The 275,753-nt window shown below is 33.2% G+C and overlaps 45 protein-coding genes, 1 long non-coding RNA gene and 2 other non-coding genes across 75 annotated transcripts in view; 21 read left to right on the forward strand and 27 right to left on the reverse strand.

Annotated features, from left to right (window-relative positions):
• The first annotated feature begins 2,681 nt into the window (after positions 1-2,681).
• On the forward strand, positions 2,682-6,958 carry LOC123193350 (protein MAEA homolog). Its single transcript, XM_044606270.1, has 7 exons — positions 2,682-3,125; positions 3,724-3,918; positions 4,300-4,422; positions 4,916-5,101; positions 5,500-5,633; positions 6,334-6,520; positions 6,592-6,958. The coding sequence occupies exons 1-7, from the start codon at positions 2,805-2,807 to the stop codon at positions 6,691-6,693; spliced, it is 1,248 nt and encodes a 415-aa protein (XP_044462205.1). The 5' UTR covers positions 2,682-2,804; the 3' UTR covers positions 6,694-6,958.
• A 397-nt stretch (positions 6,959-7,355) lies between these two features.
• Positions 7,356-10,181, reverse strand: LOC123193351 (serine/arginine-rich splicing factor RS2Z33-like). 5 transcript variants are annotated; one of them, XM_044606272.1, is made up of 7 exons: positions 10,036-10,181; positions 9,610-9,725; positions 8,953-8,992; positions 8,708-8,803; positions 8,341-8,537; positions 8,152-8,235; positions 7,356-7,942 (listed from the first exon to the last, which is right to left on the reverse strand). In XM_044606272.1, exons 2-7 carry the CDS (start codon positions 9,714-9,716, stop codon positions 7,525-7,527), a joined length of 942 nt encoding a protein of 313 aa, XP_044462207.1. In that variant the 5' UTR covers positions 9,717-9,725; positions 10,036-10,181; the 3' UTR covers positions 7,356-7,524. The 5 variants fall into 5 exon arrangements, with proteins under 5 accessions (XP_044462207.1, XP_044462208.1, XP_044462206.1 ...); XM_044606273.1 differs by having other exon boundaries at positions 8,152-8,226; positions 9,610-9,740; positions 10,036-10,133; XM_044606271.1 differs by having other exon boundaries at positions 9,610-9,740; positions 10,036-10,133.
• Positions 10,182-10,812: 631 nt separating this feature from the next.
• LOC123193349 (N-lysine methyltransferase setd6) lies at positions 10,813-20,440 on the reverse strand. Of its 6 annotated transcripts, XM_044606262.1 has the most exons (16): positions 19,883-20,408; positions 19,353-19,465; positions 18,478-18,541; positions 18,247-18,357; positions 18,002-18,061; positions 17,583-17,690; positions 17,397-17,463; positions 15,151-15,306; positions 13,790-13,830; positions 13,596-13,676; positions 13,260-13,295; positions 12,997-13,080; positions 12,618-12,751; positions 11,972-12,060; positions 11,715-11,863; positions 10,813-11,409 (listed from the first exon to the last, which is right to left on the reverse strand). In XM_044606262.1, the coding sequence occupies exons 1-16, from the start codon at positions 19,991-19,993 to the stop codon at positions 11,233-11,235; spliced, it is 1,581 nt and encodes a 526-aa protein (XP_044462197.1). In that variant the 5' UTR covers positions 19,994-20,408; the 3' UTR covers positions 10,813-11,232. The 6 variants fall into 6 exon arrangements, with proteins under 6 accessions (XP_044462197.1, XP_044462198.1, XP_044462201.1 ...); XM_044606263.1 differs by lacking the exon at positions 15,151-15,306 and having other exon boundaries at positions 19,883-20,402; XM_044606268.1 differs by lacking the exon at positions 10,813-11,409 and having other exon boundaries at positions 11,722-11,863; positions 12,614-12,751; positions 19,883-20,433.
• Positions 20,441-26,167: 5,727 nt separating this feature from the next.
• LOC123193492 lies at positions 26,168-32,109 on the forward strand. Of its 2 annotated transcripts, none has more exons than XM_044606513.1 (4): positions 26,168-26,324; positions 26,818-27,031; positions 27,135-29,923; positions 30,035-32,109. In XM_044606513.1, exons 3-4 carry the CDS (start codon positions 27,159-27,161, stop codon positions 31,395-31,397), a joined length of 4,128 nt encoding a protein of 1,375 aa, XP_044462448.1. In that variant the 5' UTR covers positions 26,168-26,324; positions 26,818-27,031; positions 27,135-27,158; the 3' UTR covers positions 31,398-32,109. The 2 variants fall into 2 exon arrangements, with proteins under 2 accessions (XP_044462448.1, XP_044462449.1); XM_044606514.1 differs by having other exon boundaries at positions 26,194-26,421.
• A 3,137-nt stretch (positions 32,110-35,246) lies between these two features.
• On the forward strand, positions 35,247-44,260 carry LOC123192909 (SAC3 family protein A). Of its 2 annotated transcripts, none has more exons than XM_044605611.1 (13): positions 35,247-35,705; positions 36,890-37,750; positions 38,235-38,669; positions 39,036-39,137; positions 40,507-40,604; positions 40,765-40,945; positions 41,079-41,573; positions 41,678-41,818; positions 42,042-42,101; positions 42,663-42,793; positions 43,151-43,284; positions 43,427-43,653; positions 43,814-44,260. In XM_044605611.1, exons 1-13 carry the CDS (start codon positions 35,646-35,648, stop codon positions 43,922-43,924), a joined length of 3,036 nt encoding a protein of 1,011 aa, XP_044461546.1. In that variant the 5' UTR covers positions 35,247-35,645; the 3' UTR covers positions 43,925-44,260. The 2 variants fall into 2 exon arrangements, with proteins under 2 accessions (XP_044461546.1, XP_044461547.1); XM_044605612.1 differs by having other exon boundaries at positions 35,248-35,705; positions 40,768-40,945.
• Positions 44,261-44,480: 220 nt separating this feature from the next.
• Positions 44,481-45,382, reverse strand: LOC123192910. The gene has a single exon (XM_044605613.1). The coding sequence runs from the start codon at positions 45,084-45,086 to the stop codon at positions 44,517-44,519; it is 570 nt and encodes a 189-aa protein (XP_044461548.1). The 5' UTR covers positions 45,087-45,382; the 3' UTR covers positions 44,481-44,516.
• A 1,944-nt stretch (positions 45,383-47,326) lies between these two features.
• On the reverse strand, positions 47,327-49,839 carry LOC123192517 (ABC transporter G family member 6-like). The gene has a single exon (XM_044605100.1). It carries the CDS (start codon positions 49,685-49,687, stop codon positions 47,417-47,419), a length of 2,271 nt encoding a protein of 756 aa, XP_044461035.1. The 5' UTR covers positions 49,688-49,839; the 3' UTR covers positions 47,327-47,416.
• A 2,280-nt stretch (positions 49,840-52,119) lies between these two features.
• Positions 52,120-56,295, reverse strand: LOC123193185 (protein RDM16-like). Of its 2 annotated transcripts, none has more exons than XM_044605986.1 (6): positions 55,687-56,295; positions 54,973-55,260; positions 54,385-54,846; positions 54,092-54,286; positions 53,854-54,014; positions 52,120-53,287 (listed from the first exon to the last, which is right to left on the reverse strand). In XM_044605986.1, the coding sequence occupies exons 1-6, from the start codon at positions 56,230-56,232 to the stop codon at positions 52,408-52,410; spliced, it is 2,532 nt and encodes an 843-aa protein (XP_044461921.1). In that variant the 5' UTR covers positions 56,233-56,295; the 3' UTR covers positions 52,120-52,407. The 2 variants fall into 2 exon arrangements, with proteins under 2 accessions (XP_044461921.1, XP_044461922.1); XM_044605987.1 differs by lacking the exon at positions 55,687-56,295 and having other exon boundaries at positions 54,973-55,091; positions 55,174-55,260.
• Positions 56,296-56,701: 406 nt separating this feature from the next.
• LOC123230270 (receptor-like protein kinase HERK 1) lies at positions 56,702-59,774 on the reverse strand. The gene has a single exon (XM_044656414.1). The coding sequence runs from the start codon at positions 59,340-59,342 to the stop codon at positions 56,889-56,891; it is 2,454 nt and encodes an 817-aa protein (XP_044512349.1). The 5' UTR covers positions 59,343-59,774; the 3' UTR covers positions 56,702-56,888.
• A 6,815-nt stretch (positions 59,775-66,589) lies between these two features.
• On the reverse strand, positions 66,590-67,822 carry LOC123192628 (chalcone--flavanone isomerase). Its single transcript, XM_044605254.1, has 4 exons — positions 67,649-67,822; positions 67,397-67,555; positions 67,095-67,318; positions 66,590-66,939 (listed from the first exon to the last, which is right to left on the reverse strand). The coding sequence occupies exons 1-4, from the start codon at positions 67,752-67,754 to the stop codon at positions 66,691-66,693; spliced, it is 738 nt and encodes a 245-aa protein (XP_044461189.1). The 5' UTR covers positions 67,755-67,822; the 3' UTR covers positions 66,590-66,690.
• Positions 67,823-73,702: 5,880 nt separating this feature from the next.
• LOC123193256 (thyroid receptor-interacting protein 11) lies at positions 73,703-81,802 on the forward strand. Of its 3 annotated transcripts, XM_044606114.1 has the most exons (19): positions 73,932-74,070; positions 74,378-74,427; positions 74,586-74,804; positions 75,387-75,482; positions 75,652-75,704; positions 76,050-76,146; positions 76,332-76,405; positions 76,760-76,877; positions 77,224-77,334; positions 77,533-77,609; positions 78,422-78,488; positions 79,124-79,189; positions 79,728-79,835; positions 79,957-80,087; positions 80,242-80,308; positions 80,427-80,494; positions 80,571-80,664; positions 80,973-81,043; positions 81,141-81,802. In XM_044606114.1, exons 3-19 carry the CDS (start codon positions 74,670-74,672, stop codon positions 81,541-81,543), a joined length of 1,836 nt encoding a protein of 611 aa, XP_044462049.1. In that variant the 5' UTR covers positions 73,932-74,070; positions 74,378-74,427; positions 74,586-74,669; the 3' UTR covers positions 81,544-81,802. The 3 variants fall into 3 exon arrangements, with proteins under 3 accessions (XP_044462050.1, XP_044462048.1, XP_044462049.1); XM_044606113.1 differs by lacking the exon at positions 74,378-74,427 and having other exon boundaries at positions 73,709-74,070; XM_044606115.1 differs by lacking the exons at positions 74,378-74,427; positions 80,973-81,043 and having other exon boundaries at positions 73,703-74,070; positions 81,116-81,802.
• Positions 81,803-84,574: 2,772 nt separating this feature from the next.
• Positions 84,575-85,983, forward strand: LOC123192743 (probable membrane-associated kinase regulator 4). The gene has a single exon (XM_044605390.1). The coding sequence runs from the start codon at positions 84,666-84,668 to the stop codon at positions 85,773-85,775; it is 1,110 nt and encodes a 369-aa protein (XP_044461325.1). The 5' UTR covers positions 84,575-84,665; the 3' UTR covers positions 85,776-85,983.
• A 5,027-nt stretch (positions 85,984-91,010) lies between these two features.
• On the reverse strand, positions 91,011-94,595 carry LOC123193259 (ankyrin repeat-containing protein ITN1-like). Its single transcript, XM_044606120.1, has 4 exons — positions 94,380-94,595; positions 93,284-93,805; positions 92,307-92,716; positions 91,011-91,973 (listed from the first exon to the last, which is right to left on the reverse strand). Exons 1-4 carry the CDS (start codon positions 94,399-94,401, stop codon positions 91,146-91,148), a joined length of 1,782 nt encoding a protein of 593 aa, XP_044462055.1. The 5' UTR covers positions 94,402-94,595; the 3' UTR covers positions 91,011-91,145.
• Positions 94,596-104,104: 9,509 nt separating this feature from the next.
• LOC123193647 (3-ketoacyl-CoA synthase 19-like) lies at positions 104,105-105,689 on the reverse strand. The gene is given in 1 exon segment (XM_044606707.1): positions 104,105-105,689. A coding segment is annotated over 1 exon segment (1,326 nt). The 5' UTR covers positions 105,647-105,689; the 3' UTR covers positions 104,105-104,320.
• Positions 105,690-109,915: 4,226 nt separating this feature from the next.
• Positions 109,916-111,961, reverse strand: LOC123192396 (exocyst complex component EXO70H1-like). The gene has a single exon (XM_044604932.1). The coding sequence runs from the start codon at positions 111,900-111,902 to the stop codon at positions 110,052-110,054; it is 1,851 nt and encodes a 616-aa protein (XP_044460867.1). The 5' UTR covers positions 111,903-111,961; the 3' UTR covers positions 109,916-110,051.
• A 2,645-nt stretch (positions 111,962-114,606) lies between these two features.
• LOC123193342 (60S ribosomal protein L35) lies at positions 114,607-117,952 on the reverse strand. The gene is made up of 4 exons (XM_044606244.1): positions 117,816-117,952; positions 117,576-117,711; positions 116,459-116,615; positions 114,607-114,868 (listed from the first exon to the last, which is right to left on the reverse strand). Exons 1-4 carry the CDS (start codon positions 117,817-117,819, stop codon positions 114,794-114,796), a joined length of 372 nt encoding a protein of 123 aa, XP_044462179.1. The 5' UTR covers positions 117,820-117,952; the 3' UTR covers positions 114,607-114,793.
• Positions 117,953-122,044: 4,092 nt separating this feature from the next.
• Positions 122,045-125,065, forward strand: LOC123193341 (caffeoylshikimate esterase-like). Its single transcript, XM_044606243.1, has 8 exons — positions 122,045-122,202; positions 122,287-122,325; positions 122,401-122,527; positions 122,611-122,757; positions 122,855-122,985; positions 124,108-124,245; positions 124,358-124,456; positions 124,547-125,065. Exons 1-8 carry the CDS (start codon positions 122,200-122,202, stop codon positions 124,820-124,822), a joined length of 960 nt encoding a protein of 319 aa, XP_044462178.1. The 5' UTR covers positions 122,045-122,199; the 3' UTR covers positions 124,823-125,065.
• Positions 125,066-125,385: 320 nt separating this feature from the next.
• Positions 125,386-127,012, forward strand: LOC123193343 (caffeoylshikimate esterase-like). The gene is made up of 6 exons (XM_044606245.1): positions 125,386-125,608; positions 125,707-125,853; positions 125,934-126,064; positions 126,192-126,329; positions 126,460-126,558; positions 126,642-127,012. The coding sequence occupies exons 1-6, from the start codon at positions 125,584-125,586 to the stop codon at positions 126,870-126,872; spliced, it is 771 nt and encodes a 256-aa protein (XP_044462180.1). The 5' UTR covers positions 125,386-125,583; the 3' UTR covers positions 126,873-127,012.
• Positions 127,013-127,130: 118 nt separating this feature from the next.
• Positions 127,131-132,092, reverse strand: LOC123193340 (spliceosome-associated protein 130 A-like). Its single transcript, XM_044606242.1, is given in 4 exon segments — positions 127,131-127,419; positions 128,189-128,680; positions 128,969-129,426; positions 129,429-132,092. Coding segments are annotated over 4 exon segments (3,639 nt in total). The 5' UTR covers positions 131,980-132,092; the 3' UTR covers positions 127,131-127,281.
• Positions 132,093-133,816: 1,724 nt separating this feature from the next.
• LOC123193017 (dirigent protein 9-like) lies at positions 133,817-135,123 on the forward strand. The gene has a single exon (XM_044605770.1). The coding sequence runs from the start codon at positions 133,968-133,970 to the stop codon at positions 134,979-134,981; it is 1,014 nt and encodes a 337-aa protein (XP_044461705.1). The 5' UTR covers positions 133,817-133,967; the 3' UTR covers positions 134,982-135,123.
• Positions 135,124-135,297: 174 nt separating this feature from the next.
• Positions 135,298-140,641, reverse strand: LOC123193016. 5 transcript variants are annotated; one of them, XM_044605766.1, is made up of 5 exons: positions 140,242-140,641; positions 139,203-139,284; positions 137,381-139,095; positions 136,360-136,546; positions 135,298-136,249 (listed from the first exon to the last, which is right to left on the reverse strand). In XM_044605766.1, exons 3-5 carry the CDS (start codon positions 139,028-139,030, stop codon positions 135,609-135,611), a joined length of 2,478 nt encoding a protein of 825 aa, XP_044461701.1. In that variant the 5' UTR covers positions 139,031-139,095; positions 139,203-139,284; positions 140,242-140,641; the 3' UTR covers positions 135,298-135,608. The 5 variants fall into 5 exon arrangements, with proteins under 5 accessions (XP_044461701.1, XP_044461703.1, XP_044461699.1 ...); XM_044605768.1 differs by having other exon boundaries at positions 139,172-139,284; XM_044605764.1 differs by having other exon boundaries at positions 139,203-139,287.
• A 4,503-nt stretch (positions 140,642-145,144) lies between these two features.
• On the forward strand, positions 145,145-147,690 carry LOC123230317 (glutathione S-transferase DHAR1, mitochondrial-like). Its single transcript, XM_044656489.1, has 6 exons — positions 145,145-145,317; positions 145,412-145,502; positions 145,622-145,765; positions 146,079-146,196; positions 146,297-146,440; positions 147,421-147,690. The coding sequence occupies exons 1-6, from the start codon at positions 145,260-145,262 to the stop codon at positions 147,505-147,507; spliced, it is 642 nt and encodes a 213-aa protein (XP_044512424.1). The 5' UTR covers positions 145,145-145,259; the 3' UTR covers positions 147,508-147,690.
• Positions 147,691-149,780: 2,090 nt separating this feature from the next.
• LOC123192699 lies at positions 149,781-151,065 on the reverse strand. The gene is made up of 3 exons (XM_044605344.1): positions 150,909-151,065; positions 150,620-150,725; positions 149,781-150,280 (listed from the first exon to the last, which is right to left on the reverse strand). The coding sequence occupies exons 1-3, from the start codon at positions 150,939-150,941 to the stop codon at positions 150,123-150,125; spliced, it is 297 nt and encodes a 98-aa protein (XP_044461279.1). The 5' UTR covers positions 150,942-151,065; the 3' UTR covers positions 149,781-150,122.
• A 1,635-nt stretch (positions 151,066-152,700) lies between these two features.
• On the reverse strand, positions 152,701-162,955 carry LOC123193209 (sulfate transporter 4.1, chloroplastic-like). 6 transcript variants are annotated; one of them, XM_044606040.1, is made up of 18 exons: positions 162,591-162,728; positions 161,438-161,690; positions 160,832-160,880; positions 160,086-160,287; positions 159,270-159,438; positions 158,622-158,687; positions 158,425-158,532; positions 157,971-158,078; positions 157,492-157,557; positions 156,791-156,851; positions 156,527-156,654; positions 155,822-155,863; positions 155,159-155,275; positions 154,815-154,866; positions 153,977-154,115; positions 153,798-153,886; positions 153,385-153,461; positions 152,701-153,278 (listed from the first exon to the last, which is right to left on the reverse strand). In XM_044606040.1, exons 2-18 carry the CDS (start codon positions 161,447-161,449, stop codon positions 152,964-152,966), a joined length of 1,800 nt encoding a protein of 599 aa, XP_044461975.1. In that variant the 5' UTR covers positions 161,450-161,690; positions 162,591-162,728; the 3' UTR covers positions 152,701-152,963. The 6 variants fall into 6 exon arrangements, with proteins under 6 accessions (XP_044461975.1, XP_044461976.1, XP_044461973.1 ...); XM_044606041.1 differs by having other exon boundaries at positions 161,438-161,678; positions 162,591-162,724; XM_044606038.1 differs by lacking the exon at positions 161,438-161,690 and having other exon boundaries at positions 156,527-156,636; positions 162,591-162,955.
• Positions 162,956-167,430: 4,475 nt separating this feature from the next.
• Positions 167,431-171,127, reverse strand: LOC123193505 (metal tolerance protein 11). Of its 2 annotated transcripts, none has more exons than XM_044606532.1 (6): positions 170,791-171,127; positions 169,722-169,831; positions 169,387-169,632; positions 168,604-168,684; positions 168,225-168,458; positions 167,431-168,055 (listed from the first exon to the last, which is right to left on the reverse strand). In XM_044606532.1, the coding sequence occupies exons 1-6, from the start codon at positions 170,954-170,956 to the stop codon at positions 167,708-167,710; spliced, it is 1,185 nt and encodes a 394-aa protein (XP_044462467.1). In that variant the 5' UTR covers positions 170,957-171,127; the 3' UTR covers positions 167,431-167,707. The 2 variants fall into 2 exon arrangements, with proteins under 2 accessions (XP_044462467.1, XP_044462468.1); XM_044606533.1 differs by lacking the exon at positions 170,791-171,127 and adding an exon at positions 170,433-170,627.
• Positions 171,128-176,659: 5,532 nt separating this feature from the next.
• On the forward strand, positions 176,660-177,842 carry LOC123192033. Its single transcript, XM_044604509.1, has 2 exons — positions 176,660-176,755; positions 177,349-177,842. Exons 1-2 carry the CDS (start codon positions 176,660-176,662, stop codon positions 177,592-177,594), a joined length of 342 nt encoding a protein of 113 aa, XP_044460444.1. The 3' UTR covers positions 177,595-177,842.
• Positions 177,843-178,107: 265 nt separating this feature from the next.
• LOC123192664 (very-long-chain enoyl-CoA reductase) lies at positions 178,108-180,557 on the forward strand. Its single transcript, XM_044605298.1, has 4 exons — positions 178,108-178,357; positions 178,452-178,491; positions 179,126-179,880; positions 180,245-180,557. Exons 1-4 carry the CDS (start codon positions 178,289-178,291, stop codon positions 180,311-180,313), a joined length of 933 nt encoding a protein of 310 aa, XP_044461233.1. The 5' UTR covers positions 178,108-178,288; the 3' UTR covers positions 180,314-180,557.
• A 489-nt stretch (positions 180,558-181,046) lies between these two features.
• On the forward strand, positions 181,047-184,142 carry LOC123192663 (actin-like). Its single transcript, XM_044605297.1, has 6 exons — positions 181,047-181,179; positions 181,416-181,650; positions 182,276-182,348; positions 182,428-182,821; positions 183,151-183,764; positions 183,872-184,142. The coding sequence occupies exons 3-6, from the start codon at positions 182,289-182,291 to the stop codon at positions 183,935-183,937; spliced, it is 1,134 nt and encodes a 377-aa protein (XP_044461232.1). The 5' UTR covers positions 181,047-181,179; positions 181,416-181,650; positions 182,276-182,288; the 3' UTR covers positions 183,938-184,142.
• A 2,389-nt stretch (positions 184,143-186,531) lies between these two features.
• On the reverse strand, positions 186,532-187,882 carry LOC123192034 (epsin-3-like). Its single transcript, XM_044604510.1, has 4 exons — positions 187,776-187,882; positions 187,554-187,676; positions 187,079-187,240; positions 186,532-186,964 (listed from the first exon to the last, which is right to left on the reverse strand). Exons 1-4 carry the CDS (start codon positions 187,880-187,882, stop codon positions 186,532-186,534), a joined length of 825 nt encoding a protein of 274 aa, XP_044460445.1.
• A 6,542-nt stretch (positions 187,883-194,424) lies between these two features.
• Positions 194,425-196,789, reverse strand: LOC123192035 (dolichyl-phosphate beta-glucosyltransferase-like). Its single transcript, XM_044604511.1, has 9 exons — positions 196,743-196,789; positions 196,298-196,343; positions 195,687-195,821; positions 195,611-195,629; positions 195,501-195,571; positions 195,232-195,363; positions 195,056-195,139; positions 194,867-194,931; positions 194,425-194,611 (listed from the first exon to the last, which is right to left on the reverse strand). The coding sequence occupies exons 1-9, from the start codon at positions 196,787-196,789 to the stop codon at positions 194,425-194,427; spliced, it is 786 nt and encodes a 261-aa protein (XP_044460446.1).
• A 1,655-nt stretch (positions 196,790-198,444) lies between these two features.
• LOC123192036 (epsin-3-like) lies at positions 198,445-199,603 on the reverse strand. The gene is made up of 4 exons (XM_044604512.1): positions 199,464-199,603; positions 199,237-199,359; positions 198,990-199,151; positions 198,445-198,874 (listed from the first exon to the last, which is right to left on the reverse strand). Exons 1-4 carry the CDS (start codon positions 199,601-199,603, stop codon positions 198,445-198,447), a joined length of 855 nt encoding a protein of 284 aa, XP_044460447.1.
• A 1,217-nt stretch (positions 199,604-200,820) lies between these two features.
• Positions 200,821-203,847, reverse strand: LOC123192208 (dolichyl-phosphate beta-glucosyltransferase-like). Of its 2 annotated transcripts, none has more exons than XM_044604679.1 (10): positions 203,671-203,847; positions 203,528-203,576; positions 203,342-203,448; positions 203,100-203,145; positions 202,460-202,627; positions 202,274-202,363; positions 201,999-202,130; positions 201,823-201,906; positions 201,617-201,681; positions 200,821-201,397 (listed from the first exon to the last, which is right to left on the reverse strand). In XM_044604679.1, the coding sequence occupies exons 1-10, from the start codon at positions 203,781-203,783 to the stop codon at positions 201,211-201,213; spliced, it is 1,041 nt and encodes a 346-aa protein (XP_044460614.1). In that variant the 5' UTR covers positions 203,784-203,847; the 3' UTR covers positions 200,821-201,210. The 2 variants fall into 2 exon arrangements, with proteins under 2 accessions (XP_044460614.1, XP_044460615.1); XM_044604680.1 differs by having other exon boundaries at positions 202,493-202,627; positions 203,671-203,846.
• An 80-nt stretch (positions 203,848-203,927) lies between these two features.
• On the forward strand, positions 203,928-204,000 carry TRNAK-CUU. The gene has a single exon. It is a non-coding gene; the product is annotated as a tRNA-Lys (tRNA).
• Positions 204,001-205,673: 1,673 nt separating this feature from the next.
• On the reverse strand, positions 205,674-207,544 carry LOC123192679. Its single transcript, XM_044605317.1, has one exon. It carries the CDS (start codon positions 207,336-207,338, stop codon positions 206,667-206,669), a length of 672 nt encoding a protein of 223 aa, XP_044461252.1. The 5' UTR covers positions 207,339-207,544; the 3' UTR covers positions 205,674-206,666.
• Positions 207,545-213,219: 5,675 nt separating this feature from the next.
• Positions 213,220-213,823, reverse strand: LOC123192632 (major pollen allergen Ole e 10-like). Its single transcript, XM_044605257.1, has 2 exons — positions 213,442-213,823; positions 213,220-213,361 (listed from the first exon to the last, which is right to left on the reverse strand). Exons 1-2 carry the CDS (start codon positions 213,761-213,763, stop codon positions 213,336-213,338), a joined length of 348 nt encoding a protein of 115 aa, XP_044461192.1. The 5' UTR covers positions 213,764-213,823; the 3' UTR covers positions 213,220-213,335.
• A 1,312-nt stretch (positions 213,824-215,135) lies between these two features.
• LOC123192631 (glucan endo-1,3-beta-glucosidase) lies at positions 215,136-216,980 on the reverse strand. Its single transcript, XM_044605256.1, has 4 exons — positions 216,483-216,980; positions 215,808-216,380; positions 215,446-215,704; positions 215,136-215,341 (listed from the first exon to the last, which is right to left on the reverse strand). Exons 1-4 carry the CDS (start codon positions 216,936-216,938, stop codon positions 215,319-215,321), a joined length of 1,311 nt encoding a protein of 436 aa, XP_044461191.1. The 5' UTR covers positions 216,939-216,980; the 3' UTR covers positions 215,136-215,318.
• Positions 216,981-221,033: 4,053 nt separating this feature from the next.
• Positions 221,034-222,561, forward strand: LOC123193325. The gene is made up of 2 exons (XM_044606225.1): positions 221,034-221,454; positions 222,259-222,561. Exons 1-2 carry the CDS (start codon positions 221,071-221,073, stop codon positions 222,373-222,375), a joined length of 501 nt encoding a protein of 166 aa, XP_044462160.1. The 5' UTR covers positions 221,034-221,070; the 3' UTR covers positions 222,376-222,561.
• A 4,546-nt stretch (positions 222,562-227,107) lies between these two features.
• LOC123193326 lies at positions 227,108-228,028 on the forward strand. Its single transcript, XR_006497057.1, has 3 exons — positions 227,108-227,490; positions 227,629-227,732; positions 227,858-228,028. It is a non-coding gene; the product is annotated as an uncharacterized LOC123193326 (long non-coding RNA).
• A 3,243-nt stretch (positions 228,029-231,271) lies between these two features.
• LOC123193327 lies at positions 231,272-233,220 on the reverse strand. Its single transcript, XM_044606226.1, has 3 exons — positions 232,661-233,220; positions 232,271-232,487; positions 231,272-232,150 (listed from the first exon to the last, which is right to left on the reverse strand). The coding sequence occupies exons 1-3, from the start codon at positions 232,940-232,942 to the stop codon at positions 231,660-231,662; spliced, it is 990 nt and encodes a 329-aa protein (XP_044462161.1). The 5' UTR covers positions 232,943-233,220; the 3' UTR covers positions 231,272-231,659.
• Positions 233,221-237,804: 4,584 nt separating this feature from the next.
• On the reverse strand, positions 237,805-241,138 carry LOC123193328 (DNA replication complex GINS protein PSF2). 2 transcript variants are annotated; one of them, XM_044606228.1, is made up of 9 exons: positions 240,339-241,138; positions 240,203-240,251; positions 240,048-240,122; positions 239,833-239,947; positions 239,553-239,652; positions 239,429-239,459; positions 239,259-239,348; positions 238,385-238,552; positions 237,805-238,239 (listed from the first exon to the last, which is right to left on the reverse strand). In XM_044606228.1, exons 2-9 carry the CDS (start codon positions 240,248-240,250, stop codon positions 238,219-238,221), a joined length of 648 nt encoding a protein of 215 aa, XP_044462163.1. In that variant the 5' UTR covers position 240,251; positions 240,339-241,138; the 3' UTR covers positions 237,805-238,218. The 2 variants fall into 2 exon arrangements, with proteins under 2 accessions (XP_044462163.1, XP_044462164.1); XM_044606229.1 differs by lacking the exon at positions 240,203-240,251 and having other exon boundaries at positions 240,339-241,137.
• A 678-nt stretch (positions 241,139-241,816) lies between these two features.
• LOC123193329 (triosephosphate isomerase, cytosolic) lies at positions 241,817-245,362 on the forward strand. The gene is made up of 9 exons (XM_044606230.1): positions 241,817-242,057; positions 242,207-242,282; positions 242,553-242,676; positions 242,791-242,875; positions 243,005-243,137; positions 243,437-243,531; positions 244,115-244,193; positions 244,817-244,899; positions 244,993-245,362. Exons 1-9 carry the CDS (start codon positions 242,019-242,021, stop codon positions 245,041-245,043), a joined length of 765 nt encoding a protein of 254 aa, XP_044462165.1. The 5' UTR covers positions 241,817-242,018; the 3' UTR covers positions 245,044-245,362.
• Positions 245,363-247,327: 1,965 nt separating this feature from the next.
• On the forward strand, positions 247,328-250,165 carry LOC123193330 (receptor-like cytoplasmic kinase 176). The gene is made up of 6 exons (XM_044606231.1): positions 247,328-247,763; positions 247,989-248,305; positions 248,449-248,584; positions 248,697-248,839; positions 248,947-249,070; positions 249,524-250,165. Exons 1-6 carry the CDS (start codon positions 247,712-247,714, stop codon positions 249,865-249,867), a joined length of 1,116 nt encoding a protein of 371 aa, XP_044462166.1. The 5' UTR covers positions 247,328-247,711; the 3' UTR covers positions 249,868-250,165.
• A 1,327-nt stretch (positions 250,166-251,492) lies between these two features.
• On the reverse strand, positions 251,493-254,902 carry LOC123193331 (probable dual-specificity RNA methyltransferase RlmN). Its single transcript, XM_044606232.1, is given in 11 exon segments — positions 251,493-252,062; positions 252,172-252,308; positions 252,432-252,571; positions 252,823-252,926; positions 253,437-253,553; positions 253,767-253,853; positions 253,981-254,082; positions 254,296-254,393; positions 254,481-254,556; positions 254,646-254,680; positions 254,683-254,902. Coding segments are annotated over 11 exon segments (1,242 nt in total). The 5' UTR covers positions 254,849-254,902; the 3' UTR covers positions 251,493-251,882.
• A 223-nt stretch (positions 254,903-255,125) lies between these two features.
• On the forward strand, positions 255,126-259,495 carry LOC123193603 (serine/arginine-rich SC35-like splicing factor SCL30). Of its 2 annotated transcripts, none has more exons than XM_044606653.1 (8): positions 255,126-255,282; positions 255,818-255,997; positions 256,085-256,162; positions 257,761-257,925; positions 258,016-258,056; positions 258,421-258,499; positions 258,592-258,771; positions 259,099-259,495. In XM_044606653.1, exons 2-8 carry the CDS (start codon positions 255,822-255,824, stop codon positions 259,217-259,219), a joined length of 840 nt encoding a protein of 279 aa, XP_044462588.1. In that variant the 5' UTR covers positions 255,126-255,282; positions 255,818-255,821; the 3' UTR covers positions 259,220-259,495. The 2 variants fall into 2 exon arrangements, with proteins under 2 accessions (XP_044462588.1, XP_044462589.1); XM_044606654.1 differs by lacking the exon at positions 259,099-259,495 and adding an exon at positions 258,918-258,989 and having other exon boundaries at positions 258,592-258,818.
• A 1,078-nt stretch (positions 259,496-260,573) lies between these two features.
• On the forward strand, positions 260,574-262,942 carry LOC123192434 (16 kDa phloem protein 1). The gene is made up of 5 exons (XM_044604984.1): positions 260,574-260,731; positions 260,915-260,980; positions 261,339-261,477; positions 262,174-262,309; positions 262,689-262,942. The coding sequence occupies exons 1-5, from the start codon at positions 260,605-260,607 to the stop codon at positions 262,743-262,745; spliced, it is 525 nt and encodes a 174-aa protein (XP_044460919.1). The 5' UTR covers positions 260,574-260,604; the 3' UTR covers positions 262,746-262,942.
• Positions 262,943-264,289: 1,347 nt separating this feature from the next.
• On the forward strand, positions 264,290-264,361 carry TRNAK-UUU. Its single transcript has one exon. It is a non-coding gene; the product is annotated as a tRNA-Lys (tRNA).
• Positions 264,362-265,419: 1,058 nt separating this feature from the next.
• LOC123192984 lies at positions 265,420-267,939 on the forward strand. Its single transcript, XM_044605727.1, has 8 exons — positions 265,420-265,723; positions 265,789-266,125; positions 266,240-266,612; positions 266,706-266,805; positions 266,893-266,952; positions 267,040-267,123; positions 267,267-267,374; positions 267,456-267,939. The coding sequence occupies exons 1-8, from the start codon at positions 265,535-265,537 to the stop codon at positions 267,762-267,764; spliced, it is 1,560 nt and encodes a 519-aa protein (XP_044461662.1). The 5' UTR covers positions 265,420-265,534; the 3' UTR covers positions 267,765-267,939.
• A 62-nt stretch (positions 267,940-268,001) lies between these two features.
• The window catches only part of LOC123192983 (AP3-complex subunit beta-A), a 9,078-nt gene continuing 1,326 nt past the window's right edge, over positions 268,002-275,753 (reverse strand). The window contains exons 3-11 of the mRNA XM_044605726.1: positions 275,286-275,535; positions 273,973-274,596; positions 273,179-273,352; positions 272,620-272,746; positions 272,427-272,536; positions 271,761-271,961; positions 270,030-271,036; positions 269,216-269,467; positions 268,002-268,600 (exon numbers count right to left, since the gene is read on the reverse strand). Of these exons, the coding sequence (XP_044461661.1) occupies positions 268,234-268,600; positions 269,216-269,467; positions 270,030-271,036; positions 271,761-271,961; positions 272,427-272,536; positions 272,620-272,746; positions 273,179-273,352; positions 273,973-274,596; positions 275,286-275,535 (3,112 nt within the window). The 3' untranslated portion in view covers positions 268,002-268,233. The remainder of the gene's footprint in view (positions 268,601-269,215; positions 269,468-270,029; positions 271,037-271,760; positions 271,962-272,426; positions 272,537-272,619; positions 272,747-273,178; positions 273,353-273,972; positions 274,597-275,285; positions 275,536-275,753) is intronic.

Consider the following 275,753-nt stretch of genomic DNA (forward strand, 5'->3'; position numbering starts at 1 on the left):
TAAGTGGAAAAATAATTTTTAAAACATAAATTTTATATTTTTTAATATTATTAATTAAATAAAAAATTTATATTTAAAATTAATAAATTTGATCAATTAAAATAACTTATAAATAAATATTTTGATTTTTAAAATGGTACAGATCAAAATTTTAAAATAAGCTAAACGAAGGTGGAAATAAGAATTTTGCAAAAATAATAATAATAATAAAAGATTATAAGAACAGAATAAGATGAAGAACAATTATTTAAACTTTCGTTTCACTATCAATCGAGAACACATAATTAAACTAGTCATATCTTTCTTGAAAAAGACGTTAATTAATAATTAATTTTAAAAATTAAAATTTATGATCATCATGTCATCTTCATGATTTATCATGATTATGCATGGGATGAGTCCGTTAATCAGATGTCTTCTTTACCATTAGTTTTACGCAATTAATTGTGAGACCCCCATAATGATGATTATTAGCTAACTTTACCCATAATCAAGGTTATATTGATCTCAATTTAACAAAGCCAAAATAGAAAAAGTTTTCAACTGGCAATTGTACTTGTTGGTGACAGCTTCTCAGTGCAGTTTGTCCACACAAAAAGCACTAAAGTAATGGAGTTAAAATAAAGGGGCCTACATGTAAAAGCTTGTCACGATACCATAGCTTTCCATCCTGCCTAGAAATGAGGTGATTGAATATCCAACCAATTTTCTTATCCATAAAAGTACATGTAACATGATTTGGTGGGTTTAAATTAATAACAAAATAATATCTAAATATATATATATATATATATATTTATATAAGATTATAGGATATTAATTCAAATAATTTTTTTTCTTTATATATATATATAGTTATTGTTTTTTTATTATATATATATAATCTAAAACATAAAATATCTAAAATACTCTTAGTTTTTTATTCACCCAATCAAAACTTAAGATAACATATTTGATCGTTTGGTCAACTTACTTGACCAAACTATCCAGTTAGTCAACTAACCTATTTAGCAAACCTATCTAACTATAGATGTTCGGTTAACCTATTTAGTCAATCTTAAATCTCAAAATTTTCTCCTTTCAAAGATAATCAAATTAAAAAATAATTATATTTGGATAATAAAAGAAAAGTGAATATATATATATATAAAGCAAAATGGGTGAGTATTTTAATTAATGTCCTTAGTATTTCTCTTTTCCTATTGAATTAGCTCACCATTTTGAAACACCATTTTTTTTTTTTAAAGTTTTTTTTTTACCCACTTATTATCATCTACTTCACCGCTAATAAAAGCCATTATAGAAAAGTAAAGAAATGTCATTTCACCCAATCTCCTTTTAACTTCTGCTTTGTTAATGAAAACATTTTTAAAAAAATAAATGCATGCAAGTGGCAGGTGTTATGAATAATTGTCGTTTGATGTGTTATGAAAACATTTTAATTGTCGTTTGATGCTTCATTATTTTTTCAATTGGCCATAAAGTATAAAAAATCTAAATACTTATTTGTCATCCAATTTTTGTAAAAAATATCAATTAAATATTAAAATAAAACTATTATTTTAATAATATTATTAAAAATATATATAATTTTATCTCATTTTCTTTTTAATGTGAAAATATATGCAATAATAATATATCATAACATTCTCAATAATGTTGCGGCAGACACAATTATGTACTCTAAAGTTTAATTTTACAAACTCCATTAAATTGATATTTACTGATGTAAATTGAATACATGTATTGTAAGGGACTAATAATAACAATAATAATAATAATAATAATTACGAAAAAGTAGCTTTTAATCCTATATCTGTCTTAAATAATTAAAATTATTTATTTTTATATTATACAAATTGAATTTGATAATTTGTATTTTTCAAATTTCATATAAAATTTTTTAAATTATACTTCTACTTATAATATCTAATAAAACTTTAGAATTTATCCTTCTATTAGGGTTGGATTTGGGCCAACCGAAGTCAATTTAGTTATTTAATTCAAATTCAAGTTAAAAATTTGACTCATTTTTTAAATTAAATTAAACTCAAGATAAAAGATGTTCGGTTTGTTTTGATTTGAATTAGTAATTTAATTTGTGATTTAATTCAATTTAAATTTATAATTCAAAATTGATAGTTTGGTTCGGCTCAAATATGTCAATTTTTTTATAATGAGGAATCTCATCAAAATCGAATCGTTATTTTTGTGATCGAACTAACTAAAATTAGCGGGATAAATCTTGAGTCTAGTGATTAACCTTATAACCATTAAACTAAATAAATCAAAATTTTAATTTTAACGTATCATCAAAAAAAATTTAAACCTATATTTTTTTATATAGAAAGTCTTATTTTTTGCCTATCCTTTGAAGGTTTTAATATATGCCTCTTTCTTGTGTGATGAAGCTATTTTTCTTAAGAAAATAAATAAAAATAGATTAATTTCTACAACACATGCTTTATTCCAAAAAATGGAACTGTACGTTAAAAACTCTAGAACAAAAAAAAATGAATTCCCCCCTTAAATTGGAAGATCTTGGAAAACACCCATCACAACGGGTGGTGGAAAATTATCAAAAGCCCTCGACACGTGACCACCACATGCCAGCTGCCTCAAAAACCCCTAACGTACTGAAAATCACACATAGAGCCCCACCATGCCATGTCGCGTACCCGCATGGTTTGAAAAACAGCAGAATGGCCCCCAATAATAAAAAACGACGACGTGGGCGTTCACTGAAACGAATCTCAATAGGCTGAAAGCGTCTCTTCCACAGCATCAATTAAAATCCCTTCCCAATGGAAATGGATATTCTCTCAAACGGCAACTCCGCTGCCGCATCGCCGCCACAAACCACCGTCCCAACTAACGCCACGCTGACCCCCTTCTCCAAGCTGACGCAGCTTACTGAAGCTTTAAAATTGGAGCATCAATTTCTAAGAGTCCCTTTTGAGCACTACAAGAAGACAATTCGAGCCAATCACCGCACCGTCGAGAAGGAGGTCAGCTCCGTTATCGCTGGTGTTGCTGACGTGGCGGATTCAGATAACCTTTCCAAAGACGACGCTGTTAATCAACTCACATCTCTCGTTTCGAGACTCCAAGGGCTCAAAAGGAAGGTCAGTTATGTGAAGTCGGTTTATATTTAATGTATTGATTATAGAGTGATTGTGTTGTTATTTTAAAAGATACTAAATTGTTAATAACATCTGTTCGGGTTAATTGAAGATCATTTGATTCATGAATTAGTTGATTAGGGGATGATTTAGTCAATAGAGTGTTTAATATATTTGAGTTTGTTTTTCATATTTTAGGCATTATAATTGTTAGTTCCATTTTGTGATGGCAAATATTGGATTTTTGGTTGATGTGGTGAGCGTGTAAACTTTTTGAGGCTGCAACATGCAAGTTCTGTGATTTGGGTTGTATTTAAACATAGAGAATCATATATCTATTGTGGTTCTTGGTAAAGTAGAAATAGAGCTTTCAAGATCTAGTTTTCTGACTAAATTTTGTCCTTCTAAAGACAGCGGTTAGAGTATGTTTTTGTTTTGATTTAATTAAGATTTTATGGTAAGAGTTGGATTTGATTTTAAATGGTATGTAGTTTTATGAAAAACTTAGACTCATTTAACGTACACTAAATTGTTTTGTCTTTGTACTTGACTGTATCTTTTCAAGATTGGTTGTAACGTCCGGTTATTTATGATTATGCAGTTGGAAGAGGGAAGTCGAACAGAGCACTTGCAGGTACAAAAATATCGTGCTCGACTCAATCACTTAGAATCAGCAGATGCTGAGAGTTTGCCAGAATGGAACAGCATGCGACTGAAGCGTATCCTTGTAGACTACATGTTACGGATGTCTTATTATGACACTGCACAGAAGTTGGCAGAAAGCAGTAACATGCAAGTAAATTGACATGCATGCACCTTTTTATATGTAAATTGTGATAACCTGTTATTGGGATTACATTTTGAGATATATTAAAGCTATTTCTTATTTCCGACATTGAGATAATTTTTTAAAGCTTATTGTTAATGTTTTACTATTAATCAAAACATTTTCTGATACTATAGTTAACACCCATAATAACTTTTAGGGTTGATTTGTTCCTCAATGCCATTGATAGGGATGACATTTTTTTTTTTTAATTTGTCACATATGTCAGTTTTGAAATCTAATCAGAAGGCGGGCATAGACTTAATGGATTTTGTCGTTATCTGGTATCATTGGTTATGTCTTGTGTCTGCTGTATTTTTGTACATAACTCAATTGATCTAAATGTGCCAGGATCTTGTTGATATTGATGTATTTCAAGAAGCCAAAAAGGTTATTGATGCTTTGCAAAAAAAGGAGGTAGCCCCTGCTTTAGCCTGGTGTGCAGATAATAAGTCCAAATTGAAGAAGTCAAAGGTACTTGCTGCCATTCCATGGGCTTGTTACTGTTGTGGACTACAAGAGCTTTGCAAGTAGTTGTAGCCTATTGTTTCCCAATTTTTTTTTCTTGCCTATTCCAGAAATTAATTGGATTAACAATTGCAATCATAGAATGCTGCTATTTGACTGTTTTGACATGATTGATTAACATCTCATTACATAAATCCAAGTTTAAGTGAAGAATGGATTGGAATTTTTTTTTTTTAATTGGGTAAGTATTGGAAAAAATTATTCTTCTCCACTTTTGTTACCATATCTTATGTATGCTTGTTATTTTGTTGTATATCCTAGGAATTTCAGGGTAGATGTTATTGCTAGTTGCAATGATCTAAAAGTGTAATAATACATGTTTAGACGATGAAGAACTTTGTATTACCTTATTCATAAGGTTTTTTCTTAGTTTATGAGAGTATGATTTTTGTTAAAATTTTGGTAATTTGTATTGATTATGACTGCTTTGTTGGGGCAGAGCAAATTTGAATTTCAGCTGAGACTTCAAGAGTTCATTGAGTTGGTACGGTCTGAAAACAACTCATGTGCCATTACCTATGCTCGAAAATACCTTGCACCATGGGGAGCTACCGATATGAAAGAGTTGCAGCGAGTGATGGCAACTTTGGCTTTTAAGAATAATACTGAATGTCCCACATACAAGGTGCGTACTATATTCCTGTGGGCAAGAATAATCTTTGCAGGATTACTGCATTTAATCTTAATTCATCATGACAGTAGGTCAAAGGACTAGTTCTCAGGACAGAGTTTTGCTATGTGTTGCCCTCACTCATCTATTTTCTCACCTACTGTTATTAAGGGTGGGAATCCTTTGAGACATTGACCAGTTGGAAGATTGGATTGTTTTGGACATTATATATATGCATTAAAAAATCTTGTGCTTTGACATCACAGAAGTTTAGTAAGTTTATAAGTGGAACACTGGCTTTTAATTAGATTCTCAGCCTTCATTGTTTATTGAATCGTTTTTTATTCTTTATTTTCGTCATTGTGGGAGTGGATATGTTCAGGCAATACTAATACAGTGGCTTTGCTTTCCAGGTTTTGTTTGAACCAAAGCAATGGGACTACTTGGTAGGCCAATTTAAGCAGGAATTCTGTAGATTATATGGCATGACAGTAGAGCCATTGTTGAATATCTATCTGCAAGCAGGCTTGTCAGCTCTGAACACTCCGTATCCTTATTCAGTAACTTGATATGTTATTATCTATTTTCTGCATATATGTGTATGAGAATAACAAGGATTCAGTAGTGTCTGTAATTTATGACTTATAACCACCGTATAAATCTTGAATCTCTCTCTGTGTGTAGGGTCTGGGTTGGAGGAGGTTGGTGGGAAGGACCTAAATTTTGTTGAATGAGGACTGTGCATGCAAGTCCTTCCCACCACAGAGCATAGCTTTCCTTGGTCTTTTAATGGTAATTTGGATAATCAAATTTTTCTAGATTCTTAGATAGTACTCAATATTTATGACATTATGTCTAGTAGTTTAATGGATGGTTCAAAATTATTTAGTTGCAAAATTTCTTTTATTGGCATTCAGCCACATCTTTTAATCATTGTTCAGCAATGGCTTGTTGGTGTAGATCTGATTATAAAGGTAACTTAAGCATGTCTCAGGCTTTTTAAACAACAGACTAATGATTCTTTAATTTGTAGCCTCTTGAATTACCCATTTTTTTGGAAAAAAGTATAACCAAGTTTTGATCATTGTACTGTTATTATTTTGCATTGAAGCACCAGAAATTATTTGATGCATTGTGACTGAAGCTGAAGCTGTACACCTGGCATTCGAGTTCTTCTCTTTCACCTTTATGTGGCTGTTTGCACTTTATTTCTTGCTTTTCATACATGTATGCCTTGACCATGTTAGATACTGTTATGAAGATGATTGTACCAAGGAGGACCCATTGTCACAGGAAAGTTTCCGGAAGCTAGCATCGCCATTACCATACTCTAAGCAGCATCACTCCAAACTTGTTTGCTATATAACAAAAGAGCTAATGGACACCGAGAATCCACCACAAGTGTTGCCGAACGGCTATGTCTATAGTACCAAGGTTTGCATTTTTCTGGTAGTAAATTAGTAAGCTTATGGTTGAAGAAGCTGACAATTTTCTAGCTATGGCAGGCTCTTGAAGAAATGGCCAAGAAAAATAATGGTAAAATAACTTGTCCTCGGACGGGATTGGTATGCAACTATTCAGATTTGGTTAAGGCCTACATATCATAAAATCTGCATTCTCTGGGAACCTGAAGAAGCCGAGACATCCGCTGTTCTGGTTTCATTCAGCACCATTTGTGGATACTTTTCCCTTGATATGTTTCTGATATTTATTTTTCAAGAACTTGCCTCGATAAATCCCAACACCTTGGCGCAGTGTTGGTGCTGGAAACTAGCCACCTGTAGATATGTGAACAGCAGCTGAACGATTACTTGTCAGTATGGATATGGTATCTGTGAATACAAATAATAAATTATCAGCTTTAATTTCAAATCCTATAAGGTAATTTAATACAAGTTATATCTTTGTGGCTAGATACTGAGACATTTTTCTTTGTGTTTGTGAAGCAATCATCTTTTTCTATCAATCCAACAGTGTTGAGAGGGAAGACAAGATTAATGATTCACAATGTCAAAATCGATAGATTATGGCAAGTTTTAAAATATTTTAACTTACCTTAAAAATTATTAACACAATTTTTAGATATTGTTTTCACGTGGCCCACTCAGTTAAGCCTACTGAAATTGTTTCCCTTTCACTGAAGGTATACACGTGCATCTAAAATCTACATTTTTCTTGTGCATTTTGTCTGACCATTCAAATATCATTTCAGGGCTTTCCATCTCTTCAACGTTAAACTACATCTTCGTCTATATGCCTTGCAAAATAATTAAAACATAATGGGTAGACATTAGATGTTCAAAATATAGATAAGTATCATAAACAAAAAGTTTAACTAAAAATTTCAAGCTAGTTAATAAAAATCTACCAATACAAACCAGGTTGGATTAAATTCTCACAACTTTGAACAGAAATAAAGCATGTAGCCTAAGCTGCTTTTAATTGGATTCGCTGCCTCTTGGGGACCCATGGTTATCATCATCATCAATTGGGCTCCTCTCATCCCTAGGGATTGGAGTGAGGCTGCGGCTGCGACTACGACTGCGACCATTCTCTTCTGCAGGGCTTTGGTAACTCCTATCCTCAGGGCCATCAGCATCATCAACAGGGCTTCTGCTCTTTACCCTTGGACTCCCACTATACTCTGAGCCATTGGCCTGCCGGTGATCCCTTGGGGATGGGCTGCCTCCTCTCTCTGGTGGACTTCTTTCATCTGGAGTCAGACTGTGCTTCCTCCCTTTAGATGGTGGTGGTGAATTCCTGCGCCGCTTAGGGCTCCTGCTGTCACGTGGGCTCCTTGTTCTTCTCTCAACACGTTCAATACTTCTTTCTCTCTTCACAGGTGACCGAGATCGACTGAAGAAAGAGGAAATTAGTAACACAGTAATAAAAGGTACAAAAAAATATGAACCCATGAGTAGAAGAGATGATCACAAATTAAATCTTCCCGCAATTCTTTCAATCGACTGAACAGCATTTCCAGGATAAAAAAAATATACTCATGCTGAACATATAATGTAGCTGCGCTGGTATGTATATCACGGGTAAGGGATGATGCAACATACCTGTCACTGCGGCCTCTGCTGTAACTGTGGCTCCTGCTTCTACCACGGCGAAGAGAGGGTGAACGCGAATAACTCCTGCCACGTCTAAACCAAATCATCAACCATTAAAGATCTAAATACCATTCCCACACTAGTGTGATGAAAATGACAAAATAAAATCAGTAGTCATTGGATAAATGACACACAAACCTTAGCTTCTTCGGACTATTTTGACAATTTCTTTCAATGTGGCCTCGTTCACCACAGCGATAACACTTATTCTTCCAGTCTCCAGCTTTGCAGTCCCTGGCCCAGTGGCCATCAATCCCACAGTTGAAACAGCGCCCTGATCCAGGAGGAGGACCTCTACCGAGATACTCACGAGATCCACCAGGACCACGTGGTGCCTAAATGCAAGTTAAATCACCTTAGCATTCTAATTATTCATTTAACAAGGACAGTACTACCGACATATTCCAACCCTTTTTTCTTTCTAGCACCTTCAGAATCATAGACAATGTCTGTGAAAGCCAGCACCCTTAGAAACTTTTTAAGAATAATTCTGCATAAAACTTACCCCCTTGGCAAATTCCACAATGATACGGCTTCCATCAACATCACGACCATTCAAGCTATATCTCGCATCATCAGCATCTCGAGGGTCACTAAATTCCTGTTATTCAAACGTTCAAAAGAAGGCATAGGAGATCACAATTGCAAGAGACACATGATAAATAATATATATATATATGCAAAGCAAGCCTGTGCATGTTCATGTGCAAGGGAGTTGGAAGAGATTGAAAAAAGTAAAGATATACGTACAACAAAGGCGAAGTCACGCTTCATATCCACATCGCGAATTCTGCGTAAACAGGTGCCAGAAACAGTAAGGCCATCATGACACAAGTATCGATGGGTTGATACTTCGCCCCTCACAGATGTACTAAACACCACTTTGAGATTCTTGCCATTTCCATAAAAACACGCAATAACACTATAGAAACACTCGCCAAATCCACCAAGGTCAACCTCTCACCATAGACCTCCAGGTTAGGCAAAAGCCCAGAAACCTTCAACAAGATCATTCAAGTTAAACCACACGAGAGGTGGAGGGGTGCGACTTTCTCACATATATATTGAAATGTATATTCAACGTCAAGCACTTATAAAGGGCTTGCCAAAAGGCATATCTGCCTTCTATACACAACTAAAGTTGCTAAACCTCAGAGCCCAATCCAAAGACCATTAATCCACAAACCCAGAAACAAGTAGGTAGACACCTAATGGCTAAAAACTGATAAATACAAAGAGAGCTAATCCTCATATTCACTAGATAAGAATTACTGGATGGAGAAGGATTCATAAAAAAGTGACACACAACCAAGACTAGCAAAGCTATCTAATTTTGTTCAAGCCGAAATCAAGCAACACAAAAAGAAACACCAAATACAAAACCAGATTAGAAGTTCTTATAATTACCTCCCATATCGGCCGAATATGTCCTCAAGATCGCGTGATCTTGTTCGTGAAGCCAGGCGACCAACATAGAGCCGAGTCCCACCATAACGGTCATCATATCGAGGCATATCTTTTTCCTGCAATAAAGATATCTAAACCAATAAAATATTAAGATTCAGAATCAAACAAACATTGAAATAAACAAATCAAACACCAAAATGTCGTCGTTCCGTTCTATACTAAATCAACAATCAATCTTCATGATTATCATACACCAAATTTATCATCCTCAACAGAAGAGGCATAATTAAAAAATAATAACGTAAAACACAGAACGCATACCGAATCAAAAGGTTTTATCATACAGAAGGAAGTTTGTAATTGATGAAAGCAACCATACAAATAGCATAGAAGAAAGTATAGATCGAGAAAGGAAGAGCGGCGTACCTCACAAATAAGGAAAAGGAGATTGCGTTTAGAGTGAAAAGAAGAAACCCTAGATTTCGTTTCGAATGAGAGACAAGTATGTTGCTCTCCCTTTATTTATATCCAAGTGTCGGAGCGGATTGGAGCGGTCGCGTCAGTAATTACCTAAATGCCCTCTGATTTATCTAAATTACAATTGTAACCTCAGAAATCTTTCTTCTTTCTTCTTGTGTGCGGTGTCTGGGTCGGGTACAGCCGGACCAAAACGGATACCAATTGAAAACGGATTGCTTTAAGTGGATAAAGATGTTTTATCCATATCGCCCCGTGGGTATGGGTGGAATCGCGAATTATTTATGAATATTATTTTTTAATTAAATTGGTTACATTTTTTCCCTCTTTTTTTCTTTGAACCTGCTTGCAGTTTATTATGTTTCAAAAATTTTCTACCAAAAAAGCAGAATTTCGGGTTAAAATTTTCAGGTTTCGAAAATTTCCTCAGCCTGCAAATGATTTTGTTCACTCATCTAATAATATAAGTGTGAATTTAATATGATAAGTACATCAAATTACACTTCCAAGGGGTTGATTTCTCTATTAAATTTAACAAAAATCAAAATACAAACAACAAAACAAGACAACTTATTCAGTATTCACAACAACGGGAGATTGTCTTCTTCCCACAAAACCCAACCAAACTTTAATTAAAAAGAGAACATCCCTACGCAACCACAAGTGATAGAAATTCAAGACCCATTCACATCAGAAGAATTCCTCACATTCAAGAAGACAGCGAAAAAAGGAATTAGCCTCCAATATATTTTCAAAGATGAAATAATTACCATTCAATTGTAAAACAGGTAACCCCACTGAAGATTGATGGAGCCAAGAAGAAGGAAAAGGGCAAAAAAGGAAAAAGACTTCTAATAAAAAGAAGACACCAAATCCTGGAAGAATTTTAGTTTATCGTGAAGGGAAGAGATTGCCTTAGGATAAATTTCAGATTTTCGGATGAATGAGGTTAATGGGCATTTGCATCTAGAGACGAGAAGGAAATATGGTTCACATTCTTAATGTCAGTAACCCTAAACATTATTCTAAGGAAAGAATATAAGAAGAATCAATAAAATGGTGCACTTTTTAATAATGAACATCATTGACATTGTCGATATTACCGAATTTCTCCCACTGGGCTCAATCACTTGTCTATGGATGGATTTAATCAGATAAGTTATCACTAAAGATTAATGTAGACGTCAAGGTTGAGCAATAATTCTTCAGCCAAGCAGATGCAGATTCAAGGACACGAAGCTCACCAACAAGAAGATCTCGAGCCATTTTCTTCCGGAGAGCAAATCTTTTGCATGTTGGAGGAGAAACAACACACTCCAAGGACTGCAAAAACATGCAGAGATCAAAAAAATTGAAACTGTATTGTTTGGACAGCAGTGAAACTTCATGCCAAGATATTATTTAATATATGCTGCAAGAGATAACCCAATGAAGTTAGTTGGTAATATACTCTTGCTCCATCATCATACTACTTCTAGACAGATGGGTCTGTATCTTTTCCATGGGAAAAGTAAGATTATTATAATTGTGCATTTTTGAAAAATATGCCATTGTTTAATACTAATTTACAGAACTTCAAAAAAGTAACCTTATCCCATAAACAAGCAAAAAGAAAAAAGCAGTATAACCTCAATAGAAGCATTGTATTCCTCAATTAATTGAGTTATTTCTGACAGAAGGATCTGATGCGCCTGGATCTCTTGCCTGCTGTTTCTAAAGGGGCGGCGAGCCAGCCGACCATCATTTTGTGCAGCTTCTGTGACCAGATCACAGAGTTCTGAATATTTAAGCCAAGAAACGTTAAGTGCAGGTTTGTATGGCCCAAGTAGAATGCCAATTCTGAATCAAATTAAATCACATACAGAGAAAAAAATGCTTTAGAGACCTTGAAGGGTTGAGCAACATAAGACACGAGCAAATGCCCGAAGTGACTGTGGAAGACCCTTCCCTTTTCCTGTAGCAGACTTGATCTCCCTATACATTGATGTCATCAAATTGTCTGAGTTAAGCATTTTCACAGGTTGTTTTAAAATATAAGTGGTTTACTTGGCAACATAGTAGTGCAAACACAAATTGCCCAATATTTCAAATATGTGCCATTTTTTCCTGTTTTAAAGATGATGCCATCATGTATACTCAGCTAACACAGCCAGAATAAAAGGGTTTTCTTTACTATTATCCAATTCAGACAGACAAAAATTATATTTAAAGATCTGTTGCAGAAACAATCACACTGACTGTAGCCCCTTATTTCTAGGTACTCAATTAGAAGTTTCAGTAAAGACTACAAAAGCAGACGTCAGACTGTTGACTATCATACTGAAAGGACACATGCTATCATATAAGTATCACATAGCAGCACAATTATATATCTGACAATGGGTAATCCTAGGAGCATTTTTATTTTTAGACCTCAAGCTTTACTGTGATCATGTTGCGTACTGTTGATTCCATTAGGTATCACATGATGAAATCTTACTGCTAAATAGAAATCTGTGTTAAGATAAAAAAAATCAAGCACCAGTACCAACTTGATTGTGAAAGAATCCCTAGAAGAGTTGAACCCATTGACATCTTCAATGCATGGTAGACGATATCTTTGCAAAAGTTCCAACTTCATTTCACGTAGAGTATCATGATCAGATATATTAATATGGATCTTAACCTGAAAGCCACCAAAATCATTTCATAAAACTTATGGTACTCATCAATTAACATATAAGAAACAAGGATTAACTCAATGACTGTAACCAGATATAAACATACTCTGGTAAAAATTTACTCATCTAAACAAAATAAATGTACATCAGTCTATATTGATAGTCGAACATGGCACAAGCACAACCATTTGAACAGTACCAAATTCATCACATCACAGAAAACAACTACAGCAAACCTCATAAAGCCAACCTCATCATGCCTATTGTACAGAAGTGTGAAACCAAAATCCGACAGCAATGTAGCATTTGAGAATTTTCCATATCTTATCAGTACCTGGACAAGTGTATCAAGTGAACTCCAGAACATAAACATCAGATTGTACATTCATGAATCATTACAACAAGAACCACAAGACACTCATTTTTTAGAAAATGGAAGGGAAAAAATTCTAGAGGATAAGCATGATAAATTGTATTGAAGAAAAGAAAATATTTGATTAGGAAGCATCTAACCTCTTCACCAGGTACATAATCACGATCAGCAAAGACCTGCACTGATAAATGTGAGGAATTAAATTTAGAGATGGATGTTTCTCATAATCCCATCACAACATGCAAAGCTAGCTCAAATGTGGATTTTCTGCCTCCATAGCAATAGGAACAAGATCAATTTTTCATGGGAAACAGTCTGTGTCTAGACCTATTCTGTTGTAACCTTAAAAACAAGTTAAAACTGGTGTAAAAAATACTAAATATATAACATAGAAAGACAGACAGAGGAGTCTACTATTATACAATTTCCCTTAATAGATGGCGGTAAAATGAAGAAGAACAAAAAGTGATATATACCTCTGACAATTGTTTTTCATCATCATTTAATACAACTGCTTCTGAAACCGCATCATGATTTAAAAAATCTGCAAATGGGATCTACAGAATAATTTAATCACTTAAAGTAAGTATTAAAATACTTTTAAAAAAAAATCTGCAAATGATGAAAAAGTGAAATTTGTCCACATATGGCCTCTTTTAAAAAATGATACCAAAGACACGCCCTTTGTGCTTCCCCATGCTCGAGATTCAACTGGAAAATCATACCAAACCAGCCAAGAACTTGTTAGATTTTAGATATATGCAAAGTGGGGGAGAGAATATATGGGGAAAAAAGAGGCCATTGGGACAGCGTTACAAAACTCAAAAAATGGGCAAATGATGACTGCTTTATAAAACACAGTACTTAGATATTCAAAAACAATAAGCGATAAAGAGCCAAAACAGAGATATCCACCATTGGGATCAAACATTAAAATGAGGTTAATGAGATAAGCCACATAATAGCAAAATGTCTGCAGTTCATCACTTTAAACTAGGAAAAAGAAGAGGTACAAAGAAAATGAAATATAGATTTCAACTAGCAGCAACATTATGCATAAGTTTCAACTGGACATGCGCAAGAGAAGATAATTCAATAGGAATCTGAAATATGATCGTTTTGCAAGATGCCAGACCAAATCAATCTAATATGGGGCTTACTGAAGCATATTTTTGCCAAAGAAGAACCCAAGTTCAGATTTTTACTGATTAAATTGAAATTTCAACTTCTTTAGTTAGCAGTTGCCCACAAAATCTAGAGAGTTTCATATACAAATTGGGGGCCACAATTTTGTTCACAGCTTCAAATCTCATAAAACTTGTTTGTAAGCTGTTAAGCCGCCAATAATGCAGGTATACATAAGGAAAACGAGGGAGTTAACAGCAGAGGGCAGGAAACTTTAATCACACACAAATCATCAACGAATAATTATCTAGGCAAGTAACGGCAGCTGAAGGCAAAAAAATTAGGCCAAACTCAACGAAACCAAAGCAAGAAAAGACTATAAAAAAAAGAAGAGCGAAGGAGGGAAAGATCAAGGAAAAATTCAGTAAAACTTTAAAGGTAATCACATTAACATAAAAACTGTCATCATGGAAAAACTTTAGTTTGAAAACTATTTAATATAATAATAATATCTCTGGTTTTAAAAGCCTATTTCATTTTACTTATATGTCCAATTGTGGTATGGAAAGGGAACATGAGTAATAAAAATTCATTATTACATAAAAAAATGCAAACAATTAAAAAAAGCACAACAAATAAATACCCCACCCCACATAATTCAAATAAGAAAAAGTTCACTGAACACATAAGACCAAAAAAGAAAAATTGCATTTATATAATGATCAAAATACAAGTTAAACAAAAGTTTATTGGTAGCATAACTCAATACATATATTTAAGATATAAAAAGAATAAATTATTTATGTCTTCCCCCTTCATCTATCTTCCCCATAGTAACTTCAAAAAAAAAAAATTAATTGATAAAATTGTGTTATGAACGTATTTTTGAGATAGAGTGAGACTAACCTTGCATTGTACCGGCGGTAGTTAGAAGCAAATTTTGTTGTATCAATATGATCCACAAGACCATTTTGCATGAAGTCAGCTTGACCCCAAATCCCAACTTTCTCCTCATATATTTCCTATTTAGTAGCTTGTAAATTCTCAGGTACCCTTTCAACACTTGAGATTGGGTACACAGATAATATGTTGTTATATAATTAAATGATTTTGAATTAAAGATAAAATAACACTCAGTCACAATGTGACACATCATCTGTGTACCCAAATTGTATATCAAAAATGTGTTCACATGGTAGTGTTTTTTTTTTTCACTGTTTTGCCGCTTGCCAACTATTCCCTCTTTTCTAATTTTTTTCTTTTGACCAGCTGTTTTACACAACCTTTTTCCCACAATTGTCTGTCTTGTCTTTTTTTTAATTTTTTTCTCTCCTCCTTTATTCTCTTCGCCTTCCCCACAACTGTCCCCTTGTTTTTTCTAATTTTTTTTCCTCTCTCCTCCTTTCTTCCCTATGCCTTTTCTCTTTTTCTTCTGTAATCTTTTTCTTCATTCATGTTTTTGTTAGACTTTCTGCCCCAATTGATCAGACATTTACCACAAATCCATCGTTCTCAATCTGACTTTCCCATTTGAAACCTGAGTACCTTTTTTATAATAAAAACTAACCTATATATTGAGAAAATGTGTCTCAATCCTAAAAATTGAAACCAAAGGGGGATTGACATCTCTATTGCCAGAATATTTTTTTATTGATTTCATTTTGTTAAGTGATTGTTTTGGAGCATGGAGAGTGAGCATATTAAATAGAATTCCCTATTTTGTGTTGAATATTAGAGTAAGATTGATTAATTGATATACTTCTCTATTAAAGTGGTATCAGAGCTCCTTTGGGAATTGGGTGATGGTGAACTCGAATGGATTCCAAACTAGTTCAAATTGAGGGAGATTTATCAAGCAAGGTGGATGGTTTGGAAACTAAAATTTGATCTTTGAGAGAAGGATTTAGCGAGATGAAAGACCTATTAACACTAGTCTATCAGAATAACCAACAATAGAATAGAGAGAAGGCTTTGATGGAGCAATCAGTAGCCCAAGGAGGAGTCGGGGAGTTAAGTGAAGGGAGAATAAGAGCAGAAGATGTCGATTTAGGTCAAAGATTACCAGAAAAGGGAGAATTAAGGCTTATGACCAACGAAAATGTAATGCTACAAAATGTGGGTGTGACGGAATAGCAGATCAAGTGATTGGAATTGCCCTTTTTAGTAAGGATGTCACTGGATGAATGTTCAGGGCAAAATGTTACTTCTTGTTAATCAAATTGGAGAAAAGGAAACGGTGTCAACTATCGCAGTCTATATGGATAGTCTAGCGTTGTCATGCTATAATGGATAAAGTCCCAAGATCCAATAACCTAATGAGAGATCTTAAAAAAGGCTTTAATGGATCGATTTAACCCTCTCTAATAAGGTATTGCTTATGAAGAACTTCTTTTGCTATGACAGGTGAGAGCCATGGTGGAGTATCAAAGCTGGTTCGAGAAACTCTCAACGATTTATCTGACGAATTACTTAAAGAAAAATTTGTAAATGGGTTGAAGGAAGATATTCATGCCGAATTACAAGTCTTGGAATTCAACTCACTGGCCCAAGTCCTGGATCTAGTCCAATAATTGAAGGACAAGAATGTTACCTGGGTTGACCCAAGGGATGGATTCGAGTCGAGCTAGCTCAAGCTCATATGTCAACTCAACTCAAAGTGAGCTCCTCTTAGGCAAGGTTGATCTTGAGTGTGGAGAGTATGCATATTAAATAAAATTCCAAGTTTTGTGTTAAATATCGCAATAAGATTATTCTATTGATATGGTTCTTTATCTCAAGCTTACAATGTCATAATAATCTATGCAAAGAGACTAAAATATGCACTCAAACTCAGAGAGAAATTAGAGTAATTGCAAATTGAATGTGTACACACTAAAAATAACTATCCCTAGAGATAGAGCCAATTCCATGTACCCTATTAGAGACGATCTAGTTTCGTTTTGTGTGCAAACATAATCAACTCAATTGAAGAAACGAGTACCCCAATATATCATCAAAAAGATTTTATTACATGCAAGAAGAATAATTATGGTGCCTCCAAAGGAATTCAAAAAAGAATCAGAGTTCGATTGTACACTTTTTAGTTCAAAATGTGAATTAAAAACATTCTAAAATATAAAAATAAACGATGTGGAGTCAAATGAAATGCTCACCTAAAGCATATGCATGCATGAAATCCTTAAGTGTGATATGATCAACTTCAAGGATAGGTTCAAGAGCCTGAAATGGTAAAAGATAGCTCATCATGGTTGCAACTTCAAGGCAAGAGAACAATGATAACAATTGTAACTACTATAAAGCAAGGGGCATACTCAACAAAAAAGACAAAGTGTACTTACTCGTTTAATTGCCAAAAAATCTTGTTCAATTTGAATATTTTTATTGATTGTTTCTTGATATAATGAGCTTTCATGAACCATATCTAACTCATCTTCACTCCAGAATATCTACAATGATTTCATAAATAAGCTGGTTGATTATCTTGTAAACTACTTTAGTCTATGCTTACAACTATATATAAGATGCATGAAAGGTTGATTTTGTGAAAACAATGTTGTGCAGTGAATAAAACTCTGACGTTCTAATAGAAATGAAGAAAGAGAGTTAGAACAAGACAATCTTCAATGAAACAGGATAAAAAAGGTATCACTAATTATAAAATGTATAAAAAAGAAATAGAACACCTTTAACAATGTTTATGTTTTTCAATAATAAAGAAAAAGACATTCATAATTCATATGAAAATAGAAATATTTACTGTGTTATGCATTTGCCCAAGCTGAGGAAGTCTGTTGATGTAAGGAGCCCACTCTGAATCCTGCCACATAAGATAAACAAAAGAGTATTCTTACATTTACATCTCTTTAAATTTCATCATGCAAGCTAATAGTAACTATGCAAAAACAAACACATACAAAAGTTCTACTCAAATATACAATAAAATGGTCCTTTAATAGTAATTTAAGTTTTCATACAAAGTTCACACAAAGTAAATCCTATTACCTTGTTTATTTTCTGCTCAAATAAAAGGACAGTAGCAACCTTTGCAACATTGCCAATTTCATCACCTAACAAAGATCTTATTTCTGGAAGGAGATTATCTGGTGCTATTTGCTGAAAAATCAAGAAAAATATGCCTTCCAGTTTAGTATACTCGACACTCTGAGATACATCTTATGAGAGTTTACTATAGCATATCACTAGTTATTGACAACCATGGAAAAAAAAGTGTACCACATTGTAAGGAACTTTCAATACACAGTCTCCACTCCGTATCTTATCGGAAGCAACTAGTGATCTGCATTCAGGTCAAATTAGAGAAAACAATAAAGAAAAAAAGAGAACCTCTGTAATGAAGCCCAACACAAGAGTATAGAAACATCAACCAACATTTTTGATAGCCAAAATTAAATATTCTCAGTGAGAAGAAGCAATTCGTACTGTTACAAATCGATAATCCCTTCTCAGTCCTAAATGAGAAGAAAGAATAGATGCTTGCTCACTATCAAAATAAGGAACAGAAGCAGCCAATTACTTCTTTCAATTATTACAGTTCAATGGCAACCAAGCAACTTGAGAAAAAAAAATGAGCACAACAAACAGAACCAATGAGACATAGCTCATTGTACAAGAAACATATGTATCAATATAATATAACATCAGTCTTATGTCCAATGAAAATCCAAAACAAGTTGGTGCTTTGGTTTAGCACATGATAATTACAGCTTGTAAAGGCACATTTAGTGATGGATAAGAACCAATCCAGTCTGCATTGTTTGTGCACATGATACGTTAAGAATTAAGATAAAGATAAATCCCATTGTCAAGTAACAGTATAAACCTTTCACACTAACCAAAGACTAATCATTGCACATTTGAAGTGCTTACATTGAGTTATGCTGTCTAACCACAAAGGATGATCAAGAATTTTTTAACTTTTAAGTATACTCTAAAACTACTTCCAACTAAAGTTAAATAAGAAAACAATACTTATTATCCCGCAAATCATACTGCCCATGCTTCAGTAAAACTTTAAGAAGAAATAAGCATTCCAACCAAATTATAACTGACACAAATGAGAAATTTGCAAGAACGGCATTTGTACAAACCTGCCATGTACAGATTTTGCAATAGACAGTACTGACGAAATCTCAACCCCAGATTTCCTCTCCAACCACGGCAAAAAATCATCATCACAGTCCTCATTAATAGAATAAAATACCTGACAAAAAAATCACAAATAACTTAGCTAAACTCGGAATTTCATCAAGAATACCACACAATACACAGTATTAACTTGAATGAACGATTCTATCTTTATGCCATTTCATTTTTCTAAGAACAAGGAAACTTTATAAAATGGTTGAGTGACACTTAATCTGCGTTTCTTTATCATTTCCAACATTTCTCGGTGATCAAACATACGTTATGGAGAGACATTTAAGCTTGTAGGACAACGCGATTTTTAATTCTAAATCACATTCAACATATTGATGTAAAGAAGTTAATTTCTGAATTATCTCAGTGATAACTTTGAGCTAAATAAATCTTTAACCGAAATTATAATATCTTTTTCTTTTCTTTTCATACATTTTCTCGGAAACCAAACAGGGCATATAGGATGAATGATTAAGCGAACCTGGGATTTAGATAAGGATGAGAAAGCAAGTTTGACACAGAAGCGATGGGAATTGGCGAAGAGTGATCGTTGAGAGCACCATAGCTTTGTGATTCTAACGCTTAACACCATCTGCAGATAGAAGGTAAGTAAAGTGCCGTATCAACTTCCTCAGGAGTATATGTAAGTTTCACGGTTGATAACCGGATTGCGGATTTGCGGCTGGCGCACAGCTAAAGGTCGAGATGGAGTCGGCCAGTCGGAGGTCTTAATGTCTAGGGACTATTTGGTTACTCGGTTTAGTTCATTTAGTCATAGGCTAGGCCTGGGATTATCCAGTAGAGCAGAGTTTACGTTTGGTCCAGCAACTTCGGTCCGGTGAAACTTGAAAATGACACAGGAGTTAGGGTTAGATGATTGACTTCTGTAGATTTGGGTCAGTTATGGTTGAATTCATACTGAATTTGTTTACGTTCAATTGTTAGTTTAACTCAAGTTGACCCTAAAATGAGCTATCAAGATTCAAGCTCAAATCTGAATAATGATTTTGAAAATTTTCAAGTACGAGCCATAAGAGCCGAGTTTGAAATTGTCTGTTGAGGTGGAGCCAAATTTTTTAATTATATAAGATTATTCTTAAAATTTTTAAATTTATTTCTTTTAATAAAAAAACATATATAAAAATTTATTTATAGATAAAGTGCAGGAGATTATTTATATATCACCTCACTTACGTGGAACAAAAAACTTTGTTGGTGTTATGATTATAATAAGAATAAAAAAGAATTGAAAGGAGAAAGAATTTATGAGAATTGAGAGAAAGAGATATGAGTATATGTATTCGGATGAAGAGAGCGTCTCACATTCTCTAAATAAAGAGAGGAATGGGGGCTGGGGGTGGCGTTTATAGATATATTTATAGATATTTGGCTGTATCATTAGTCAAAGAAAATGGCTAAATACAAGTTAAATTTCCACCAAGGCAATGATGCAGCTCATCATCAATTTAATGCATTCACACTCAAACGTTTCTTTTCCTGTGTCAGTCTTTCCAATTTCTACCTCTATGTGTTTGCCTTAATAAATGTTTTTCCACCCTTTTTTTTTAACTTTATTTAGTGGAAAGTCACTTGGATCTATAACACTCATCTTTGATTCTTATCACTTACAAATAATTATATTAATCTTGTTAAGGAAAAATCCAGAGAGGTGGGGTGGTTGTTGGAATGTGGCGAGGGAACTTGAGGTATAGGGGTTTAAATTTGTTTGATAGAGGATTGTTTGCAGTACATGAAGTTTGATGGTTTCATCATGGGCTGCTTAGATGCGTAGTGCAGTGTTTAATACTTAATGAAACTTTGGTGACTGTAATTTTTGTCATTAGTTATGTCGTTTTTTTAGACATTTAATAGATGTCCATTCTCCCAAAACTTTGCATCTAATATTATTTGAAATACTTGACATAAATTATTTATGGGAAATTGTTGGTTTGATTTAATTTGTTTTTACTATAACACAAATATACTTTAGAAAGTGATAAATAATTATAAAAGATGAAACCTTCTTTTTAATTTAAGCAATACGTGGTTGATTTATGATTTTAAATTATGATTATAATAATAATTAATTAAGTAATAATTTTTTTTTTTACATATTTGGTATAATTTATAATTATTACATTATCAATAATTGTGATTGTTTAATAAATATTATAAAAAAATTAATTATTTTTGTTGAAATATCTAATATACATAATATTTTAATTTTGGATTAGAAGTATAAAAAATCATTATATCAAATAATCTAATAATTCAAATTAATTAACCTAATCTTATTTATTTTTAGATTGTAACTTTAAATGTGATTATAATTCATAATTAAATTATTCACATGAATTATTCATGATTAATTGTTTAATAAATAATTTAAGTAACAATATAAATTATTATTTTTATTTTTATAATAAAAAAATTTATTTAAACCAAACCATTTTTTCAAGAGTAGAAAGGATCACACTATATTAGACCAACTTTAGGCGTAATGACTGACCCACAAATTATATCATTTCCATATTTTGATACTCTTTCTCCACTTGCTTTTTAATATTTTCCTTTCACTTTCGCAGCTTGTTCAATAATGAACCAACTGGTGGGGGCCATATGACATGAAAATTCCAGGATGGGATCGTCAAATTTACACGTATTGAGATCAAGTTGATTCTGCGGTCGGAAAATATGCCATTAATATACACCGAAATAAGTACAAACCAAAATCAACAAAATTACGTAAATTTATTTTGAATATATAAATAAATATATATTATTATATAATTAAATAATTTTAATTTAAAAATAAAATAATATTAATTACATAATATATATATATATATATATTTATATGTTTAAAATAAATTGTATAATAAGTACAAACCAAAATCAACAAAATTACGTAAATTTATTTTGAATATATAAATAAATATATATTATTATATAATTAAATAATTTTAATTTAAAAATAAAATAATATTAATTACATAATAATATATATATATATTTATATGTTTAAAATAAATTGTATAATATTATTTAACCAAAACAGTGTCTAAATTTTCTTTTTTATCGATTAGAAATTTTTTCTTATATTGTTAAATAATAAAATTAATTAATTAAATTATTTCATTAATTTATTATATTATCAAATAATAAAATTAATTCAATTTTATTTTGGTTGTTCATTAATTTAATTAAAAATAAAAATTATTTTATAATCAAATTTTGATTAGTAAAAATAAAATTGTAATAAGATTAAAATTATTGTAATAATATTTTAATAACTAAATTAAATATAATAATAAGAGATCATTATATTATATAATATAGCATAATTTACTAAAATATTTTATTATTTAATAAATTAAATAAAATAATATTAATAATAAAAATTAAATTACCAAAATATACTATTCCCTTCAACCAAACATTCTTTAGACTACCATGATTTTGCCTTTTTATAGAAATTCTGTTTGGTTGTTTTGTATTACAAACAACCCACAAGTTGTCCAAAAATCTAAGGGATTTATGGGTAGAAGTGATGCATGTGCGAGTGGTGGTGACAAAAAAAAAGAGGATATTTTTGTAATTTTATAAAAGGATGAGAATTAATTTGTAATTAATAGTAAATGACTTTTATTTTTTCATTTTAACTTTTGCCATAAAATGCAAGGAATTTTATTAATATAATCTAATAGAAGGTATAAATTTGTTGTTTTTAATTTTGAAGATAATAATTTATCGTAATTCAACTAAAAAATCATTAACACCCCCAAATAAAATTATAATATAAAAAATATTAAAATGGATAACAATTATTTCTTATTCAAGATTTTCTCTATATACTTTCGTACCCTTTTATTCTAATTATGGTTTTTTCTACCCTTTAAATCTGAACACTAACTGTAACTATTAAAAGACTTATAGGTAGTTTATATAATTTTAGCTAGAAAGAGTGATTATTTTCCACTAAGGTTTATCTTAATAACAGTAAGTCAAGGAAAAAGATGTTTGGCTTTAGGTTGTGTTTTGTAAATTTTTATTATTAAAATTAAAATATCACCACCAAAATAAATCACTTACAAAACTATTTGTTATATAAATTAATATTGTATTTAGTAATATTGATTTTTTATAAATAATTATTATATTTGGTTAATAATAAAAATAAAATATTAATATGTTATTTTACTTAAATATTTTTAAAAGAGATTATTAATTATAAGTTAATATTATATTTAATTAAATTAATATGTTTCAAATGGAAATATTTTTGTTTATATCGTAAAGTATTATCAATATTGATAATATGATAGGACTTTTTCATATTATCCAAAAATAAAATTAATTCATTAATTTTTTGTTTTTTAAATAATAAAAATTAACTAAATTTGGTATTTGAGTTATTTATTATTTTAATTGAAAATAAGAATAGTCTTGGAAAAAAAAATATGGGTAGTCCTAAGAACATGATAAGTGGGGATAAATATTTTATTGTGAAAAGATATATCTTAAAAAAATTTGTAATAATATTAAGATTACATTTGTAATTTTAATACTTAAAATTAATGTAATAATCAAATTATTCTTATATTATTTGACATGGTAAAAATTTTAGAAATATTTTATTATTTTACAGATAAAATAAAATAATATTAATAATAAAAAATAAATTATTAAGATAGACATATTATTCTGTTTTTTTTTTTTCTCTAATGTTTTTATGAAAGATGAAAATGTTGAAAAGAGAGAGAAAGGTGAAATGATCGTTAAGAGAGAGAGAAAATTAAAGAAAAATTGTTGAAAAACAAAGAACTTAATAAGAAAAATATGTGATTTTTTAAAATTTAATTTTTGAAAAAAATTATTAATTTTTCAAATTTATAAGAAAAGTTGAAATATTTTATTAATTTTAATATATTATTAATTAAATAATAATTTTATTTATAAAATTAAGGGAAATTTTAAAAAATGGCCAAAATACCCTCTCATTAAGCAAAAATGCTCAAAATCATTATTTTCAAGCAAAAATGCCCAAAATCACTATTTCTAAGCAAAAAATACCAAAATTACCCTTCCCCTCATTTATTTAACTTCTCACTCACTATAAGGGTTAAATGCAATTTTAGATAAATATGGGGGGTTTTTAGATATTTTATATTGTAAACAGGTCTGCTGTTACATGACAAATTTCAGAAAAACCTGTTGTGTTCTAAGAAATCTTCGTTGGCTCCCCAATATTTAAAAAAATCTATTTTACCTCCCTAACCCACGGTCAATGTCTATTGACCGTGGGAGAAATCGTTTGACCGTGGGAAACACTGTTCCCACGGTCGAACTGTCGATCCTTTGCAGCCATTTTCGGCCAAAATTTGGTTGTTTCAGCCTTCGATTTTCACATACATCAAATCTACACGTTGTATAACACAAAATCTCTCAATCAATTCAACGAAAACAACCAAAAATTAAAACATTTTAAGCATTGTTCAAATAAAAACCCTAAAATTTCAAACCGCAAAATCTCAATCAAATCTCAATAATATGAATAATAACTTGATTTAAATAAGATTACGGGAGATATACTACCCTTATTTGTCATTTGTCGTTATCGGAAAGCAAGAAAATCGATAGAAATCTGATTGGGAAGTTTCGAACCGTGGGATGAGCGTGGGAGAATGGGAAAACCCACGGTCACGCAGTAAATTTCAGAAAAACCTGTCGTGGGCTAAGGACTCTCCCCGACACCCAAATATTTTAAAAAAACTATTTTACCCCCCTAACCCACGGTCAATGTCTACTGACCGTGGGAGAATTCGTTTGACCGTGGGAAACACTGTTCCCACGGTCGGACTGCCGATCTTTCGACAGCCATTTTCAGTCAAAATTTGGTTGTTTCGACCTTTGATTTCCACATAAATCAAATCTACACGTTGTATAATACAAAACCCCTCAATCAATTCAACGAAAAAAACCAAGAATCAAAACATTTTAAGTATTGTTCAAATCGAAACCCTAAAATTTCAAACCTCAAAATCTCAATCAAATCTCAATAATATGAGCAATAACTTGATTCAAACAAGATTACGGGAGATATACTAACCTTCTTTGCCATTTACGGTTGTCGGAAAACAAGAAAATCGACGGAAATTTGGTCGACCGTGGGAAAGTGGGAAATTTTGAATTTTCTTTGAATTTGCACAGTGAAATGACCGTGGGAAGTAAAGAAATTTGCTGTGTATATATATGGGGGCAGTTTCGTTATTTCACAAAACTGGGTATTTTTGCTTAAACCTGAATATTTTGGGCAATTTTGTTAGACACCCTAAATTTTGGCTATTTTTTATAATTTCCCTAAAATTAAATTTGTAATTTATAAAAATTTAAATTTTTAATAATTAATTAGTGAAAAAAATAAAAATTAGTCATTTGGCGTTGTTCTTAAGATGGAACCGATATTCCGTATAAAACAAACCTTGTTCAGTGGTGGACCCACAAATTATATCATTTCCAAATTTTTACTATTCTTTCTTTGCTTGCTTTTCAGTCTTTTCCTCTCACTTTCGCAACTTGTTCAACAATGAATCAAATGGTGGGGCCATATCACATGAAAATTCCAGGATGGGATTCTCAATTTACACGCGTTGAGATCAGATTGATTGTGTGGTCGGCAAAGTATGACGAGGGCCGCCCCATTCACATTCACCGAAAAAACACGAACCAAAAAGTCAAGCCAACCCAATTCAGTGGCCCTAATAATTTATAATAACACCAAAAATGACTACTTAATACCTTCCCCAAGAAACCCTAACCCCAAGCAAATTGCAAAACACGCTAATCAAGGTTCTTTTCTCTTCTTCAAGTTATTTCCTTGAAGTTGCGCAGAATAGCGTCTGAATTTTACTTCTATCGATTAGGTGATTTCTCGATCAATTTCCATTTTTTATATCTTTGTTTTAACCGACTAGTTTTTGATGATTGTTCATCCATGTTTTGATTTTTGATTGGTCAACGGTACGTGATGATTTTGATTTCTTTCAGTTTTTTCCTTGAAATTGTTGTTGTATTGATTTCTTTAAGATTTTTTTATTTGATTGATTAAAATTAGTTTGAGTTTGTAGATCTGGTTTGTTTGCAAAGTGATATATGTCTTGATGGCTGCAGATGTTTGGTTTGACGAATGATTTTTTATTTGAACTGTGCTTACATCTGAGTTCGGGTTTCAATCTTGTGATGTAATTAGTCTATATCTGATTGTGTCAACTGTGTAGTCGGTTATTTCTTCATATATTTGGATAACTTTATATCATCTCTTGGTCTATTTAACTATGCGGAATCATCAGATGGCTATTTTGAGTTATTCAAATTTATGGGTTTATGACTGGACGGCCTTAATCCTTTTGTCTGCAGATACTTACTTTATGATCAGTACTGTTACTACGAGACCGTTCAATACTTCCTGCAACTAAGTACCTAAAATTGTCTTTGGTTATCGGTCAGAGTGGATTCGAAAGTAACATTTGATACGCTTGCTAGAAGTTGATTTTGGACTTTTTGATAAGATAGCAAGAAGGTTACAACAGTAGCAAATTTTGAAGGATTTCCAGTATCAGGAAGCGAAGAGGTGTTTATTTTGAACTTTTAGAAATTGCTAGTTACTAGTTTAGAGAAGCGTATGCAAACTGTTTTGTTATCAGACTATTGACTAACTGATTTTCTATTGGCAGAGTGGATTGAGACCTGTTGTCCAAATGACTAGTAATTACAGTGCAGGTGTTCCTATCAAGAAAAGGAGGTTCCCGTTAATTCGGCCTCCTTCACCTCCTGCTGAAGAACAATCTGTAATAAATTATTCACTACAAAGCGAAAATTCTAGCCCCTCTGAACGGTCAACTCTATCAAATGCTGGCTTATCTGATGCAATCAAGGAATCGCTTCTTGCAGAAAGAAAGGGAAATCCTGATGTAACAAATGTTAAAACGATTAACAGCAGCTCTAAAAACTATAGTGTCAAGGTTGAACAACCAAGTCATACAATTCACTCTGTTTCCAGGACTGATGTGGACAGCAAAGAGAAGCTTGTGGGGGCTGAAAAATCTGCAGATGCAATAAAATCAGTGAAAGTTGAGTTGAACTTAGCACCAATTGAAGCTCCTGCGCTTACCATAGGAACAGATCTATCCAACAAACAAAAAAAGGTGGAAAATAGTACACAAGAACTTGTTAAAACTCCCTGTATGACTGAACTGTCATTGGCTGTAAAGGAACCTGTTGTTTCAGCTATAGAAGGTCATAATGGAGAAAGGAGTCATCAGAATTGCAAGAGTGGAGGACCAGTTTCGTTGAATTTGTCATTAATCAGTGGAAATAGTAATCAATGCAAAGGTGACAATGTTGACTTGAATACTAATTCTGATATGCATGCTAACAGATCAAACTGGGATTTAAATACTACCATGGATGCGTGGAATGGTTCTGTGGTTGATGAAGCTTCAGGTCAAGGAACTGTTGATGGATGTAACACAATTGGTGGAACACATGATGTAAAGCCTTCGATTTGTTCTGTTGGAATATTTGGTGATAGGGTTACTTCAAAAGGACAAAATTTTGAAAAGAGCAAGTGCAGATCTGCTGGTGCTTTATCATCTCATCTGTTGGGCCAGCCTTGTAATTCTGAGGATAATCTTCATTTAGGGCTCAGTCCATCGTTTTCTTTGTCAAACCTTAGTCAGAAGCCTTCCAGTTCATCAGCTATTTTGAATTCTAGCTGGGGTGTTGCTAACTCAGGCTTGGGCAAGGCTTTTGAATTAACTGGCACTGTGAACCAGATTAATATTGGGAATGTAAAATCAGAACCACTTGATGAGAGCATCAAACATGGTTTCACAGGAGCTACTGCCATTCCTAAGGGGTTACCTGATATTAGAGCTGTGAAACGTGAATTAGTTGAAAGATTTAATGCAGAAGCCTTGAAATCATTTAATTTTAGCCCCCCAAAATTAGTTGATTGTAGGTCCATTAAATCTGAACCAGTTCGTGAGGATATTCAAGAAACAGTAAAGAAAATGGAGGGGACATTGAACCAATCAGATAAACAGATGGTAGAAGCTATGGATAATCGAGGAAAAACTACTAGTTCAGCAGCCTTGTCTACAAGTGGTGAAGTGCCAAACTCTTTTGAACATTCTTCGAACACTAAAGAATATCGTCTTAGCAGGGAGGTGCCTCAGGAAAAACCTGAAAGTTCTGGACAGGTTCTTTCGGAAACAATGTCTACACCTGTGGGTCTCGATGGTAATGCTTCAAATCTAATTATGGAGGTGCCTCATGAAACCAGTCTTAGCATAGAGGTGCCTCACGAAACCAATCTTAGCAGGGAGGTGCCTCACGAAACCAATCTTAGCAGGGAGGTGCCTCACGATAACAATCTTAGTAGGGAGGTGCCTCAGGAAAAATCTGAAAGTGCTGGACAGGTTCTTATAGAAACAGTGTCTGTGGGTCATGATGGCAATTTGTTGAATGTTTCTAGCTTGGTAGATACTGCAATAACCGACAATAAAAACATTGATGATACTGAGAGGTGCAGATTGAAATTCATGGAAGAGGTTCCCCCTAATTCACGAGAAAATGGTGAGGGTTCTGCAAGTGATGACGAGGAGAAGATCAATTTATCAGGTGATATGCTAGAAGAAGATTCTTATGATTTTGATTCTGAGTCTGATGCCAGTCATAATCTAGAAACAGCTATGGATGCTGAGCACAACAATGGAAAAGAGGAAGACTTTGAGGATGGTGAAGTTCGGGAATCACTGGTACATACTGAACTGGAGGGACACATATGTGAAAAAAGAGAACTACAGCACTTCAATAGTGGTGATTCTTCTGATAACAAACAACTGGATTTTGTGGGACTTCCCAGTGAGCATCCTTCCACATCATCTTCAACAGAAGATGAACCCACTAAAACAGCAGAGCCCAGTGAAACAAACAATGATAGTATAAACAAATTTGGTGAAACAGCTCATGATGAAAATAACAATAAGGGTGCCGGTAATAAAGACTGTATTTTGCAAAAACCATTGGCAGGAGGGATGCCAGCCATTGATGGTGACCAGAAGAGATGTAGTACTACCTCTCCTATAAGATCTGTTGTTATGTCAAAAAGAAAAGATGGCCTAAATGCCCAGGAGACTGAACAGTCATATTATCAAGCCATTAGTGCAAGCCAAGGAAATTCAGCTCCCATTGCTCAAGGATTGGATGAGAATGTTAAAAACACTAATGTGTTGGAAGAGAGTGTTTCTCCATTACCGAAGGCAGAAGCATCTTTAACTATTGATTATGCAGCTAAGGATGCTGACAATGGAGGAAATAAAAGCCGGATAATAAACTTGCCTCGAGCTTCTAACATGCCATCTCCTGGTCAAACAAGAACAATTTCAGGCAGTTCATTGCCTTCCCAAGCTGGGAGGGAAAAGTTAACTGATGTTGAACTCGAAGAAATATATCGAGGGAGGTGATTGCTATTACCATTATATTGTCTTCCCCCTTGTTTTGGTAAGTTAGTTTGGATGATATAAGTGATGTATGCTTGTTTAATATTCTTTTTTCTGATTGCTTTTCGCAGGGATGAAATCTATACTGATGCTTCTCACAAATTCTCAAGGGAAAGGCATCAAGACCATCAATCTAGGAACTCTCGATTTAATTTTGTGCGTGGACGAGGGAGAATCTCTAGTAGAATAGACTCAGTACACGGTGATTGGAATTCTGAACGGGAGTTTGCTCGAGAATTTTATGGTCCGACAGAGTTCCATGTTCCTAGACATAAATATGCATCACAGCCTGATTCAGATTTTAATGGCTATAATGTTGGGCTAAATGGTGATTTTGTTAGTATTGGTAGGGGAGGGAGGAAAATTTTTAATGATGAGGCATCTGTTTTTCCTCATCTACCCAGGAGGAGGTCTCCGGGGGGGAGAGTGGGGCCTCGTGGCCGTGGCCTTGATATGGTTCGCCGAGTTCCAAGACATATTAGCCTGAGTGGATGCATTGGTGAAGATGGTACAGAATTGGTTGGACCGAGGCGCGGGGAGAAGTTCATAAGGGGTCTACCTAATGACAACACAGACCCAATATATACACATCCCCAAGGTCCTTATGATGGATTAGATGGTCATTTTGTCCGAAGCAACAGGAATTTCTTGCCCATGCAAAGAAGGGGTATTCCTCATGTTCGTTCGAAATCTCCAATTGATTCTAGGACTCGCTCGCCTGGTACATGGTCACCTGCCAGGAGAAGATCCCCGGATAGATTTGGTGGACATCCTGAATTGCCTAATCGAAGATCTCCTCCAATTTTTAGGATGGAGAGGATGCGATCTCCTGATCATTCTTGTTTCCCTGGAGAAATGGTAGGTAGAAGGCATGGTTCTCCATATATGTCTAGACCACCTAATGAGTTGAGGGATATGGATTCTAGTCATGATCTTGGGCATCCAAGATCTGCCATGCCTAATAGGAGTCCATCTGGTAGGGTTTTACTCAGAAACACTCGGAGATTTGACATTGTTGATCCTCATGAAAGGACAGACAGTGATGGTTATTTTGGCAGGCCTATGCATTCTGGCAGGTTTCAGGAACTTGATGCTGATGGAACTGTTGAAGACAGGAGAAGGTTTGGTGAGAGACGGGGACCTATTCGTCCTTTTAGACCTCCTTATAATGGTGCTGAGGGTGAGAATTTCCATATAAATGCAGGAGATGGGCCTAGGCCTTTTAGATTTTGTCCTGAAGATGGTCCAGAGTTTCATGAGAGAGGCAATTTGAGGGAAAGGGAATTTGATAGAAGGATTAAGAACCGACCTGGAAATGGTCCAAGGAGAAGTAGAAACATCGAAGAGCAGGAAGGAAATTATAGGCATGGTGGGCAGGTGTGGCATGATAATGGGTTTGATGATATGTCACGAATAAAGAGGAAAAAGTTTTGATTTTACATATGGTATGAACCTGGATACTGGATGTGTACTAGGAAGCTGATCTAGATCTGGTAATTTACTGCTTTATCATGGACATGGTCTTGGTCCTAATATGAGAGCAACGTTAGATGCTAATGTGGTCTGACACTATATGTCTGCAACAAGTGCTTCATTGTTATGTCATGTATATAGCCTTGGTTCATGTTCCATGATGGTTAATTCTTCTTGAATCTTATTACTGGTTCCTTATTCTAACTCTGGATGTCAGCTGCAGTTCTTGAGTTTCATTTTAACAAGTTTTTAACTGTCATAAATTATGGTGGCACATTACATATGTTAAGGATCATTTCAATGAATTCAGTTATCCCTAGATTCTTCAATGGTCATCCTTCTTTCGTATGGTATGATCAGCTTTATGTGTTGAATATAGTCTTTGGTGGGGCAGAGCAGGAGTGTGAGCAACGAACAATTGGAACTTTCATCAAATTTGTAAGCCATCAATAAAGCGAAAATGTGTACTATTTGATATGCTACTTCACATTCCTCTTGTTGAGTTACGCATTAATCCTTCAATCCAGCATTGAGGTAATGCTTGTACACACTTCCAAATATGAGAAGTCAGTTTACGCATTTTCAGTTATGGTGCTGGAGCCTGAAGCTGTTATAAAGTACTTTCAATGTGATCTACATCATAACCAAATAAAGATTAACAAGTTTATGTGCAGATTGTATATAATTGTAAGCAATTTGTTCCTATTAGGTTTACATGATTTCTGGTTGGCTGAGGTATCCTGAGTTCAGGTTTTCTTTTACTTCCACATTCTTCCACCCGAAGTGCAATATAGATGCGTAGGTATTTTGACCAACTTTTAGTTGTGTATTGAACTGTTTGATGTTTGGTGGAGTGGTTTGTCTGGTGATTTTGTTAATAAAAGGGATAAGAGCTCCAAAGGATGCAACATATTCGTAGTTGTTCTTAGAGTAGACTTCTTCTGATGTCTTTCCTGGATCCTTGAAACATAGCAGCCATTGTCTTACTTAAATTGAAGATCCCATTGAGTATGATGGAAGTTCTATGCTTTATGGAAGTGTGCATTCACTCGCCATCGAATTGTTAAGCTTTGTCCTGGTCTCGTCTGTGAACTTTTGAGAGGTTAGTTGACATTTTTTGTTCAATACGCAGTGGGCAAAACTGACTTTGAACTCTGGGAAAAACTATGTTATCAGCTGTAGTTATTGGCTGTTTGCGCATCATTTTTGACTGGTATATCCATGTTATTTATCACCGCGAACTTATTACCTGCTTTAGAGGTAAGTAGCTGTTTGTTATATTTCTGGTTGCACTTTGTGATTTGTTTGATGATGCAAGTTCATTTAGCAATGAGCTGCTTACTCCAGGGAAAACTGCTTTCTTTTGATCTCTGCATTTTTTGTAACCTTCCTACCATATACTTCAGTCAAAACAAAGATGTAAGCAGCACTTAAAGCATGTGCTGATATGGGGATTGATCAAGGCTTAGCAAGCAGGTTGAAGTGTTGTTTTTCATTATAGGAGTGGTGAAGAACCGAAGATCCTATGCATTGTCATTGATAAACTCACCTCTGGTTACTGCAGATTGCCGCTCATGAATTTTCCTTTTTATCCTGTTTGCATCATTCATCATTGTTAGCATCTTCATCTTTGACAGTAGTTTAAGTAATTAAACCGCTAGAGTAATGGCATGACCTGGAACAAAAAATTTCCGGAAGTTGTAGTTGGTAGAAGGTAGAATAAAAAGATTAGCCGGTGCTGAGATTTGGAGATGTTTTGGTTTATGACAACACACTATGTAAACACACTGACTCTGGATTTTCTTGAGCTGAGCGTGATGATGGCTCATGATTAATATTGACTTGCAAACCATGACCTGAGAGGCAATTTGGCTTGTCTTCTGTTTTGTGGCCCCCATGTTTTCAACTCTTGTTTTGATCTAATTGCCTATAGAATGCTACAAGCAGGTAGAACTGACACTTTCAGTATATGACTGTCTTATGAGCACATGGATAATCACTCATGAAACTTCTCTGCTTGCTTGGAGATGACAGGTCAATTTGCTGAGTTGATCGTTTTGATGTTAAAAAAGTTAAAACATAGCTATACCGGAAGAAGGGTATAGAATTTGGTTTTGACTGCAGCCTCTTTTGATCATGTCAATGAGTTTGACAGCCTATAAGTTTTCCAAAATCAAACAGCCCACTATATTAACAAACAACTTTTATTAACTTGTTCTTACAATTTGACCCGGTTTAATAACACTGACGATTTGTACAGATTGTTTCCTCTGGATTTGTACAGATTGTTTTTCAGATCTATGTAGACCGGAGACGACGTGATGTGAGTCGCGTATTTATTTGGAGAAAATGTTTCATTACTGAAACTGCTTCTTGTAGTCTCTGGCAGGCTTATAATAGGCCAATGGAATGGAACCGGTGAAACAGAAAGCCGAATATGAACATAGAGGAGCATATTGTTTAAAGGCTATAAGCTTACAAAGATCATATAAACCTGTCCACTAAACACAGTTGTAACTAATGAATAAGAACTTGAAAATATTTAATTTTTAATCTTATATTTGAGTTGAATTTGTTTTGGATTTATTCAAACTGAGCTTGTTTTCAAACTTAAGCACATCTGTCATTTCAGAACAACGAGAGCAATGTCTTTTGGGTTCTAAATTTCCATCATACAGAGCTGTATGAGTTGTAATCTTTCCAATGATTGTGAAAGATGTTTGGGAAGGCCTCTATTTTAAGCCAGGTATAAAGATAGGATAGTCTGAGAAAATTCATGTAAGACCTTGATAGTCACCTATTTTGTTGAATCATATGGTTGGAATGTTGGACAACGCTTTAATGTTCTTATTTTTGCCACTAAAAATAAACAGTTTTATTATGAAATTTTGATGCAAGACTTGACCCATAAAAGTGAACTTTCAAAACCTTATTATAAAAACTTTCCTAAAATTAAGGTAATTAATTGAAATAGTCTAACTTGTGGAGGATTTATATGATATTAATCTTTATGAATTATACGAATATAATTAAGAAAATAAGATTTGTCAAAATTACTTGAATACATAAAGAAAAATTGACCATTGACTTCATTCCAAATTTGTCTATTTTGTATACTTATACTCGAATTTCATTTGTCCATTTTTTAGTCAAAATTCATTCAAATTGTTCTCAGATTTTTTTGTTACAATAGGTTTTAAGGTTAATATTAGCTTATTTAATTGTTTATTTTGATATTTATAGTAATATTTTGTATTTTCGTTTATATTTTTAATTTTTTGTAATGAATATTATTTTTTTCAATTTTTTAATAGTTATTATCTAACTCAAAATTTGATGAAAAACTAAAATTAAAATTTGAGTTATTCATATTAAGAGCAACATCATGTCTATCGAAGCTCAAAAGTTAGAAATATTACAATTTTTAAGATAAAATTTTAAGTTCGAATCATTATCACATTTATAAAATATTAATTTATCGGATATAATATTTATGATCTGATCGCTCTATCTCAGACTTTACATGTCCAATTAGTTTGGACAAAGTTGATATTCAAATTTCGTACTCTAACTTATATCAATTATCGAAAAATCATGTCTTTATTTTTTTATATAATTTTTGAAGTATTAATTAGTACTATATAAATACCGGAACAAATTATTTTAATTAATTACCCTAACAATTATTTTGACCTTTTATGATTAATTATGTAAGAAGGCTAAACATTATTATTATTATTATTATTATTATTATTAATTGTTTATCTAAATTACAAATAATTATCTTTCTCTATCGCCAGCGTTAACCAAACACGCCCCAACGTAGAAACCCACTTCAATCTCTCTCGCTCTCTCTTGTCCGATACGGAAAAAAAATAAAAGGAAAAATTATTTCCTTTCTCTTTATCTGGGTCTCCGTCTGGTTTGACTGCGTCCTACTTTCTTCTTCATTCACTATTTTTTTTTTTTCCGAATAAAAAAAATTCTAAATAAATCACACTATTACACATAAAGTCGTAATTTTTTCTCTGTTTTCTTCGTTGATTTCATTATATTTGAGCCCAAGATCTTTCAAACTGAAGTTACTGGGTTTTTTAATTTTATTTTTGTTTTGTTTTGGAAGGTCAAGAGTGGTTCAGTTTCATATTTAGGGTTTTGGTTTTTTTATATTCTTTTTGTACAGTGGATTAAAATTAGGATGTTAATGAGATGATGAATCAAGGAGGGAATACTCAGACCGTGGCTTCACTTGACCCTAATTTGGTTGAGGTAGTTATTCTTTATTTTAAATTTGTTGTATGGTTTTAATTTGAGTTGAGGTAGTTATTCTTTTTTTTTAAATTTGTTGTATGGTTTTAATTTGAGTTGATGAATTGTGCTATATTAACCAATAGAAGTTTTGTTTATGTTACTGATAAATTGATAGCTGGAATATGTTTTGTAGAATATATAGCTTTTATTAGGGTTATATGTTTAAAAATAAAAAGGTGTTCATCTATTGGATTTATCAACAAGATTAGATTACTTTTAATGCTTTTCTAAGAATTTAGAATGTAGGTTTTGAATGGGGCACAGGTTTGGAACTGAAGTTTATTGAATAGCTAGAAGTAAATAGTAGTGATGTGGATGTATTGAATTAGGTTTTAGTTTGTAACGTTCTTTAGTAAATTTGGAGCAGTGAGGAAGAAAAAATTGTTCATAGAGTTGCTTTGATTGATTTATAATTGAATTGCAACTCACTATCTGGTTCAAGACTTTAGATGAGTATAGTTTTTTTTGGATATAAGTTGGATATATGCAAAAGGTCACCTATTTTATGTATCTTCCGGTTTCATTTTTCTTAGACTACTTATGTCAAATCAAAAAGCTCTTGATTCTCACTGTCTCACATATAAGCTAACTCTGCTTATGGATGTAATGCAGTATGAAAATGAATATAGCTGTTTGTTTTCATCTTAAAGGGATTTGAGCATAATGGAATAAGATGTCTTGTACACTAAATCAATCCTTGAAAACTATCTGAATGAAATAATTACATCCACTTTTTCATCTCAGTAGATTACTCTTATAGATGTTACTGCCTGTCTACCTGATAGATTAGCTATAATAAGTAAAGTTATTGATTCTGATAGAAATTTTGACAGTCTTACCAATTTACATGATGGCCAGACTATAACTGTTTGGTTTTAAAAAATATTGAATAATTTTTGTGTTATAGTAACACACAGCAAACTTGGTGTATTTACCTCTAAGAAGAGCCTGTCCATTGAGTGGTGTAGGTTGCTTGTTAACAATTTTTACATATCGCATCTTTTTATTTTGGTCTCTTAATCTTTATGGTCCCAGTACATATAAAATCCTTATATATCTCCAGTTGAGTGACATCAATCAGTTTATGCTATTTTTGGATATTATGCTTTCACTGGCGTAACATTTTTTTCTATTTTTTCTAGAATCGATACGTTGTTGATGCTAGTCAATCACAAACATCATATCTTCCCACAACAACTGGATCTGGAGCTGTGTCATGGAATACACATGTTGTAGATAATCACTCCATAGAGAATGGAAGTCTTCCAAATTCCACTTATCACCATGAGCAACAGACAGAACCGCTTGTAAGGAATGTTCAAGAGGGAGTAAATGCGACATCTGTAGCAAGTTCATCAAATTCAGGAACAACTGCTGTATCACAAGATTACAGTGGCTATACTCCTTACCTAAATTCTAGTGATCCATATAGTTATGGAAACACTGGATACCCAGGTTACTATAGCAGCTATCAGCAGCAACCTAACCACTCGTACTCCCAGCCTGTAGGAGCATATCAAAATACAGGTGCTCCTTATCAGCCTATATCTTCGTTTCCGAATTCAGGGTCTTATCCTGGGTCTGCAAGTTATTCAGGCACTTACTACCATCCTGGTGATTATCAGAAAGCTGGAAGTTACCCAAGTAGCAGTTACAATAATCAGTTGAACTCATGGAATGAAGGCAATTATGCAAATTATAATCCTCATCAATATACAAACTACCCTGCAGATGCAAGTGGCACTTACAATTCTGGTACTGCAGCTGCGCCTGCGCCGTCACTGCAATATCAACAACAGTACAATCAATGGACAGATTATTATGGTTCAACAGAAGTTAGCTGTGCTCCAGGGACAGAGAATATGCCCGTTGCTACTGCTTCTAACCAAGTTACTGCTCCTGGTGGTACAGTTGGTTACCAAACTACAAACAGCCAGCCTCCCACTACTTATCCTTTGCCCTGGCAGCAGGATTCAAGTTCATTGCAAATGCCTGTATTACAGGTTTGGATTTTCTTTCATGTGAGCTGTGCTTGAAATTATATGGCCTCATAAGGTGTTTACATTGACATTTTATGCATATCTTAATTTTATTAACAACTCCTGTATGGGTTTTAAGATTGTAATTATTTCAATTTTATTGTGATTTATCAAGATTTTAGGTTTTCAGGAAAGTTTTGGTGTAATGTGTTGTAATAAGAGTCATACAATTGTTTACTGAATTATGTTTACTTGGTGATTCAATTAGTTCTTTGCTTAGGGAGTGTAGACATTGAACATAATTGTTCATAAGATAGACCTGCAGTTTCTGCTGCTCTATTATTTAAACAAACTTGTGATAATTTTCAAATATATTTTTAATATCTTCAGGCAGCATTATCCAGTCTAATAGAATGTTAGTTGAATTGTTGTCTCGTTTAATTATGTCATATGATGATGTTACTTCATTAGATAATCAATTATTATCTTATTCTTTCTTCCTTTTCAGCCAACTGCACCAATCAATGGTTCTCATGATAGTTACTGGAAACATGGTGCTCCAAGTTTCCAAAATCATCATCTCAGTCATTTGCAGTCTCAGTTGCAAAAGCCTATGGAGTCAAAAACTCTTTATGATAATTTTCAGGAGCAACAAAAAGTTGCATGTCCTCAAGGACCCAATTCGCCTTATCCCACTGCTCAGCAGGCACCTCAAAATTTTCAATCACCACCTGTACAGACTTCTTTATTGGATAATCGAAGGGCAAGCAACTTGCAGATTCCTACAAATCCTAGAATTGCTTCAAATTTGGCCATAGGTTTACAGAAAACCAACAAGGATAGCTCAGCCACTACTGCTGCAAAACCTGCTTATGTCTGCATTTCGATGCCAAAACCAAATGAGAAAGTGTTGTCTAATGATGCTGCTGATTCAATACTCAAGGTGAGACTCCTGTTAACTGTAAGACCCTGTTGTGGTTTCTTTCTTGCCTTTTTATTGTGACATTGACAGGGTACTTGTGATTCAATTTGATGTATGACTATAGTCTTTTAGGATTTCAATTTTTTTCCTTCAGTAGTTCTTCATTTGTAGAAAATGAGTGGTTTTTTCATTTGATTGAAGAGACTGTTATATCATCTACTTCCTAAAATTCTGAATGGTTCTTTCACTATCAGAATTTTCCAGTGATTTTCATTCTTTAATTATTCATATTGTCATATAAGTTATGCTGGGATGATTTCCTGTACTATTTTTATGATGAAAGTGGTGATTTTACTGCAGCAGCTATTGACTTTTTGTTGCTTGCAGCCTGGTATGTTCCCTAAATCACTACGTGGTTATGTTGAAAGAGCCTTGGGTCGATGTAAAGATGATACAGAGATGGCAACTTGTCAAGCTGTCATGAAGGAGGTGAGTTTACATTCTACTGTATTTTATTGGGTATTTTGGAGAAACTGTTTGAGAAAGAAATTTGCTGCTATGCAAGTTTAAAAATTTATTTTAGGTATTAGTTGTTCACTGCTAAGTTTGACTGTTGGAGACCCAAAGTGAACTGAATCAATCACAAAACAATCCTAATTTTATCAAGGGAAATGAGGGCAAAATGTATATGAGTTAACCCCAAAGGTTAGCAAAACTGATGGAACATTAGAACTTCCAAGGTGAAGACCTGGGTTCGAGCCTCTGTCACGCTTGTAAAACCTTGACTTATTTGGTGTAGTAGTTGTGGGTCCAATCACTGTGTCTTGGGTTTACTAGTCCAACAAATATTGGTGGGGTCCTTGGTTATCAAAAAAAAAAAATGTATATGAGTTGAGTGAAAATTGTATTGAATACTAGAGGAATTAAGAAAGCTAATCAACACAATGGAAAACACAAGTAATAGAAATCCAAAGAACACTTCAATTTTGGCAGACTTAAGAGTGCCAGTCTCTCCCAACAATGAGCCAACTATTCAGATTTCTTCCTTCCCCTGTCTCTCCATCATGTCCTCTTTTTTAATTTTTCTTTAACTGTGATGCCTCAATTCACCAATTATGAACAGCTGCATATACATCACTAGAATCTTCTTGGATCACACCTTTCACACCCTCTGGTTGCATGATGTCCATGTTTTTGTGTGGTGATGAGAGTTCTATCATTGACATTGTCCATTTCCCTATTAATTCTCTTGGCATGGTTTTGAGTTTTTTATTGATTATGGTGGCTTGTATCAGAATGTTCAAAATTTAGTTATATTTTACTTTGATCAGAATGATTGTGAAGATTAAAGCAAATTAAGAAAATGTACACGTCAGAGTTTTTGATTAAAAAAGAGTTCAGTGGTAACAAATTGTCAAATTCTATTATCTGCAATGAAAAAAAAAATGTAACGTAATTAGAAAGTGCAGTGTGCATCACACATGATTTATTGTATTGCTATGTAAGATTGATGTCTTTGATGACTAAGCTTAGGAGAATTTGATGCACATCAGAAATTTTAACATATAGCTCAACACTTTTGTCATCTATTCTTTAATTATGTTTTGTACCTGTGGAGATAGGACTTCTGCTGTAAAATCTATCTCATGCATGGCTTTTCTCGTTTGGTCTTTAGATTTTCAACTTCCTAATTTTTTTTTTTTAAGCAACGATAAACTACTAGGCTTTTTAATTGTTCCGAGCTTCATTGTCGGGATAATTTGATGTGGTTTATATACCGAGTGATGCTTGTTTCTGCAGTACCCTGTTCTGGTTTAGTAAAATATCTAACAAGTTTTTTCTCCTTTTTGTTTACCAGATAATTACTAAGGCAACAGCTGATGGGACACTCTACACACGAGACTGGGATACCGAGCCTCTTTTTCCTTTACCTAATGGGGAAATGGTCAACAAAGAGTATGCTCTCTCTCTCTCTTCTCCTCCCCAAACCCCCACCCCCAAAACATAAAATTAGTTTGAGTTACGTTTTTCTCCTTGACCTCTTTGTAGATGTTGTAAGAATGAAAGTGTGCTCTTTTTCTTTTCCTATCTCTTCTAAAATTTATATGCCTTCTAGCAGTTTGCAGAATTCAACTCCTGTTTCTGCACTATCAAAGTATAAGAGGAGTCCAAGTAGACGAACCAAAAGTAGATGGGAGCCTTTACCGGAGGAAAAATCAATTAACAAGTCAGCTTCTGCCAGTAATGACGCGGTAAAATTTAGTGGCTGGACTCATTCCAATGAGAAGGATAAAAAGGTATTCCTTCATTCACCTCTTCTGTGAGAGCTCCATTTTTGCTGTTCTGGACCCAAATCTTGACTTACCAATTCTTGAGCTGCATACATTTGGTTAGATACTAAAATTGTCAAGTTGATTGAATTTATTGCAGCCTTTTTGTGGGAATATGAGCAAGGAGAATGGCTTGAGTAATATTAAAATTCTTCTGTCTGAGCAGAAATCTGCAAATAAAAGTACCCAGAGGCCAGTTAAGAGGCAGCGTGTTGCAGCTGATGGTTTTAATGCACTAGACAATGGTGATGCATCAAGTGATAGTGATAAGGAACAAAGTTTAACATCATATTATTCTGGTGCTATAGCACTGGTTAATTCACCAGAGGAAAGAATGAGACGTGAAAATCGTTCAAAGCGTTTTGAAAAAGGCCAAGGAAATCGAGTAGAAACTAATCACTTCAGGCCTAGAATTGCTGGTGCTGGAAACTTGTATGACCGGAGGGCAAGTGCCTTGGTGATTAGCAAAAACTATGAAGATGGTGGCAGCAGGGCTGTGGAAGACATTGATTGGGATGCATTGACTGTTAAGGGGACCTGCCAGGAAATTGAGAAACGTTATCTCCGTCTCACTTCCGCACCTGATCCTTCCACTGTAACTATCACTGTCTTGTTTCTTTAATGAAGTTTCTAGGCCTTTTGAGTTGAAACAAATTTATAAGCGGATAATTACTGATATTGTTGGCATAATGGCTTCAGGTGAGACCAGAAGAAGTGTTGGAAAAAGCTCTGCTTATGGTTCAGAATTCACAAAAGAACTACCTTTACAAATGTGATCAGCTGAAGTCTATTCGTCAAGATCTAACTGTGCAACGGATACGCAATCATCTAACAGTTAGAGTATGTATGACGCCACATCAACAAACCCCCAAACCGTACACCACACCCACCCCACAAAACACACCACCACACACCCCCCCCCCCCCCCCCCCCCCCCCCCCCCCCCAACCAACCACAAATCCAATTACTCCTGCTTTCCATCAAGGAAATAATGTTCTTTGTATTTTGATGATTCTTAAATTTTTATTCTAGTATTCTGTACTTAACGTTGATTTGCTTTCAGGTTTATGAAACTCATGCTCGATTGGCGATAGAATATGGAGATTTGCCCGAATATAATCAGGTTTTGGCCTTACATTTCACAAAAGGCATTTTGTTATTTTCTTCTTTGGATGGATTTTTTCATTTTTTGGCCTTTGCTAAATTGTTATTCTGATTTTGTGCTTTCCTTATATTTCTGAGGCTAAAGTTGGTTATCTAATGACCCTTTTTTAATTATCAGTATGCTGTACGGTAAATTTTGAAGGTGTTTCTATTGTGGTAGTGCAATTAATTGCAGTTTGCTCATCATCCTTAAGAATAGTCTTGTGGAAAATATCAGTTTATGTAATATTATTTGGTCCTTCTGTGTCAATCTAAACTTGTAAGGTTGTATGGTTCCTGAACATGATGTTAGAGCTTGATTAACAGAAGCTGTCTAGTGTTTGAATCCCTTTATTATATTCTATTACTTTACAGCAGGGAGTCGGTCTTGTGCTCGGTGTCTTTCTGAACATGATGGACCTTTTAATTAAATAGCACCATTTTCTTTCTTTTTTCTAGTGTAATGTTGAATGTTTAATGAAAGGTTCCATTTTTCCATTGAACCAGAGTTGTTCTCTGACTTTGGTTTATTTGTATTCAGTGCCAATCTCAGCTGAAAATCCTTTATGCGGAAGGAATTGAGGGATGCCAGTTGGAATTCTCTGCTTACAACTTACTTTGTGTTATCTTACACTCAAACAATAAGAGGGAGCTCTTACTAGGGATGTCAAGGTTAGTACTTAAGAAAGAATGTTGCTTCTGTTGATGTTCTATGTTTGCCTTCATACATTCTTTTGTGTATTTTGTTATGTTACTGTCTGAAATTGAAATGTGGTGTTGATGTATTTTGACGGATATTAAGAATGCTATGTTTATTATTATTATTTTTATAGTTATCTGATTCTCTGATCTGTGATCCACCATTTGTTGTTGCGTGATTGGATTTTAAACCAAAGGTTCATTCTATGATACCCTTTCAATCATTTTAATTTAGGATGAATAACTTCAGCCTTGTCTATTGAATGAAATGTAATTTTTAGCTTTTATCTTGTCAACTAATGCAAAATCTCTGTTGTGTTGAGTTGCCAGATTATCAAATGTTGCAAAGGAGGATGAGGCTGTTAAGCATGCCCTTGCAGTACGTGCAGCGGTTACTTCAGGGAATTATGTTATGTTCTTCAGACTATACAAGACTGCGCCTAACTTGAACACTTATTTTATGGGTGGGTATAAATCATTGGAACAATCTCTAGTTTGAGAATCTCATATTGTCATTATAGTAAATAAAAGGAGGTTGAAGTCTTTTCCTTTTTCTAATATGTTTTTTCTTTTCTTTTCTTTTTTTCTGTTTTGGGCTTTTGGCAGATCTGTATGTAGAAAAGATGCGTTTTAAGGCTGTAAGCTGCATGTCTCGGTCATATCGTCCTATGGTACCTGTTTCATACATTGCTCAGGTCTTGGGCTTCGCAAGTGTCAATGAAGGATGTGATGAAAAGGACACGGATGGAGTAGAGGAGTGTGTGGAGTGGCTGAAGGCACATGGTGCATCTCTTGTTGCAGACAATAATGGAGACTTGCAAGTTGATGCAAAGGTATGTTCAACCTAAGCCTAGCCAAATACAATCTACCAGTAAAAAATTTCCAAGCCAAACCATCCACTTATTAATAGTAGTTGTGATTTCTCAAGTTATTCCTTTCTATCACCATTTTTGGTGTCGCCGCTATAACTGATGGAGGTGCTTTTATGTGCAGGCTTCGTCATCTTCACTGTTCATGCCAGAACCAGAAGACGCTGTGTCCCATGGAGACAGTAATCTTGCAGTAAACGATTTTCTAACACGGGCATCCTCATCAACAAGCTGATTGTTTACTTAATCGATTCAATTGACAGCTTAACCAAATAGGTGCGGCACCAACTACAAGAAGGAGAAGGAGCCTGAACTTTCTGATGGATTGTCTGTAACTTGTAGAGAAGGTATAGATCACAGCCGTATTAAGTGTTGTTGGTACAGAATCAGAATTCAAATTCCCCTGGCAGAGGGAGGGGCATTGTAGCTTTTTATTGGATTTCAATTTTTTTTTTATATGAAATTCGTCATTCTTTCTGGTGAAGAATTGACATATCAGATTTATTTTGTTCCACTTGGATTCGGAATAACAAATCAAATGCATGGTAAAGAAGAAATAAGCAAGGTTAATAACATAAGCTTCTTCGTTTTAATATATTTATTTTGTTCTACGACGTCGTTTTACCTGCCATGCACAATATAATTAGAATAATTGAAAGATAATATACTTTTTATTATTAACTTTTCATATTTGAATTAATTAATTAATTAACAAAAACAAAAAGATAATATATTTTTATTATTAACTTTTCATATTTGAATTAATTAATTAATTAACAAAAACAAAAAGATAATCTCAATTATCATATAATTGCTTTTTGCTAATTTCATTTCTTGGCCTCTGCCTTAGGCCACATGCTCACTCTCTCTTTCTCGTACTTCAAAAACAACGCGCTTACTGCCGCCATAAAATAAACCTGAATTAGCACAGTCGCTGGCGTGTGATAATTTATCACCCCCTTCCCTGTCGCTAACTCCACCGCCAACAGCGCCGTTAGCCCCAGAATGGCTATCCGCCCGTTGATTATCTCGCTGTACGGGCTGAACCCGAACTCAACTTTCACCCCGCCGGAGACCGGCTGCTTTAGTGGGACCGGAGGCAAGTACATTGACGACCCGGCCTTTGTGGTGGTTCCCCCCTTTTTCGCCTTCCGGGCTTCCGCCTTTTTCCCGGTTCCGCTCTTGTACCGGATCCTGACCTGCGCAAGCCGCGACTCGAACGGGTCTCCCGAATCGGGCTTGGGGGTTTCGGACTCAGACTCGGTTGGCGTTTCGGAATCGGCAGCGCGAGTAGTGAATGTGAAGGTTTGCGCGTGGGATTTGATGAGGGAAGGAGCGCTTGAGGGGAATGAGTTTGTGGAGAGTTGAAGAGAAGAAGAAGGTGATACGGAAACCATTGTTTTCTTGGCTTTCTTCGTGGTGAGCTGTGTGTTACATTATTTTCTATGGATAAGGTAAGGTCACTTCTTAATAGATTATTTATTTTTAATTTTCTCTGGTTCTTGTTTGTTTATCATGGGGTTTTGGATCTATCTACGTGGCAATAATCAGTGGCGGGTAGGTTTTGGGCTGGATTTGATTATCTATATTGGACCTCCCAGAAAACACAAAGCCCTATTACGGTGATTATCCACAAATAAGCAGGTTAATTATAAATGTGGCTTTCCCTTGAATTGAAGGCAGTAATTTCAGCTTCTAGAATACATTGAATTGAAGTATACATTTATGGATTGCTGTTTTTGTTGAACTAATTAATGGGTATTGAAGGAGATCAATACGATACGCATACAATTTACCCAAAGGCATTGTCTATGACAGTCGTGTTAGACGAAAACAATTATTAAATTAGGCCACCAAACTTAATTTATACTTTGCCTTTATAAATCGGTACATGGACAAAATTATATACCTTGAAAGTATTAATAATTAATTAAAGGCCAAAGGGTTATTTTCCGCCCAATTTTAACCTAATTTTAAAATTATATCTACAGTAATTTAAAATACTAAACACCTATCTATAGTTTAACTTCTGTTAGAGGTAAGAGTAAAATCGTTATTTTCAATATAATAGAAGGTTTAACATCCTATTATTCTTTGAAACCCTCTTCTTGATATATTCTTTTTATCTTTTGAGACTATCACATAAAGAGAATCTGTTTGTATCATTTTTTCAACTAAGTTAATAAAAATATTGAATATTAAGATTATCTTAAATCTTGTATGAAAATCTATTTGACGGAGTTTTCAACTTTCATAGTCACGTTAATGTATTCCACCAATCTTTACTATGTCATATTTTACTTCATCATTCTTTATTTTTCACCTACATTATCACGTTGTCACCGTTGCCCTTTGCAGTCCTTCCTACCAAAATTACAACTTCACACATTTTAGTCAATTTGGCAATGGCAAATATTTGTTTATAAATTTTTTAGGCATCACTAAGGTTGATTAAATGAAAAATGCCAACGAATAATAAATAATATAATATCATAAAACCCAAAAAGTCTACGGAGACATAACCCACCATGTTATGGGTTATACCCCGAGTAGAGATCGATATAAACCTAGTTAAGTCTAAATATTTTTAGTTCGAATAAAAAATAATTTGATTCGAATTTGTTAAACTAAAATTAAAAGTAATTCGAGTTTAACTCATATAAAAAATAGTTTGATTAGGTTCCATTTGAGTTTGGTTTGAGTTTATGACTCAAATCAATGACTCAAGTTTATGATTTATTAATAAAACGATGTTATTTTCTCTAATAATAGGTAAAATAATATCGTTTTGTTAATGAATTATAAACTTTAGCTATGAATCAAATTATATACTTAAACTATGAATTTGAGTGAAACTCAAATTAAACTAAGTCAAACTCTCTCTCAGTCAAGTTCGATTTGATTTTAAAAACGAGTCCATTCTTTCAGCTCAAACTCAAATTAATTTCGAATTAAACGAATTTGAGCTAAACCAAATCGAATGAGTTAATTTTCGAAACCGAACCAACTAGCCCTGAGTCTTTAAAAAATTACTGGCTGACATAGCCCATCAGGGCTCATATTTTGATTGGGCTTGGCAAAACATAATCTATAGCACGAGGGGTCACACCAATTTTAGCATGACTCGACTCAGACATAATTCTTATTATTACCCTCAACTTCAAAGAGTCAGCTAAAATTGTATACACCTAAAAAATAATTAAATGTCACACTACTGGTCATCTATGTTCAAACTGTGTAATTGATGGACTCTTTCTTGTATTCTATATATTATTTACTCTGTTAGTTGTATGACGGTGGTAAGGTAAATGTAGCTAACAGATATATATTTGACTAAATCCCATATATTTTGGCAAGTCAACTTTTTCATATCCGAATTTAGGTGACCAACTCAGTCTCAGCCCCCTGTTTGTACTAGTATACTATGTCAAAACAAATTATTCGGATAATCCAATTTCACTTATACGTTTTTGGACTTAAAATAAATAATTTATAAATACGTTTCGATGGTTGAAAGGTGACATTAAATTAATTAGATACTTTGTTTCATTAATTATTGGCATCGTCGGCATGCATGCCATGCAAAAATCCAGCTTGAAGCAACAGTTAGTACATACAAATACAGACAGACAGACCATTGGCAAATTCATCAAATAATTAATTAAGATATATTAATAATTTTCACATAAAATTGAAACTTTAATTAATAAGCTTTCCTCACGAATTCTTACTGCCGCTTGTTCTTGCTTCCCACTAACAAAGAAAAGTAAAACAAAATCCTGAACAGAAAACCCCAAGCCACAGTGATCCACAAGCAACTCCATTTACTCAAATCGGTGATCCCTTGTTGCTCTAATATATCCGACCCTGTCGTCAAGCACGTTGAGCTTGTAATCCTCATCCCCAAAGTCGAGCTCAGAGTCTCCAACAATTTCGCTTTCACGGATGTCGGCACTGCCCCCAGCGGCGTGTTGTCGAAAATCTGAACCCCTCTGACAAAACACTTTACCGGATCCTCAAACTCGTTTAGCAAAACGGCTTCATACGGGTATTTGATGAGTGACAAGTAATGGAACCAAATCCAGTAGGCAGGGATTCGGTCGCGGCTGATGAAGAAGCCACTGAAGAGTAAAAAGTAAGCTAAAATGGCAACAACAATGGTGTACCCTAACATAACATGAGGCACAACACCTGAGAGAAACGTGACGAAAGAACTTCCCGCCCAAAAGGAGGCGAAGATTATCCCTAAATAGAATAAGAACCCAGAGACTCCGCCGTCGAGGCCCACCGCCCAAAATGTGGTGGCGGAGAAGGCTAATGAGAGGAAAATCAACGACGGTAACGCCACCAGAGCGTGAGATAACACGTAAGATGATCTCCGATAAGCGTTGTGAGAAGTCTCTCTCATGAAAATGTATCGTTCTTGAAGAAACACAGGGAGGGCGTCGGCGCACGTGTAGAAAGTTGTGGACATGGCGAAAGCGAAGAAGCCTAATCGTTCTTGAACGCCTTTGGGCGAATTATCAAGGTGCCAAAACATGGTGGCTAAAATAAATCCGGTTACCAAAACTGCCCCCAATCGAATCCCGAACAGTTCCGGCATTCTACGTGAATTTGTGATTGATCTTTTGGACAAAACCGCTATTTCAATCCAGAACGGATTGGCAAAAGCGGGCACCATTGATGTTGAACTTGCATCGTTTTTGGTTGCACCTGAAACTAATTTTCCTCTTGAAATACTTGCGCTAATGGCTTCTTTGAGTGAGAGGCCTTGTTGATTGCTCTCAACTACATGAACTGAAGTACTTCTCGTGTGCTTCATTTGTTGCCATGATTTGTTAAATTCAACTAAACTTTTCGTCCCGCCGGGGGAGCCTTCGAGTTCTCGGATAAGGTCAAGAGCGAACTCGGTCCGATTCTCGTGTTCCGGAATCGGATGGCCGAACTCGGCAAAAAACAGAGGCAAACTCATCGGTGAACCGCTGTAAACAGTTTGTCCACGTGACAAGAATATCATTCTATCCAGCAACCCGAGAATCCGGTAACTTGGCTGGTGAATCGACATCATGACGATGCTTCCACTTTGAGCGATTCTTTGTAAAACCTTCACCACCATATAGGCACTGGTGGAGTCGAGCCCTGAAGTCGGTTCGTCAAGAAATAATATAATTGGATCATGAATTATATCAATTCCTATTGAAACACGACGTCGCTCTCCGCCGGATACTCCTCTGTGACCTTCATCTCCTATAACTGTTTTTGCGGCGTTTCGTAACCCTAGTTGATCTATCAAAGCTTGAACCCGCATTTTCTTTTTTGACTTTGACAATGCTCTCGGCAGTCGGAACTCTGCCGCGAACATTAACGTCTCCTCCACCGTTAACATCGGGAACAACAAATCGTCTTGCATGACATAAGCGGAGATTACTTTCAACATCCTTGACTCCAATACTTCGCCATTCAGTGTAATTGTTCCTTTCAAGCTCCCTTTCGCGATACGATTTGCCAACGCGTCGATTAGCGTCGACTTTCCGGAACCACTGGCGCCAAGCACAGCCATAATCTCACCGTCGCGCGCCTCGCCGGAGATGTCATTGAGAAGAGTCTTGGTTTTCGAGAAAAGGCTCTCTCCGGGCACAAGATCCGTCGCAGTAGCAGCGCCAAGACGGTGTTGCCGATGTCGACGGAAGATCCCCGGGAGCCCCATTCTGCGGCGGACCTTGACGCTGTAAGTCAAATTGTTGAAAGACAAAACGAACGGTAGAGAACGAGGCTCCACACTGCCGGTTTCGCTGACGTCAAGAATCTGATGCACCGGAGTCTCATCTCCCGTCTCTTCTTTCCGTACGTCGCCTACTCGCTTCAACAACTGGCCGAGAGTGGGTGACGCCCCGGGGGTCTCGTAAGACAAGTCATTTAACTCCATGGAGTGAGTAAAGAAGGGAAAATTATTATCAGAAACTGGGGATACACTATTTTCCGCTACAGCACGAGACATGCTTGAAATTGAAATTAATATTAGGTTTAGCAATGTTGAGTGCGTGGGAGCAGACGTAACGCCTTGAAATCGTGGTGGCGAATGCGGAGGAGGGGAGTGTGGTTTTGGTGGGTCTATTTAGAAGTGGAATTTGAGAGGTTTAGGTTTTGGTTGAGGGCATGTTTGCGTTGGGATTTGTTTATTATATATAGTAAATGTGAAAAGGTAAGTTTTTTTTTTTTAATTTTTTTAATAGATAAATTTATTTATTTATTTATTGACAAGTAAATACTAAATAGTTTTCTCATAAATTTGAATCATATGGGTGGAGAAAGGTGACCTAAAATCTCCAAATTTGTTTGACATGAATACGTCTTCTTTTACTTAGAGGGAGGATGGGTATGGGAGGACACGTGGGTAGTTGGGATTACGTGATTGATGACACGTGGTGTAATGGGTAATTAGTGCTGGATATTTTGGTGTAAATGAAATTAGGTTGGATGTTGATCTACTGAGGCGTAAGCTAAGCCTATCAAAGTTGTTGATTAAAATTGAAAATGCAGAGTTTCTCCTTTTTGGATTAAAGAATTTTTCACAATAATTATTATTGAATAGGCTTTATAATTGAAGAGAAGTTGACTCCAATTAATAATTAATCAATTTAGTGGATATTTTTTTGATTTAAAATAGGAATAAATACTGGTAAGAGTGTGTATAATTTAATTCAAATTATAAAATTAGATCAAATTATTTAAAAATTACAATTTAATTTGATTTATAATATGATTTAGATTAAGTTAATAAATTTTTTAAAAATTGAGAGTATCGTTTAAACGATATTCAAATTAAACTAAATTATAAATTGTATTCTTTAAAATATATATAATTTATATTTGATAAAAAATTTTAATAAATAATTAAGTATACAGTTTATTTTTTATATTTATTTTATTGTTCTCTTTACATATATATTATATATTTTCATATTATATTTTTAAAAAATTATAATTTAATTAATTATATTAAATTATATATATTTAAATGTAGATTATTTTAATAGGTTTAAATTATAATTTAAAATGATTAGATTATATTTTTTTAGTTTAGTTTGATTTTAAAAATTTTTAAATTATTTTTTAATTTAATTTTAAAAAAATCTCAACTTTATCAAATGGAAACATAAAAACTCCTAAATAACGAGAAATTTATATATTAAAAAAATATCAAAACAATTAATGTTGGATTTTTTTAATTCAAAGCAGGAGCCATTAACTACGAGATGGATGAGGAGGAAGGACCAGTAGCAGCCGCCCAATTAAAGCCCCTTAATTACTTCGCCTACTTTACAATCCAGTTACTTCATCTAAAAGCCAAGTATGGGAATGGCCATCTAGTTGAAGTTGTCACTTCACTTGGAATATTCTCAAGTCAAATATTTTAATTTTATTTATAATAATCACAAAACCTCAGTGATTCGACAACTTAAATGCTAAGATATAATCTGAATCATAATAATATTGACAAAGGTATGAAAAGGAGTATATGGTCACACACACACTCTAGACATGGCAATTGCCAAACCTACCCATGTACTTTCCCCTTCAGAAGCTGAACCAAAGAGGAAATAATTTACATCTTCTTAAAAAAGACTACTAGAAGGGAAGATTAAGAAACGAAGAAATTAAGCCTTTGGGTGCAAAAACAGGCCTCTGGGTCTTGAATGTTAGTTCATGTTAGATAGCCAAATTTAAAGCCAATTCATACCTATAATTGAGGGCTGGCTCTCTCCCAAGTCAAATTAGAGGATTTTGCTGCAATGCAAACATGTGCATTCTGCATGGGCTAATCGGCGTGGACGTCACTTACAAATATGCATCAATCAAACTCCCTTGTAAGTCAATTTTCCTGACTTTTCTTCTTTGCTTTAAGTTGGGGAGTTTCAGTTTTCACATTGTTTGTTTTGACAAATTTTAGCACAAACTTCTCATACACTTTCTCTTATGTTCATACCGGATTGGGAAATTTTCTGACTAGAGGTAGCCGTGTTAGGAATGATTTATCCAATTATACGTGTGAAAGGGAAGAATGGTGATGAAAATCGGTTAAAAGTAAAATCAAGCTTATTATAATATAAAATATTAAAACTCACATTGATATATAAAAAAGTTGATTTTTGGTGAAGGGAATAAATGCCAAGTACAGTACAATCAAATAAAATAAATCTTCGAGGAGAAAGTGGATGCATTTATTTATTAATTAATATAATTAAGATATCTTCAAACAGCATTCAAACAGGCCAGTGTCTTGTAATAAACTCTTGTTAGCTTCATGGAATAAAGGTCGAACGATCCATTGGGTTTTCTGGCTATTGGTAAATAAGGCATCATATAATATAAATTGGCAAGGATATCAAGTTATCAACCATATGATCAGTATAGCATTGGACAATAATATCATTCCTAATAAATCCATCTGATTGATGCACATTCTGCGTACACCCATTAATAAAAATGGTTCAGATTCATGGGGGTTAAAATTAACAAGACAACATACCAATAACATTTGGACTAATGAAGATCAGCATTGGCTACATTCTCCTTTGGTTGAAATACTGCATCCGAAGGTCATCATTCTCAACGTTTGTCCTACTGCGCTGGAAAAATATCAACCTACCGAAATGTAGGCGCAAAGCAGCTCAAGTTGAACAAACTCATGCAACACTCACAAAGTAGCATCTTTGATTACATTTGGTCTTCCGTGAAGTTCACCGCCAGATCCCAGTAATGTGCTACCCCAGCATCGGCAAAAACTTTCTTGGCGGCTGCTTCAGTCATGCACTCATGAACAGAAAATCTATTGAAGCTTGGTTTGGCAGCACTGCCCTGCCAAACTAGCATGCACTTATTGACAGGTTTCTCAGAAATCTCATCTTCATCTTCATCTTCTTCATTCACTGCTTTTGCCCAGTCTATGCGTCTAAGCATAAGTTTCCCGTATCTCTTGATGGATTTGCTTCCACCTTCAACAACCACAACACTAATTCCCTCAGTGATTACAACACAACCTGTTAAACGGTTTTCATGAGCATTAACATCAACTTTGAAACGCGTTTTTGGGTGTGAAAGATCATTGATCTTGTAAACGGAAACAGTAGTATCAAGTGAAGTAGAGTCATCAAATAGTTTTCTCTCTTTCTTCTCTCGCCGCTCAGCAGGTGTAAGCTTGCGGGCAATATTCCTATCAATATGAGCTTGTTCACGCTCAGCAGCAGCACTACGGATTTCTTTTTCTAGCCTAGTTGGATCTTGGGTTGCTTCAGAACCAAGAACTTTCATCAAATTGCTCATTTTAACTTTAGGTTTAGGAGGTTCAATCAAGCCTTGTCTAATCATCTCCTGTCTATCTTTCTCCCTAGCCAGCCGCCTCTGAGTACGGAGTTTCTTTTGTTCCTTCTTGGTTAGTTTCAGTGGCTGAGGAGGGGGAGGGGCTGGCTCAGCAGGAGGCTCAATAGGACGAGGATGTTCAACATAGATGGTGATTTTTTCCTTCTTTAGTTTATCTTCTATTATGCCACCATCAGATATGTCACCGTAAGAACCATTAAGCAATAGAGGCATATCCCTGAAATTCAGAGCATATATAATCAGACTGTTATCAAAATGTCAAATAAAATAGTGGAGAAAGATAAAGACTGCATTTAATCTCTCATAATTTTATTTATATATATATAAAATTTTTTGTGTGTATATATACCTATATAATTCAACATATCTTATAAGATTGTTAGGATTAGTAATCTCTAGGGGTGCTTCGTATTTTAACTTCTAAAAGATAAAAAGCAATAGGCTCTTAACAACCACTCCGAGGATTTTGACATACTTTTTTTTGCCAAATTTACTGTAATGGGCCAAAACCTCAACTGTATTTAATACCTAACAACACCAGCATATCAAAGTAATTTCTTATATGCTATCAAACATAAAATCTGCACCTCCACCATAAAAGGTCATTGGAAAATACAAATTCTTTGTTCTTGGGGCAATGAGTATAGCAAATTTTTAATGTCAAACATAGCTTTTATATATAGATATCTCTCTTTGGTCAAACCAAGTAAATTAAATAAAGAATATTCCTCACTGATAAATAAATTGGCATGCTATAACAAAGGTAAAAATATAACAACTTACCACCACTCTATTTCAGGTATTGGGTCCTTAGGTTTTTCCTTGGTCAAAACTCTTTCTGCTACCTCTATCAAATTAGGATTAATGTCAGCCCCTCCCTTCACTTTTGCCAATTGGGCTTGCTTTGCCTGTCGCTCCTTTGCTCCAGCTTCTCCGAATTGACTCTACAATAACCAGATATAATTATGCATGAAATATATAATGATGATCAAATGGGAACAACCAAGGAAGAAAGAAGTACCTTGACTCTAAGCATCTCAGCTTCTTTAGACCATTTTCCTTCCTCTACAAACTGGAAAGTCATCCGTTTAGGTCTCAAAACTTTATTTTTATTTATACCCATTCTCTGGTCAAAATGAGGATTAAATTCCGGATCCACCTCCAACTCAGGTTTAAGAATTTGGAATGCATCCTTTTTCTGTTTGTTGATGTTGACCTGAAATATTTACAAGGATCACGATAAAGCACTAACAAATTTAAGGAATCAAAATATAAATAAAACAGGACAAACATATCCATGGGTCAGAAATAAACCTTTAGTGTGCTAAGATTGCTTGGTTTAGTCACGTTCACTACATTTCCGTGTTCATCTATTTCCCTACCAAGTGCATCCACTCGAAGAACAGGAGCCTTGGTAGGCTTCTGGGGAACAACAACATCTGTTGGTATCTGCCCAGGAAATAGGTTTATAAGAGGTGCAAATTCAGGGTCCTGACGAAAACCCATTTTAGCAGCAAGCTCTTGAGCACGTTTAACAGCTTCAATGTTGGGTATATTAGTAAGGGTGGGAATGGTAGGCAGTCCACTTGCAGGTGGCTTCACAGAAGTCGCTGCCGCAGCTGGTAAGATTGATGAACTAGGCATTACACCAGCTGACAAAGCATTTGCAGTTGTTGAAACTGTTCCCTGAATTATTCCAGTACCAGAGGATGCCGCTTTCACTCCCTCCTTCGATCCAGAGAGTGAGCTACCATCTGAACTTGTGCCCTTGTTCAACTACAAAAACAAAATGCAGCACTCAGTCTCTTCCAAGGAATTCAAATTACTTTAACCAACATATAAGTTTTGACCACATGAGAGAATGAAAGTAACAAAACTCTCAAAAGTAAAGATTCTTCTAACCATTGGTATCTTCTTCAGCTTTTCTGACAATTCCTTCTGCATTTGTAAAGCTTTCTTAGCTTTTGCTAAAGCATCTAGGGATAGACTTCCACTTTTCCCAGCAATTGAAGATGTCCCATCTGTACTAGATTTTCCAGGAACCTCATGAGATCTGGTAATACTAACTCCCTTATTTTCATTTGTGGTATGAATTGAAGATACCTTTGTGGGAAGGGGATGATCACCAGTGGCCACAGAAGTCTCAGGCACAGTCCTTGATACCACATTATACGAATCAACAGTGGCACCCTACAAGCATAAGTTAAATTCAGAAGTCAACAAACAGAACCACAACAATATGAAATTGAAAATAATAAGAAAAATATTTAACCAATTCCTAATCTTTAGTGCGGATTAGTAAAATGGCTAAAAATATGAAAACAAATCATATTAGTAACGCACACAGACACCCACCATATATATCATATATATATAACTTAAACTGTAAAACATGTACAATTAAAACTTAGCAGCTACACTGAAATTTAAACTGAAATAATCATGAAAACAAAAACTAATCAGCAAACATATCCCTCAATGAACAATAAATATATCAATGGAAGCAATGTGAGTTCGCTAGTTTCACCACTTGATCCAATTCATAATACATTATATGAGCGCTTCGAAGGGCATATAACTACGTGTACAAAACACTAAAAAAGTTCGGAAACTTACATTAGGCTTGGCGGAGCCACCACGAACCGTCGCATCATCATCACTCACTTCTTTCGTCACATTAACTTCGTTAAACTTCACATTTCCAGAAATACCCTCGCTGTCCTCTTGTTTTACGAAACAATCCTCAAACCTTCTCTTCCCTCTCTGATCATCCGAAACCTTAGCCTTCTTCTCTCCTCTCTCCTCGCTCTCCTCTCTCTCTTTCCTCTTCTTTCTCACATCAATTTCCACGTCATCACCGTCCAATTCCTCGCGATTCACTTCACGTTCACGATGCTTCGTTCCCTCCCTCTCATGAGATCTCTCTGTGTCGCGCCTCGACTCCCGATGATTGTCATGCGACTTCTCACGCTTGAAATCGCGGTCGCGTGAACTCTCCCAGTCCTCGCGCTTCGAGGATTTTTGGTCTGACGATGATCGGTGGTGATGGTGCTCTCTCTCACGGTGTCTTTCGTCTCGGTCTCTGTGACGGTGCTTGTGTTCACGTTCACGGTCTTCAAGTGAACGTTTGGACACTTTGTCTTTCTCGGAGGGCCGATCCATGGCTAGGGTTTCCCTCTAGATGGTTCTTGAGAGTGAAAAACAAATGTTGAGTTAAAGTGAGATGGATATAAGCGGCTGAATCCTAGCTTGTGCTCCGTTCGTTTAACGGAACCGGGCGGTCTAGTTATGAAAGAGTTGTGACGTCATAATTTACGTCACTAATACAATATTAAATTTTACGACCGGCATTTTTAAGAGAGTTAAATAAGCATAAATAATATAATTTTAATAATTCTTTAAGCATTCAAGAGAATTTTACAATAATAAATAATTTATATATACATATTTTTAAATATAATTTGAATATATAAATAATATATTATTATATGATTAGGTTTTACTTTATTTTTAATTAAAAATCATCCAATCACATAATTATATATTATTTATATACACAAATTATGTATTAAAAATATGTATATATAATTTTATTAAACAATAATATAGGACCCTTTTAATAACACACGGGTAAATAATAATGCACCAGACTTTATTTAACTTGTGGATACTCTAAAGAGAAATCACAACTTTAAGAAACTACATTTCACAAACTTTCTTGCATACCAACAAAGTACATTCTACATGTTTGCCATAAAACTACACTTATCTCCTTCTGTGAAAGAACAAAGAAACTCTTGCTTGAGTACATGGCTTCACTAGCGCTCCCTTTCCTCTCCCACCATTTGCGCAAAAACCTTACTCATTGAAACATCAGAGAGGTCATCTACACTTCCCATACTGAATTCGATGGATGTGGTGTGGTGTGACTGATTAACAAGAGTAGTCCGTGATGATATATCACCATTAGGACTCGATTTTTCTTCGTTCCCTTGGAGTTGAAGCGCATACTCCAAGTTCCATAACACGTCTCCCATGGAGGGCCGGTCAATACCACACTCGGCCAGGCATTTCTGAGCTATGTCTCCAAACTTCTTCAAGGATTCTGGCTTTATTTGCTTGATGATCTTAGGATCTACAATATCCTCCAAATGCCCTCTTTGTTGACACTTGATTGCCCATTCAACCAAATTCACCTGTTCTCTTGGAAGTGATGGATCAATCACTGGTCTCCCACAAAGAACTTCAAGCATAACCACACCAAAGGAATAAACATCCGATTTTTCGGTTAGTTGTTGCCTTTTCAAATACTCAGGATCAAGATACCCAGAGCTGCCTTTCACTGCAGTACTAACATGAGTTTGATCTAAGTCGGGGCCAGTTTTTGAAAGACCAAAATCAGCAACCTTGGCCATGAAATTTTCATCTAGTAGTATGTTTGCAGACTTCACATCGCGATGAATAATTGCCTTTGTGAAGCCAGTATGAAGATAGTGAAGTCCTCTGGCCGATCCAATGCATACCTTAAGCCGCTGTCTCCAACTTAAGCTGGGAAAGTTTGAGCCATAAAGATGGTTCTTGAGAGTACCATTTTCCATGTACTCATAGATTATGATCATCTCATCCTGTTCGTCACAGTACCCAATCAAAGATACCAAATGGCGATGACGGATCTGGGATAGCATTTCAATCTCGGTCTTGAATTCTGTAAGACCCTGATGTGATTGAGAACCTCCCCTCTTCACTGACACCTTTGTGTCATCCCTCAAGACTCCTTTGTAAACCTTCCCAAAACCTCCAACCCCAATAACCAAACTTTCATTAAAATTATCAGTAGCCTCTCGAATCGCAACAATAGGGAAGCGGTAGCCAATCTTTGAGCTGGGAAAGATGGCAGTAGCACCTCCTCCATTCATGCCAAACTTGTCCTCTGCCTGCAAATGGCCAATTTGTGACAGTTTTTTCCTTCTGCGCAACAGGAAGAAAACTAAAACCAAAACAACCGCAACAAATAACCCAGCAGCTAATCCCACTATAAGACTGACTGTCATCCTGGAATCACTTGAGAAATTAGAGCTAGACTCCAAGACATCAAAGCTCCCTCTAGAATTGTTTAACTTCATGATCTCCAACCCATTAAGAAATGCATTTGGGTAAAGCTCCACTGTAGTAGAAGGACCGACACTTACACTTAGCTTATGGTTATCACTCACTCTTATGATGAAATCCATGTAGCATGGGGCACCAATGGTTTTGGAAGTAAAGTTTTGAAGATTAAAATCATGAGAAGCATACCATGAATTAATATAAACATTAAATAAGATTGGTTGAGAAGTATTCAATATATCACAGAAGTGAAACCGAACTAGATATTCAAAACCCGGATCCACATAAAAAATCCATGTTACATTTGCATTGGTACTAGGATTTTGCTCTGAGTTCAACATTGTGGCAGTGCCATAGACATCAGCTGGAGCAATTAGTTTAGTTGTTTTTTCTCCGGTGAAATTAACAGCTTTGACATTTGACACAAACTTGGCTAGACTATTATGCACTAGAAATGAATCATCAGCAACCCAAAGCCGCCATAACGGGTCAGTTTGACGAGACACAATTTCATTACCCATATTTACCCTCACAACTGTCTCCAAAGCCTGCTTCTGCAGATTTCGGTAACTAGTTTGAGAGCCAATACTTGTGGCAGCTTCAGGGATGAGCTCAGGAGGAAGTGAAAAAACTTCTAAAGCGTTTAAAAACGCAAATGAATTTGCAAGAGGAGTAAAAGTGAGAACAAGCTTATCAGAAGTTATGTTCAAAGAAAATTCCTGAACTAAAGAACCATTCCCTGATTGGTATTCTTTAATAAGTGTAAAACTTTGAGTGGAAACAGAGAATTTTGCTAATGTCATGTTGTATTTTCCATAAACAAAAGGGAAAAAATGAAGGCGAATCCAATGTCTCCCTTTTCGTTTGATTGGAAATGTGTAGTTGGAGGGTCCTGTGAATATTCTAGCGGTGTGATACAAAGCTGAATCATTAATGTTGGATGAAGTAGAACTCAAGCTAGTATCAGCAGAAATGTTTTGTTGAGTTAAAAGATAGATAGAACTTGAGTAATCAGAAACAAATATACGTTTATCAACAGATGTATTTGTGAAGGAACCACAGTTTATCAGATAATTGTCCTCAGGAGTAAACCCAAAAGAAAGATATATTGAACCAAGAAAAATTGAAACCCAAATCTGCAATTCAAAAGTCCTAACATTCGCCATGATAATAAGAAAATAAATCAGATGAAAAAAATAAAAAAGAAAACCGATCAACAGGGTTAGTGAAAGAAACGTTCAAGGTAGCAAAAACTGAATAGATAACATGAAGAAAACAAGAGAATAAAGAAATGGGCGAGGTTCAAAATCACCTGAAAATCAACGAAGAAGAAGAAGAGAGTGAGAAAAGTTTTAGATTATGTAAGACTGGAGAATGATGATTGAGGTGATGGAAATTGGTGCTTGGGAAGTAAAACAAGTCATTATGGTAACACCTAATGCACAGCACGTTGCAAGAGAAGCATTAACTATAAGGAAAACGACCCAAAAGAAGAGAAGAAAGAGTAGTAGTAGACAATAACACAAGATTGCACAAAGAGGAAGACAGCTATCTGGATAAGTAGCCTTTTAAGTTCAAGGTTAGGATGATTGTTTGATTCTCACTTTCCTCTTAAGTTAGATTTGCTTACGCTTGTTTCGCTTTGCTTAACCGAATTATTCTTAAACCAGAGAAAATTACAGTAGGGGTAGTTGAAGTTAATGACTCAATTAAGGGGGTGTATAGGAAATTGATCAATTCCTTAGGGGTTCTATTGGAAATGGGATATGGCCGACACATCAGGTTGGATAATATTATCTCATTTAAGCGATTCAGCATTTGAAAATTTGCACACAGTAAACATGCGAGCTCAAATTGAAAATAGGAAAAAGATTGGTAAATTGTTTATCTTTTATCTTTTAGGATGTTTTTGGCTTTTAGTAATATTTTATTATCAAAATTAAAAATTATTTTAAAAATAAATAATCTAAAAAATTAATATATTTAATAAAAATTATCTGATATAAATAATTATTATGTTTAATTAAAGATAATAAAAAATATTATAATATTATTTAACTTAAATATCATTATATATAATAATTCTAAATTTTTTTTATATTATTTATTATATTAATTAAAAAGTTATTTTTATCCTAAAAATTAATAAATTAAAATATAATTATTATAAAATTAAAATTATTTGATAATAAAATTACATCTTATATTATTTATCACATCATTATTAATAATAAAAGATTATCGAAAGTCTTATTATTTATAAATTAAATAAAATACTATAAACAATAAAAGATAGATTACAAAAATAATATTTATCTATCTATCGAAACTCCCCCTTATTGTTTAAAATGTTAAGATTTACTTGTTTATGTAAAAAAAATATGAGATTTCATGGATATTGAGTCAATTGGCTTTCAATTCTTGAGTTTTTGTGAAAAAGAATTTGAATCGAATGTGATTATCTTAATTTTTATCGATGTTTTAGTGATTGAATAGTGTTAAAACAGATTTCGGATGAAAAATGGCATAAATATGATATTTCAATGAGTTTTTCTAGTATACGTAATTTGTAGTCAGTATGCGAATCATACATAACGGGGGAAGCTGAATAGGGGAGGGGATTGTTATATTTGTCTTACGCATGCATATAGTATGGTGGTGTGAATGATATTTGTTATATGAAAGGAGGGTAAATGATATTTGACTTATACCTAGTTTGACATGCAAATCACACATGTGGTGGGGGGCAATATGATTTCCCATAAGTAAGGGGTTTAAGAATATTTTAGTGGCATGTATATCAATGATAAAGGTAAACTAATTATTAATTTTGCTTTTAAAAGGATTTTGAGGTAATTTTAATTTTATTATAATTATATTTATATTTATTAAATTTACCAAACAAAAATATTACCATCTTTAATTAAAATAGCAACAAACCCTATATTTCTATTGTAATTATTTTACCTTGACACATACATTTTTAAAACAAAAATATTTTATTTTCAATTAATATTATAAGCCACCTAACCCAAGGCTAATTTTGATACTGATTGTTTGGTTGTCGTTGTGTGACTAGTCCCTTCACCCTATTATGTCAAAATAATATATTATAATTTTCGTTGTCATTTATCATCTTATGTTTATATTGTGTCGTGTCACCTCTAAATCGTGTTTTTATCTTGTCACTTTCACGATATAACTTTTGTAATGTTAATCGAGGGTATGAGAGCAAACCCTAATCGTTGTTTTAACTTCTTAGGGGCTAAATTGCCTTCAAACACCAATTATTAAACTATTTAGTTCAACTCGCATTTTTTGATTTATTATAATTTTTATTGTCATTTCTCATTTAGTCCACCACCTTTTACCTACTTATGTTTCCTTTGTCTCCACACATTTAATTTACTTTAACAAATTTAAAGATATTTCATTAAAATAGTATCTCATTAATCTTTTAAAATGATCTATAAAATACAACAATTATTTATATATATTAATCTAACTAAATAATTTATTTTCATAATAGTATTTTATTTTTAATAATAAAATATTATGGTATTCTTTTTCAATACTAAAAATATTATACCTAATCCATAATAAAATTTAGAGAACGTTTAGTTTGAGTAATGTTTTATTATCAAAATTAAAAAATTATCTTAAAAATATATTATTTAGAAAATTACTGGGAACAAATAATCACTATCTTTGACAAATTTAGGTAAAAATAAGTATATATAAATAATTATTATGTTTGGTTAGAAGTAATAAAAGAATACTAGTAAATTAATTTACTTAAATATCTTTAAGTATAATTATTCTAAAATATTTTTATATTACTTGTTATATTAATTGAAAATAAGGTTATTTTTATCCTAAAAAATTAATAAATAAGAACATAATTATTATAAAATCAAGATTATCTTGATAATTTTTTGACACTTAAAATATAGTAATCAGATTATTATCTATATTACTTATCATATCATCATTAGTAATAAAAAATTACTGAAATATTTTATTATTGATAAATCAAATAAGATAATATAAGTAATAAAAAATATATTTTCAAATTTTTATTAATGTTATTGATTAGGCATATTCATAGGAACATGACACTTAATATTTTATAACATATTATATTAGATTTTTTATTCCAATATAATTAAATTTTCTCAAATTAAATTAAATATTATGAAAACAGCAAAATAAGAAATATAATTTTGATTATTTGATAACATGTGCTTTCTCTGTGGTTGGACTAGTGAGAAATTTCGTGGGGTGGTTCGATGGGAATATTTGGTGGCAGACAAATTTAAATCTAATCATCAAAGTTATGCTTTATCCTTTGGTTTGGCCTGGTGGCAGACAAATTCAATACGCGGCTTCGCCACCCACCGTCACTTCAGATTGATAGGGGGCGTGGAAAGTTCCTCACCAATGGTTGTTGACGGGCCCTAGTTGTTAAGCAACTTTTTGGGTTTCGGGCCCATATTTTGAAAAAGTTTTTTGACAGGTTTTGATTTTGACCTCAAATTTGTGTTTATTCATTTTTAGTCCAAATTAACATGATCAACTTGGTTGGATTTTGCCTTTATCAAAGTTAGCGTTAGGTGCAAATAACAAGTGACCTACTCCTTTGACCGTAAAGATAGGCTTTCAAGATGAGAGTTGGATATTTCTTTGGATCCTCCAGATTGGGTTTAGCTTTCTTCTTTTAATACACACATCTATTCGCCCAAAAAAAAATAATAATAAATTAGAGAAAAAACTTTATTAAGTCAAAACAAATAAAGACTTAGAGAATTCTGATATATTTAAGGTTAATTATGTTTTAAAACAAGATATTCATATCAGATATAAAATAATATAAAATATTTATACGGATTAAAGTTTTCTATTTAACAAATGACATTATAATGTTTTTCTAGTTGCTTTGTTAATTAATTTAATAACATATGATTTGGTGGAATTTTTATTATATGCTTTATATGGGCTTGAGCCAATATAAAATCACAAAAGACCACAAAATATTTATTCAGTTTTGGGTGTTAGTTTTATGCTAATTTCATTTAGGGCTTGGATGAAAATTATTTCAATTTTCAAATAAACAAAACTAGAGAAGAAATTACGTTGAAAAGCATTAGATAAAGACCTGACCAGTGACATTTAGATATATTTCAGAAGCTGTGTAACTGTAAACTTCCATGCCATGGAGAATTAGAGGCAAATGAGATCAACTTAAACAGGGAACACTGATACAGTCCGACTAACTCAAACATTATGTTCAGGGCCGAACCGAGCGGAGCCACTTGACCCCCCGTTGGATTTAAAAAATGTGGATTTTTTAAATAAAAAATAAGTATTTAATACACATTTAGGTTTAAAAAATTACTAGTTTAGAACATTTAAAATCTCAAAATAATTCCTAAAATTTTACATTGATTCTTCTTAGATTTTAAAATTACTAAAAAGATTATCGAAGTGGATAATATAGAATGAGGTGTTTATTATTTTGAGCCAAGCAAGGAAGAAAGTGTCAATTAAGTCAAGAATAAAAGTAATGAAAATATTCCATTTGGGAACACTAGACAATTTCAGATCAATCTAAATATAGTTTAGATCAAATTAAGATTACGATATTTTGATATAAATCTAATTTAAATTTGGCTAAAATTTAGGGTATTTAACCCATAATTTGAACTACCATAATATGACGATATAAATATAATTTGACGGTACAAACTGTCAAATCTATATAGAATGTTTATGAGCGCATTGCCAACAAGAAACACTTAGAATCAAAACTAAGTAGAGTGAAATGGAATAGTTCTATAAGATCACTGGTGAATATAGATACGACAGTAAATCGTGTCGCATTGAATCCAGTGCGGTCCACCAAACCTAGGAGTCGCATTGTAGACAGACCCACCAATTGTTATAACTAGTGTGCAAGCCCCGTAATATGTTTTTTCCAAAATGGATGAGTATTAGTTGTTAAAGAAACAAATGAAGAAGAGACGAGAAAGCCTGGCTTTGAAGATGAACTATGTGGCAACGCAGGCTTTATCACATAGGACTGCAATGCAATCTAAGTTGATTAAACATATAACCTGCATAGAAGTTGCGGAAGACTTTAATTCTTTGTTTTATAAAAAATCTTACGTATTAAGGTTACATTCGAATCGAGTTAAACTCGATTCGATTTATATATAGGTGGTTGGAGTTTGATTCGAATTCAATTCAGTTCGTTTTTCGTTATCAAAACGATATCGTTTCTAATATATATTGATCAAAACGACGTCGTTCTGAATAAAAATCTATCGAGCCATCGAGTTCAATCGAACCGAGTCAAGCTTGACTCATTTTGGGCTCGAGCGAGCCGAGCTCAAACTGACTCTACTCGAGTCCAGCCCTATACGTTACAATACCTTCTAGAATATATGAACAAATATCATGTTTAGATGTGCATATGTTGTCGGTGAAGCATATTGCACCAATGAAAAGTACCTTCTAGAATATATAATTCAATAAAATAATATGAAAGAGACACGTGAAGATTCGGTGAAGATCCATTTTTAATGTCGGTTGGTATATCTCTGTAGGCTAAAGTTACATATTCAACTCTTTAGGCAAAGCGTGAACGTTAATGTGGTTATATCATTTTAAATTTTATGGGTAAGGTTTGGCAAAATGTGTATAAAATTTACAAAAAAAATTTCTTCAGAAGGATTCAGATCCAGACAAAAGTCTTATAAGGAATTACGAGATCTGAGGAGGGTTTTTTAATCTAACTTAAGTTTAAATAAACTTAATTTAAAATATTGATATAACTATTAAGGTGGTATTTAGTTAGAAGTATTAAATATTATTTTGATAATTTATTTATTTATATTATTTTGTTTGATTTATAAGTAATAAAAAATTTTAATAATATTTTATTATCATTAGTAATATGATATGTAATATAAAAAATAGTTTGATTATCACTTTCACTTTAGGTATTAAAAAATTATTAAGATAATATTTATTTTATTATAATTATATTCTTATTTATTAATTTTTAGAATAAAAATATTTTTATTTTTAATTAATATAATAAATAACATAAAAATATTTTAAAATAATTATATTCAAGAGTATTTAAATAAAATAATATATTAATATTTTTTTATTATCTTAAATCAAACATAATAATTATTTATATTTATAAAATTTATAAAATATAATAATAATTTATATAAATTTTATGAACCAAACGTGTGAAACCGTTGAATTTAGATGGCATGGTTAATATATAAATTAATGCTGAGTAATTTATATATAATATATATAATATGGTATAATTATTATTTGATTGGATGGCACATGGCCTAGGGACACGTACAACCCTTTTTTGCAGAAGAATAATATTTAAACTCGATAGAAAAGAAACTAAATATTATATTAGACGCCTTTAATAATAATATAATAGTGGGTCAATTTTAATTTATATTATTTTAAAGACTTTAAAAGAATAAACGTCATTTTAAAATTAGTTTAAAGTTAGTAGATCATGCAGCCTTTAGTCATTTTAAAACTAGTTTGAGTAATATATATTATGTTTTCTTTTAAATTTAAAATTATTTAATAATCTGTTATTAAATATGTATTATTTTGTACAACATGAAGAGAGAGACAAGAAAGAGAGCTCATAAAGACGTAATGGAGTCTGTCTCTCTTTCAATGCAAATCTCTCCGTCCAATGCAGCATAGAGAGTTCACACAAATTTTCATTCGTGATTTCATGGTCCAACAACAACATGGCTTTTGTTCTTGATGCACATCGGGGAACTTTGTTGGACTGTCGACCCCTTCTAATGCCATCGTGACGCGCCTAAAAACTAGCATCAAGAGAGAGACTGACATCTCTGCATGTCTAACCTCTCTTCCTTATTCCTCTCTCGATGTTGCTGACAAACGAATGATGATGGGAGCTCGGACGATAAGAGGCAATTAGAGACAAAGGGAGGGGGATAGTAGACGAAAACTATATAGGGGAGAAAAAATTTCAAAAAGTTAGGGGTTGTCTAAAAAAAAAAAGCTTAAAAAAGGTATAAAACTTAGAGAGAGAAGACTATTATCAATTTCTAAAACTAAAGTAGGGTAAAATTTTATTTTTTTTAATTTTTTATTAAATAATAATTTTATTCTTTTTTATTAGAGTAAATTTTAATAAAAATTAGATGATGAATGAGTATTTTAATTTTTAAAATCTAACATATTGAAAATTTAATGTTAGGGTAACCCTTAATTGACAGTAAGTCTTTTGGCCATATTTTATTTCTTTATTTGATCGGCGTTCGGAGATACAATCGAACACGTTTTCCTTTTGAAGTAGTTATTATATAATATCACAAGAGCAAAATTCTAGTATCTGAAAAAAGGACTCCATTCTCAGGCAAGCCCATCACAAGAGTTGAGAATTAAACATTAACATTATTATGAACCAGAGATAAAACGACGCCGGTCTCTTCACACTTTTCCGGTTTCAACTTGGATGAAATTAGTATCCACTCCTTTGAATTCTTTAGCACAGTGGTCTGCTTCAGATTTCACTTCTCCATTCAACAATATTGAAAACCTTTCAGCCAAATTCTTCTTTGCTGCCGGAGAAACACCATTTTTCCCAATAATTGACTCCAAAACTGACTCTGCAAGTAGTTTATTGTCTATCACCACCTCTCCAGATTCCCTTATACATTCATCCTTCGAGAACCCAATCTGCAGGAGAAATAAAAAACAGACATATAATTCTGACCCTTTAATACTTTTTTATGCAAAAGTCAATTTGCAATTTCCATGCAAGAATATACGCGAGGGTCAGGCCTGTCTTCTGTTTTCCATTTATATTTATATTTGATGTAAATTTTACTTACTGTCAATGATCCGAGGGGTGATATTGTGAATAGAATTGAAGCGCCAGGTGGGAAGTTTTCGTCCTTGAAGACCTTAATAAATTGCTCAATGGCTTTTGATTCGGCGTCAGTGTAACGTCCAAGTGATTTCCAAATGGCGACGCAATTTTCTGCAACTTTCTCCGAGTATTGTTGACCGGTTAATGGCAAGATCATTGTCACTCTAACAAATTTCTCGAAGGGGCCTGCAAAAAGATAGCAAAAACGTATTTAGTCCCTTTTCTCCCATTAATTTATATATAATTATGGTAAAAATCTGATACCAGTAATGATATCTCTAAAGAACGCAACAGATTCAGATAACTCTTCGGCACTCTTGCCCTTCCACTTGCCGGCAAGTGACGTCACGGCGCTATACTCAACATACACTCCGATTGCCGTGAATTTCACGAACTTGCCTTGAATTTCCAAACCTCTCACCCCTGCACAAAGTAGTCCCAATAGTTAAGAGTTATTAAATCGTATCAAATACATTTAACGGAGAGAGCGCCGATGGAGCGTAATTCGGTAATTACCAGCGCCACCGAGGAAATGAGTTTTAGAGGAGGCAGGTGGCTGAATGGTGGAGGAGAAGGTGAAGTGTTCGACCTGGCCATCGGAGACGGAGGCTGAGGGATTCATTTTGAAGGAACAATGTTAAATAGATAGAGAGTGAATAAAATTAGAGTATCGAGTTTGTCGTATGGTTGGTTGGCTTTTATAGAAAAAGAGAGGCAGAGAGCAGCTGGTGGAATTTGTGAACGAAGTCGCGAGTAAAGAGTTGGCTGCATTTGGAATGTTCCATGGCCACGTCACGTGGAGCTCTTCACCGGTAACCGGGCGGCTTTAGGTGAAACAGTGACTGCTTACCGCAATGTGCGACTGGGTGAGGGATTAAATTGATAAATTTTTATTTTTTAAGATTTTAAATAATTTTCTGGCGTTGGTGGCTGTGTCGTGGATAGAATAGCTTATACGTATTTGATTTTATAAGACTATTTGTTTGACTATGCGAACATTATTTTCTTCACAAGGGGCATAATCCACCGGTGGAAACTGGATGCACGTGGGGTGACTCCTTCATCACGTGGAGCAAGTCAACGATGGCTTCAGACCGCAAAATAGGACATCACGTGAAACAGCAATTGGAACCTGAACCGAATACAGGTTAATTACTTGAAATAACAATCAGCACGCCAACGCATTTAGAATTATTAAATTTTGTTTTAAACAAATTTTAATTTGAGCTTATAATAGAAGGCAAATTTTGAATTTGTGATGTGATTGGTTAACTTTGACTTGTCTTGTAACAAGATTCAAAATAAGTAAGCATTGTGTCATAGTAAAAATCCACCCACAAAAGATAAATAGTTTAGCTATTGTTGTGTTATTAAGTTTCCTAGAGAAAATTCGAAAGACTAAGAGTATGAGATATAACGATGCCCTTTCTTTGCCTCCATGTAACCGTGTATTTATCGAATTAAAAAAAACAAAGATTATATAACAATTACATATGTGGAAGTAAATGTATCAAAATTCTAATATATTAAATTTGATATATAAAAACATTCATAATGGTAAAAGATAGAAATTAAATATAGTTGAACAATTTGAGAAATAGATCAGATTTAATCTTATTTTTATTTTTTAATAAAATGATTTATATTTACATTCTAAGTCATTTTGTATATAGGTGATATGTTTAATCGTTATACGTTACTTATATAACTCTCTATATGTAAGTTATGTTCAAACTGATATGAAGAGAATTCTCTAAATACGAGTTTAACTTTTTTTAAATTAAATAAAGCTTGAGTTTAATTTGATTTAATTGCCATCTTAATTTACAAGTTAACAGTATTAGTGACCATAAAAATTATATTTTGCGTAAATAATATGGTTAGTGGGTCAATTTAATAAAAAAAAGGATGTTGTCACATTTATAGGCACGTGAAGGAAGGAAGTGTGCGGTCAATCTCTGATTATTAGTTGAACTTGTTTGAGAGTTAGACGGTAGACGGCTGGACGCCATTGAAAGATGCGGTCTTGTTGGAGAAAAAGCAATATTAGCATTGCTCAAAAACCCCTGCCGTTTCGGATAATTACATGTCCACCCTGAAAGGGACAAATGGAATCCAACTTTTCTGACATTGACATGTAGGCGTGAAAAAGAATATAATAATTATTTTGTGAGCTCAACTTACAGTCACTTGAGGTGACAATGATAAAAATATATAGGCCGAGTCACCCAGTGTATAGTGAAACTTTAAAGGGATACTCTCCTATTTTTTTTTAATCTAAATAATTATTTATGAGTAAAATTTTATTAAAAAATTTAGTTAAAATTAAGGATTAAATTATTATTTAATAAAAAATTTATTATATTTTTTTTAATTTTAAAAATTAATAATTTTAACTTTGTTTAAAGTTTTTACACTTTAAAAAATAACATTTTTCTCTCTCAAAACTTAAGTTTTTTTTCTTTCAACTTCAACTATCATCTCTAGCCACCGGTGATGGCACTTTTAGTTCTAATCTTTAGAGAAAAGTCTAATTATCTTTCTCTAAGTCATGTCGTCTAAAAATCTAGATGAAAATCATCTGAATGACAATGTTTGGATGACGACTAGACATCGTCATCCAAACGATTCATTTAGACATTGTCACCGGGCAAAAATAGTTTAAAAATTTAACTTTCGATGATTAGATAGTGAGAAGACTTTGATGATAGGTGATTTCGACAATTGTCAGAGATAGAGATAGTGGTCGGAGAGGGTTTGGGAGGGAGTGTTATATATCAAAATTGAAAAACTTTATGCAATGTTAATTTTGAAAAACCCTTGGACAAAAATAAAATTAATTATATATTTTTTAATAATATTATTAAAAAGATAGTTTTATCTTTAATTTTAATTGAATTTTTTAATAAAATTTTACTTATGAATAAATATTTGAGTTTTAAAAAATTGAAAAAAATCGCTTTAAAATTTTAAACAAGTCTTTTGGCCAAATATATTTTCACTTGAGCAAAAGAAAATTAACAGTGTAACAAACATTGAACCATTTTTGTAAGTTAATAAGTTAAATAATTTATATTTTCAATTTTTGTTAGAATATATTTTAACGCCTTCTAGAATATCGTAATTATTAATTAACAAAGCCAAAGAAGGCACCACTCACGCATTAACATATAATGTATTGGTCAACAGTCATCAAAATTATTTGATTGGTTGGCCGGCGAGCTTTACCATCGGATTAAAATTATTGTGGGGTTTTATTTTAGATGCAGAGCCGTCATGTATCGGGATTGGAATTGTCCATTTTCATGCGGGACAAATCTATGTCAAGTCAGCCTCCTTACTGTCATCGACCGTGAAAGCTTTAACATGAAGAATAAAGTTATGGGCTTCGGATAAGTGACCATTCATTATTCATTAATAATGAATAATTGTTCACGATGAAACAATGCTTAATATATACTCATATATATGTATATATTTTTTTTTTGGCCAAATGACTATTTTTCACCCCAGGTCTGTTACAAATTTAAATTTTTATTTATTAATTATCAAAAATTTAAATATTTATCTATCTATTAAAATTTATTGTTATTATCAGAGATAAAATCATCGATAATTTCCCCTCATCAGAGAGATAACAGAGTAGAGATTCACCGACTCCAGTCATTAGAGAATTGATAAGAGAAAAATATAAACTATAAAAGAGAAATACTCATTTTTCAAACTTTGAGTGGGAGAAAAATGAGAAGAAATTATTAGTTTTTAAACCTAAAAAAAATGATAAATTTATAATTTTTAAAAATATTTCTATTGAATAATGATTTTACGTTTAACAATAACAATAAAATTTAATAGAATAGTTGATATTTAAATTTTTTATAATTAATGGGTGAAAAGTGAGTTTACACTGGACCTTGGGTGGGAAATAGTGATTTGGCTTTTTTTTTTGGGTAGGTTAAATTTTTTAATATTGAACATAATGTTTAAAGAAATTTCAAAATCTTAACAAATTTTGTACAAAATGAACAATTAAGAAATAACTCACGTTCATAAAAAAAGATTACTCAAATTTTAAGTTTTTATAGTTCTTTCAAATAAGAACAATCTTTCTTCTTTCTGCTAAAATTGAAGTAAATTTAATTTTACAGGTTCATAAAGAAACACTTGTTCCTAATAAAACTAAATGTCCATTCTATTGGCTTATATCTTACCTAGTCTTGAGTCATCAATATAGATAACACTTTCTTGTCAAAAATCAAATAATGTCTGATTAATAGTGTAAAGGTAAATTTATAATTTATAATTTTTTAATTTTACAAAATTAAAAAAATCATAACTATTTATTAGACTTGTTCTAAATATATCAATTTAACATTTAAAATGGTTTAAAAATTCATAAATCAATTTCTGATATATTTTCAAAAACCTTTATATATTTAGAAACTCTTATATGATACTAATAGTTGTTATATGATATTTACACTTATAATTTGTTTGTATTTTGTTTAATTTTTTAGGATGTAATTGTCATTTTTTAAAATTAGTGGGATAAACAATATTTCAAAAATCTCTAAAAAACCCCTAAACTTTTTCCAAATCTATAATAACCACCTAAAATTTAAAAAAATACGTTCAATTTTTAAAAATTAGAACTTATCCCCTAATATACGATCAAATGACAATGCCACCTTTATTTATATAAAAAAAGGAAAAAAAATAAGAATGAAAAGAAAGAGAAATAAGAGGTTTTCTATATAATTTGAATACATAAAAATTTATTTTTAATTTTTCATAATTTAAGGTTGTATAATAATTTTGAAAAATGAAATTGTCTAAATAAAAGTGTAATTTCACTTGTTAATATTGTTGGTTCATCAACATAATTTATTTTTGTATGGGAAAATATTATTTATGCTTTATTTTGAGAAAATAGTGTTTTTTATGTCAATTAAGGGTGGAAAAGTGTCTTAAATAAAACCTTAGGTGGAAAATGTAATTGACTCAAAAATTATCTAAATTGAAGCCGAAACACATTAAACTGATTACCCGCCAAGCCCAATACCATGTATAATATACAAGTCCAGTTACAAAAGAAATCCAATTAAAACATTTGAAAGCCCAAGCTCAATGGTTTGTTTATTGGATAAGTCCAGAAACAAAACAAATCAAATTAAACCAATGTACCCATGCATTTTTTTTTAACTTTTGTTTACGGGATTCTAACCATAACCACAATTACGTATTATATAACTCAAAGTTTGACGACAAAAATAGTAAAAGTTTCACCAGTTTTGTTAATCCATAGGGTTATACTCATTAATTTTCTTTATACTAAATAGTATCAAAACAAAACACGTTCATACTATTGTGTTTTAGAGTGTATGTCATAATATAATTGAATAAATTTAAATAAAAGATAAAATAATATTAAATTATATAATAAATATTATTATTTATATATAAAATATATATATATTTATATATATATATATATATATAAATATATATATATATATATATATATATATAATTATAAATAGATATATATAATTATATTATAGATATGTTATGCCGATTAGAGATCAAAGACTTTTAACTCTTTATCATTAATTGCTCTTTCAATATTTTTTATTTTCATTTATTTACTTAAAAGGAAAATCAACTTCCAAGATTGAGATTGACGGTGTGGGAGTTAAAATAACAAGAGTTAATAAAATATTAAAATTTTTAAATATATAAATAGAATTAAAAGTTTTGTTGTATTTGTAAAATCTTAAAAAATTACTTGAAAAAAAGATTTGATGGGAGTTAAAAAATAATTACATTTCTTTTATTCGTTTTGTGTGATATTATTTGTAGACATTTAAATTTTTAGTAATATTATGTAATCTATTTTAAATACATAAATAAATTTATATTAATTTATATCATTATATAATTAAATATTATTTTTATTTTAAAATTATTTAATTATATGATAATATATATCAATAATGTATATTGTTAAAATTTTATAAATACAAATAATTTTTACTTTATTAAATTTCTTACATAGATAATACATATTTTTATTCTTAGCCCGTGGTTTAACACAAAGTCTCAGTTTGATTATTATTTTTGAATTTATCCCACATATATTTTTAATATCAATAAAACTATGTGTACTTATTTTATATATATAAATATACATTTATACATCATCATATAACTGATTAATTTTAAATTAAAGATAAAATTATATCAAATCATATAACAACACATATAAATATTTATACAATTATATATCTAAAATAAATCCACTCTTTTAACATCAAATAACCAATAAGTTATAGCTCACCCATTGTGTTTGCCTGATTAGTGGACTACACATACAAGGTTTTGGATGATTATTGGTGAAAGAGAAATAAAATAATTTTTATAGATTTTTCTAAATTATTGAAAAAAAAAATAAATAAAGAAAACATTTATGACGTGAAAGTGAAAAATATCTAGTCTCGGTTTAAACATTTTTAAACCTAAAACAGACCGCTTGGTTGCTCCACCTTAACTTCATCAAAACGACACTTCATTCTGAGAAAAACGACGTGGCCAATCCCCATTGCCACCAATTCCACCACGCTGACTTTGTTTCATTTCTCATCTTGTTCAACCCTCTAAACCTCCAAACAAACTATTAAAAAATATCTGTTTTTTGCTTTCGATTTTTCCACTCAAACATTAAATCATAAAATCAAACTACACAATTATTTTTCATTTTACTCAAAATCCTAAAAGAAAAAGTTCAAACGATGTCGTGGTGGCGGAACGCCGTGAACAAAGCCGTGGAGGTTGGGAACAAGAACAACCTGACACGCACTGTAAGGAACTATGCCGACTCCGTTGTTCAACAGGCCGGCCAAGCTGTCGCTGAAGGAGCCAAAATCTTGCAAGATCGAATTGTAATGTCATTTTGTCATTTCATTATCTCATTTTCAATTTAGGTTTTTTCCTTTCCCAATTTTTTGCAATAATAAATTAAATCTGATGTTGTATGGGAAATATTGAATGCAGCTAGCCGGAAGTTCTTAAATTCTGCTTTTAGGGTTTTCGTTAGGTTATTTAATTACAATATTTATTTGGAGTTATTTGATGATTATTTTATTGTTTATTTATAGTTTGAAAAATTATATATATAATGTTCTGTCTGATAAAGTTAGATACTGCATGTTATGGAAACTTAAAAGCTGTTGTCATCTATGTTTCAAGGGAATTATGTCACTGGAGCTGATGCTACTGGAACGACGCCAAAATTTCACGTAATAGTAGTAAAATTTGACGTTTGATGTTACCAAAACTGTTACCGTAGCCTGAGTAGTCCCACAAAAGGACCTTTGTTTGAATTCAGTTTTTGTTTATTCAATTTTTGAAATTCAAGTCTAAGTGTGTAACTTGTTTAAGTTGTATTCTAATGAAGGGTGCACAGAATTTTAGAAGCGTTAAGCAAACTATCAAAAGATTGGAGGAAGTTGCAATCTCATGTAGGGGCCCAGAAAGAGTAATGTTGCTGAGAAGATGGTTGATTGTGCTTAAAGAGGCTGAGAGATCATCACGCTCTGTATCTGAGGATAAAGAAAACGTGCGTGAGCCTCAGGGGACTGATGAAGGAAAGGACAGTGCAAGAAAATCAGCTGTGGTGAGCTTAATTAGTTATAAATACCATGTATTTAAAAGTTTTCAATTTGACTAATACTAAAATATTATGGGTAATTTTGTCTTTTTCTTAAAATTAGTTCCTATCCTCTCTTCTCTTATTGCTTTAGCTTACAATACTCCTACTTGGTTCAAGAGTACTATGTCAAATTCCTATTGCTAGTTATGTTCCTGCCACTATCTCATATCTGGGGTGAAAAAGTGTGTACTGGTTCTGAGCGGTTGCTAATTTAAATTGCATGTGCTAGACCTTTTTATTAAGTGAAAGACCCATACACTGACTATTTAAATGTGATAAATACTGCAGTTATACTTGTCCTTTCCAATCATAAAGGTGCTTTTTGTTTTGTGAGTTTTGGTTTCTTTTGCTGAGATGTAATATTAATTGAATTTATTGACTGTAGATTTGCTAATTATATCCCAATGTTCTGGAAATTTGAATTTATTAAATTTAATTTCTGCATACCGATACTGTTAGTCCATACCATTTGTCCTTGGCCATTTTTTTTTTTTAATTATTTAAGTTGCTTTACTAAATGAACTTTTTGCTGTTATGTATGTACAGCTTCTGTATTATGACTCTGATGTTGGGGGTGAACCTTTGAACTTCCGTGATGTTTTTCTCCAAAGTCAGGCTCTGGAGGGCATAACATTATCCATGGTATGATAAAAGTAATCTGATCATTTGTGCAGACTTGAATTGGCATCTACTTGCCACTTTTAATTAATTAATGGAATCTTGGAAATTGGTATGGCTCTAAATGGACTTCAACAGTTTCTGTTTGTTGGTATTGAAAGGTAACCATGTTTTAACGCTTTTGATGACTCAGATTCTTGAAGCACCAAGTGATGAAGAAATTTCTTTGCTCCTGGAGATGTTTGGGTGAGTATAATTGTTATTGTCATAATAATTATTATCTGACTGTGACCTGTAATGCACTATTTGCTTACTGGATTGAAATTGAAAATTTCTTTGGTAATCCATGATGCTAAAAGTTTCTAAACATTTGGCCTAGGCTTAATTATTAGTTAGCATGAGCAGGATGTGGCAGCAATTATTTTAGTATTTATGTTTTGTTTTTTAGTTTATTTGTGTCTTGCCGGACAATTTGTTGGGTCCATCAAGGTATATATAAGGGGAGTTGTGAGCCAATGTTTGAAGTCAGCCCCAGTTAGATCTTTTGTTTTTTCTTTGAAAGAACATCATGAGTTAGATACTTGTTTGCAGGCTCTGCCTCACTGGAGGAAAAGAAGTGCATAATGCAATAACAAGCAGTATACAGGATCTAGCTACCGTGCTCTCAAGCTATGAAGAAGAAGTATTGGTAAACCCATAAAAAACATTAAATCTCACTTTTATTCTTTTACTCATTTACAGGGCTTTGGAACATTGAACTCGGTTGTGATTATAGCTGCCTTGCCTAATTTGTAAATTACTAATTGCTTCAATAAAGATTGCTGGTTTGACCTACTCATCATTTTCTTCTTCTTTGTGGTGGTAAATGTATAGGTAAAACGGGAGGAATTACTGCAGTTTGTACAAGGTGCCATTTCAGGGTTGAAAATTAATGCTGATATCATCAGGTTGTTAAGAAATAAGGAGCTTCTCTGTTCAGTTTATTTTTTATTTAATATTTTTTTTAATCTCCTTTTCTCTAGTCTTTTGCATTTTGGTTTGAGGTCAATGCCTGAACTCATATTTTGGTGGTGTATGTCAATTTCTCTGTTATGTTTGGAGTCTCCAGTATATTCTATATTCTGTGTGATTTCTCTGGAGGATTTTGGAATTTTCTTTTGGATGCATTCTTAAGTGTTCTTAATTTGAATACAATGCTATGTTGAAATAGAGATTGACAGATAAATAAGTATTCATGTTGACATGGAAAAGACTGCATTAACTGGTTCTTTCTTTCCTCATTTTGGTCTGCTTTCTGGTAGAATCAATGCTGAAGCCTTTAACCTAAGGAAAAAACTTGATGGATTGAATGCTTCACTAAAGCCTTCAAATGAAGGTCTTGAGCAAGCATATGAAGAAACTACTATGGCAACAATAGAGGTGAGCTTGGTTACTGATTACTACTTATATCTTCATCTTCTTTTTTCCAAGATGCTATGAGCTATCACAATACTTTCTGAATAAAAATTTCAAGTCAGAATCAGACTGAGTGGTCACATTTTAAGGCAGGCTCAGGAGTAAAACATTCATATTTGCGTTGGTTATTTGACCTCCATAGAACTCCGGTGTATTATATTTGATTCTTTAGGTCAAGATCAAATAAAAACTATTTGAGGTTCTTCCCATTGATGTGGGTGGCTGTTTTCATGGGCATGGGATAATCTCAACCCTTGAACTGAGTAAGAACTATAAACCATGAAATTGACCACTCTTTCTTTATAAATAGTCTTTGAAAGAAGCACTTGCACAAGTTCGGGCTTGTTCCAGATTGGAGGGTCTTTTGCTAAAAAAGAAAATGTTGAACAGTGGAGACTCTCCTGAGATACACGCTCAAAAGGTATGCATATGCTTGCTCTTTGGTTGTTCCTTGCTTATGTTTGGATGAGCATTTTCACTATTGGTTTTTTTTTTCTGTTTTGATTTTACTTCTATGTGTTAATGTGAAGTGTTTTTTTCTGTGTCATGTCTCCTTTGTCCCTTTTAATCTATGAATTTGTGGACACAGACATGAGTGGGGTAATATTAATGTGAGCAGGTTGAGAAACTGAAGGTGTTGTCAGAATCTCTGGCAAACTCTACCATAAAAGCTGAAAAGCGAATTTCAGATCACAGGTATCTTTTTAGTGCTGTGTTTTGTCTAAAGTATCATAAATCTAACCAATTATCTGAATTATGAAACAATTTAACTGAATTAGTGGAAAGTGCAATGGGAGGTGAAGGTGAAATAGCATGCATTACCTTGCCCACCTGTTGTAGTGTGATTAATGATAGCTTGTAATAATTTGACTATAATTGTCGATAGGATGATGATCCTTATTTTTCCCTTGTGTTCATGATGCCTTGATAAATTAATCTTGGTTTAGTTCAGTCGTCAATATTTTTATTATAGCCTTTTTCTTTTCATTTGGGCCTTAAATTTTTTGTGGTGTAGAATTATGGGTCATAAGCTCTTGAAACATCAGTTCTAGGTCTGATTCTAGAGTACATAGTGATTGCTCAGAGGGAATTTTGCCTAGGAAGGTTAGTTTTTGTAGAAGCAGAGGTGGGGCTGTGTTGAGAGATATGTTCTTCTAAATGAGGAGATGATTGTGGCAAAGAAGATGGTGAATGTTATTGTAAGATATAACTTCTGGCGTGTGTCCTGTCTGGGTGCTGGCTATGTGCTTGTGAGAGTGGGTTGACCCTTTGAATCTTCTTGATGTTTTTTGTACTGTATAAGCAGATGAGTGCCTTGATCATGTTTGGATATCTACGTTCAGCTTCTTTATCATTCACATGAAAAAGTTCAATTGGATATAAAAATAGTCAATAAAATGGTGTCTTACATGAACTGGGAAGATGTTTGGGTCTACGTCCAAATTACACATGAACGTAGTAAGATCGTTTCTCTAATAAGGGTTATTTATTTACCATATGACTGGCAGACTACAAAAAGAGGAAGCACTAAAAGTGCGTGTGGTCAAGTCAAATGAAGCTAATGAAAAAGAAAAGGTAATGTCCTTGCATGTTGATGCTTTTTTGGTCTTTTCTTCTCATTGACTGCTGACCTACCGAGGCATTGTGCTAATTTATTTTCATATGATGCACACTTCATGGTAGGGGTTTCAAATGTGCTTGTTGGAAGCTCAACTTAATAGTTGATTAGATAGTTCAATAAGAAAGGAAATTTGTTCTATGAGCTAAGGAACAGAAAGAGAAGAAAAAGTAATGATTTTTTTTATTTCTTGTGGAATCACCCTCTCATTTCTGCAATCATTTAATTTTTAGGATGCCTCTTCCAATTTGAACAGTCAGTTACACATTGATTTACTGGTTTTGGTCAAGTGGCAGAGAACTGTTATGCCTGAAATCTTTTTTGTTCAGGAAACTGCTCTGAAAATTTTCTTTTTCTATACTTTCAGTTCAGTTACGGTATCAAAATTTTTACTTTCATGTGTTTCTTGCTTAATGGTACTGTACAATCATTTGAAAATAACTGAGTCTTATATAAAGTGATTATGTTCATTTACTGATACTATATGTTGTTTTCATTAAGTTTTGAGTTATATATAACCTTTGTATGCTATTTACTATGTTAATATGGTGTTTGTTGGGGAAGTTGAGTTTTATTTTAATGTTTGTTTCAGGAATTAGCAGCTGAGATTGCGGAACTTGAAAAAGAAAGAGATCATCTCGAAGCTGAGCTAAAGAAGGTCTCTATTTCTCTTTTCTTTGTCACTGTTACTTGTGGTTATGCGGAGTATATGTTAAGGTTGCATGTTGCTTTTTAGAAAATATGAATGTGGTGCCTTCCCTCACTCTTCTTTTTTTTTTTTTTTTTGTGTGCTGTATTGTAAGTGTTGCAATATGGTACCTGTGAGACAAACAGTTTTCATCTCATCTGACCAGATTATGTTTTCTTTATCATCTGCTGCACGAAATGCATTGAATAGGTGCTTTAAAATGATATTGTTTTACTAATTGTTTTGGAACCATTGGAATGATGTAAATCTTAGAGTGTAAGGGCTATGAGACTTTCTTTTAGTTGATGATCACCGTCTACATTGAATATAACTTATATGAACTGAATGGATGTTGTAACCTTTGCCATTTTGGTTCCAAAGATGTAGGAAACTTTTTTGTGGAGGGACTGGTCAAGTATTCTTGTAGCTTATGAGCCTTTAGTTTAGGTGCATCTGTCTACTTAGTTCATTGGTTGTAAACAGTTTAAGATTGGTCTATATGTTGTAGGTTAATATTACTTTGGCTGCTGCTCATGCACGCCTTCGCAATGCCAAGGAAGAGAGGGAACAATTTGATGAAGCTAACCATCAGATTGTTGAGCACTTGAAAACAAAGGTTGGATGCTTCTCTTGGGATTTCTTTTGGATTAATGTTTGGAGATTACTCCACAGTATTTTCTGGCCCCTATAATCAATTAATATCCAAATCATCATTTTCTAATGTTTGTGCTTTGTAGGAAGATGAGCTCTTTAAATCCATTGCTGCATGTAGGGTAGAAGCAGATGTGCTCAATACATGGATTAATTTTTTGGAAGACACTTGGGTTCTCCAATGCAATTATGCAGAAATTAAGGATAAGCAGGTCAAGTATGTTCTTCGACCTTATTTTCTTAAAATATATGTAACTTAAAGAGGATGAGCATTATGAGTAAAGCTCTTATCTCTTTTTTGTCTGCTTTACATCACTGGTTAAAAGGGCATACTTTTTTATTAATACTTACTGCTGTTTTTCACTTTCAAGTGATGAGTTGGATAAGCATGAGGACTATTTTGTGAAGTTGGCCATTTCCCTCCTCTCTGATTACAAGGTATTTGATTGTAACTTTTTAAAGAATTTTTATTCAGAAATTGCGGCTACTTTTTTTTTTAAAACTCTATCCCTCTCAAGTTTTCTTTTTTTGGTTGCAATCATTTGTTTTTGTACAGAAAGAGTTGGGGCCTTCTGTTGTTCGTATTGGAAAATTTGTGGAGAACCTAAAGAATTTGAGAGAAGGGTAATGACATTATGTTTGCACCAGAATGGTTATCACATATTCATGAAATTTAATTTCTTTTCACCTGCTGAAGCAGTTCCGAGAAGGAATCAAGGGCAGATAATGAGGATCCAAAGGAGCTGAACCCTAGGAAAAATCTTGAGGAGGAATATCTGAACTATGAAGCAAAGGTAGAAATATGTATTTTCAGTCCGAGTTCAAATGTGTCTATGAGAGTTTGTATTTTGTCATGTTATGATTTGTTATTATGCTTAAAATACCTCCTCTTCATTTCACCATATTTTAGGGTCTTTTATTTTTTCATCATCTCAGATTCATCATTGGGTATTTCCATCAAGATTTCATGTCAAAAGTTTCTTTATAGCTTATTTTTAAGTTGTTCCATGGTTTTTAACCTTTTTTAATCATTTTTATTATAGTTTCTTCATGTCTGCTGACTTTTATGTTTTCTGTGTGTGGATTTTTTGCTTTCATTCAGATCATAACCACCTTTAGTGTGGTAGATAACATGAAAGAGCAATTTTATGCTCCACAGGGAACAAATTCCAGGTCTGATATTCTGGTTGTTTTCATTCCTTCGTTTCTTATACATGGTTGTTTCCTGTGTTCCATTTGACTCAGATACAACCCTCCCTTTATGATCCAGGAAAGATGATGTTACGGTTAAGGAGCTATTTGATGATATTGAGAAGTTGCGACAGGAATTTGAATCTATTGAGAGACCAAATTTGGAATTGGAGACTCCTGCCTCAAAGGCTAATGCCCCAGCTGATGCTCCAGCTGATACTCCATCCAATGAGAAACCACTGGGAAATCCCTTCAATACCCCTGCACAGGAAACCGCTACTGTAAAACCTAAGATAAATGAGCGTACTGAGAAATCTGCCAACAAGGCAGAGCAGGTGCTGGACCCCGAAGCTGAGTTGGCAAAGTTTGAGTCTGAGTTTGGGAAGGTTGGTCAAGATTACACAGGAGAAGAAATTGGTGATTGGGAGTTTGATGAGCTTGAAAAGGAGTTAAAATCTGAAGGTTCAGCAGCAAACAAATAACTCAAATTTCTTAGTCAAATTAGTGATCCTTAGTGTCGAAATCTAATAACCAAAGCATGCATAAACATGCTATAAATTTGTATCAAACCTCTCCAAAAGCTGCATTTTAGATCATAGGTTTTTTTTTTTTAAATTTTTTGTAACTTTTGTGTAACACTGTATGGAATGCTTGATTTATTGATTCTTCTGTAAATTCTCAAAACTTGTATGTCGTAATGTGGAATTGATGAAACAGACGAATGAAAGTGCCTTTTATGGATGTGGATGCTGAATCTTTACAGTTTTATCGACATTTCTTTTGCTTGAATCACAGGCATACATTGTTGGTGAGTGAATTATTAGGCAAATATTTCACCTATTATTAGTCGAATGGGTAGGTGAACGTTGAGTGAGAAAATAACCATTTCTTTGCTTGGAAGTGGAGGATGACAGCTGATATTGAAAGGGGCCCTAATGCTGCTTTGCGAAGGAATGAAGGAACCAAGAACAGAATCTATGGTTCAGATTTTGGTACAGGAGAAATTGTTAAAGTGGTTTCCTCATATAGAAGTGGAAATTTGTTTTATTTCTGAAGAAGCATCATCATTGTGCAGTGGCTTTTATGCTTTCCACAGAAGGGTACATAAACTAGTGGGCTGGGATGGGAGGCCTCCAATTTGTAAACTCTTCTACAGGCAGCTTTCTGCAAATTGACTTACCAAAAGGTTCTGCATCAAACTGTTGATAAGTTGTTGCAATTTCTACTTTTGTCAAACGATGGTGGGCTTCCCGGCAAAGTTGCCCCATAAAAATTCTTACTTGTTGATTCTTCAACCAATGGAAGAACCTACACCTGATTTTCTGGGTGTTGGGTCTTTGGATTGAAACCTTTCAGCTATCCTTTGCCTGTACAGAAATAAATTATGGCCCAGAAAAATCTTAATCCAAAATCTCATTTGAGTTGAGTGAAAATCCGATGACCAGAGATTGTAATGTGAAAGCTACAACAGGTGTGGTCATTGCATGTTACAAATATGACGAAACTTGTTAATCGATAATAACAGCTCTGTTGCTTTTGAAAGATATTTGTGAGCAGAACCAAAGTGGTAAAGGCACGGAGTTGTTTAGCTTGGGGAATCTAGCAAGATAGCAATGACTCTGTCTATTATTGTACTACACAGCTATACCAATATAGTTATTGTAAAAAACCTGTACTATCAGCAACTTAGAGTTTCTAAACTTTCTTCACTCAATTGGAGACAACAATATGTATCATTTATGCCTTAAAAGGGGCAATTTATGTGGCAAACAAGGAGATTTTAATATAAGAGAGAAAGGTTTAAATCTTTTGATGACTTTTTAATATTAAACTCTTAATTTATTTAATACAATTATTATGAGGTCAGCCACTAAATTTAAGGTTTTATATGTTTGGTGTGATTGGGTTTTCTCCGAAAGGACGGTTTGACTCAAGTAAGATTTCCTTATTATCAAAAATCAAATGTACAATTCATTCATAAACTACATTTCCAACAATCCACATGCTGTGTACTTCCATTACATACTGAAATTAGGATCAAAGTTTAATTACTGCTTTTATGTAGTCAGAGCCTAGTGATAACAATACACATGAACACGCCTAAAGATACTTGCTGAGAATGCTTCAAGAAACAGAGCACAAAGCTACATCAAACTATTTTTCATTTTGTGTGTGAATTAATTTATTGAAAAGGAAGAAGAAAATCAAGAACTTGAGATTCTATAAAGATAGGGAATGTGTTAAAAGAGAAGACAAAAAATTTAATTCAGGAGCTAGCTTTGTGAACATTCCATCCACAATTTCTTTAAACCCACCAAGAAATGTCGGATCATCATGTATTGCTTTCAAATGAAATCAACAAGTCATTCATCTCCCATCACTTCTTTAATCAAATGTCATTTTAAGTGTAAGCCAAGGAAATAAAGTATGCAAGTTAAAGACTAAACAAGAATCAGAAAAAAGAAAGCACAAAAGGTGTATGATCCATATTCATCACTTCAAATGAGACAATCAAGAGGGATTTCTCAATAAAGAAATCAACAAAAGATAGTAACAAAAACAAACCCAGGAATCCAGTAAAAGTAGTAAAACCAGGTAAAGTATGTAAAGTGAATAGTTTAGCTATTATTCTACTAGTAATAGATAAAACTTTTCCCAAGTTTGTTTAATTTATTAATTTGGGGAATAGAGATGGAACAAAAGTAATAATGATATAATACAAATGGGATTGCAGAAAACCAGGTTTTGAGATGTGGGCTGCATTCAAAATTTGAGTTTGGTATCAGAAATATCAAATTGCTTTCATATGTGCATGCTCTTGTTGTAAGCCATTAACTGATGAAATAGAAAATATTATCAGAATGTGGGGCTTCTGTTTCTTGACTTTAGTGAGCTCTTTGCTTTTCTTTTACTATAAACTAATCCCCTTCAGCAATTTTGAACTAGCATTGAAATGAGCACAAAAAATGGGGACCAGTTTTGGGATATTATTTTATTTGTGATACTACTTAATTAGCTTAAGACACTCTCATCCCACTATGGCTTTATAGCTGAGTTTTTCTTATTCAAACTGCTTCCAAAATCATATCCTGTGTTTAATTGTTTAAGAGGTGATAATCAAACCATATTAATGATGATGCTAATGAAGTTTTAGTCATCATCGTCACGATTCTTCATTGATAGAATCAAATTTAATCAAGGGATTTGTACTGATTTCAAACAAAAAATCAAGTATTAAATATGTGAAAGTGAAGAACTTTCCAAAACTGTTTATCATGATTAGCTCACCTCACTTTGAAAAGAAAGAAAAAGAAGACATGGGTTGGTACAATCTAATATTTGTTACATGAAAAGCAATGAAAAATGAACCACAAAAATTAGAAGTAAAGAAAAAAATGAATTGCAGAAATGGGACAGTGTTGGGCCATTAGAAAAAAAAATCCCATAATGTTATGTATTTTATATTTGGAAGCATTCTACATTCTGACGGTAACATATTCCCACATTTTAAAGGGTGCTTTTCCTTTCATTTCATTCATCAGAAACCTCCGTAAACCATAGAGGAGAAACATCTTATCTTCTCAATTACATTTGAGTTTTTGAAATGGCTGTGAACCTTTTATCTTATGACAATGCAGATGATGATTACATTGACATGGAAGTGAGCTCATACTCCAATTTCTTTAGCAAAACCATGGCTACAAACTCTCCTCCACACCCGAGGGAGTTTGAGTTCCAGATGTCTTCAACTTGCCTTGAAAGGGAACCTTCAACTTCACCTGCTGATGAGCTTTTTTACAAAGGAAAACTCCTTCCTCTTCACCTTCCACCGCGTCTGCAAATGGTTGAAAAACTCCTTGAGAACACAAATTGTGTTTATGGTAACAGCAAGGGTGCATTTGATCAAGATTTCTATAGCACCCCTTTGGCAACTACCCTCACCACACCAACTGCAGCTAGTACCCCATTTGAGTCCTGCAATATTTCACCCTCCGAATCTTGTCAAGTTAGTCGAGAGCTGAATCCAAATGAGTACTTTTTTGAGTACACCACAGATGAAGTTAGTGGTTTAATTGGGGAAAATCAGAAGAAGTCCTGGACTAAAAAGCTTAAGCTGATCAAACAAGCTGCTATTGGTTCAAAGTTGAGGGCTTCCAGGGCTTATTTCAAGTCTTTGTTTGGTAAATCCGGTTGCTCCGATGAGTCTTGTACAGCTGCAACCAAAGTTTCAAGTGAAGGACAGGTTTCAAAGGCTAAGGAGTGTTTAAATAACCATGTGAATGCAGCAAAGAAAAATCCATTCGGACAAATTCGTAAGTGTAAATACCAAATTTCTGGTGGTTTAGTGAGAAGTTTTGATAAAGGAGAGATTACTGAAGAAAGTGCAAATTGCCATAGGAGATCATTCTCAATGGTTATCAAGCGGCACTCGACAAAGAAGTCCTCATCCTCCTCCTCATCATCCGGCTCTTCTTCGTCCTCAAGCTCAAATGACTCTAACGGGTTCCATGAGCTCCAATTCCTCAAAAGAAGTAGCAGCAGTGCTTATTCAGAGTTTGAGAATTCCATTCAGGGAGCAATTGCGCATTGCAAACAGTCTCAGCAGCTATTCCATTCCAGAAAGGCTCTAAGTGAAGTTGGGTTTCATTCTTTTTCGACTTCCAGGATTACAGTTTGTGATGATCAAGACAGACCAGACCTTTGCAGGGGCTAAAAGAGAGAGGAAAACTAAGAACAATGTTAAATATTTTTTATTCGTGTGCTCCAATTTTCTTCTTTCATAATTTTGACATGGATATGCTTTGATTTAGAGGGGAGAAAAAAGAAGAAGAAAATTATCCATGTTGTCCTGGATTGTTGACAGTGTTCATCCTGTAGAAGTTTCTGAAGTGCCCTATAAAATGTCTTTACTTTTGCTGGCATAATGAGTGCTCATGAATGAAAAATACTTCCTAAAAGTAACTTAAAACTTTCAAATCAGGAATCCACCAATAATTCATAAGTTATTATCTTAACTGTTGAGTCCAACTATTATAAATCATTTGGAAGTTTCTTCATACTTGTCCGTTTCTGCCAAAAAAAGGAACTAGTTTTTGGCTAATTAGAAATTTTTCAGGAACATGATACAGAATTTGGTACCAATAATAGAAGTATATATCACTGTTTATCCTGGAACTTGTCCAAAATAGTGATGTAAAAGCAAGAAAATGAATTTTACATTTTCTAAGACTGATCTTTGACAGTTTACAGATTCTTAAAATCTTTGTTTCGAATTAAGAGATAGAATAAAAGAAAGAACTTCCAGGACAGTAATCCCAGATACCAGAGAGCCAACCTGATGAAATTGTTCAAGCGAGTAAATACAGCTGCCTTTTCTTTTTAAGACCTTTGTTAATACTTATTACCAGCACATATTTACAAAAATTTTACATTACTTACCTGTAAAGTGCAGAAAAATGAATCCCCATTGTCATCAAGTCAATGAGCCAACATGGCTCCCCTGATTTTCATTTATGTTTATAATTACAAAGTAACATAAATTAGGCAAAAACAATAATGATTGTGTTCGAGCCAATCATCGGATAGCAGAATTTTAATGGCGAAAACCCACCTGTCTGCCTCTTAAGAGGAACAAAAGGACATTTGAATGTGTCAAAAATGGTTAAGATTAGGAAAACTCTTTTGGACCAAACAAATAAAACGTTTTCTTTTAACTAAGCAGTAAGAAAGATGAACGAGGGCCCTCCAGTACATTAACATTTGCACTACTGAATCAAGAAAAATGAGCAAAATGAAATCTTCAAATGCAGACAAACAGGAAACAGCCTTTCAGGTGGCTGCTTTTTGTTTCTTTAGATTAGATTTTCTTAGTGGGTGGAACTCAACCTTAAACCAAGTAACAATGTCCGTCAGAATTTTGACAGGATTAGAAACCAAATGAAAAGGAAGAAAAAAAAAAAGTAGTAATTTGATTGTATTTGAGCACTGAGGGACAACTCATAAACACCTAACAAAAAGAAGAAAACCCTTTCCTTTTCCTACCCAACTTCCATGGATGACTCACCCAAATACCAGCTGGAATACTCATTTACATTCTTCTTTTTTTCCTCTAAAAATGTTGATATTCTAACACTCAGTCATTGTACATAATGAATAATTGAGGATCTGACTTTTTCTGATACCAGGACCTGATTTTACAATTATGCAGTGAAGAAATCATGTGTACTACTCAATGAAACAGAGATCTTGAGATTCTTTTCAAGAAAATGATAACACTGTTGTACTTGTAAGAGCTTTCTTTGATGTTGAAGGCAAAATAAGAAGGTTTAACAACCTATCTTCGCTTAAGAAAACTAAATAATATTTTAAGGATCATATTAAATGGATTTTTAATCTTATTTGTCAACAATAGCTTCCCTCAAATCACGCTAAATTTTACAGGATTCATTGCATCTTATCAACAATGGTGAAATAAGATTATAAATCAGAAATTTTGACAAATGTTTTCTAGGATTAGGGGGTTGTGAGTCAAAAACCCATTTAAGATATTTATTTTTGAGTAATGTTATTTACACAAATTATAACGTGTTATTATGTAATTAAATAATTAAAAATTAAAGATAAAATAATATTTAATCACATAATGACACATAATTATTTATACACACAAATTATACACATAATTTTATCGTTTATTTTTTAGTTTCTTTTAAAAGTATGTACTTTAAGAAATATTTCTAGTGTTGAGGGAAATTAATTAAAATAAACAAAATTTTAAGCGTTTATATGTTTTTAGGCCACCCTAGAAAAGTTTTACCAAAATAAGCTAACCGTATTTTTTTTACCATTTTTACCCTTATGTTGAAAAACCAAGTAAAAATATTTTTTCTGAGAATATGCGTCGGTTTATGGTGGTTACGATGGTGGCTAGAGATTTTACAATGAAACCCTAAATATGTCGAATTATGTATATGAATGTTTTTGAATGTTTCGAACTCTTAAAATGATGTAGTTTCGATGTTAATGGATGTCTGAAAGTGTAGCCGTTGAGAGACAAAAGCGCGTAAATTTACAGTGTCACGCAAACTGCGCAAATTTACAGTGTCGCGCAAACTACGCAAATCGCGCAAACACTGTTTACATCGCACAAAAGTAGATATCATAGTTTGTGAACAGTATTTTTGCGCGATTTTGCAAGCGTTTGCGCAATTGAACAGTGTTTGCGTAATGTGAACAGTGTTTTTGCGCGGTGTGAACAGTGTTTGCGCGGCACTGTAAATTTACGCAGTTTGCGCCACACTGTTCACTTTTTGCGCTTTTGTCTCTCAACGGCTACACTTCCAGACATCCATTAACATTGAAATTATATCATTTTAAGCGTTCGAAACATTCAAAAATATCCATATACATAATTCGATATATTTAGGGTTTCACTGTGAAATCCCTAGCTACCATCGTAACCACCATAAACCGACGCACATTCTCAGAAAAAATATTTTTACTTAGTTTTCAACATAAGGGTAAAAAGGGTAAAAAAAATATGGTTTGTTTATTTTGGTAAAACTTTTCTAGGATGGCCTAAAAACGTATAAACGCTTAAAATTTTGCTTATTTTAATTAATTACCCATTTTTTTATGCTTAAAAGGGCTTTTTTTATGAATTTCTTGTAAGGACTTTTGAACAAGACTTAAACCTTCTTGTCAATTGATACAAGGATACATGAGTGTCAAAAAGGGTTATAATATATCAAAACTATTATTTTGTAATTTCCAGTTGAAATAGACAAATTATTTTTATAATTGATGCAAGAAATATGAGATACATGTACTTTTTATTAAAAGCCTGAAATATATTTTCAAATTGGACGATATTATTTGGACTTATTTATGGGATATAATTTTTATATATAGATAATATATTATTAAATGATTAATTGTTATTTTATTTTTAATTTAAAATTATCAAATTATATGATAACATATTAATTATATACATAAATTATATATAAAAAAATAGATACATATAATTTTATTCTTTTAAATTAATTCTAAAAATAAAAATAATTGATAAAGTAAAGAAAACTAGATACAATTGAGCAGAGCCAAATTAAATATTGTTTGACTTGTGCTTAGTTTAATTGTATTTAGACAAAATTTAAATATGAGTTTAAGATAAAAACGATTGACTCAAACTTGAGATAAGAATTTTTAATTCAAACTCGAGATAAAATAATTAACTCAAACTTAATTTAAGTTTGACTTAATAGATTATAATCAAATTTTATAATTTATATATTTATCAATTATCTCAAATATTCAAAATTAAGAATTAAAATTTTAAAAATGTAAAATATAATATCTAAAACTTTTAATAGTTGTCGAACTCGTATTTGAGTTGAGCAATACTCATTAAATCAAATAATAGTAAACTCAAACTCAATTTAAACTTGATTCAATAATAATTGAGTCAGAGTTGAGTCACAACAACTCACGAATGGCTCCACTTGTTTGCAGTCTCACGAAAAATTTTCGGAGCATAACGTGACTTGGGCTAATGTTCAAGTTCTGTTTAGACGGAACCCAGCACAAGCAAGAGCCCATTAAACAAGGCACATCTCATTTTAAATTCCCCTAATTATTTTATAAATTTCTAGTTTTGGTCTTTATTTGTGTGACAGTATTTTGTCTCTTTCTTTGTTCTTTCCCCAAAATGAGTTGCCTTCATCAAAGCCAATCACATCACCATTCGTTAAAATTTACATGTGAGATTAAATGTCACTATCCAATTTTTTCATTTTGGAAACAATAAATTTCATCTGTGTTAAATTGTTATTTTTATGAAACTAAATTAATCACGTTAAATATAATAAATTTTAAATTTAGTGATTAATCTTATAATTATTAAAATAGATAAATTAAATATTTAATATTGATATATTATTAAAATATTATTGTCTAATTTGATTATTTATCGTTAGCATCATTTTGTGGGTTTTAATTTTTTATTTCTTTCCAAAGATTAAATACATCATATTCTAATTGATAACCTTACCAAGTTGCAATTATTCCTTTTGAAATGCTTCCTATGCTTACCCATAACCCTAAATCATGCGTTATCATTTAATTTATAGAATTTTCTTTGTCTGCCTGCCATGGACTGTAGTTAGAATGATTCTTAAAATTATATGGGATTCGAATCAACAATGATAATTTCCAAGTGAAGGAGGAAGAGCATATACTTTGCTCTTCAATTATTGTTTCATTTCTTGTCGGTGGAGCCATTTCGCATGTGAATTGTACCATCCTCCATGTTCATTCATCTGGCCACGTTAAAAGTACTGGAGCCAAAGTTGGTCAATTTTGCAGTCAATGGAGACCTGTCTACGTATTTTTTGAAAAATCCATCTCCAAGAAAATGCCCATTTCCTGGCCACCCATTCATCAAATTTGCTAATCTTCCATTAGAAAACATGAATATTACATTTACAATGCATTTAGTTTCAGAAACATATAATCAGATTACGAATATTCATCCCAGAGCAATTCCGGGCACAATTCCATCTTCCAGGCTAAGCTTTCTCTGATGTACTACTTGATCCTCGTAGCTGAAAACGGAAACTGATGGCATATCACAAGATTATTATCGACAATGCATCAGAATCCAGGAACAAGAACACAACCTCTACCAACTTCCTTTTTGTTAGGACTAATATTTTTTTGGGTTTTGTTTCGACAGTCTTTGGTTGAATGGGAGAGTGAATCTAGTCTATTGAAAGTTGGACAAATTAGGGAGATTTTTGGCCTTTCGAATAATCATTTGAGAATATATATACTTAGGCAACGTCCCACTATTTCCTTTATCAACAAAAGTAGACACAGCACCTGCAGTTTTGAGTTTGATTTTTGCAGGAATGTAGGGAATAGAGAAAGCATTCAGAATAATTGGTCATATCAGAAATATTATGCTTAATATGAAGTTCTATGTTATTGAGCAAGCGATGCCTAAACACCATTTTCACAGTTGTTTGATCAAATCGCTCTATTCTCTACATCCATAATATTCTCAGATGTTACAAGTCCACACTTACAGAGCATAAATGCGATCAATTTCAGAATTGGAGAAGTCAGACTGCAGCCATGAGTTGGATCCGCTTCTTGCCGACTTCACTCTCTTCCTTATTGACCGAGTCCTCTTAGATTTCACTACATAATAAGTCATGGTGCCAAGAACCCCAGCCATTATCAATCCCCCCACAACTGTCACCAAGATTGCTGCCCACTCATGTCTCCGACCAACTACTATGTATGAAGAGGCTATAAATGCCACCGAGGTGCAAACAGAAGCCAGCCACATCAACTTGTTAATCACCTCCACCACCCGTTTCTCTGCTTTTGTCTCACCTCTGACTAGTGTAATTTGGACAACGACAACAGCCAAAGATGTAAAGAGTGCAATTGCATTAAAAATAAAAAAGATCTTGAAAGAGGCACTGTGCACCACTACAGCTGATCCATCATCATTATCCCCACCGGGCACAGTAAATATAGCTGCAAAAGCAACTGTGGCAAATAGTACAGCAACCACAGTTACTGAATTGGTCGCATTGTTGATCCCTTCCCGATGGAGCTTCCTGAGCTCTTTAGAAATATTACTAACATTTTTGTTGGTTCTTCTGGTTTGTTCTAACTGAGTGTGAACATCTTTCTTGATTTGAGTCACGGTTTTCCTCAATTCGTCCCTGGGCTGGTTCAGTTCGTTAGCTCTGACAGCACCATAGCGGTAAAGGTAATCCTTTATTTCTGAGGCTTCTTCAGATGAGGGAAGCCCTTCAGCTATGTCAAGAGCTGTTTTGTGGTCTCTGGTTAGTGCATTAACATTGATGTCAGGAAGGGATAACAGCACACTCACAATCTGCGAGGAAAAAATGAAGTTCAATACAAAGGTTGTTTTGATATAAATTGCTAGAGATGCTTCCATGTATTAAAGCAAAAGAAGCAATTTGATCCAATAAAGCGAAAGAAGCAAATTTAATCCTCTTAGTCAATTAATTTGATTATACGTGTGCATAACTCTGATTTCAGTTTACATCATACTAACAGATAAAAGAATCATTAAACATTCAGAAGGGATGCAGAAAATGGACCTCAAAAGAAGAAAATCTCAAGATAAGCATGCAGCATCAACTAGAGACTACTCCTCTTTTAGTTTTAAAGAAAGAAAATATATATACATATATATATATACCTCAGCTCGCTTTTTTCTGGTGGCTACATGTAATGCAGTGTTACCAAACTTGTCAGGAAGCATTACAATAGCAGCATCAGCCTCAAGAAGTAGTTTCACCACCTCACAGCTCTGCCCTTTTACAGCCATGTGAAGTGCAGTCTGCCCTTTCTTATCAGTCCTTCGGGCCAATTGTGCATCTATGCTGAGTAATGCTCTCACTATTTCTACATGGCCAGGTCTGGCAGCTAGATGCAGTGCATTTTTCCCATTGGATCTAGCTATCTCTAATAAGCTACTATCCTTTGAAAGCAATTCATTGACTACAGCTGCATGTCCTCTTGTAGCTGCAGATATAAGTGGTGTTGCATTTAATGGGCCAAATGTTCTGCTCAAGCTGGGATCATGATCTAGTAACACTTGGACAATTGCTGTGACAAAAAGAATAATTATTAGTATGAAGCCCCAGTCTCAGGAAGATAAAGTGTTGCAACCAGTAACGTTTCTCACAAATGTAAAGAAAACCATCACCCTTGGTCCTTGAAAAGGAACCAAGGACTAAAGGAACAAAATCAAAATCTAAACTCCACTTGTAAAGGACCACATATCAGTAGAAAACCACCTTCACACATTTTCCTCAATTATAATTGGTTCTTCATAACAAGTAACTATAATAATGCATAAATTTAATCGTAACTTAGCAATTAGATTACTTTCCTTAAAAAATCGCATTGAAATAGATACCTGTCATGAATTTTCATAACAGAACATCAATCTCCAATTCATTAACCAATAAGGTACTTATCATAACTGATAAGCAAATAACTATTTAAAGTTTACAAAGTGAAATAACCAGCTACTACCTTATTGTTTAGGATACTAAACATTTTATGGAAAAGTTAAAGCTCTAGACACAATTAACCCTTTCAACCTTATTCTATTTTAGAATACTCAAACTTTCCATTGATAAGGTAACAGCCGGAAATCAATATAATTACCATGATGCCCTTGGATTGCAGCAATATGCAAGGGATCGAGCATGGACTTATTCTTCCTTGTAAGACCCTCTTTGGTTGAATACTTCAACAACTCCTTCACAACTTCTATATAACCTTTAGCAGCAGCAGTAAATAGAGCAGTTTCCCCCAACTCATTCACCTCATTCACAACTGACGCCCTTATCTCAGCAACTTCTACATCAAAATCAGCCCCACTTAAGGTCCCCACCATTTGGGAATCTATGTCAGCAAGAATCTGTTTAACTGCTCCCAAATCTCCACGCTGAGCTGCCAAATGCAGCTCAGTGTCATTGTGTCGACCAGTCACTTGTTTCACATACTTCTTTTTTCCTGCTTGGTCTATGCGTTTCCCTGAGTTGGAAAGGACCAAAGCTGGTGCTGTTGCTGAAGATGGTGAAGGGGATGGCGAAGGCACAGGTGATGGCGTCTGTAAAGGCTCCCAAAGAGGGTTTTGACTCAACTGTGGAGTCATTTGTCCTTTCTCAAGATCTCTCCCAGATCCTGAAAAGAATCATCACGAATTGTCAAAAATTACACAAAGTAACTACTCAATAGCTTGTTAATACCAAACAATCACAACACCAAGAATTTTATTGAGCTCACATTATTGTTGTCTTTTACTATAAATCCAGTAAATTTCTGAACCCCAAATTAACAAAAGTGAACTGAAGACAGATAATCTTACAATCAACTAACTTCTAAGGGTTCTTTAGCTCAAAATTAATCGATCATATAATCTTACAACTACCCAACCATTTTTTTTATAGCTCAACCAAGATCAAGTTTTTATCTAAACAATAAATGAGACAAACAATACAAGCAAATACCCACAAGTCTAATTGAAGAAAATATCACCTCTATACTATTTGCAAAAACACAAATTAAATTCTAGATCAGAGACTTCAACTATAATATTTGTTTATTTATCTTTCAGCTTAAAAAATAGAAATGGTAGCTTCTTCACCTATATTATCATAAACTACAATCAGAATATGAAAAAGTCTCTTTAATTAAAAACAATAAAAGAAAAAAAAAAACACAGAGAGAAATTAATGGATGGTCATCTAGTCTTTACCTTCTTCAACAGATGAGGCCATAATCAAGCACTGAAACGAAATGAAAAGGAAAAAGGAAAACTAAGAGATCATTAAAGGGAGGAAATAAAGTAGAAAGGAAGCTGAAAAGGAGGAGAGTGAAGAAAGGGGATTAAACTATAATGACAAACAAGGGAAGAGAAAGAGGAGAGAAGGAAGGGTGGTGAAACGTGGAATAAGAGTTGAGTGATGAATGTGAACTGTGAAGTGTCGTCGAAAGGCGGAAAAGAGCTTTTGGATTTTTGCCATAATTTTATTTTATTATTTCCTTCCACGTCAACAACCAAATAGTTTTGTATCACCAGTGGACTATTTTCCATCCAAGTATGTTGTAATCTCAAATTTCTATCATTTAATTAAAAATATCAAATACTCACTTATGATCGATTAAATTTAATAGAACCCTAACGTCTGAAAATTTTATTTTTTTTTACCCTTCTAAACTTTAAAAACAAAAAATTTTTTCCCAACCTAAGTTTTAAAAAATGATAATTTCACCCTAGGGTTTTGTTTTGAAATCTCTGAGACATCTTCAGCTCCATTATCGACGACCTCTCCCTCCAGAAGCATCCTCTTTTTTCGGCGATCTCTCCCTCTAGAAGCATCCTCTTTTTTCGACGATCTCTTTCCTCTCATTTGGACACTCAATCGACATCTAAAAAGTCTTGAGAGACAAAGAACTTCGTTGGGGAAGACGAAGACGACGACTTCGTCTTCATCTGGGAGAGACCGTCGGCAATGGAACTGGAGATGTAGCCGAAATTTCAAAACGAAACCCTAGGGTGAAACTGTCATTTTTTAAAATTTAGGCTGGAGAAAATTTTTTATTTTTAAAGTTTAGGGGGGCAAAAATAGATTATATTTTAATTTATTTTTTAATATTATAAAAAAAATAATAATTTTATTTTTACGACTATTAATTTTAATTATTCATAAATAGGTGTTTGATGTTTTCATAGTTAAAGAGTGAAAACGCGAGATTGCCGAATTCCTTAGGTGGGGATAGTCCTCTGGCCTTTTGTATCGTATTGCATTGACTTTAGGGCCCTTAGTCACTGCCAACATCTTCTTTCTAGTCTTATTATTAGAAGGCCACCTGCCACTCCAATCGGGAGTGGAATGAATTTATTCAAATTTAAATTTAAATTTGGGTTTAATTTGAATAAATTTAAATTAAAATTTTAATATTTTTAAATTTAAATTTTAAAAATATTTAATTTGTTAAACTCATAAATTAAAATTTTTTTATATAAAATAATATTATTTTAAATAATTTATATTAAAATAACGTTATTTTATTTTATTATTTCCACCCACTTCAACAACTAAATAAATTTGTATTGTATTGTATTGACTTTACAGCCGTGACTCACTGCTAACATCTCCTTTCTAATTTTATTATTAAAAGGCCACCTGTCACCGCTATCAGATCCAGACTAAATTTATTTGTGTTTAAATTTTAATTTGAGTTTAATTTAAATAAACTCAAAATAAGTTTAATTTAAACAAATTTAAGTCTAAAATTTTAATATTTTCAAGTTTAAACTTTAAAGATATTCAATTTGTCAAACTCATAAATAAAAAAAATTTATATAAAACGATATTATTTTGAATAATATATATAAAAATGATATCGTTTTAATAATAAATTGAGTTTAAATCTCAATTCAAACTCAAATTTGAACTTAACTCTTTGAAATAAATTAAATTTGAGTTTAATTTAGCTCAAATTTAATTTTATTTGTCACAATCCGCAAAAGTATTTTGTAAAAATTAATGAGATAGAAAATGAATTCGAAGTATTATTACATATTTTACCGATGATTAGGTTCGAAATTCTCTTCTAAAAATTAAGTATATTATTGTGAAAGATTTAATAAGTTTTAAAGCAAATTACATTTCTTAGTTAAAGCTTGAGTTAAAAAATCATTTCTTCATCTATTGATAGGATAAATCATACTTTTTGTATGATGTAGAGGCTATTAAGAACAATAAGTTCGTATAATAGAAATGTGTGATAAAAATTGAAAAGAGATCAAACCATATTATGGAAAAAGATTGCAAAAGTAACGTTGTCGGGTTTTGAGCGTAAATGAGTAACTAACAGTGAAATAGAGTTTAGATGAAACGAAAAATGGTGATATCAATAAAATCGGATAGAGTTGGAAAATGAGAGATTAACGTATGGGGATGGGTAACTAAAGGTTTAAGTCAACACATAATGTGTTGGAATTATGATATTAACATGAGAATGAATTAGATACTGTAATATTGATGGGTGTAGAAGTTGAATTTGCATCTAAGACGTGTTGTAAAAAATAAGAATGATAGCTAAGGGTTAGGTGGACTCACATAAAGAAGATGGTAAAAGTGAAAAAAATAAAATAAAATAATTTAATATAATATAAGAAATAAAAGGTTGCCATGTGATTAAATAATTAAATAATTAAAAATAAAACAACTTTCATTCACATGATAATATACCGTTATTTATGTATAAAATTATATAAAAAAATTATATATATAATTTTATTATTTATTAATATATAGAATATAAATACACGGTTGCATCAACCAATTAGTACACGAAAATACATATTTATATTAAGCAAAAACAAAAATAAAAAATATTAGTTTATGAATATTTTACTAGTACAAACCTTTGCATTTATTATAATCTAACCCTGATCTACCTAAATTAGAATTGTACACCAACTATCAAGTTCTATTGTACATTAAAGGCCCTGTGTGTATTTTTGTGATACTTTGGTCCCTATTTAGTAATAATGAGAATCATCCTTATTTAATTCATAAAATACTTTATTTTGAATTTTTAAACCCAAAACATATTAAACTCGTATTTTATGTATTTTTCATATTAAACGCATATTTTTATCATTTTTTATAATTTTTTTTTAAATATGAAAATATCTCATATATTTCAATTAATTATTATAATATTATAACTATATAAAATAAAAAATCTAATTTTTTGCCATTCAAATTCTTGACCTCTCACGATAATTTTTAATGATGATTAAATATTAATTAAATATTATATTATATTAGATTAATAGTCAATTAAAATTTTACATTTAAATTATTAATCACAAAATTTTTGAAAAGTGTTAAAATTATAATTTATATTATCATATTTTTATAAATATATTATTATCAATGTGTCATATTAAACTCATATATATATATATTTTATGTCCAAATTTTATGTATTTTTTTGTAAATATACTCTTCACAATTTATTATATTATATCTATAATATTTTTATATCATTATTTTTTTATTGTACTGATGTTAACGATTTGTTCGTTGAGTTAATTCGGATATAAAAAATATCTTCACAATTCGGATATTTTTTATATCCGAATTGTCCGTTGACTTAATTTTACGATGGTGTGAAGATCTGATGTTAACGGTTGAAGATTTGAAACTCACAAAATCGTTGAGGCCGCCTTAGGTCCTTGAGTTTATTGTACTGGTCTGGTCTGGTCTGGTCTCATAAGATTAGTTAAGTTGTGATGGCCTAAAGCCCAGAGTCGATTTTACACCCAGCCCGCGAGAAAGTAGTGGTTTTATCCATATCAAGAATGAACTAAAACTAAGAATTATATTCGTAATTTTACACTAGAAAATTGTTAAGAGGAAACCCTCTGCAAAAATTAGCTTATGCTGCTTTGACTGGCCTAAGTCTTTCGCATAGTTATTTGTATTTTAGTAGATATTTATATAATATAAATAAAAAATAATATATATTATAAAATATATAATATAATATATATTCTATTATTATATGATATATATTATTAATACTTATTTAAAAAAAAATAATATAATAAATATATATATATATAATTTAATACTTTTAGAATGTTTGAAATGTATTCTAAAATAATAAAGTATTAATTATAATTTTTTTAATAAAACTATGCATATATTTTGAGTATATATTTGATATGTGTCGTTATATGATTAGATAAATTTAAATTAATGATAAGTAATACTCAATCATACAATGACACTATAAGTGTGTATTTATTTGTGTATTCAAAATAAGTATATATAATATTACTCTAATTTTTTTATTATTTTATTTTAAGAAAAAAAACATATCATATGATAGAAGGGATATTAATTAAAATAGACAGCTGTTTTCCCGTCTAAACCTTTTTCGGCAACAAATTTGACGTTTTACCTTTTTAAGCAAATTGTTTTTTTCATTCCAAAAACACCCCTCGTTTAATTTCTCAATCTTACCGTAGCATTTCGTCGATTAATTACCTACTTTTCACGTGGAATTTATTTTATAAAATCTACCTTTCACGTCGATTAATTGTCTACCTTTCTCAACCTTAACTATACGTATTAAGATTAATTTATCTGTAATGAATAAAATCTATAGATTGAAAAACAGATATACTACAGATTGAAAATATTAATCTATGAATAAAATTGAAAAACATATTGAAAATTTATAGATTGAATAAAATTTATGAATAAAATCTACAAATTTTATAAAATCTATAAATTTACAAAATAATTAAATTTAAAATTGATTGATATATATGAAAAATAATGGATATATCGATAACGGTTTTTCTCAAAACGTTACGTTTTCTCAAAAGGGGTGCGGGAAGGGAATGAAAATACAAACGAGTGTATGGAAATACAAATGGGTTCGTGAAAATGTGGAGGGTGCGACAATTTCTGAAAGGGTGCGACAATTTGCTGAAAGGGTGCGTGGAGGGTGCGGCAATTTCTGAAAGGGTGTGACAATTGCTAGAAGGGTGCGTGGAGGGTGTGGCAATTTCTGAAAGGGTGTGGCAATTGTTGAAAGGGTGTGTGGAGGGTGCGACAATTTTCTGAAAGGTGCATGAATTATAAAAGGGGTGCATGAAAATAATAAACACAAAACATGTGTGTAAAAATACAAACGAGTGCGTGACAATGTGAAGGAGTGAGTGAAAATACAAAATGAGTGCGTAAAAATACAAATAGGTGCGTGAAATTGTGAAGGGGTGCGTGAAAATATAAAACAGGTGCGTAAAAATACAAACAGGTGCGTGAAATTGTGAAGGGGTGCGTGAAAATACAAACGGGTGCGTGAAATTGTGAAGGGGTGTGTGAAAATGTGAAGAGGTGCGTGAAAATATGAAGGGGTGCGTGAAAATATAAACGAGTGCGGGAAAAACAAAAGGGGTGTAGGAAAATTATAAAAAGGGTACAAGAGAATTATAATATATATTATATTATATTATTTATTATTATATTTTTATTATATTAATATAATATATTTATAATAATATATAATATAATATAATATAATATATATAAATATAATATATTTATAATATAAATATATTATATTTATAATATATAATAATTAATGTATATTATAAAGGGGTGCGGGAGGAGAAATTTCCCCCGCACCCCTTTTTATAACCCCGCACCCCTTTTATAAATTATAAAGGCTGTACAAAAAGAGGCAGGTGGAAGGCTAAGTGCAGGTTTAAGTGCATGTTTAGGCATGCATGTAGCAAAGGCTGTACAAAATGATAACATCTTTGGACTTTCAGACTTTCATGTTTTCTCAAAGATGACAAAGCCACAACAATATAACCTCAGACAATCGACTCAATAAGCAATTCTAAACAGTTTAAATAGCATTCTAGGAAAGCTTGGATGAAGTGCTGCCCCTTCTCTCATAAGAGCTCTACAAATCTTCAGTGAGAAAACTTTAAAAAATTTACTAGTACCCTTTAAAATTTCCGAGTATTCCAAATACAATATCACCAAGTAGAATGTATACTCAAGTCCTTACCCAGATGGTCGAGCAATGAATATAGTCCTCTTTCCGAAAACTAGAGGCTCCTAAATCATGAACAACATTGATTACATTGCTACCAGGGAAAAATATGATTTGAAATTTTCACTAGATATGTTCCATCATAGCATATATACTAGGATTAAATAAACAGAACCCCAGACCATGAAACTTACATCATATTCTGCGTGCGGGTGCGGGAACGGGGTGCGGGATTTTAGTAAGGGGTGCGGGGGCGCTAACACGCGCGCGCGCCCGCAAGCAGCGCCCGCGCCCGCAAGCAGCGCCCGCATGCACGCAGCGCCAGAGCACGCGCGCCCGCTCGCACGCACACGCACCCCTTACCAAAGTCCCGCACCCTTTACCAAATTCCCGCACCCGCATCCGCACCCTTTGTTATATTATATAAATATTATATATTAATATAATATATAATATAATATGTATTAATATATAATATATTATATTAATATTATATTATATTAATATTATATTATATAATATAATATGTATTAATATATAATATATTAAATATATTCCAGGCAGTGAGTTGCCGCACAGTTCCACGCACCCTTTCAGCAAATGTCGCACCCTTTCAGAAAATGCCGCACTCTTTTAGAAATTGCCGCACCCTTTCAGAAATTGCCACACCCTTTCACGCACTCGCCGTGCTTGCCGCACCCTTTCAGAAGCTGTCGCACCCTTTCAACAATTTCCACACACCTTTCACGATTGGCGCACCCTTTCAATAATTCCCGCACCCTTTCAGAAACTGCCGCAGCCTTTCCGCAATTGCCACACCCTTTCAGAAACTACCGCACCCTTTCAGCAATTCTCGCACCCTTTCAAAAACTGTCGCACCCTTTTCGCAATTGTCACACCCTTTCAGATGCTGCTGTCGCACCGTCCACGCACCCTTTCTGAAATTTCCGCACCCGTTTCCATATTCCCGCACCCACACCTTTTCCACAAGAAAACGCACCGTTTCAAGGAAAACATACCATTTTCGATATATGCATTGTTTTCTATATAAAAAAATCAATTATTTTATAAAAATTAATATATTTTTCAATTTATAAATTTTATTCATTACAGATAATTTTAAAAAAAACTTAACATTTTTTATATATAACAATCAATTATTTTATAAAATATTAATCTATTTTTTAATTTATAAAATTTATTCATTATAGATAATTTAGAGAAAAACGTAATATTTTTTATATATAAAAATAAATTATTTTATAAAATATTAATCTGTTTTTTAATTTATAAATATTACGGTAGTTTAATCTTAATGCTTTTCGTGAAAGGAAAGCAAATAATCGGAGAAATGCTACGGTAAAGTGAGAAATTAAAATAAGGGTATTTTTGGAATGAAAACAACGGTTTGCTTAAAAAGGTAAAATGTAAAAATTGTTGCCGAAAAAGGTTTAAACGGGAATACGATTGCCTATTTTAATTAATATCCCATGATAGAATGCATATATGAAAAATTAGTTTTTCTAAGTCTTTAGTAAAAGATAGAAGAACAATTCCTTATGTGCTCACCACACGATTGTTTGATTACAATTATCAATCGATGTTATATTATATGAGTAATATATGTGATTAGATATTACTTTATATTTAATTCAATTATCTAATCAAATTGTGATATATTATTTATGTATCTAAATTATATACCAAAATATATGCATATAATTATTATTTTGTGCCTCCAACAAACGAGAACATTCTTGTAATTCGCTGTTTAAAGGGTTCATATGTCTTTAACTAAGAGTGGAAGGGCATTTAAGTAAAACCAGAGGCTAGATATTATTAACTAACCTTATTAGAGAGTGACTAACCCCCGGGATAAAAGTAGTGCACTTCATTCTTTTGTTTTTATGCATTTTTCTCTCTAAATGCTTTGTGTATTCTCTGATAAGGCTTCCTAGGGTTTTCTGGTTTGCTCCGATTACGTTGATTCTGAGTTTCCTATTCTGATAAGAAGGTCATATCTTTCTTTACTCTTCTCTATTTCGGTTATTATTGTATCTTTGTATTGTTAATATTAAAAACTCTTATTATATTGTTATAACTAAACTGATATTAGTGAATTAGACCAGAGAAAACACCTCTACTTTGATGTAGAATTTTGATTACAAAATCTGAACCAAATATTCATTTATGTTGCTTATTTCTTTTTTAACTTTGTTGAAATCGACAAATCTTAGGCAAACAACAATAGTTTTGTTGTATATTACATATACATGGCTCTTGCAGCAGTTCTTGTGTGTTCCCGATATGGGATTCTGATCTTTTAAACTCTTTGACTCCTCTCACACTGCAAGCACTCTATCATCACTCAGGCTCTAACCATTCACCACTGGCTATAATAAACAAAATTATTTGTCACGATTCAAGAATCACATCACCATATATACCATTCCCTTGATGAATACAAGAGACTCTGTAATAGCAATCCAGCTATATATAATGCTTAATTTACTGAGCTATGGAACTAAGTTATTTTCCTTCTTCTTATGACTGCATATTTTAAAATGGAGCTAAACTGTATACATGGGTTGGTCAAATCAATTGCAGTGTTTGCATTAAAAAGATTTGAAGATGAATGGTTAGTTAGGTTTGCCATGGGCCTCAAGGTTTAAATATAATCAACACTTCACAGCTACAAATATATAATTTGAAGTGACAACGCAGCCGTGCAAGGCAACCCAGCTTGATTTTTATAGGCTGGGTCAACAAATTAACAGTAATGATAAACATGTAATTCGTTGGCTGTTGTCAATATACATGAATATTAATTGAGGCACCAAGAAATGATCAATGCAATCGGCTCAAGTAGGTAGTAACTAGCTAAAGTCTTGCGTAAATAAGGCAAATATTTAGTGTTGTCTATAATATATGTCCCTATTCAAATGTGATAAAATTATGAGTATATATTTTTTGATACACGGATGATGTATCATCATATAATTGAATGATTTTTAATGAAAAATTAAATAATATTCAATCACATGATGTCACATAATCTATATACGTAAATTATATATAAAAATATATATACACATTGCATTACCCCATAGGATGTGCGCCAAAGCTTATATAATGATAATTATAGAAGTTTTCCATATTTGATTAGTGACTCCAAAGATGGGTTTATATAATCAATGTATAGACAATGGGTGTTGTTATATATATATATAATCTGAATATTATTTTATTATTAATTTAAAATTATATAATTAACATTTATATTATGGACAAGGTTATCATTTTAATTAGAAAGAAAGTTGATTTAGTAAATAACAGTAAAGTCCAATAGTTCGCACTAATAAAATTGAAGGATGGGAAAATTGTTTTTTCAAACTTAAAACGGAAATACATTAGTTTATCACATTAATGCTTAAGAGTGAGTGTGTGTGATTATTGAGTTTATAGATGTTATATTTATAATTGGAGGTACTCCAACTATAGGGTATACACAATGTTGTTGTAAAGACGATGAAACTAATGACCCTAACCTAAAATATGAGTGTACGATCCTTAAAATGGTATATTAGAAATACCGTACAGAAAAAATTGAAAATTTTAGTCTGTGACAATTAATCTCGGAGCCAAACCATTGCTAAATATCATTTGGTTTTATGTAGTAGTGGGTAATTTAAAAGTTGTGATATAAATGCATAGCAATTTGTAGATATATAAGATAAAGTATTATAAAATTAATAATATTATGTGTATAATTTTGTATTTAAATTATGATATATTATCATATAATTGAATATAATTTTATCTTTAATTTTAATTATTTAATCATATGATAATACGTTATTACATAAAATTAACATATAATTGTGCTTTTACACAAACTTGATGGTGGGTATACAATTTATTGATGATAAACATCTTTTATTTTTCAGCTTTACGCTTTTTAAATGTTAATTTCCACGAAGATACATCAGAAAATTAACTTTATTGTAGCACCAAATGCAAATTCAGAGCGTACATGAAATCATACGTTCTAACACAAACCTGAAACAAAACTAAAACCCACCAGTTTTCCATATATGGCATCTAATTATGAAACCTAATGAAGCTCATATACTCGTTGTTGACCCAACTGTACTTCTCCGTGAAAGGGTTGACGAGCGATTTCGGAGGATAGCGGTCGATGCAATCTTCCCACACGTTCGTATCTTCCAAGTTCTTCATGACTTCCTACACACAGTTGTTGCATTTGAAACCAGAGCCAACGCTCACCATCAGGATTTTATCACCTTTCTTCAACCTCTTTTTAGCCTCCATGTACCCCAAAACATACCATAACCCACCGGCCGATGTGTTTCCGAATCGGTGAAGCGCCATTCTTGACGGCTCCAAATCATATTCATTGATCCCTAAACTCTTTCCAAATCCGTCAATAACAGCTCTTCCTCCAGGGTGTAAACAGAAGTGATCAATTCCCGTTTTCAGATTCAAACTAAATCCATTAGTAACGCCTTTGGTTGTTAATCCACCCCGAGTGAGAATTACATGTCGAAGTAGCTCTCTCAGGGGGAGAATTTTAGGTACTAGAACCTGGAGGTTCATGGTAAAAGCTTGAACAGCAGCTTTTGGTATGCTTCTTTTGAGAAGGAAACCTCTGTAGCCGAGTTCGTCTTCTTTTTGAGAGCAGCAAGCGTATGCTTCATCGTTTGCGCCAATATGAATCCTCACTGAATGGTTTAACTTCAAGATGGCTTTGTGCCTTAACGCTCTATTGTTTGTCAAAAGCATGGAGCACCCACCTGAGCGGAACAGACAGTTGGCGAGCATCATGGATTTTTCCTTGCCGCAATACCAATTTGGGGCAAGAGATTCTGAGCTAACAACAATTGCGAGTGAATTCTTATATGACTTGAATAATTGATGAACAAGATCGACCGCCACAATACTTGCACTACAGCCCATGCCTGATAAATTAAACACCTTGAGATCATCCCGCATCTTGTAACGATTCACTGCACGGGCTGAGAGAGAGGGAACGGCCGGGAGGAGTGAGACATTGACTACAAGTATGTCAATATCAGATGGAGAAACTCCAGTCTTGGCGAAGAGGCGGTCAAGAGTGTTAAAGATCATATCGTCCATCTCTGAAATGGCATCGATTAAAGAAGGAGATTCTTCTCTTCCCTCAATGACATTTTTAGGGCCATAAGTGTCCTCTCCGAGGCCTGATTTGACCATGGTTTGTAAGAGAAATCTGAATTCTTCCAAGCCCAAATTCTTGTTTCTGAACACAACTTTTGCGCTCGTTCCAGTGCCTAGCTTGGTCTCATCGGCAGCTTTGTAACATTCATAGGCGAGCATATAGCAACATTGGTTTCTCTTTCGAGAAACCAACTTACAGAGGTGGAACATTAGGTAAATTAGAGGCAACACATAAATTAAAATCTCCAGTGCAGTAAGAGAGATTCGGGGTATTGAATTTTTACTAGAATTAGAAAAGATAATAATCCCTTGGACGTTGCTTGTCTATCCATTTATAGTATTACTGAGGCTGAATGCAACGTCCCACCGAAATTTGCCGAAATGAAATTACCCTTTAAGTTTGAAATCTCCATTTTCCATCCAACATCCATTTGGATAAATAATTTATAATAAAAGTAAACAGTTTTTTATTAACATGAAATGAATGGTAGATTAATTAATAAACTTTTCAAAGTAAAAAACAACTGAAAATTTATCATTTTATGAAAATCGGTGGAAAATAACATTCAATCTAATTATTTATGACAACCATGCAATTTGTCCTTCTCAATTATGGGACCGATGTGCTTCTCGCTCAAAGTTTATCTGCTTTTAACTACTCTTTCATCCAACAATTACCTTCTCAACTACTTGTGTATATTCAAGCACATTTCTAGATTTCTAATATAAGGTTTCCATAGTTTCAAATTCATCCATGTACAGTGCAGGAAATACTTTCTCCAAAGCTAATTAAAACAATAAGAAAATACTCCACAAGCACTACAGAGTACAGTCTGACGCCGCCAAGTGACATTTATTGGAGCTACCTGCCTACCCATAGAATAGAAAATCTATTGAAACTGGTTTTTAATTTTCTCGTTTTGTTGGATAAGTTAAGTTGTGAACGGAACGAAAAAGTTTAGGCCTTCAGAGTAAGTAGTCAATTGTAATTAAAGAGCGGATGCCAAAGCAATGTTTTCGGACCTAGATTGAACTTAATATGATCAATGGTTAGGTTTGAGTCAATCCTACTTTGATAGGTTTAATTAGAGGTTAGATTTGAATAAATATTAGAACATTATTCAATTAGATATAAAAATTGATCCAGTTGTATGTGATGTTTCGCCATTTTGAAAATTTTATCACACACTAAATGGAAATCAAGCATAAGATAGTTGGTCATGAAGAGTTCAATATGATTTGCATCAGAACCAGTTATAATAATATCATTTACATAGACTAAAACATAAATGGTTAAATGTAGATTTAGAATTAAAACAAAAAAATTGTTTTAACTTTTGATAACATGAACAAAAAGCTTGTTTGAGACCATAGAGTGTTTTCTTTAACCTGCAAACATGATAAGGACATTGTTGATCAACAGAGTCTGGTGGTTGGGTCTACCCATGTGCACATAAACCTGAAGTAATTTAACTGTTTAAGTGGGTATGATTAATCAGCTTGGCTCTTAATGGCACTCTGGTCTCTCCTTGTTTCAGTGGAAATATTGTCTTCTGGAATCTGGGACTGGGGTACTTACTGATGCATTTTAGGACCAGAAAGTATGGTAACTGTAATGCCAATAATATCATCTGGGATGCATTCTCATTGCATGAAAAACTCAAGATCTCTTACCATACACCATCATTTGCAGGGAGTCTTACTCTTGCTGCGGTTACTGTGAAGTTCTCGTCTGGTTTCATTCTACCATTTATCTGTTTCAGAAAGAAATCAACAGTGTCATCTGCATATCAGGATGATTATGATTCATGACTTCTGGTGGTATATACCAAAATATGGGGTTGAACCCTTGTCTTGGTACTGCTTATGGGTAAATTTGAAAGAATAGTCTTTTCAACCGGCGCTTGAATTGTTTAACATGCCGCCACTGGATGTATTTTTAGGCAGCAGACAAGCCAGCAACGTTTCTGAATGGAGTGCAAGCAAACATGCCTATCGACCAGTGTGGGGGTTGAATCTGTGCTCCACCCAAGTGAATATTATCGACATGGACAATCGAAGCATCCTCAGATTCTTTCTAAGGAAGTTCTCAAAATTGTACTGGTTGGTAATCTATTGCTCCACCAGCAGATCTGATGGTAGCCACATAGCTTTTCATATTATCTCTTATGGTGCCATTTACTTTCATACCTGCATGTTTTGATTTCCTTCGGGAAAAAAAAAAAAATCCTTCAATCACGTGAAGTTTTGATTGCAATATAATGAATTTAAAAAAGTAAAATTATCCTTTTATTCTTAATATTTTACATTTCAAAATTATTTGATAATTTTAAATTATTATTTTTTTTAAATATTCAAATTATATATGATGTTTCATATTTCCATTCTTTTCAACCTCGCCCTTCTTCCTCTCTGTATATAAATACTAATGTCTATGTTATATAATTGTACATTAAAGGTAATCTATAATTATGCTTCTAACAAATTGAATAGAATGTAATAAAGTTTTTAAGAGTTAAATTGTTATGTTTAAAATATTTGGGTGTGATATTGTTATTATTTTATTTTTAAAATTAATGAATAATAAAATTATTATTTTATTCTTATATTATTATTATTTTAAATAAAATTTGAGTTTAAGTGAAAAAAATATTACTTACATCAATTAAGGATGAAAATGTGTTTTTTGAGTCAATCTTACATGAGAAAATTTTATTTACTCATTACAGTTACCAACACTAACCAATCAAAAAATAATTCAAATATTTGATAGGCCAAAAGACTTATTTTCACCAAAGGTTTTGTTTATTGTCAAACTCTTTTTTGTTAAATTTTAAAAATTTAAATATTCATTTATTGACTGTTAAAATTAAGAAAATTTATTAGTTTTAAAAGGTATAATATCATTTAACCAGAAATATTAAAAAAAATTAAATTTTATTTCATTTGTCCCTTTTTGTTTTAAAAACTAACAATTTTTCTTCGGTTTAAGTTTTGAACATTTAATTTTTTTTTTTATAGGGTTTCATTTATTTCCCCTTATTCGGTGACTGAAATCCAGCCAATGGCCCTTCATCTTTCTCCATCAACGCTCCCTCTCTCCGTTGCTCTCTCATTTCAAACAAAGAGGTCTTCATTGCCCATCTTCGATTTGTCTTCGAGCCAACGATAAACAAATCGGCTTTTCATTGTGTGCCAATGTGAAATCCTATGGGCTATTGAGTAAAGGGTTTTTGGCCAATTCATCTCATATGTTTAGTTGAGGCAAATGAAGATAGATGAAGAGTAAATCTGTCTTCAAAGATCTTTTCGTTTGAAATGAAAGAGCAACAGAGAAAGAGAGAGACTTCTAGAGAAGATGGAGAGAGAGCACCGACAAAAAAAGTTGAAGGATTGTTTACCAGATTTCGGTCACCAAAAAAACAAGAAAAGGAATGAAACTCTTGGGAGAAAATGTTAAGTTTTCAAAATTTAGGTTGAGAGAAAATTATTAACTTTTAAAATTAAAATTAAAAAATAAGATAAAATTTAATTTCTTTAATATTATTAATTAAATAATAATTATATTTTTAATATTAATAAATTTTATTAATTTTAATAATTAATAGATGAATATTTGATCTTTTAAGAAAATTTACTTGGCGAAAATTTGACAATAAGAAACCTTGAGTGGGATAATTTTCTGATCTCGTTATCTATTACTTAACCATACGACGGTATAACCGACCATCATTATCGACAACTATAATCCGTCGTTGATCACTGATCGTAATAGTGATCATGGAGGTGCATCCAAATCAGAAGGTCAAAAACTCGTCGATCCGTCAACGACATGCACTTGCCATTGCATCGAAGCAGCCAGCTACAACTTCGTACATTGTCGATTCAACATCCATTTCTCAAAGGTCATTTCCTTCTGTACTGAATTTTCCATCAATCTCAAAAGAATTCTCTCAATTCTTTGTTCATCTAGCGAGAAAGTTAGGAAAAAATTATATTTATGTATGTTGTGTTTTAGTTTTCGGATGATTAATTAATTTGTTAGTAATTTACTGATCTTTCTGTTTGGTTCACGGAAATTTTCTGAGCTCTTTGTTTGTTTCGCGAGAAAACTAGGAATAAAAAGTAAAGAAATCTTGCATCTTGTGCTTTATTTCATTGCAATAACTGAAACTCGGAAAATGCTTGGTGAGATGCCTACGAAAAACTTACCCTTTGCTTCTACTTCTTCTTGCTGGGGCATTTCAAACTCTAAGAGCTTGAATTCACGAACAGCTGCCTTTTTACTTTTGAACGCCGCGTTTGATTTGATTCTTAGAAACCTAGTGTGAGTGACTGAACGTCACTGTGTGTGGCGACTAAGGGAAATTAAGGTCAATCATTCTCAACCTATTACTCTAAACCAAAGTTTCAGTTTGATTATAACATCAATTCTAAGACTAGAAGAGTACGAGTGCAAAGTATTTTATTCCTGCACGATTGTTTTCTTGTACATATTTTTAATCAGATGAAAATACTGAAAGCAACATTTTAGAAGAAACAGCTGAATTATAACAGTAATTATATTGGGCATTGAAACGTTTGCAGCTTGTAATCATGTACATGTTCTGTATCTTTATCGGAGTATGCATCCAGGGGATTTGCTGCATGATGAAGATGATGAAAAATCAACTAAGATGGGAGCACCATGGAACATATCTGATAGATAATTTCCCAAATCATCAGGTTCAAATCTTGCCAGCACTTTCAAGTTTCTATTCCCATTCAACATCACCACATATGTGTCAAAGAATTCTCTGTATTCTGGTACAAGTTTTTCTGCTATTGAAACCCTTAATTCATCTCTTAACTTCCCATCTGGTACAATCCATGATGTTTGTTTCATATATGCTTCTTCAAAAGCTGCATTGAACCGCTGAAAACATTCCATCGCTGCTTCAGGTGTTATTGCTGAGGAACTTTTCTCTGGCAAAGAGGAGAAGACCTTGGTCCAAGCAATGGTTTCGTAGTTTAAAACATATTGTTTAAGCTTCTTAGTGTGCACACTCAGCCAACCATCACCGAGAAGGTCCTTCAGTTGAGATGTCTTAACTTTTTCAATGATGAAGCTGAGATTGTTGGCTAGGAAGAGATATGACAAAGCCACATCCTTTCTGTGTGTCTCAGCTTTGCAGTCAAGCTTGCATAAAAGAACGAGTATTAGCCAGGCTAGGTGAAAGGATGCTGGTGATGCTGAACCCCCAATGCAAGTTTCTGTAACTGTTGAATTTCTTGGAGGATATTCAGCGACAATTTCAGAAAGAATTCTACTGTAATCTCCAAGTGAACATATGAAACTCATTGCTGATTCAGTAAGTGGGTAAATTCCACCACCAATAGCTGGAGTCTTTGATGAGTCCTTTTGAATTCTTGATTCAAAGTCAGATAAAATTGTTCGAATTGAGTCACCAAGCTTCTGTTTCGATGAAAGAGCTTGCAATTTTATAGCCGAGGTGGAATCAGAGTTGAATATCATTTCTATTTCTGGCCAGAGATCGGTGAGTGCTTCATGAAGTTCCAATTGCCTGAAAATTTTTTCTTGTGATTTCTTGCTTTTTGCAATGATTTCTGGAAATCTAAATAGATTCATAGCTCCCTCTTCCATTATATGACAGAAGCAAGACTCTTTGATCATATCAGATGCTGAAAACACGCAATGGCAGAGGGCTTTTTCTCCACTGAAGAGTGTTTTCACTACAATCTTCACTGCACTCAGCCAGTTCTTCATCATTTGTTCAAGCTCTTCCCAATTCAATTTCTGAATTCGAGAAGCCTTGAACTTTTCAATTCCAAGTTGATACAATCTTTCATCTACAACTGATTTCCTGCTCAGTTTGTATATCTTTATACACTCCTTACCATAACCAGAACTGATCATACAATCAGCTATTGCCTTGAGGTCAGACATGGCAAACTGTGAGGCACTTTCCACCTCAGTTGTCTCACTGGCTCGCTTTAACTTATTCTTATCCTCAGATGCTTCCTCCTCCTCATCAGAATTTCTCAACTCGTTAGAGGATTGACCTGCAACTGATCCGGGATCAAGTTGATCACAGTGTTTGGACAATATCCAATAAAACTCATATGCAACCCTTTTCATGGCGATTTGCATGAGGGTTTGAGCAAGAGCAAGCTTATCAGAAGGTGAATTTTCAGAAACTAAGAAGTGCATGGCTCGACACAAGTCTTTGACACTTTTCAGGAGCTCTTGACCCTCTTTTCTCATATGATTAAAAAGAGAGAGATCTTTGGTGTATGAGAAAGAGTTTAGCTCCCATCTGGTAATGATTGGTTCTGCACTTTCTATTTTCGCCTCCATCATTGATTTAGAGAATGTGTGTATAGGGTAAGACGGAGTATGAGTATAAGAACTGGGAAATGAAGAAATAGAAGAGAGGGGGTTAGAAGATGAGGAGGGAGTTGGCATTTCTGGATCACTCTGTTGAAGTTATTTTCTGAGAATGAGTTTTGCTGGAGGATATATAGAGGCAAGAGAGCTGCAAAGTTTCCAATTGAGGGAAGTGGATTTGCTTATTTTCTTATTTTGATTTTCAGGCCAAAATTTTGGGAGTTTATTTGATTTGGTAGAGCAAAAATAATTGACTAATAAATAGCATTTGACAAAACTTTATATATGTGGTTGTGTGATATTGGAGACTTCAGACAATGAGCGATTCAAAGAATTAAGAACGAAAGTTGCATCATGTTGCTTACGCTTCATTTTCAGTGTTGATTTTGCAATTGGTGCCATTGACTCGTGAGAAAATTTCTTTTGGAAGTAAAGACAGTTTCCCAAACACCGGCATTGAAACGGCAACAGAGCGGACAGGGGATAGGGACTAGACACTTTAATCCCTGTCTTTGTTATTCTTTTTACTTTTATTGGAGAATCCTCTTTTCATTTGGAAAAGACAGATCAAAAATCCGATTTAATAAACCAAATTATTATCTCTACATCAGCCCACCCATCTTAAACTTCGTCTCTTTCCAAGTTTTGCCACACGGGTGACTTGACCCACCAACAACTCGGAGTTGCCTAAGCAATGCTTAGGAAATTTCAGTTGACTATTGGTGTCTTTTTGATCAAACACTTTGAGCCATATTAATTAAGTTTTTCTTCATTCAATTTACTTGAACACCGTTGTTGGCCATTTTATACCCACCCAAAATTAAATTGTTTTTAAAATAGAAAATACTATCAATTTTAGATATTAAATATGAAGAGGAATAATTAAGATTGTGTGAAATATTCAAATTTATAAGATAGAGGAAGTCAAGAATATTTTCGATAAAATTTATATATAAAAAAAGGGATCTAGAAACAAAGACTGACCCAGACCTTCAGTCCGGCGGCCCCAATAGTTTGAATACTGAAAGGAAACTAATAAATGAGTTTTGACTTTATCTAATCACTTAATTTGGTTGGGAATTTATTAGAACTGAAGTTATGTATATATATTTTTAGTATATAATTTAAGTATATAAATAATATATTATTATTTAATTATTTAATTATATAATGATATATTATCGGTATATTTAAATTATATATAAAAAATATATATATATATAATTTTATTGATTTATTATGGCTTGATGGGTAATTTGCAAATGAGAATAACAAGATATAAATTGAATTATCCAAGTCTATCATAAACTAAGTACAGAAAATCTAAGATATTATTATGTAAATTATTTGACTAGTAAAAAAATTAGAATTAAGAGGCAAAATAAGGACAGGGGTTGGTTGAGAAATGGTTAAAATTCACACTAGAAATTATGTGAACACAAGTAGAGCTTTTGTTTGCATTCAACTCATTGAAAATACATGTAATTTCATGATTGGATTAGATTAGATTGGTTAAATTAGAAAATCAAAGTACATGACCAACAACAGCCACGGCCGCTTGAATATTTGAACTTCTAGATTGGAGCATGATTACCAAGCAAAACCAACTCATGAATGATGAATAAAAAAATGGTGAATGTTACGGAGGCCAGATAATGCAATTAATGGAAAAAATTATACCTACTGATTTTATCAAATGAGGAAAAGAAATTTATCATGAGGGTGACCGAGACTTCTTTAAATAAGGCACATAACATCCATATGTAATTTTAAATGATGAATAATGGATTCGAGTCAAGCCGAACCAAACTTGAGCTTAACTCGATTTATATGAAATTGAGTTTGAGTTTGAGTTCGGGCTCGTTGAGCTTATTTCAAATAAGTTTGAGCTCGGTTTGTGTTCAAAAGAGCTGAGCTCGAGCTCGAATTGAGTTTTCAATTAGCTTGTGTTAAAACAATATCATTTTAATAAATATTGATTAAAATGATGTCATATTATATCAAAATTTTTAGCTTGTGAACATGATGAGCTAGACACTCTAAAACTCAAGTTCGAAAATATTAAACTTTAGGCTCGAACTCGTTTGAGTTTAACCGGTTTCGGACTTGTTTGAATTGAACTCGAGCTCAGTTTGATATAACGAAAATATGAGGGTAAGTGATAAGTAAAAGGAGAACGGTTTTGTTTAAGCAAAAAAAAAATAGTGTTATATGTACAAATAATAATATATCATTATATGACTGGATAGTTTTAATTTGAAAATAAAATAATACCTAATTATACGATAACATATTATTACTTATACAAAAAGTTGTCTAACCTGAGCAAAGAATGAGCAGAAACAGTTTTTTTTGGTAGCACACAAATAATAAGCATAAATGATGATATGTTATTATATAATTGAATATTATTTATTTTAAATTTAAAATTATTTAATCACATAATAATACATCATTATTTATGTATAAATTTATACACATAATTTTATTTTATTTTTTTAAATGGGTGAATTAATATTGGTTGACAACGGGTGATTTAATCTACTTGTCTGCTAAGCATTGAAAGATTCTATGAAAGCGAATTCTTTGTAAAATATTTATTCCATTCAACAAGAGTCTAGAGGCCTGCAGAAAAAAGGAGATGAAAGAAACAAATAACCAATTAATATCAGCCTTTCATTTTTCAATTCATCCAAGCCCATTAATTAATAATCAAATTGCATTGTGTTTAATGTATTCTTTTTCAGTAAAACTGTATTGCATTTAATAATAATAAACGGCATAGGAATAAAATCTCTCTTTTAATAAATATTCCATGATAAACTACCACCCTTCCAGTTTACACATGAAACTGATAGACACAAACTAAATTTTGCCAAAAGTAACATTAAGAAGCAACAAATCAAAATTCTTCAAACAAATGAGTCCATGGCTGCATGACGCCAATATGCTATAAAAAAGATCCTAACTTACACCTTAATGGCATACTTCCTCATAGGGAAGTACATCTCCCGCTTCTTCTCCCTCTCTGTCTTCAATGATGCCTGCCAAACAAAACAGAAACCCCATGTAAGCGATAATTACATTAAAAGATATTGAACCAAACTTCAACACATGGACATGAACTATCAAGAAATGCTTCTATTGCCCTTAGTCTATATTGAATGCTACAAGATAACACTTTTGAAACAAGATATTTGGGGATAACTCTCTAAAATTGCAAATTTTGCTTCTCATACTAAAACATTCTTCAAATGAGTAAATTTTATGTTGAATTCTTCAACAAACATAAATAAACAAAAGAGGGAAGAGCATAACATACTACACATCACCCAATATGTTATTTTCCAAAAACATATTAACAAGGGAATCCTAGAGTCAAACCAATTTATTTTGTGTTTCCATCCCCATAAATGCATTGATAGCAAAACTGCTAAATTTGTATATGATACAGTTGCAAGTCATTTCCCCGTCCAGAAAAATTAAATAAATAGAACAATTTATTTTGTGTTTAGGGTCAAACCAATTTATTTTGTGTTTCCATCCCCATAAATGCATTGACAGCAAAAGTGTTAAATTTGTATGTTATATAGTTGCAAGTCATTTGTCCAACCAGAAAAATTAAATAAATACAACAATCATTGACCGGCAACCATGGTTGTCAAAGGCGAAAAACACCAAAAGACAATGAGGGATCCTATTTACCTAAGGGAAAAAGGTGAAGCAAAGACGTTTTTTTAACAAAAGCAATTAAAATTTTCCATTAATTTTTATTTTATTTCCATTAAATTTAAATTATTTGATACTACATCAACAATAAAAAATTGACTAACAATTACACTAACAATCTCAGATTTGACAACAATTAGTTATCATACTTAAACTTCTCTGACGACCATCTGTAAGGGATCAATGAACCTATCCGACAATCTTAAATATCTCCAACAACCTCTTTGGCAACTTTAGAACTCAGCGACAACCTCTTGGCAACCTTAAAACTCATTGTTGACATTTTGACAACCTTAGAACTCATTGTTGACCTCTCGATGACTTTAGAATTTGTTCGTAATCTCTTTGACAATCTTGAACCTCACTGAAGACCTTAAAAATTGTCAATAACCCTCATATCAGACTAAAAATTGCCCAAAACCTGCCTAAAAGTCTGAAATTGTGCCAAAAACTGTCTAATATTTATTGATAACCCTACAATCTAGTTGTGGATAACCCAGATGATAATAAAGCGAGCTTTTTCAATGCCTAAAGCTTCTCCCAAGGTGCCAAAAAAGCACTAAAACCAATCGTCTTTGAACCACTTGTTGTCTTGAGCATACTCAAGGCGTTGTGGCCATCGCCTTGAGTAATGCATCACTTAAGCGTGCCTAAGGCACGGCTTTGACAACTATGTTGGCAACGACACAAACAAAACAGATGAGACTTTGGTAACAAGAAAATTGAAAACCATGGCATTAAAGCATATCATCTCTAAAACAGAGAACCACAAAAGATCATTTAATAACCGTGCTATTTCAGCACTGCCTCCAATGAATTAAATTATAAATCAGAATCTAACCAGGGAACCTAATACATTTGACAAAAGCTTGAACAATACAACAAAAAATAAAGGCTAAAAATACCTGATGCTTTGTGAGCCTTCTTCTGATAGCTCTGGTCTTCTTGGGACGCAGATCAAGAGGCAAAAGCTTCTTCTTCTTGTAAGCCTCCCTCAATGCAGCCTTCTGCTTCTGTGAAATAACTGTCAAAACCTGTGCAATAGACAACCTCACCACCTTGCTGCATCCAGAGAATAATCAAATCCAATCATGCACAACCACAAACAACGAAAATGTGTGATTATATAAATCAACAACAGATTACTTCTATCAATCTATAACTTTCACAACTACTTTTCTGTTGCTTTCAAAATAAATGATAAAACATTAAAAACGATACCGAAACACACTTCATTAATCCATGATACAAAAGCCATGCAAAATGACTAATTTGACAACGGACAAAGAGGCAACGTCAACTGCTCACATATTTACAAGCACAAACACTGCATCACGGTTTTTAGCATAAATATACATTAAACATATCATTTCCATGGGACAACCATTTTAGAAACATATATTTATTACTTTCTGTTCTCATAACAGATTCAATGTTAATTATTTATTCATTTTGTCAAATATATATTCAAAAAATTTCACTTCATGATTCTAACAACAAAAATGTGTGACAAAAAACAAACTTAAATTATATACATCAACAACAGATTACTTCTATCAATATATAACTTTCACAACTACTTTTCTCCTCCTTTCAAAATAAATGACAAAACATTAAAAATGATACCCAAACACACACTTCATTAATCCATGATACAAAAGAAAATGACTAATTTGACAATGGACACAGAGGCAACGTCAACTGCTCACATATTTACAAGCACAAACACCGCATCGCAGTTTCTAGTATAAATATCCATTAAACATAACATTTCAATGGGACAACCATTTTAGAAACATACATTTATTACTTTCTGTTCGCATAACAGATTCAATGTTAATTATTTATTCATTTTGTCAAATATATATTAAAAAATTTTCACTTCTTGATTCTACCAGCCCAAATACACCCTCAAGACAACAACAGAACACTGCCCATATCTGAAAACAACACTATAAACAGCTTAATCAAAAAATAGAAAAATGTATTGAAGTTTCAGTGAGAAAGGAAAGAAAAAATTACATCTTGGAGAGTTTGTTAGGAGCACCGCCGGTGACCTTAGCAACGCGAAGGAGGGCGAGTTCGGCCTTGAGATCTTTCAACTGGGTCAAGAGGTCTGCCTTCGATTTCTGCCTAAGCTCATGCACTTTGATACGAGCTGCATTCATTTTTTTTTCACAAAAACCAAAAAAAGATGTTCTCAGAAATGCATAAAACAATAAAACGATTGATTCATCAAAAGGGTTCGAGTTTAAGGATTACCCATTGCTTTGTTCTAAGTGTACGTGCAGCAGCGGCTCTCTCTTGCTCTGATCAAAGTGTGCGAATATGAAGCCCTAAGTTTGAGCGAGATGTTTAGGTTAATATATAAACCGGGCCAAATTGTGGGCCGGGCTTGGGTGAATTTAGGTTTTTATTTTATCGGGTTATGAACTATGGAAAATAGCCCACTTAAAATTTCTTTAATGGGTTATGGGCTAATTCAACATTTGGGCTTTGATTTTTGGCCCATGAGTTAGATGTTGATGATCTGTTGACAAATTTCTGAAAAATATTATTTTTCATCATGGAAATTATTTCAAATTGAATTTATGATAATTTTTTTTAATAATTTAATAATATAAAAATTACCACTTACCTTGTAATGGATCAATTTGTATTTTAAAAAATAAAGTTAGAAAAATCTTTAAAAATAAATTTTAAGAATAAAAAAAGGTTTGTAATATGATTGAGTTGCCCATATGAGAAAAGGAATAAAATAATAAAAATATGGGAAATATTTTTACCGTTGATGATAATTTATGTATATAATTTCCTCCCATGACTTATTACTTTATAATCTTTGTCTCCACTAATATATATCATTATTTTAATTACAATAATGCTACGTGCATAGAAATTATGCATAGAATTTATTAGGACTGGACTCTAACTGAGCCAGCTTGAGCTCAACTCGATCGAGCCCAAAATGAGCCGAGCTCAAGCTACTCATCATATTTGTTAATTAACATTTTTAATACAAACGATATCGTTTTGATTAATATATATTAAAACGATATCATTTTGATAACAGAAAACAAACCGAGCCAAATTCGAGCCGACTTTAGTCAAGGTCAAACTCAAACCAACTATATATAAACCGAGATGAGCTCAAGCTCGATTCAAATCTAACCTTAAAATTTATTCACAAACTGATATGACAAATATCATGTGTCAAAACTGTCATATCAGTGCCATTAAAATAAAATATTTTATCTCCACAATTTGATTTCTACAAAATAAGGTAAATTGATGTGACAGTTTTGACACATAGTATTTATCATATCACTACTATATCAGTTTGTGTATAAATTCTGTGCACAATTTTTATGCATGTCGCATTATTGTTTTAATTATGAGGTTAAAGAGATAAATATTTTATTTATTAGTGATTAATCTAAGGCATTAAAAGTGTCAATCTCCACTTAGTTACAAGTCACAATTACATTTATATTGAAAGAAATGTCTTCAATTTCAAATCGACAAAGTGTTTGAAGTGAAACCTCCCTTGAGAAACCTCCTCTAAGATTTGACAAAGTTACTGTAGCTCCCTCTTCACCATTGACTTTAACAATCAAAACCAGCATAATTAATTGTTTGACACATTCACCCCTATTAAAAATGAAATTTTATAAGGTTCAATTTGTAAGCATTAAATATTTTTGTTGAAGGCTTCAACTTTGATCGACAATTTGGACTGCTTGTTAATGAGTCTCTATTAATTAACCCACAATTGTATTCCTTGTCTCCTCCACTTGAACCTAGTTGAAACATTCAAATATTAGCCTTGGGATGTAATTTTGGTTAGATTTGGGTACCACTTCTTGCCATTCAGTCATTTATGAGTAATTCTTAAGGGACTCTTTTGGTATTTTTGAAAAGCCAAAAGACTTGTTTCCACCCAAGGTTTAGTTAAAACCCAACTCTCGCTCATTAACTTTCAAAAATCTAAATATATATCATTATATAAAAATGTACTATTAGGGTTAAGGATAAAAATATTATTTAGTTAAAAATTTAAAAATTTATTGCATTTTTCCTTTTTTGTTTGAAAATATAATATTTTTTTTTATCTAAAGTTTTAAAAGTGATCATTTCTTCTATAAAGCATAAGATGAAAATAAATCTTAAATAAAAACGATTATTTGTTTCGTCTTTGTCTTATATGAAGACGATCATTTTCATCAAAGATAGCTAGGATTTAGGGTTTCATCATTTATGATAATAGTTTCAAAATCTTAGGGTAGAAAATAGTTATTTTTCAAAATTTAGATGGAAAAAAATTACTAATTTTTTAAATTAAAGAGGAAAACATAATAAATTTTTAATTTTTTTATATTTTTAACTAAATAATATTTTTATCTTTAATTATAATCGTAGATTTTAATTTAAAAAATGGGTATTTAAGTTTTTTAAAAATTAATAAATGAAAATTTAAAATTTTACTAGACTTGGGGCGAGAACAGGTCTTTTGGCCTTTTTGAAACCTTGGAGTAGGCCAAATAAGGCCCTAGTAAAATCCCACTCGGGGAAGCACAAATCACAACTTGTACGAGTAAAGAATGTCAAAAAAACCATACTTTAGTCAATTCCTTGAAATGGGTTTCAAAACAATTAGATGGCACAAATATTCATTATGTTAGTTGCAATCTAGAAGGTTACATCATGCACACTTTGTTGCCTTGAAGGAAGAAGGCATGTGACATTTGCATTGACTTTTCCTTCTATTATTCCGGGTCAAGTTTGATTGAGCATAATCAAGTGAAATTTGTATAAATTTTTCAAAACAAAACAAAAAAAAAAAGTTGTAATTTAGTGGGAAAATTTATAGCTGTGGATGGTCCAATCAAGAAGGGCAGGCAGGCGCTGTAGTCAAATATGCTGATATGGACGAAGGCAGTGGCAACGAAGGATCCGGGACACAGGATTTTACAAATTTGGTTGGACATTTCCTGTTAAAATATTATTACAAATTACCAGTGCATTCACATTTTCCAATTTAAGCCTTTTAAATATGATAAACGTGATTGTTTCTTTTCCCTAAAATATATAGGCCAAACGACTATGTCCCATCGAAGGTATGTTACAATTTCAAGTTTCTATTTTTAATTATGAAAATATTAAATATCTATTTATGATCAGTTAAATTTAAGAAAACTTTAATGGTAGTAAATTTAATCTCATTTTTCTCCTAAAAGTTTAAAAACTAATATTTTTTCTCTAAGCTAAATTTGAAAAAATCGTATTTTTCCCCCTAAAGTTTATTTCCAAACCCTTTTACTTTCTCCGGTGCCATCGTCGGGCGTCTTTCCCTCTCGATGATTTCTCTTCCACCAACGGCCCCCCTCAACTCCACCCTAACCCATCTGACGCAGAGAGACATTGTCTGGGAAGAGAAATCGTCTTCCCAGATGCGATCTCGTCTTCGTCATCTGGGAAGACGATTGTCTTCCCAGATGAAGACTACTCTTCTTCCCAGAGGACGACGAGTCGTCTCGTCTTCGTCTGGGAGGAAGATCGTCTTCCTAGACAACGACAATTGGGAAGACGAAGAACTTCGTCTTCTATGGCTTCTCTGACGTCGATCAGACATCCAAATGGGAGGAAAGAGATTACCGAAAGGAGAGGATGATTCGGGAGGGAGAAGTCGTCGACAATGGAGCCAGAGATGTCACCAGAGATTTCAAAACGAAACCCTAGGGTAAAACTGTGATTTTTTAAAACTTAGGCTAAGGGAAAATTTTAGTTTTTTAAGTTTAGGGGGGCAAAAGTAGATTCTATTTTAGTTTATTTTTAATATTATAGAGAAAATGATGATTTTACCCTTACCACTGTTAAAGTTTTGTTAAATTTAACTGGTCATGGGTGAGTGTTTGATGTTTCCATAGTTAAAGGGTGGAAACTTGAGATTGCAGCATACCTTGGGTGGGAAATAGACGTTTGGCCAAAATATATACTTAAAACCACCGACCAACTGGAAAATTATAAAAAGAACCATGAGTAAGGATAAGATCAATTTGTGGAGGCACGTGATAAGGTGGTCAAATCTGCCGTCTCTCGCCTCTCATTCGCATTCTTAGTGGTTTAACTTACACGCGCTTCAGACACTCATTAACTTATAAATAATTTCATCCGTTGACCCAACTCATTAAATTAATTACTAATAATAAGAATTTTATTACTATTAATTTATTATTATCCTCTCTGTCATTTTCTTTTAATGTTATTTTTTAATACAAATTTAACGAACTATAAACTTGAATTACAAGTTAATTACATTATATTCAAGGAAAGTTTGGATTTTATTATCTTTTACTACTAAATATTAAATTATTATTATTATATTTAAATTAAAATTAATAAAAAATATTGTAATTTTAATTTAATTTAAAATTATCCCACATGAAAAAATTTGCCCTAAACCGAAGTTATATGAGGGTCTCTTTTGATCATCCCTTTATATCTACGTCCTGAGCTCTGCCTTTTGAAGTCCATGCACTTGCGGGATTTTCAAATCCCACTACTTTTTTTTTTCTCAGTCCTCTTTCAACTTTCTCTGCAAAGCCCCTTCCATCTTTTTCTGTAAACCTTTAGATAAAGTTTCTTCATGGTTTGTTTCTCTTTTTCTCTTGCTGTTTTTGTTCTTTGATAGTGGTTTCTGATGTTGGTTTTTTTTTTTTTCTTTGTTTTAAAGGCTCAGGCTAGTCAAATTGGTGATATCAAGTACGCTGAGGTTGGTGAATACTGAGACTTTTAACTGAGTAATCTTTTTTTTTTTTTAAAACTAATTTTTTGTTGAATTCCACAGGAGTATATTTTGAATGGTCGAGGAAATAAACTGTTTACATGTTGTTGGGTCCCGGTGAATCAAGAACCAAAAGCTTTAATCTTCATCTGCCATGGCTACGCCATGGAGTGCAGCATCACCATGAATAGTGAGTATAATTAATATATACTTGAGCCTTTTTTTTAAATGATTCTTGAGGGGCCATTAAAAACTGTTTATCATCGATTCCAGGCACTGCAACTCGGCTGGCAAACTCAGGTTTTGCCTGCTATGGGATAGATTATGAAGGCCATGGAAAATCAGAAGGCTTGGATGCTTACATCACTAACTTCGACGATCTTGTTGATGATTGCTCCACTCATTTCAGTAACTTATGTGGTTAGATTTTTTTTTTCTTAATCATTCAATTTGATTGAATTTTTATCACATATACCATGTGTGGTTGAATTAATTTTCTGAAAGATAATGACTTCAGAGAGAGAAGAGAACAAAGGGAAGATGAGATATTTGTTGGGGGAATCCATGGGAGGAGCTGTGGCTCTTCTCTTGCACAGAATGAAAGGAGATTATTGGGATGGGGCCATCTTGGTGGCGCCAATGTGTAAGGTAATGAGTTATCTACTGTGACTTGTCTTGAATCATCGTCTGTCCCTTTTGTTCCCATTCTTTTTGTCATGTGAAATCCTGCAAAATTGGATCCACGTTTTATTCATCAGCTTTTTTATTGATTTGTGATTTAAAAAAAAAAACCAAATTGAATAGAATAAAAGAGAAGCACCCATTTTGAAAATGTAGACAGAAGTACAAACTTTGTTTACTCAATTATTTGGCTTTATTACTTCAATGGTGGATGGGAAGGCTATAAAGACAGCTTTAGTTTATGTATAGTTTAATCTTATTCTGTTTTATTTTACTGACTTTATAAAAGAGGACAATTTTACTCCAGATTTGTGAGGCAAATGTTTACTCATAGAGATTGGTTAATGTCATTTCCAAATGCTCTTCATTTTTAATGTCCAACTAGACTAAAATAATAGTACACTTTCTTTTTCCCGGGTTCATAGCTGCCTTTCAATCAAGTTTACCCTTACAGTGATTTAGTTACTATTGATTAAACCGTAAATCAGTTTACAGTTTAGTTTGATTTATATATAAATATTGATTAATTTGATATTCGATCAAACCCATTAAATTTGTTGAACTAGAAAAACGATTAAAATCAATTAAACGAGTTTATATAACCCTTTACCGTTTTAACTTATATTAAAACTTAAAATATTTAAAATCGGTAAGATTTTAATTGAATTAATAATAAAATTTATAATTGACTTCTTTTTGTTTATGTAATGGAGCGATAATTATTTGATTAATATATTTGAAATTATTTTTTGCTTTTTCTGGGTTTTTTTATTTTATTGCACTAAATTTATGTTTCGAAGAAGGAAATATACTTGGTTGTTATTAATAATTATACAGTTTTGCTTTTTACATTTAAAAAATGTGAAAAATATTTGATATTATTCAAGAATAGGTTAAATTGATTGAACGATTAAATCGCAAACCACAACATCGGTGTGGCTTTTGGTTTTGATTGTTTTGTGGTAGAATAAATAAATTGATTCCAGGGTGCTATATTTTGTAATGTTCCAGAGCCATGTGACATTGAAATTTAAAGGAAAACAAACAGAGACTTTTTAATTGTAATGCATTGCCAAAATGCAATTGCAGATTGCTGATGAATTGAAGCCACATCCTGTTGTGATCAGTATTCTCAACCAGCTTTCCAGGATTATTCCAACATGGAAAATTGTCCCAACTAAAGATATAGTTGATGTTGCATTCAAAATGCCTGAGGTTAGAGCACAGGTATAATTTTCATTTCAAAATGTTAATTCTGTAAGGATTGCTCAATAAATTAATGTTTCAATTCATTCTGTCTTTATGATGAAATTGACTTAGTAATGATCTCAACTTACAGGTTAGAGCAAATAAATACTGTTACAAAGGGCGGCCACGCTTGAAAACCGGCCAAGAGCTTCTCAGGGTCTGCATAGATCTTGAGCAGAATCTCCAAGAGGTTTATTATTTGTTTTCATACTCTTAATCAATCCCAGTTCACACTGTATTGAATTCGAATATTGACTTGTTTTCGATGAATTCTGAGCAGGTTGCATTACCATTTATCGTTTTGCACGGGGAAGATGACAAAGTGACAGATCCAGGAGTTAGCCAGCAACTATATAATGTAGCATCCAGCGAGGACAAGACCTTGAAGCTATATGAGGGGATGTGGCATGGTTTACTCTATGGCGAGCCCCCTGAAAATATCGAGATTGTATTCAGAGACATTATCAATTGGATAGAGGAGAGAGTTTCCATGGGAAATTCAAGACTGGAAAGGGAGCTTAAACAAGCTCACGATGATTTCAAAAACAAGATATAAATGTTTAATTTGTTCTGTAGCCAAAGTTACGATAAATTAAGTAAATTAAGGCACCATAAGGCCAAAAAATATGTTACTTCTCAAGTTAGCTTCAACTTGTTTCATTTTTCAAAGAAATGGTGCTCATTTCTTGCATCTTTACTTAACTCTACAATCTCTGCTTACCCATTTTGGCTGTAATGTAGCAAAGAAAATATGAAGTGGGAATTTGATAAATCCAAAGCCTTTTTTGTTTTGCTTCTAGTTTGGTAATGTTTGAAGGCCCTTCCCTTATAAATTGGGGACAGTTGAGATTTTTTCTAAATATGCACACTTAAATATGTGAAAAAAAATAATTTGCAGTCCATATTCTTATATATTTTATTGAATTAATCTAGTAAGAATTTTATTTTCAGAAAATAATAATCTCATAGCTTCAACTCTGGGATCCTGAGGACTCTTCTTCATGGTATCTCTCTTTTGTTTCCTTCTTATTCTTTGGTTTGATTCTTATTGTCCTTTCTCATTTGGTTTGTCTGATGTTTGTAGGCAGAAAATTTCAAATATGATGAGGTTAGATCAATTTACAGTGTTCAAATTTTCTTTTAGAATTCCTAAATTTAGCCTTGATTAATTATTATTTATCATCTTTCGAAATTACCAATGACGCGGTTCTTCAGGGGTTCATTTTGAATTCTCGAGGCCTGAAGCTTCTCACCTGCAGGTGGCTTCCGGCGAATCGAGAACCAAAAGCCCTGCTCTTCATTTGCCATGGCTATGCCATGGAATGCAGCATCACCATGGAAAGTCAGCACCTCTACTTCTAATCTATCATCAAAATGTGTAAAAAAAAAAAAAAAACCCAATTAACAATTTCATTTTTTCTGTATTGTGTTTGAAACCAGGTGCTGCAATGCTGCTTGTAAAGGCGGGTTTTGCAGTGTATGGGATTGATTATGAAGGCCATGGAAAATCAGGTGGTCTGCAGGGCTATGTCCATAACTTTGATAATCTCGTTGAAGACTGTTGTAAACATTTTACAGGAATGTGTGGTAAGTTGTAATTGAATTAAATATCTCATTATATAAACTATACATTAAGTTGTTAATCTCATTATGATGAATATTGACAGAGAGGGAAGATAACAAGGGGAAAATGAGATATTTGTTGGGCGAGTCAATGGGCGGAGCCATGGCTCTTCTTTTACACAGAAAGAAACCAGACTTCTGGCATGGTGCAATCCTGGTTGCCCCCATGTGCAAGGTGTAATCTTTCTGTTGTTAATCCCATTTTTTTTTAACTGGAAAAAGGGGTAAAGGGGATTTCCAGGACTATTAAATGTAAGTATTATTGATTTATTTTTCTTTTCTTTTCCTCTGCTTTAATACAGATTGCAGATGAAATGAGGCCACATCCTTTGATGATGTCCGTTTTAAATATGGTCACCAAGTTGGCTCCGCAATGGAAGTTGAACCAAAATCAAGATATTGTCGATGTTGCTTTTAAAGAGCCTCAAGTAAGACAGCAGGTATATATTTAATTTTTGAACCTTATTTCATTCAAAGCAACTTGTAAGATAGCCTCCAAAGAAAGTTTAGAAATGGATGTCTACAAATTAATTTTGTTGACATGTGGAATTGCACATTGCATCTTAACAGATTAGAGAAAACAAATATTGCTACAAAGGGCCGGCTTTCTTGAAAACTGGCTACGAACTTGCGAGAGTTAGCACAGATCTTGAGAAGAGGCTGCATGAGGTTTCTCACTTGCCATTATACCTATGGGCAATCCATTATCCAAATGAAGGGATTCTTATTCTTTGTGGGTTGAATTATTATAGGTGACATTGCCGTTTCTGGTTCTCCACGGCGAGGACGATAAGGTGATTGATAAAAATGTGAGCCAGCAACTGTACAAAGTTGCAGCGAGCCAAGACAAGACCCTGAAGCTGTACCCAGGAATGTGGCACAGTTTGCTCTATGGAGAGCCACAGGATAATATCGACATTGTATTCAAAGACATTATCAGCTGGTTAGACAAAAGGTGTTCCAAAGCAAATTCAACATTGTAGAAGAGTTTTGAGTTTCTTTTAGGCCCTTGACTCAGAAACAACAGCAACAATTTACCTTATTGTATATTTTCAGTTTTGAAGAAGATTTAGGTTTCTATAAAAAGTTTATAACATCAATAACAATGGAGATGATTCAAGTCTGGTGGTTCTCGGAAAATTTTATACCACATGAGTTGAGTTGATACAACAGTACACAGATTCTATTGAATGTGGCATCGAATTTGAACCTGGATCGAAGATATAAAATAATATATTTGGTGAATTCAAGAGAAAATTTTAATAATATTTGGTACTCATTAAAGGGTAGTCATACAGAAAGAAATGAGAAATATCCAATGTTATCTCCTATCCATATATACAACATATAAGCGAAATAACAACAAAGTGGCAACAACCACGAGCTACTTTCTTAAACGATCCTGTTTCTAATTTCTTCAAGTTTCTTAAGGATCTCCCCGGGAGTCCTATCCAATTCATCAGCAATTTTTCTTTGCAAATCCAGTGGCAGCGTAGGGAACTGTTCACATAGATCTCCATCAATTACATCCTGCAAAATTGTTTCAAATAATCACCATCGTTAGACTTAACAAAGCAGAAAGCTTCGACAATCAAATTACCAACAATAAGGCCTTTAAGAATACAGCTAAATGCACTTCATGGGCGCATACACCACAGCCACTCATTCATAATCGCAGCAAATGAAAATTAAATATTCCTTGTTAATGATTCAAATATGGCGCTTGATGATTAACAAAATGACAGTGACATTCTATCTTTCTGCACATTTGAAATACTCAGTAGAAGTTGGAACAAGGACTGGTATTAATGAAATTAAGGTTAGAATACAAATTATTATACCTGCATGATGGTAATGAAAATAACATTAAAGTATTATGCAACTAAACTTCATTCTCACTTCCAAAATTTAAAAAAGAAAAAGAACAAGCAGTGGTATTAATGAAATTAAGGTTAGAATACAAATTATTATACCTGCATGATGGTAATGAAAATAACATTAAAGTATTATGCAACTAAACTTCATTCTCACTTCCAAAATTTAAAAAAGAAAAAGAACAAGCAGTGGTATTAATGAAATTAAGGTTAGAATACAAATTATTATACCTGCATGATGGTAATGAAAATAACATTAAAGTATTATGCAACTAAACTTCATTCTCACTTCCCAAATTTAAAAAAGAATAACCAAGTTTAAAATCAATTTTAAATACTAAATGCTTTAGAGGCAAGTCATTAATTAACAACGCTTAATTACCTTGGTGATAGTTAGCAACATTTTAGAGAACAGAGGTTATTACCTTCACAGGAAAATATGCAGATCTAAAAGTCATGTGATCTCGTCCACACAATGGTGGGTGTTCTTGCCTCATATGCATCTCCAGGTGAGAAAAGAAGTCAACATCATCTCGAGAAGTGAATGCAAGCAATGCTCCTAAGCTACCCATAACAGTCCCATAAATGATGCACTCCCCACCACCTGGAACGAGAGATGCCTTCTGCATGGATGTGACTACATCACCCACATGGAACTGTACTATCTCCTCTACTTTGTTGGGAGCTCCATTCAGTTTACCCTGTTCCCATTTTATCTTCCCACCAGTTGGATCCTCTTCTATCTCATCTGAAACATCCTGCGGCAGTCGCACAAAATAGACATTCCCAAACTTGTCCGCACCAGCCACAGTGTCAAAATCTATGTGGTGTGATGCTGTAACCCATCTTGGAACACAATCATCAGCAAATATATAAAGTTGATTTTCATCCCGTCTATACTTGCAGAAATGGAACGACTGCAAAAACATGAAAACAGTTGAAATTAAGATTGAATAATTCAGCTCACATGTGAACACTTCCCAAACTATATAAGCAGGTAAAACTCAAGATCCACTAACTATCTAAGAAACTTTGCAGGTTAGAGACAACTTGAGGAGCAGCCATTTACCAAATTCAAAAACAAGAATTTTAATTAATTCACAAAACATCACACACATGCGCAGAAAAATATTAACAAAGTAAAGAAATTAAAACAGTATACCAAAACATAGAAAAACTAAATATCACTCACTCAGAAAACATACCTCTTGAATATCACCAACATAGATTCGATCACGATAGGTATGTACAGAAACTATAGAGTTAGGGAACAGCTTATTCTCACATTTTCTAAGCAACCTCTTCTTCCCCAAGTCATACAATCTGAGAACATTACCTATTCCAGCAAGTAATCTTCCCTGAAACTGGCATAAAGCAAGTGGAACACCTTCCACTTGTGTCTTGTGCAAAAGTTCAAGGGTTTTCCCATCTTCCAAGAACCGATAAATATGAATGTATCCTGCAACTATGCTTCTTTTGGGCCAAAACTGCAGTCCTTTGGCTGTACCAACTGCTAAAAGAGTTCCATACTCCTTATCATGAAAATTGACAGTGCATACACTGAAGGCAGCTTCACTGTCCTGAAGCTCCAGAAGACAAGTTGTGTTGCCTGTGCGAGGGTCAAGAACTCTGATGCAGGAAACCCATTTGTCTGCCTCTGCCTAGGATAACCATACTGCTCATCAGAGAGGGGATCATCTTTATTCTCATCATCACCATTTTCCATCTGATCCACATTACCATTTCCATTTTCTGCCGTTCCAGTGGTCTCAAAGCATTCTTTCTTTGCAGCTTCTCGCTCTTCTGCAGTGAATGCTCCTTGATCACTCTCAATAATTACTAGCAATCTCCTCTTAGGTTGAAGAACAAACTTTCTGGGGGTATACCTTAAGGGAATAGCAGTTTCATTAAAAGTTTCTCCAAGTTTCTCAATGGTAAAAACCCTCAGCGCATTCCCTGCAACAGAAACAACACCTTCCACACACTGATCAGATGAAAACGAAGCAGCATATTCAAGAGTCTCATAGGAAAGAGGTGTCAAAAGGAAACGTCCTCGGTGAATATAGCCAAGCCAGGGTCGACTGGACAAACAAAGCATTGCAGTGCGGCCTCCCACAACAACAGAAAAGAGCTTTGGCGGTCTCAGCCCCAAGAACCTGGAACGGGAATCCGAAAGCTGACCAGTCACCATATCAACCACTGTTCTGAACAGAACCCCATTCTGCAAACCTGCGTTGAGGAAAAGACTAGCTGGGTGATCAGCACCATCCTCCCCACCAACTGATGCCTGAACTTCGAGAAAAAGGAGAGATTCGGGAGGTGATGACACACTTTGGACACTAAGAATCTGCATGCAGTCATCAGGATCCAATGATAAGATACGGACTGTGTTGTCATATGAACCAACTGCAAGAAATCGGGATCTCTGCCTTCCTTCTGGAACTGGGGCAATGTCCAAACAAGCCACATCTCCAGACATTTCATGCTTCTCCACTTCCATCAGTTGTCCAGTCATATCCACCTCAAAGTAAATGAGCTCACCTCCACTTAGAGCAATGACCACTTGAAGTCTATTGGAGCCAACCTTAACAATCGTCCTCTTTCCAGGTGTTCTCCACTCATTAATACGCCCATCTTCCCTTATATGCCTAATGCCACTGGGATGAACTTGCATTAGAGAATCATCACCAATTAAAGAAACAGCAAGTGAGGGGGTAGTATCCAGAAACCCACTATCACTAACTTCTTCAACAGTTTCACCAATTGAAAGCACAAGAGTTGCATTGTTAAAAGAAACAACAATGTATGCATCAAACTCATCATTTGCATTCTTTTTCACAGTCCAAACAGCACTAGGGACACCAGGGAGCTGTGACACAGCCATCTCACTAACAGCCAGACCTGGCCTCAATATCCTAAGTGACGAACGAGGACCACGCCCACATAAAGTAAAAATCTGAGGTGCTTCCTCCTCGAACAAATTTGAAATCTTCATATCCATAATTGGCATCAAACTCTCAACTTGTTCAATCCTAACAAGATTCTTGAGCCCTCTAGGCTGAAAAAACACAGGTTGAAATCCTTCTTCAGTCTCCATCAATGTGGCTGAGGAGGCTTCCACATCAGGGCCATCCCCTATTGCCTGAAACTGATACAAAGCATGGTTGCCAAACTCTGAAGCAGTAAACAAAAACCCCGATTTCAACACACACATGGATGCGGTCACAGGAATAGTATCAAAATACTTGATCTTTAATTCACGAACATGCTCATTATCATGTTCTAAAGTAACCTTAAATATGTCTCCATACTCTGTCTGCAACAAAAAGAAAAACAATAATTTCTGCCTATGCGTGGCAGCTGAAACTATCAAAACTCCACGCTCAGCTGGCAAATCAACTCGCCTAGGAATTACAGCCCTAACATCTGGATGACCCTGATTCTTATAAATCACAAAATTCTCAGCACAAACTAAAACCCCACTAGGCCCATCCCCTCCTCCAGGCACTGTAACTAACATATTCGCTCCATTATCAACCGGTTCTGACCATTTTCGCGAGACATGATTAAGCCCTAAATCTAATTCATAAAATGTCAATTGCTTTTGTGCCTCGCTAGCTGCTTGACCAGTTGAATCCTGGTCAGCCTCAGAGTAATCCAACTCAATTGCCGCAAAGATTGGGTTGTCGAATCCACAATCAACACCACATATAGAATAAACAATAGTGTGAGATTTATGAGCTTCTAATGGAGACGAAATAGTTAATCTAGCAGCAGTATCTCTATTCAAAACATAAACTAATTTTTGCTTCTCACAAGCACCAATCATAACGGCACGACCTTTTGGGTCAATAGCCAAATACTGACCCGGAACGATCCGGCGACAACCTGATTTACCGAAAGTTTCTTGGTGGATTTTATCGAAGGCATTTCGAGAAGGATTGTACTCAAGAATAACGATCCGACCCGAATCTGACCCGACAACGATGTAGTCCTTCTGAGAGCCGGTGAGACGGAACTGAGCGAGGGAGCGAATGGCACCAAAAATTTCAGTGGAAAGAACACTTTCGATTTTGCCGGAACTTTCGGGGCGGAGAAGCTCGAGGATTTTGCCACGTGCTACGACGATTTCGGGGGTTTTGGTTCCCGAAAAGTTTCCATTGATTGCGCAGAGTATGCCTGTGGATTGTTGGAGAGTCAGACTGTAGAGATACATGGCGGTTAGAATTAGGGTTAGGGTTGTGAGAGGAAAATGGTGGGAAGAATAGGAGTTAGGGTTTTGAAAAGGAGGAAGAGGAACGGGGAAAAATGAAAGAAAATGAAAATGTCGGTAGTTTCTAGTCAATTTATATAAAATTCATAAAACATTTCACCATGATTGAATGAGTGCTTCGAGTTTTCTCACCCAAATTTCAATTTGGGTAATGAACAGTACCGAAGTAAAATTAATATTTTATTTTTTAAAATTATTATATCACCCTAATTTAATAAAAATTAAAAATAATATATTAAATATTTAAATTATATTAACATTTTTTATTAATTTGTTTTCACTATCTCATTTTTTACCTCTTTTTTTATAAATAGACTATTATTATTGTAAATTTATATATTAAGAGATACATTAACTTTTTGAAAATGTTAGGGTTTTTTTGATAATTTTTTCAGAATAACTGAAAATTCTAAAAAGTTTTAGAGTCTTTTGAAATTTTTTAAAATATCAATTTATTCTAATAGTTTCAAAAATAACAATTATACAACAAATTTTAGGTATAAATGTCATATTACAAATATCAGAACGCTGTAGAGATTTAAAAAATTTTTAGAGATTAATTTGTGAACTTTTATTTCTTTTTAACAACCAATTTGTAATATTTAAAATATTTAAGTATTATAAAATCTATTATTTTTTTAAATTACTATTTTCCTATTATATTATTAATATTTTTATTAAAATTTGATTTTGGATGAGAAAATATTATTTATGTTAAATTAAGGGCGAAAAAGTATTTTTAAGTCAAACCTTGGATGAAAAAATGTTATTTACTCTAATTGAAAGATACAAGAAGCTTAAAAAAATATAATTTAATATTTTAATTTTGTATTGTAATTTTTTTAATATTTAAAAATGTATTTATAAACTATTAATGAGTGTTTGGTTTATAAAATATTTTATTACTAAAATTGAAAAATTACTTTAAAGATATATTATCTTGAGAATTATTGGTATAAATTAAAACTATATTTGATAAAAATATATAAATATAAATAATTATTGTGTTTGTTTCAATGTAATAAAAGAATATTAATATATTATTTCACTTAAATATTTTTAGATTTAATTATTTTAAAAATATTCTTTATATTATTTATTGTATTAATTGAAAATGAGATTATTTTTATTTTAAAAATTTAATAAATAAGAATAAAATTATAATAAAATAATGATGATAATGAGATTACCTCTTATATTATCCATCACATCAATAATAAAAAATTTATCAGAGTAATTTTTTTATCCTTTAACTGAATATCCCTAAGTGTTATAATAAGAAAAACATAATAATGATAATACCAAATACAAAATAATAACTCCACCATAACCAAAACTCCAACTAACCATCCTGGAAATGGCTTGTTGCTCTTGTTTGTCAATTGAACTTCATTCTCCCGGCGGGCACAGTTCCAGCAAATAATACTGATAGCAGTCATAAATTTGCTCTTGTGAGCTCTTGCTGTAATTTTAACAATTGAGGAACCCAGATTTAGAGGCTGCAGTATTTGGTTGGTCAAATCATCTGAGGAAAACTGAACTGTCACCATTAGAATTTAGAATTCGTGAGTGTTGAAAGGGATAGCTAATTGTTGAAGATATCTATTCTATAACTGAAAGCTAATGAACATTACAAGACATAATGCACTGAGAAATATATAATGAAAGAACTTTGAAATTCCAAAAGCAAATCAAGTCATTCTAAATTCTAATAACAGTTGGGAGATTCACTATAATCCTGATTTCAGGGACAACCAGACCACTTAAAAGAAGCTTACCTGAAAGAATTTTTCTATGCCAGTCAATAACTTCTTCATATAGGGGTTAGGTTTTTTCAACTAGAACACGCACTGCATATACGTAACCAGCAATGCAACGACTCCCTGTCATCAGCTCCACTTCTTCACTCGGGAAGACCGAAGAAACTATTTATGCATCACAAATTCACTTCCTTCTCCAACAGGAAAAATCCATCAATGGCTAAAGCTCTCTTATTCACCTCCAACTCACTCAAGGCAACAGTCTGCCTCTTTTTCGTCGTCATCGGTCTGAAATGTGGTCACTCAGCAAGAATCCTTGACGAAGTGGATCCACAACCCCCCGTTATTGATGACATACCCCACCAACCCACTCTTCCTAGTGGCCGATTTCCAGCCATCGTCCCCACGGCCACGCGGGAGGACGATGCTGACCCACCACTCCCGGAAGAAGCTGAAGCCCCAACTGTAATTATGGCATCTGGCACAGAAACCCCACCTTTGTCCTTCTTCATGCATGATATCCTAGGCGGATCCCACCCATCAGCCAGAGTAGTAACCGGGATCATTGCCCAAACAGAAATCAACGGCATACCTTTCTCCAAGTTAAACGACAACATCTTCTCGGTCCTCGGGGGGACCCCACTTTTCAACCCGAACAACCTTATAACCCAAAACAATGTGCCTTTCTTAACTGGCCTAAACGGCGCCCAACCCAACACTGTTTTACAAAACACCGGCAACGACCACGTTTTTGCCAATGACAAGAACCAACCTTTTGTCTCCGCCGGGCAGCTTCCACCGGGATCCTCCCTTCAGAAGCTGATGTTCGGCACAGTAACCGTGATCGACGATGAATTAACGGAAGGGCATGAGCTGGGATCAGGTGTAGTTGGCAGAGCTCAAGGGTTTTACTTAGCCAGCTCTCTGGATGGTACCAGTCAAACCATTGCATTGACGGCTTTGTTGCATGGAGGTGAACATAATCATGAATATGAGGATAGCATTAGCTTCTTCGGGGTGCATCGAACGGCGTCGCCTGAGTCACAGATTGCGGTGGTTGGTGGGACTGGAAAGTATGAGAATGCTAAAGGGTATGCGACGGTGGAAACAATTCATCAAGAAGATCAGCATACAACGGACGGTGTTGATATGATTGTCAAGTTTAGTGTTCATATTACAGAGTAATTTGTTTGTTATAGTGTTTAAATTAAGATCTGAAATTGAGTGATAATTGATCAAAAGTCTTGTTGTATCAATCCTGTTGTGGTTAATATATAGTTGGAATCCTCTTATTCCCCTTTCAGATATGAAGTATCAATTTAGGGCACATTGCTGTTAAAGAAATTTAGTGAATATGCCTTTCTTCCTTCTAATCTAGTCTTACATCTCATCAGAGTTACTGCAGAACGTGGGATACACTGCACAGATACAGGCTGCTGCATACAGGGGGTCACCATTGTAGTTCATAATGATATTCAATACCAAAGTAAGGAGAGAAATATGTACAAAACCATAACTTTTTTTCCTTCAACTTAATGAAGACACATGAATGTTAATACAGTGATTCCAAACCTTACAAGATCAAAACTCTGCCTATTTACATAACTTACTCATGGTCTTGAGGATACATAAATCATAAATGAATTGGTGAAAAAAGAGAAGAAAAAAAAGCTCCTCTCTATTATAATCCTGTGGTTCTGATTCTATATGATCTGACAAAAAAATGTATATATGCATGCAAAAACTCACGTGGTACTGATAAAACAAATATGACAGTCTGCTAAAACTGCGAGAAACACAAAAAATATGCTATCAAAAACTATTGATTCCAACAACCTCTTCAGCTAACTGATCAATCAACGAACACTCTATATCAGTAACAATTACCTCAATATCATCTCCCAACTCTAACCATCCATCATCCTGTCCCAGCACTTTCACAGGTGAATCCTTGTTTGCTTGCTTATCATGACGAACAAGCGACATCCACAGTTCTTCCTCAACTGCCTCAAGGCTTTTCCTAAAGCAAAGTCTTCTCAGTAGAGGTTTTGTCCAGTGCATCCCAATGCTTGTCTGAAGAATATCACTCAGTTTTAAATTTATACGATCAAACAGAAGTCTCCTCTCTGACCTCTTCCAAGACATCTGCTCACCATACTTCTTCTCTAGCATCTCAAACACTGCAGGGCTTATTGGAAATTCAGAAGAACACCTTGTCTCATAGCCCAAATCTGAGTTCTTACCATGAAAACCTGCCTCAGTGAAGACATCAACAAGGTAGGAGAAATCCCTGCTCTCTTCAACGCTGAATATTCTCACAAACTCCTTATAAACCCCAGAATTCTGTACAGATCCCTCCTTGGAATCATCATCACTTGACACAATCATCCCATCTTCTTCAGAGTATGCTTCCAAGGACTCTGGTTTCAATAGTTCAAGTTGCAGCTGCAAACCTGGCAACAGAAGAAAATAAGGAAATGAAAAAACTTGAAAAAGTTACAGACAAAAAAAAAAAAAAAACCATAAAATGAATTAATTTATGTAGCAGGCCATGTCACACTACCGTGCAAATCAGTTTTGGCACCCTGAAAGCATTCAAGGCTAGATGAAATCCCTTTCTCAAATGGTGGTTCAAGCACTGAATTTGGACTAGGCTGATATCCTGCCTCTGCGTTCACAAGAGATTCAAAGTCTGTGCAAGAGCATATTGAAGAAAAGGAATCTTCCTGAGATATTCCAAACGACATATCCTGCAACATAAAGTAAGATTTTCAGTGAGCAAGAAATTCAGAATTTCAAGCCAATTATTGCAATAAAAATGCATATTGTTATCAGTAAGTAAAGCTAAAGAGTTCTTTGGAAGACCTGGGCAACTAAACAGTTTGTCTGTTTCCCTAGAATCCCGGAGAAGAATATGCACCAAAATACTGTGCACAACTATGCAGCCAAATATAAATATGATGACATGTAAGATACAAAAGGCAATAAGTAAACCAAACTTTCCTTTGCATCTTGAGTGTAACTTATATACTAGCTCAATGAAACATGACAGACTGAGGAAAGTTTTAATTTTTAGGTTTCACAAGCTCAAGGGAGGTCGAGCTGGTATGCAACTCAAAAAGTTATATTAGACATTTCTAAATCAATAGCATCACAAAGCCCAACTGAATATGCAAACATATCTTCTTCAATCCTAGTAGCCAATCCTAGAGTAACTCTTGTTATCACCTCAATTTTTTCCTATGTCTATGTTTATCAAACTGCACCTCCCACTTCACATCTTCACTTGCCTTCATGCTTGTGTAATGTAGCCATGCACACAGCACATGCCCTCTTCTAGTCCAACAAAGCCAACAATCTGTTGCCCTAAGAAACTTAATTTCAAAATGCAAAAGAAATTTCTGCAGTCTGTGTGTATATACCCACTCCTCCTAAACATATAATTAGCCATAACTCATTTTCAAGTGAAATGCATCTTTTAAATGATTGTTGAAGCTAATTGAGAAACAAACTTCCCAAGTAAAGTATGCCAGCATACAAACTATATCAAAGAATTCAAAAATGGTGCCAGATGAATATCAAACCTGTTCACTTGAAGTATCAGGAACTTGAGAAGAAGAATCGTCATCTTCCACCAATGATGTGCAGTCTCTGGGTTCAAAATCCTGAACCTTGTGATTTCCTGAAGGCCTACTGACAAAATCATTTTCTGCATCAGTCACCATCTCAGAAACCATATTGTCAGAGGCAACTCTGAATGCAGATGACTTAGTAATAACAAAATTTTGTTCAGATACAACTTTTTCCTGAGTCTTATTCTTCAACTCTTTCTGAATGGCCATACTCTCTTGGATGGTGCATCTATGTTCTGAATCAGGGCAAATATCACCACATGGATCTTTCTCCTCTAGTTTTCTCTTCAGCTCAACCTGGAACACACAATCATCTTGTACTAAGTAACCATTTCTATACTTCATGCAGCTGGAACCTGAGATTGTAGATTTTAAACCATCTTTCTGATAATGACCTTGCTTCCTAAATCTCTGTCGCAACCTATTAGCAGATTCCAGAGGCTTCATAAAGTAGTCTCTGTGAGGACCAATCCTGCTGCTATTGCCCTGCTCACCAGATCTGACATCCAAACTTCTGGGCCTCAATTCACAATCAGGCACAGCAAGCATTTCACCCAGAGTTCGGGACCCGTCACCCACTTCAACTTCTTGAAACCTTTCAGTAGTTTTCCATCTATCTAAACTCTCCTTCTTGGCTTGCCTAGCCACATAAGAACTGTCAGAATAGTAAAATGTGGGTCTGTTTTGGTTTTTCCAGTAAGAGGAACTAGGGGAAGAAAATGGCATCATGAGCCCAGACTCTTTTCTAAGTGTGTCACTATCTCTGCTTCCTGTCCTTGATGCCTTTCTGGACAATTTGTTTTTGCCATGCCCTACTTGTCTGGAAATCAATCTATCAGGTCCCTCCTCTCTGGCCAAATTCTTCCTTTCTTGCTCATCAACATATATATCTCCTTCTTCATGACTAAGAAATTCTTTATTTTTCATACTAATTGAATAAGAATTCCCATTAGAACTGGATCCAAGGATTGGTTTCAAAACAACAATCTTTGTTGGGGGAAGGCATGTTCCATTCTCCAATTCCATTGGAGATCTCACAAACTTGTCTATATTACCAAGACCAAGTTTCTGAACTGCTTTCTCACTTCCTTGAACAATGCCCCTCCCATGTTTACCGCATGTATCAGTCTTTCGAGAATATAAAGCATATGACGATCTCAAGACTTTAACGCAACCAGATTGAGAAGAGTAATGAATACCTTGCAGATCATGGTGATGCTTGGTGACCAAAGAATCTGGTTTCTGGAGATCCTTTGCTGATAGGTTCTTTTTATAATCCACAACTCCCAATGCATCATGTCCTTCCTTTGAAGAGTGAAGCTGCATATCCACTGAGTTTTTAACTGACAGATTGTAATCCTTCTCTCTCTTTAATTTTCCTAGCACTTCAGAACCATCCTTAAATTCTTTCTTCTCTTCAAAGCTCAACCGAAAAGAGTGGCACTTCTCGCTCACACCAATAGAAGCAACTCTCCTTAGATAATTATCAGAAAGCACTCTTTGCTTTTTCTGGACAGGCTGATGATGTGACGGCTCGTCAAGACCCATTAATCTTGCTAAGACACTTGGTGTACCTAGTTTAGATTCCATCTTTAATGACATTATTGAACTATTCTACATAAAATCTACCTAAATTGAAGAAATTTCCTGATATTGCAAGAAAGCACCTGCACCATATCAGATAGAGCTATATTAAAACACAACTTGATTCATAAACCAAAATAAATGAGCTATTTACATTACCATCAGAACCAAACAACAATGTGCTACTCACTAAATCTTCTTTTGAAGTACAGACAAAGCAATAACTAAAATCAGACCCTGACTTTGGAGCATTTCCAAGTTTCTGAACCTCCCTGCTGCAGGGAAAGGGTATCATTATTCAATAAATATGCAAAACCAATGTCCATGCAATAAAATACAAAACAGAATTAGTGAAAAGAAAAAAAGAAAGATAATCCTGGCTAATAGTCTTCAATCGCAGCACGGAAATAGAATCCAAAATAGAATGAAAACAGAACAAAAAAAAAAAAAAAATTTCTAATGCCATCATCAAAGAATAAAGTAGAAAATCTATCATCTTGAAGAGAAATAATAAACTAAAAAGGAAAAAGAAAAGGGTAACAAAGAAGAAGAGGGAGGCTTATGTGAGCACCCAATAAAGCCAGAACAAGTTTCAAGAAATGCCAATTAAGATAATATAGTAAAGGTTGTTTTCGCAGTGAGCATGCAGAAACAAAATCATTAAAAACATCTTCTTTTGGTAATTACTTATTACAAGAACAGCTTAGAAACAAGTGCAAAGTGCATCAAGCTATCAATTGCAGCAACATACCTTCAGCATTGATAGAGAACAACCTCAAAAAAAAAAAAATAATAATAAAAAAAGAAAGAAAGAAAGAAAGAAAGAAAAGAAAAGAAAAGAAAGAAAGAAAGAAAGTCTGCCATCAATCAAGGAAACTGTTACAATATTGAAACGAAATCGAGGAATTTTGGAAACCCCAAAACATTGTTTTGGCAAAACACAAAATGATATTAATGAAAATCCAAGTAATCACATGTATAAGAAAAAATAATAAGAAACTATAAAAACTGGAACAAAATGATTTTGATGCCACCATAACAAAACATCACTATTAGATTCCATCATAATCACTTTAAATTTTTTTTAAATCCACTTTGGGGCAAGCGCACGCAACAATCAATCAAACGCCAACAGAATCATCAAACTCTTTCCAAACAAAAGAAACCCATAAATTGAATAAAGAAACACAACCAGAAGATAATGAAGAGAGACTAATTAAAATACTCACCTTCTTTAAACGATCTTCGCTTCATCCATCATCGCATGCAATAAAATATCTTCCTTGTAAGGCAATTATATAAAAAATCAAACTATCAAGAAACGTAAACAAATATATACATATATATTTTTTGTATTCGCTTGAAATCAAGAAATATAAAAACGCGCCGACAAATTAAAAACTTTTGCTAGTCAACGACGAGATGAAATCATCCCCAGTCAAAAGCATCAGATTTTACACGATTTTCACACGCAGAAGTAAAACATGGACGGCCACAACAAAACCAAACTCATCAGCTTGTAGAATTTTGTGTTTAGAAAATGAAAAGTAAAAAAGAAAAGGACAAATGCAATGACGAAACTATGATTGATGAGGAAACTCAAGAGAAGCACAAGTGTTTAGGTCAGGTCGCAGGTGCCTCTGAATCAGTCAGTATTCTATTTATAATTAAATATTATTCTATTTTTAATTTATTTCTCCTTTTGTTTTGGTTGTCGTTTTATGAAATTACGCGCGAATGTTTGTCTTGTTTGCGTACACACCGCCACAAAACATACGATTTCTTTGTTCGGGAAATTTGATTTTTCCACTCTTTTTTACTACCTCCAATCTGTATTACTTTTTTATCTCAATCATTTTTTTTAAATATCAATAATTTGTAGTTACAGTATGTTTAATTGGACTAAATCTGGAAATTTATACTGTCAAATTTTATAGTCTCTTTAAATTTTGGGAATATGCCTTTTTCCATAATTTTATTTATTCCCAAATAAAATATATTGGCAAAAGTGAGAAGTAGAGATGAAAATCGATTCAATCTCGAGATTGTTATTAATAGGTTTAATAAATTTATGAGTTTATGACTTAATTTAAATAAAATATTAATAAAATTAAAAAAATTTAATCCTTTCACATATATTTTTAAAATTTTATTCCTCCGTTAAGAATATAAAAAATAATTGATAAATATATAATTTATGATATTTAAATTAATTATTTAAAAATTAAATAATTTAAATATAAATATATGACTAAAACTGAAATTAATTAATCTTAAATTTTAAACTTAAACTCAAACTAAAAACTTATAAGTTGGATAAATTGGAACCCTACCTTCATGTAATATTTAATTATTTTAAACTATTAATAATTGAGATGATGGGTGGGGTAGAGCGGATGGACAAGAATCGTGAGCTGCATGTTGATCAGGTTTTGAGCAAAATAATAATACTAAAATTATGGTTAAAATAATAATAGGTGTCAGCACCTCCAGCATATGAGGTATCTCTATCTAGACTAGACTAGGGTTTCCATTTTTGAGTACTCATATTTATAAAACAAGTCGTTGGGATGGGCCGAAAAGCCCAGGTCAGTTAATCTTTCCAGTCTGCTCTGCTCAGCCTATGAATTTCTCTCAGCTAAACTTTGGGCTTCTGGGCCTGGCGGATCATATATTCAACTAGAAGTTCCGAAGAACAATGAAAGGCCGAATGATTTTTAATCCACATAACAAAAAATTATTATTATTATTTTAAATATTATATAGAGAATATATTATTATATAATTACGTATTATTTTATTTTTAATTTAAAATTATTTAATTATATAATAATATATTATTTGTGTACATAAATTATATATAAAAAATGTATATATATAATTTGATTATATTTTAAAATTATTAATATTGTCTTCAATAAAATGTACTAAAACTGCATTAAATAAATGAGTAACTATGCAAATAGTATACAACAATTAGTTGCATTACCTATAGGTAGATCTACCCAAAAGGTGTGGTAGAGTTTCTTTGATTTAGAAACAACAAAGAATAGTAACTATTGCAGTTCTAATCGTTTTCATGATTTTCTCGATCTATCTTTTTTATTTATCATTATTACGAGATACATCATTAAAAGTTTTTTTTTTGAAGAAACCGAAAAAAAAAGTGAAATGACTATTTTGTGCCCAAATTCAATGAAAAGATCTTTTCCACTATTTAAATTTAAAAAGTCTATTTTTCCACATATTTATCAATATCATACATTTGTCTTAATAGTTAAAGGGCATTTTTGTTACTGTATACAATATATAATAAAGTTAACATCATTTAAATTTTAAATAGTTCTAACAAATTACAATTTCACAGTAATTATTTAATATTTTTTCTCCTATTTTTTTGTTTTTGCTAAATTGATTGTCGATCATCGATAAATTAACAATCCTTTTTTTGAGTCAAACATACTTAATATGATACAATTTGATTGAAATCACAATAAAATGATGGGATTAGAGTGTAATCGTATTATATTATTGTAATTTGGTCGGAAATTAGAAACACACATTTATTCAGTGAAATAACCTTACCACCTTTCTTTGTAACTTACAAATCAAACAATGAGAAACCCATAAATTGTTGGTTAATTAAGATAAACTAATAATTGAAAAAAATGTCAAATAATTATTTTTTTCGTTTTGTGAATTGTCGATATTATGCCTCTTTCAAAATCCCTTTTGTTAAGACTAAATTAGACTAAGGATTAAAAAATGTTAAAAGAATATTTAATTATATAATAATATATTATTATTTATATATAAAATTATATTTTTTTTATTAATTATTAATTGGAGCCAATATTACATATATCATCCTTTTCAAATGACAGTACATCACATAATTATCTTTTGACGTGTAGCCATGGTAGGCCATGAGTTTTATACGATGGAAATGAAAGGCAATACTTTATCTTATGATTCTGTTTATGTTTTTCTCTGGTCACAAAGCGAAGGCAGATCAAGCTCTTAAAGTCAAGAAAGCATACAGTGAGGCAATCATCTTCATATCCTCTGACATTATGGAAAAAGAATATTCTCCTTTTTTTGCAATTTTTGTTGTCTCATTTTGTCAATTGAATCTCACCATTCTCTTCTTGACTTTGGCCACCACCATTGTGTGTCTCCACCCCTTTGGAAGACATAATTGATGTAGTTTTTCTCCTCTCATGGCAGTTGTTGTCAACTTCTTTTGTGTAACATTTTTTTTATTTACATCTGAGATAATTTGTAATTATCACCGATAAAAAAAAAAACTGGTTTAATTAAAGAAACTTTAAAAGTATAAATTTTGAGTACTACTAAAAAAGAGAAGTAAAAATAGATTATGATGGTTTGATTAAAAAGGGTTTGTGTGGGAAGGGATAATGGATTGTTGCGTTTTATTGGGATGGATTGCAAAGGATTTGGTTTGACAATAACAACCGTCTTTTAATATTTTTCTTACAATTTTTTTTTTTATTTTAACCGTCTTGTCACCAATATATTATTTGCCCCAAAACTACAGATGATATAAAGTAACACCCTTCACATTAACGTCATTAAGCTCTTTTTGGTCATGTCTTATGCACATATGGTAATCTTTAGTGGCTTCGACTTTGTCTTCATAGAAAGACACTATCTAAAAATCAATATCATAATCTAACTAATCTTTGGAGCTTATGCAATCTACTGAGGCATAGTTCATGAATCATTCAAAGTGCAAGAGGGAGGGGGGCGTGGGTTGGTTTGTGGTTGGCAAGAGTTTGATTTAACAATGATAATGAGAAGCGGTGGTACAAAGTATTTGGTTTTGCGGTTTTTGATTGTAGGTGGTTGATTTTGTTCAAATGAACAAACCAACTAGTGTCACTCATCATCGTTATTTACTCTGATGAAGGTGATAACATTGCTTTTAATGGTGGTGAACAAGAGAGAATGGTGTTGCATAGAGTTATTGAAAGTTAATTAAAGAGGCGACCAATTAAGTCAAAAAGCTAATGAAAATAAAATAATTTTTTTTCGGTAATTAAATAAAATAATATTTTCACCTTTATAATTATTAATTTTTTATTAACAAGGTGAAATTTCAGTGATAAAATATGATTTATATGTTGGCCTTAGAAAGGCTTTGAAGCCAAACCTTGGCTTGGAAAATGTAGTTCTCTGCCTCGTTAAATAACAAAAGATAAAAATCTACATAGGAGTAATTCTTTCATTATTAAATAGTGAAAGATAGAAGTTTATATCTATACATTAGTAGTTATACATATAGTAATTAAATAGCATATTGTATCATCTATTAAAATTTAAATGTTTATATCATATATTATATCATATTATATGATACAATTTTAAATAATAAAAATTAATAAAATAATAAAAAATCTAATTAAAATACTGTCATTTTTTAAAATATTATTAAAATTAAAAATTTATTATATTATCATTTTTTTGCAAAAAATATATCTACCTATATTAATAATATGTATCATAAAATACTTATTATATTATATAATATATTTATAATATTTTATATATATATATATATACACACACGCGCGCGATGTGTTGAATACTGAAATGGATAACCTTATAAAGATGAATACTAGCCATATTTTGGAACCAGAGGATCATGAACATGCCCGCAATTCAGACTTTGTTCAATCATTAATTGCCTGATTGACTCCTCGGAGGTTTTTCCTTTAATGAAAATATTTAAAACCTCTTATAATATAATATAATTCTGATTCGGGATTTCATAATAATTCTTTTATTGTTGATATCAATTTATATAATCTTAAATATTAAAAAATTATTAAATTAATTTTAATTTTATCATATTTTTATTTTTAGATAAAAATACTATATTTTTAATTAAATATTAATATTAATTATTATTTTAATTAATTAATTTTATAATTTGGTAGTTTAAAAAATTTACTAAATTATTGGTATTGAAATAATTTAAAAATATATAAAATAAATAATGATATATTCATTTAATTAAAAATAATATTAATTTATAATAAGAAGGTATCTAATTAAAGTAATATTTTAATTATTTTATTATAAATATAATTGTACAGTTGTGTGATCCTTTAATTCTTGGAAATTTACCCAAACTTTATTAGGAGAGGGTGCAAGCGCTTACTGTTATTTGCAACATCTCGCTATTGTGACCGAAGAAGCAATTTCTCTCTCTCACTGTCAACAAATGGCTCTGGAAGTCTGTGTGAAAGCTGCCGTTGGTGCTCCCGATCTTCTTGGGGACTGTAGGTTTTGTTTTTCTTTTCTTATGTGAATATATTTATGGGTCTGATTTGGAAAACATTTTGAAACTTTTTATGTTCGTTTGATGTTCTTTAGGCCCATTCTGCCAAAGGGTTCTGCTAACGTTGGAGCTGAAAAAAGTTCCTTACAAGGCACACCACATCGACACCAGTGACAAACCCAAATGGTAAAAGATTGGTTTTTGTGTGTTCCGATAGGTGCTATTGATGGTTAAGCAAAATGGGTTGTTGTGATTTCTGAGAAACGGTTTGGTTATTTTAAAAATCTTTTATGATGGATTGCTAGGTTTTTGGAGGTAAACCCAGAAGGGAAGGTGCCAGTAGTGAAGTTTGATGATAAATGGGTGCCTGACTCTGACGTGATTGTTGGAATTCTTGAGGAGAAGTACCCTGAGCCTCCTCTCACTACTCCTCCTGAATTTGCCTCTGTGTAATGCTCTTTACTTGTACTTCTAGATATTTATATTGATATGTTAGATCGAGGTTTAATTTTGCAGTCTTTTATTCCCAGTTTGATGATACAGGAGAGACAAGATTTTGTTATGTGCTTATTATTAATATATCTTTTTACTTCATGATCAATTTCTTAAGTGGATGCAAACAGATGTATATCTTTTTTTTTTCCCTGTGGTTGGTTCGTTAGAAATGACTTGATTTGATCTGTCACTATAAATTGGTAAATTTGTATTCAAGGTTTCAAGTAAAACTTGAACTTTTGCTCTCTTTGTTATGTAATGGTGTAGGGGATCAAAGATTTTCTCATGTTTCTTCCAGTTTCTTAAAAGCAAGGATCCAAATGATGGGACAGAGCAGGCCTTGCTTGAGGAATTGAAGGCGTTGGATGAGCATCTGAAGAAACATGTACTGATAGACTTGATACAGATGGGCATCTGATTAATAGTATTTTTCATTTTTTTACTTTCTCTATAAATTGAGACTAATTTATATGAGTCTGAACCAGGGGGGTCCATTCATTGCTGGCGAAAAGATCACTGCAGTCGATTTGAGCTTAGCACCAAAGCTGTACCACCTTGAGGTAGCTCTAGGGCATTTCAAGAAGTGGAGTGTCCCTGAGAGCTTTCCTCATGTTCACAGCTACATGAAGGTATGAAGCTGCATAATTTTTCATTAATGCTATCTGGTTCTTCTTTTTGATTGGTCTTGAACAAGATAATTCATGGGGACTTGTTATATAATCAATGGAATTCTTGGTTACTGTTATCGTTTGAGATGACAACTTTTTTGTCGGTTATAGAATTTTATTTGGCATCTTCACACTGAAGGCAAACCAAAGGATTGGTTTGGGCTTGATATTATTCTGCTTGACGCCATTTTGCTTCCGTTACTATCACAGTTTCATTTTCTGAGCCCCAACAGGGTTAATTTATCAACCATAAACCCATGCTTTTGGGTGAAGGTTAAATCGGTTACCCATCTAGTGTTTTGTATTTTTTCAGCCTGGATAAGTACAATTTTTCTGATCTGGAATCCGTTCTCCCTTAGCCACAAAAGCCTGAAAATACATACCACTCACAAACCAAATGCTTTTGAGTAGGTATTGTTGTCCGGATTTTATTTAACTAAATCAGGAAGGTGCACATTATCCTAGATCCTAAAGAGTTTTCTTATTGTTGTGACATAGATTTTTACTTAACCTGGTGTTTTGCATACAATATTAAGGTTGGTTTCTTAATAACTTTATTTATAGAATCAAAATGCTTCTGATTCTCTGTCATTAAACTGCAGCCTGACAAGTTTGGTGTAGTCGGATATTCACACCTTAAAATTATGAAACTTGTGATAGCATGCCTTTTTGTTTTAGATAATGAAAAAAAAACCTCCATGATGTCGGCTAACAGAGTTTTTAATGTGCAAGTTGTTTGGACATAATAAAAGGGAATAGATCACTCTTTAGATTTTTTAACCCTCCGAAAGTTTGACTGATTGCATATGACACTTTATGCACAGTTGATTGTTATTCTATATCAATATGGTTGTACCTAAGGGAACTTTAGTCCTTTTACAGTAAATTCAGAAATTGGGTTTGAGTGTTGTTCTAATATATTTTGTGATCTTTTGTTTCAGACGCTAGGCAGTCTGGAATCATTTCAGAAAACCAAGACTGTACCGGAATATGTGATTGCAGGATGGTCACCGAAGGTCAATGCATGAACTAGTCCTAAATTTTAGCTTCTCTAAAACTTAGTTATGAAATGTGTGTGAGACTGAGGTTTTGAATAGCCAAAATGGACACTGGTCCCCTATCCAATAAATGCAGTGTTGATAGTTATAGCTATGGTATCTGAATTCTGATGTTTGTTGTTCAGCCATTAGAGAAGTTACTATTTGCTTGTTTCTTGGTTGGTATTTAGGGCAGTTGCATGAGATTCATTTTAGGTCTGTCAATCTGTTGCTTAATCAAAGCATTCTGTTGAAGATCATAGAAAGCAATAACATATCAACAAGATCAAAACGGGTAACGTATCTAAGAATAATCAATTGTAGAAATGTCTTTTGATACGAAGTTTTAGACAAAATTTCGCTTGAGAATTTGAGAGCTCACTCTCTCGGAGTACGTTATTGAACTGATATTATTGTTTGCTGTGCTGGCCTAATAAAATTTGGGCTGGCATGTTCAGCTCCATACGTGTTGGGCTGACTTATGCAGCCCCTCGATGCGGTGTATCGGTACATCTGTAAATTAATTTTATAATAATAAAATTATGTATATATTTTTTTATATATAATTTAGATATAGAGATGATATATCATTATATGATTGGATAATTTTGGATTAAAAATAAATTAACATCTAATAATATGATGAAATATCATTTGTGTACTCAAATTATGTATATATAACACTACTCGTTTATTTAACGATCAAAAGACTCTTTCTCACCCAAAGTTTGTTGAAACCCCAAACTGGTCTTTAGTATCTGTCAAGTATTAAAAACTCAAACTTTCTCTTACGGAATATTAAAATTTATAGAATTAATTAGTTTCAAAAGTAAAATTATTATTTAACAAATAATATATTTTAAAAAATTATCTTATTTTATTTTTTTTGTTTTAAAAAACTAACAATTTTTTTTTGATTAAGTTTTAAAAAATCACATTCTCTCCCCTAAGGTTTTATTTTCAACCCATTTTTCTCCAGCACTCAGAATCTAACCATAACTTCTTTTTCTTTGTTATCAATGGTCAGAGATGAAAATGTTGGAGGGAAGCTCATGGTAGATCAAGAGAAAAGGACATCGGAGGGAGACCGTTGATAACAAAAAAAGAGAAGTCATAACTGAAGAAATCTTATTTGAGTTGGATTGCCCAAAATAGAAAACTTAAAATAAAACATAAACATGTTTTATGAAAAACACAATATTCATCAACAAAGTTTAACAAACTTATCCAAAATGAAAAACTTAAAATAAAAACATAAACATATCAAAACACACAAAAAAATTTCTAAAATAAAAGCAATAAACATTTTATACCATACCCATTTTGAACAAAAAAAATCCTTTACAATGAGTGATTTGGGCAAAAAGTTCTCTCTCTTCAAATGGGTTCTTAGTTTACTCATGTCAATTACGGTCAAAATTCCCTCTATGTATTGGGCAAATTCGTCCAACTGGCAACAGCGATTTAACAAAAATTTTGAGGATTAATTTGTATTCACCCCTAAAAAAAAGGTTAATTTAATTAATTAACTACCTCTTATAACAATATATATATTTTTTATATACTTAGACAATATAGAGATAAATAATATTTAATTTCATGTCCTATCATATTATGAGTATAATTAGAGGTGATAATAAGTCAGATTAGTGCTAGTGTAACTCATTGGATTGACACATGAGAAGTAAACCTTATATATATCAATAAAACTATGTGTATCTACTTTGAGTACATAAATATATACACATTTATATGTGTTATCATTTGATTGGATAATTTTAAATTAAGAATAACACAATACCTAATCATATGATGACACATATGAGTGTGTATATATTTGTGTATCTAAAATGAGTACACACAGTATTGCTCTATATCAATAAAAGTAGGCACTACAATATCGGGTCAGATAGCCCATTAATTTTAATAAAAAATAAATTTTTATATTATAATTATTAATTAATTATTTATTTTTAAGAATTGTGAAATCAATAACAAGTGGAGTTGGGCCAACCCACGGACAGCCCGTTACAGTAGTAGGTTGAACCCCTCAGGGCTGGGCCATTTTCGCATGCTTTAAGTCAGTCCAACCCATTTAACACCATACGGTGAGCATTCTTTAGTGACATGCATGAAGTCAGTTGATAACTGTCCAAGCATTTGGACCATTGATTGGTGATACAAAACCATTAACATCACCTTCAATTTCTAAATAAAAGTTCATGATGTGAAATAGCAGACAAATCTGAAACCATCACATGCCATTCTCAAAGACAAAGCCATGCCAAATCTTATATATACGCAAATAAACAAGACATACGACAATATATAAAATAGCAAGAAGATTCTAGGTGTGTGGATTTCAAGAGCCTCTCCTCCATTAATTCTGAAACAAATGTTTGCAGGGTTACCGTTTGACTGGTTAGATTGATGCTCCATGCCATCTTCCGTATTGTGCTCATGTGAGAAGAGGAACCACTGACTAAATTAAAACTTATTAAGCTAAGCTGTTTAATTTTTCTTGGTTTTGGCTGGATGCGTAAAAGGGCAAAATCTTGTATGTTATAGCAATCATAATACAGGCAGAGAGAGAAGTTGGCATTTTTTTAGTCGTCTTCGTCTTCATCAGGGGCTTTGGAGGAATCAGTGATCATTTTCTGGATCATTTGACTTATCTCTTCCTCGGACATTCTATCTTCTTTGCTTTGAGATTGAGCATAGGCTTCAAAGAACTCCTTGTTTTCTTTCTCCAGCTCATTCCACACTGCATGGTTATGTATATAGATGTTTCACGTATGAATCTCAAAAAGAGAGGAAGGGGATGTAAGAGGAAGTAATTAAACATAATAATTTCTATTTATTAAGAGTCATCTTCAAAAAACATGCCACCCTCAAGATTCCAATGCAACCTTGATCAATATTGAGCTTGGATTGTGATAACTTTAATTTATGAAAAAGATTCGAAAGTCATATGTGATCATTCATGAAGAATAAATGTAGAGAAGTAAAGGTACCCTGAAGTGAAGAAGATCTAATTAACTTAATTTTAATCCAATATTTAGTTAATGAAAACACAAGATTAATTATAGGGAAACTAACTAACCAGTGGAGGTGATGACTGGTTTGATATTCGCATGTTTAGAAAGGGCTTCCATGCATTCTTCTTTAGTCATGTGGAATATCAAACACTTCTCTATCAGGTGGTGCACCTATGGAAGAAAAAAGCTGTCAAAATCATGATCATCATCATCATCAATAATACCATTAAACCACAACCCACATCACAAATCAAATATGAAACGAGGATGACCAAACCCAAAACAAGAAAACGGATCAAAAACATATGAAAGGATCATCCAAATTAACCCAGAAACAAAGAACAAAACAGCTACCATGTGTATATAAGAAGCAGAAGAATCCCCCATGATCTTCTCGCAAGCTCTTATGGTAGGTAGAATGGAATAGAGAAAAGGAAATATAAATAATGAAGAGAGAAAATGAAAGAATTGGTGCAACGTGATGATAGTAGAGGAGCAAAACACACATTTAGAATGTGATGGAGTGATGGGTCCAAGAGTACCACGTGGGAGATAATTGATAATTGGTTGAGAAGAGATTAGAGAAGATTATACACGACCATTTCTTTGTGCTTCAATCCACCGCTCCACGTGATAAGCGGGTCCAATTGTTCCCCATACAGACAAAATATATTTCACCAATTTTGTTGGCCTTCTCCTGCAGTAGCTTTTGATCTTCCTTAGCTTTGCCTCCATCAATTTCGTTTCATCAAAGTCATCGAACTATTCTTCAATATGAAGCAAATGAAGACCTTGTTTGCATTCATTTATCATATTTTATTCATTCATATTCTATGATATTTTTTCTGTGCTTAGAAGAATACAAAAATTGCCCATACCTTGATGTGTTCACCAGTTTTTGGCGGAAACTCTGTTATTCCAAGCTTCTTTTACTTTCTTGGGATTAATTAGAACCAATGCATCTCTTGAACTTGTTATATTCAGGCAATCAGCTCACTGTCATTATCTTTACACACGACGGTCACTAAGAGATTTCACTACCTTTTCCAGAATCTTAGCTTTCTCTTACTTGTAAGATGGCTTCACAGTGCTCTCTCTTTCTAGACCAAGCCAACCGGCTACGGAGATCATTCCATTAATTGAGTTTAAATTTATAATCTTATGAAATCAGAGACAAATAGACATGAACAGGAAAATCTTACTTATTTATTCATTGGAGAGGAGCTGAAAAGTTATATACAAAAGGGTAATGTAAACAATATGCATAACGGATGATGAGTAGGAGTTATCATTATCTCTAACTTCATCTCTGTTAGATATTGTTTATCTCTAACTTTCTCCCCCAAACTAAAATGGGTTTTCCACTGCGAGTTCATGCTTGAACTTCATAAAATTGTTTTTTGACAAGGGCTTAGAGCATCTGTAATTTGTTTTGCATTAGGTACATGTTTAACACCAAGTCTCCTATCTAACACCCTTTCTCTAAAACTCAATTTGCTTTGCATCTGCAATTGCATTTTTTTTTTCTAAAAGGATAGTTGGATCTCATCTACACCTTTATACTGATGAAGTAGTTTAAAGTGCCTAAATCATGAATATGGGTTTAGATTATCACGTCCAGTTCTGTCAATAATAATAAAAATATCATCAACATAAATAAGTACAAAACTAATAACTATGATTTATTTATATTTATTATATGACATTTATCATACTTATTTTTAATTAAAATAATATTTTATATTTATATTGTTAGACCATAACTGAATCGGTATAATATATAATTCAATTATATTTATGAAATTGTATATATTATATCTTATTTATATATATGGTTTAGGATTTAGACTTATGTAAATAGGGTTTAGAATATAAATTTAAGGATTTATGAGTCATTGTACACCCCAAGTGGTGACTTGGATGATAAAGAGATAGACTTCTAAAAATAAAAGTTTGGGTTCAAAATCCCTTCCCGTGCCAAGATAGTACTCCTGCCCCTTGGTAGGGATAAATACTTACATCAACAGGCTTATATGCATGGTAAAATTACATTAATCACCCTATTACACATTATTAAGTTACAATCAAAATCTTGTGACAATTCAACTATTTTGCCCAAATCAACTCAATCTCATACAAATAATCGTCTAAAAATATGATCATTTTTATTAATTTCCCATCAAAATGACAGAGTAGGTGCTATTATCAATCTCCCTAGACTTCATATAATTGCAAAAACAATACAAACCTTGGCTCCTAAAGCCAAAAAAAAAAAAAAAAAGAGGTTCTAATGGCATTGAATTTTACAACAATGGATTCTACTTACAATAAACAATTAAATTATAATATTTCTAGATACGAAGACCCACGGATTGCCTGCCATCCGAAGGACACTGAGAAACAATTCCTCTATTTGCGAGGTAACAATGGCTCCTGTTGAGGGTCTGTGTTCTTGGAATCAGAAGGGCCTGTACTACCCGACTCCAGTTCAGAAATCGATAAATCCTGGCCTGTACGTTTCAATAATCTCTGGAAGAAACTCGGTTTATCATCAGGCAATGGATCAGCCATCTTCAGAGTTTCTTTTAAGCTCTGCACGTGCCGTAGGCAAACTTGGACTGCATCATGGACTCTCACAAAGTACCATTCCTTACCAATAAGATCCACAAGACCAGATTTTGACAATATCATTAGAACCTCTCGATTCGGATTGGATATGGCCATCTGTTATATGATACCAATGATTAGCTTTAATATAATAATTATCTTCCCAGAAATTAATAGCTCTTTACCAACACAAGGTCATTCCTCGTCTAGAAGGATACTCAACCTGAATGTCCCGAGCTTTGTATTCTTGATGCAAATCTTTCAAAGCTTGAACAGCACCAGAATCTATGTAAGTAACAGCTGCAACAGACTCAACAACATTTGGATGTAAGAAAGTAGACTGTCATGAGAATCTTAATTAGCTAAAATACACAGAAGAAAAGGTAGTTCATGAATGCAACTCATGTAAAATAGAATTTAGCTAACCATAAGAACTTTGGCAGGTGAAAATCTCATGTCAGCAAAAGCGAAATATATTTTCTTAAAAAAGTAAATTACAAATATATATAGTTATATCTATCATACTTTCAAATAACGCCGCCACTGTGTACCAGCGTTTGTGGTAAAGTACAATTTTAGACAAAAGCATATACTTTTTTATGACCAAAACGCATAAATAGGTTAAGTAACTCTTACGTGCCATCTCTAAGATCAAAAAGTAGATTCTTTCAACTTCTACTCCACGTCTTGAAGACTTATCAACTTCAAGTTCATATTCTCTTAGCCTGCTCAAAATTTGGAGCAACTTAAATTTTATTGCTAAATTGAAGAAACAATTCAACTTATAAAATCAGAAAGCATAAATTGATCTTCACCTGTCTTTTATGTAGCTTATATTTGCAAAATAGATAGGTGCATCAACACGAACAATCACAATTCCATGGTAAGTATACGCTTCTGGGTATTGCTGAATGTTTCTATACACAGTGGTGCCTGGAAGACGTCCCAGTATAGCTACGGCATACACCAACTAGTAAAGTAAGTGCAAATTAAGGCATAAGCTAATGAATGAGTTATTCCCCATTATCTTGTTAACAGTTTTTTACAAAGTTAAAATAGGGGTTCAAAATTTTTATAATCAAGATTTGAAATGCACTCATTATCTTTTAAAATTAAAGTTCTGAAAATGAAGACATTGTCATCATCAAAATTTTGATGAAAAATATTGAAAAAGATAATAATAATGAGAACAAACCGACTAGGGTATCAGATACCTTAAAGAGAGAGAGAGATAGAAAGATCAGTTTAAAAAAGAAATGGCAATAAGATTAATAAATTGCCCTGGTGGGCAAATTTGCAATTAAGCCATGGTTAGGGCTGGACTCGAGCCGAGCAGGCACGAGCTCGGCTCGATTGAGCCCGAAACAAGCCGGACTCGGCTCGGCTCGAGCTGACTCGATAGATTTTTTTTTTAAAATTTTTATACAAAACAACGTCGTTTTGATTAATATATATTAAAAACGATGTCGTTTTGATAATGAAAAACGAGCCGAACTGAGCCGAGCCGAATCGAAAACGAGCCAAACTCGAGCCGCCCATATATGAACCAAGCCAAGCCTGAGCTGGCTGCGAGCTGAGCTTGGCTCGGCTCGAATCCAGCCCTAGCCATGGTGCACATTATATGTATAAACAAGGAAAAATTTCTTCCCATACCAATATGAGGATTTGCCGATTCATGGATGACAAAGGCAAGTGAAGCGCCTACCTGCGATTCAAATAGCAATATTAAGTTAAATAATCTCTTTTCCAACATTTGGTGATATTCATGCAATCAGCCCATGCATCTTTTTATTAGCATTAAGTGCTTGCCTTTCTAAGCTGTAATGACTATGATGATTACACTTTAACAAACTAAAGTCCTGGACTCAAATTGCAGAATTTTCATCAAAAAACTTCAAAATAATTTCTCTAGTATTATTGTGAGCAATAATTAAGCACGTATGAGACAACATTGACAATGAAGAGTAATGAAAAATTGTCACCATTTGAATGCTTACCCCAACAAGGACACCAATCTCAATACCAAGGAACAAAGTTGTAAAGCTAGTAATCGTCCATAGGAGAAAATCTCTCTTATCTACACCCCATAAAAAAATAGCCTCTTCATAATCCACCTGAAATAACAAGTACATGAAGCACCATACTAAAAAAAAAATTCTTTTGTTTTAATAAAGTCATCTTTGAGTACAAAAATTATCTTTCACCACACATACCATAGTCCAGTATCAGTCCTATTACTTGGTGTGTAACCACCATTAGACTATTGAAACTTCACATGTTAGTCCATAATGCAACTTATAACATCTAAGTTGATGAGCACAGAAGTAATAAAGGTTTAATATCAGAGGATCACAGGACCACACATACTTTTGGGAATAATGAACAAGACAAAAGTTTCCGGTAATCAATAAAACTCGCAATCTTTCTTTATAAATTGTCAATATTCAAGAGAATCGATTCCAGACTACAAACTCAATAACATAAATAACAGCAGGGGAAGGACACCAAAGCCACGACTGATTGATCATATCAAATTGTTCTAGCACAGATTGATCTAATTTATATCCTAAAATGCCAAACTGTATAGTCTAACTATGAAAAGCATAAGATGTGGACCTAGAATAGTACTAACTTTTTCCATGAAGATTTAACATACTTACCAGACTCATTACAGCTGAGATTACTATTGCAGCCAAAACACACTGAAAGGAAATGAAGTCATAAGTTTATAATTAGAATTTCAAAACTGCAACGATACTAAAACAGCAAATACAGAGAACCAAAAAAGGAAGAAAAATATAGCTACAAAATTTCATCAAAGCTTCTAAAATTTTTAATTTCCTTGGCCTTCATAAACTGACAAATTAAGGTTCTTTAGCCAGGAAATTATAGGAAGAACGAACAAAATAGAAGACAAACATGCTAGTAAACTATTACAATCCCAAGTGTAAGGTATAACACTTGAATTTCATATTGAAAAATATGAGTTTCTAGTGTGGGGTGTTTATATAGCTTTGGCTCTCTAATTATCCTAAGGTGTGTATTATTTGGTATCAAAGTCACTATCATGTCTCCCAGTTACAACATGCAATGCGGGTGGTGATGTTGGCATTATAGTGTTTGTCCGGGACTAGCAAAGAGCTAGTGTACAATAAACCCAAATGGCCATTCAAGCTATGGAGCACGATGACATGTTATGATCCCAGATGCAAGGTATAGGACTTAAATTTCACATTAAAAAGTATAAATTAGATTCTTCAATCTCAACAGCTAGTTTTTGAGGTAAAGTTCTCTCAAGATTTGTATCACAAACAGACCCTTATATATTACTCCAATTCGGAAACAAAAGCACCATTTAAACCAACCTGGGGTATGTATTCAAACAATGGAGTCAGGAATAAAAGAGCACAGCCCATTATGATTCCTGTTATAATTCCTGATAGGCCAGTTTTTGCTCCACTTTCATGATTCACAGCTGACCTAGAAAAGGAGCCTATTAGACATGTTCAAAAGAGAACTTGTCATTCAGTAGCATATCTTGAAAACAAATTATATGTGAAATTAAAATGATCTGAGAGGAATCTAAAATAACATATATTATTATGTTCAATAACTCAGTAAAGTCTCGCCTGTTGTGGGATATACTGAAAAGAATGAGCCCATCATATTAGCTACACCTAGGCCAAACAACTGTTGGAAGAAAATCAAAAGAAGATTGTTAGGAATTTCTTTCCTTCAAATACGGTAGACATGCTCTATTGATATTGAGAATTTTGTGTGAAAAATCATAAACCCTTTCTTTTCTCATTGAACTGATATGATAGCATTTGCTTATCCTAAATTATAAAATAAATATATACACATTACAGTCTAAACTGAAGTTCATATCTTTTTTTTAGATAGTGCACTCGTAAGGATTGAAATGAGAAAAAGAAAATGTTGCAGATCATTTTCCCAGATGACCTTAAAATTCATGAGAATCAATTTCACAAGCCTGCATTATTTAAATCAACAGAAATTTCTCATAGCTGAGACTCTTCAATATAAAATATAACAGTGGAAGAGTACAACTATGAGTAAAAATTGAAAGCATGAAAATTTAATGTGAAAATAATGAAGAGAAGAATAAACCCAGGGATCATTTTTTTCCACTAAATCCACTGCATAATCCCCCAGATGAAGTTATCACATGAAACACAGTTCACATTGGAAGGTGATCAAGAAAACAGATGCCACCATAATATGAGCACTAAATAAATGGTGCTCATGGGGCGGCTATACCATGACAATCATGGAGCAATGGAACTTCCCTTTCTTTATTAAAATATACCTCTTGATTTGAGTCCAATTCATACCCATTCTTTGCAGCCAATGCTTTTGCAATCCCTACAGATTCCTGAAGTTCAAACAGTAATGTGACTGGATTATTATTTGCAGAATATTAGGATACGAGGAAACATGTCCTATTTTTATACATTAGATTTTATGATATAAAGAGGTAGTTAGGATTATGAAGAAGAGAAGGAGAAAAAGGAGAATTAGGTATTTTGGGCAACCTTAGGATTGTGGGCAGCCTTAGGGCTGATTGGGAAGTCTCCAATGTCTCGAATGATTGGAAATGCGAGGTTTTGACTCTTCGAATTGTTTAGTTTATCCATATAAATACCTTTTTATGAATAAAATGATATATGTTTTCTTCATTTGTGGTTTCATTTGCTGTTTTAGATGAAAATGTGGCTGGATACCTAACACAGGCTCAGATCTATAAAGTAATATGTTATAAGCAGAAATTTCGCTGTAATTTCTTACCAATATAGCTACCCCAGTTATGAGAAGTGCAGTTGGAATTAATGACGTTATATAACCAAATTCTTTAGGAAGAGAGAACTTTGGAAGGCCTTGTGGTATGTCTCCTACCTAAAACAATATGTAACAGACTCATCAGTGCTGGTTAAGAGAGACTTAGAAAATTCTATCATTCATTAAAAAATTTCATAGAAACATCAGCTTAAAGAAAACATTTATCCAACATTGATAATGTTTCAACTCTATGTCTGTGACATCAGTTACAACCAAGATTAAATTACATGGAAATATTTGCTCAGCTTTAACAAAATGATAAACTAGATAGGATTTTTAAATTTATTACAGGCAGATGATTACTAAGTACCAAAAGTTATTATAGAGTAAAAAAAAAAAAAACAATAATTTTAGAAAATAATGCATCCAAACGTTTAAGTGGACTTAATTTATGTGACTCTACCAAAGAAATGGAAGATGGATGATATATTTTCACAAAAGTTGTCCCCAAGACGACTGCTGTGAGAGGACCTGCTGCTCGCAGAAACCTCAAGTACTTCCTTGTGTGTCCCTAACATGAAACCGTTGTTTAGTCAAAGAAAACTATCTAATTTTCTACCCATATATAAGTTAAAATAACAAAAGGAAAAGGGTTCGTACCAAGTGCTTCATGATCAAAAGTATAGAAAGAATGATAGATCCCATTACAAAAGGGGGCCATGAAAACTACAAAAGAAAAACATCACCTGTGGTTAAGAAAGAGTGAATGAGTTTTGACATTAGTCAAGAGAAAGAAAACAAGTAGATGAACACATGTACGGTAACAGAAAACCAAGAATGAATAACAGGACTCATGCAGATTAAATAGGTAGACAAAACCCACAAATACAAAAGGGTTGCTTCATGAAAAATAACAACTGATATCACCCAATGTGCAAAATTAAACTTATCAGGAGTCATCAAGATAGATTCTTGTGAACCATCGAAGTGGATGTAGTACTGAAGCACATCATTGTCAATAAAGCCACAAGTAACAAATACAATAACACACAATGCAGATGGAAAGGACGAAAACCCTGTTCTTCCATTTTCCCATGTCCAAAAAACAAAAATAGAACACATGAAATAGAAAATACTGTTTGAAGTCTGAATTCAGCACTTCACTACATATCTAGCTCATAAAATAACAAGCCCCCATGTAACAGTGAATATACATCAACATAGAGGCAATTTTAATCACAATTTCTGAAAAGAACCACACACACAAAAGCAGAAAAACTATATGTATAAAGCACACACAAAGGATACCTTATCTGCTCCAGCAATTATGCTCTTAATTAGTGGCACAATCTTACTGCTGCGTACAATACTGTAACCCAAGAAATACTTTACTTGAGATAAAGCAATCACAATGGCTGAAGCAGTTGTAAAGCCAGAGATCACAGCATGGCTAATGAAACGAATAAGCCATCCAAGCCTGGAAAGAAAAAGATTATACACATAATTATCTATTTAAAAGAAATTAAGGCATCAACAAAATCAGAGGAAACTTAAAACTTACATAATATATATGTGTGTGTGTGTGTGTGTGTGTGTGTGTGTGATTGTGATAGAAAGAAAGAAAAAGGTGAAAGGCTGTCGTTGACGTCCTAGGAATTCCCCAAATCAAATCCAACAAACCCTTCTCTCTTCAGTCCACTATCTTACTTTTCAAAGAAAGAGGACAAAGTAGACAGCATATTGTTGGCTCTGAAGTGATAGGCACTATTATGCCAATTCATAACTATTCCTAAGTAATTTAAGAAACGGCTTCCCTAGCACAGCTAGAATGTACTCTTAAATAAAATTAGGACTGTACTAATATTTGGAAAGATGGCATGTTTCATAAGATGACTATCAGACCATATTTCACAGCAAAAGGTGAGGCTTTCACACTAGTTTTTCAGTTACAGAAAAACACTGGTTTGTAAATTCAGCCAATGCAGACCCACTTAATGTGCCTAGAAAGGATACAAGCATACACAAGTTACGCAACAAGACACACAACCACCAACATCAAGAGAGAAAGAGATGGCTTTATACATGTTGTGACTAATTACATGAAGGAGAGACTAGGGAGATTACCTCAACAGTCCCATTATGCATTCACATATTCCAACCATGAGAGCCAATAATATTGCAAGTTCTGTGTATAACTCAGAGGATAAATCAGCAATTCCGGCTAAGACATTAGAGACTAAGAGAGAAACCAAAGCAACTGGACCAATTGCTAGCTGGCGAGATGACCCAAATATGGCATACACAAATATTGGCACAAAGCCAGAGTCTACCTTGCAAGACCAAAGTGACAAATCCAGAATTAAAAAGGAAGAGAAATATAGAGGTGAAAAGCAAAAAATTAATGCAATATAAAAAGTACAACTACCTAAGATATTATTAGACGGTAATATGCCTGTAACATGTCAATGCAAAAGGCAAAGAGCCACCATTGGTAGATTTGATAAGTAATCAGTTGCTGACAGCAATACCAAAATATTAGTCAGTATGAAAACAGGTCCACTTCAGGAAATTGTATCATGATCTTCTAAATTTTAAAATATATATATATATATAGGAAGAAGGTGCAAATTTGCACTGGAGGTTTGAACAGAATTGGCACTGCTTATAGACTTTGATGAGGCAAATTTATAAACCTTTGTCCCTGTTTTAATTGAAGTAAAGTAAAATCCAAGTCAACCAACCAAAGGATCACTAGTCATAACGTTTACCTCCAAAATGTCTGAATTTACATCAAAATTTGCAAATCATTCAACAATAACTTTCCATATAAATGCAACCCCAAAGAGTAACATTTTTAAAGGCCCACTTACATAGTCCATAAATCGGTTCAAGCCCAGCTAATCTTGCATATGACATTGCCTGATCATTTGAAAATACCAAAAAGTCAGACCACAAAAGTTACAAAACCTACATGGTCAAATACTAATCAAGCTGGGTAGATAAAATAACATTCACTCACAACAGCCTTATATAGGAAATTAATGTACCCAAAGCTAGCCATAAGACATTAAGAAATCCAAGGCATTCCAACAAACATGGTAATAAGCCATGTTATAATAACAAGCATGCATGCGTATCCAAAAGGTTGTTAGGAATGTATAACACTTCGCGTGCATTTAGTTGCACAAATTAATATCCTAATATGAGCAGAACAACTAGTTTCCACTTGTTTTACTTGGATGACACTTACGTATCCTTGAACTTTAGAAAAGACACTTTCTCACTTTCCATCTATTTTTTTGGGTCAACTTTAACTGTCAAATTAAATCTTAATTATACTTCCATTATTTTATTGTTACTATTATTTCATTATTTTTATTTTTTCTTTATTATTTTCCCTTTTTTAATTTCTTCTACTCCTTTTGTAACCATAAGAAAAACTTATCACCAATCAAATCAAACTTAATCAAGCTCACCTCTTTTCCCATCTTATAATAAAAACTCCTCCCTCCTCACCAAATTAACCAAAGCTAAGCACTTGTCTCTCCCAACACTCAATGCGAGCTTCTAAGAAGGATGAACAGTCAAGTCATTGACTCCCTTCTTGTCTTTGGGCCATAACAGATTTCAAAAGAACAAACGGGTCACCACAAGAGGAGCAACATGCACTTCTTCATAATATCCATCAGAGAGGAGTAGCAGGCACCTCTTCCTTCTCTGGGATCAAAGCTTCATATTTAAACTAATGAGTTGGAAATTAAGAAGAAGAAGATGATGAAGATGGAAATGAAAATGGCAAAGACAAAACCTAATGGTTGCAGCTATATATTTCTTCACTTAGTGGCCCTAGAAAAGGAAATGTCAAGTTGAACAATCAATTTTCCAGCAAAATATCAGCATGTTGTTGACCAACAGAAAGCAATGAAATCGTTCGACCCAACTCCAACACACAACCAATTGAGATTTGAATCTTGTTAAGGCAAATCCTCGACTTCCTCTGCGAGGATGGTGGTGGTGTTGAGGATTTGAATCATGTTCATGCAAAAAAAAAAAGTAAAAAAATCGTGGCAAATTTTTTTCGAGTCTCGCTCTTTTGCCGGGGACCAACAAGAAAGGTGATCTCCACCGTAAATACAAACAGAAATATCAAAAAATTATAACATTTTGTTTTATCTTCAACTTTGCTTTTCTGACCAATTTCATTTTCCTTTCCATCGTTTTCAAGGCAATCAAACAGAAATAAAAATCACCTAAGACGCTTATAAAGACATAACAGCAACTAAAGGCAAATACTGAAAATCAAAATCAGGTTGGATTTTCTAATTTATTATCGTCTTTTCAGAACCAAACAGAAGAAAAGCTTTACGAAGACTCTTCCGACAAAAATCATAACAAAAAATTCACAAAAATATCGAACATCTTAATCACATTCTGCTTACAAATTCTTTTCCATTAATTTATTTGCAGTTTCGTTTTCTTCTCCGCGTTCTCTCGGAAGCCAAACAAGAAAAAAAATCTCAGTTTTAAACAAGGCAAAAACACAAACAGACGTATCAAGGAAATTAAGCCTATCAACACTTGAATACTTCATATAGTAGTTGATTCTAGTAGAGTAGGTAGAATTATTACCTGCGGCACGAGCATGACACCTACGGTGATACCGGCCATGAGATCGATCTGGAAGTACTCTCGCCACTTGTAGGTCCTAATCCAACGAGAGCACGGAAACAACATCTCGATCCACTGAATCCACGTCATGAGCTTGAAACGCGTTATCCATTTCGTAAAAGCAGCGCCAAACAAAGACGCACTATTAGACGACGCCCTATCTGTCGGATGCTGGAGCGGAATAATCTTAACGGGCCGAGCGTACGGCATGTAGGTGGTGGAGGTGGTGGCAGAGGAGGATTTGGAGGATGGTAGTTTCTGACAGCTGGGAGATGCGTAGGCTGACTCCATGCGCACTGGTGGCGCAATTAAGAATATACGTTAAGATATATAAAAATAAAAGAGTGTGAAAAATTTTCAAAATGATATATAATTAATTTTAAAATTTTATATTTTTTTTCTAAATTTTAAAAATTAATCATTTTCTCTCGTTCTAAGTTTTTAAAAATAATATTTTCTCTTTAAGGTTTTTAATTTTTCAAATATATTTTTTTTGACGATCTTCAAGCAATATCTCTTCTTATTTAGTATGTCTTTTTTTTAACGTTATGCAGTATTGCCATTAAAAAGAAAAGACAACTTATATTCATTAAAGACAAAGACGTTGGAGAAGGGAAAGATAACTCATTATCATTTTCAATATTTTCCACACTATCAACTTCTTGCTATGAGTTTTTAATATCATTAATAACATTTCTCCTTTTCGTTCATTTCTTCCACTTAACCATCAGTTTGCTTTTGCTCTTCTGTTGACCTTTTTTATTTCCATGTTTTACCCTTACTTTCTTTCCTTTGAGTTGATGACTTGATCTCCCATCAATGGATATAGGTTTGTAATAAACTGAGTGAGAACATGTCTTTTGGCCTTTATTTTAATGCCACTATCCTCACCACCACATCATTCTTACGTGGAAAAATGAAAATAAAAGTAGAAGAAACAGTGTGTTGATTCAAATGGAAAAAAGCCAAAATATGTTGCATGGCCAAATGATTATTTCTTACCTAATGTCAATTTTCTATTCATTAGTTATCAAAATTTAAATATTTATTTATTTATTAAATTTTACTATTATTATTTAATAAAAATATTTAAAAAAATCATAAATTCATCATATTTTTTCTTAAATTTAAAAACTAACAATTTCTCTATCTCTCCTTACGTAATGTTTGAAAAATCAAAATTTTCTCTTAGAGTCTTTTCCTCTTCTCTCTAACTCTGATTGACCCTCATTGACCGTCGGTCATTCTCTCTCTCATCATAGGTCATCCTCTTATTTATTGACTGATGTACGATAAAGAGATTGAGATTTCTTTGTAAAATAATAAAGATATCTTAGTTTCGTCATACGCTAATCAATGAGAGAGAGGATAATCGATAATAGTCGAAAATAGAACACAATTGAGAGAGAAGTTAAGAGGGAGGGAGAACATCACTATCTCTAGTCATCGATAGCATGTTAAAAAAATCTTAGGAAAAAATATTGATTTTTTTAATTTTGGGTAGAGAAAAATTTATTTAATTTTTAAACTTAAAGGTGAATGTGATAATTTTTTAAAATTTTAATAAATAATAATTTTATTTTTAATAATAATAATAAAATTTAATAAATAAAAAAATATTTAAAATTTTGATAATTAACTGATAAAAGGTAGATTTACATTAAACCTTGAGTGGGAAAGTCACTTGGCCTATGTTTGCACGTACTTTTTAGAAATTTCTTAGTGGGGCTCTTTGCGCAATGGAGGAAACCGAAATAATGAATTGAGCCAATAAAAAGAAAAGATACACGATAATGAATCGGACTCGCAAATTGGGGAGTTTCAAGGGTAATAATTAAAGACGTACACCACAACGCCTTCATTGTCTCATGGGCCGTCCCAAGAGCCACCTTCACTCACTTCTCCAAATCATTATATCAATTATCAAGTTACCGTTTCTACTTTTACTCTTACAAAATAAAATAGGCATCTTATTTTTACCATTTAAATTTTCTGTTTAATTTGAAAAAATAAAAAATTATCACAATAATAAAATTTTTAAATATAAATAATTATAATAACAGATGATATATAACAAAAAATATTATTTTATTAAAATATTTCAATAATAATTATTATAAAATATTTTCTGTTATCATATTATATTAATTAAAAATAAAAACATTTTTATCTTAAAAATGAATTAAGATAAAATTACATTAAATTAAAATTATTTTAATAATATTTTAATTCTTAAATTTGAAATGATATTTAAATTATCTTTTATATTATTTATTACATCTCATCACTATTAGTAATATAAAATTATTGAATTTTTATTATCTAATAAACTAACAAAAATATCATAATAATATTTTATTATAGTAAACCAAACACCTTTTATTATCGTTTTAAGCAATACAAATAAATTTTACTAATTTATTAATATAATAAAATGTAACAATATATAATTAAATAATTTTAAAATAAAAAATTAAATAATTACATCACTTAATTATATATTATCATATCAATTTATATAAATAAGTTACTAAAATTTAATTATATGTATAACTTTATTCTTTATATTTTTAGGCAATGATTTTATGAGCACAATAGACTGAACAAAAATAAAGAAACTGAGATTAAGGATAAAAATATTATTTAATTAAAAATATTTAAAAAATAAAATTTTATTACATTTTTCTTTCTAAGTTTAAAAATCTAATATTTTTTTTACTAATCATTTTGAAAAGTTGTATTTTTTCCTAAGAGTTCGATTTTTTTGTCACCACTTTCTAACGAACTTATCGTCTTAGGGTGTATTCTTTCTCTCTCACAATTTCTCTCTTGTCTCTCTCCCTTGTTGTTTTGTCTAGGACGAAAATGGATGGTAATCATCTCAGACAAAGACTTGTCATCTTCGTCACAAAGATGACATAAGGAAAAAGGGAGGAAGACGATAGGAGAAGGGCAACAAAGATGGTGGGAAGGCGACTATCAATAGGAGAAGAAGAGGTTCAGGAACATTGGTCAATAACCATAAAGGAGATGGTTACTAGAAACAAAGAGAAAAAAACTTTAGAGGAGGAATAGTTATTTTTTAAACTTTAAATAAGAGCAATTATTAGATTTTAAAATTAAATAAGAAAAATGTGATAAAATTTTAATTTTTTTAATATTTATAATTAAATAATATTTTTACCTTTAATTTTAATAAAAATTTTTTACATAATAATAAATATTTAAATTTTTACAGTTTTACAGGAAAAAAGTGTAAAATTGCACTAAACCACGCGTGAGAATAAGTCTCTTCGGTGAAGGGCGAAATATGTCAGTAAAGTCCCTTCGTCTTATCTCTTTCTTTATCACTTGCACCCCCCATCATCATTTTAATGATAAGTAACATGAATAATTGACCAAATAAGGTACTGTATTAATCCCAAAATTGTTTTTTTTTTTTTTTAATGTTTTACCCATATTTTTATTTGGTTCAATTATGAATTGAGGTAATTTAAACATTCAAATTGTAGTTTAATCCGATCTAATTTTTAAAATAATTTTTTAATAAGCTATTTCTATTTTTTGTTACGAGTTATGGTCCGATCGGGCGATTAAGACTGATTTTAATACTATATAACAAACATAATTCTACTAGTTTCAAAGAGTCCAAAACTCTCCTATGCCTATTCTCTTTTCCTCGTTGCCTCCTTCCTCCCACAACTCTTCTTTTATACTTGCCCGTTGCATAAAAACTCCTGCAAGTCTTCCATGTTTCCCTATTTTTCTCCTCCATTGATCCTCACTCATTTCTTGCCATGTCTTCATAGCTATTGCCCTTTTCCTCAAAACCACTCACCCCTTATCCTATATTTTTTGTTGGTCAAATGACTATTTTCCATCTAATCTTTGATGAAATGACATATTCTTACCTTTAAATTTATGAAAACTAATTTTTTACTTATCAGCTCAAGTAAATAATTAGTTTTAACAGTTGAAAGATATTCATGTCATTTTGTCTAAATACTATAAAATGGGTGTAATTAACAATCATTTTGTCTTTGAGGTTTAAAATTTATAGTAACATTTTGTTGGACTAAATTGTTAACAATATTGGGGGTGTAAAATAAATTTTAAAAACTTACTAGGAACAAACAGATTTATTCCTATCTTATTTCATAAATTATCATATTCACCTTCATCTATTTTAAAAATATGTTATAACTCAAATAGTTTGTAATATGTCATTTACACCCTTAAGTTATTGTTTTTTATGTAATTTTTTATGGTGTAATTATCATTTTCAAAACTACTATATGTCATAATAAAATTTTAAAGACGCCCTAAACTTTATTTGAATTTCAAAAACCCTTTAAATATTTTCATTAACACCCTTAACTTTTTCACAAATTATAATTTACCTCTAATTATACAATTATACATATTAACACCCTTACTTATATTTGTACTAATAAATTTTTATTATTTTTAATTAAAATTAATATAAATTAGAATACAAATATTATTTAGCAAAATTTTAAGGGTAAAATATTAAGTAAATCAAGTTTTTTTTGGGTCTTTTTGATAATTTTATAAAAAAAAAAAAAACAGATTTGGTAATTGGGTTTTTTAAATTTAGATGTTGGGAGTTTATCTATTCATCAAACCTTGGATGGGACATAGTCATTTAGCCAAATTTTCTCTAACACTTGGTCCATGTCCATGTTATACCTCTGTACGCTCCTTTATTGCAGGAAATATAAAACCTTTGCTCTAAGGGAAAGGAGAAACAACAAGAGAAAGAAATAAACAATCAACAATGTTGAATCCAAGCAGAATCAAAATTATATTCACATACGGAAATACCGACTTGATTGGTTAATTCTCAGAAAGGCCCAAACTTATCAAGCCTCTCAACTACACACGTGAGATGACTAGTCTCTGTTATCTACCCGCTCCCAATCAATTTCGGATTCCGAATATTTGGCATTAACTTATAAAATATCTGATCTGAAGTATAATCTTTGTCATTTACAGTATGCTTCCACATGGTTCAACAAGACGATTGCCAGATATTACAGCAGAGTTTCGAGGAGGTACTATGGGTAGGTGGAAGCGTGCTCAGGTTTGTGCGAATACTCGTAATCAAGATGAACAAAGGCACGCTCAATCTCGGGCAGTAGTTCGAGCTTCTCCTGCAAGGACTCCCCGATATCGTGGGCCTCTTGCAAGGGCATGTCTGATGGCAGAACGATGTCAACCTCAACAAAGTAGTGAGACCCGAAGGTATAAGCTCGCACTGTATCAATGTGTCTTATAGCCTTGTGGTGGTTCCAACAAAGGTATGTCAGTTTTTGTAGATATTCAGGAGCGGCCGATTTTCCAACAAGGGAATTGACATTTTCCAACACAGTCACAGACCATGTGCGAATTGTGTACAACGCCAACTGCAGCATGTTAATTGTCAGTATACATAAAAGACAAGTGAACAATAAAATAGCAGTGAAAGAGTTAGCATAACTAACAAGAGAGCCTCAGTTCCTCCTCTGTATGCAAGCACAATTTCACACCATGAGCAAATAAAAAGGATGAAAAGGTGAAAGAAATTCCACTCACAATGATAGCCCCAACAGGATCTATCCAGCCGTGGATGTATTTAGCGAGGAGCACAGCAACGAGGCCAATGATGTTGGTGATAACATCAAAAAAATGATCCTGGGCATAAGCTTTGACAATTTCATTTGTAAAAGCACGACAATAAACAACCAAAAGAAGTTTGACCAGGGTGACTGAGAGCATTATGCCCACAACCCATCGCTCTTGCTCTTTGCTAAGGTTGAAATCATTCTCCTGAAAAATGTGTCAACGTAAAAGTGAGAAATTGTTGCCTTTCAAGTACAGCCGACTGGTCCTATTCTCAACATAAATAAAGGTCTCATTCAACAATGAAGCATGGAACTTCACCAGACTAAAAATTTAATGAAGTACCACTTACATGAGATACCATAGTGCGCACTGACTCCAAGATAATCTGCAGTCCAAGTGTTGCCATGACTGAGGCAAACACAAGAATTCCCTGCACATCATTTATAACTTACGAATTTCATTTTGCAACAAAATTTGAACATTAATAATAATATAAGTATCGAAATACATTTTCAATTCCTCGAATGACCAAATATGTAATGCTTTACACAGGAAGCAGAGAGAAATACCATTTATTCATCAGGAATATTACCCACAATCAGAGTCACAATCAGCTAAAGACCAAAACTACATGCCTTTCTCACTCTTTCAAATGTAAACAATATAACTTTTCACATTCTGAACTTCATGAAATGAGAATACATGCAGATTAAGGACTACTCCAGAGTCATTTTCTTGTCTATTTTTTCATTTCCAGCGTAGATTGGTCATCTTTTATTTCTCTTATGGCATGCATTTTTAAGGAACTGTTTTCCAAATACTTCCTCTTGGTAGAGAACATGTCCATAGATATGACTTAAAAATTTAAAAAAAAAAAAAAAAAGCATAACCATGTTGAGGCAAGAACTTGAAGATTGGTTAGCTGCCACTGTTAATACAAATAGGTATTTTAAGTCTGAAGGATGGTTTCACCAGACAAAAAGAAAATCATGATATGGGACAGGGAAAACAACCAAGTGATAATAGAAATTACAGAGTTCATATGTTATCAACTTGCAGGTTAACTGCAGTAGTCATGTATGATTTAAATCACAGAATAAGATCACCATTATATAATTCCAAACAGACTAACCAATGGCTGCATCCTTTTCTTTCCAATAGGGTACTGATATGGATTTGGTGTTTGCATGGAGAATGCAGTAAACCATAAGATGAAGCCAGACAGAAGGTCAAGAAGAGAGTCTAACGTGGAGGCAATGATGGCCAATGAACCACTTCTGACAGATGCATAAACTTTAGCAGAAAAAAGAACCATGTTAGCAATGTTTGATATTCTAATAGCCAAATTCTCGCTTCTAGCCAAGTTTTCTCGCTCTTCCTGCAACATGATAGCCAATTTCAGTACAGGGCAATCAAGGTACACAACCATTTCTCAGAAAGAGAAGAGGGTGTAATGACATTACAAACCTTTGACATCCCAGGAACGAAACCACGTTCCGCTAATGCATCCATTTCGTTAAATCCCTCAAGCATCTCTACCTGCTGCTGATAGTACTCAGCCACGTTATCTTCTGGACCTGAATCAATCATAACAAAAAATAAACAGGAGTAATTCATATTTGTCAAACCATGCGTGGCTTAAGATGCAACAACTAAAAATAATAGTTTATGCAAAGGCTCCAATCAAACCAAAGATTCTGTCTTTTTTCACTGGTTATGTTTCAACTTCAGCGTAATTCATGTTAATATTAGAAAGTACAAGCAAGAATGGGAAAGTTTTGAAAAGAAACAAAATAATAAGCATATGGGTTTCAATAAATTCGTACACCAAAAATAAAAGCTAAAAACGGGACCACATTAAATTTTCTAATTTCTCGCACTTTCATAATAGAATCCACACTGAAGTTATAAATCACCAGAAACCAAGAATAAAAGCTAAAATCAGTACCACCTAAAACCTCTAATTTCTTGAACCACCATTATGGACTTAACAATAAAGTTATAAACCTACCGCTCACAGACAAATTAGTGGCAAAATTACAAACTCTACCTCTTAACAAGATCAGAAGCCAAAAAATAAGCCACTAAAGTGTCAGATTAAGATTCAAAAAATTCAAATATAATTTAATTTCGCCATGAAACCTCATATTTAAAGCAGATACGGCATAAATTATATACCTTCTTCTCAAGTTTCAGCCCAAGCTTTAACTAATTTGTTCTCTGATCAGCCCTTGAAAGCTAAGCTAAAATTTTAATTTTCTTGTCAATTTTTTTCGTTTATCCCTATCACTCAAATTGTACATTAAAAATAAATAATAACATCAACATATGATGTAACATCTAATTTCAGAATCGAATAAATCCTCCAGTAACTAAAGAAACTATAAGATAAGCAATTTAGATAAGCAGAGAAAGTAAAAAACTATAAAAAAATCCATTTCAAGCTTATTGAATTAGTAAACAACAGATATTACAAATATATATATATATATATATATATATATATATATATATATATATATTAAGTAATTATTACCTAAAACTCCCAGGCAGTCATGGAGGCGGCGAGGTGGCTTCTTCTCCACGTGTTCAGACGACAACTTAAAGCCATCGAAGTTCAACCGCCAGGAGCGGTCAACATTGCAATGATCAGACAAGAGCGACAACTCCTCGTCGAGTTCGTGTCCCACCGGTTCCACCATTCTCCGGCGACCGCAAAAGACCCGAAGAAAAATAACCAAAAAAAAAAAATTGACAGAAATGAAAGCTCAGAGGGAATGTGACCACGTTTGGAGATTTTAAAATCTAATCAGTTGCAGTTGGTGTAACAGTATTTTGAGGATCGCTCTAGAACGACACAAGAAAGAGTGAGAGTGACCGAAATTAATTCAGTTAAATAAAAAGTCCGAGGGATTTTGATTTGACATGGCGGAAAGTGGTTGGCTTAGACGAGAGCACGTGATGAGCTGTGCGAAGGTGTCGGTATACATGTGGAGGTGAGGGACAAGTGGACGGTGACGATCGAATCTGTGTGGGCAGATGTAGGTCGCAATTTCAGATGAAACGGGAAAGTATTTGAGGAATCCTAGCGTAGGAATCAAGGAGAGAATGATCTGGCATTTTTGTCAATTTTGTACTGCAGATAGGGTTAGATTCGAACCGAATTAAGCTTGTCGAATTTGACTCAATTTGTATAGCAAAGCTCGAATTCGAGTTCGAGCTCGTAAAAATCCAATTTAAATTCAGTTTGGTTCTTTTCGAGCTCAAATTTTTAATTATTTCGTTATCAAAACGACGTCGTTTTGTATCAAAATTTTTAATTGAAAAATTTGATGAGTAACTCAAGCTCGAACTCAATCGAGCCTATATAAGGTTGATTCGTTTTGAGCTCAAACTTGAACGGGTTTTGCTCGAATTCAACCTTAACTGCAAGTGAGGAGCATGTACTACTGTGCGTAATACTTATTTTCAAGGATATTGAATTTTTTAATCTCTTTTTCAACTATGTGTGTATATACATTATCTATCTCAAATTCTAATAAAAAATACTATAACAGTAATTTCCTTTTTTAAAATATCCTTATTTACGTTACCTATATAAAGGGATTTTCTCTCATTTTTTATACTGATAAATTCTTTCCTTTTTTTAGCTTTGTTTTTAGTAATTCTGATATTTTAGAAGGAATCTTTATATCTTATTTCAATAGAAAATAATTAAAATATTGATAAACTATGAAAACTAATTAAAGCGACACTTCATTATAAAAATTCCGAGAAACTAAAAATTTGAAGCACTAAAGAAAGAGACATTTGTGAACCATGACCACCGGTAGCCTTCACCGATCATCGACAACGATAAAACATAATTGAACGATAATGGATGGCTATATGATAGGATGACATATGATATTTTCCAATTTTAGTCGTTAGATATTTGATGAAAGAAAAAGAAAGTTCCGGAAAAACATATGAAGGGGTTGAAATCACTTGGCGCCAAGCGATTATTTTTTTTCAGATTATATTTATATGTTAATTCAATAACGATTAGATATTTGCAAATACCCTAATATTTGATTTTATATGGTAATTCAATAATCAATTGTAGTTGCTGGATATTGGATGAAAGGAAGAAAGTTGTTGGAAAAAATTTTGAAGGCTAAGATGCAGCTTTTATGAGGGAACAGGGGGTTGGGGTTGGAGCTAACCCGTTCTTTGTCTATTTCTTAATTTATACTTGAATTTTCATTAATTTATTTTTAATTTTAATTATTAATACTTCAATTACATTACAATAATATTAAACAATACAATAATATGAAATAACAATATTAAATAATAATAACAATATGAAATCATAATAAAATTATATTTTATATAAAGTCGTAAATATGAATTTACCTTATATTATTTAATTTTTAATTATTAAACAAAAAAAAACATATAATATAAGAGTTTGAATCAAGATTGATTTGAATTTAAATAATTTTGTTATAAAATTTTTATAACAAATATGAATTCTCTAAATAAATTCGACAATTTTTATTTCTCTCTCTTTTATATTTATATGAATCCTTTAGAATAACAAACGATTTATTTCTCTGAATTTTTCTCACAAATTTTATTGTTTAATCATAAATTTTTGATTCAATTATTTTCTAGTGTTGCAGAATTCTTTCACTTCAATTTTTTTATACCATAGAATTTTTTTTTTTTGGAAGATAGGTAAAAAATAAAAAAAATCTTTCTATATAAATCTCCACATAAGTCATGTTAACAAGGTATTTTACGGGAGGAGATTACTTTTGTATATATATATATATAGATGTTAAAAAATTCGATCTCTTTTGATTATATTATTATTATTTTATGAAGCTTCTGTGATGTTTGCATCGCTGACCGTTGATGTCAGATGAGGTAAGGAATAATATCCGTTTGAAAAAGGAGGTAAGGTGGGCATGGGTGTATGAGATAATTTCCATGTCGTGGATGCGGGCACGAATCACGATTGGCGTTTGAAGGAAAGAGATAAGTATACGCATGTCACAGTTGACATGGAGGCCTCAGAATGAACGATATGATAAGATAGGCGGGGGCGGACCGAGATGTAGCGGTTAATGGGATTTATGGTCCACCGGTCATTTTAATAAATCCAAAGTTCTTTTTACTTTCTGGCAAGTTGCAATGAAGGGACCACGAAACTAAATTTGGAGAAATATCAAACTTTCGTATTTACGTCTATCACAATTCACAGCCAATTATATTTTTGTCAAATATTTATTTTAATTTAAAGATAATGTGAGCTTTGATATAGAATTTAGTGTTAATTATCTATCAATTATTTATTTAATTAATCTAATTTAGTTATCATATTTTAAATATATAAATAAATATATATTTAATATATATTATTATATGATTAAATAATTTTAAATTAAAAATAAAATAATATTTAATTATATAATAATATATATAAATATATATTTATTTATATATTTAAAATATATAGATATAATATTACTTAATTCATATACAAGATGTATGATTTTGGGACTTTTTTTTTTGACGTTATTAAAAAATGTTTTGAGTGGGGATACAGCAAAGGATAAATAATGAAGTTGTAAAAATCACAAAGAGCAAACAAAACTCTGAATAAAGCTGGGGCCCCATCCCTAAAGAAGATGGTAAAATGAGACAAACCGTATTCCTTTTGCGGAAGGTGGTCTTTGTGCACCATTCAATGACCTTTCACAAGGGCTAAATCATGAATGGGACTTCAAAAAAGCAGAGCAGGAATCATTACAGGAAAAACACGCGTGGCGTTCTGGGATTGGAGCGCAGGTCTCCATGGCCAGGAACAAAGATATCAACCACTACACAAGAGCCACAAGTGGGTTGAGGGGCTCATAAATAAATATAAATTAAATATTGTCTACTTGTCATTGGGGATTTTTTTGTGTATGTAAAATAATTAAACAAAAACCGGTTTCAAAGTATTTTAGGCCTTATATTTTTACTTTGAGTAATATTATGTATACCTATTTTAGATACATAAATATATACATACTCATATATATCATTATATGATTGAATATTGTTTTATTCTTAATTCAAAATCATCCAATCATATGATGACATATATGAATATATATATATTTATATACCCAAAATAAAAAAAAATTTTATTGTTTTACTTTTATTCCCCGTTTTCCGCCTTAGAAAGGGCATAGTATTTTGAATATTATTTCAAAAAAGTTTAGAAAGAAATTATAAATAAGTTCATTATACTCTTTTAAGGTATTTTGTTTCTATAAAGTTGGCAGATTTAAAAAAATATATATTTTTACTCACTTTTTGTTTCATTAAAAATAATATAAATTGCAATAGTTTTTCCAAATATAAATTTTAGAAATTAAAAAAAAAATGATAATTATGCTAATGAAAAACATTTACAAGAAGATTAATAGTTGTGTTTGTTTTAGGCTTGGAAGGATAACGAGACCTATAAATAAAATATAGGTTTAAAAAATTCATAAATTTACAAATAAATTGAATCCTATAATAATTATAAATATGAAGTTTTGAAATTGAAGTATGAAATGGGGCTACATTTGGGCCCCAAGCTTTATTTGAAATAGGGCTACATTTGGGCCAAGCTTTATGTGAAATGGGACTACATTGGGGTCAAGCTTAAGCCAAGCTTTATTTGAAATAGGGCTACATTTGGCCAAGCTTAAGCCGAGCTTTATTTGAAATGGGGTTATATTTGGGTTAACCTTAAGTCAAACTTTATTTGATTTAAATTGAACTTAAGATCATCTCAAAATTATTTAAACTTGGCTTACTTGAGAGAAACTGAACTTGAGTCAAGTTTTGAACTTAATTTGATACTGTAATCAAATAAAATATTATTAAAACGATAATATTTTAATACGTATTGGTTAAAATAACATCGTATTAATGAATTCATATTGAATTTTTCTAAGCTCATAAACTTGACAAGTTATCCATCCCTAAAGTTTGAATTCGAGTTCAAAAATATTTAACTTGTTAAGAATATCGAGACTTCAAGTTGAAATAAAAATCTTCAAGTTAAAAATATTTATTTTTCTGTATAAAATACGTGTTTCATGAGACACTACACCAAATTTAAACATCTTTTCTAGAGTCTATGAGTTTATTTTCATGCCAATGACTAAGTCGATTCCCAAAGCAAAAATCCAAAATAAGATAAAGCCTTGGGTACCATTCAAGGGTCAAAGAGAAGTGAACTAGAAAAAATTCAGTTTGAATCTAAGTTCAAAATATGCAAAGCTCTCATTTGCAGTCTTTATCTTTCATCTTCTCAAACTTTCTTTGATAGAAATGTATGTAAAAAAAATTAACTTAATCACAATTAATAGTTTGCAACTTTCACCATTATTAATGTTAAATATGTCGACGAGTTACTCTTGTTGGTAACATTTGTATGTGGGGGTTGGGTAATATAAATTGAACATCGTTTGACTTATTGTTTAATATATATATGGGTAAGAATTCCTTTTCCTCAATTTTTTTTTTTTTTTTGGTTATAATGAAAGGCTCCCACTCTTCAACCATAAAAACAATACTTTCCTACATTTTGTTAAATCTCTTCCGTCAACTTTAACGACACAAGGGCATTTAGGTGATTTTTTGTTATTTAATTTTAAATCTTAATTATAATTAAGAACATCTTTTTTACTCTTCATTATTCTTCTTTTGGCACCCCATTATTTTTTATAATCTCACAATAATTCTTTTTTTTAAGTATTCATCTTATTACACCTTTTAACACTTATTATCTCTTTTTTTTCTTTTTTATCTCTCAACTTTCATCTCAAAATTGATAGTTAAATGAAATCCTACCGACCAACATCATTTCAGGTTGAATCACACTATTCATATGTGAGTTTAACCATAATTATATTAAAAATGATGAAATTTTATGAGAATCGTATCAAAGTGGTGTGATTTAATTAGAATCGCACCATCATGATGCAATTGCATTTGAATTGCAAAATCTTAACATACATTTCCATTTAAGTTGTGTTTTTCTATTTTTGGATGGATTCATATTAATTGGGTTGTTGGTTTCAAATTATTTGATTGACGAATTACTAATCGAGTTTTTGGGAGGTTACTTAAGGTTGGAGTTGTAGTTTTTAATGGAGTGGATGAGTGGTTGCCATGTTAAACTTTGGTATGCTGGTTGAATTTGAATAGAAAAAAGTGACGAATAATCTAGGACAAACACATGGGTGGATTGAAATGATTGGCTTGGGACTCAGATGGAGTATGGAATTGAAAGCCAATTTGGTGAGGGTTTAAACTATTGAATCGATGAGAAGATTGATGAATGACACAAAGTAAAAAGATTATAAAGTAGAATGGCGGTGCCAAAGAAGGACAGTGGAATCCAATTGTTGAAGGACCCAATTGCTCTACTTAAATCAAATTCCACATTTATTGTGACGTTGTTAATGGTGCATGAGGATGGTAGTGGTGTCAATAGGAAAAACAAATGAATTTGTTAAATAAATCATAAAAAATGTCATTTCAATATTACTATGAAGTTAAAAAGTAATTAAATTTATCACATTAATATTTTATTTTTAAAAGTCAATTATTAAATATGTTTTAATTTTTTTCATATTTATAGTAAAATTTAACAAAAATTATTAACAAATCTCGACAAAAGATTAAAAAATTGTCATTAAGACAAAAAGGGATGAGAAATTGTCATTTCCCCTATATATTGTCTTGTCTTGAGTTAAACGGATATGACTATTCTAGGAGCAAGAATGTTGTTTGGATGTGGGAAAAATTAAAGAAGAAGCTTAGGTGAAGTGTTTCATCCTCTATAAGGTCAACACAAGTCAATTTAATTAAGTGTATGGAAAGTTCAATAAAATCATGATTTTCCAACGACTTGGGAAGCTTCTGGATTGCTATTGTTGGCATTTGAATCCATCGTCATTACTTGCAAATTCACCTTCCAAATGAATTGTTTGTGTCAATGACAATCTTTTGTTTTCAGGCCACAGTGAGCTCATGCTCAGCCCACATTTATTTATAGATTATAACACAAAACATTTTCCTTTCTTCTTGCGGCACCGTGTTACGAGGGAAGACGAACAAAAAATTAGGTGGATCGCAGCCAACAGGGACTCCATCATTGGCTTGGTCCTGCGTTGTAGTTATCGTCTCGCTTCTTTCAGGTGCTTCCGTCGTCCACAACATCTACAAGCCTGATCTTGTAATTCTCTTACTTCGTAGCCTAATCAGACTGCAAATCGTGCATGCCTGTAAGCTGTTTGATTAAAAGACTGACACCTAAAACGTTGGTTTGTTGTTTGTGTGCCGACCCTACCTCCGGTGGAAAAAGATCACGGGACGAACAAAAATGAATCAGAGAAACCATGACAATTTCTGTTGGCTTTTGCAGTTCGAATTCGCACAAATTTATTTGTTCAACGTTAGAATGTTTGCCTGGATTCATCTTCCTGTTTGAATATTTTAGACCTATTATGAAATTTGCAAGACAGGTGAGATGCATTATTAGTTAATCAATGATTCCCCAACGATTTTGAAATTATACGTGATTGTGAATGTCACCATAAATGCAAAAACTAATATGGTTGGTTAGAAGTTGTGTAAAGATAAATGTCCTTCGAGTTTAACGCCAACCGTCCATTATTCAAATGCGCCATGCCTTTGGTGGTCCCAGTCAGAGATGTGTGACGTGTCAACATCAGAACGGTTCAAAAATGGTATCCTTTCAGAGAAACCTTAATTTCCTTAAATCCATGGTATAGTGACCAAGTTATTCTGCCAGGCGCCTTTAATTCGTCTTCCAAGCGCTACTCTACTTCCATAACTACTTCATTATTATTTGTTGTCCTCCCACATGTTTTGATCCAGTTAGATTAGATCTCTTGCACAAAATCCTCTCCTCTAACTAGGGTTTGTTGCTTGAAATATTTTCTCATTTGGGTCTCTCTCATTTCTTCCCGAAAATGAAGGTCTCCATAGTTTCACGCAGTGGCAGAGAAGTTGTCAAAGGAGGCCTCGAATTTAACGATTCGGTATTTTTACTTTGTTTTGTTCCGCTAATCTTTTCGGTGAACATTTGTGAATTGTGATGGTTGTTTTATATGTGTTTTTGGGTTTGCTTTGCAGGCTACCGTAGCTGATTTGCAGGAGGCAATTTATAAGCGAAGTAAGTGCTTCATATGGTTCTCTTTTTCGCCTATTATACTTGTCAAATTGTAGAATTGAGTTTTTAAACTTTTGTTTGTTTCTTCGGTCAACTTATACACAATATCTAATAAAGAGATTAGACTTTGGCTCTTGCTTATAGATTCTGCCGTTTTTTTCCAGTAATTGACAAATAACGATGCATTTTTTGTTGGTGTAAATTATGCGAACCATGTGAGAGAGGTTTACATTTTCTTAAATTCTGTAAAAGGGGAACTTCATTGATGCAAAATTTGTTGACCTTTTAGAATCATTCTAATTTCTTCTGGTCATTGCCTTTGCAGGAAGTTTAGTTAACGCTTTTAAGTTTTACATTAAATGAATTATTTGCAACACAGCATGGTTTGGCAGTGCAATTTTTATTTTTTTAAAAACCATTTCTGGTAGAAAAATTGCTCCAGAAATTCTTTTTATCTATGTTTCTGTGTGGTAATTGTTCTGATATCTTAAGCATGATAAGATGACCTCCGCATTGATTAGACTTATTTTTCATTTCATCATACTATTTCTGTTGCTTAGACTTATATTCAATACTCTTATAACCATGCCACCAATATAATTTGAATTAATCTAATTTGCTTGCCTTCTGTTGACAGCCAAAAAGTTTTACCCTTCCAGACAGCGACTGACTCTCCCTCTCCCACCGGGATCAAAGGAGAGACCTACTGTCCTCAATTCCAAGAAGAGTCTCAAGGACTACTGTGATGGAAACTCTAGCAATTTAACTGTAGTGTTCAAGGACCTGGGGGCACAAGTTTCTTACCGTACACTTTTCTTCTGGGAATACCTGGGTCCTTTGATCCTCTATCCTGTTTTTTACTACTTCCCTGTGTACCAATTCTTTGGCTACAAAGGGGAGCGTGTCATCCACCCAGTTCAGACATATGCTTTATATTACTGGTGTTTCCACTACTTAAAGCGAATCACGGAAACTTTCTTTGTGCACCGCTTCAGCCATGCAACCTCACCACTTTCCAATGTGTTCCGCAATTGCGCATACTATTGGACCTTTGGTTGTTACATTGCTTACTATGTGAACCACCCACTTTACACCCCTGTTAGTGACCTTCAAATGAAGATCGGTTTTGGCTTTGGGTTGCTTTGTCAGGTCTCAAACTTTTATTGCCATATCTTGTTGAAGAATCTTCGCAGCCCTAATGGCAGCGGAGGATATCAAATCCCTCATGGATTTCTGTTCAATATTGTGACATGTGCAAATTACACAACTGAAATTTATCAGTGGTTGGGTTTCAATATTGCAACTCAGACTGTTGCAGGTTATATCTTTCTTGTGGTTGCTGCTGCTATCATGACTAATTGGGCCCTTGCAAAGCATCGTCGCCTGAAGAAGGTACATTCTAAATTTTTGTTGCCTACTGTTATTCTGTTGCATTTGGACATTAAAATGTGGGATCTTCATTATATTGGGTTGATTTATGTCTTGGTTTTCATATCACCCTCCATTGACAGCCTATTCTGCTACTGTTATTGTGTAGAAGGTGAAGGTATGATAATATTAACTTGTTCATATGAAATATAAAATGGGGAGGGAAGCCAATCTCGAGGCATTTGAATCTCTCGATATTTATTATAATACTATATGCTGATATCTTGATTCCTGAGATAAGGGCATCTTATTTTCAATGGTTTTCTTATCTTTGCTATTTCCATTATATAGAATAATCTGCTTACTCATGATTCATTGACATCTGCAGCTGTTTGATGGGAAGGACGGAAGACCCAAATATCCACGCCGATGGGTCATATTACCCCCATTCCTGTAGAAGTAAACAAGCATGTCTGTTGTTGGTTAACTATTGGATTCAACAACTAGGATGCTCGTTAGATACAAATTAGAGATTGTGTGTTCATGTTGTTTCAAACATCTGGATCTAGTCCATCATTTAGACATTGTAATTCATTTCAAGTTCATGATTTGTTTCTAAACCTAATTTAACTGTGGAATTGTTCTGAACCTTCTTGATTCTCTTTGGTGTGCCATTACTTTATCGATCTTTCTTTTTTATACATGAATGTAACATCATGTCTTTTCAGCTCTCACACAAAACCATTGTTTTTAATCTTGAATACAACATTCACAAGCTTGTGCTTATAAATGAATAATTGTGTGACTGATTTTGTTCATCTGCAGGACTGATGTTTCAACTGTGGTATTCTTGGCCTAGAGTGTTTTGCTTATGATGCTTCATAGACTTAAAAAAATCTGCTGGTTTATATGAATCTTATAACCACTTACTTTGCTGGCGTAATATATAAATCTTTGAGAGCTCCAATTAATCAGTACTATAACCACTATTCATCAGAATGCTTACCGAGGTTTGATTGATTTTGCAAAAACCCATTAATTAAATTGAGTAAAACAATTTTGGAGGGTTTGAACTGGACATGTTAAGGGGCTTAGCTTGTGGCCCGAGTCCTCTTTTTTGGTCACGGTGTGTACGGGTATGACTCACTATTATATTTGGTCCTGCTAGTGCTAGACTTACAAATCATGCAAGTTAGGCTGAGGCCTTGGGTTAAGGCTGGCCTGACCCACTGCGGTCTCTAGTTTGAAGGCTTAAGCTGTGATCAAAATCCAGGGCAATCGAATGACAGAGAGTTGTGGACAGCTATTATGTGCTGCCAAAAGGTTTGCTCCCTGCAACTTTGGTTCTTGTCTATTTGAAAAGACACTGTACAAAATCACCTTTTGCTTTGTTTACTTAAATCTAAACATCTCAAACAATCTCATGGTTGTCACTCAATTATGTTATGACCACCCACTGACAGAATAAAAAAGCTTATATATATATATATATATATATATATATATAATTAATATAGTCTTAATCTTTTATTTTTAATTTTAGTTTTTTATAATTCAAGGGCGAAATTGTAAAAGAAGAGGACTGGAAAAGCGGACGGAGCTAGATGCAGCAGGGATAATGACCCCAAACGAGGCTATATATAAGCTGTACCCAATAAGTAATCCAACGGTTCAAATCTCATCTCGCTCTTCTTTAATATTAATCCCTTTTCCTCTTCTCGCCTTTAAAACAAGAAGCCCTCCATTTTGCGTGGCTCCAACTGCGATTTCAATTCTTTCGCATCATCTTAACAGGTGTTTTTTTCTGTCCATTTCAGTTATTTTTTAATCTTTGAAACAATGTAGTCTGTTTGTTTATAATTTTCCTTTATCTTTCTCATCGATCTGTTGACATATAGCTCGTAGAATAGATCTGGTGAATTGCTTAATTTTGTCAATGGATTGATCGGCGATTAGTTTTAATCGTCGATTTGAGATTTAGGTTTTGATTTATATGAATTATGATATGATCTTGGGTGATTTGTGTTATTGTAGCCTTTAGATTGTATCCTAATCTAGTGTTTTGTTTAGTAATTTGTCTAATGAAAATGCATCATCAAATTAATGGAGGAACAGAGTTAATTATGTGTTAATCGTTGTTCAATTTTGATATTCTCAATGCCAAATGAGGCGAAACCAGACATTGGCTGTGTACTTGTTTTAACTGAGAAATTATGTTCTTGCATTAACTGATCACTTACTGAATAAAAATGTATATTGCTATTTTATTAAGGAACAGAGTAGAGTTGTCCACTAATCAAGATTGAAATTTGATAATCACAATTCAAAATGAGGCAAAACATGGACAATGTGGTGTGATTGTTTTGATTAATAAATTATTATATTTTTTGTTTTAAGTGATTGTACTTGGATATTGTAGATATTACTAGAAGATGGCGGACTCTGAGGATATTCAACCCCTTGTTTGTGATAATGGAACAGGAATGGTCAAGGTAATGAACATGAATTAAAGCTATTATTGACTGGTTTGTTTGAAACACTGGCTTTTGTGATGATGTTTTTACCTTTTAGGCTGGATTTGCTGGTGATGATGCACCACGGGCTGTGTTCCCTAGTATTGTTGGCCGACCTCGTCACACTGGTGTGATGGTTGGTATGGGCCAGAAAGATGCATATGTTGGTGATGAGGCTCAATCTAAGAGGGGTATTTTAACTTTAAAATACCCAATTGAGCATGGTATTGTGAACAACTGGGATGACATGGAGAAGATTTGGCATCACACTTTCTACAATGAGCTTCGTGTCGCACCAGAAGAGCACCCAGTTCTCCTGACTGAGGCTCCTCTTAACCCCAAGGCTAATCGTGAGAAGATGACCCAGATTATGTTTGAGACCTTCAATGCCCCTGCTATGTATGTCGCCATTCAGGCTGTTCTTTCATTGTATGCAAGTGGTCGTACCACTGGTAAGGATCTCAACATTATATAATAATGTGTTATCTCTATTAACATATCTTGTTATTACGAGACACTAGAATGGCTGAGGTATTGATTTGAAGTCTTGAGTTGTGATGTAACTAGAATCTTGAGGAGTATTTTCTCTTTGTTATTGAGTTGAATGCCTTTGATTCTAGTGATTGTTTCCTTATACATCTAGCTGTTAATCATCTCATTGATTTTTGGAGATGTCGAATTCCTTCAGTTGTTTTCTTCAAATTTCATTTATGTTTATTTACGTGTTGTGGAAAATGTTTTTTCATGCTTTAAAACATGTGTATTGTGACTTTGCCTGCAGGTATTGTGTTGGATTCTGGAGATGGTGTCAGTCATACAGTTCCAATCTATGAGGGTTATGCCCTACCACATGCCATCCTTCGTCTTGACCTTGCCGGTCGGGACCTCACTGATGCATTGATGAAAATCCTCACTGAGCGTGGGTATTCTTTCACCACCACAGCTGAGCGTGAAATTGTCAGAGATATGAAGGAAAAACTGGCCTACATTGCCCTTGACTACGAGCAGGAGCTTGAGACCTCCAAGACCAGCTCTACAGTAGAGAAGAGCTATGAATTGCCAGATGGACAGGTTATCACCATTGGTGCTGAGCGTTTCCGATGTCCAGAGGTCCTTTTCCAACCATCCATGATTGGCATGGAAGCAGCAGGAATCCATGAGACTACATACAACTCCATCATGAAGTGTGATGTTGATATCAGAAAAGACTTGTACGGCAACATTGTCCTCAGTGGTGGTACAACCATGTTCCCTGGTATTGCTGACAGAATGAGCAAGGAAATTACTGCCCTTGCCCCAAGTAGCATGAAGATTAAGGTGGTGGCACCACCTGAGAGGAAATACAGTGTCTGGATTGGGGGATCCATCTTGGCTTCCCTTAGCACATTCCAGCAGGTAGTCTTTTTTCATATGCACATACACCAAATACATAGTCTGACTAAGTTTCTTATATTTTGCTCAATTGTTTCTCATAGCCTGATTTCCTTGTTTTTCAAGTGCAGATGTGGATCGCAAAGGCAGAGTATGATGAATCTGGGCCATCAATCGTGCATAGAAAGTGCTTCTAAGTGTTCACCACCGATAGGATTGTCGAAGAAAGAAGTACTGTTTTTGTTTTTGCAACCCCTTTTCATTCTACCTTTGCTATCCTTCTATGTTTATTTTCATGTTGGAGTGATGACTTTGAAAAGGCTGAAGTTGATTTTCAAAATTCTTTCTTTGTCGTTTATCTTGAGATATAAGATGTTGACAACCAATTTCCATTGCTGCCTACATATTAGTCACAGTATTTCTTGGGCCAAATCAATTTTAGTCCCAACGTTATAACTACATTATAAAGAATCTTCCCTGAAATCTCTACACAGCCAGTCTGAAACTGAATGATTAATCAATCCCTAAAGTAGAGGTGGGTATTTAATTTATATTATACTTTTTGTCATCGGACTATTATCAGCAAGCACCCATAAAAAAGGAAGAAACATAGCTGATCGAAAAGAGTAAAATTTGTTTATCTAGCTTTATTGATATAAATGAACAGTATCGTCATTTTAAGAAAAAGTAATCTGTGAAGGATTAAGAACTGAATAAAAGTAATATGTGTAGAATTATGAATTAAATACAATTATAATATATAATAAAATTATATATGCATATTTTTTATATATAATTTAAGTATACAAATATAATTGAATAATTTTGAATTAAATATTAAGTTAATACTTTAACAAATAAGGTTGTACCAAGAAAAACACAATCATTAGTGATATATTGTAAAGTGAAAACATCGACAACCCAGTTAGCATCATAATAAACTAGGATATGAAGGTTGAAGTCATGATGGAAGATGAGCCCACAAAATAAAGTCCTTAATACACTGAAAATGTGCTTGACTACAAGAATGTCTTGGTGGATAGGAGCAAATAGTTGTTATGAGACCTATTTTATAAAAATGAACTATCATGTCGAGTGAAAATAAGATACTAAAAACCATCAATTATACTATGATAGAGTATAGTATCAAGAAATAGGACATCATTGACAGACTATAATATCTTTGAATAGATAAAAAGTATAATTAAAAAGTATATGACTCCAGTTGAAAGCATCATAGCAAATTCACCATATAGCAACGCTTACAATGATATAAGGTGGTGGACTATTGAAAAACTTCACTATCAAAAAAGAAATCGACTGAACCTAAGTCTTGACAAACAAACATTGAGGAAAAGATTGATACACAATTTGTAAAGTCAATGTATCAAATTCAGTTACAACTCAATTATTCACATAAACAAGTAGAATCATAACAAATGATGAGATGTGCTGAATGACCGATTGTTGACAAATTCATAGTTAAATAGAAAGGAGTACAATCATTGATACCATACACAAAGTGCTTGTTTAAACTATAAATAGCCTTAATGATAAAACAAAATTGAGTAGTTTGTTAGGGTTAGTAAAATTAGGAGGTTGCTCCATGAACACTTCTTCAATGAGATACCCTTGAAGGAAAAACATCATTGATATTAAGTTGACATAGTGGTCAACGATACATGGTTGGCAAGAGCAAGAATGGTTCCAATGTAGTTGACATGATAATAGGAGTAAAAGTACACTTAAAATCCACACTAGCGTACAAATGAAAACTTTTGACAATCAGACGAGCTTTGTACCACTCAATAAATTCATAAGCTCGACGCTTAACCTTGTAAACCCAACGACAACCACTAAATTTGATTGGGGAGACGGTGGAACAAAAACCCAACTATTGTTCCACATAAGAGTAACATATTCACTCATCGTTTGACGCTAATGAGAAAAGAATTGTGCTTGCTTGAAGGTGGTCAGCTTATGTAATACAAAATCCAAAGTCACAAGAACAAGAGCACGAGGAAGGACATGAGGTGGGGAAACCATGATATCATTGACGCTTTGGAACTTCAGAAGGAGTGGAGGTGTCTCAAATCGTTAAAAAACAAAGTCCACTAAGAGGCAAAAGCAAACATGTGGGAGAGCGTAGGATCTTTCGTAGATTTGCGATTCGGAAGAAGAGGAGCAATGCCGAAAAGTGTGCTGAAGAGAGAGAAGGTGCTGGAAGAATAGAGAAGAAAACGTATGAGTTAATGTCGAGAAGACAGGTCAATGGAAAAAGAGTTGCTCTGTTGTGGGGGTGTAACTACAACTTTTTAAAAGTGCAGAGAGGTAGTTGTGGGAAGAAAAAGAAGAAACCCAGTGTAAAGGGAAAAACCAGTTTTTATAATTAAAGGGTACAAGAGATATTTATTATTCTATTGTGAATTAAATTATATATACTAATACAAAATTGTAAAATATATACAGTTACAATATAATCCAAAAAGGAACCTTAATCCTATCAAATTAAAATAAATAGATTAGGATTAATTAGAAATAAGAACCAAATAAAAGGAAATAAATATAGTACATAAGCATTTATTTTATTTTACAACATGTTCTATATGGGAATTTTCTGCGGATAGCTCTGCTATGATTAACTCTGTATTATAACCAAACACCATAACAGAAATGACTCAACAAAGATGTATCTTCATCAAAACAGTACCTTACTAGCCACCTGTTCTCTACACTACAGTACCAACACTTCACTTTTAAGACATCCGAATTTTAATTATTCATGAAAACTTCATCTGGTAGGCGAAAGCAATGATGCTGTAGATTCAAGCCCGTCTTTCCCCAAGAATGGGTGTATTTCTTCCTTAAAATATTCATTATCTCCAGCGGTATTTACCCAGAAGTTAGAATTCTTTGGTGGCTTTTCAGGTGATTTTTCGGTCCTTTTTTCATTCAAGAAACTCTGGCTCAAGTCCCCCAGTTCGTCATTCTCATTTATATAGTCAGTACAGTAAGAATTACGTCTCCCGTATGGTTTTGCATTTGAGTCTCTGAAACTTTCACCATCCATTGCTGAGGATCGCTGCTGGGTGAAGCTCCCAAACCCTTTAATCTCTCTACTTAGCTTACGAGCTCTTGATCTCTCTTCTTTGAGTATTGACTCACTTTCGAGAAGTTGTATTATTCTCCTAGATAATTTTCTGATGCTGAAGCCCCAGTTGAAACTGCATGACACATACGCATGAAATCAACATATATATGAGTTTGAAATGAAGTGAAGGTGAAGCAACATGATGAACACATCATCGAAAAAGCAGTAATTAGCAATTAACCAATACCCTTTCTCGTCAATATATTGAAACTCTCCCAGCTCCTTTATAACATCTTCATCGCTTTGAAACTCCCCAGAAGTGCTTTTGGGTCCATGAGTTAGAAGGTGTTCCAGTAAAATTAGAGCGTTGTAAGAGGCTTGCCAGTTCTTCCCATCAAACTTGAGAAACCTAAATTAATTATAATGGAAAATAAATAGGGAAGTTTAAAATAGTCAGTTTAATTATACTTGATAAGACCCAAGAATTAGTAAAATTGTTAGAGTATTAGAACTTATAAGGTAAAGATTTGAGTTCAAACTTCTGTTATATTTATGAAATTTTGATTTATCTAGTATAATAATTATAAGTTTGATTACTGTATCCCAAGTTTACTCGTTTAACTAATATAGACGAGATCCCGTTATTGAAAACAAAAAAAATTATACTTTGAGATCACATCATAATATAATCTTAACTTAGTAATAAGTCATAGTAAACTTACCTCCGGTGTAAAATCCCTACAATTCGCCAATAATCATCAACTTCAAAGGCAGCCCTTGATATTACACCCATGGTACGTGTATCTGGTGGCCATAGATTTCCACTTGTCGCTTCTTCTGTCAACCTTAAAGCCCCAGCCACATGGATTATATTAAAAAAGAAAACACCCATGAAGAAAAATAAATTCATCATCTGCATGAAACAATATAAAGAATAAACTTACAGTTCTGCAGGTGTAACATTGGTGAGAGCCAATCGTGCAGTCTTTATCTTCTCCTTGACGAAGAAAGAAGCTTGTGTTTCGAGATTATGGAAAATAGGATTGCTCATGTTGGTGAAGGGCACAGGATCTTATATTTGATAAGTATAATGAACAAGAAACTATAATTGGAGAATAATTCAAGCTTCTTCTTGTTACCACTTAACAGCAAAACAAAACTAGACTTATATAGCCAATACAAGAGAAGCCTACAACTAAATTCAAAACAACATTAAATATAGCATTACATTTTCAAGATAATTTAATTTAATAAAAAGAAAAACATCAAAGAACTGTTTCCATCCTTTTCCTTTCCTTTATGATAGAAATGTTAAGCACCAATCAAAACAATAACTCCAACTGTTGGAACTCTAAACAAAATTGCCTTGGTCAAAGAGTCTCAATTAGCCAAAGTTCAATATTTTGGGAGAATCAAAAGTCTTTCAATTAATTAAATTATCTTGAAATGTAATGTTTTATTTAATATTGTTTTGAATTTAGTTTTTAGACTTCTCTTATAATGACTATATAAGCCAAGTTTTGTTTACTAATAAGTGGTAACAAGAGGAAGCTTCGTTCTCCAGTTATATTTTCTTGGTCATTACATTTATCAAATATAAGATCTAGTGCCTTTCAATTGATATCAAAGCTCAGTTTAAAATGACAACAAGAAATATAGCCACTCCATTTCCATATACATTCAATGGAGAAGATTATGATTATTGGAGCAATAGATCTTAAGTTTGGCTAAAAGAGTTGATAAAGGGTTTGTCGAACCTAAAAATGAAGAAGCATGGAGTGATGTTGAGAAAAAAGTTTGGTGGAAAATAGAAAGAAGGATATAGATGCTTTTAATAAAATTAATCTCACAATAGAAAAAGTGGCATAAGAAAGAATTTGCAAAGCAAAAACATTGAAATAGGCTTGAGAGATTTTGCAAAAGGCTTACAAAGGTGATGAACAAGTTAGAATGTCTAACTTCAGATTTTGAGATTAGAGTTTGAAAAACTAGAGATGAAAGAGAATGAAAGTGTTGCAAAGTATTTTACAAAAGTCGATTTTGTTGTGGATCAAATGGCCTCGAATGATGAAGCTTTAGATGATCTCATGCTTGTTCGAAAGATCCTTCGTTCTCTTCTAGAAAAATATTTTAATTTGATCATTGTAATTGAGTAGAAAAAAGATATCAAGAGCTTGACTTTGGAATATTTGCAAGGAGTCCTGAAAGCCCATGAAGTGAAGATCAATTTGCTGTTTCCCCCACCACAACAACCTGATCAAACTCTTAAATCTCAAGTGACAACTACAAGAGGTCATAGTTCATCAAATTGTGATAGGGGCACAAATTTCAAAGGACGTGGTGATTCTAGTTCTCATGGAAAAGGAAGAAATAATCAACACAACAATAGCCGTTAAAATGATGACAATGGAAAGTCTCAACAAAAAGGAGGAGATCGTGGTTATCTAAGAGGACGAGGACATGGACGTGGACGTGGTTATATTGAGTGCAACTATTGTCATAAACCTGAACATAAAGTTGTCGATTGTTGGCACAAACAAGTAGATGACAAGCAAAGTGGCTATATTGAGTGCAATTATTGTCACAATCCTCAACATAAAATTACAAACTATTAAGCAAATGACAAGAAAAATCAAACATGCCTTATTCACCAAAGTAAGAACGAAGAGACTTTGTTGCTTGCTTCTCATGATAGCTAGGTTGATGAAGTGTGGTACCTTTATAGTGGTACTAGCAAACACATGGTAGGTAACAAAAAAATATTTTCTAGTTTATCTAAAATTGATCATGGTGAAGTAGTGACTGGTGATGCTAGTACTAATAAAATTGAAGCAATTGGTGAGATTCTTTTAAAACAAAATTTGGAAATGTTGAAAAAATGTTTGAAGTTTATTTTGTTCCTGGTTTAAAAAGTAACTTGTTTAGTGTTGGTCATCTTCTGAAGAAAGGGTATGATTTGCATATCCATGATAATGTTTGTACTATATCAAAAGGAAATCAGGTTATTGCAAAAATTGGTGTTACCTATAATAACTTATTTCCTCTCAAACTTGAGACCATAAATTTATCTTGTTCTGCTGCTATCAACAAAATTGTTGCCAAGATGTGGCATGAAAGGTTTGGGCACTTGAATTATAGAAGTTTGAAGTTGTTATAAAAAAAGAGATGGTTAAAGGGCTACCTAAAATTGATCAAGTTGAAGGGATTTGTAAAGCTTGTCAACTTGGAAAGCCATACGGAGACCCATTCCCTTAACAATCATGCTCGAGAGCAAAAAGGACATTGGAACTTGTCCATTATGATCTTTGTGGAAAATTGCCAACTGATTCTCTTGGGGGTAACTAGTACTTCATCACTTTCATTGATGATTTCACAAGGAAGGTGTGGATTGATTTCCTTAAAGAAAAATCACAAACATTTCAAGCTTTTAAAGATTTTAAAGCTGAAGTTGAGAATTATACTGGTATTCACATCAAAACTTTGAGAACGAATCATGGTGGCGAGTACATTTCAAATGAAGTTGAAAAATATTTTAGAGAACAAGGCATAAGGTATGAGTTGACAGTAAGCCTTACACTGCAACAGAACAGTGCAAGTGAAAAAAAAAAAGAACTATTTTGAAAGCATGAGATGTATGCTTAAAAGAAAAATTTACCAAATGAATTTTAGGTAGAGGTTGTTTCTTATGCAGGTTATTTTATTAATTGTTTTCCAACAAAGTGTTTGAAAGATTGCATACCACATGAGGCAAGGTACAAAAGAAAGCCTGAAATTGAATATTTAAAAATGTTTGAGAGTGTTGCTTACTCATTCATTTCGCAGGCAAAAAGGAACAAGTTTGATGATAAGTCTAAAAAATGCATTTTTGTTGGATACAATGAAAGAAGCAAAGCCTATAGGTTGTATAATCCAAAGACACAAAGGGTTGCAATAAGTCGTGATGTTCATATTGATGAAAATTCAAGCTTTAAAGATATAAAAGACAAAGCAATTGAGCTACACATTCCTTTAAACAAAGAAAAAGACTCAAAGGAAGAAAATCCTTATCACTCACCAAGAACTCTATCAAGTTATTCATCAGATTCTTCATCAAAAACTTTTCCAAGTCCTCTTCTAAGAAGAATGAGAAGTGTGCAATAACTCTTAGATTCAACCGAGGCTATTGAATATGATGATTTTGCATTTTTTGCTTTTTTTGTAGGAGAAGATCTAATCTCCTTTGATGATGCAAGCAAAAAAGAAGTATGGAAAAAAGTCATGAAATAAGAAATAACAACTATTGAAAAAAAAATGAAACCTGGGAGCTTACTAATCTTCCTCCACATTAAAAACCCATTGGTGTTAAATAGGTATACAAAACAAAAATGAATGCAAATGGCTCCATCAATAAACATGAAATGAGGCTTGTTGCAAAGGGATACAAGTAAAAAGAAGGAGAAGATTTTATAGAAGTATTTGCTCTAATGTCAAGGCTCGATATAGTTCGATTGATGATCTCTCTTGCAGTTCAAAACAATTGGAGGATTTTCCAAATGGACGTGAAATCGACTTTCCTAAATTGTGTACTTAAAGAAGAAGTCTATCTTGAACAACCTCCTGGTTTTGTGAAAAAGGAGAAGAAGATAAAGTCTACAAATTGAGAAAAACTTTATATGGGTTTAAGTAGTCACCAACAACTTGGTACAACTGCATCGATTCTTACTTCAAGAAGAGTGATTTTCAGAAATGTCCTTTCGAGCACATTTTCTACACCGAAACCAATTCACATGGAGGCTTCATATTTGTAAGTCTTTATGTTAATGACCTTATTTTCAATGGAAATGATTTAAAGTTGTTGAATGGTTTTAAACTTTTAATGAATAATGAATTTGAAATGACTGATTTGGGTTAATTACATCAATTCTTGGAATTGAAGTTTTTAGATCCAAGCATGAAATTTTCATTATTCAAGAGAGTTATGCAAAAGAGTTTTTAAAAGAAAATTCAAAATGGAGAATGCAAATATTGTTTCAACTCCTTGTATTACAGGATTGAAATTAAGCAAACATGGTGAGGAGAAGTTGGTTAATTCAACTATGTTTTGAAGTTTGGTTGGAAACTTAATGTATTTGACAGTTACAAGGCCTAATATTATGAATATTGTAAGTTTGCTAAGCAAGTTTATGGGGAAACCATTCTCTAATCATTAAGAGACAACAAAAAGAATTTTGAGATATGTGAAATGAACTATTGATTATGGTATTTTTTATCAAGCAAATGTGCTAGTTAATCTTGTTGGCTATATTAATAGTGACTTAGCAGGAAGTGCAGATGATAGCAAAAACACTTCAGGTTATGTTTGTTATCTTAAAACTGGAGCAATAACATGGTGTTTAAAGAAGCAACCTATTGTTGCACTCTCTATCACAGAAATTGAATATATTACTGCTTCTTTTGCAAGATGTCATCTACTTTGGTTGCGTGAAATTTTGGAGAAGCTCAAGCATGTTCAAATAGGTCTAACAACCTTATTCTATGACAATAGTTTAACTATTTCAATTTCAAAGGATCCAATTCTTCATGGAAAAACAAAGTATATTTAAATTCGATATTATTTTTTGAGAGAGCTAGTGAATGAAGGTGTGGTTTATGTTGAGTATTGCAGGACTAATGAACAAAAGGTTGACATTTTTACTAAAGCACTTGAAGGGCTAACTTTCACAAAAATTGCAACAAGACTAGGAATGAAAAACAAGTTTGGTTTAGGGGAGACATTGTTGGAACTTTATAAACCAAATTGCCTTGATCAAAGAGTTTCAATTAGTCAAAGTTTAATATTTTGGAAGAATTCTTTGATGTTCTACTTTTCCATTTTTCAAAGTCTATTAAGATATAGATCTATGTACATAAAAACTGTAACAATTCCTTACTCCATGAATGAACACCAACTACTTCATAAAAGTGAACTGGCTCGTATAACAAAACTAATAAGGACATTCCATGTATGAAATATTTTAGAGCAGATATTGACTTTTAACTTCAAATTGGAATAAGAATGGTGATCTCACCACGAAAATTTACAGCTAAAAACATAATATTGGTTAGTAAAGCTCTTTTCTTTATTAGAAAATCTTTTTAATTTTATGGTAAAATTAATGTAAAATTTTGACCTAGAAATGGAACTATATATCTCTTTAACATTTTAGTTGATTTTGACTTAACAAAAAATATTTGGTCCTTGTTCGTTAATAAAATTTGTTTTTTTGATGATTTTGTTCAGCCTGTAGTAACATTAAATCAACAAAAGAATACTACTGAATTGATTATAAAAATGAAGAAGTTGAGACACCAAAGCCGTTTAGTTGTCCTTATAATAATATACGATTTCTATACTAAACTGAAAAACAATATATCTTTTTAGGAAAATTGGCAAATGCCTATAAAGAAGAAATTGTTTTTTCTTTTTATTCTCAATCTCTCTTTCCTACAAAAATACATATTTAGAAACAACAATAAAACTATATATACCCATTTTTGATACACAATTTGTGTACACAGATGAGGTGTTATCATGTGATTGGATGTTTCTTTATCATATGATGACACATGTTTTAAAATCACCTAATTACATGATGATACATCACTTTTTATATAAATTGTGTACCAAAAATGGGTACATATCACATTACTCTTAGAAACAATCCATCCAATATATACCCTCTTAATCATGTTCCAGACCATAAATCACCCAAATTCTCTCCTTGGCAAAACTGAATATCATCCAATTATGATTATCTATGCCAGAATATCCTTGTAGCTTCAAGCCTTTGGTGCAATCTTGATTGGATAAAACTTGATGTCCTTGCCAGATTTTGTTGTATCAAAGTCTCTTCTCGCCATTTACAATGGTTTGGTCACGATTTGTATATAAAAACGGATTCATCAGCTGAGTCATCTACCGAACACATGATCCAAATAGCCATGTGACACAACTTGTAAGTATAATATCTCATCTCATTGTAAACTTGTGATCAATGTCCAAATGAGGTCACTTTGAATATAGAATAATAAAGTAAATGTTGTGATGATAATCAATTATACCAAAATTGAACTTAGAGTCTTTGGTAGATTCAAAATAAGTCCATCCCCAAAAAACTATTAAACTAGTGATTTGGGTGTTCTGATATTTTTTTATTACCAAATTTTTGAATATGTCAAGGAAAAGATAGATGAGAAACATTACCTACTAAATTAGCCTGAGTTTAATCTTGTGAGGACACTATTGTTCAAGCGTCCCCTCTCAAAGCATAATTTACTGTTCTTGCAGCATTGCCATTGACATTGTAATGCCCTTAAAGCCGCAAAATACAGCTTCTCCCTTACCATATGTGGTATCAACCAGAAGGATTATTTCTTGTAGTTTTTGCTCATGGTTAGCTCATGATCAGCATAAATAAGAACGAAACTGAGCTTTTGCTTGCTCAACTATAATTTAAAAGATGTGTCTAAACTACGGTAGTCTAATCAGTGTCTGATGTCTTTGTTGAGTTGAACTAAGATCGTGTGGCTTTAAAAAACTAATTTTGGATTTATAATCCAGTCACGCTTGAAAGCTCATTGGGCAATCTTCCACATACCCGTCCGGTATCCAGCTGACATAAGCACAAGCTCCCAAAGCATGTTGGGGATACTCAGGGGATTCACCTTGGATCCAGGAATCTCAGACCAATTCACAGATATCTCCACCATTGGGATGTTAAACCTTTTGCATAGATAAACTCTCTCAACATCAAGGCACCAACTGCATAGTCCAATTTGCTCTGTGAGTCATAGCAAAATACAAAATTCAAGTGAATAATAAATAGGGGGTCACAGAAGGAACAGATCATTGCTTATATGAAGAAGTCAATAAAATGAATGCAGCTTAAAGATATTAAATTCCACTTAGTGAACACACTGAGCATAAGAAGCAATTGACAAATTCTGTTCTCCTCAATTTTTGGAAACTTTGTCAGAATTTAAGGGGAGAATCGATAGGGGAAGGAGGCCCAAACACCTTTTCAGGCCGATATTTGTGAAAAGCTTCCTTGCTGCAGTCCTAGTAAACATCTTGAAACCACACTGATATACCAAGAAGTACATGTTAGATAATAGCAACAAAAGTTAACAACACCAAAGGGCTAAGACAGCAATGAAGAAAATTTGAGGTGTCAAATGGAAAAAATTATATAGAGATGAAACTCACCTGTGTATCACGAATACCAGGACCAGCAGTCAAGAGAACCACAATATGGAAACCCTTCATCAAAAATTTGCGGTACCACTTCCTCTGAAACAAGGTAAACTAGTTCAACTCAAAGAAGCTTTAAGCAAAAATGAAACGCAGGTATAAAATTGTGAGTAGCATTAACAAAACTTAACCGTAGCCAAAGCTTTCTCTTCAAGATGAGCACGAGAACCAAATGCAGCTACTGGGACATCAGATACTCTAAAATCAGAATCACCAGATGTGGAATCTTTACGACGATACTCCTTTCTGGCAACCGCATGGATCTATACAGATAAGATCAGGTAGACTGTAGTAACTTGACTAATATTTCCACTTTAGGCGAATTTTAAATGAAAACTAAACAACTACCATAAACAACAGTATTAAATTTATGGCATGAAGAGTCAAAGCAAATACAAACCTGACTTTCAAGTTTTTCTAGGTCATTAACCTCGGTTGCACCATCAGCATCCAGCATTAGAAGTAATTCTGCTATTACTGAAGAAAAGAACTTCAATCAATTGTTGTCACAAGTAGCATAAAGGAATCCCTTCAACCATATAAAATAACTCACAATAGATGAGATGATTGTATAGCTTGGACTCACTTTTCTTATAGCTTCTCCCTTGCCATGATTTCTGCCAAGAAGGATGATCCTCACATTGTCAACTGTGTATTTCTTTATAAAGTTAAAAGCTACTCTTTGTGTCCCATCAACACTTCCACCATCAACAATCAACACCTGTCAACCAACTCAGCAGTAAATTAGTGTAATTGCAATGCAGAAGATGCCAGAGTAAAGCCAAACCTCAAATAGAATATGAATATTAATCCCTAAAATTCTGTTAGAAGTGGATTCACTTTCAGTGTTCATACAAAGTTTATTATATCATTTTATACACTAGATTAAACAACATTGAAGACCACATTTCAAATTGCCATCAATACGAAACATTCACTTTTCAGCCTATAAACAATAACAAATTTTCAGTTAAAATAAAGAACAAACTCATACAAGCATTATATATTTTGCTTTTAGTAGGATTATTTAGTAAGGCCACATAAGCAACTCAATACATCATGAACATACACAAAGAGACAAAAAATTTCTTATATCTTTCAAGAAGAAACACAAACCACAATTTTACACTAGCAATTCTACTACAATCAGCTCTTATTGTTCCGAATCTTAGCTCAGATGACGGAAACAAAAAATACCTCATAAGAGAGTGATTTATCCTTTGACGCATGCTGTTGAAGATAACTACAAAGTAAAAATTAAGATCATTCAAAAACCTTTCTCATAATGGTTACCCACATAATCAATAATTAAAAAAAGAAAAAAAAACATCTCATTTAACTCTCTCTCTCAAAATTGCAGTGGGAGCTCATAAAATTGCAATTAGAGACACAAAGAAAGAAAGTGCTCGTGAGACAACTCAATAATATATCCACAAGCTGAAAGATCCTAGGAACATGTTGAACAAAAAGCCTCATGAGCAACCAAGTAAGGATGAAGCAAAAATTGATGTTGATATGTCAAGTGTGAGCATGAAAAACAAAATTAGCGACCATGTGGAGAGAGCAAACTAATTGTCGCAAAGGAGGAGCCCAGACGAGTAAAAAACAATGTCGAACTCATGCAGGAAAATAACAGAATCACCGAACATCAAGAACAACATGAGAGAAGACACAATATTCTGACTCCATACTAGATGGGACACAAAAACCAGATTCTTGACAGTCTAATAAAAAAGTTTACAACCAAGAAAAACACAATCACCAATGATAGATTGGCAGTGAAAACATCAATAACCCAGTTAGCATTAAAACAAGGTAAGAGATGAAGGATGGAGTCATAATGAAAAATGAGACCATAAAATAGAGAACCCCTAATATACAAAAACATGTGTCTAACTACATACATGCCTTGGTGAGCAGGAGCAAATAGTCATTGGGCTACTAAAATATAAATAAACACAATATCATGTCGAGTGATGGTAAGGTACTAAAGACCACCAATGATTTTGTGATAAAGTGTAGCATCAGGACTATAATGTCTTAGAATAGACAAAAAGCGTAGCATACAAAACACATCTGTCAAGCTAAAAGTGTCGTAGCAAATTTATCATGTAGTGACGTTGAGAAACATACAGGATGGTGCACTGTCAAAAAACTTTCATACCAAAAAAGAAGTTGAGTGAACTCAAGTCTTGACAAGTAAAAGTAAAACACAAGATTGATACACAATCTATAATAACTAACATAACCAGTCACAACTAAGCAGATTGAGTATTGACAAATCTATAGTCCACATAAATAAGCATGATCACAATAAATGATAAGGTGCGACAAATGGACAATTAGGGATTAGATTAAGTATTGAGAAACCTATAGTCAAGTAGAAAGGAATATAATTGTTGGTATCATGCACGAGGTGTCTATTTAAGGCCATAAATAGTTTTAATAAGACAACAAAGATAAGCGGTTTGTTAGGGTTAGTAAAATTAGGAGGCTACACTATGAATACTTCTTCATCAAGATGCCTTTGAAAGAAAAAAATTCTTGACATTTAGTTGACATAGTGGTCAACAAGACATGGTAGTAAGAGTAAGAATGTTAGTGGACTTGACAATAAGACTAAAAGTTTTTCTAAAATTCATACCAACATAAGGATAAAAACCCTTGGCAACTAGATGAGTTTTGCATCACTCAATAAACCCATTAATTTGATGTTTAACCTTATCAACCCAATGATAACCATCAAATTCGATTGAGGAGACAATGGAACTACCCAAGTGTTATTCCGCCTAAGGACAACACACTCATCACCTGACACCAAAAAGAAAAAAATTGTTTTTGCTTGAAGGTGGTTAACTCATGCAATATAAGATCCAAAGTCACAACAATAAGAGCACATGAGGTGAGAAACTCATGATATCATTAATGTTTGGAACTTCACCTGGAGTGGCAGTGTCTTAGATTAAAAGAAAAAAGAGTTTGCTAGAGTGGCGAGAGCAAACATGCGAGAGAGTACAAGAAAATATTTGTCACTATATTATTGATTTAAAGTTGTACGGTATATACAAAGAAATTCTAATAGTATGAAAATAGAATAAAAATGTTTTACAAGGAAATAGAAGTCAAATAAAAGGAAATATAGTACAGAAAATATATTTCATTTTACAATTTGTTCTATTTGGGAAATTTCTGTAGATACCTTTGCTATGATTAACTGTGTCTCATAGCTAAACATCGTAATAGAGGTGACTCGATTTATCTTCATCAAAACAGTACCAATCGCTACACCACAGCACCATCACTTAACTTCTAAGACATCCGAATTTTGATTATTCATTAAAACTTCATCTGATAGACGAAAGCAATGATGCTGTAGATTCAAGCTCGTCTTTCCACAAGAATGGGTGTTTTTCTTCCTTAAGATATCCATTATCTCCAGCGGTATTTGCCCAGAACTCAGAATTCTTTGGTGGCTTTTCAGGTAATTTTTCAGTCCTTTCCTCATTCAAGAAACTCTGGCTCAAGTCCCCCAGTTTGTCATGCTCATTTATATAATCATTACAGTAAGAACTACATCTCCCGTATGTTTTTACATTTGAGTCTCTGAAACCTTCATCCATTGTTGAGGATCGCTGCTGGGTGAAGCTCCCAAACCCTTTAATCTCTCTACTTAGCTTACGAGCTCTTGATCTCTCTTCTTTGAGTAGTGACTCACTTTCGAGAAGTTGTATTATTCTCTCAGATAATTTTCTGACACTGAAGCCCCAGTTGAAACTGCATAACACATACGCATGAAATCAACATAGATATGAGTTTGAAATGAAGTGAAGGTGAAGCAGCATGATGAACACATCATCAAATAAAGCAGTAATTAGCGATTAAGCAGTACCCTTTCTCATCAATATATTGAAACTTTCCCATCTCCTTTATAGCATCTTCATCGTTCTGAAACTCCTCAGCAACGCTTTTGGGTCCATGAGTTAGAAGGTGTTCCAGTAAAATTAGAGCGTTGTAAGAGGCTCGCCAGTTCTTCCCATCAAACTTCAGAAACCTAAATTAATTATAATGTAGAATAAATCAAGGGAAGTTTAAAATAGTCAGTTTAATTGTACTTGAGAACACTCATCGTAACTTACCTCTGGTGTACAATATGTACAATCCGCCAATAATCATCAACTTCAAAGGCAGCCCTTGATATCACACCCATGGTACGTGTATCTGGTGGCCATAGATTTCCACTTGTCGCTTCTTCTGTCAACCTTAAAGCCCCGGCAACATGAATTATATTAAAAAAGAAAAAATCCATGAAGAAAATATATAAACATTCATTATCTGCATGGAACAATATAAAGAATAAATTTACAGTTCTGCGGGTGTAACATCGGTGAGGGCCAATCGAGCAGACTTTATCTTCTCCTTGAAGAAGAAAGAAGCTTGTGTTTTGAGATTATGAAAAATAAGATTGCTCATGTTGGAGTTATAGTTTTGATTAGTGCTTAACATTTCTACCGTAATGGAAAGGAATATGATGGAAACAATTTTTTGATATTTTTCTTTTTCATTTTTCAAAGCCTTATTAGATAGAGATCCATGTACGTAAGAACTGTAACAACTCCATTACAGTATGAACGAACACCAACTACTCTATAAAAGTGAACTGGCTTGCGTAACAAGGCTAATAAGAAAATTTCATATAGGAATATTTTAGAGCAGATATCAACTTTTAATTTGAAACTGGGATAAGAATGGTGAGCTCATCACGGAAATTTACAGCTAAAAACATAGGGTTGGGTAGCAAAACTCTTTTCTTTAATGGAAAATCTTCTTGATTGAAGGTGAAATTAATGTAAAACTTTGACTAAAAAAGAACTATATATCTATTTGATATTTCAATTGACTTCGATTTGACAGTCCTTGTTCATTAACAATGTTCGCTGTTTAACGGTTTTGTTTACTTTCCAATAACGTTAAATCAAGAAAAAAGTACTAATGAATTAATTATGAAAATGGTGAAGTTGAGATACCAAACCCACCCTTCTCTCTGGCAAGCTGAAAAATGATTTTTCTTGTAAAGGAAAATTGACAAATGCTTACAAAGAGGAAAAAGTTGTATTGTTTTTTCTTTTTATTCTCGCAATCTCTCCTTCTCACAGGAGTACATACTTAGATACAATCCACACAACATATACCCTCTTAATCATGTTTAGTGACCCGCACAATATCAAGGATCACAAATCACCCAAATTCTCTCCTTAACAAAACCGAATATCATCCAACTATGATTATCTATGTCAAGATATCCTTGTAGCTCCAAGCCTTTGGCGCAATCTTGATTAACTAGAATTTGATATCCTTGCCAGATTTTGTTGTATCAAAGTCTCTTCACTCTGTTTTCAGTGGTTTGGTCGCAATTTGTATATGAAAACTGAATCATCAGGTGAGTCATCTTCCTAATACATGTGATCCAAACAGCTACAAGACACAAGTCATCAAGTTTAATATCTCATCTTGTTATGATGGATACCCAAATGACAGGCACATTGAATATAGATTAATGAAGATTTTATTGTTAAGATGATAATCGATCATACCAAAATTGAAAGTAGAGTCTTTGGTAGATTCAAAATAAGTCCATTGTCAAAGAGTTGTCGAGCTAGTAATTTGGGTGGTCCGATATTTTCTTATCACCGAATTTTTTAACATGTCAATGAGAAGATAGATGAGAAACATTATCTACTAAAATTAGCCTGATTTTAATCTTCAGAGGACACTATTGTCCAAGCGTCTCCTCTCAAAGCATAATTTACTCTTCTTGGAGCATTGCCATTGACATTGAAATGCCCTTAAAATTGTAAAATACAGCTTCTCCCTTACAGTATGTGGTGTCAACCAGAAGGATTATTTCTTGTAGTTTTTGCTAATGGTTAGCTCAGGGTCTCAGCATAAATAAGAATAAAACTGAGTTTTTGCCTGCTCAACTATAATTTAAAAGATGTGTATAACCTACGGTTGCCTTATCTGTGTTGCTGTCTCTGTTGCACTGAACTAGATCGTGTGGCTTTAAAAAAACTAATACTGCATAGTTATGATCCAATCAGAGGCTTGAAGGCTCATTGGGCGGTCTTCCACATACCCATCCTGTATCCAACTGACATAAGCACAAGCTCCCAAAGCATGTTGGGGATACTCAGGGGATTCACCTTGGATCCAGGAATCTCGGACCAATTCACAGATATCTCCACCATTGGGATGTTAAACCTTTTGCATAGATAAACTATCTCAACATCAAAGCACCACCTGCATGGTCCAATTTGCTCTGTGAGTAATAGCAATGTACAAAATTCAAGTGAATAATAAATAGCAGCTCACAGATTGAATAAATCATTGCTTATACAAAGAAGCCAATAAAATGAAAGCAGCTGAGAATAAGAAGCAATTGACAAATTCTATTCTCAATTTTTGGAAAAATTATCAGAATTTACGGGGAGATTCAATAGGGTAAGAAGGTCCAAACACCTTTTCAGGCGGATATTTGTGAAAAGCTTCCTTGCTGCAGTCCTAGTAAACATCTTGAAACCACACTGATGCACCAAGAATTACATATTAGATAATAGTAACAAAATTTCTCCAATTTCAGTATACATTATTAAATTATGACACGACAATAATGAAGAAAATTTGAGGTGTCAAATGGCAAAAAAATATATAAAGATGAAACTCACCTGTGTATCACGAATACCAGGACCAGCAGTCAAGAGAACCACAATATGGAAACCCTTCATCAAAAAATTGCGGTACCACTTCCTCTGAAACAAAGTAAACTAGTTCAACTAAAAGAAGCTTTAAGCACAAATGAAACACAGGTATAAAATAGTGAGTGGCATTAACAAAACTTAACTGTTGCTAAAGCTTTCTCTTCAAGATGAGCACGAGAACCAAATGCTGCTACTGGGACATCAGATAATCTAAAATTGGAATCACCAGGTGTCGAATCTTTACAACGATACTCCTTTCTGGCGACTGCATGGATCTATACAGAGAAGATCAGGTATATGGCAGTAAATTGATTAATATTTCCACTTGAGGTGAATTTTTAAATGAAAGTGAAAACTAGAAAACTAACATAACTGCAGTATTATATTATTGGTATGAAGAGTCAAAGCTAATACAAACCTGACTTTCAAGTTTTTCTAGGTCATTAACCTTGGTTGCACCATCAGCATCCAGCATTAGAAGTAATTCCCCACGAGAATGAAGCATTCCCTGTTTTACAATGCTTTCACAGAAGTAAAGAGCTTTAATCAATTGCTGTCACAAGTAGCAGAAAAGGAATCCCTTCAACCATATAAAATGACTCACAATAGATGAAATGATTGTATAGCTCAGACTCACTTTTCTTATAGCTTCTCCCTTGCCATGATTTCTTCCAAGGAGGATGATCCTCACATTGTCAACTGTGTGTTTCTTTACAAAGTCAAAAGCTACTCTCTTTGTCCCATCAACACTTCCATCATCAACAATCAAAACCTGCAAATTAAATTGGCTGTAAATAAGTGTTGCAATGTGAAGATGCTAGAGTAACGCCCAACCTCAAATAGTATAACAAAAGTAATCCCTAAAATTCTGTTGGAAGTGAATTCAGTTTGAGTGTTTGTACAAAGATCTGTACATCATTTAATGCACTAGATTAAACAAAATTGAAAGCCAAAGTTCAAATTGCCATCAATCTGATACATTCACTTTTCAGCCTATAAACAATAACAAAATTTCAGTTAAAATGAATAACAAACTCATCCAATCATTATATATTTTTCTTTTAGTAGGATTATTTAGTAAGGCCATATAAGCAATTCAATACATCATAAACATACACAAAGAGATAAATAATTTCTTATATCTTTCCAGAAGAAACACAAACTACAATTTTACACTAGCAATTCTACTACAATCAGCTCTCATTGTTCCAAATCTTAGCTCAGATGAAGGAAACAAAAAATACCTCATAAGAGAATGATTTATCCTTTGACGCACGCTGTTGAAGATAACTACAAAGTAAAAATTAAGATCATTGAAAAAACTTTCCCATTATAGTAATAGACATAATCAATCATTAAAACAAATACGCAAAGTGAATTCATTTACAACGTGAAGCAATATTTAGGCTGCATTGCCCTAATAGAATTAGTAAATGTGCGACAAAATATTGTTAATAAATGACATTAATTTTGTGATTCAAATTACTTCAAGGTTTCATCAAGCGCTCCAGGAAGTCGATGCTGTTCATTGAATGCAGGAATTATCAAAGATATATATTTCTCCGCTGGATCAGTAAGAGAAGGACAAGGAACCTGAAAATAAATATATAATTTTTAAATAAATGGTGAATCAAATTATAAAAAGAAATTTAAAAATAATTGAAAATCTAACCTTTTTCAACGAATTAGGATCTTCGAAGATTGCCGGAGCTTCAACGTGGCTGTTAAAATGAAAAACAAAAACGGGAGAGATTAACAAAGGCGGAAATTGATAAAATTTGAATATTAGGTTTTTCTAATAATGAGTAAACATACGCGTTATTGTGTCTTCTTCTATATGCTTCGAAAATAATCACAAAAACCAATCCAAATAGTACAAGCAGGATGAGAGCTACCATTACTTCCACAAGCGTCCACAGCAACGCCATCGTTTTGCCCCTGAGGTTGTGTTTTGGTTCTTTGCCGCCTTTGATGAGTGAATATCAAGTAACTCGTTCTCCTAAATTTAGGTTCTTATTTTCATCAAGATTTAATAGTTATTATAATGATACTTAGAGTCAGGAAGCAAACTAGCCCGTCTAGCTCAGTCGGTAGAGCGCAAGGCTCTTAACCTTGTGGTCGTGGGTTCGAGCCCCACGGTGGGCGCTCCCTCTTTTTTGTTGAACAATCAATTTACAGTTGGGAAGAATTTTTAATCGAATGAAGGAAAAATTTTCAAAATCTCATGATTTCATGACAAACATACTGAAGACGCATTTGATTTATTTGAGGTGTTGAAGGAAACACTTTCACAATGCCAGGATTCCTTTCCAAACATGCAAAATCCAACTTCGGAAATGGATGAAAGTTTTGAAAATGTTCAACACGCCTCATTCTTTATCTTCATTTCACTTCTTCGGAGTTCCGTGAAATTCAAATCGAATAACATTCATGAACATTCAGTTTCAGATAAGAGATTTTCCAACAAGTTTTGCAGATTCTTCATCGAGAGCATGGGCAACTGCAAGTTTCTGTGTATTAATTTCTGTGCTCCCTTGAAGAATCTTTAGCATATATGTATTGACAGTAAAGTATTTTGTCTTCCAGCTTTAGTCGTTGTCATATAATCCATTCTATATTCTGTTACCTGTTTTTATATATTTTCCAGGGGCCTCATCTACTGCCAAGCCATGGCACAGAATGCCATTGGCAACACCAAACACACTTCAAAATTCAAAAATATGGGAAGTATTTTAGAAAGAAGATAGCCGAAACACAGTTCAATCTTTAAATTCTTACCTCTGGATCTTCTAATTTTCGCAAATTAAAAAATAACACTCAATACTTTTAACTCATCTCATCAATTTTTTAAAGTAATGGGAGCTTGTGCATCATTGGTTGTGGGTAGGAAGCCCTGTGGATTCAGCTTTGTTTGATCCTCCTTCAGTTTTGGAATCTGAGCAGGAAGAAAAATTTTACAGTGTTCATGATGGTACGTGGCTCAATTTTCAAATTGTGGTGGGTCATTTGGCTGATTTTTTTTTCACATTGGAATCAAGGGTTTGGTTGTTTTGTGTCTATCAATGGGGGCGACAGAGTCTCCAAAAAGATTTTCCAGTTGCAAAACTTATCCACTTTCTTCATTTTCCTTTAAATTGAGGGAATATATAATAATCTACCGATTTGGCAATTTGGTGAAATTTTACCTGAAAATTGCATCAATAGATGCTATTCTTAACTTTGCTAGTATTGAATGTTGTTGGTGCCCAATAAATTTTATAGTTATTTAGAGTGAAATGAAAATAAGAACAAAGGTGGATGGAATATTAATCTTATTATAATATTTTGACAAAAAAAAACATAAATCTCAGGATTAATTTTGGTGGGTTAAAAAAGTAACAATCAATTTGGACGTATGGGTGAAAAAGTCTTTTACAAACTTGAAGGTTGGGAATTGTCCTTTTATCAAATATTTGGGTGGAAAAAAATCATTTGGCCCTTTTTGGGGGAAGAAAAATGAGGTGGGCACAACTTAAGGAGAGAGTTGGACAGTAGTCATGTGATGAAGGTTGGTTGGAGAGTGGCCTTCTCCTTCCCATGGTATGATTAAAGCCACTAGAAGAAAAAGAAAATTAAAGTCTTTTTTCTTTTCCCCCACTTTAGTAGACCATAAAGCTTTTGTTATCGGTGGAGAGGTTGGCCCTTCAGCCTAACCATCATCCTTTTTCATCATGCCACACTACTTTTACTTGATTATTTATACAAATTTTCAACATATTTATGCACCACACATCATAGTATTTTCTGAAATTGTTTATCTTCAATAGAAATGAAGATGACAGGTGCAATTGATACTTTCAGTAAAAGTGAGTAATAGTTAGACATCTTTCTCAAGGATAATACCCTTTTTAACCTATGGAAATACTGAAATATGTGCCCCAAATTATAAAAATAGTTTAATGATGCCAGCCACAGGTTCCACAGGTTTTTGCGGAACATTTGCAAGCAGTGTTCACGGTAAGATATCTGCACAATTCACAAGAAAACAGTGTTATGGACTTTGGAGGAAGAAAATTTTTTTTGTCGCACAATCCCACTTTTTGACCTTTTTCGGAATTGGTCTAATCATACTGTATAATGAAATTTTGAGACATTTTTTCAAATTTGAATCAATCATAATGATTAATAAAATTTCGGAATAATAGGGGGAAGAAAAATTTTGGCATGGCCTGAATCTGCATCGGTGAAACAAAGATCAAACTGACTCTGCAACTTCGCTTCACTTCAACTATTTTTATTTGTAATGATAGTGATAATATACCATTAATTACACTGTCAATTAACTATTCTAATTTCAGATGTTGATCTCTCAGCTTCTTTCCCTAAAAGCTCACCAATATTTTTGCAGTTGGGTCAGTTCATATTTCTAGCCTAGAACAAAGTTTAATCTATTTTGAGTAATTGATTGCTTGATAATACCGCAAAACATACAGTAATAAAATTAGAAGATATTCACATGTCTGCAAGGTCACCTGTCACTAACCTGATCTTCAGAACAGCCCAGAAACTGGAAAGAGCTTGAATTTACTTAAAAGACTGAAATTTATTCATACTACAATACAATTTTTTCCGGGACAAAAAAAAAAAACATGAACAAGATTCCCAACAAATAAACCAATTCCCCATGTCCAGAATTAAAAAAATATTCCAAAATTCAACAGATTAAAAAAAATAAATCTACCAGAAGAAGATAATGATATATGTTGGTGATGATGTTGATGATAATGATGTAAAGAAGAAAAAAGACGAATATTTGAAGATGATAAAGATGTTTAATGAGCCATGGCGACCGGAGGAGTAGAGTAATTGATGCTTCTCTGGTTTGGCATCGCGAGCATGGCTGTGTGATCCAAGAAATCGTTTAGTGCAACAACCGACTGCAATATTGTTCTTAGATCATCGGCGCAGGCGAAGCCAATGTTCCCAACTCGCCTCACTGCATATACATAGAAAGTGATGCAGCCTTTTCTGAACTTGAACCGAGCCATTTCAGACCCACTTAACCCTCTTATAAGCTTCTTGTTCACTTCTCCAAGGGGTATCTCTGGCGGCCATATTCTGTCCACTGCCAACTTCATGGTTTCAGATTCGAAAACAAACAGAACTACTTTAGACTTTTTCGTGCCGAGACCAAGTGTGAGTGTATGCCAAGCATGATGCGCCAAGATTGTGAAGTTTGTAGGCAAGAAACCTGTGGTTGAAGGAAGAGGGACTTTGTTATTGTTGTTGGATTTGTTTATTGGTGGGTAAGAAAGAAGTTTCAGAAGCTCAGGAGTCCGTGCTCTTCGGATTGTGAATGATTTTACTATGAATTGGCCTCCAAATTTGAGGCCTTTTACCTCGGAACAAGGCTTGAATGAAATATCTGAAGCTGGTTTTGTGGTTTGGCCATTTGGGTGTTGGTGTTTTTGCTTCTTATTGTTTTTCTTCTCTTTTTCTCCCATGGTTTTGTGGGTTCCTGGTGGCGGTGGCCTGGTGGTGTTGGTGCTGGTGCTGGTGGGTTTTGTTTGTGTATAACAACAAACCAATCTAAAGCTTTTAATGATACGTTGGCTTTATTTTGTTTGGGATGTTGCAGTCAAAAAGAGAGTCATCACTTTACATAAATCTGCTCTCTCTTACAAATGTATATGCCACTCTATTATTGAAACGATCTCAGAGATTGAAGGTAACTTTTTTTACTTCTTGGATTATTACCCAAGACATCATTCATATTTTATTTGACAAACTTTAACTATGCAAGTCAATCTATAATTTAAGGGGTTTCTTGAGGTGAAAGCAGTTGGGTTACTTGAGTGTTGGTCTTAATATTTTGATCTAGTATCTCATGATGCTCCCACTTTCTCTTCTCTTCTCCATCTTTTTCCTGTATATGATGCCTTGGAATGTACCATTTATGTAATAAAGAAAGCATTCAAGGACACAGATGGGGGACAATTTTACCTAATTATACCCATGCAGCGTTGTAATTAATTATATGTTAAATCATTACTAGGTTGAGTGACAATTAAGATCCATAATTCCATCACAGGCACAGATCATCATAAAGAGACAAGATAGACAGATTTTGGCAAGAACAATGCCATCCAACAAAAACCCACCTGATAATTCTGATCCGTTCCAAGGCCAAGGCTGCAAAAAGCACGTATACTTTCACAAATTTCTCTATCTTGGGCTTAGGAGTCCCCGTTTTTTTTTTTTTTCCTATGGGAGTGAAAAGTTGGTCCAGTTATTTACCTTTTATATGAGAATTTAACTTTAAAATATTATTGAAAAATTTTTAAATATTTATTTTTATACATAAAATTTAATTTTTTTATCACTTAAATTATCTTTTAAAACTATAAGTCACTCTTATTAAACCTTTAATTTTAATAAATATGCTTTTTGGATAGAGAAGAGGGGCACAAAATTATGGTAATCCCATCTAGGAAATTAAAAAAAAAAATACCCAAGCTGATTAGTTTTCTAATCATGAATACAAGTATTATTATCAAATTGATACAACTAAACTTACCAACTTGTTACACAAAATCTCAACATTTCATTCCGAAAAGTTGACTAATTTTGTATGAGTTTATTTTCCTATGGACACTAGTTATTTGTCAACAAAGGTTAACGAGTCTCGCCAGGAATTGGCCCCATATCATAATTGTCACAGGTTTGGTGGAGTCGTTCGGAGAAAAATAATCAAGAAAAAAAAAATAAAAAACAAGTGGTTGTCTTGGGTTCTCTTTTGTTTTTGAATGAGAAGGCCAGCTTACCTCATTTTGCAACCAATAAGGCTTCTCATTAAAGTGTTGTTTCCTTCTAAAGGCACCATTGCCTTTAAATCATTTCACAAGAAAGAAAAATCCTGAGGACTTTAGAACACCGACTAAAAGCAAAATGCTTGTCATTGGGGACGCCTGGGGCTTCAATAAGATTCTGCCTGCTTTCATGTCCTGTGAGACTGTAAAATTGTAAATGGAAGCAAGTTAGGTATTAAAGAGGAGATTATTAATTACTGGCTATAGATTCATTTAATCCAATTAATTACTTAATTAATTAAATTCAAGATCAAGCAACAGAACCGATTGGAGGGTTCGATCATTTTTTTACAATATATCAAAATCAAATCTTAATTTACATGATTTAATGATTATGAGATTGATAGCTGGATTTAAAGTTTAACTTATTCAATGTGATTGGTTCAATCCTGAAAATAATGATCTGGGTTTTCATTTAAAAAAAAAAAAGAACCGATTGATAATTAAGTTGGTACTAGGAATATTCATATAAAGAGAAGTGATGAGAACATCCTTTAGTTGCGTTGTCGATGTAATTGCAAATTAATTAGTGATGAAAGAGATCACTCCAACTAAATGTGGACCAAAATTGTGAATATTATTATTATTATTATTATTATTAAATTAGGGGTATTAATTTAAGTTAAGTATAAAAAGTTAAGTGATAAAGGAAATATTAATTTAAGCATTAACATGTCCAACTGAATTGGGTATTTTCTTAAAAGAATATTTTCTATTTATACAATGAAAATTTTCAGGGAGAGTGATTATTTTTTGAAGTCAAAAAATAATACTTTTTTACTTTTGTCTATAATCAGATGTTGGTTGCACTGTCAAAATGTATATGTCAGTTTATAAAATATATAAATATAACAGAATTAATATCACTTATATTTGTAAAGGGGAAATTATATTAAATACCTATTTTATCTTTTTATTAAGTAAAAATGTCTATTTTTATTATTTTTGAGTAAAAATATCTATTTTTCTTATTTTTAAGTAAAAATGCCGTAATTTTTTTAAAATAGCAAAATTACCTTTCACCACATTTATATAAACTCTCTCATTCTTATTCTTATTACATACATTTCTCATATCACTTAAACACTCACTCTCATTTTTATTTAATATCTATTACTACAGATTCGTTTGGAAGGAAGAAATTCATATTTTTGAATTTGAATTGAAAAAAATTAATTCGTGAAAAAAAGTATTTATATGAATCTTAACTCAAAATTTAATTTTATTTGTTAAATCTAGTTTGTATGTCATGTAAAGGGGGTATTTGGATATTTGATAATAATTTAAGGGTTAAATAAATGTTAAAAAAATATAGGGGGCATTTTGATATTACACAATATATAAAAAATTTAAATAACATGTTAAGAATAAATATATATATTTTGATACAAGACAACATACAAGGGTGTTAAATGAAGTATTAGATAATTATGAAGGGCTAAAAAAAAGTTATAAAAATATGAAAGTATTTTGATATTAAACATTATAAGAACATTTTAAATGAAATGTTAGGAATAGATAGATGTATTTTAATATAAGACAACATATAAAAGTGTTAAATGAAATGTTAGATAATTATAAGGGGGTTAAATGAAAAAACATGAGTTGACATATCATAAATTGACAAATATTGAAAAACGAAAATGAAATTTGAAATCTATACGTAAAAATACCCTAGAATGTGAAAAACCAAAAATCTTAAAATGGTAGAAATTAGAAAAATAGAACTAGAATTTGAATTGTATACATTGAAATATCTTAAAATGTCAACAATTAAAAATTCATTCAAAAATATGAAAAGTACAAATAGATATATCTAGAATGACAAAAATCAAAAAATCAGAACTGAAATTTGAATTGTATATGTTGAAATACCTTAGAATGTCAACAATAAAAAAATTGTTCAAAAATTTGAAAAATATGAATCGATATATTCTAAAATGACAAAAATAAAAAAATCAGAACTAAATTCGAATTTTGTACGTTGAAACATCCTAGAATGTCAATAATTGAAAAATCAAAACTGAAATTCGAATTCTATACGTTGAAATACCTAGAATGTCAACAATTGAAAAATTATTCAAAAATCTGAAAAGTATGAGTCAATATATCCTAAAATGACAAAAAGTTGAAATACCCTAGAATATCAATAATCGAAAAATTGCTTGAAAATCTGAAAAATAAGAGTCGAGATATCATAAAATGACAAAAATAAAAAAATCGAAACTGAAATTCAAATTCTATGTGTTGAAATACTCTAGAATGTCAATAAAAAAAAAATCACTCGAAAATCTGAAAAAACAGATCTGAATCTTGAAAATTACACATTCAAATAACTTAGAAACGAGAAAACCAAAAAACTGATCTGAAATTTTATAATTACATCGTAAAACGTTTCTAAAAAAGAATAAAAATAAAGAGACGGATGCCAAATTTGAAAACTACATTAAAAAAACCCTAAAATAAGAAAAATAGATATGAAATTCAAAAACTACACGTTGAAAAACCCCAAGTGTGAAAAATATCAATTTACCCCCTTATAAATTTTCCACTCTTAACAGGTCTAATATTTTTCCTTTGCCCCCTTATCAATTTTCTAATCTCCTATAGACCCTATAGTTTAAAAAAAAGTCAATTTCCACCCAACCCATGGTTTTCACAAACTGCCCCACAGTTCAATGTAAAATTTCCCACAAACCCTGTGATCTCCTCCACCCCCTAAAATTTTGAAAATGCTGAATTCCCCTCCCCCCAACCCATGGGCGCCTGTGGGAGATTACCGTAGCGTCGACAGATGTATCCTATTTTTCGATAAAAAATATTCATTTCAATCTCTAATTTCAATACAAATCAAATCTACACATCCAATAACATAAAACCCCTCAAGAAATTCAAACAAAACAACCTATAATCAAAATATTTTATGTATTGTTCAAAATCAAAACCTTAAAAATTCAAACCTCAAATTCTCTCTCAAATCTCAATACTTCTAACAATAAATTGATTCAAACAAAAAGTAAGATGATGTACTATCCTTAATTGTTATTTCCGATTGTCGAAAAATACGAAATGTTGACGGAAAAAATGAAAACCCATTGCGTCCGTGGAAGATCCAAATTTTCTTTAAATTTGAATAGTAAATCAATGAGAAATGTGGGGTTTATATATAAGGGTAGTTTGGTTATTTTTCAAATTGAGGGCATTTTTGCTTAATCCTTAGAGTTCCAAGTAATTTCGCTTAACACCCTTTAGTTTTAGTCATTTATTATAATTTTCCTTTTTAAAATGAAAACAAATTATATATTTTCATTAATTTAAAAATTTATCATGTAAACCTCTATTTTAAATTGAAAGAAATCAAAAGTCTAACCTTAACTTTTATTAGTCTCAAACGCGTGATCGTATTGATTATAATTGAATATATGAATGAAATCCTAGTTATGTATTGCATTAAATTAACTTCAATAATGTTGACACATGAGATCGATTTGTTGCTATCTTTCGATAAAAATGTTTAACACTATTATTGAAGCCGTAAAAAATGATCAAATAGATAAATGACTCAGACAATAAAAAATGAGATGAATTAGTTTTTAATAATGAAGTCCGAGAACTCTTTGAAACTACTCGAAGGACACAAAGCGATTAGTTTCAAATGAATCTTCAAGACTACGAAGGACAACAAAGAAAATATAAAAAAACTTAAAGCAAGGTTGGTTTTGAAGGGTTAAACGTAGAGAATACTAATTGACTTCAATTAAACCTTTTTCACCAATTTCCATTAGAGATGTCTTCCAGGTGATAATGAAATTGATGGCTCACTTTAATCACAAGCTTTACAAAATGCATATTAAAACTACTTTCTTCGATAATGACTTGGTTAAAAAAGTGTATATGAAACAACTTAAAAGATTTAAAGAAAGTTAAAAAGAGTATTTGGTATGCAAATTTTATGATCTATTTATGAGTTCAAACAGACGTCTCATTAGTGGTATGAGAAGTTTGACAAAGTCGCGAAATCATTCAACATAGCTAAAAATAAATTCGATTAATGCATCTATACAAATGACATTTTACTTGTATGAAAAACATAGACCTTCTTAATAAAACTAAGAGTTTTATTCTAATTTTGACATGTAAGACTTTGGAGAAACTTCATTTCTGATAGGTATTATGATTGATCTAAGAATATCTTGGGGATATCTCTGAAAAACTACACAGATCATGTGTTGAAAGGGTTCAATATGCAAACTAATAAAGGAGGTGAAGTGTCTACTGTGAAAGGAAAATATTTTTCAAAAATAAATAATTTTTATTTTCTTTAAAAAATAGATTTTAATTAATAATCGCTCAAATGAAAGAACATTAAAAATTTTCTAATGTTATTGGGATAATATTAATTAAATAATTATTTAAATTTGATTTTAAGTCGCTCAAAGAGATTATTGAGGGTTGGGCTGATGCATCTAATATTATTTGGGCCACTGGTGAACACTTGCTTAATATTGCTCTTTTATTTATTAAAAATGAGTACACTTGTTCATCAAAAACACTACCAGCTCTAAATAACAAAAATGTCTTGCTCTGAAAGCAGCCTTTGATCTGCCAATTATATATATTCCTCTTGTGATCTCACTGAAAGACGCACTTGTCGGTGCCTGTTCACGAAATGGAAAGAATTGATTTAAGAAATTTAAGATTTTAAAAGACAACAATGTTATACCTACAAACTTCTTACTTGGATTCTGATTGGTGAAGGTTCCAGTTTGAGCGAAATCGCAGTTGTGGTCATTGCGGCCATTGGCGTTGTAGTAAGCATGCATGGCAAAAGCTGCGTGAGCTTTCAAATCGTTGGGTTCAAAGCAATCTCCACCAGGTTGAATGGGCTTGCAATCCACGCCAGCGCTGCCGCAAGCATAGTCAATGTTTGCTTGCAAGGCTTGATCATTAGTGTCTGGTTTTGGCACACAAAACTTCTCCTCCTGAGATGTGGTGGAGATCAACAGATTGAGGAGCAAGATGCTGACAAGAAAGACATTGGTGGTGCTTGCCATCGCCATTATTCTTATATTTCTTTCTGCTCTTATTGATGATATTGCTTGTTTAGATTTCGTAGTTTTGAAATTGAAGCTTTACATGCAAAGTTGTAAACTATATATAAGGAAAATGCCAAAGTATATTTTTTGGTCAAACACTGATTTGTTGTTTCCAATTCCACACGTATCGGATAGCTAATTATAGTTTTGCCCAATTATTTAGGATCAAATTTTTTACCTTAATGTATTTGATACAAGGACTTGCAGGGAAATTTAATGAAGTTCAAAGAAAATATAATGCTTAGGTAAAAGCTGAAATATTCACATGTAATGGGCAAAGATTCTTCCCCAAAATTATTAATACAAGCGAATTATTTTCTCTCATTTTTCTTGGTTCAAACACTAAATTTTGTTCCTTATTTTAAAAGATCAATTTGAGCTAATTTAATTTTTGTATAATTCTATTATAAGTACTAATTTAATTACCAGTGATAATGTTTTAATATATGATTGAATAATTTTGAATTTAAAAATAAAATTTTATATATATATATATATATATATATATTAAGTCCAAGTAAGAAAGATTATTAAATCCAAGTAAGAAGGTAACATTTACTTGCATTTTCATTTTAATTTGATTGATTGTGATATTGCTAGAAATATAGACAAGGTTTGTGGGATTTTGGTGAGGTGAAGGAATTTCCAAACTAGACTTTCTAGTGTGAAATATCAACTTCGAGTTGGGGTTGTAAGTGCAAGAAATGAATAAGAATATAATATTTGACGAAATATCTGAGTTGAAGTTGGTTCTAAGTGTATTTTATGATTTGTCAGAGTAAGAGGAGTGTTGATAATAGGGATTGTAACCGTTGACCAATCACTCAATGATAAGAGATGATAGGTGCACGAGAGAGGATAGCATGTAAGGTCACAACAAGCGAGTGACAACTTGACGAGAACAAAAATGGTGATGAGGCTAGGGTCAATCCAACCACTCAAGAAGAAATGAACGAAAACAAAAGAGAAAAAAGAGTGTTGACTCAAATTTGATATCAAAATAGATATATATAAATTTTTTTAATTAAAAGTAATATGTTTATTTTAAAAAATGAAATAATTAAAGAAAATTTAATAATTTAACTTTTTAATATTATATTAGGGTTATCTTTCGTTTACTAAATTAAATTTTGGATGAATAAAAATGTGATTTGTACAATGGTCGAGTGAAAAACTATTTGAAATCCAAATGGGAAAATGTTAATCACTCATTAAATTAATGTAGTCGTGTTTAGTTCAGTTTCTTTCAGGAATCCTTCTCATAAGAACGGCTGGAATAATGTATACACATGAGCATAAAAGCTATTTTAGCAGCTGGCAATGGCACCGTGTGAAGTGTGAACAATGCTAATTGTTTTAGGACTTTTATTTAGTAAATGATTAGTACACTAAATTCATGTCAAAGCTGAACTACACAAAAATTTACAAATGAAAACCAACAAATAACACTTGTCTGATCATAATCTACAGTTAATCAAGTCGCCCATCTTCTCATCAACAAATTAAGTACGATCTTTCTCTAGTAGAAACAGTTGCCATAGCCTGTACTCAGAAATATACAAAAATAGAACAAAATCAATATATATTTTAATTACCAACTTAATTTAATAAATGGTACAATTAAAGGAATGAAATGAAAGTCTTACTGGGATTTTGGGTTGTGATGACACCAGTGCTACCAAAATCGCAGTTGAAATCTTGGCGGCCATGAAAACTGTAGTAAGAATTCATGACGAAGGCTGCGTGAGAACGTACTGTGTTGGGATCAAAGCAAGCTCCGCCAGCTTGAATAGGCTTGCAATCGATGCCCTTGCTACACACATAGTCAATGTTTGCTTGCAACGCTTCATCATCGGCTTCTGCTTTTGCTACACAGAATTTCTTGCCTGGTGGTGTTGGAGCAACCTAAACCAAATATATTTAATGAATATCAATAGAATGGATAAATTAAATTAATAATAAAACATTAATGTAGAGAAAAATTGGCCGATTATGATCAAAATCATACCTTCATAATACCAGCATCATAAACTGGGGTAAAATCTGGATAAAACAAACCAAAGTTCCTCTCAGCAGTTGGTCCGGGCTTAAGATTCTCATTAAACAACCCGAAAATATAAGCCTCGAAACGGCGGTTGGGCATCAAAGGTGTTCCTCTTCTGGCCTTAACATGCCTAACTAAGTGCCAATTAAATGAGCGTGCATTTTCCAATGTACAAGCCGGCTGATCTTGGTCGCCAGCCGACGGCCAACCGGTCTCAGCCACCACAATAGGCACATCACCGTAACCAAGCCTTTTCATGGCGGAATATACAGCGTCCATTTGGGCATCAAACATGTTAAAATATGTGATGCGAGTGTTCTTGTCATATATTCCTTGGTTGGCTTTGAATACCGCATAGTTTTCCATCCTTGATGAGTAGCTGAAATAAGGATATGGGTTAATCATAAAAGCTGACTTGGTTTCGCGTAAGAACTGAAGCATTGGGGCTATTATTTGTTTGTCATAGCCAACTCTGAACCGCCCTTCACTTGGTGGCTCTGACGTCTGGAGAAAGCCTAGAGTATGCGGCGTAGAAACCTGCAAAACATTTAACTGTTAATTGAAATTCTGGCATAATGTAAAATCAAGTACCAAATATTAGAACTCATTTATAAAGTCAACTAGTTATTCATAACTAACCTTGATATCTTTAAACCCAGCATCAACCAAAGCCTGGTTAAGAGTTTTCATGGCGAGAAGAAGATTATAAATCCATTCCTTAACAGCACTTTGTAGGATTTCATTGCCAACAGCAACATGAATGATCTTTGTTTGTGGATAATAAGGAGCTATGTTTGCGGCAACCCACTGGCGAGCAAAATCGAGCTTAGTGAGAGAAGGAATATCACCGTTGCCGGCGGTTACCGTCACAGAAATGTTAGTGTTGGCAAAGGCGCGAAGAATTTCAGGATTTGTATCAAAGATTTTAATGCGATCAATATATGTTTTTGTCGCTAGAAAGTTAGCCACCTCAGCAGGCGGCGGGAGGTTGTTTCCCAAGGTGCCATAGTTCACACCGATGGCGCTGGTGGTAGCCGCGAGCTGGACGATGAAGCTGGTAAGGAGGAGAAGAGCCGTGGAAGAAGTTTTAGACATGTTTAATTATCAGATGGTGGAATTGACCGTGGAAGGGAGGACAGTATTTATAAGAACAATCAACGTATTAAAAATAGGAAAAAAAAAATAGTACCTGGTTTGTAATATTATACAGATAGAAAATTTATCACTAAGTATCCACGTATACAGTTTATCAGCACTAAATCAAAGGAATTAAGGGAGTAATAAAGAAGCTTTCACTTAAGTACTATAAAACAGCTTTGCCTATCAACAGACGCTAAAATTAGGCCACTTCTGTTTGCCATAAGATCAGCGAGGATGCAGTTTAAATTGTCTCATTATCTCAATTTTATATGATATTAAACATGTGATTAATTTTAATTAATTGCAAATTATCGGCAAACCCATGAACATGGTGAAAGCAGGCTGTTGTTAATTAATTTATCATTTTTTTTTTTTAATGAAGAGAAGCAAATATGTGGATATATATTAAAGCAAAGTTTTGGGGCTTCGAAGATGCTGCCTCAGCTGGCAAGAAGGGGTAGCCGGCACGTAAAGATTGTTTGACCGAAAGAAATCTGGTCTGGACGAAAAATAAGCTGGCTCTTATCATGCTTTGCATAGTGAACACGCTTCGTTCTGTGGAAAAGTTTGTGAAATGGGAGTTCGATTTTGACAAGTTACACGGTTTTGTCAATATCAGAAAGTTCTAACGAAGCCCACCGCAATTTCTTTTTGGTTGAATCTTTACTTTGAATGGTGGCTTTATAACAAATAAAAAATTATTAGCTGAGCAAATTATTTTTTTACGACATAAATCACATTTTTTTATTAATCAAGTGTTCTTGGTAAATATCTCTTTGCCAATTAGATTTCGTCTTCTTTATTGGAAGAAAAGGAAATTTTTTGAATAGAAATAACGGTTAACAATTTATCGATTTCTGATTGGCCAAAAGATTTATTCTCATCTAAAGTATACTGTTTTCTTAAGTTTTCCTCTGTTAACTTTGAAAATCTTATTTATCTATCAATGAACCGTTAAATCTATTAGTTTTAAGGATAAAATGATTATTTTATATTAATATTAAAAATAAACTTAAATTTGATTTCATTTCTCCTCTTAAACCCTAAAAACTAACAATTTTTTCTCAACACAAGTTTTCAAAAGCAACATTTTTCTTCTAGGGTTTTTAGATTCAGTTTTCCGACGATAAAGAGACTTCTCTAACTATCTCCAAGGAACGTCTCTTTTTCTCCGACACATCCTCATTTCGATTGTCCTCCTTCTAACACTGTGCGGTATCGTCGTCGTCGATGAAGACTACTCATCTTCATCCACAACGAAGGCTCTTCATCAACAAAGAGTCTTTGTTGTCAATGAAGACCTCATTTTTATCAAAAAATTGAATCTAAAAACCCTAAAGAGAAAATGTTGTTTTTAAAAATTTGGGTTGAAAAAAAACTATTAAGTGATATCACTGACAAATTGAGTTAATTTTAACCGTTTTTAAGTGAAAAAAAATAAGATTTTCAAAATTAACAAGAAAAAATTTAGTAAAACAACATACTTTGGGGAGGGAATAAGTCCTTTGGCCTTTTTGATTTTTACATTTCATTGAATTGGTAACTAGTTAATGGTCTTCAAATTCACATTACAAAATATATAAAATATATATCTTCTTAACATACCATTATTTTTGTCCCATACAAATAATTAGAGGATGAGTGAACTTTTATTGTTCATGTGATGATTACGACTATGATCAATGTCAGCTTCTGTTCGATTATCGACAGATTTAAGAGTTAGCTTTTGTTCGATTACCAGTAGATTTGGGAGCAACAAAACTTACAGGGTTGGGGGAGAGGAGGTTATATATAGTTTAGAATTATGTGGGTGTCAAAGAGAGGAAAGAAAAAAATTGAAAGGTAAGAGGAGATTTTGTGATTCTATTTGTTCTTATTTGAGTGGGAAAGACGATTGGACTAGCATAGAAGATGAACAATTGTTTTGGACCAAACCTTCGGTGGGCAAATGTTTTCAGTCTCATTAGTTTTGTTATCTTCAGCTCTTTTCAATACAAGATAAGTCTTCAACTAGAAAACGTTTCACCTGTAAAACACATGATGAGGACTAGCTTCTAAATACACTCCACTTTTCCCTAAGTTCACCCGTTATAGAAAGGCCGAAAGACTTATTTTCTTATAAGGTTTAGTTTATTTTCAAACTCTTATAAAACTATAAAAGTCTAAATATCGATTATTTTGTTGAAATTTTTAATTATAATTAAGGATAAAAAATTATTTATTTAAAAATATTAAAAAAATAAAATATAATCACATTTTTCCTCCTTAATTTAAAATTTTAAAAATTTATTTCTATTCAAAATTTAAAAAATAATAATTTTTTTTATAAAATTTTTAATTATTATAAACGAGAAAATTCACTGTCTCTGACTATATTCTCTACCCTCCCTCCTTGGTTGTCTTTGTTAGAGACAAAGTGTATATAATCATTGTTTGGTCAGTTGGGTCATTTTTTTAAATTAGGGGGTACTTCACGTCTATGTATAAAATAACATCTTTCATCAGTTTGTAAACAAGACTGGAAATTCTCCTAAAGCTGAATCATTTGGACCCAAGATTTTGAGGTCCTGCATTTTAACAATTAGTTCTGCTTAAAAAAAAAAAATTGAAACTTTTAGTTGTGACTTGCTTATGATGCTAAAAAGAAAATTCGATATAATTTTGTTTTTCTCTTTTAGATTAAAGCACAAAAATTTGTTGTTTTATTACGGCTCGGGTGGAATATAGTCATTTGGCCTTTATTTCAAACATAAAAATATAATATATATATAAAAACTCCTCCTGTTGTAATAATTTAAATCATTAAATCATATTATAATACATTTAGTTGATGCTTGAGCTTCTAAATAATCTATGTATATATTATTGCACTAACTTAACAAATTAATATCTTTTAGCAAATTAATATAATCTTGTAGGAAATATATATAAATAACATATCATTTGTATATTTATTAAGATTATAATAAAAATCTTCTATTATATTTATGAAAGTTTGACTAAATTGGTGTAGTATTTGTGAGTCTGGTCATTATATTCAAAGGTTTACTTGTTCAACCAATATGGGTGAGGTTTTAGGTTAACAAAAAAAAAGGTTTTTTAACCTACCAAATAATCTTGTAAAATTCTATCAAATTTTATCCGCAAGAAAGCATACCGTCATTGAAAAATTGGTATTACTAAACTTCATTTTGTTTGGAAATATGATATCTCCTTTTGTAAATATTTAATACAAAAAAAAAAAATCACATGTAAAATTTGTTAGAATACAAATTAAAGGTTAATTCCCAAATTTGTAAAGTGGAACATTATTGTTTTTTTTCTTTTTAAATTTTATTTCCATTGAAAGAAAAAATTTGTTAGACTAGATTTATATTATTTCCTTATTTGGAATACAATTAATACTCTCTAATATATATAAAGGATTAATATTTAGTAATGTTAGCCTCTTTTAGGCTAAAATTTATGGCTTTTCCCCCCTCTTTTAATGACCAGATAGATTCCATATTAATAATTGTAAATCTGATGCAATCAAAACCACCTCCATCCAAACCCATTTAACAGAGGAAATAAAGTTCATAATAATATTAAACCCCTATTGCAGTTTTGCCCTAGAAGATTGTCAAATTTCGAAAACAAGGGCTCAGTTACAAAAAAATTATCAATAAGGCATCAAATGTTGTCATTTTGTTCAAAATTCTCCACTGTGAGAAAATACCCAAGTGGTTAATAGGCAAGTTTGATTCCCGTTTTGTTAAGATAATGGCAAACCTAAAAAGCTGGTAAATTTTGTTTTACATTAAATGTCTAGTAAAGATGTTAGACATGCATGCATATTTCTTTAACTAAACTTGTCAGGTAATTATATCAAAATTACTGTAATTGCAAGGCATACGATAGTCAAATATAATGAAAAAGGGAGGGGTGTTATGGTAAAACGTCAAATTAAACATATGCAATATAGTGGCCAAGTGACAACATATACATATACATATACATATACATACATACATACATACATACATATATATATGTATGTAGTGGCCTCCAAAAACCATCTTCAGTTCAAATCATCTTTACCCTAAGAATGTCTTACAAAGCCAACCTGATCCGGGCAACCAATGCACCTGGTCCATCCAATTACAACAGAAGAAACAGGCGGCGTCGGAGACAGCCAATCAGAGAGCAATCCCTGCCAACTTTGCCACAGGGTCATGCTTACTATGCCATTGCAGAAGATGTTCAAGTTCAAATATCAGTACGTGATGGTGCAATTATTGGACATGAGCAAAGACTCTCGCCTGAAACCATTTCAACATTGAATGAAATAAAACGTAGGGCAAAGAGGGGGAAACATTTTGGTAGAATGACCTCTATTTTCTGTGACAAATGCTCTCCTGGCTTTGAGTGGCTTCTTGATGGCTGGATTGCTGAGAAAAGGATTCTTCCTGACGTTAATACTCACTATTGGGTAGGACTTTAATTTACTACAATCTTAATTTATATATTTTGCTTAATTGACTGCTCTGATTATTTATTTCTTCAATTTACTTTGGTTTGCTAAGATTTATTTTTCTATAGTTGATTGATTTGTTATTTGTATTACTTTTCCGGTTAAATTTTCTAGGCCAACTTAATATTTTCCAGGCAAGGCCAAATGATTGCCGTTACACAAGTATTATTTAGTTTAAGGCTGAGATCTGTCATTCCATTAGACCTCAAAGGTGGAAAATAGTTATTTGGCCGAATTTGGATAACGAATATTTAACCGTTAACAATATTAACTAAAATAGAATATTTAACCGTTAACAATATCAACTAAAATAACGAACATTTAACAGTTAACAAATCAATTAAAATAACGGTCATTTAACGATTAATTATATCAACTAAATTAATGAACATACATTTTATTTTACATTTATTTTTTATTGTCAAATTCTTTTTATTAATTATAGTGATTGCATATATGAAAATGGGTATTCCAACATAAATTCTTCTCAGTTAATACATTAACAATTAAATATTTGTTATTTTAGTTGATATTGTTAATGGTTAAATGTTCGTCATTCAAATTAGACTGAATAACATAAATTCCTCTATATTTATATGTATGTATGTATGTATGTTTTGAATCATATTTGGGCTTAGAGATGGCAATCATTGAGAAGTAGTTAGATATCTTGAGGATTTTTGTAAGTCTAACTGGATGTTTAATGGTATTTTCATCATAAAATTAGAAGAGCTAGATGAACGAGATGTTAAGATTTTGCAGGTTTATTATGATCCTTTGGGAAGGCAATACAGGTCTAAGCAACAAGTTTCAAGATTCTGTACTGAACAAGACTTTTTATACTCTTCAGCAAGTCAAAAGGCAACCAAAGCAAGGTGAAAAGCTCTTGTCTTGTTGGAAAACAAGAAAATGTTGGGTTTCAGAAATTTTCTGGTATCAGACTGATGGTTTAATTTCATAGAATAATTATGGACATGATGATGTTGTTTTGCTTATCTGAAATGAATTGAGACTATAAATATTTCATATATTTATAAAATAAATGGATGGTTTAATCTTTGGGTTTGAGGATTTTAATCATATCTCGATGGTTTCTTCTTCTTCTTTAATCTTCTCAAACATATATTATTATTATTTTTTTTAAAAGATTGATTTATTGTCAATGCAGGCTGTGGATTTGTCCAAATTAATTCAAAAAATAAAATAAATCATAATTTATTACAAATTAGTATATATGCTTGCCTATCGAATATGATTATAAATGTATAGAATAACCTTAATATAATCATAAATATTGTGACCTATTCCTAGAATAACATAATTTTTTTGTTAGGGATTTAATCTTTATTTAAAAAAAAAAAACATATATTAGCAAAAAAAATGTATTAAATTTGGACCGAAGACTAATAGAATTTAATCGAGCAATGAAAATACAAACTTTACCCGGAACTATGGGTGCAGGTGAAACCAGGGTTACCCGTGTTTTGTTAACCATTTTTAACACATGTTTCGCTTTGAAAAAATAATCACACTCTCATACAAGAGCTAAGCCTGTGAACATATATCAAATCTCTGTTTAATTTTCTAGTTATGGATACGAATCCAAATGGGTAAATTCAAAAACTTATGATCCTTAGTTTCCTAGATGTATCTATAAAGGTGAAAAGACTTATTTCCACCCAATGTTTATTAAAATGACAATATTTTATTTATTAAATTAAAAAAATTCAAATACTCATATTTTTATTAGGATTTATTATTAAAGTTAAAAATAAAATTTAAAAAAAAAAAACTTACCATAGTTTCTCTCGTCTTTTAATTTTAAAATCTAAAAATTTTTTCTTGTATAAAATCTGAAAAACGATAATTTTCTTTTTAGGGTTTTAAAAGTGTCATCACTTCTAGTGGTCGTCGTCATCTCTGGAAGGTTGTTATTACCTAAGGAAAAATGTAATAAATTTTTAATTATTTTAATATTTTTTTAAACTAAATAATATTTTTACCGTTTGTTGAATTCTAACAAAAATATGAATATTTGAGTTTTTTAAACTTAATAAATAAAATTTTATTATTTCAACCAACTTTGAACGGAAATAAATATTTTTGCCATCTATAAAAGGATAATATTGACATTGAAATTGTAACCATTTATGAGAAGCAACGGTTACATTACATTATCTGTACCCATACGGGAATCTAGAATTGCTGACAATGCAACTCCAATTAGATTTTGTTTGTATTACTCCTAATTACCTCCAAATTTAGCAATGAAGTTAAATTTTAATTTGACTTTTGCATAAGCACCCATATTTTACTTTATTTATATACACACAACCACTCTTTGTTATTTTCCACTGATTATGATTGATGATCAAAGTATTTTTCATTTGAATAATTTTCCAAATGCCTTATTTCCAAGAACTACAATATAATCATGGGCAAGAATTAACAATTCATAAATTTCAGGGGCATAAGAGAAATGAGAAAACCCAGAAGGATAAGAGGAGAAAGCATAACGGGCTTGAGAGGAAATAGACAATATATACAAGGAAATAAATGGGAAATGAAGTGTTTAGTATTTGCTAAAGCATTAAAATCTGTGTCTTGAGGGGGCATAGTGAGCAGCCATGGAACATTCCCACGATCGTCAGGGTGAGCAGAGCAAGAGAAACTTTGATGGAAGTGGGAAACTGTCAGCAGCCACAAGAGCCACAATAGAAAATCTGAAATGCCGGCGGCGAGGAAGGGCAATAAAGGAAGGGACCAAGTGTGTGCTGCTGGACAATACTTTCCCTGGCTATAGCTGGCTGTTGCCTGGATGGGTCGCCGAGGAGCGACACATGGAATCTGGCAGGATCTATAGCGTAAGTATGCAAAATATTTGTTAAGTATGAATATTTAGAATCTTGTTTATTAGAGTTAAAACTATAAAGTATGCATCCTACACAACACACGTATCTTAATTTCTTGGATTTATTGTGTCTTTTGTCAATGATATAACGAAAAGGCCAAACGACTATTTCCCACCCAAGGTTTAGCGTTTTCTCAAAAGTCCCCCCTTTAACTATGGAAACATCAAATACCCACCCATGGCCGATTAGATTTAACCAAACCCTAACGCCTGAAAATTTTATCTCCTTTTGCCCCCCTAAACTTTAAAAACTGAAATTTTTCCCCTGCCTAAGTTTTAAAAAATGGCAATTTCACCCTAGGGTTTGGTTTTGAAATCTCCGGCGACCTCTCCGGCTCCGTTGCCGACGGCTGCTCCCTCCCGAAGCAACCTCTCCTTCCGGCGATCTCTTTCCTCCCATTTGGAGGTCCGATCGGCGCCTGGAGACGCCGTGGGAGACGAAGAACTTCGTCTTCCCAGAGGTCTTCTTCTGGGAAGACGATCGTCTTTCCAGACGAAGACGACAGCGTCGTCTTCGTCTCCCACGGCGTCTCCGGGCGTTGATCAGACCTCCAAATGGGAGGAAAGAGATCGCCGGAATGAGAGGTTGCTTCGGGAGGGAGCGGTCGTCGGCAACGGAGCCGGAGAGGTCGCCGGAGATTTCAAAACCAAACCCTAGGGTGAAACTGCCATTTTTTAAAACTTAGGCGGGGGGAAAATTTCAGTTTTTAAAGTTTAGGGGGGCAAAAGGAGATAAAATTTTCAGGCGTTAGGGTTTGGTTAAATCTAACCGGCCATGGGTGGGTATTTGATGTTTCCATAGTTAAAGGGGGGACTTTTGAGAAAACGCTAAACCTTGGGTGGGAAATAGTCGTTTGGCCTAACAAAAACCATAAATCAACTTTGTGTTGCGAGTACTACTATGATATACTATGATATAGAAGAATGATAGCCCACATGAGCGTGTTGTGCACTAACTCCTTGTTAGTTTCAGACAAACATTGCAATGCAGCTGAAAGACGTGATAGTGACTCTGTTATCAAATGATATAAACTTTAGTAGAATTATACCTTAAAAGTTAATCATTGAGATTGAAGAGTTCAAAATCATATAAATTCCATATTAAAAGTTTATACTTTCTAATATAGGATCTAAATCTCATATCTTACACTTAGATTCTAATAGAGTACGTATGTACTATAGCCAACATGAGGCCATTCATGCATGGGAAAAATCTTGCTTGGTGGTTCTCGAAAAGTAATAAAAATGAAGGTAAAAATTACTTTGATATTTTTATTTTTTTTCTAGACTTTACAAATTAAAACAAGTTATGACAGTTTAAAGAATTCATAAATTATTTAATTAATCACAAATTAACATCCCCAAATAATATAAGATATACACATATATTTAATATCTCTTTTGTATTTTCTCAATATATAATTTGTCTAGCAGTGAATATGAGTATAAATACATTAACCTTAATAACAATTAACAATATTGTGACCATATTCCTAGTATTTGAACTTGCAATTTCACATTATTGATTATAGATTTTGTATGAGGGATTTAATATTTATTAAAAAAATATATATTAGCAATATAAAAATATATTGTAACTCAATCTTAGCTATAAAAATTGTAAAAGTCAAATATTAGATTTGGGCTGAGGAATTTTTAGAATTTAATTAGTTTATTTATTATTAAATCTGTCAAACAAACAAGTTGGGTAGATACGAAATAGATCAAATCAAATATTATAATTATTTTTTAAAATAATTTAAATCAAAACTTATAAAAATAACAAAAATTTAAATCTAGTTATAGATATGAATCTAGATAGGGTTAGATTCAAACTAAATCGAATTTGAGTTTAATTCGGTTTATATATAGTTAAGTTCGAACTCGTAAAAGTTAAGTTCAAACTCGATTTAAATTCAGTTTGATTTGTTTTTTGTTATTAAAATGATGTCGTTTTAATATATATTGATCAAAACAACCTCATTTTGTATCAAAATTTTTAATTAGAAAATTTGACGAGTAGCTCAAGTTAGAGCTTACGCTCGTATAGAGTTGGCTCATTTTAAGTTTGTTTGAATTAAATTTAAGCTCAAATTTAAATAAATTCGGTTCGAATCCAATCCTAAGCCCGGAGGGATAAATTCATGATCATTTAAACGTCTGTTACCAGATGTTTCCATAAAAGGATAATATTATACATGGAAGGTAGTTCAGAACTTGGCATTGAAATTGCTACCATTCATGAGAAGCAACAGTTACAATAACGTGCCTGTACCCACTCAGAAATCTAGAATTGTTGCCAGCGTGACTCCAATTAGATTTTGTTTGTAAGTAACCCCAAATTTAGTAATGAAATTAAATTTTAATTTCACTTTTCAGAAGCCCCCATATTTAGATTTTTTTATATATACACCATCACTCTTTGACAATTCTTTTTTATTTCCACTGTTTATTATGGATGATTAAAGTATTTTTCACTTGTATGGTTTTCCAAATGCCTTATTTCCAAGAATTAATTTCTAAAGTAGTTAATTACAATATAAATCATGTTTAACAAAGGAGAAGTCTTTTAAATTTATATAATTAACAATTAATATAAAAAAAAGGTTTTAATCACCCAAGATTCATGAATGAAATACATGGACAATCTTAATCATGTCATGGGCCTAAGTGACAATTCATCAATTATAGGGGCATAAGAGAAATTAGAAAACCGAGAAGGATAAGAGGAGAAAATATAACAGGCTTGAGAGGAAATGGCCAACTTATACTAGGAAATAAAAGGGGAATGAACTGTTTAGTATTTGCTAAAACATTAAAGTCTTGACTGGGCAGAGTGAGCAACCATGGAGCATTCCCACAATCGTCAGGGTCAGCAAAGCAAGAGGAACTTTGATGGAAGTGGAAGACTATCAGCAGCCACAATAGCCACAATAGAGACTCTGAAATGCAGGAGGCGAGGAAGGGCAATAAGGGAAGGCACCAAGTGTGTGCTGCTGGACAATACTTTCCCTGGCTATAGCTGGCTGTTGCCTGGATGGGTCGCCGAGGAGCGACACATGGAATCCGGAAGGATCTATAGAGTATGTATGCAAAACTTTTGTTAAGTATGAATATTTAGAATCTTATTTATTTAAATCTATAAAATACGCATCCTTCACATCATACTTACCTTAATTTCTTGGATCTATTGTGTCTTTTATCAATGATTTGTGTTGCAGTACTATTATGATCCAGAAGGACGTATGTACCACAGCCAAAATGAGGTCACTCATGCATGGGAACAATCTGGCTTGGTGCTTCTCGATAAGTCTTAAAAATGAAGGTAAAAATTACTTTCATGTTTCCAGTTACTTAAGGTATTTTATTTGGTATCTTGTACTTCTACCTATCTTTTGGATGCGTCAAAGACAAGTGTTTTAAATTCCATATTTCTTTGGCAACTTGCAGGTTAAAGCCTATAACCAGGAAGAGAACTGGGTCTGAGGAAGAGAACAAGAGAAAAATTATCAGTTGGGTTTGGGTGTTTTCTTTTCTGACATAGCTCTTTGAGAGAATCTACATGTAATAAATAAAATAAGGACAGACTCTTTCTAGATTTAATGGAATGCATTTGAACAATCCTTCTATTTCGTGGACAAATTTAGTGGCAAATAATTGAATATCATCAAAGAAATCCTCTTTACATGCATCATTGAATCCAAACAATTGCCCTTGCAGAAGTGTTATTTAGTTCAAGGATGAGGAATTATTGTTTCATCAAACTGAATAACGAATATCTAACCGTTAATAGTATCATCTGAAAATAATAAATATTTAACTATTAACAATATCAATTAAAAATAATGAATATCTAACCGTTAACAATATCACTCATGAATGAATGAATCATATTTTTCCAATCAAAACCTAACACCATTAACGAAATATGATATTGCCCCTACTCTCTTTCTCCATTTTCTTCTTTTCCGCCATTTCCTTTTCTTCTTCTCCTCCTTTCCTCTTCACCACCTTTTTCTCTTTCTTTTGCTTCTCCCCCACCTCTTTCATAGTTTTTTCAACTACAACAAATGATTTTTCAAATTGGCCAAAACTCTCAAGTTTATGTCCTCTTTTTGGTGTAAGTTGTTGCTTCATTAATAGGCTCATGATTCAACTTCGATTGATATGGACTAGTAAGATCAGGTCCTGATTAAATAGACAAACCTAAGATTATACAAACAAATGCCTAAACTAAAATATGTTTATGTTTTGCTATGATAACATGTACAATTATAGGGTGATGTTCAATGTTGATTCTTATAATAACAATGAGTGATGATTGAATTTTTTTCATTGTTAAAACTTTTTAATGATGAAAAACGGACTTTTAACAACCAATTTTCTTTATTAAAATTATAAATTTATTTAGTTTTAATGATATAAATAATTAGTTACTAAAATTATAAAAATAATACTTATCAAATATTTATTTCTTTAATATTTTTCTTTCCTTAATATTAATTATTTTTGTAGTGTAAATTTATAAACTTATAACCATCAGTTTACCAAATATATCTATAAAACGATATATATCATATATGGAAGGTAATTTAGAAATTGGCATCGAAATTGTAACCATGTATAAGAAGTAACGGTTACATAATTTGTTCCCATTTGGGAATCTTTAATTGCTGATAACGTAACTCCAATTAGATTTTGTTTGTATTAATCCTACTTACCTACAAATTTAGTGATGAGATTAAGTTTAGTGATATCACTTTTGCAGAAGCACTTATACTTTGATTTAGGCCAGTAGACTTCTTTCCACTTATGATATAGTAAAATCTTAAATTCTCATCTTTTAACTTTTCAAAACTCAAATATTTACTTATAACCAATTTTTTATCAAAAATCTCAATTAATATTAAGGATGAAATTATCATTTATTAAAAAATTTAAAGTTTTATCACATTTTTCTCTTTAGGTTTAAAAAACTTATAATTTTCTTCCAACCCAAAGTTTTAAAATTGACAAATACCCTATAGGGTTTGTTCCTCTTCTCTTCAGTGTTGATTTGCTATCTCTGGCCGTCAACCTTCCTCTCTCCCTCTATTCACTCTCTCTTCCCTCTTTGACCGTCTTTAGCTAAGACTAAGACGGAATCGTCTTCGTCTAGGCCAAAGGCGACCAAAGAGGGAAGGGAGAGTGATCAGATATGACAGATAAGATAGGAGGGAGAACAGAGGACAATTGATGGCCAGAGACGGTGAATTGATGTAGGAGAGAAGAGGAACAAACCCTAGGGGTATTTGTCAGTTTTGAAACTTTGGATTGGGAAGAAATTGTAAGATTTTTAAACCTAAAGAAGAAAATATAATAAAACTTTAATTTTTAAATTTTTTTAATAAATAACAGTTTTATTTTTAACACTAACTAAAATTTTTGATAAAAATTTAATTATGGATGAGTATTTAGGTTTTTTATTATTGAAGGGCAAGAGTTTAAGATTTCACTATACCTTGGGTGGGAATAAATCTTTTGGTGTTTGATTTATTCATGATATACACCATCATTCTTTGTATTTTCACTGTTTATGATTGATGATCTTATAACCATCTCTCGAAATTAAGAAAATATTATCTGCTCAATGCTATTACACGTTGATGCTCTAATTGACCCCAAAGGGCAAGGCAACCCTGATTGCCAAGCCCGAGAACTAGAGTGGTGATCCACATATACCATCTTTAAACATAGAGAGGTTATCTCTTCTTGGAAAAATATTGTGTGCTTAATTCACCCAAAAATTAAACCTATATATGACTTCGATAGGTTAGGAAATGCCAACTATCAAACCCGAAGGTTGAATATGTGTGACCACTTGTATGCCTATCATGCCTTTCTAGAGAAAGTGGTTAAACACACTTGAAGGTCGACTGAGCATCAAGCACCTCACGGCCTAGAGAAGGATCACAGACTTCCCTAAGACCTTTTGAGAAGTAGATTCTTCAAGAACTTCCTCACAAACTTTATTTGTGGCTTCGAGCCCTTTCATCCATGCTCTTTCCTAACTGAGCATATTAGCATCCTTAGCTGCCTAAGCATGCCTCCAAGGCGAAGCCACAATAAAGACCCTATTCTCCACCTTAGTCCCAATGACAACCAATATATTTGTCAACTTGTTACTCTTTCTAATGGTTTCTAAGAGTGAAACTCTAGCTGATTCATCCCTACGTCTAATTTTTCCTTTACTTAACGTGGACTCTCAAATAATAAGTTGAAGCTTAAAAACTTCATTTTGTTTATTCCTCACTTATGTATGCAATTATTCTACTAATTTTAAGTCTTGTGTTTGGTCTAGTCTGATCTTTGATATATTTCCCATTGGTGTAAGAATGTTCGGATTTTTTTTTTCTTACAATCATTGCCAATAATGCAACAGAGGCCTGAAATAAATATGCTCAGGTAGGCTTGCAAACAAAAAAAAGCTAACTGGAAACAAATTATATCTTGTTAGTATTAAGGTTATTTCACATGCTTGTAAAGGTAGAAACTGGCATTCGCCATAACAGTGACATCCTAAATAATACACCCAACGGATCCCTTTGATCAAATCCATAAAATCAAATTTGACAGCTAAAAAGACTTGGCATGCACTCAGCCTGCTATCTAAGGTCAAAACCCATCGTTTAGCATATGGGTAAATATATTCTTCACAAAATAAAAGGCACAATAGAAGAATCAGCCATTGACTATTCAAAATGAAGGACTACCGTCCATTCAAACAACCTAAAATTGCCAATGTAAGAATAAATTGCATTTTTTTAATATATAGAAAAGAAATACAGAATTCAGTTCATCAATAATGGCGGAAACATTTTAAATATTATAATTGCAAAACTTTCCAAAACCCATATAATAACGGGCGAGGAATACATTCAAGATGACATTAAAAACGCAAAACCCAGAAAAAATCTAGTGAACAATTCGCTAACAGTGGCACCAACCCAACTAGTTGGTTTACTGTAGATTCAATTTGGCATAAAGAAAATGCATATGCAGCTCCGGAAAATTATTGGAAACACAAAAAGAAATAATGAAAGATAACATACTGCTTGATATTGTTAGCAGTGTCTGCTCATCTGAACCTTCAATTTGCGCTGGTTCTCAATTATTCAATATGTTGAAAACAAATCACTGGAAAGAAAGAAAGCCGCAATAGAATTACACTCTCACAAGGAACTTGCATTTCCACGGTCAAAATTTATATCTCTCAAAGGGGTCTCAACAAGGAATGCCGATGCCTCTCAATTTTCAACCTCCAGTTATTATCACTGTTTATTGGCTTCAAAAATCGCTCTGTATCAATTTCAGAATGCAGAGAAGACTGCAGCCTTTTTAAGTGTCCTCTGCACTGTGTATAATCAAACGAGCAGTTGTCATTGATATTCTGCTCATCTGGTTCATAAAATCTCTGGTGCGGGGACTGCCACTTGGCTTGCAAGTAAGCGAGAGATCTCCATGGAGGAAGAGGCATTGAATTTTGATTCAAAGAAGATCTTGTCGCCTCGACCATAACTTGAAGGAACTGTTTCAACCTTACCAAAGACCCCACATACACAACTGGGAGGGATTTCAATATTCTATCATAAGAATCAACAGCTCTAGCTATTTCAAAATGGCTTCGAAAGTCGATATCAATTATCAAACGCTCAGAAGTCGCCGTATTATTGTAATTTAGCACATCAATATATTGATGATCACCTACACGTCCATTAAAAAAAAAAAAATTCAACTCAAAATTCAATTATATCATCTCAACGCAACCCAACATATGATTCAACCAAAAGAAATTGTAACAAAGAATTGCAGAAGCATATATACCTCCTGGCACCTTATCACTGCCCTGCCACCTCGTCGAGCACACAGCAGCATCATAACCGGAAAGTCTCAAGAGCTTTACCAGTGAAGACCTAATGCAACTGCCGTTACATTGGCCTGACTTGGTAACGTGAAGCTCCGTCTCTTTAAACGATAATATGAGAGAATTAACCACCGACATCAAGTCTATCTCATACCGTGGCACAGAATGCTTATAAAACTGTAATCTCATTTACAAAATTGGAATCAATTTTTATGCACCCTAATTCTTAAGCTTCTTTTCATACGGTTAAATAAAGAAATGTATACAAAAATCAAATTAAAATCCGCGAAATTGAAATTGAAATATCTATTTTTTCGAAATTGGAATTTCTTGAATAAAATTTAACTTACGGAAATTTTATCTGCGAGGTGAGCGAGATCGGAGAAGCCGGAATCGGAGTCGCTGCTACAGCGAGAATCAGTGCCCCCGCTTCCATTTTCAAGAAAATCGCTAACCATGAGCGCCAAATCATGCTCGCTCTCATGGCTAAAACCTCCTCCGATTCCCCGAGCCCATAGGTCTCCAGTGTTCCTCGTCGCGCACAGCAATTCCATTGTCAATCCGACGCCGTTTCCTCCTCGCCAATTCCCCAGCTTCTCTCCCCCACCGTCTGATCGCAACAACAATAGCATAACCTCCTCCGCCCGATCCGGTACAGGCGTCGAACGAAACAAAAAGTTGGTTAGGAAGTTGTTGAATTTTGTGAGTTTTTCAGAAAATAATCTGTACGGATTTCATTTACGCTCAAGATTAATACAACTTCTTTTTTTTTTGGCGAAAACGTTTTCGATGTTTTCTGTTTGTTTTGTCTTTTTTCTGGTGTTCGTGCTGCGATCCAAAGGGAAAGAACAAATGCAATGATTTTCTTGCTGCAAAACCCAGAGGATGAAAGGTGACTGCAACAAGACGGGCGAGTTGATATAAGAATTGTAAGGGATTGAAATGACGATAATACCCTCAAAGATTCATTAGGTTTTGTTTTTAATTGGTAGGAACAAATGTATTTGGACGGAAAATTGTTAATTATTCTTCAGTCTTTTTTAGGTTCAATTTATTTTTTTGGATTTTGAAAGTGCACAGTCGAGAGGAACAAAATTAAACTTTAAAAAAAGAGCAAATTTTTAGATTATGATGGTTTTAATAATCTATAATTAGTCAAATTTCCAAGTCAGAATATCTTAAATTATCAATTTATGTCACAAGAATTTTCACTTTTCAGTTTAAAACTCTCAATTAACGAATATTAAATTACTAATTAACCGCATTAATAATAATAGCATGTGTAAATTAATAACAAATGTAACAAACTTTAATAAGGTCAAAATAAGAATTTCACAGGGAGAAATAAGATTGGTGTGACGGTGACGGTTCTGTCACCATGAGTACATGGAAATAGGAAGTCAGCGAGTAACGGCAACACCTAGGATTGGAAGCTGACGTGAGCTACACGGGACCCTTCGATCTAACGAAGGTCAATAATCATCTCACGATTGACCGCCAAACGAACTTCGAATCATAATTGTTTCATGATTTAACTGAATCAGTCATTAATATTAATATTTGACGTAATAATTAATTAAAATAACTAAAATTAAAAGCATTTATAAGAAATAGATGAACTTCTGAGAGATTATAAAGATTTAATTAATACATTACTTTGACAAAATTGTCTATTTACAGGTCCAAGAATTATACCAAAACTTTGGGTTCAATAATTGCTCCCGTATAATTATATTAAATAATTTAAAAGTCTTATTCTTTTGAGAGGATAATTAAGAATTTTACACTTTAACCAATTAAGTTATTTCTTAAAGGCTATTAATTTATAATATTGATATTTATCTATTTAAATAGATTTTATAAGTTTTGAATAACGATTTTTCAATTAAATTTTTGTATGAAATAATTTGAATCATTTGTGATTTTTATAGAATTTATCAATGGTTTTATATTATAATAAATTTAAAATCAATTATTAAAAAAATCGAGTTTGAGAATAAGAGATGTTAAGTGATTTCGTTCATTAATGGACATGAACCAATATTTAGTGACTCCAAATTTCCAACCATATGCCATTTCAGAGCATAAGTGACTACACGTGGCCATCTAAATGCAATGACGAGTATTCAAGTTGCAGATAAAACTTTTTCAAACATTATATTTTAGAAAGTTTATACATACGAAGAATTTCCAAATTCAATGAAGTGTTAGCACATTTTCTTGTGATTTAAAAGGACAGTCGGCCATTTAGGGCACGGCAACTTCTGGAGACCAACCCACATTATGGTTTTATGAATCACATGGCACTTGGGGCCAACTCATGGACACATGACCATTTTTGGTGGTTCAGGGATACAACTAATTGAATTAGTCTTGCCTACTTTTTGCGGGGTAAGGAAACCAACATTTCCTTATCTCAGTGATTTTGACCCTTTCCTGCCAACAAATTAATGCAGCTCAAGTAGGCAGCTCTTTTCTAGGTAAGATCAAAGTTTGGCTCAAACCGGATAAGATCAATTTGAATTTGGTATATCCCACTTTAAAAGAAGTCAAGTTTAGTTATATTATTTAGATGAATTCAAATTGATTTTGATTTGATATTATATTAAATTAAAATTAATTAAAATGATATTATATTATATTAAAATCTATTAAAATGATATTAGTTTGGTATGTATTAATTAATTTTTTTATAAAAAATTAAAATATTAATTATTTGAATGTAACATTATTAATTAAAAAAATTATAATAGGAGGATATAATGCTGACTAGAGTTGCGTTGCCGTTAGTTTGAATAGAAAAAGAGTTTTCCCAAATCCGTCCATCGGTTTAATGTGATTTAGGATAAATGTTTTGAACAGTTAAATTAATTAACCTTAGTAGTGTATACAGTTCAATACAGGTAGTATCTGTGTTAAAATCTTTTTCTATGATATTTCAAATTAAACTTTTTGACTTATTTCTTATAATAATTATAGATAGATATCACAATTTCTATCATTGAATCGTATTTGTATCTTGTCAGTTCAAATTTTGTATCAGAAACTTTCAACTTTAATTTGATCTGAATTAAAATAATATCGAATTTTTTTTAACCTAACCCAGTTTGACCTAAATTAACTTAAAATTATATATTATTTTCACTCTCCAAAATGTTTTTACTATTTAATTTTTTCATCAAATTACCTTAACCTACTATTAATAAAACACACAATAAAACATTTTATTATATTTACAAATAGTTTAAAAATTACATACTAAAACCTTTAAAATACATTTATAATTTCACTAATCAAATCATATTCTTCATACTTAATAATAAAATCAGATGTTAAATACAAATAAAAAATAAGTAATTATACTTATATAAAGATACAATTATATACGATTTGCAAAGATTTCAATTGCTTTTAATATCATCTTTCAACATTTTTATAATTTATCTATAATGAATTCTATTAAGATAACATTTTTTCAAAATATTTGAGTCATTTTAGGTCATATCTGATTATTTTCATATAAACTCTGATATTATTCAATTTAATTTTGAATCTTATCAGATTGATCTGAAATAAAATTTATATAAAAAAAACTTAACTCTACCCAATTTTTTTTGTATCAAGTTAACAGATTGTATAAAAAAATTATCAATACAAGTTATAAAATTAATTACTAGATTTGATTTTCATCTATTTTATTTGATTGGTTGAACCGAAAAAACAATTTTTTGTCAAAAAAAGATAATAAATAAATTGATTGAAATTGTATTGGCTTTGAATTTGTAGAGTGACTTAAGCGGTTGAGCGGCAAGGCATATGCTGGTTCTGAACCCATGTCAGCACATTGAAAAAATAAACAACTATAACTTGGATCAACAAACTCAACAATAATTCAAAGTCTTATTCTAATTCAAAATGCACATGCACTTTTTTATTTATTTAGACCAGTTATTTAAATTAAAAGTCAAACCCAATGAGGCAACAATAATGGTTTTCAGTTTCCAAAAGGCCATTTCTTTAAAGAATGTCAAATAATAAAATCAATAAGGCATAATTATTGATAACCATCTTATAAAATATCAGGATTTAGATTTGATTTTAAATGTTGTTCAACGACTTAGGTGGAAATTTCTAGTCTTTGTTAAAGTAGAAGTCAAAGTTTTTTTTAATAATATATCAAAATCAAATTTATAATCTATGTGATTTAATGATTATAGGGTTAGTCATTAAATTCATAATTAGTCATATTTAATATGGTCCATTTCAGTCTAATATAACAGCTTAGGTGGGGTTTCTCGTGGAAAAGAAAGAAATTAGTAGAAGCCATTAATTGAAGGGTGAAGTGATGGCAAATACTTTTTTTTTTAAAAACTTGATCAACAAGTTAAAACAGATTGAAGCTGATCTGTTCGCTGTTCGCCAGGCTGTGGCCTCCGAAATGGACCATTTCTACAGGAAAATCACAATGAGATTGACCATTAAGCCATACAATCTATAAGACTGTTTTCCGGTCAAGTTGGTCTCAATGAATACTTCAACTTTTGGAAGTAAGCTTACAAAAATATATATATATTTTATAACCTTTACTGAAGTTAAACATGTTTGCCTCCCGAAACTTTATTAAATGTTTTTCCCACCCCTGATTAATAATTATATAAATCAAAATAAAAAATTTAAACTCGTACCTCTCACACCGGAAACAATCCTTCTTGTAATCTCTAGTGTTATAGCCTGATCAAGTCTAAAAAAATTCATACTCCAATTTGATAATAAAGGTTTAATATAAACGTAAACCCCAAAAATATCAATAAATGTGTTAGATATATTAGAATATGCTTTGCAAGATATGAAAATTATCAATAACTTTTTCACCTTATTTAAGTTGAAATTGAGGTGAAGAGATGAACATAAGAGTCATAAAAGGACCCATGGCATGTGCAAACAAACACTAGTTTAATATTCCCATACCTAAGGGCGGTTTTACAGAATGGAACATGAGGCATGTTATCGACCAGCCAATTTAGCCAAAATCCAGAGTCCTCCATAATTTTTCAAAGACAAGATGGATTCTCTTCCATGATATTCTGGTGCAAAGAGAGGGCATTTGGCACAAAGTGATATGATCGAGACAAAAGAAGATGGTGTGTGGACCACTTTCTTCTTCCTTTTGGAGGTTTTAGTTTAACTATTTTCAATAAAATCAATTAAATGGAGGGAAGGGGAAACTATTATTTTAATTGTTTGTCCCCTGTTTCCTGTAATGAGGGGCCTTCAAGAGGAATAGTTTTGTTTGACAAAAATTATTCATAGCTAAATTGACAAAGTCGTTGTTTCCCAATCCATAAGAAGCTTTTATAGCATCTTATATTGACCAAAACTGGATCCGCAGGCCATAATAGTCTAAGCCCTATAAGACATTAAGCCACTAATTTTGCGCCCAATGGTCATTCAGTAACCTAAATAGAATAAAATCCTATGTCTACACATCACAGCATTTACATCAATCTTCAATTCTTCATAGAAACCCAGGATTTGTTGATAAAAGAGATACATAACCAAATTAAGTAATTTGAGTAAAAAACACCTATGGCCATTGACTTAACAACTCGGCAATGCTTCATTCCGCTGCAACTTTGGTCAGTAGTCAACGGCTTTCTTTTTAAGATGATGAGTAACCTCAACACCAAAATATAGGATAATAACTTATGGACTCAAGTGTTAGTACAATAACATTACTAGATGACGGTTCAATGAAAAAACCACTGCTATTTGGCAACCACATGATTAAGGCACAGGTATTAGAAAGGTCTATTGGCACCATTTAAGTGCAGAGATGCCTTCTGAGCTAGCTAACTGAAACTAATCTCCCAATTGAGGTGGAAGGAGACTACAAAAGATAAGGAACCATTTATCGCCGCTTCAGAGGTTGCTGTAAAACAAGGATTAGTCAAAGGACAATTCTGGTTAACAATCTTTACAATTTCATTCAAACAGTTAAACAGTAAAATTCAGAAAAAAAAGAGAGTTTTTTGTGTGAATAAATAAAGAAACCAAGTTAGTGAGCAAGAACTTACCCTTCTTGCATTATTAGGTACTTGTGGCTGTCTTCCTTGTGGTTGTCTGTCAGATATACTGTCTAAATCTTCCATCACTACTGGATTATCATGCTTGTAGAATGCCTGCAGGGTTCTCACAACAAATGGACGAACTACATTCACTTCCATTGCAGACAGATGAGCAATCTGCAATAACATATCAACAAGATCAGGAACTTGCAAATTAAAAGGTAGAAAATTATGACTGCAGTTCCAAATCCCTCCTATAAATAATGCAATCATGTTTCCCACAGACATTTTTTAAGCCACAACAAAGGGGTCATTTACACAACACAATTATTTTGATATTTTGGCACCGATGTCTCACAACCATTCAACCATTCAACCATTGCTACTTAAAAGTATGTATTAAACAAAATAATCGCTTTAGCCTATCCAGCTTCTCAATGGGCAGATTCCATTAATAAGAGGAAAGCTAGCTCCACCAAATTCACAAACATAATGACAATATATTCAATCTAAGGAGATAACAAGACACTGAGTTGCATATTGAAAAGATAGGTTGAAAGAATTTCAATGCCCCAAGTTTCATTTACAGATGAACCTCACTCAGTGGGCATATGTGAACTGCCAAACCGCATAAATCTTGTCGTGTGATAGTCTCTGTCATCCCTTGCAATTGTATTTAGATCCAATGGTTTAGTCCTACATCTAAAATGAACTAAGAGGTTTTATACACACGGGCTACTAAACAAGGGAGAGATATTCTTCCTCTTAAACGCATTACATTTAGACATGATTATATGAACATATCCAAACCTTTTCCTTCTTCCTCATAGAAATAACAGTCCTGATGATCAACATAAAAGAGAAGAGAGATGTAAAGTCTTACCTTCACTGCAGATGTAGCACTAAATTTCTCCAAGTTAGTTTCAACTTTATGTAGCCGTACATCCCTGATGTCTTCAATGAGGGACCTCACCTATGAAAAAAGATTATGTCAACGTCTTCCAGAAAAATCAAATCCCTTAATAAACAAAGATAAATAACCTTGAAACTAACCATATATATGTCAGGAATGTCTTCACGTGCACTACCATCCACAAAATTACAGTTCACATCAACATTGTTTGATATAATAGATGATTTTACACTAAAATTAAAAAATAAATGCATTAATGCTTACTGGTCAAAAAGAAGTCTGGATATCTCAATGTAATGGAATGGTACAGCCTGAAATGTCCCTTGATCTTCTCGTTCAGCCTCCAAAACTTGTGTTAAATTTTCTACACGACATAGCAAAGAATATAACAAATTAGAGAAAGATTGAATTTAGTGTTCATTTTTAATTTCTTACATTTTAGACTGACTTTAAATAATGATGAACAATTCAATAGCAACTTTATACCAGAAAACAAAATTTATGGTAAGAAAGTACGTATAAAAATTAATAAATAAAAACACACCGACTGACATCCACTGAGGAGGCCGAATTGTGCATTTTCCTCTCTTCTTCAAAGCCACGGCTAGCCACAGTGGCACTTTAACGGGTATTTGAGGGAAGAAGGGACCAAAATCACCCTGCCATTGAAACAAGTTGACCATTAAAATTGATCATAAACTAAGTTAACAATGGCATAAAAACTTCAATTTGACAAAGAAGGGGAAACTCAGAAAATACACAGATGAAATTGAGAGAATCCATTCTCAAATTAGGCACAATCTCCATTAATTCATCTTCCGCCATAAACTCAACCTGCTCAACAACAATCCAAAAACTGATTGCAAAAATAGGATAAATTAAAAAAAGAATTAAATTAATATAGAAATTGAAACCTCTTCTGGAGAGAACAGAGAGATGGGAGAATCAGATTGACCAGCCATCCTGGAAAGTATAATCGGATAGGGTCTAAAGCTTTAGCTAAAATCGAATGTGGGAGTTTGGTTATCAGAGGATTTTGAAAGCGTTTACCTGACTGAAAGTAGAAACCCTACTGTGTATATCGTGGCGGGAAAAGCAGTGAATGATTTTTTCAGTCTTCCATTTTTACCCCCTGTACACAGAAGACTTTCCCACCCGCGACTATTGACGGATTTAAATGGAATGGCAAATTTCCCACATATTTTTGCCTGAATATCACTTTTTTACCTTGAACTTTGCAAAATAACATTTGTCCAACTTTATATAATTTTCTGCAAGTTTTCACAAATGGACAGAAACTCCAACCTAAACTTTCTCCTGGAAAGTTTAAAAGCCTGAAAAAAAAAAATCTTTTTATTGTCTGCGTCTTCCGTTCAATCTCTCCATCGATTTCCTATAAGAACTATTATTTTCTTCACTTGTGTTCAGTCTCCTAATCAATTTCCAGCCTTCAAATTGAAATTCTAAATCCAAATGGCGTCGATGGAAACTTTGGTGAATATATAAAGAGAGGAAGAATGGAAGAGCTGGAAGATTAACTGAGAACAAAGGGAGAAGTTCCTTTGTTAACAAGGCAGATTGAGTTCAATCCAAGGTTGAAAGAAAGGTTGAGCCATTGGCTGTTCTATTAAAAACTCGAGACTTGATGCCAGAAAGGCAATCTACTCCCACTGACATGTCTTACGCTTCCATTCATGATGGCATTTAGGTGGCTGTGCTGTGTAGCCAGGGTAGAGTAAGGTGCGAAGGAGAAAAGCGATTCAAAAGGAAAGACTAAAGTGTATTTTAGCAATCAAAAGAACAACGGCGCTTGGGAATCCAGCTGCCATTCAATAAAGAGGGCAAGAGAAATAGCATCCGATATGATAAAAGAACTAAAAACCCTCACATGTGTCAAATAACATCTAACCCCCTAACATTTTTTATTTGAACTTGATTCTAAAATCCATTTTAAAGTTATAAAATAAGTTTAATATATCAAAAAAATAGAAAATTTAAGTTCATATTTTTATAAATACTTAAATATAATAAATTTATTTTCTTAAATTCAAAATTACCATTTTAAAATTTGATTGAAAATATAAAAATGAAAATTTTTAAAATTTATTGAGTTTGGTTGTAATATTATTTTGTATAAAAAATTAAATTTCTTTTTCACATTCATATAACCTCTACATATTTGATTAAACTTCATACGTACCTCAAATTTGGGTCATTCTGCTAAATACCCCTATATCATGTTTGCTTTCGAGTTTGAACCTTAACTATAATTAAATTTTCTTAAAAAAAAAAAAAAAAGAAACAAAATAATAATGATATGATGTGAAAGGCGAGTGCGCGTGACCTACGATGCCTGACTGCACGACTCACGAGTGGCACATATCAAAATAAGATGACGTGGCTTTATTCAATTGGCAAACCCATCGGTCACCTAATCTATTAGTCACCACCCATTGTTTCTGTGACTGATGAACCCGTGGGCCACAACCCATAGAGTGAATAAAATCCGTTCACAATTTTTCCAAACTCACAATTTCCGAATGCTGTACTTACTTGACGAAAATACCCTTCATCTATAGCCTCACACTCTAGAGCATGCTAGGTTGGAACAGTAATTTCGACTAAAGTTTCTGACTGTAAACTACACAGCTACAGCCCCAAACGCCGATATATACAGTCGTTCAACAATTTTAAGGCTATAACGAAAACAAAAGATCTCTGACGAACAAAATGGGCAGGAAGTTCTTCGTCGGCGGTAACTGGAAATGCGTGAGTTCTTGATTCATCCTGTTGATTACTTTGAACTGAATTTGTTTGATCAGATCACGAGTTTTCTGTATTTTTGTTTGATTTGATTCCCAGTGCGGTGTATTGGTTATTTATTTATTTTTGTTTGTTTGATTTGAATTTGTGTGTAGAATGGAACCACGGAAGAAGTGAAGAAGATCGTTAATGTAATCAACGAAGGCCAAGTGCCATCTCAAGATGTCGTTGGTAAGAGCATTTCTTTTAGTATTTATTTTATTATTACAAACAATTAGCCAAATCTTAGATTAATATATGAGATCTGAATTAGATAAGTTTACCTGTAATTTTTTTGGGTTAAAATTTGAAATCTAATTAGAATTTTAAGTGGTGTTTGGTCAAATTTGATAAGGAGTTTTATGAAAAATTTGAATATAATGCGGTAGAACTAACGCAGAAACTTCTTCAATAAATTTTCTGAGGTTGATTAGAAGTGTTTGGTAATTTGATTTATTGCAGAGGTGGTGATTAGCCCACCGTTTGTGTTTCTTCCACTGGTGAAGAGTTTGTTGAGGCCTGATTTTCACGTTGCGGCTCAAAATTGTTGGGTGAAGAAGGGAGGTGCCTTCACCGGTGAGGTTAGGTATGTGCAAGTGCAAGTTACTATCAGTACTTTCGAAACTTGACTTGGGTACTTTTCTAATTGAAAATGGATGTGAATCAGAAAATTTAAATTTGAAGTATCTTGTTTGTGCAGTGCGGAGATGCTTGTCAATTTGGAAATTCCTTGGGTTATTCTTGGCCATTCTGAAAGGAGACTTATCTTAAATGAATCAAACGAGGTAAGCAGCGTTTATTCAGAATTTTAGAATTCGCTTGTGGTTATGATATGTCTACAACTGGTACTTCACATTTGCTCATCTTTTCTTCTTATCTGCAATAACGTTATATTTTCTGTGTGTTTCATTCAGTTTGTAGGAGATAAAGTTAAGTATGCACTTTCTCAAGGCATTAAGGTGATTGCTTGTGTTGGTGAGACTCTTGAGCAGCGTGAGGCAGGGACTACAATGGAAATTGTTGCTGCTCAAACTAAAGCAATTGCAGGTACATAATTGACACTTTGCAGAAAACATGTGCAGTTTTGAAGGTGTTAGATATTAATGCTGTTAATTTCTGATATCTTATTTAGAAAGAACTATGCAGTCTGTTTGTGTTCAATGATTGTTATTAACTTATTCTCAAATTTGCTCTTGAATACATTTTGTGTCTAGTGTGTGGTAATATCATATTACACAATTTTGTGTGTGGTGTTATTATGTTACATGATTTTTTGTGCACTAAATTTGTTTTTTATGAGCCTTATAGTCCTCCCTTGATCGTTAGTTTTCTATTTTTATTGGCAGAACGAGTCTCAGATTGGTCAAACATTGTTTTGGCCTATGAACCTGTGTGGGCTATTGGAACTGGAAAAGTTGCTACTCCAGCTCAAGCTCAGGAAGTGAGTGAGAGAGACTTTTACCATATTTGTTGTATTTATAATATTTTTTTAATTAAATTAAACACATTCGTATTTTCTTTGCTATATTTTGAAACGTAATACTGTTTCTCTTGCCTTTTCAGTGTTTGGTTGTAGCTTAAAGAATTTCTTTGAGATTGTTCTAGGAAACAATTTGAAAGAAAATCATTAGGGTGTTTGTTTCAGCAACTTTAGATGGCAAAATGGAATGTAGCAACTGTTTTCTATTATTAAATTGATATAGCGTAAAATTTCTTAAGCTAAGATTGTGGATTTGGTTAAGGGTAAGAAAGATATTTGACAAAAGAAAATATTACTTCCGATTGACCTAAGTGTAAAGAAATTTGTTTTTTTTTTAATTATTGTCCTATTTGTAAACAACTCAATCATGATGATAGCCATGTTCATCTTCATGGTCCCCTTTTTATTGCATTTGATGTATATGACAAAGAGTCCTTAAGTGATATTCTGTTTGCTAATTTTGAATGATAAATTGGATTTTGTTATATAAAGCTTTCTGTTTCTTAGGGATTAGTTCCCGTTCCTGACTTTTTTTGTATGATAGGTTCACTTTGAACTGAGGAAATGGCTCCATGCAAACATCAGTCCTGAGGTTGCTGCAACAACCCGGATAATATATGGAGGTATCTCTTTTTATTTGTCCATAGTGCTACTTTTCTTTATATTGCTTTCAGTTGTTCTTACAACATGCATTATAAGTTATATTTTGGCTTTTAATCCTTAACTTTCTTTTTTAATGAATTTTCAATCTTCTTAAGGAAAGTAAGGTTTTTAAACACTAGAACGTACAGCTGATAGAAAAAACAAAATATTTGTAGAAAAACTGAAGAGTTTTTGTAAAATTTTTATGTTAGCATCCCATCAACTGAATAATCTGTTTGTGCCTAGTCAAAGCTTGAGTATAAAGAAGCTACATATGGGTTGATGTATTAAATATAAATTATGTGTACATTCCTAAAGCTGCTAAAGTTGACAGTTGTGGCAAAACATCACAAAAATGTGTTTGCCAATTTTTTGCTATTTCATTTATATGAATGCAGTACGAAAATCTTAAAAACAAGCATTCTATATGGTGCTAGCAAAAGCATTATAGTTTTCTCTCTGGAGGATTCCTGAGTACTAAAGGGCAGTGATAATGGAAACTAAATATGGTAGTTTGTAAAAATGTTTAATCACTCTCCCTGCTCATGCAGGCATGCTTTATGTAGTATGTATTTCTCATTTCTTATTGGCATACGTGTTTCAGGATCTGTAAATGGTTCAAACTGCAAGGAATTGGCAGCTCAGCCCGATGTTGATGGATTTTTGGTGGGTGGAGCTTCTCTGAAGGTAATAATGAATTTTCCTTTTTCTCCTTTTGCGACTCATATACTGAAGTTTCTTGTACTTATTTTTTATGCTCCTTTCATTACTGCATTTCAGCCGGAGTTCATTGAGATTATCAAGTCTGCCGAGGTGAAGAAAAGTGCCTGAAGCTTGCTGAGTGTGGCAAGCTTTTATTGCACTTGAAACGGTTTATAAGACTCTGGTTTTCAGCAGAAGTTCCCGAGCTTGTTTCAGACAGCTTGGTGAGTGTAGCAAGCTTTTGTTCTATTTGACATGTTTCTTAGGACTCTGATTTCAGGCATAGCTGCTTGCATAGTATAAAGCAAGCTTATGCTTTAGGTGACATGATTCCTGAGCCTCCGATTTCAGACATACTTTTTCGATGCAATAATTCTATACTTTTTGTATTTCCATAAGCCAGATTGAACTGGATTTTATTTGTCAATTAATCATTCTATTTCCCTCAGCATGTGCTTCTCACTTTGTTTATACTATCTTCAGGGAAAATTAGGCTAAATCTTACTTTTCTTCAACATATAAACAAAAAAGGATAAAGTTGATTTTGGGTCATTTATTTCAATGCCACAATGATTATAATAAAATTTGAGTGTAGATTTTTAGCGTATGAATGTGACTATTTGCTCCAGAATTGCTTGTTGACCTTTGCTCTTGTTTTCAAATGGTAAATAGTATTTTCAAGGGTTTTTTATCCCAGCGGTAGAGTGGGTAATTTCCTTTTTATGTGTGTTTTATAAAAATAAAAACAAACATTTATTCTTTATATTTTTAAATATTATTCTTAGAATATCATATTTAACACTTTCAGTTTTTGTATTTCTCAATTCACTATAATAAAACACAAAATAGAAAAAAAAAATTGTGCCCATTATTTGTTAAGTTATATTTATCTGATATTTAATTTTTGTTAAAATTTGTTAATATTTTATTAGTAATATTAAATAAATAAAATTTTATTTTTTAATTTTAAAATATTATATTTTTCATGTTAGGGTTTTATTATATTCTCTTCGTTTTTTGTGGATCGTTGTTTCCCTCCTACCTCTTAGACAAAGAAGAATCAATCATCTTTAGAGGCTAATTGATCACTATTAGCATGGATCTATTTTAAAATAAATTATCTTTTAAACATTTTTGGAAACGGTAGGTCGAGAGCTAAAATTATGTTTTTGATATTTAATAACATTTAAAGACAAAAGTAGTGCCGAGTGGTTTTTAAAGGTCAAAACAAAAGTTTATGTTTGGTTAGAAAAATTCCGTAAATAAAACCCTTCGCAAAATTAATAAAAAAAACAAATCTTTATAAATATTAAATCAGATTCTTTTCATAAGACTATTTCATAGTAAACCTTCTCTCCTCTTCCTGTTGGATTGATGAGTATTAAATAAAACGGTGCCGTCTAAGTTTAAGAAATAATTAGAATATTAATGAAATTTAATATTCCTCAAATTAAATACTAATTAATCGATGATACCAAGTCTGGTAATCGGGAAGGCGTTGTCATCTATGGTTTACTTTTCCATTTCTTGAACAAAATTCAAACCAAAGTTTCACACTTTTCCATTCTCCCGTTGACCACCCACCTCTTCCCTTTTTTTGTTTGTTTTTAATATAATAATATTACGTATATTTAATTTAAATTTATAAATATTTACGTATTTATATATTTTATCATATAATTAATTTTTATTTTTTATTAATTAAAAATTATTTAATCATATAATAACATATGTAAACATATATAATATATATTTTGATGTATCTAAAATAAATATATATAATTTTATTGAATAAGTAAATATGCAATAATTTACTATATTTCCAACCAATTAGAAAAAAATATTAACAAAATTTAGATATTTAACCGATAATAAAAAATTCAATAAAATTATTTATATATTTTGAATATATAAATAAATATATATTTATATGTGTCATCATATTATTGAGTGATTTTAAATTAAAGATAAAATAATACTCAATTATGTGATAACACATATAAATATATATTTATTTGTGTATTTAAAATAGATATATATAGAGTTAATATTTAAAATTTCACAAGTATCATTTTTTTATTAAGTGATGTTATATATACGTATTTTTAGTACATAATTCATCAATACAGAAGATGTATCATTATGTAATTAAATATTATTTTATTTTAATTTAAAATTATTCAATTTTATAATAACGCATCAATTATATATATAAATTATATATCAAAAATAAATATACATAATATTACTTTTTATTTTATTGATATATATTTTTTAATATTTAAATATGTAAATAATAAATTATTATATAATTAATTGATTTTAAATTAAAATAAAATAATCTTAATTAAATCAAATAATTATTCAATTTTTATTATTAACTCGCCCTCTGTCGTATAATTCTCTTTATCTTTTATTTTATTGCTTTCCACTTGCCAATGGCGGGGTCAGCCGGATGCTTTTCTCCTTCTCGAAGCTCTGCAAAAAATAACCTTCTCAGTCACAGACAGCAGAGAAGCCAACACAGCCCACCCTTTCTTTTCTAATCTATTTCTCAACCCTTACTCACTCTTTTTTATTTTTTTAATCGGTCAAATTTTGCGATTCGACGGTTTTGGTTGTTGCTGGCTAACAGCTAACCTTCGTATAAAAGTTCTGCTTTCACCCACTTAAAACTCTTCTGTGTCTCACGAGCCAGCCTTGTTTGTATCATAGTTCCTTCTGTAGCTTTTTTTATTTGCTTTGCTTCTTCGGTTGGTTCTGGTGAAAAACTGAAGAAAGTTTGAGCTTTGTGTTCATGGGGTGTTGCTGGGGTTCTCAAATCAAAGCTGAAAGTACTCTTCACACTGGTATGATATATGATCACATTTCGATTTTCTTTAATGCATCTGTGAACTGTTCTTTGATTCCTTTATTATGATGATTGACGGTCTGTTTGATTTCAGAAAAATGGTAGGAAAACATATAAAACTACAACTTTGATTATTAGATTACTTTCTCAACTCTTACCGAATTATTTATTTTTGAATTTTTCGTTTTGATTGCAATAAATTTAGAAGATATGGTGTTTGTAGGAACAACTTCGAGATACCGTAGCCGAGATGTGAATGGTTCAAGTGTTTCATGCAGCAGGGTCTCATCGGTTTCGGTGCCTCGAACTGAGGGAGAGATCTTGCAGTCCTCTAATTTGAAGAGTTTCAGCTTCAATGAACTGAAAACAGCCACCAGGAACTTCCGTCCAGATAGTGTTTTGGGTGAAGGTGGATTTGGTAGTGTCTTTAAAGGCTGGATTGATGAGCATACCTTCGCGCCCGCCAAGCCTGGCACAGGCATTGTTATTGCTGTAAAGAGGCTCAATCAAGAGGGCTTCCAGGGTCACCAGGAATGGCTGGTTAGAGTCCATTCTTTTGCCCCCTTTGTTTCATTCTATGCATTTTTTCCCTTTTGAATTAAGGCAAGCTCACTAGACTTGGATATCATTTACTAATAATAATAGCTTGACTGATTCATTTCTTTGTGGCTTTTGAACTTTAGACTGAAATCAAACACCTGGGGCAGCTGTCTCATCCTAATCTTGTGAGATTGATCGGTTACTGCTTAGAGGATGGCCACCGGCTTTTGGTGTATGAGTTTATGCCCAAGGGAAGCTTAGAGAACCATCTGTTCAGAAGTGAGTTGTTGATGTCCACTTCTCTTTTCTCACTTCAACCTTTATATAATCATTCAGGAGTTCTAGTCTCTTTAAGAATTTTATTTAAAAATTTAAGTTTTGTTTGGGACAGAAGGCTCTTATTTCCAGCCGCTGTCATGGAACCTCCGTATGAAAGTTGCTCTTGGTGCTGCAAAGGGTCTAGCATTCCTGCATAGCAACGAGGCAAAAGTGATATTTCGAGACTTCAAAACTTCTAATGTCCTGCTTGATTCAGTAAGTACAACATGCTCAACCATTGATCAATGTTATAGTTCTCACAAGAGTTTAAATTATCTTGATTAGCTCTCTAACATTTTTTTTCCCTCATTATAATTTGATAGAACCACAATCCTAAGCTCTCTGATTTTGGGTTGGCCAAGGATGGGCCAACAGGTAATGCTAGCCATGTCTCCACAAGGGTTATGGGTACCTATGGGTATGCAGCTCCAGAATATATAGCCACAGGTATCTTTTCTTCTTCTCAACTTACAGTTAGTTCTCTCAATATTTGAGTATATTTCCATATATTACAGACCATAAACTTTGTCCATCAATCACTGGTGTTTATGCCTCAGTTGATATAGTGCCTTATTTGGCACAAAATTCAAGCCTATCTAAACAGAAAAAATGGCCTAATGTTGTAGACTGAATGCTTCTCTAGTGTAGCGTCATCACATGATTTTAAGCTTATAAATTGCCTCTATTGAACTTCACCCAGTTTGCTTAATATTCATTTGTAACTGTGTATTTCATATTGGAATTTGCCGTCTCAGCCGAGCAGTATCATGTTTTCAGTCCCCAAGTTGCTAGCTGCTCTTGATCTGTCTGAAAGGCTATATCTTATTATGCACCTTTTTGGCCCAAATGGGGATCAAGCTGGCTTTCTTTTTAACCTGCAATTCTTTTTTTGTTATGAAGGTCATTTAACTACCAAAAGTGATGTATACAGTTTCGGGGTTGTTCTCCTTGAAATGTTAACTGGCAGACAAGCAATTGATAAGAATAGGCCATCAGGAGAGCAAAATTTAGTTGAATGGGCTAAGCCTTACCTTCAAAGCAAGCGCAGAATTTTCCAAGTTATGGATCCTCGTATTGAAGGTCAGTATTCACGCAGTGCAGCATTAAAAGCAGCTGCACTCACATTTGTATGCCTATCATCAGAAGCCAAGTACAGGCCAACCATGGATGAGGTAGTAAAAGCATTGGAGCAACTTCAAGACTCCAATGACACAGGGTCCTCTGGAAATGAACCCCCTAAATGATCCCAGATATAACAGAAAGAGCCCTACGATGTACATCTCAACGGAAAAGCTCCCTCCTGGTAGGCCACAAACAACTTCTCCTCTTGGTGCATAAAAATGAAGACAAACTTGATACATGCTTTATTGTTTTTGCCGATTCAAAGGAAAATGGTGGTGGTATATTAGATGAATGTAATCCCTTGAAAATGTGCATGTATAAACAATAGTTGATCGGTGTACAGCCTTGTCTAATATCTCGATTGTTATTGCCTTTTCTTTTTTAATGGAATGGGTTTCAATTTTGGTCATTAAACCTTCATTTAAGAGTGTTTTTTTTTTTTTCATGCCTATGGCACTTTGTAGCAGCCTGCCTGCATTTTTAAATGGCAGAGAATTGTGTTAGCAGAACACTTGATTGAACTACAGTGTGCCTGATGAAACAGCCTTCAATTTCACCTTGCTGCAATTGTTCGTGTAAATACGATTCAATTTGAATGTAAATGAGGCTTAAAGTCCAGAAACGTATATCCTGTTAAAAGCTTTGCAAAGATGTTGAATAATCCAAAAAGTTAATCACCACCTACAACCATTTCACAATGACTATATTAGGTTGGTATCAAATCATATTGTTTTTTTAGTACAAGATGGTCCAATAACCTCAAATCAATGGAACAACTATCCATATGAAATCTTCTTGGTTTATAAACTTTCTTATATGTTCTCATTTTGCTCAAAATTTTTATAAATGTTCTGTATGGTGTTGAAGTGGATGTGGTTGATTCTTGTTCTTGTTGTGTTCCATGTGGTCTGCAATCGAAAAAACTTGGCATTTTGAAATTGAATGGATTGGATCTTATACGAATGCAAGGAAGGTAATCGAAAAAGAAAGAAGATGAGTTCTTTTCTTTAATCACTTATGAGCCGTGCAAGATGAAAATTTCATGTACGGTTTTAAATGAGAGAAAGAAGTGAGGAATCCTTTTTTGACTACTCTCCCACACCAGTTGTTGCTTTTCCTTCTGTTTTTGAATGTAGCTGCTTCAACTTCAGATACTCAAATTTTCAATATTCTTTTTTTTTCTCTCATCAAATGAATGACATCTTCTTTTGGAAATCCTAGCTATTTTAGCATGATATTGGGGAATCTCATTTCTATTACTCAAACAAGCATAACGTATGTTTGCACATTTGTCCATAGGTCAAATTGGATATGTAAGTATCGGAATAATTGTTGGAGACTCAAATGATGGATATGCAAGCATGATAACCCATAAATCGGTAAATTGATAAATTCGATTCAAAATTTGATCAAGTTATTTAATTCAGTTCAAAACTCGTTAACTCATTAATTGGTTCAATTTTAGTTTAAAGTTTTTTCCAAATCGAAAATTCGATCTAATTCAAAAAATCCTCAAACTGGTTCGACTAATTGAAACAAGTGCCAACACGTATCTGGGGGTGGCTATGGATATTTTCTTTAAAAAATCAGTGTCCGTCATCATCTTGACTCCAAATTTATTGCTGCTAATGGTAAATTAGCTAGAAATTTGTACTGATTATTTGAATACATTAAATCCATCATGTAAAAACATATTCAAATTTGGAACTGCAATTTACCCTCGCTATAATGCAGGGGAATAAGAACTATGGCTAATTTTACGCTCTTTCAGCTGTTAAATTACCAACAAAAATTTAGCTAGTACAAGCACGAGAAAGTCACAACTGTTAAATCAGATGGTTACATTAAATTTGCCCGCATTTGCTGATGAAGCCCAGATACAAGGACTAAATAATCCTCACTTGCAGCAATAGAAGCCTACTCAGATTCAGTATCTCCAGCATTTCTAATGTAAAGGAAACTATATTCTTGCAGTTTTCACAACTACTGTTTTACGATTAGCAGAGCTTCAATAAGCCTTATCAATCAGCAGTTTCTCTCTGAGCTTCTTGAAGATGGAGAAGGCAAATAGGGGTGTATGGTATGCAAGCACATTTGGCAGAGCTGCAAGGAGCAGAGAATGCATGTTTGGCATCAATCAACAAGCAACTGTAATTTTGTCTGATTCGGATTGTGAGCTGTTGGAGTTGGAAAGCAAAGGACTCTTCTGGAACTCATTTCTTAGCTGACCACAAGCTGCACTAGCATCCAATCCCCTGGCTTGACGTACACTAACAGTTATTTTACGAGACTCCAAAGCACCTGAAAATGCTTGGACCTGCCAAATAGAATGATGTTAAAAAATAAAGAATAGATTGACAAAAAAAAAAAAAAAGACGAGGGTTATTGTCATATATGGAGAAAATGACTTATGATTATCAACAAACCGCTTTTCTGTATGGGCGTTTATAATCAGAGCCATCTATTGGATTGAAAGGTATGAGGTTCACATGGTGACCACGTCCCCACTCATTAAGAAGCTCAGCAAGTTCTACAGCATGCTCTAGTGAATCATTGACTCCAGCTACAGATCACCAATAAGTAATAATATTAAAGAAAAGAGCTATTAAAATTACTTTCATGTTTTCATGCAGGAGCACCAAAAAAGGAAGGGGAAGAAAAATTATGTCAAGTGAAACTTCAGTACCTAATAGTGCATACTCAAAGGTTACCCGTCGACTAGTTTCAACGAAGTAATCCCTGCAATCCTTCATAATCGCTTCCAGAGGGTAAGATTTCGCACTTGGCACTATTGATTCTCTAAGTTTCTGGTTAGGAGCATGCAAGCTGGTGTGCAAGGAAAAATATGAAAAGTAAGTACACATCCCCCAAACTGGAAGAAATGTTTTTCTGCTTAAATCTCAAGAATTAAAGGGTAAAATCCAAAAGTAGAGCACAGAGAGAAATCACACTAAAAAACCAATATTTGGTTACTCCAGAACGTATATCATTATGCTTGGTGAAGAAGAAAAAATAATATGAATGATTTAGAAATGAAAAGCACCAAATATTCTCATTTTCTAAATACAGCATCACACCTGACAGCCAGTGTCGATTGAAGTTTGTGAGAAGCCAGCTTTTTTATTGTGTTTGGTACTCCCACAGTGGAAATTGTGATCATTCTTTGTCCAATTTGCACATCCTTTAAAATAAATAACAGCACGGAACAAATGAGTTTACACTGAAAACCCACAAATTAAAAATTGATGCACGGTTTAATAGTAAACACGAGGTAGACATGGTAAATGAGATAATTTGAATTCTTATAGTGATTCTCCCAGCAATTATCAATTACAATTTTTTTCTACATTTCTTATCTCTCTTTTTTTTTTCCTGCTCATAAAGTAAACAAGACATAAACATTATTTGACCACCATAGTACATGGCATGTGATGCAACTTGTTACTGCTAGACCAGAGAGAAATATTAATCTCTTAAGTGTGAAGAATTATACTGGATAGTTAGAACAACAGACTTTCTCAAATAAGAACTTCATTGCATCCTATCAAATAGAACTCAAATCAAATAACAACTGATTCTAAAGAAACCCAGCGTTCCATAAAAGCAATACAAACGAAGTTAAATGAGAAAATAGGAACAAATTTATTAATGAAAAACCTAGATGAACTGCACAAATTAGTTGTAAAGGCACCTTATTCAAACATTGATGTGCTTCAAGCACTGATTTAAGATTCAACATTGGCTCACCCATTCCCATGAACACTACATTTGTCACCCTATGCTTAAAGATCTCTTCAATGGCCAACACCTGCATAAACATTAAAAACAGTATATAATGGTGAATGAAGTGAATCTGCTTGGATTCAATAACTTTTTCATGATAAATTGATAGAAAAGCAATTTTTTTCATACTAAAGCTCAATCTTCACTTTGTTTTCAGAATTGTGTGGGCACTGAAACAACAGAAAGAGGACTTCGATGATCAAAAAAGGAAGATGAAAATAAAATCACACACACATACCTGCCCTATAATTTCATGCCTTTTGAGATTTCTTGAAAACCCTCCCTTCCCTGTGGCACAGAATGAGCAACGCAATGGGCAGCCTACCTGAATATCCGAATATAACACATTAAGTTAGCCAGGCTATTATAAACAACAGTGCATAATCATATAAAAGTATTCATGCTTCTATATAAAAATTCTCATAAGCTAAAAAATTATGTGAAAGAACCACCTGTGATGACACACATGCAGTAAGACGCATTGAACCTCTCTCGTCTTCAACTGGTATACCAACAGTTTCAATTAATCTGTTGTCTTCTAATTGTATCAATAACTGCATGATCAGCAACACAGAAAACTGATTAATAAAATATATACAACACCAACGGGAAGAAAAAATTAGAAAGCTAACACATTTATGAAACCAATTCTGCAATTGAATTTCCTAAATTTAAATGATAACATCAATTCAAAATACAACAAACTGTGAAAAATAAAAGGAATTAAAGAGCAACTGAAAAACACTTAGCAAATGCAATAACCATACTTTAATAGTTCCATCAGCTGCCGTGACCGTGCGATAAATTGGTGAGCGACCAACCGTCCATCCAGCTTCCTGAAGGTCTTTTCTAAACGCCTGAGGCACTTCATTATAGCAATATACAAAGGAAATAAAAAGTCACTAAACACAAACAAGCAAAATATAGAAATTATACTTAAAAAAATACTCACGTTGAATAAAATTCTCAATTTCGTTGATCTTTCTCTTGTAAATTAGATGGTGAAGTTGCTTCCCTCTGTAGCTTTGCTAAATTATAAAATCGAAAAAGAAAATCATTTTTATTAACAGGAAATAGTTAAATTTGAAGGAGAATTTGTTTAAATTTGGTTAGCTACCTGGCCGAAGTCGATAGCGAGTTGTTGAAGCCCGGCTCGGACATGCCAAGAAGGACGTGAGGGTCACAAGAGGGAGAAGATACAGATAGGTTGCGCCGCGAGGTTGTGGCAACGGCGAGGCTAAAACGAGGGCGCAACACTGCACGGGCCAAAGGGGTGGAGCTCGCTTGCTGAAGCAGAGCCATTGAAGCGGCCATCATCATTCTGTCCTGCTCAATTCTTCCCCCATAAACCTCTGCTTTCTATGCCTCATCTGTTTCGGCTAAAATCTCAAATGAAAAGACAAAAGTAACCCTTATTTTTATTAAAATAATATTGAAAAATATAAAAATTTTATAAATTAACTTACTTAAAACATAAAAGTCAAAAACTACACATGGTTAGTTTGAAGAGGTTTTAATAATTTTTTTTTAAAAATTTATATATAAATAAAAAAATACGATAAGCTATTTTAATTTAACAAGAAAAAAAATTGTCGGCCGGGCCGGGCCTTGCAAATTCAGGGCTCGATTTCTAGGGCTTCAAAAGAAAAGTTAATCATATAGCAGAGGGTGGACATTGCAGTTGACCGTAGACTTACAGATCTAAGTAAATCTTTCTCGGCAATTCTCTCATTCCTGCCGTTGAACTCGTATAGGTGAGTTGTCGCCTTTGCGTTTTTCTCGTCATTTTATTCATGATCTAAGTGAAAATCAATTTTCGGTTTGAGAGCTCAGAATTTCGCAAGAAAACGAAGAGAAATTAATTTTTTTTCTTTCACTTAATTTTCTATATTAATTTTTCTTTTTCTTTGTGTGAATTTTTCGGACTTCTTAGCTAGGGGATTTTATTATATCATCTGTTATTCATTATATGGAAAACGTGAATTTGGTCAACTAAGTAAGAAAAATTATATATAGGTATTGTTGAATACTATTTGGTTTGTTTTCAGAATATGTTTCTTCTTCTTTCTGAATTTCTACCATCAATATTGTTTTATTACTTTATTTCACACTTAAATGGACTAATTTCATAGATTTCTTCTGTTTTTGGACCTTGATTGCACACAGTAATCTAAATATAAATGTAATGTAAAATCAGATGAATTTTGTTGTACACTATTTTTAATGATTCATCTGTTTAGGCTGACTTTAATTGCAAATTGATGTGAATTTTGAATTTATCTACTGCAGTATCATGAGAAGGTACAGCCCACCACACTATAGCCCTCCTAGGAGAGGATACGGAGGTAGAGGAAGAAGCCCTCCGAGAAGGGGATATGGTGGTGGTGGTGGTGGTGGTGGAGGTTATGGAAGACGCAAGGAGCAGAACCAGGGAAGCCTTTTGGTTCGAAATATTCCTCTTGATTGCAGGTAACTTATTATAGTGGAGGTTGTTACTTGGAAACCCACCCAGGGTTGATACACTTAAGTGGCTTGAAGTGTTTATTGCTATTTCAGGCCAGAAGAACTTCGAATTCCATTTGAGAGATTCGGGCTTGTTAGGGATGTCTACATTCCCAAGGATTATTACACTGGGTGAGTTTTATTTCGTGAGAACAATACACCTATATTTTTATGCTTTTTTTAAATTGAAAATGAAACAAAGTGCCCCACATGTTCACTGATAGACAGCTAATTATTTACAAAAAAACTTGAAAATCATGTGTAATCTGTGCAGTATTAACATCAAAAAGAGAGAAAAATTACAACAGCCCTTAAAGCCACCAAAAAGTTGTCTGCATGAACTCAAAACCCCTTGCCAATAATGAAATATGGAGAAAAATGAGGTGTCTTTGAAATTTTTTTGCAATAAATGGCCAACAAGCTTCAAAATATCTGACTTATATGGTTTCCTCCCTCAAAATTCCAACCTATGTGGATGCTGGATATGCTATCTTTAAATGAATTTGTTCTAGTTGTGTTTGTCTTTAGATTGACTATGAGATTCACCCTTGAGGTTGGCTCTTCAGAACTCAGTTTATGTTGATGGGTTAAGCTCAAGTAATTGTGCTTGACTAACTTGATATTTCTCTATTGAACACCCAACTTGATGAAGTCTCTCTTGCTAATATATTCTACTATAGCTTTTATGTTACTTATCTATTTATATCATAAAGAAGATTTCAGTGAATAAATTTCTTTTAAGTATATTTTAATACAACATTCAAATTTTTTGGATACCTAATTGAGTCAACAGTCAGAACAGAGTATGAGCCTCTCTTGGTTAATTTCTTGTTAATAAAGTTGCTGTTAATTCAGTTCATTTTAATGTGTTGCTACCTGAAGCAGAAATTTTAGATCAATGATTAGTTTTTCAAGTCCATAGTTATTTTAAAATTTTTACTCGCAATCTATTTCCTAAGTCGATGCACCATCCTCAGTCGCTTATGCAATTAGGCCTGGAGAGATACGTCCACTGAATAAAATTATGAAATACTTATCAAGGCCTTTATTTCTTTTTTTCTTTTAAATACCAAATTAAAGTTTGAACTGGTTTGTCAGGGGGTATGTTGGTTTGAAGTTAAGTTAAAACAAGCCAAAGTCCCACTTTTGATGAAGACCTACCGTTTATGATGCCTAACTTATTGGTGTCAAGGGTGTTAAGAGTAATAATCAAATGAAGAGTTATCACATTTCAAGGCCTACAGTTTATCATGCCTAACATAGTGGTCTCAAGGGTATAAAGATTAATGTTCAAATGAAGAGTGTTTCTTTTTTGAAGAGGAACTTTATAATTATGCAATCAATAGAAGTCTGATGAGGAAGAAGATTGAATCTTGCTCAGTTGAAGACTACATGAAGAGATTTTAACTTTGGAGAATTGTTGAATTCAATTGCTTCTTATATTTACAAGCATTTGAAGAATTTTGAAGTCACTTCCCTCTTTTCAAGTTGCCTTTCATACTTGATTGTTAAAGAAAAGGTGAGCCACTTAGCTTGCTCTATGTATATTCAGTGCCCACACATGATGTAGTAAGCAGCAGGATTGATATGTGTAGAAAAAAGGTGTTCTCAGTGATGAAACCCTGACAGTAACATAACATTGAAATTTGACTAGTATCTCTGCTTAGACAATGCTGTTACCTCAGATTTAAACTTGTATCAAATGAAGCAATGCTTTGCCTCAAATGCAGTGAACCTCGAGGGTTTGCTTTTGTGCAATTTGTGGATCCTTATGATGCCTCAGAAGCTCAGTACCACATGAATGGGAAGCGTTTTGCTGGAAGGGAAATATCTGTTGTTGTTGCTGCAGAGACAAGGAAAAGACCAGAGGATATGCGCCAGAGAGCTAGGGTCAGGTAATCTGTCTACCTCCTATAGTCTGCTTCCGTTTTGCTTGCTTGTGTTGCTTTTGTTAATTTTTCTTTTTATTGTTTTAAATTCTGTAGTGGAGGGTCAGGCTACAATGGACCACGGTCATCTTATTATGGTATGCTGTCTTTTACTAAGATATTTATGCTTCAAAATGAATATCTTTTCAGAACTTTCATGCTTGATCTGTAGTGTCATGTGTTTAGTTTAATTATGAGTCAATAGCCAAGAAAATTTTATTATACTTTAATTGTTAAGACTGGGTGGGAGTTAGGAAACTTAAAGTTGGGTCCTCTGGGTTTTGAAGCCCTTGGTGGATATAGTAAAATACGTTGCTTGCAAATTTTTTTAAGTGATATACTGAATGATTTTCGTGGTTCTCAACATTTGTTTTGCATATATGCCTTTCCTTTTCTTACAGTGGTGTGTGTGTATAGAAATCTCTCTCAACTGCTGTCTGTTCTGCATATACTGTGTTCCAGGACGTTCTCGGTCACGTTCAGTATCCCGTTCACGCTCCCCTCGACATCCTCAAGGTTCTAGAGGTCATTATCACTCAAGGTAATTGATTAAATCATTCTCATCTGCCCACTATCTCCTCCTTATGCCTGTTGACGTGGGAAAATACATTTGGGTGTTAATAATTTTGTTAGGTCCTACTCTCCTACCTCAAGACAACATGAACATTACTCTGTTTCTCCAAGAAGACATGCTGAACTCCCAAGATCACCTAGAGGTCCTCCACAAGAGAGAGGTGTAAAATACACTCGCAGGGCATATTCTCCAGCTTATGATGATGCTGCTGATCCAAACCATGGCAATGATTATGGCGAGTAAGTGCAAGGCTCTGTCTCGCCGAATTAACCTTGTAGGCTTGTAGGTATACAACACAATGCAATACTATCATGAATATGTGATGTTTTTCACTATTTTGTATCTGGATTTAAAACCATGGTTGTTATTGGTTTGTCTGTTTTAGATCACCGTTGATCTAGATATTCATGGTGCATACCACTTGGCTAAGATTGATGAAACATTGTTCTTGTATGGAGATGTCAGGTTCTGATTTTGTTATGCATTCCATCGACTGGCATGCACTCCTTGAGGTTGATTTTATTCTGCTTTTTATTACATTCTCTTGATGAAATTATTTGTTGCAGGAAATCTCTCTATGACGGATCCCGGGCTCATTGGAGGTCTCCACCAGGTGGTGGAGCATCAGGGTCACCGTCTGGTTCTAGATCTAGATCTGCGGAACTGTCTCCTAGACACGGCAGATAATATAAGCCATTAAGGTGAAGACATTTTTGGAGACTGGCTGTTAGATTTTAGCTCAAACATTAGCTCTTTCCAGGTTTTCAAGCAGCAGTCTGTAGCATTGTCTCCCCAAATGTATGCCTCTTGCAGACAGTGAAAGAAAGCCACGATAATAGGCTTGCTTGTATGTGTGGAAGAAACTGTAACCAATTGCACCAGTATCGCCAACGGATTTGATTATTGTTTAGATGATGTGCAGATTATTGAATTAAATAATAATTATTACATGGATTAAGATAACTATTGTAGATTATAATCACATTTTAAGATTATATAAGTCATAATCTAAGAACTACTAGGATTAGGTTTTTTTTAACTATCATAATTAGATTAATGAATTTTAACATTGATATTGGATATATTAACATAAGTAATCATTTTTTTTATTATTTATCAAATAATTATAGTAATTAATATCTTAAGAGTTAACAAATTGGTAGAATATTTGATTTTATAGAAAAAAAAAGTATGAATTTGAGTTTTTATTATATTTATAAAACTTTGAATTATTTGATATCTTAGATTATAGGTTTTGTTATTGATTTGGGTTTATCTATTTAATCAATGTGATATATACAAATGTGGCAAAGACATGTTTTATATTCCTACGCTGTCAGGCCCTTGCATGTTGCAGGAAAAGGGTTCTCTGTACACTGCTTGCATGGGTGTCCAGCTGCAGAGTCTTCTGTACACTGTCTGCATGTTTGTCCAGCTGAAGAGTCTTCTGCACACAGGTTGTATGACTGCCCTGCTGACTTGTGGCAGGCACAAGTTGCTGGCATATGAGTTTGGCTGGGCTATTAGCTTTGATCCAAGTGTTGGAATTGGGCTAGGTGAACCTCTATTTGGGCTGTTGTAAGGCAAGGTTTCGGCAAAGTTTGATCATTGATTCATTACATTTTGTGTTTATTTATATAACCAATAGAGATAAAGAATCGGGTTAACTTACGGCAGTTTCCAAGATCCTTTTTGGAGTTAGGAGTGGCTTCACAAAGCGAGCCTGCAAAATTTTGTATTAAGCGGTTTTGAGAACGGGCTTTTCAAATCTCATTTTAGTTGTGGTGGTTGATTTGAAATTATTTAGGAGAAATGCCAAGGGAACTATGAGCCTAACTTGTGAAGGAAACAATGAGCCCAGAGCAATTAATTAATAACAAATGAGAATTAATTAATTAATTCTTTAAACCATATTCAAACAGTCACCTTGTTTTCACCGACAAGGTATTCTGAATTTGGAATTCACCCACGTGTTGTCTTGTGTTAGCTAAACCCCACTAAGTGGCGTCTGCTGATCTCTCTTGACTTTGACTGCCCGTCATTTTATCACTTCACCCACAGCCACATGAACCATGCTGTACTCACTTGAAAAAAATTATCATCATTTTATTTTCACCAGAGAGAGAGAGAGAATGGCTACTGGGTTACTGGAGGTTCATCTTGTTAATGCTAAAGGCCTTACTGACACCGATTTCTTAGGTACTTATTAATGGTTTCCTTTGATTATGCAATTTGATGTTCATAGTTTCAGTTTGTATGATGGATCATGAACATCCATTATTCATTTAAGATCAAAATGATGATATCAAGTGGTGAATAGTTGTTCTTCATAATTTGTAACATTCTAACTCAACTCGACAATGATGCCTTTGTTTTTTGTAGGTAATATTGATCCTTATGTTGTGATGCAATACAAAGGCCAAGAGCGCAAAAGTAGCGTGGCCCAAGGTTAGTTCAATTTACACAAGTACTCTTAATTTTGTCTCTCTAATATAAAGAGGGTGTGCTTGAATGTGTTTATGCTAAGCCTAAGCTGCTTCCAGATAGTCATATGTGATTTTTCTTTTCCTTTTCTAAATTAATCTGTGGTAGTGTTTGGGAGGAACAGAGAAAAGCATTTTTGGGTGGTTTTAGAAATGAAAATGGCACCCGGTTGATGGGCTACTGAAATTGATCTCTTCATTAGTGTTGTCCATTCAATATTTCTTAGTTTTTCCAGTGCAAGTAGAATACTAGTACAAATAAGAGTTGATAATTGCATTTCTAGCTTTAGTTTGGCATCAAACTTTCAGTCAAAAATGTGCAGGACAGGGCGGTATTCCTACCTGGAACGAAAAATTTACATTCAGGGTGGAGTATCCAGGAGGTGGTGGCCAGTACAAGCTCATTCTTAAAATTATGGACAAGGACACCTTCAGTCCCGATGATTTCCTTGGTGAAGCCACGTAAGACCATCTTATAGCCTTTATATGAACATCCTAACATTATTGACCAAAAAAAAAAGAACAAATAACTTATCATTCACCATGTTTCCATTTAAAGATTATGATTCACCTGCAGTATTTCATACCCTCAGATTTATATGATGGTAAATTATCTAATTAACATGTTTCTTTTATGTCACAACTCAAGGTGAACATTTTTTGTTGAGATTGTTGGGTATGATGAATGATTAAAGATGTAATTCATTAGCATCTGTTAATGCTAACTAAAGTTTTCTGATCAGGATGACTTACTAAATTCATGTATCTTAAGATTTCCAATATTTACTCTCTGTATATTTACATGATTGTTTTCTTAAGAGTATGCTTCATTTACATTGTATATATCTTTTGAGAAGTCGTTCTAATTTTCCCCAAGTACAAGTGGCAAAGGTAAGTCTTTTGCCTTAACTATAAGCAATTTTCATGAATCCTCAGTAGTTGGTCCTTGTCAGCTTTTATGAATTATAATTGAATTTGCTTGAAGCCACTATAATAGAAACTTAAATTTACAGATAAGATGCTGAAAGTAAGTTGAGCAGTTTAGAATTACTGTTACAGGCATCCTGACAGAAAACTATCTGTAGGCATGCCTTGACAGAAGCTGTGTTTCTCTCCTTCGGTAAACTGAATTGTATTGGATTGGTTTTCCACTTGTAGAATCTACATGGAGGATTTTTTGTCCATAGGAATGGAAAATGGAAGTGCCGAATTACATCCTCGCAAATATAACGTAGTTCAAGCTGATGGAACTTATTGTGGAGAGATTCAAGTCGGTCTCACTTTGACCCGCCAGGTAGCTTTAAATTTTGCTTGATCTTTGCTTCTCTATACGTTAAGCGGTTGGTCTGGCATGCATGATGCATTCACATATACTAGTTCCAATTCTATAGCTTAGTGGGATGCCTCTTCATACACTTCATATGGTTATTGGAGCAATAATAGACTTAGTAGTAATCTATATTGTGTGAAACGGGTACAAATGGTGTTCTAAATTAGACAGTATCCATGGCATTTTAATTAAGATGACCTGTAACTTGAGTCATTCATGTGGCATGATTTCTGATAGATTGCATCCGGAAATTAAAACAAATGAATGGCATTGTTTAGCTGTTGGGTTATTGATTGTTGCCTCATTTTTCTTTGGGTTGATATGATCGTTGCTTATTGAACAGTATGAGCAGGCAACTGAAAGGGACTTTGGAGGCTGGAAAGAAAGTGATGTGTCATAAGACTCTGATTGCTCCAATGAATGAGTTTAGTTAAATTGTGTAAAATTTGAAGGAGGATGTGCAACTCTTGTTAGGACTCCAGAATTGTTCATTTGCTCATATGATGTGGTGTGCTATCAAATTTCTTTAATTTCGGGTAATAGGATTTACCTACCTTCAATTCGCCAAAATAATTATATTAAAAAGTATTAAACTTATTTTGTCCTTTTAGCATTAGTTTTATTTGACAGAATGCGTCAATTATGTTTGCTCAATAAATTAGAGAAATTAATTAAAATGAGCAAAAATATTTTCATTTATACGTTTTTAAACCAACCATCGTATTTTTTACCTTGATAAGCAAACCAATATTTTTATTCTAATAATACATTTTTCTTACTTTGTTTAACTAATTTACTTTTGTAATATTCATTTTATTTTTACCATTATCTCTTTCTTCAACGTTCTTCTTCTAGCAACATTTTAATGATAACACATTTTAGTTGTTTTCTCTATTATTCATCATTATCATATAGTAAATAAGTTTCTTTTACGTTTCTTTTATATAAATAAAGAAAATTGTGAAGCCAATAACTTTTTTGGAAATAAAAAGTTAAAAACTTTAATGATGATCTTTGAGTGTTTGAATCTTTTTATAAATACTTACATTTGTATATTCAATAGTTTTGTTACCCATATCTAAATAAAAAAATCGGAGCTGATAAATTGTATAGTTTGCACTTGCGTGATTGGTGTTTGCGTTTGCGCTTTGCGGGGTTTGAGTTTGCGTTTTGAGGGGTTTGTGTGGTTTGCATTTGCGTGGTGCATTTTGCGTGATTGCGTGACATTGTGCAATTGGCAATGTTGCATGGCGCGATTTGTGCATAGTCAGTGCGGTTGGCGCAGTACGTGTAACATTTGTGCGCTTTGCCTATAAATTTGACCTATTTTCGTCTCTTCGATGGCTATACTCTATACTTTCAGCTAAACTTTACACTTTCAGACATTCATTAACATCGAAATTACGTCTTTATATACTATTCAAAACATTCATATGTATAAGTTGGCAAATTTAGGGTTTCACACTAAAAACCCTAGTCACCACCATAAACACCACAACCGACGCACATTTTAAAAAAAATATTTTTTTATTCAATCAATAATACCCAATATTCAATCATACCCACACTAGATTATTTACACCCGATCGATAAAAATGACATAAATCAAATAAATAAATGTAAATGGTAACTAACATGTAAAGTTATTGTCGATCTATTGTCACTTTATATATTTTGCTTATTATAGGATATTCGCCGATGATTTTTGCTTTATATTTTTTCAATTTTTGATTTTGGTCTTTTCTTTTCTGTTTTCAGTAAAAGTAACATTCAAAGTTTTTCATTTTGGATTTTACTTGTTTTTTCAATATAAGGATAAAATGGGTAAAAAAAACTTTTTTATCTTAGCGTAAAAACGTATAACAGACAGATTTTAATTAATTATCTCAATAAATTAAGTAATGAAGTCACATTATATATAAAAGCCAAATACTCCAATCAGCAGCCGTCTTAGCTCAGCGGTAGAGCGCGTGGCTTTTAACCACGTGGTCGTGGGTTCGATCCCCACAGACGGCGCTATTTTTTAAATTCTCTTATTTTATTTGATTTTTATTATAATCTAGGTTTTCCCATATCTTTTGACTTTGTTCTTGTAATATATTTTTAATTTATCGATATAATTTTTTTTCATTTTTAATTTGTTCCAGTTATTTTTATTTTTTCTACAATATAAAATATATTTAATATACTTATATATTCTTTTTTGTTTTAATTTCATCACATTCTAATATTAGTTTATTGATATGAATAGATTTTTAAGATAATTAAATTTCTTTAATAGAAGGTGTTAAATGGGTTAGATTGACCCATGACATTGGCATGATTCTTTTGAGATGAGCCTAAGTGGTTTCAGATTGGTCTGGTATAATCTAACACTATAGTGTTTTATTTTTAAAATTTTTTTGATGGGTTAATCTATCCAAAACGATTCATTATTTTAATGAGTCAAAATATTTAAAAAATTAATTTTATATAATTAAAGCATAAAAAGTTTATATTTTGAGTCGACCCGTGGATCAACTTACTAAGGGTTCATGAAAACATGACTAAAATTTTGTCAAACTGACCCAACACGAAAGATCACCAAGTGATAAGCCTTGGCTTGGCCTAATATATGTGTCTGATGGGTCATGCTGAGATTGACCAAATCCACTCCAAGATTGATCCGCCCGGCCCACTGCCACCCCTAATCATAGTTGTAAAAACTAAAAAGACTTCTTACAAATCTTACAGGTACGATCAAAGGCTTTAAATAGTAAGAAAATCAAGGGAAGTTTCCGCCAGAAAAAGTGAAATATAGCTCAAAATGGCCAACAAAAATTCCCGAATGTCATAAAGCCTTGTTTGGCGTCTTGGAAAAAAAGTTGGTAAGTCATAATACAACTGTTCATGGGATTCACGTCCCCTCATCTCAAGTCACCTCTTACTCAACTTCATGTGATGGCCATGCACTAACTCTCATTTCCACACCCACCTCAAGCTCACACCTTCCTATTCTTCCACCGCTAAAAAACCACTTTTTCTCATGAATTTTACTGCTGCCGCTTTCCATTTTATTCAACTCTTGCTTTAACTTCCTTTAATGGCACCCACGATCCTTCACATTAACATCTCCCACTTTGTCCCTGTGGTTGTTGTCATTGCCATGCTTAAAGATCATTGTTGTCTTCTTTAGATTTTGTTCTCGTGATGACGAAATTTGAAGACTTCTTGATGCAGCAAAGTGATGAGAAGCAGGAAAGAACTGAGCTTGAAGAAGAGGTTGAGAAATTGCAAGATGAATTAGATGGAGAATTGACGCTTAACAAAGTTTTGCAGTGTGCACTTGATGGGCCTGTTATTTCACATCCTCTTCTTTCCTCACTGCTTCCACCTCAGGTAGGAGGCCTACTACGGTGATAATGTTACAATGAATGAGTAAACTGACTATGCAAATTATGCAGGTTCATGCGCTTCTTTCAGAGTTGGCAATGGTGGAGGAAGAAATAGTGTGGCTTGAGAGGAAAGTTGAAGAAATGAAAATGAGACTGTATCATGAAAAGAAATTGACTAAGGAATGGCGATTGCTGAGGTCAGAGGCAGAGAAGCAACAGAGGAGGCTGCAGCGGGCTAATCACTTGTTATGTAGGCCCGAAAATTCATCCATGCTCAATAAAGATCTCCAAGTTGGAACCAGGTCTCAAAACTATGATGAATTTTCAACAAGAAGAATGAAAAGTAGAAGGGCTTCTGTGGGTTCTGAAATAGAGATCTTAAGCATGTCTTCTACAGCTTCCCCCGGTAAGTTTGATGTTCTAACGTAAAATAAATCTAGTTACTTAGGATAAGAATCAGAAAGAAAAACGATTATAACTCTGTTTATTTGCTTTGTGTTTTGGATGTGATGAATAATAGAAATTTATGAGAAATCGAAGGGGCATACAAGTAGAATCCCAAAACATTGTTCCATTGATAAAACAGGCAATGAGAACCCAAATTCACTTTCAGAAGAACTGATCAAATGCCTAATAGGCATATTTCTAGACATGAACCAGGCGGCTCAAGACACAGAAGGATCTGCCATTGTGCCAAAACTTAGCCTCTCCTGCATGAATTCAAAAGGCTTCATATCAAAAAATGCATCAAGTCTTGATCCTTATGGCATATTACCAGATTTAGATGGTAGCATCAGAGACATAGGTCCATACAAGAACCTCATCCAAATCACAAGAAGCTCATTAGACATCAATCGATTCACAGAATGTTTATCCGCAGTCAGAAAATTAAGGTTGCTTCCAGGTTCTCTGATGCAATGTGATAATTTAAACAGCAATAGTTTACATTGAGTTACCTTATGTTTCTTCCATTTGTTCTCTTTCAGGGTTTTGATGCATAAATTATCCAATGTGGACTTGACATTCTTGACATACAAGCAGAAGCTAGCATTTTGGATCAACATCTACAATAGCTGCATAATGCATGTACTGTAAGACATCTTAAGCCTCTTTAAATGAAACATCACTACCTTATTCAGAAACTTACTCTCTTCACATTTCTTCGAAATTCAGGCGTTTTTAGAGCATGGGTTGCCTTCTACACAGGAGAAATTACTCGCACTTATGAACAAGGTTCACATGCTGATTAATCAACCTTATGAATTTGCATGAACGATTTCCAAATCATTCGTTGATCAACATAACATTATTTTGATCCAGGCTGCACTAAATGTAGGCGGTATAGTACTGAATGCACTGGCAATTGAGCACTTCATTCTTCGACATCCATGTGAATCAGCTTCTGTAAGTAAAACATTTAAATGTTAGTTACTTCTTAAACATCATATTCAGAATTTTTTTTTACTTTGTTATCAGGTGCCACTAAAAATTCTAGTAGTCTTCTTTGTAAAATTACTGATAAATTTGGTTTTCATTATTGCATATAGGAACCCACATACCAGAAGGAAATGCTGCTAAGGCATGCATATGGTTTGGGGTATCCAGAGCCAAATTTGACATTTGCTCTTTGCAGAGGCAGTTGGTCCTCTCCGGCCGTAAGCTCATAACACTCATGTGTTAATATAACATTTAAAAGTGTTTTTTGAAGAGTTTTTGCTTCATTTTTTTGTATGCAGTTGAGAGTGTATACTCCAAAGGAAGTAGTGAATGAACTGGAAAGGGCAAAAGTGGAGTATTTGGAAGCTTCAGTGGGAGTTACAAATAAGAGAAAGATTGTGGTTCCAAAACTTCTGCAGTGGCACATGAAAGACTTTGCAGACGATATAGACTCACTGCTGGAATGGATTTACAGTCAATTGCCACGTTCTGGGTCACTGAAAAGATTGATGATGGAGTGCCTAAATGGAGAAGTTAAAAGTCCTTCAACAAAAATTATTGAAACCCAACCTTACGAATTTGAGTTCCGGTACCTACTGCCCCTGTAAATGATTTGGAAAACAACCCGAAAAATGGCATCATCAGTTACACCTGCGAAAACAAGTGTAGCTTTAGCTTGATCATTATCCTTCACAATTGTTCGACAAATTTGTCATAAGTTCCAGCGACTTTGTAATTTGATGTGTTCAACATAAATGAAACTATCAGTCATAATTTGACGTATAAAGAGAAGTAGACCAAGGACTACCCCGTACTTTAGGCACAGAAAATTGACACCAAGGAAATTAAATAGAGAGGAAGATTCAATAAGAATTAGAAAACACTACCCAAAAACAAAGATGCCTGAGAATTTCTAAATAACATTACAATTAAACACATGAAAATCATCTGGAATAGTCAGAACGGCCACCAAATCTTAACATCGACACCAATAATATATTCAAGTTTTGGCTGGCTTGGTTGCTCGCTTTCAATTGGGATGATTGACAATTCCCCGGTTCTCACACTTAATTCCAGTTACATGGGGTCAGAAGGCTCAGCTAAAAAATTCACAATTCTGTTTAGCAGATTTAAGCCAAATACAGTTTCTTCACAGTTGACTTTAACAGACACATTCAGTGGTTCAGAACATTTTCCTTCAACAGCAAGGGTAATCAAGCAAGTAATTGAGTTGCTCAAGATCTCACTGCTGAACCGTAAGCGCAAACCCGATGCATCATCAAGGTTGGCAGAAACTGGCATGTCAACAGATACAAGAACAACATTTGCATTGCTGAGCATCTTCAATGCAAGGCTCTCACATAGTACAAGAAATTTGTCTTTCACTAATAAACCCTCGCCCTTGTCCTCGCTCAGCACTCTAATGTGATCAATGAACGTGCAGCTGTTGTACAAATACAACAAATGCAATTTAGTTAGCCAAAATATTTAAAAAAAAAAAAAAAAACTTAAATTAGAAAACATAATTTAAAATCCATTATCATTCAATTTGAAAAGCCCATATGTGACAGGAACAGCTAAAAGGTTCATTCCTTTGCTAAACAGAGAGTATTTCATTATTATTTAATCTTAGGGCACATTCCAAAGCAGAGATCAACCATAAGGACCTATACTGATGATAGCATTGCCCAACATATTAACTTTCTAGTAATGTGACCAATGAACTATTGATTTACCAAATCAACATCTAGAACTTCGGTACCAACATAAAGACGCAATCCAAACAAAATCTAACTGATTAGATGGCTTATATCAAGCACAACATTACAACTTTTGTAAATTTCATCCACTACTTATCAATAGCCCATAAACAAAAAATACAACAATGACTAAACAACACAAGTGACAACCAGATTCAAGAAGATATAATACCAAGTTTGCAAAATAATTCCCATAAAATAATCCATAGAAAAGAAAAACAACAATTGTTACTCTGGAACCCCCTTAAATGTTTGTGAAGAAGAACAATGACAACATTTTGTTATCAAAAGTGACTAACCTCCTAGCATACTCAAACATTCCTGGGAGACGAGATTCCTTGTATATGAAGGTTTCCATATCCATTGGTAGTGGTTTTATGAAATATCCAATGTCAGGCCGCAACTTAACGGGAATCTTCTTGCCATTACAACTTAATGTCAACTTCAGCGGCAATAGATGATGATGGAAGCGAACCTGGAGAATCCTGTTTGTTATCTGACCAGGTTCCAGAGAGATAATCTCCTCCATAGGAACTATTGTTGGCACATCACTGTGAGATGTCAAGGAGCATAATACAGGAAACTGGTTAAGATCATAGAAGCACCATAAACTCATAATACATTCAAAGAGAATGATAGTGCATTAAGAATTAAAATATGTTCTAACTAAGAAAGAAATACAAATGAACTTGAGCGTATCACTTTAAGTCAGTCATGTAGACACAAACCAATCCCCGCCCCCCAACTTGCTAAAAAATACATCTAACTTTAGACTTCAACAGACATTATTTAGATTCACTCTAATGTCATCAAAATGTAAGGCACTGATAAAAGTCACGATATTGCTTCCCTTTTCTTGAACTATTAATATGCTTTACGTTTAGAAGACTCTACTCAGACTTTAATGATCTCCACATGTTTTTGGGCATGGGCTGCAAAATCCCACCCAAAAGAAGAAAAATGCTCATCACTAAAGCTAAACGAATGTCATAGATGACATGAAAAATATCTATGGGACCTGGGTATAGACAGCTTCTTTAACAACAAAGTTGGACCAAGAACACACAGACAAGTAACAGACAACTTTCATTGGTAAGCATAGATTAAAATCACCTTTCAGCCATAGCCAATGCTTGGTCAACAGAATCAAAGGCTTTGTTAGATTCATCGCCCACCAAATTAATGGCCAACATGGACTCAGAAGAACAGTTCTGAAAGAAAACCTCTAGACATACAAGTGAAGGCGATATGGTTGAAATTTCAGAAGAAAATGAATAATCCAACTTCATGCCATTTCCATTTGCTGGGTCTAAGAGGGTATAGCTTTTAGCTTTGACCTGACGCCCAACATTTCCAATTGATATTCTTGCAGCCGATCTACGGACTTGACTCTTTTCAGATGTGCTTGGATTTGATGAACCAGGATGCTCATCTAACCATGATTCAAGAGCTTTCTTCACCATCAAGTCTCCCAAGTCAGTAGAGTAAGACTGAGAAGCTCCATTCTGACTGTTACTAGCATTACCAACATCTGAAATCTGAATCAATGGATGAGTGTTGAAATCACCTTCGCTGGCAGAATCATCACTGTCATCATGATCACTTGAGCCAGTTAAAGACTGATGAGAATCATAGTTTGAAGCACTTTCCTCATCCAAAGATCCAGATGTGTTAGGATCATCAGTCCCATTAGAATCACTGTATGTGACTTCCTCCCCTAACGCAGTTGTTCCCTTATTTGAGTTTGAGAAGTGACTGAGCTCATCACAGGGCAAACTACAGGGTTTTGGAAGAGGTTCATACCCAGGAGCTGCATGAAGAACTATTTGGGAAAGAGATCCAGGAAGATAAAACCGGTCATTAATTGGTTCAGATGCAGCTTCTTTTGTTTGTTTCCTAAAAAAGCATTCAGCAAGCAAATGTGAAAGGTCTTTCATTTGGGGAAGAGAATTTGTTTGCTCCTCCAGCCCTTGAGAGCTAAAATTGTGTGAAAAAAGTTTCTTAAAGAACCGAGCTCGGTCACGAAGATCATAGTTCAGGTCACTCTCAGCCAGTTCAATCAGATAGCTGAAAAGTCTTTTAAATGTACACAAATCTTCACCTTTAGCACATGATAGGACCTGTAAAAAAAAAAAAGCTGATTGAAGACATTGTTCTCCAGAACCAAGAGGAAGTAGTAAAAGAATCATTCATCTGCAATAAAGCTAATGAGAATACATTGATATTTATATGAACAGATCTTGTAACCATAATTTCAATGCCGCTTCCTGAATTAAACATATCTTTGTAATCATCTAATCATATATTCTGCTTTTCGGGGAAGGATGGTATTTTTTCAAGTAAACACTCCATTACATTAATTCAACTTCAGAAATTAATTAAGAAAATAATTTCTAACTGCAGGAAGAGTTTGCCTTCACTGCACCAGAAGCCACTGATGTATTTTACTTTCTTAGCAGAACCACAGAATTTAAATCATGAATTCCACAGCTATCCTATTATTGGAAGAATAAAAAGAATGGTTGGATTGAGGAGAGGCAGAAGAAGATTGTTACATGGGTATTTCAGACAGTCTTTGGCTGATTGGGAGGAAAGACACCTTTTAGGAGGAGTTGGCACCTCTTGTTGCCAACAGTATTTTCTTTTGATATTAATAAATATATGCGCTAGGTCCCTAAAATATCCTCACAGAATAGATCCATTTTTCTATTTTACACTTCTAACTGACTTTTAAAGGTACAAAGTACAAACTATAATCAGATGATCAAAACTCTCTAGTATTTCAACCGAAACTTTTTAAGTTCAACTTTCCTGATAAATCAGATTCCTGCGTTGTTAGAGTACCTTAATAAAAGTATTGAGAATCTGAAGCTTTGTTTCTGATGCCTCCTTTGAAAAGCACCAAGCAAGATACTTGAGTACTGTGGCTAACATCTTTGGAATTATGTTCCCTACAGAATTGTACTCTCCCACCATCCAAATAATCATAGCACGTGCAGCAGGAACCTTGATTGAATCCAATCTACGGACCAACTGAATAATAACCTATAAATATAGAAATAATCAATTGTATAATGCATTAAAAAAACATTAAATCATCACAAAGAAGGCTATAATGATCACACATATATATAACTTATACATCCAAAGTAAAGATCAAACCAATTCCAGTATACAAAACCTCCTCTTATAACATCTTCTAAAGGATCTAATCAAGATTGATCCCGCCTGAGGTACATATGTAGTATTCATTCAGATGAATTCAAACCATTTATAGTAATTTTAAATTTCACAACAAAATGAACAAAAAGTAGAAGGCACATTACAATAGAATCTTAATTTCATGAAAATTTATATCCATAGAGCAGATATTTGCCCTATTAGTGAAACCAGTACATTTGATGTATTTTCAACACTTTGGAGTATCTAAGGAATCAAATATAATAAGAGGGAAGAGGAATCTGAAAATGCATACAACAACTTAAGAGATGTATGACAAGATGAGAATACCTTCTCATGAGAGGCTGGATGTCGCTTTATGATTGATTTAATGGACATGATTGTTTGAATTAAAACACTTGCACCTTCATTTGCAGACCCACCATCACTAGACAAAAATTCTGCAAGGTTCACAGCTAGTTTAGGAAAACAAGGAAACAGATCTAGTAGAAGAGCAAGAAGAAATAAAGAGCTGAGGACAGACCCTCTCTAGTTAGAGCTAAAAGCCCATCCACACATGTGTTTGCCATTTTTGGAAGTCGTTGTGCACATAAGCCTATAGCAGCAACAGTATCAGCAGCAAATCTCCGGTCTGGATCTCTAATATAATCCTAGCAACAGTCTGAAAGATAAGCATCACTCCATGCATTTAAAATATGTGATAGCATTTATGTCTTTATGTGCATGTCATTTGTGAGGATGTGTCTGCAGCAAAACATACATGCACAGGAACAAGTGGTGTGTACATAAACACAATTCTAGGAATTGTTCAACCAACTTTGCCTTCAGTCCTAACCAATTTCACATGTATAATTATTCCCTATGGATAGACCTTGCACCTCCGTCCACTCCCATCTCATTATTCAACCTATTTTTAACTCCTGTGATTCAACCTATCTTCAACTACTAGCCTCTACTAAAATTGAAGGATGCTTCCACTTGTCTTTGAATTTTTTAGAAACTTTATAAAGAATTTCCAAACAGTATACAAATATTTATTTCTTGAAATGTGAAAGAACAACCATGGAAAAGGAATATGGTACCTGAAACTCTCTAAAAATGGATGTAATGGATGACTCAGTAACAATAGAAGACAGTATCTCAAGTTTCAATGCCTTAACTTGATGTGAATCAGAAGAAACTATGAAGAAGTCTTCATAGTGCGGCACAAAGACGTTAGGCATTGCTTTAGAAAACACTTGAATGTTGCAGAGGACCTGCAAAGATGAACTTGCATAACCATCCTTAACAGTAACCAACTATGAAGTGAGAATACAACAACAAAGTGGTTTGACCAAAATACACATCTGATTTGGATAATGCAAAAATGCGTACAACAATCATCTGCATATTAGTATGATTGCACAAAAGACAAAGCCATTTCAAAACAACATCAGCCGATAGAGACATTACTAGCTTCAACAAGCAAGAATTTCAGATTCTTACAAGTATCATACTCAAAACAAAAGCAATATCTCAACCATTTCTGGTGATTCACCGTTACAATCTCAAAAACTGATATTTTCAGAAAGAATCATTTCCTTTTTCAGAAATTACTCATCATTTTTTTTCTAAGCTTTGATTTAAATGGAATGCTATCTTACGGCTTGTCAAAATGATAACTAAGCAAAAACTAACAATGCAAAGAGCAAGAGAATTTTTTTTCCTTTTTGGTTATAAACAGGAAACAGACTTATTAACAACGTATAACACATCACAAATCAGAGCCAGAAAATCCCATCACCAGGTATATGTATAATCCATATGCACATACCAGCACAAAAACTAGAAAGTAAGCTGCACTTGTTATATATTACCCAAATAAATAACACAATACCACATATTTTGAGGCATTAGATGATCTGAGGACAAACAAGAGTGGCTTAACAATTCTCTTGACATCCTCCCTTGGAGCCATAATCCAGTGTACACCAGCTGCTGCAAGCACCACAGCACTATTGTGACTCCATAGCAATGGTAATGTGCTCTGGAGTAGAATCTTCACATCATCATTACTCTTGCTAGATGTAAATTGTGCTCCATTTATATCGGAGGAACTCCTGTTGCTGTTACTTGATCGTGTTATGTATTCATCCAGTCCTTCAATATATGACCTTGAGACCATAGTTGCTAATTCAGAGACATTTACCCTACTTATGTCACCACTATCCTTTATAGCAAAATTTCCATCTGAATCATCCTTTCCAGAGTGAGAATTCTCCTTATGATGAACAGAAAACATAATTGATTCTTTTACAAGCCCATGTCTTGCTATTACATGACGGAGAAGGATCCCAATCAAGATTATCTGACCCCACTCTTCCACATCAGGAAGGATATGACATAATTTTTTATAGTTTCTACCAATCAAAGAGAAATTATTGGGACAAACAGAAGCAAAGGCAGCGGCAGCAGCCCCAACTACTCCAGGGGAATGATCAGTTAGTAAAATTCCAACAATCTGCATAGGCCAAAGATCTCAATTGAGGAACCAAAATTAGCCTTTGAGATATGTAAAAATATAGTATAGAGTTGCTTTTTACCAGGTTATATAACAATGACATTTAAGGCAATGCTTCCTATCAAGCAGAGGGGACTCTAATAAATCTATGAATGCATGTCAGAAATTCTTAATTCCAAGATGAAATTTCAGTATGCAGAAATGAAATATATTTAGGAGATGATTAAAAAAAATATGACTGATTTGGGCTGAGTTTCTATGAATTATCACAATCTGTAGTTGTGCTTACGAGAACTGCTGCATTTTTTTTTGAAAACAAGTACATTTCTTAGCAGGGTAAGGCTTGATGCATGCACTCAAGACTTGCATATGAGCTTCTATGACAACTTCCTAATACTTCCAAAAAATGAGATATAACAATATTAATATCAGAAATGCATGTGCAGTTTAGCTTGAAAATCAAGAAGAATGAGAAGTATATTTCATGAATAATAAAGTAAAACTACCCAATCTATTTCACAGGGTAAAATTGTAAAGGGATTTACTTTTCAAAGAATAATAGAAATAGACAACCATGACATCTAAATCATAGAAAAATGTCCACTGTAAAAAAGGTTGGCAATAAAAAATAAGGTATCAGCTAGTAATTATAGAACATCACTGACAACAAAATCTAGGTTAATTAATACCTCTTCAATTGCAGAGGTATGTTCCTCAAGGTGCAAATCATGCAATTTGGGAAGAGCATTGGCAGCACATTTTCTGACATAAACAGATGGATCTCTAGCACACTTGCCCACAGCCACCAGAACAAGAGATGCAATTACATGTAAACGAATTCCAGCCATGGTACGAAGTGCCCATGCCCTTACTAATGGATTTGGATCCCCCAAATCCTTCTGGAAACAATTGATAGATAACAATGCTTCATTTGGACGCCTAGAAATCAAAGACAGAGGATGAAATCGATTCTATGCACCATACACCATGTACATGAAAAAAAAAATAATTCACCATCTATCCTCAAACACAATGGAAAGGAAAGATTCTTGGATTTAATCTTCAGGAGCCAAATCCAAATGTCTTATCCTATCAAATCCTTGAGTTTCTGATTGCTTATACAGTATTATTTCACTAACTTCTAGAAAGACAGGTAA

This window comes from Mangifera indica, chromosome 12 (genome assembly GCF_011075055.1).
Source record: "Mangifera indica cultivar Alphonso chromosome 12, CATAS_Mindica_2.1, whole genome shotgun sequence".
NCBI lineage: Eukaryota > Viridiplantae > Streptophyta > Magnoliopsida > Sapindales > Anacardiaceae > Mangifera > Mangifera indica.

What these genes read in the sequence shown, in the direction of transcription:
- LOC123193350 (XM_044606270.1), top strand. Translation starts at nt 2,805, where the DNA reads ATGGAAATGGATATTCTCTCAAACGGCAACTCCGCTGCCGCATCGCCG. An exon ending in CAGAAAGCAGTAACATGCAA is followed by an intron (nt 3,919 to 4,299) that starts GTAAATTGACAT and finishes TAAATGTGCCAG; the next exon opens with GATCTTGTTGATATTGATGT. An exon ending in CTGAATGTCCCACATACAAG is followed by an intron (nt 5,102 to 5,499) that starts GTGCGTACTATA and finishes TTTGCTTTCCAG; the next exon opens with GTTTTGTTTGAACCAAAGCA.
- LOC123193351 (XM_044606272.1), bottom strand. Translation starts at nt 9,716, where the DNA reads ATGCCTCGATATGATGACCGTTATGGTGGGACTCGGCTCTATGTTGGT. An exon ending in AGCGTGACTTCGCCTTTGTT is followed by an intron (nt 8,804 to 8,952) that starts GTACGTATATCT and finishes TTTGAATAACAG; the next exon opens with GAATTTAGTGACCCTCGAGA. An exon ending in AATAGTCCGAAGAAGCTAAG is followed by an intron (nt 8,236 to 8,340) that starts GTTTGTGTGTCA and finishes GATTTGGTTTAG; the next exon opens with ACGTGGCAGGAGTTATTCGC.
- LOC123193349 (XM_044606262.1), bottom strand. Translation starts at nt 19,993, where the DNA reads ATGGTGTTAAGCGTTAGAATCACAAAGCTATGGTGCTCTCAACGATCA. An exon ending in CATCCTTATCTAAATCCCAG is followed by an intron (nt 19,466 to 19,882) that starts GTTCGCTTAATC and finishes TTTTTTTGTCAG; the next exon opens with GTATTTTATTCTATTAATGA. An exon ending in GCAAAATCTGTACATGGCAG is followed by an intron (nt 18,542 to 19,352) that starts GTTTGTACAAAT and finishes ACCTGAATGCAG; the next exon opens with ATCACTAGTTGCTTCCGATA.
- LOC123193492 (XM_044606513.1), top strand. Translation starts at nt 27,159, where the DNA reads ATGACTAGTAATTACAGTGCAGGTGTTCCTATCAAGAAAAGGAGGTTC. An exon ending in GAAGAAATATATCGAGGGAG is followed by an intron (nt 29,924 to 30,034) that starts GTGATTGCTATT and finishes TGCTTTTCGCAG; the next exon opens with GGATGAAATCTATACTGATG.
- LOC123192909 (XM_044605611.1), top strand. Translation starts at nt 35,646, where the DNA reads ATGATGAATCAAGGAGGGAATACTCAGACCGTGGCTTCACTTGACCCT. An exon ending in CTCTTACTAGGGATGTCAAG is followed by an intron (nt 42,794 to 43,150) that starts GTTAGTACTTAA and finishes TTGAGTTGCCAG; the next exon opens with ATTATCAAATGTTGCAAAGG. An exon ending in ACTTGCAAGTTGATGCAAAG is followed by an intron (nt 43,654 to 43,813) that starts GTATGTTCAACC and finishes TTTTATGTGCAG; the next exon opens with GCTTCGTCATCTTCACTGTT.
- LOC123192910 (XM_044605613.1), bottom strand. Translation starts at nt 45,086, where the DNA reads ATGGTTTCCGTATCACCTTCTTCTTCTCTTCAACTCTCCACAAACTCA.
- LOC123192517 (XM_044605100.1), bottom strand. Translation starts at nt 49,687, where the DNA reads ATGTCTCGTGCTGTAGCGGAAAATAGTGTATCCCCAGTTTCTGATAAT.
- LOC123193185 (XM_044605986.1), bottom strand. Translation starts at nt 56,232, where the DNA reads ATGGATCGGCCCTCCGAGAAAGACAAAGTGTCCAAACGTTCACTTGAA. An exon ending in GCAATCTTAGCACACTAAAG is followed by an intron (nt 54,287 to 54,384) that starts GTTTATTTCTGA and finishes TAAATATTTCAG; the next exon opens with GTCAACATCAACAAACAGAA. An exon ending in CTGAGATGCTTAGAGTCAAG is followed by an intron (nt 54,015 to 54,091) that starts GTACTTCTTTCT and finishes TGGTTATTGTAG; the next exon opens with AGTCAATTCGGAGAAGCTGG.
- LOC123230270 (XM_044656414.1), bottom strand. Translation starts at nt 59,342, where the DNA reads ATGGCGAATGTTAGGACTTTTGAATTGCAGATTTGGGTTTCAATTTTT.
- LOC123192628 (XM_044605254.1), bottom strand. Translation starts at nt 67,754, where the DNA reads ATGAATCCCTCAGCCTCCGTCTCCGATGGCCAGGTCGAACACTTCACC. An exon ending in TCATTTCCTCGGTGGCGCTG is followed by an intron (nt 67,556 to 67,648) that starts GTAATTACCGAA and finishes TACTTTGTGCAG; the next exon opens with GGGTGAGAGGTTTGGAAATT. An exon ending in CACCCCTCGGATCATTGACA is followed by an intron (nt 66,940 to 67,094) that starts GTAAGTAAAATT and finishes TTTCTCCTGCAG; the next exon opens with ATTGGGTTCTCGAAGGATGA.
- LOC123193256 (XM_044606113.1), top strand. Translation starts at nt 73,921, where the DNA reads ATGTCGTGGTGGCGGAACGCCGTGAACAAAGCCGTGGAGGTTGGGAAC. An exon ending in GTGCAAGAAAATCAGCTGTG is followed by an intron (nt 74,805 to 75,386) that starts GTGAGCTTAATT and finishes ATGTATGTACAG; the next exon opens with CTTCTGTATTATGACTCTGA. An exon ending in TCGAAGCTGAGCTAAAGAAG is followed by an intron (nt 79,190 to 79,727) that starts GTCTCTATTTCT and finishes TATATGTTGTAG; the next exon opens with GTTAATATTACTTTGGCTGC.
- LOC123192743 (XM_044605390.1), top strand. Translation starts at nt 84,666, where the DNA reads ATGGCTGTGAACCTTTTATCTTATGACAATGCAGATGATGATTACATT.
- LOC123193259 (XM_044606120.1), bottom strand. Translation starts at nt 94,401, where the DNA reads ATGGCCTCATCTGTTGAAGAAG. An exon ending in TGCAATCCAAGGGCATCATG is followed by an intron (nt 92,717 to 93,283) that starts GTAATTATATTG and finishes TTTTTGTCACAG; the next exon opens with CAATTGTCCAAGTGTTACTA. An exon ending in CCAGAAAAAAGCGAGCTGAG is followed by an intron (nt 91,974 to 92,306) that starts GTATATATATAT and finishes TTTTCCTCGCAG; the next exon opens with ATTGTGAGTGTGCTGTTATC.
- LOC123192396 (XM_044604932.1), bottom strand. Translation starts at nt 111,902, where the DNA reads ATGCCAACTCCCTCCTCATCTTCTAACCCCCTCTCTTCTATTTCTTCA.
- LOC123193342 (XM_044606244.1), bottom strand. An exon ending in CCTAACAAACTCTCCAAGAT is followed by an intron (nt 116,616 to 117,575) that starts GTAATTTTTTCT and finishes CTCTGGATGCAG; the next exon opens with CAAGGTGGTGAGGTTGTCTA. An exon ending in GAAGGCTCACAAAGCATCAG is followed by an intron (nt 114,869 to 116,458) that starts GTATTTTTAGCC and finishes TTTGTTTGGCAG; the next exon opens with GCATCATTGAAGACAGAGAG.
- LOC123193341 (XM_044606243.1), top strand. An exon ending in GTGATATCAAGTACGCTGAG is followed by an intron (nt 122,326 to 122,400) that starts GTTGGTGAATAC and finishes TGAATTCCACAG; the next exon opens with GAGTATATTTTGAATGGTCG. An exon ending in TGCCTGAGGTTAGAGCACAG is followed by an intron (nt 124,246 to 124,357) that starts GTATAATTTTCA and finishes CTCAACTTACAG; the next exon opens with GTTAGAGCAAATAAATACTG.
- LOC123193343 (XM_044606245.1), top strand. Translation starts at nt 125,584, where the DNA reads ATGGAATGCAGCATCACCATGGAAA. An exon ending in ATGCAGCATCACCATGGAAA is followed by an intron (nt 125,609 to 125,706) that starts GTCAGCACCTCT and finishes GTTTGAAACCAG; the next exon opens with GTGCTGCAATGCTGCTTGTA. An exon ending in TGGTTGCCCCCATGTGCAAG is followed by an intron (nt 126,065 to 126,191) that starts GTGTAATCTTTC and finishes GCTTTAATACAG; the next exon opens with ATTGCAGATGAAATGAGGCC.
- LOC123193017 (XM_044605770.1), top strand. Translation starts at nt 133,968, where the DNA reads ATGCATCACAAATTCACTTCCTTCTCCAACAGGAAAAATCCATCAATG.
- LOC123193016 (XM_044605765.1), bottom strand. Translation starts at nt 139,030, where the DNA reads ATGTCATTAAAGATGGAATCTAAACTAGGTACACCAAGTGTCTTAGCA. An exon ending in CTGATACTTCAAGTGAACAG is followed by an intron (nt 136,547 to 137,380) that starts GTTTGATATTCA and finishes TTTATGTTGCAG; the next exon opens with GATATGTCGTTTGGAATATC. An exon ending in TGCCAAAACTGATTTGCACG is followed by an intron (nt 136,250 to 136,359) that starts GTAGTGTGACAT and finishes TTCTGTTGCCAG; the next exon opens with GTTTGCAGCTGCAACTTGAA.
- LOC123230317 (XM_044656489.1), top strand. Translation starts at nt 145,260, where the DNA reads ATGGCTCTGGAAGTCTGTGTGAAAGCTGCCGTTGGTGCTCCCGATCTT. An exon ending in ATGAGCATCTGAAGAAACAT is followed by an intron (nt 146,197 to 146,296) that starts GTACTGATAGAC and finishes AGTCTGAACCAG; the next exon opens with GGGGGTCCATTCATTGCTGG. An exon ending in ATGTTCACAGCTACATGAAG is followed by an intron (nt 146,441 to 147,420) that starts GTATGAAGCTGC and finishes CTTTTGTTTCAG; the next exon opens with ACGCTAGGCAGTCTGGAATC.
- LOC123192699 (XM_044605344.1), bottom strand. Translation starts at nt 150,941, where the DNA reads ATGGGGGATTCTTCTGCTTCTTATATACACATG. An exon ending in CTGCTTCTTATATACACATG is followed by an intron (nt 150,726 to 150,908) that starts GTAGCTGTTTTG and finishes TTTCTTCCATAG; the next exon opens with GTGCACCACCTGATAGAGAA. An exon ending in ACCAGTCATCACCTCCACTG is followed by an intron (nt 150,281 to 150,619) that starts GTTAGTTAGTTT and finishes ATAACCATGCAG; the next exon opens with TGTGGAATGAGCTGGAGAAA.
- LOC123193209 (XM_044606037.1), bottom strand. Translation starts at nt 162,920, where the DNA reads ATGGAGTCAGCCTACGCATCTCCCAGCTGTCAGAAACTACCATCCTCC. An exon ending in TGAACCGATTTATGGACTAT is followed by an intron (nt 160,288 to 160,831) that starts GTAAGTGGGCCT and finishes CTTGCAAGGTAG; the next exon opens with ACTCTGGCTTTGTGCCAATA. An exon ending in TAACTGGGGTAGCTATATTG is followed by an intron (nt 157,558 to 157,970) that starts GTAAGAAATTAC and finishes TTTGAACTTCAG; the next exon opens with GAATCTGTAGGGATTGCAAA.
- LOC123193505 (XM_044606532.1), bottom strand. Translation starts at nt 170,956, where the DNA reads ATGGTGGAACCGGTGGGACACGAACTCGACGAGGAGTTGTCGCTCTTG. An exon ending in TGACTGCCTGGGAGTTTTAG is followed by an intron (nt 169,832 to 170,790) that starts GTAATAATTACT and finishes TGATTGATTCAG; the next exon opens with GTCCAGAAGATAACGTGGCT. An exon ending in TCGTTCCTGGGATGTCAAAG is followed by an intron (nt 169,633 to 169,721) that starts GTTTGTAATGTC and finishes ATCATGTTGCAG; the next exon opens with GAAGAGCGAGAAAACTTGGC.
- LOC123192033 (XM_044604509.1), top strand. Translation starts at nt 176,660, where the DNA reads ATGGCGGTGCCAAAGAAGGACAGTGGAATCCAATTGTTGAAGGACCCA. An exon ending in TTATTGTGACGTTGTTAATG is followed by an intron (nt 176,756 to 177,348) that starts GTGCATGAGGAT and finishes ATTTATTTATAG; the next exon opens with ATTATAACACAAAACATTTT.
- LOC123192664 (XM_044605298.1), top strand. Translation starts at nt 178,289, where the DNA reads ATGAAGGTCTCCATAGTTTCACGCAGTGGCAGAGAAGTTGTCAAAGGA. An exon ending in GGAGGCAATTTATAAGCGAA is followed by an intron (nt 178,492 to 179,125) that starts GTAAGTGCTTCA and finishes TTCTGTTGACAG; the next exon opens with CCAAAAAGTTTTACCCTTCC. An exon ending in AGCATCGTCGCCTGAAGAAG is followed by an intron (nt 179,881 to 180,244) that starts GTACATTCTAAA and finishes TGACATCTGCAG; the next exon opens with CTGTTTGATGGGAAGGACGG.
- LOC123192663 (XM_044605297.1), top strand. Translation starts at nt 182,289, where the DNA reads ATGGCGGACTCTGAGGATATTCAACCCCTTGTTTGTGATAATGGAACA. An exon ending in TGCAAGTGGTCGTACCACTG is followed by an intron (nt 182,822 to 183,150) that starts GTAAGGATCTCA and finishes CTTTGCCTGCAG; the next exon opens with GTATTGTGTTGGATTCTGGA. An exon ending in CCCTTAGCACATTCCAGCAG is followed by an intron (nt 183,765 to 183,871) that starts GTAGTCTTTTTT and finishes TTTCAAGTGCAG; the next exon opens with ATGTGGATCGCAAAGGCAGA.
- LOC123192034 (XM_044604510.1), bottom strand. Translation starts at nt 187,882, where the DNA reads ATGAGCAATCCTATTTTCCATAATCTCGAAACACAAGCTTCTTTCTTC. An exon ending in AATGTTACACCTGCAGAACT is followed by an intron (nt 187,677 to 187,775) that starts GTAAGTTTATTC and finishes TGGGGCTTTAAG; the next exon opens with GTTGACAGAAGAAGCGACAA. An exon ending in CAATATATTGACGAGAAAGG is followed by an intron (nt 186,965 to 187,078) that starts GTATTGGTTAAT and finishes TGTGTCATGCAG; the next exon opens with TTTCAACTGGGGCTTCAGCA.
- LOC123192035 (XM_044604511.1), bottom strand. Translation starts at nt 196,789, where the DNA reads ATGGAGTCAGAATATTGTGTCTTCTCTCATGTTGTTCTTGATGTTCG. An exon ending in CATGTTGTTCTTGATGTTCG is followed by an intron (nt 196,344 to 196,742) that starts GTGATTCTGTTA and finishes TTTACTTTGTAG; the next exon opens with TTATCTTCAACAGCATGCGT. An exon ending in CTGGTATTCGTGATACACAG is followed by an intron (nt 194,932 to 195,055) that starts GTGAGTTTCATC and finishes TTGGTATATCAG; the next exon opens with TGTGGTTTCAAGATGTTTAC.
- LOC123192036 (XM_044604512.1), bottom strand. Translation starts at nt 199,603, where the DNA reads ATGTTAAGCACTAATCAAAACTATAACTCCAACATGAGCAATCTTATT. An exon ending in GATGTTACACCCGCAGAACT is followed by an intron (nt 199,360 to 199,463) that starts GTAAATTTATTC and finishes CGGGGCTTTAAG; the next exon opens with GTTGACAGAAGAAGCGACAA. An exon ending in CAATATATTGATGAGAAAGG is followed by an intron (nt 198,875 to 198,989) that starts GTACTGCTTAAT and finishes TGTGTTATGCAG; the next exon opens with TTTCAACTGGGGCTTCAGTG.
- LOC123192208 (XM_044604679.1), bottom strand. Translation starts at nt 203,783, where the DNA reads ATGGCGTTGCTGTGGACGCTTGTGGAAGTAATGGTAGCTCTCATCCTG. An exon ending in TAGAAAAACTTGAAAGTCAG is followed by an intron (nt 202,131 to 202,273) that starts GTTTGTATTAGC and finishes TTCTCTGTATAG; the next exon opens with ATCCATGCAGTCGCCAGAAA. An exon ending in AAGAGAAAGCTTTAGCAACA is followed by an intron (nt 201,907 to 201,998) that starts GTTAAGTTTTGT and finishes ACTTTGTTTCAG; the next exon opens with AGGAAGTGGTACCGCAATTT.
- LOC123192679 (XM_044605317.1), bottom strand. Translation starts at nt 207,338, where the DNA reads ATGGGAGAAAAAGAGAAGAAAAACAATAAGAAGCAAAAACACCAACAC.
- LOC123192632 (XM_044605257.1), bottom strand. Translation starts at nt 213,763, where the DNA reads ATGGCGATGGCAAGCACCACCAATGTCTTTCTTGTCAGCATCTTGCTC. An exon ending in CTTCACCAATCAGAATCCAA is followed by an intron (nt 213,362 to 213,441) that starts GTAAGAAGTTTG and finishes TTTCGTGAACAG; the next exon opens with GCACCGACAAGTGCGTCTTT.
- LOC123192631 (XM_044605256.1), bottom strand. Translation starts at nt 216,938, where the DNA reads ATGTCTAAAACTTCTTCCACGGCTCTTCTCCTCCTTACCAGCTTCATC. An exon ending in CTGGGTTTAAAGATATCAAG is followed by an intron (nt 216,381 to 216,482) that starts GTTAGTTATGAA and finishes AATGTTTTGCAG; the next exon opens with GTTTCTACGCCGCATACTCT. An exon ending in CATCACAACCCAAAATCCCA is followed by an intron (nt 215,342 to 215,445) that starts GTAAGACTTTCA and finishes TTCTGAGTACAG; the next exon opens with GCTATGGCAACTGTTTCTAC.
- LOC123193325 (XM_044606225.1), top strand. Translation starts at nt 221,071, where the DNA reads ATGTCTTACAAAGCCAACCTGATCCGGGCAACCAATGCACCTGGTCCA. An exon ending in ACGTTAATACTCACTATTGG is followed by an intron (nt 221,455 to 222,258) that starts GTAGGACTTTAA and finishes AAGATTTTGCAG; the next exon opens with GTTTATTATGATCCTTTGGG.
- LOC123193327 (XM_044606226.1), bottom strand. Translation starts at nt 232,942, where the DNA reads ATGCTATTGTTGTTGCGATCAGACGGTGGGGGAGAGAAGCTGGGGAAT. An exon ending in ACCTCGCAGATAAAATTTCC is followed by an intron (nt 232,488 to 232,660) that starts GTAAGTTAAATT and finishes ATGAGATTACAG; the next exon opens with TTTTATAAGCATTCTGTGCC. An exon ending in CAGTGATAAGGTGCCAGGAG is followed by an intron (nt 232,151 to 232,270) that starts GTATATATGCTT and finishes ATGGACGTGTAG; the next exon opens with GTGATCATCAATATATTGAT.
- LOC123193328 (XM_044606228.1), bottom strand. Translation starts at nt 240,250, where the DNA reads ATGGCTGGTCAATCTGATTCTCCCATCTCTCTGTTCTCTCCAGAAGAG. An exon ending in TCCTCAGTGGATGTCAGTCG is followed by an intron (nt 239,653 to 239,832) that starts GTGTGTTTTTAT and finishes TATGTCGTGTAG; the next exon opens with AAAATTTAACACAAGTTTTG. An exon ending in GTGCTACATCTGCAGTGAAG is followed by an intron (nt 238,553 to 239,258) that starts GTAAGACTTTAC and finishes ATGTTATTGCAG; the next exon opens with ATTGCTCATCTGTCTGCAAT.
- LOC123193329 (XM_044606230.1), top strand. Translation starts at nt 242,019, where the DNA reads ATGGGCAGGAAGTTCTTCGTCGGCGGTAACTGGAAATGC. An exon ending in GCCTTCACCGGTGAGGTTAG is followed by an intron (nt 242,677 to 242,790) that starts GTATGTGCAAGT and finishes TTGTTTGTGCAG; the next exon opens with TGCGGAGATGCTTGTCAATT. An exon ending in TCAAACTAAAGCAATTGCAG is followed by an intron (nt 243,138 to 243,436) that starts GTACATAATTGA and finishes TTTTATTGGCAG; the next exon opens with AACGAGTCTCAGATTGGTCA.
- LOC123193330 (XM_044606231.1), top strand. Translation starts at nt 247,712, where the DNA reads ATGGGGTGTTGCTGGGGTTCTCAAATCAAAGCTGAAAGTACTCTTCAC. An exon ending in AGGGTCACCAGGAATGGCTG is followed by an intron (nt 248,306 to 248,448) that starts GTTAGAGTCCAT and finishes TTTGAACTTTAG; the next exon opens with ACTGAAATCAAACACCTGGG. An exon ending in AGAGAACCATCTGTTCAGAA is followed by an intron (nt 248,585 to 248,696) that starts GTGAGTTGTTGA and finishes TGTTTGGGACAG; the next exon opens with AAGGCTCTTATTTCCAGCCG.
- LOC123193603 (XM_044606653.1), top strand. Translation starts at nt 255,822, where the DNA reads ATGAGAAGGTACAGCCCACCACACTATAGCCCTCCTAGGAGAGGATAC. An exon ending in AATATTCCTCTTGATTGCAG is followed by an intron (nt 255,998 to 256,084) that starts GTAACTTATTAT and finishes TTGCTATTTCAG; the next exon opens with GCCAGAAGAACTTCGAATTC. An exon ending in CCCAAGGATTATTACACTGG is followed by an intron (nt 256,163 to 257,760) that starts GTGAGTTTTATT and finishes CCTCAAATGCAG; the next exon opens with TGAACCTCGAGGGTTTGCTT.
- LOC123192434 (XM_044604984.1), top strand. Translation starts at nt 260,605, where the DNA reads ATGCTGTACTCACTTGAAAAAAATTATCATCATTTTATTTTCACCAGA. An exon ending in CAAAAGTAGCGTGGCCCAAG is followed by an intron (nt 260,981 to 261,338) that starts GTTAGTTCAATT and finishes AAAAATGTGCAG; the next exon opens with GACAGGGCGGTATTCCTACC. An exon ending in GTCTCACTTTGACCCGCCAG is followed by an intron (nt 262,310 to 262,688) that starts GTAGCTTTAAAT and finishes CTTATTGAACAG; the next exon opens with TATGAGCAGGCAACTGAAAG.
- LOC123192984 (XM_044605727.1), top strand. Translation starts at nt 265,535, where the DNA reads ATGACGAAATTTGAAGACTTCTTGATGCAGCAAAGTGATGAGAAGCAG. An exon ending in GTCTTCTACAGCTTCCCCCG is followed by an intron (nt 266,126 to 266,239) that starts GTAAGTTTGATG and finishes GATGAATAATAG; the next exon opens with AAATTTATGAGAAATCGAAG. An exon ending in ACAATAGCTGCATAATGCAT is followed by an intron (nt 266,806 to 266,892) that starts GTACTGTAAGAC and finishes TTCGAAATTCAG; the next exon opens with GCGTTTTTAGAGCATGGGTT.